This window comes from Sander lucioperca, chromosome 4, assembly GCF_008315115.2.
Source record: "Sander lucioperca isolate FBNREF2018 chromosome 4, SLUC_FBN_1.2, whole genome shotgun sequence".
NCBI lineage: Eukaryota > Metazoa > Chordata > Actinopteri > Perciformes > Percidae > Sander > Sander lucioperca.
In genome coordinates, this window is record NC_050176.1 from 36,661,957 (window position 1) to 36,907,086 (window position 245,130).

The 245,130-nt window shown below is 40.3% G+C and overlaps 4 protein-coding genes and 2 long non-coding RNA genes across 7 annotated transcripts; 3 read left to right on the forward strand and 3 right to left on the reverse strand.

The window, feature by feature from the left end:
• Positions 1-19,383: 19,383 nt before the first annotated feature.
• Positions 19,384-203,572, reverse strand: wdr17 (WD repeat domain 17). Of its 2 annotated transcripts, none has more exons than XM_031313083.2 (32): positions 203,399-203,572; positions 180,340-180,468; positions 174,976-175,159; positions 174,641-174,871; positions 159,326-159,436; positions 158,937-159,077; positions 158,486-158,608; positions 157,910-158,097; positions 157,597-157,765; positions 156,810-156,901; positions 156,106-156,188; positions 155,904-155,990; positions 140,345-140,509; positions 129,415-129,530; positions 102,943-103,029; positions 102,462-102,611; positions 102,246-102,376; positions 100,603-100,728; positions 79,294-79,449; positions 75,841-75,905; positions 67,611-67,743; positions 67,292-67,380; positions 65,427-65,526; positions 65,068-65,207; positions 50,573-50,684; positions 50,307-50,448; positions 44,131-44,233; positions 43,882-43,974; positions 41,656-41,754; positions 40,661-40,730; positions 27,847-27,942; positions 19,384-19,535 (listed from the first exon to the last, which is right to left on the reverse strand). In XM_031313083.2, exons 2-32 carry the CDS (start codon positions 180,460-180,462, stop codon positions 19,416-19,418), a joined length of 3,825 nt encoding a protein of 1,274 aa, XP_031168943.1. In that variant the 5' UTR covers positions 180,463-180,468; positions 203,399-203,572; the 3' UTR covers positions 19,384-19,415. The 2 variants fall into 2 exon arrangements, with proteins under 2 accessions (XP_031168943.1, XP_031168942.1); XM_031313082.2 differs by having other exon boundaries at positions 27,847-27,944; positions 40,663-40,730; positions 43,882-43,983.
• On the reverse strand, positions 93,584-95,127 carry LOC118494831 (zinc finger BED domain-containing protein 1-like). Its single transcript, XM_036000160.1, has 4 exons — positions 94,899-95,127; positions 94,473-94,576; positions 94,241-94,359; positions 93,584-94,148 (listed from the first exon to the last, which is right to left on the reverse strand). The coding sequence occupies exons 1-3, from the start codon at positions 95,119-95,121 to the stop codon at positions 94,252-94,254; spliced, it is 435 nt and encodes a 144-aa protein (XP_035856053.1). The 5' UTR covers positions 95,122-95,127; the 3' UTR covers positions 93,584-94,148; positions 94,241-94,251.
• LOC116059823 lies at positions 178,849-192,328 on the forward strand. Its single transcript, XR_004107385.2, has 3 exons — positions 178,849-178,860; positions 188,937-188,938; positions 192,017-192,328. It is a non-coding gene; the product is annotated as an uncharacterized LOC116059823 (long non-coding RNA).
• A 1,341-nt stretch (positions 203,573-204,913) lies between the features above and the next one.
• Positions 204,914-208,034, reverse strand: hmgb2a (high mobility group box 2a). The gene is made up of 5 exons (XM_031313084.2): positions 207,763-208,034; positions 206,721-206,880; positions 206,033-206,178; positions 205,728-205,902; positions 204,914-205,589 (listed from the first exon to the last, which is right to left on the reverse strand). The coding sequence occupies exons 2-5, from the start codon at positions 206,865-206,867 to the stop codon at positions 205,413-205,415; spliced, it is 645 nt and encodes a 214-aa protein (XP_031168944.1). The 5' UTR covers positions 206,868-206,880; positions 207,763-208,034; the 3' UTR covers positions 204,914-205,412.
• An 11,167-nt stretch (positions 208,035-219,201) lies between these two features.
• On the forward strand, positions 219,202-243,232 carry pmm2 (phosphomannomutase 2). The gene is made up of 8 exons (XM_031313080.2): positions 219,202-219,498; positions 230,415-230,526; positions 230,627-230,703; positions 231,267-231,358; positions 231,547-231,646; positions 236,192-236,267; positions 238,625-238,740; positions 242,299-243,232. Exons 1-8 carry the CDS (start codon positions 219,424-219,426, stop codon positions 242,401-242,403), a joined length of 753 nt encoding a protein of 250 aa, XP_031168940.1. The 5' UTR covers positions 219,202-219,423; the 3' UTR covers positions 242,404-243,232.
• Positions 222,625-229,899, forward strand: LOC116059820. The gene is made up of 3 exons (XR_004107384.2): positions 222,625-222,638; positions 226,981-226,986; positions 229,798-229,899. It is a non-coding gene; the product is annotated as an uncharacterized LOC116059820 (long non-coding RNA).
• Positions 243,233-245,130: the final 1,898 nt, after the last annotated feature.

Below are 245,130 nucleotides of genomic sequence, written 5' to 3' on the forward strand. Positions count from 1 at the left end.
AAACATGATTCTAAAATAGAAACATCTAGATAAGAGATTCTGGTAGGAAACAACGGCAAAGCTGTTTTAGTGATGGAAACAGGTTTAAACGCCACAAGAAGCTGTTTGGAGCTCAAAACACATGATTCTAAAATAGAAACATCTTGATAAGAGATTCTGGTAGGAAATGACTGTAAAGCTGTTTTAGTGATGGCAACAAGGTTTACACTTCAAGAAGCTGTTTGGAGCACAATAGACATGATTCTGAAATAGACACATCTTTATGAAAGATTTTGGTAGGAAATAACAGTATAGCTAATTAAATGATGGAAATAAGGTTTATACGAAGCAAGAAGCTGTTTGGAGCCTTATTACACATGATTCTTACATAGACACATCTTTATTAAAGATTTTGTTAATAAATGACTGTAAAGCTAATTAAATGACGGAAACAAGGATTACATGCTGCAAGAAGCTGTTTTGAGCTCAAAACATGATTCTAAAATAGAAACATCTTGATAAGAGATTCTGGTAGGAAACAACGGCAAAGCTGTTTTAGTGATGGAAACAGGTTTAAACGCCATAATAAGCTGTTTGGAGCTCAAAACACATGATTCTAAAATAGAAACATCTTGATAAGCGATTCCGGTAGGAAATGACTATAAAGCTGTTTTAGTGATGAAAACAAGGTTTATACGCCACAAGACGATCTTTGGAGCCTTTTTTCCATGATTCTTACATAGACACATCTTTATGAAAGATTTCGTTAGGAAATGACTGTAAAGCTAATTAAATGACGGAAACAAAGTTTACATGCTGCAAGAAACTGTTTTGAGCTCAAAACATGATTCTAAAATAGAAACATCTTGATAAGAGATTCTGGTAGGAAACAATGGCAAAGCTGTTTTAGTGATGGAAACAGGTTTAAACGCCACAAGAAGCTGTTTATAGCACAATAGACATGAATATGCAATAGAAACATCTTGATAAGAGATTCTGGTAGGAAATGAATGTAAAGCTGTTTTAGTGATGGAAACAAGGTTTAAACTCTGCAAGAAGCTGTTTATAGCATATGTCTATTGAGACATGATTCTGAAGTAGAAACATCTTGATAAGAGATTTTGGTAGGAAACAACGGCAAAGCTGTTTTAGTGCTGGAAACAGGTTTAAATGCCACAAGAAGTTGTTTTGAGCTCAAAACACATGATTCTAAAATAGAAACATCTTGATAAGAGATTCTGGTAGGAAACAACGGCAAAGCTGTTTTAGTGATGGAAACAGGTTTAAACGCCACAAGAAGCTGTTTTGAGCTCAAAACGCATGATCCTAAAATAGAAACATCTTGATAAGCGATTCCGGTAGGAAATGATTGTAAAGCTGTTTTAGTGATGAAACAAGGTTTACACGCCACAAGAAGCTGTTTGAAGCACAATAGACATGATTCTGAAATAGACACATCTTTATGAAAGATTTTGGTAGGAAATAACTGTATAGCTAATTAAATGATGGAAACAAGGTTTGCATGCTGCAAGAAGCTGTTTGGAGCACAATATACATGATTCTGAGATAGAAACAACTTGAGAGATTCTGGTAGGAAACAACGGCAAAGCTGTTGTAGTGATGGAAACAGGTTTAAATGGCACAAGAAGCTGTTTTCCTCTCCGGGAACCATCACCTTATCGTGGTGGAGAGGTTTGTGTGTCCCTATGAACCTGAGGGCTGTGTCGTCTGGAGCTTTGTGCTCCTGGTAGGGTTTCCCAAGGCAAAGTGGTCTCAGGTGAGGGGCCAGACAAAGAGTGGTTCAAAAATACACATGATTCTGAAATAGAAACATCATTAAAACATATGGAAAGAAATCATGGTAAGGCTGTGTTAGTATGGAAATATGGTCATCACGTGACAAAAAACAGTTTGGAGCTCAATACAAATAAATCATAGAACATCTTCATTAAAGTCTCTGGTAAGAAATCATGGTAAGTCGTGGGAAATATGGTTTTCATGCCACAAAAAGCAGTTTGGAGCTCAATACACATGATTCTGACATGGAACATCTCAAATATATTTTCTGGTAAGCAATGACTGCAAATATGTTTTGTCAGGTAATTAAGGTTTTCAAGCAACAGGAGGTTGTTGTCGCTCAATTCACATGATGCTGACATAGAAATATTTTCATTAAATGAAAACACATGATTCTAAAATAGAAACATCTTGATAAGCGATTCTGGTAAGAAATGACTGTAAAGATGTTTTAGTGATGGAAACAAGGTTTATACGCTGCAAGAAGCTGTTTGGAGCCTTATTACACATGATTCTTACATAGACACATCTTTATTAAAGATTATGTTAGTAAATGACTGTAAAGCTAATTAACTGACGGAAACAAGGATTACATGCTACAAGAAGCTGTTTTGAGCTCAAAACATGATTCTAAAATAGAAACATCTTGATAAGAGATTTTGGTAGGAAACAACGGCAAAGCTGTTTTAGTGATGGAAACAGGTTTAAACGCCACAAGAAGCTGTTTGGAGCTCAAAACACATGATTCTAAAATAGAAACATCTTGATAAGAGATTCTGGTAGGAAACAACGGCAAAGCTGTTTTAGTGATGGAAACAGGTTTAAACGCCACAAGAAGCAGTTTGGAGCTCAATACACATGATTCTAAAATAGAAACATCTTGATAAGCGATTCCGGTAGGAAATGACTATAAAGCTGTTTTAGTGATGAAAACAAGGTTTATACGCCACAAGACGTTGTTTGGAGCCTTATTACCATGATTCTTACATAGACACATCTTTATGAAAGATTTTGTTAGGAAATGACTGTAAAGCTAATTAAATGACGGAGACAAAGTTTACATACTGCAAGAAGCTGTTTTGAGCTCAAAACACATGATTCTAAAATAGAAACATCTTGATAAGAGATTCTGGTAGGAAATGACTGTAAAGCTGTTTTAGTGATGGCAACAAGGTTTACACTTCAAGAAGCTGTTTGGAGCACAATAGACATGATTCTGAAATAGACACATCTTTATGAAAGATTTTGGTAGGAAATAACAGTATAGCTAATTAAATGATGGAAATAAGGTTTATACGAAGCAAGAAGCTGTTTGGAGCCTTATTACACATGATTCTTACATAGACACATCTTTATTAAAGATTTTGTTAATAAATGACTGTAAAGCTAATTAAATGACGGAAACAAGGATTACATGCTGCAAGAAGCTGTTTTGAGCTCAAAACATGATTCTAAAATAGAAACATCTTGATAAGAGATTCTGGTAGGAAACAACGGCAAAGCTGTTTTAGTGATGGAAACAGGTTTAAACGCCATAATAAGCTGTTTGGAGCTCAAAACACATGATTCTAAAATAGAAACATCTTGATAAGCGATTCCGGTAGGAAATGACTATAAAGCTGTTTTAGTGATGAAAACAAGGTTTATACGCCACAAGACGATCTTTGGAGCCTTATTTCCATGATTCTTACATAGACACATCTTTATGAAAGATATCGTTAGGAAATGACTGTAAAGCTAATTAAATGACGGAAACAAAGTTTACATGCTGCAAGAAACTGTTTTGAGCTCAAAACATGATTCTAAAATAGAAACATCTTGATAAGAGATTCTGGTAGGAAACAACGGCAAAGCTGTTTTAGTGATGGAAACAGGTTTAAACGCCACAAGAAGCTGTTTATAGCACAATAGACATGAATATGCAATAGAAACATCTTGATAAGAGATTCTGGTAGGAAATGAATGTAAAGCTGTTTTAGTGATGGAAACAAGGTTTAAACTCTGCAAGAAGCTGTTTATAGCATATGTCTATTGAGACATGATTCTGAAGTAGAAACATCTTGATAAGAGATTTTGGTAGGAAACAACGGCAAAGCTGTTTTAGTGATAAACGGGTTTACACGCCACAAGAAGCTGTTTGAAGCACAATAGACATGATTCTGAAATAGACACATCTTTATGAAAGATTTTGGTAGGAAATAACTGTATAGCTAATTAAATGATGGAAACAAGGTTTGCATGCTGCAAGAAGCTGTTTGGAGCACAATATACATGATTCTGAGATAGAAACAACTTGAGAGATTCTGGTAGGAAACAACGGCAAAGCTGTTGTAGTGATGGAAACAGGTTTAAATGGCACAAGAAGCTGTTTTCCTCTCCGGGAACCATCACCTTATCGTGGTGGAGAGGTTTGTGTGTCCCTATGAACCTGAGGGCTGTGTTGTCTGGAGCTTTGTGCTCCTGGTAGGGTTTCCCAAGGCAAAGTGGTCTCAGGTGAGGGGCCAGACAAAGAGTGGTTCAAAAATACACATGATTCTGAAATAGAAACATCTTGATAAGAGATTCTGGTAGGAAACAACGGCAAAGCTGTTTTAGTGATGGAAACAGGTTTAAACGCCACAAGAAGCTGTTTTGAGCTCAAAACGCATGATCCTAAAATAGAAACATCTTGATAAGCGATTCCGGTAGGAAATGACTGTAAAGCTAATTAAATGACGGAAACAAGGTTTACATGCTGCAAGAAGCTGTTTTGAGCTCAAAACATGATTCTAAAATAGAAACATCTTGATAAGAGATTCTGGTAGGAAATGAATGTAAAGCTGTTTTAGTGATGGAAACAAGGTTTACACTCTGCAAGAAGCTGTTTATAGCACATGATTATTGAGACATGATTCTGAAGTAGAAACATCTTGATAAGAGATTTTGGTAGGAAACAACGGCAAAGCTGTTTTAATGATGGAAACAGGTTTAAACGCCACAAGAAGCTGTTTGGAGCTCAAAACACATGATTCTAAAATAGAAACATCTTGATAAGAGATTCTGGTAGGAAATGACTGTAAAGCTGTTTTAGTGATGGCAACAAGGTTTACACTTCAAGAAGCTGTTTGGAGCACAATATACATGATTCTGACATAGAAACAACTTGATAAGCGATTTTGGTAGGAAACAACGGCAAAGCTGTTTTAGTAATGGAAACAGGTTTAAACGCCACAAGAAGCTGTTTTGAGCTGAAAACACATGATTCTAAAATAGAAACATCTTGATAAGCAATTCCAGTAGGAAATGGCTATAAAGCTGTTTTAGTGATGAAAACAAGGTTTATACGCCAGAAGATGCTGTTTGGAGCCTTATTACCATGATTCTTACATAGACACATCTTTATGAAAGATTTTGTTAGGAAATGACTGTAAAGCTAATTAAATGACGGAAACAAAGTTTACATACTGCAAGAAGCTGTTTTGAGCTCAAAACATGATTCTAAAATAGAAACATCTTGATAAGAGATTCTGGTAGGAAATGACTGTAAAGTTGTTTTAGTGATGGAAACAAGGTTTACACGTCACAAGAAGCTGTTTGGAGCACAATAGACATGATTCTGAAATAGAAACATCTTTATGAAAGATTTTGGTAGGAAATAACTGTATAGCTAATTAAATGATGGAAACAAGGTTTGCATGCTGCAAGAAGCTGTTTGCAGCACAATATACATGATTCTGATATAGAAACAACTTGAGAGATTCTGGTAGGAAACAACGGCAAAGCTGTTTTAGTGATGGAAACAGGTTTAAATGGCACAAGAAGCTGTTTTCCTCTCCAGGAACCATCACCTTATCGTGGTGGAGAGGTTTGTGTGTCCCTATGAACCTGAGGGCTGTGTTGTCTGGAGCTTTGTGCTCCTGGTAGGGTTTCCCAAGGCAGAGTGGTCTCAGGTGAGGGGCCAGACAAAGAGTGGTTCAAAAATACACATGATTCTGAAATAGAAACATCATTAAAACTTATGGAAAGAAATCATGGTAAGGCTGTGTTAGTATGGAAATATGGTTATCACGTGACAAAAAACAGATTGGAGCGCAATACAAATAATTCATAGAACATCTTCATTAAAGCCTCTGGTAAGAAATCATGGTAAGTCGTGGGAAATATGGTTTTCATGCCACAAAAAGCAGTTTGGAGCTCAATACACATGATTCTGACATGGAACATCTCAAATATATTTTCTGGTAAGCAATGACTGCAAATATGTTTTGTCAGGTAATTAAGGTTTTCAAGCAACAGGAGGTTGTTGTCGCTCAATTCACATGATGCTGACATAGAAATATTTTCATTAAATGAAAACACATGAGTCTAAAATAGAAACATCTTGATAAGCGATTCTGGTAGGAAATGACTGTAAAGCTGTTTTAGTGCTGGAAACAGGTTTAAATGCCACAAGAAGCTGTTTTGAGCTCAAAACACATGATTCTAAAATAGAAACATCTTGATAAGCTATTCCGGTAGGAAATGACTGTAAAGCTGTTTTGGTGATGAAACAAGGTTTACATGCCACAAGAAGCTGTTTGGAGCTCAAAACACATGATTCTGAAATAGAAACATCTTTATGAAAGATTTTGGTAGGAAATAACTGTATAGCTAATTAAATGATGGAAACAAGGTTTGCATGCTGCAAGAAGCTGTTTGCAGCACAATATACATGATTCTGATATAGAAACAACTTGAGAGATTCTGGTAGGAAACAACGGCAAAGCTGTTTTAGTGATGGAAACAGGTTTAAATGGCACAAGAAGCTGTTTTCCTCTCCAGGAACCATCACCTTATCGTGGTGGAGAGGTTTGTGTGTCCCTATGAACCTGAGGGCTGTGTTGTCTGGAGCTTTGTGCTCCTGGTAGGGTTTCCCAAGGCAGAGTGGTCTCAGGTGAGGGGCCAGACAAAGAGTGGTTCAAAGATACACATGATTCTGAAATAGAAACATCATTAAAACTTATGGAAAGAAATCATGGTAAGGCTGTGTTAGTATGGAAATATGGTTATCACGTGACAAAAAACAGATTGGAGCGCAATACAAATAATTCATAGAACATCTTCATTAAAGCCTCTGGTAAGAAATCATGGTAAGTCGTGGGAAATATGGTTTTCATGCCACAAAAAGCAGTTTGGAGCTCAATACACATGATTCTGACATGGAACATCTCAAATATATTTTCTGGTAAGCAATGACTGCAAATATGTTTTGTCAGGTAATTAAGGTTTTCAAGCAACAGGAGGTTGTTGTCGCTCAATTCACATGATGCTGACATAGAAATATTTTCATTAAATGAAAACACATGAGTCTAAAATAGAAACATCTTGATAAGCGATTCTGGTAGGAAATGACTGTAAAGCTGTTTTAGTGCTGGAAACAGGTTTAAATGCCACAAGAAGCTGTTTTGAGCTCAAAACACATGATTCTAAAATAGAAACATCTTGATAAGCTATTCCGGTAGGAAATGACTGTAAAGCTGTTTTGGTGATGAAACAAGGTTTACATGCCACAAGAAGCTGTTTGGAGCTCAAAACACATGATTCTAAAATAGAAACATCTTGATAAGAGATTCTGGTAGGAAACAACGGCAAAGCTGTTTTAGTGATGGAAACAGGTTTAAACGCCACAAGAAGCTGTTTTGAGCTCAAAACGCATGATCCTAAAATAGAAACATCTTGATAAGCGATTCCGGTAGGAAATGACTGTAAAGCTGTTTTAGTGATGAAACAAGGTTTACACGCCACAAGAAGCTGTTTGAAGCACAATAGACATGATTCTGAAATAGACACATCTTTATGAAAGATTTTGGTAGGAAATAACTGTATAGCTAAATAAATGATGGAAACAAGGTTTGCATGCTGCAAGAAGCTGTTTGGAGCCTTATTACACATGATTCTTACATAGACACATCTTTATTAAAGATTTTGTTAGTAAATGACTGTAAAGCTAAATAAATGACGGAAACAAGGATTACATGCTGCAAGAAGCTGTTTTGAGCTCAAAACATGATTCTAAAATAGAAACATCTTGATAAGAGATTCTGGTAGGAAACAACGGCAAAGCTGTTTTAGTGATGGAAACAGGTTTTATCGCCACAAGAAGCTGTTTATAGCACAATAGACATGAATATGCAATAGAAACATCTTGATAAGAGATTCTGGTAGGAAATGAATGTAAAGCTGTTTTAGTGATGGAAACAAGGCTTACACTCTGCAAGAAGCTGTTTATAGCACATGTCTATTGAGACATGATTCTGAAGTAGAAACATCTTGATAAGAGATTCTGGTAGGAAATGACTGTAAAGCTGTTTTAGTGATGGCAACAAGGTTTACACGTCAAGAAGCTGTTTGGAGCACAATATACATGATTCTGACATAGAAACAACTTGATAAGCGATTTTGGTAGGAAACAACGGCAAAGCTGTTTTAGTGATGGAAACAGGTTTAAACGCCACAAGAAGATGTTTTGAGCTGAAAACACATGATTCTAAAATAGAAACATCTTGATAAGAGATTCTGGTAGGAAATGACTGTAAAGTTGTTTTAGTGATGGAAACAAGGTTTACATGTCACAAGAAGCTGTTTGGAGCACAATAGACATGATTCTGAAATAGAAACATCTTTATGAAAGATTTTGGTAGGAAATAACTGTGTAGCTAATTAAATGATGGAAACAAGGTTTGCATGCTGCAAGAAGCTGCTTATAGCACTAGAGACATGAATATGCAATAGATCTTGATAAGAGATTCTGGTAGGAAATGACTGTAAAGCTGTTTTAGTGATGGAAACAAGGTTTACATGCCACAAGGCGCTGTTTGGAGCCTTATTACACACAATTCTTACATAGACACATCTTTATGAAAGATTTTGTTAGGAAATGACTGCAAGCTAATTAAATAACGGAAACAAGGTTTACACGCTGCAAGATGCTGTTTTGAGCTCAAAACATGATTCTAAAATAGAAACATCTTGATAAGAGATTCGGTAGGAAATGACTGTAAGCTAATTAAATGACCGAAATAAGGTTTACACGCTGCAAGAAGCTGTTTGGAGCACAACAGACATGATTCTGAAATAGAAACATCTTGAAAACAACGACAAAGCTGTTTTAGTGATGGAAACAGGTTTAAACGCCACAAGAAGCTGTTTGGAGCTCAAAACACATGATTCTAAAATAGAAACATCTTGATAAGCGATTCTGGTAGGAAATGACTGTAAAGCGTATTTAGTGATGGAAACAAGGTTCACATGCTGCAAGAAGCTGTTTGGAGCACAATAGACATGATTCTGAACTAGAAACATCTTTATGAAAGATTTTGGTAGGAAATAACTGTATAGCTAATTAAATGATGGAAACAAAGTTTGCATGCTGCAAGAAGCTGCTTATAGCACAATAGACATGAATATGCAATAGAAACATCTTGATAAGAGATTCTGGTAGGAAATGAATGTAAAGCTGTTTTAGTGATGGAAACAAGGTTTACACTCTGCAAGAAGCTGTTTATAGCACATGTCTATTGAGACATGATTCTGAAATAGAAACATCTTGATAAGAGATTCTGGTAGGAAACAACGGCAAAGCTGTTTTAGTGATGGAAACAGGTTTAAATGGCACAAGAAGCTGTTTTCCTCTCCGGGAACCATCACCTTATCGTGGTGGAGAGGTTTGTGTGTCCCTATGAACCTGAGGGCTGTGTTGTCTGGAGCTTTGTGCTCCTGGTAGGGTTTCCCAAGGCAAAGTGGTCTCAGGTGAGGGGCCAGACAAAGAGTGGTTCAAAAATACACATGATTCTGAAATAGAAACATCATTAAAACTTATGGAAAGAAATCATGGTAAGGCTGTGTTAGTATGGAAATATGGTTATCACGTGACAAAAAACAGTTTGGAGCTCAATACAAATAATTCATAGAACATCTTCATTAAAGCCTCTGGTAAGAAATCATGGTAAGTCGTGGGAAATATGGTTTTCATGCCACAAAAAGCAGTTTGGAGCTCAATACACATGATTCTGACATGGAACATCTCAAATATATTTTCTGGTAAGCAATGACTGCAAATGTTTTGTCAGGTAATTAAGGTTTTCAAGCAACAGGAGGTTGTTGTCGCTCAATTCACATGATGCTGACATAGAAATATTTTCATTAAATGAAAACACATGATTCTAAAATAGAAACATCTTGATAAGCGATTCTGGTAGGAAACAACGGCAAAGCTGTTTTAGTGATGCAAACAGGTTTAAACGCCACAAGAAGCTGTTTGGAGCTCAAAACACATGATTCTAAAATAGAAACATGTTGATAAGCGATTCCGGTAGTAAATGACTATAAAGCTGTTTTAGTGATGGAAACAAGGTTTACACTCTGCAAGAAGCTGTTTATAGCACATGTCTATTGAGACATGATTCTGAAGTAGAAACATCTTGATAAGAGATTTTGGTAGGAAACAACGGCAAAGCTGTTTTAGTGATGGAAACAGGTTTAAACGCCACAAGAAGCTGTTTGGAGCTCAAAACACATGATTCTAAAATAGAAACATCTTGATAAGAGATTCTGGTAGGAAATGACTGTAAAGCTGTTTTAGTGATGGCAACAAGGTTTACACTTCAAGAAGCTGTTTGGAGCACAATAGACATGATTCTGAAATAGACACATCTTTATGAAAGATTTTGGTAGGAAATAACAGTATAGCTAATTAAATGATGGAAATAAGGTTTATACGAAGCAAGAAGCTGTTTGGAGCCTTATTACACATGATTCTTACATAGACACATCTTTATTAAAGATTTTGTTAATAAATGACTGTAAAGCTAATTAAATGACGGAAACAAGGATTACATGCTGCAAGAAGCTGTTTTGAGCTCAAAACATGATTCTAAAATAGAAACATCTTGATAAGGGATTCCGGTAGGAAATGACTGTAAAGCTGTTTTAGTGATGAAACAAGGTTTACACGCCACAAGAAGTTGTTTGGAGCACAATAGACATGATTCTGAAATAGAAACATCTTTATGAAAGATTTTGGTAGGAAATAACTGTATAGCTAATTAAATGATGGAAACAAGGTTTGCATGCTGCAAGAAGCTGCTTATAGCACTATAGACATGAATATGCAATAGATCTTGATAAGAGATTCTGGTAGGAAATGACTGTAAAGCTGTTTTAGTGATGGAAACAAGGTTTACACGCCACAAGACGCTGTTTGGAGCCTTATTACACACAATTCTTACATAGACATCTTTATGAAAGATTTTGTTAGGAAATGACTGCAAGCTAATTAAATAACGGAAACAAGGTTTACACGCTGCAAGATGCTGTTTTGAGCTCAAAACATGATTCTAAAATAGAAACATCTTGATAAGAGATTCGGTAGGAAATGACTGTAAGCTAATTAAATGACCGAAATAAGGTTTACACGCTGCAAGAAGCTGTTTGGAGCACAACAGACATGATTCTGAAATAGAAACATCTTGAAAACAACGACAAAGCTGTTTTAGTGATGGAAACAGGTTTAAACGCCACAAGAAGCTGTTTGGAGCACAATAGACATGATTCTGAAATAGAAACATCTTTATAAAAGATTTTGGCAGGAAATAACTGTATAGCTAATTAAATGATGGAAACAAGGTTTGCATGCTGCAAGACGCTGCTCAATAGCACAATAGACATGAATATGCTATAGAAACAATTTGATAAGAGATTCTCGTAGGAAACAACGGCAAAGCTGTTTTAGTGATGGAAACAAGGTTTACACGCCACAAGACGCTGTTTGGAGCCTTATTACACACAATTCTTACATAGACATCTTTATGAAAGATTTTGTTAGGAAATGACTGCAAGCTAATTAAATAACGGAAACAAGGTTTACACGCTGCAAGATGCTGTTTTGAGCTCAAAACATGATTCTAAAATAGAAATATCTTGATAAGAGATTCGGTAGGAAATGACTGTAAAGCTGTTTTAGTGATGGAAACAAGGTTTACACGCTGCAAGAAGCTGTTTGGAGCACAACAGACATGATTCTGAAATAGAAACATCTCGAAAACAACGACAAAGCTGTTTTAGTGATGGAAACAGGTTTAAACGCCACAAAGCTGTTTGGAGCTCAAAACACATGATTCTAAAATAGAAACATCTTGATAAGCGATTCTGGTAGGAAATGACTATAAAGCTGATTTAGTGATGGAAACAAGGTTCACATGCTGCAAGAAGCTGTTTGGAGCACAATAGACATGATTCTGAAATAGAAACATCTTTATGAAAGATTTTGGTAGGAAATAACTGTATAGCTAATTAAATGATGGAAACAAGGTTTGCATGCTGCAGAAGCTGCTTATAGCACAATAGACATGAATATGCAATAGAAACATCTTAAGAGATTCTGGTAGGAAATGAATGTAAAGCTGTTTTAGTGATGAAATAAGGTTTACACGCAACAATAAGCTGTTTGGAGTTTTAATACACATGATTCTGAAATAGAAACATCTTCATTAAAACTTCTGTTATGAAATCATGGTAAGGCTGTGTTAGTGACGGAAATATGGTTTTCACGCCATAAAAAGCAGTTTGTAAGCTCAATACACATGATTCTGAAATAGAAACATCTTTATTAAAACTTATGGTAAGAAATCATAGTAAGGCTGTGTTAGTGATGGAAATATGTTTTCACGCCACAACAAGCAGTTTGGAGCTCAATACAAATGATTCATAGAACATCTTCATTAAAGCTTCTGGTATGAAATCATGGTAAGGCTGTGTTAGTGATGGAAATATGGTTTTCACGCCACAAAAAGGAGTTTGGAGCTCAATACACATGATTCTGACATGGAACATCTCAATTCGAGTTTCTGGTAAGCAATCACTGCAAATTTGTTTTGTCAGGTAATCAAGGTTTTCAAGCAAGAGGAGATGTTGATGCTCAATTACATGATTCTGACATAAAAACATCTTCATTAAAGCTTCCGGTAAGAAATCATGGTAAGGCTGTAGGAAATATGGTTTTCACTCCACAAAAAGATGAAACAAGGTTTACACGCAACAATAAGCTGTTTGGAGATCAATACACAGTTCTGAAATAGAAACATCTTCATTAAAACGTATGGTATGAAATCATGGTAAGGCTGTGTTAGTGATGGAAATACGGTTTTCACATGACAAAAAGCAGTTTGGAGCTCAATACAAATGATTCAGGGAACATCTTCCTTAAAGCTTCTGGTAAGAAATCATGGTAAGTCTGTGATGGAAATATGTTTTTACGCCACAAAAAGCAGTTTGGAACTCAATACACATGATTCTGAAATAGAAACATCTTCATTAAAACTTCTGGTATGAAATCATGGTAAGGCTGTGTTAGTGATGGAAATATGGTTTTCACGCCACAAAAAGTAGTTTGGAGCTCAATACACATGATTCTGAAATAGAAACATCTTCATTAAAACTTCTGGTATGAAATTATGGTAAGGCTGTGTTAGTGATGGCAATATGGTTTTCACGCGACAAAAAGCAGTTTGGAGCTCAATACAAATGATTCATAGAACATCTTCATTAAAGCTTCTGGTAAGAATCCATCATCATCGTTCCTATCCATCATCATCTATCTATCTATCTAAGATGAATATATGAAGATATCTATCTTCCATCCATCCATACATCCATCCATCTATCTTGTATCCATCCATCCATCCATCCATTCATCTATCTATCTTCCATCCTTACATCCATCCATCTATCCATCTATCTATCTATCTTCCATCCATCAATCCATGTATCTATCTATCTATCTATCTATCTATCTATCTTCCATAAATCCATCCATCCATCCATCCATCAATCCATCCATGCATCCATCCATCCATCCATCCATTTATCTTCCATCCATCCATCCATGTATCTATCTATCTATCTATCTATCTATCTATCTATCTATCTATCTAGCTTCCATCCATACATCTATATATCTATCTTCCATCACCCATCCATCCATCCATCCATCCATCCATCATTCCATCCATCCATCTATCTAGCTATCTGTCTCCATCCATCCAGCCATCCATCCGTCCATGTATCTATCTATCTATCTATCTATCTATCTATCTATCTATCTATCTATCTATCTATCTATCTATCTAAGATAGATATCTTCCATCCATCTGTCCATCCATCTATCTATCTATCTATCTATCTATCTATCTATCTAGCTTCCATCCATACATCTATATATCTATCTTCCATCATCCATCCATCCATCCATCTATCTATCTATCTTCCATCCATCCATCCATCCATCCATCCATGTATCTATCTATCTATCTATCTATCTAAGATAGATATCTTCCATCCATCCGTCCATCCATCCATCCATCCATCTATCTATCTATCTATCTATCTATCTATCTATCTATCTATCTATCTATCTATCTATCTATCTATCTATCTATCTATCTATCTTCCATCCATCCATCCATCAATCCATCTATCTATCTATCTATCTATCTATCTATCTATCTAAGATAGATATCTTCCATCCATCTATCCATCCATCCATCTATCTATCTATCTAGCTATCTTCCATGCGGCATGTAAACATGAACGCGATTGTCTTTATAATGTATCTTTTCAATAAACTGTCTGTACACTTACAAAGTTCTCAATGCTCAAAAACATTTAAGGACCCTCATTATGCTACCGTTGAAGTTTGGTGATATTTTGAGCCTTTTTAGTGGCACAAAATAGCGATTTATTTTTACTTTCCCTGTGCCCCAAATACTAGCGTTGTAAGCTAATCAGTGGTCCGCGCTAGCGCGCTAGCGTCTTTCAAGCTACAAATACATTTGATTAGCATGAAAACATGTCCCAGAGAGCGACAGAGTGGGTACACATCTGTTAATAACCCCTAGGTTCGTTTTGCGCCGGAATTGTCCTTTAATTTAATCCCCTTTGTTGATGATGTGTGGGATTTTTTTCATACCGAGGTACTCAGAGTTATTGACAAACACTCTCCTTGGAGGTCAGTACGATATAAAGGAAGACATCTACCCTGGATTTAATGGTGAATTACTTGCACTATTCAAGCAAAGGGATAAGGATTGGGATAAACACCGTTCATCAAAGGACCCTGTAGATTGGGAAACATATAAATATCTAAGAAATATATGCACAACAAAAACACGGAATGCTAAATCCAATTACTTCAAAATTTCCCTATGTAATGACTATAACAATCCCAAGAAATTCTGGAAAAATCTTAACACTTTATTTAAATCTAATGCAGGCGCTCCAATAAAAATTAAAATTCAAAATGATATTATTTCTGATCCTCCTGCAGTAGCTAATGCCTTTAATCAGCATTTTTCTGCTATTTGTAATTCCCAGTCTCCTAACTACCATAACACCACAAATATTGCTCAACTTTTTTGTACCTCTTCTTTCTCTTTTTCTTTTTCAACTATCTGTCCCATTGATGTTCAGAGAGTTATTTCAGAACTGAAGTCTGGAAGTGGTAGAGACTTAGATGGTCTGGAAACTAAGTTTATAAAAATTGCCTCTAACATACTGGCATATCCATTATCAGACTTATTTAACTTATCATTAACCTCAGGCAAGGTCCCACTAAGATGGAAATGTGCCAGAGTAACTCCAATTCATAAAGGAGGTGATCCATCCAATCTTAACAATTACAGACCCAGTTCTATTATTAGCAATGTGGCAAAACATTTTGAAAAGCTAATATTCAATCAATTGTATGACTATATTAATCAGTCCTCTATTTTGTCTCAACATAAATCTGGTTTCAGACCAAAATTTTCTACCACAACTGCCCTATTAAAGCTTACCAATGATGTGTCATCATCCTTGGATAATAATATGTCCACCGGAGCAATTTTTATAGATTTAACTAAAGCATTTGACCTTGTTAATCACTATATTCTTTTAGATAAACTTCATGCCATTGGTCTCTAAACAAGCTCTTCTCTGGTTCAACTCTTATCTACATTTTCGACAGCAGTGTAGTGCAGCACGGATCTATGGGACCCCCCGGAGGACGATGACGATGATGCGGCGAGCGGGGAAACGCGTTCGAATGCAGCACGGGTCCCAGAGACCCGAAGGACGAGGCACCCCTCCCCACGTTCACGTGAAATGACATCACATAGTACGCAAGGGTCACCGGGGGACCCCGAAGCTCAACGCCAGGCCAATGCAAAAACGTCAAATAAACTGGACGGGTCACCCGAAGGACAACACAAGGGTTAAGTCAAAGAGTATTAATAAACTATGAATCATTGTTTAGTAATGCTTATTCGGCACCCTTATGCATTTATCAAGTGTTAGTTAAAGTGTATATGTTTTTAACTCTACAATAAGTCTCACAAAGAGCATTAATACCTGTTTAGTTAGGGTTTAGTAATGCTTATTCAGTATTTTTATACATTAATTAAGTGTTAGTTAAGGTGCATATGTTCTCAACTTTACAATAAGGATACCAAAGAGCATCAATCACTGTTTAGTTATGGTTCAAACATCTTTATCAACCACCTAATAATATTAGGAAATACCTTAATTAACATCAAATAAGGGTTTACTTTAGTTAGCTGTTATTTCAAGTTTAGGCTTTTAGCACATTACCTACTGTTGAAATATACACCATAGTTAACTGTTATTAAGGTTTGTTAACCTTAATAACTTAAAAACTTTTTTTCTTTTTTTTTTTTGTTGGTAAAATAGAAACCTTAGTTAACTGTTACTAACAGTTTGTCCAGGCTTTTTTCTATATTAACTAATAGTAATATAGACACATTAGTTAACTGTTATTAACAGTTAGTCAAGGCATATTAATGCATTAAGTAATGGTAAAATAAACACCGTAGTTAACTGTGATTAACAGTTAGGTAAGGCATTAACTAATGGTAAATAATGCATCAATTAATACCTTAGTTAACATGAACAAACATGAGCATTGTTAATAAATGTTTATTAGACACCTTAATTAATGGTTAATTAATGCTTATTAATGCATTAAGTAATGTTAATTGATGTACCCTTCTTGTAACGTGTTACCATAAGAAGGACGCTGTCGGTGCTCGGGCCCTAATAAATATATACACGTTAAGACATTTAACGATATAATTATACATTGGTATATGTATTTATTTATTTATTTAGTTATGGCCCTTAATTCCCTCCATAGCTGCCATGCGCTACATCATTAATAAAGACAGAAAAACGGCTGGGACACCAACTCCGGGCTTCCTGAATGATAACGGTCAATCATTGTAAACTAAGGAGGTCTGTGGGTGAGATTGCCTTGAAAGTGACCAATCATAGGAGGGGCAGTGCCTCCTTGGTTTCCGCCCCCAAAATGTCAAAAGTCAGTTTCATTCGAGCAAGCAGAATTCAACTTCGTTCACCTTTGTTCACCTGCGAGAGCGTTTATGCCCGCTTGCAAAGCAGACAGTCGCGGGCGCTTGGTGACTGCCCTGTGCATGGCTGCTTATACGCCCAGGTGCCATTCTTTCCATCTACCTATGTTTTATTTCACGCTTGCAGCTGCCTGTACAACTCTCGATTGTTGAATTGGTGCGTGAAGAGTAATATCTGCACGTGTGAAATTATATAATTTGCTCGTGAGTGTGTTTAATCGCGCTTGCGAGATATGACATAATCCTGACACCATAAGGGTGCTTCAAACACATGGTACTATAAACCTTCTCTATCCTCAGGAGAGATGAAAGGTGGAGAGTTTACCAAGCACCCAAGCAAAGCATGTGATTTAATCAAAGTGTAATTATTTTTTGTTTAAATTCTGTATACACAGATACTCATACTCTAAATATAAGCTATATGTACTATATGTATAGGGATATCTATATTCCTACCAGTGATGTCTATACATAGGAATGCCTCGATGTTTTGTTAGGTAACCTCATCATTGTAATGTGATGCTGTTAAATGGTTGATGTAAGAGTAATTAATATTATGTTGTTATGCTGAATAATAATGTCAGTGATATTTATATTCTATTGCAGCTAAATGTCTCTAGATTTCAATTATAGGATATTTAGATTAGTGAGACTAGAATATTTAATTTAAGTTTAGTTCATGATTAAGTTTAGGGTCAGTAAATGTAATGGGAGGGATTATCAAACTCTGGACACAAGACCTTTAAGACAGCTGAACCCCTCAAACTTCCTGCTCTTGCGCTCTTCTCTTTCTCTCTCTCTCTCTCTCTCTCTCTCTCTCTCTCTCTCTCTCTCTCTCTTTACAATGGTCTCTTAACATCTCTTAAAGATCCCCCATTATACTCATTTACAGCATCATATTTGTACTCTTGGGGTCTACTAGAATAGGTTTACATTCTTTGATGTTCAAAAACCATGTTTCTCATACTGCCCATTGCTGCGGTGCCTCCACCTGAAACACAGTTTGAGCTCTTGGCCCGCCCTTCCTGAAAAGCCAAGTCGGTTACACTCTGTTGTGATTGGTCAACCAAATTTAAACAAGCCACTTTTTCTTCTGTAACCCATTCTGCTGTAACACAAGCTGGCCGTTGTTGGCCCATGTGCGCATCTACTTAATTTAAACACCACTAAGTTCGAACGAAGTGCTGAAGTAGCTTGCAAAGACTTTGCTCATGTTCAACAAGAACCTCCACATCCAGCAGTTTAATCTTCTTTTCTGTGTGAATTTATGAGAAAACACTGTTTTTCATCACTGCAAAAATTTTAGCAGCCATTTTTTTCCAGAAACTCATGTAGGAAAGAAACATGTGAATTCATCTCCAAGGACCTTCTTTCGATGTGACAACCCTGTTTTCATCACTAAAACAACTTTAGTTGTCATTTCTTACCAGAAGCTCTCATTAACAAGTTTCTATGTAAGAAACATGTAAAACTGAAAACTTTTGAAGGACAAAACAATTTAACCTTGTTTTCTTTGTGAATTTCTACGTAATGGTGAATTCATCTCCAAAGACTTCTTTTGATGGGAAAACTTTGTATTTATCACAGTAAGCAGATGCGGAGACTGTAGGGAGACTCATAAATGCTGACCAATCAGAGCAGACTGGGCTTTTTTGGGAGGGGCGGCTTCTCAGACACGCATTTTCCGCAGGAAAAGCATGTTTTTGATTAATTTTGATGTTTCTGTAGTGTAGCATCAGTCTTTTAGTAGCTGCATTAATATAAGTGCAACACAATAAGGACGCCTTGTATAAATATGCAGCGCTTGCTTTATTTCAGTATTTCTTTCTTCTTTTTTACCACAATAGAATAAGGTAATTTAGATTTATATCCTGTACATACTCATTCTTTGATAATTTTTTAGCTGTAGTAAGGAGGGAATCCTACCAAATAAATCACGTCATTTAATACAACTTTTACAACTGAAAACATAATGATTTTGTTGTTCTCATTACATGACAGCTTACCAATATAAAAATCTACCATTACCATGACCTTGTTTGAAACTAAACATTCTCACAAAATCAGAAATGTATTGTTTGTTGACGCCATCACATTTGTTGGCTCAGTAAATTATAAAATACAGTGCTGAAGCACAAATATTTTATTTTCAGTGTGTGTGTGTGTGTGTGTGTGTGTGTGTGTGTGTGTGTGTGTGTGCGTGCGTTAGAATGGGTTGATGCGGAGTCCTGTTCCCAGAGGGGAGAAAGGGTTGACTTTTGCCCACATTAGAGCATCATTAAGAGATATCGCTGATTTACCATCCTCCAGCAAAAACATTGGACCCTGCACATAAAAAAGAAAATATGAAGATACATATATATCAATGACAGAGCTGGCAATAGCACAGGTCAAACAGACCAAACAACTATTGGGTGTAATGTTGAATGGACAATTAATGTAATCTGAGCACATTGACAGCATTATGACTAAAATGGGAAGGGGCATAAAATTGACTAGAAAGTGCTCCGCTTATTTAATATTCTCTGTATCCTTATTATCTGTCAAGTATTGCAGTCCTTGGTCTTTTGTCACCTGCAATACTGTCCAGTCATATTGCCAGCAGCAGCAAAGAAAGACATTAATAAACTACAAGTTCAAAACTGAACTGTCAGACTGGCACTGCACTGCTCAACACGAACAATGTAGGATATATGCTCATTCGCTTGTCCTGGTTCTCAGTTGAAATTAAACTTCACAATAGCCTTCTCGTGTTCTTTAGAAATGTAGTGTTTAATAAAATATTTCTTAAAAAGTACTAAACCAACAAATCTGGGTACAGCTTTTTTAAGAGCAGTTGCTCTATGGGGATTTATTCCTATCTTTATTCAAGAGGGTGGTCTTTCAATTTCAGAACATTTCTCACAGATTTTACGTTCAGATTTTGTAATGAGTGAAACAGGTGATTTAACGCCACAGCAAATTTTACATCCAGTTTAGCAACAAAACAAAATGCTTATGGAACCTGAAACCTGGCTGGGCCATGACGAATATGTTAGTTTAAACGAAGCCACTCCTCCCAGTCATAATAATACCCAAATTCCACGAGGCTCAGGCCGAGGAGGGGGAGTTGCAGCCATATTTGACTCGAGCCTGTTAATTAATCCTAAACCTAAACTAAATTATAACTCGTTTGAAAGCCTTGTTCTTAATCTTCAACACCCAACATGGAAAACAGTACAGCCAATTATATTCGTTGTTGTTTACCGAGCACCAGGTCCATATTCTGAGTTTTTATCTGAATTCTCAGAGTTTTTATCATGCGTAGTCCTTCAATCAGACAAAGTACTTATTGTAGGTGATTTTAATATCCATGTGGACATTGAGAGCAATAGCCTTAGTACTGCTTTCAATTCACTGCTAGATTCTATTGGTTTCAGTCAGAGGGTGCATAAGGCCACGCACTGTTTTAACCACACCCTCGACCTTGTGCTAGAATATGGCATCAAAATTGACGATTTAATAGTATTTCCGCAGAATCCTTTATTATCAGACCATTTTTTAATAACTTTCGAATTCCTACTACCAGACTATACGAAATTAAATAAAAGTTTCTACACTAGATGCTTATCTGACAGTGCTATAGCTAAATTTAAGGAAGCTATTCCAACAGCACTTAACTCAATGTCATGCCTTAATATAACAGAGGACTGTTATGTTAACTCTAGTCCCTCCCAACTTGATAACTTTGTAGACGCTGCTACGGCCTGCCTACGGACTACTTTAGACTCGGTTGCTCCTCTCAAAAAGAAGATGATGAAGGAAAGGAAACTAGCACCTTGGTATAACTCCCAAACTCGCAAATTAAAACAAATCTCACGAAAACTTGAAAGTAAATGGCGTTCCACCAAACTGGAAGAATCTCGTGTGGATTGGCAAGATAGTCTAAAAAATTATAGGAGGGCCCTCAGAAATGCCAGATCAGACTATTACTCAATACTAATAGAAGAAAATAAGAACAACCCAAGGTTTCTTTTCAGCACTGTAGCCAGGCTGACAGATAGTCACAGCTCTATTGAGCCATCTATTCCTATAGCTCTGAGCAGTGATGACTTCATGACCTTTTTTAATGATAAAATTATAACAATTAGAGAAAAAATTCATCACCTTCTGCCCACAGCTTCCAACGACTCACCATTGGGCGCAGGAGGGCTAGAGAGAACGATAAGACCTGATACTTATTTAGACGGCTTTTATCCTTTAGACCTCCAACAATTAATGTTAAGGGTCTCTTTAGCTAAGCCAACTACCTGTCTCTTAGACCCCATTCCAACGAAGCTACTTAAAGAAGCACTACCCGTGGTCAACACCACATTACTAGATACGATCAATATGTCCTTATTAACGGGTCACGTACCGCAGTCTTTTAAAGTAGCTGTGATAAAACCTATTCTGAAAAAACCCACCCTCGACCCTGAGGTCTTAGCCAACTATAGACCTATATCTAACCTCCCGTTTCTCTCCAAAATCCTTGAGAAGGTAGTCGCTAATCAATTGTGTGACTTTCTGCATAGAAATAGTCTATTTGAAGACTTTCAGTCAGGATTTAGAATGCATCATAGCACAGAGACGGCACTGGTGAAAATCACTAACGACCTTCTAACTGCTGCTGACAAAGGACTTGTCTCCGTACTTGTCTTATTAGATCTTAGTGCTGCATTCGACACTATTGACCATACCATCCTCTTACAGAGACTGGAACATTTAGTTGGCATTAAAGGAATCGCACTAAGCTGGTTTAAGTCCTATTTTTCTGAGCGATCCCAATTTGTTAATATTAACGATAAACCATCCAAATACGCTAAAGTTAGCCATGGCGTTCCTCAAGGCTCAGTGCTTGGACCAATTCTATTCTCTTTATATATGCTTCCTCTAGGCAATATTATTAGGAAACACTCAATTAACTTTCACTGTTACGCAGACGACACCCAATTATATCTGTCAATTAAGCCAGACGAAAGCGGTCAGTTAGCTAAACTTCAAGCGTGCATTAAAGATATAAAATCCTGGATGACCCACAATTTTCTGATGTTGAACTCAAACAAAACGGAAGTTATTGTGCTGGGACCCAAGCACCACCGAACTTCATTATCTAAATATATAGCTCCCTAGATGGTATTGCCCTGGCCTCCAGCACTACTGTCAGAAATCTAGGAGTCATTTTTGACCAGGATCTATCCTTTAACGCCCACTTAAAACAAACCTCAAGAACAGCCTTTTTCCATCTTCGTAACATTGCCAAAATCAGGAACATCCTGTCTCAAAACGATGCTGAAAAACTAGTCCATGCATTCGTAACTTCCCGGCTGGACTACTGTAATTCTTTACTATCAGGCTGCTCAAATAAGTCCCTCAAGACCCTCCAGCTGATCCAGAATGCTGCAGCACGTGTTCTGACAAGAACTAACAAAAGAGATCACATTTCTCCTGTATTAGCTTCTCTGCATTGGCTTCCTGTAAAATCCAGGATTGAATTTAAAATCCTTCTCCTGACCTACAAAGCACTAAATGGTCAAGCACCATCATACATAGAAGAGCTTTTAGTACCTTATTGTCCCACTAGAGCACTGCGCTCCCAGAACTCAGAGCTACTTGTGGTTCCTAGAGTCTCTAAAAGTAGAATGGGAGCCAGAGCCTTCAGCTACCAGGCTCCTCTCCTGTGGAACCAGCTCCCAACTTGGGTTCGGGGGGCTGACACCGTCGCCACATTTAAGAATAAACTGAAAACCATCATCTTTGATAAAGCTTATAGTTAGGGAGTGAGGAGTTGCAGCATAGTAGAGTAGAGTAGAGGGAGGCAGGAAGTACAAGCCCGTTCCGGCAGGGGAGAGTACGAGCCCGGTCCAGGGCCCCTCTCTTTAGCCTGCCTCTCTTAGTTATGCTATTATAACTCTAGACTGCTGTGGGAAGCTCCTTCCAAGGACACAATGAGCCGCTCCCTCTTCTCTCTTTTCACTTGTCTCCTTTTGTGTGCATCTTAGTCCCAGAAATGCCTGTTACTAACCTAGCTCTGGGGAGTTTTCTCCCCGGAGTCCCTTTGCTTCTTCTTCACCCAGAACATCGCCTTGGAATTGGGTGGCACCTACACCGGGGTCCTGGGTGCAGCTGACGCTATGGACTTACTACACCCTGCTACGCTCTGCGTTTCCCCGCAGTGTCCGACTGCGTCCTGCCGCGTCCAACCGCGTCCACCCAGGCTGCTGTGCCACACTACACCCCGTAACGCCCTGCTGTGCCCTACTATGACATGAACTACTATGACTACCATTGTGATCACTGCTTCACTATCTTTATTATGACTATTATTGCCACCATTCACCACTCCCCCAACTGGTGCCGTCAGACACCGCCTACCAAGAGTCTGGGTCTGTCCGAGGTTTCTTCCTAACAAAAAAAGGGAGTTTTTCCTTGCCACTGTCGCAATAGCTACTGCTAATGCTTGCTCTTGAGGCAACCACTGTAATAGTTGGGGCTTCGTAAAGTACAGAGTTTGGTCGAGACCTACTCTATCTGTAAAGTGTCTCGAGATATCTCTTGTTATGATTTGATACTATAAATAAAATTGAATTGAATTGAATTGAACATCACTACGTGATGCAGCAGTGTGCATCCCCACTAACCTGGAAAAAGTTTTAAACAGGCCATGGCTCAGTCAAAATTGAATACAGCGTGTCGCGTGAATACGTCTCCTGCAGTGACCACTGTTTGTCACTCTGCCTGAGCAAAAAACTGCTGTACTCGCCCTGTCACTGTTTCAGTTGCTCACCTCAAAGAGGAGAAAGAGCGGATGACTGTTAGCTTGAGTTCGTGGAGCAGACAGCTCTGCAGAGTCATATAATTATGACTTTATGCCATTTCATAAAATGCTGAAGCAGCGCCAGACCGCCGCTAATAAATGTATTTAGCAGAAACACTGCCCTGGTGAATCGTGTGCTCTTGTGAGGCGGTATCTGACACTGAGGGTCACTGAACATCGTCAGTATGTGATGAGTTGGGAGTGAGAACGGTTTGTCCAAACAGAAGCAACAGACATAACCATCACACAAGGAATGCCATCTCAGGTCAACCCCAAGAACAAGCCTCCTTAAATGCCCAGTTATCTATCGGTTGATAATGGCTTGGAACTCCCCACCTCCTCACATAACTTATGCATGTAACAAAAAAAAGAAATAGAAAAAGGCACACCTAATGCCACTGACCATATGACTGGAACTTTTTAGCCTTCTGGGGCTTCATTTCTAAAACCAGTTACGCAAGAAATTGTTGCGTGAAGCAGGGTGAAATTTGCCGTCGCAACATTCCTCGCAAAAGTCGGGATTTATAAAGAATTTCCATGCGTAAAAATGTACCCAGTTTTCCGCAACCTTTTGACCATGCGTGTGATCGTGCGTAATGCTCCCAAGGTTTTGTAGACTGCGTTTTAGTGAACTCCGATGGTAACACGAAATATCACATGGATAAAGTACTCTGGATGCATATCGCACAGCCTGCATGTGAGCACACTCTAAATTTTAATTTAGTTTTCGTAACAATCAATTAGGTCTATCCATGAATTATAAAAATGGATATTTATAAATCTCAAATAAATCTATTTAAAGGGGTGATAGAATGCAAAACCAAGTTTACCTTGTCATAGTTGAATTACGACAGTTCGGTGGGTAAAAAGGACATACAGAGAACCTCAAAGTCCCATTGACACCTCTTTCCTATGCAAATCTCACAATTTGAAACTGCTGCTGAAAACGGGCGAATCTCAACAAAGCTAAAAGTTGACGTCAACTCCTCAACTCCTCAACTCCTACCTTATTTGGCTCTACCTTCTATCTTTGTAATGCCCCAAAATTTACATAGGCCACTGACTGATCTGGAACCAGTTTGTCTTGTGAATCTAGGTCGCGCAGATCTCAGAAATGTTATACATTGTTCGTCTGCTATTTCATCACTAAATTCACTTTTGAGACTTTTTTATGCGAGAAATCAACTATGTAGAGGTAAAAAATGGGCCGTTTTACGAAAATTGATGGCTAATTGCAAATTTTGTCCAACTGTGTGTCAGAGTTCAGTAGCTCCGTAGGCTAACATGACTGCTGGTTGCTGCCTCGCCGCCCGGCCTGTCCTTCTTCACAGACCCCGGCCTGCTGTGAACTAGATGGAGCTCCGTCACGGCCGGCAGCCTGCGGCGCTCCCTCCCCTCTTCCTGCTAAATGGCCGGTGTGTGTGTGAGTGAGAGTGCGGTCAGCGAGCTTGTTACGCCCGCAATCTCTTGTGGAGCATTATAACTTCGAAAAACCACAGGTTCCAGTTAATCTAATATCTGGCTAACACTGGCGCATTTACAGAAATGTTGATTAATGTACATGTCCTAATCAAATAAACTTACAAACTTAAACTTAAACTTAAACGTATAATGGATATGTGTGTTGAGTTATAAATAACTCAACACACATATCCAACGATCGGGGAAATAAACACCTCTCGTCTGCAAGTCTCATTGATAGATCCCGCGGTGAGCTGGATGGAGCTCTATCAATGAGAGCTAGCAGCTAATCCTAACAAGACCCCTCAAATTCACAAAAATGCATTACATTGAAATCGGACAAAAGTGTTAGCTTTGTAACACCTTAGGGTAGCTGTAATATAAATGCCGTGATGAAATTCAAAGTGTAAATATACTATAGTTATGACGAAAGTGTAGCCGCGATCTTTTCCCATAGGATTGAATGGGAAACAGCTAGCTAGCAGCTCCTCCTAAAGAGACCCCTCAAATTCACAAAAATGCATTAAATTGAAATCGGACAAAAGTGTTAGCTTTGTAACACCTTAGGGTAGCTGTGATATAAATGCTGTGATGAAATTCGACAAAAGTGTAAATATACTATAGTTATGCTGAAAGCGTACCCGGGGTCTGTGAAAGGACAGGCTGGGCGGTGCAACAGCAACCCAGGCAGCACCGGCCGCAGTCACATTAGCCTGCGGAGCTACTGAACTCGGTTTTGCATTCTATCACCCCTTTAAATAGATTTATTTGAGATTTATAAATATCCATTTTTATAATTCATGGATAGACACACAGTTGGACAAAACTTGCAATTAGCCATCAATTTTCGTAAAATGGCCCATATTTGACCTCTACATAGTTGATTTATCGCATAAAAAAGTCCCAGAAGTGAATTTAGTAATGAAATAGCAGAAGAACAATGTATAACATTGCAGTGTCTGAAATATGAGACCTGCTGTCTCGTCTCCACTATATGTGTATGTGCTTTGCTCAACCAATCAGCGCGCAGCTCATCTAAATATTCATGAGCATACCATATTTGGAAGAAAAGCTCTCGTTTGAAATAGAGCCATTCCACATGGATGCATTAGGCAGCATAGAACAGCACACAGGCCATTTTCAGCCCTACCACTGTTATATACCCCATTAGTGTGAAATACCCTATATAATCATTCTATCACCCCTTTAAAGCTCCCATATTATGCTCATTTTCAGGTTCATAATTGTATTTTAAGGTTGTACCAGAATAGGTTTACATGGTTTAATTTTCAAAAAACACCATCTTTTTGTTGTACTTCACATTGCTGCAGCTCCTCTTTTCACACTGTGTTCAGATCTCTGTTTTAGTTACAGAGTGAGACATCTCTTCTTCTGTACTATCTTTGTTTGGATTCGCACATGCGCAGTAGCTAGGCTGTTTCTCCAACTCTGGTCAGTTACAAGGCAGGATTAGCTGGAAGACTTCTTCTAAACGAGGGTGCACATGTAAGTAGTTCTTTTGTAGATTATGGTGAACTTGTGTGTGTTGTAGCAGTGTTTTGCCATTGAGAACAAGCTAGCATGCTAGCAGTTAGCCCCCTAGGCCCCTCGTTTCAGCTAGTGATGTAGAAAGCCGTGCAGATTTTGACCAGCTCACCCGGAGACTGAAGGCAGGACACATTCAGAAACCCGTATCTCACTCAAAACAGCATGGATGTTTTTTTTTTCAAAGTTTGTATGTGTGTGGAAGCACCAGAGACACAAAATAACACCCAAAATACCAGAAATAGTGATAATATGGGCACTTTAAGGCCTCCAAGCAGGATTTTGTTTCGATGTTCTACCTCTGTTAGGAGCACCTCGTCCTCACAATCACTGAATCGTGTGTTTTCCCCATTTTTCCCTTTCATGTTTGGTCATCAAGGGCTTCTTTACAAGGCTGCAATATGCATTGATTGATTAACATGGACCTTATTAGGACAAATATGGGACGACCTTGGGAGGAGCGTGAGGCTCGTGCACGACCGCATTTATAATGAGAAGAGTGCGTACCGGTGTGCGCCGTAAGGTGTTATAAATCAGAATTTTGTTTTTGCGTACGGAAATTCTGACTTTTTGGCGCACAAAATCTTTCAGAATAGAATCTACGCACAGTTTTATAAATGAGGCCCCTGATCCTTCTTTGAAGACATTATAAATACAATGACTAAATTATAATGTATATTCTTTGTAACGATAGTATATATTTAAGTATATGAACATACTATGTATTGGACTGTATTATTATGTATGTTGATATAGTTAATAACAAAATAACCAATAAAATAAAGAAAAACACACCTGTATTATTTGTCCAGTGAAACAGGAAAGTTGAACATCTGAGTGGCTTGGCAGATTGGAGCCTGTCACATAATCAGCACCCCACAAGACAAAAGCTGCTGAGGGAGAGAGGAAACATGTTTTACTGCTTTTATTTTACGGATTCATTATTATTAGATTTTACACACAGTGCTCCTCAATCAAATATGGACCCTAGGGTATCACTGTGAGGATCACATTTTATTTTATTTCTCAAGTGCCTTCAAAACAATCCAGCTCCAGCTGCTGAGTGAGAAGCTTCACAGGATTCAAATAGATGCCTACACCATCTCCTGGATTACTGACCGACAGTCTGCTGTGTGCGTCCAACTGCATGTCTGATTAGGTAATCAGGAGCACCACAGGGGGCCGTCCTGTCGCCTCTTCTGTTCACTTTATACTCAGACTTTCAATACGACTCAAAGTCCTGTCATCAGCAGAAATTCTTGGATGACTCTGCAGTTGTTGGGTGTCTTAAAGGTGGACAGGAGTCGGAGTACAGGGACCTGGTGGCCAGCTTCTCTGAACCACCTGCTCTTGATCAGACCACAACCAAGGAGATGGTCAAAGCCACATCAGGAGAACAAGGACGTTCTGGGAGAGGAGGTGATGGTGGACAAATATCTTTGAATTCACGTTGACAACAGACTGGACTGAAAATGCAACCAGAGTCTGTTTATACAAAAGGACAGAGCAGACTCTACTTCCTGAGGAAACAAAATGCTGCAGATCTTTTACCTATTGTTGCATGCAAAATTTGGTAACACTTTACTTGACAGTACCGACATAATCGTGACATGACACTGTCATAACTATGACATGACACTGTCATGAACGTGTCATAAACCTTATAAACAAGTCATAAACGTTTATGACTTCTGTCATTAAGTGTCATTCGGTTTTTGTCATGACAAGTTGACATTGTTTTGGTTGTCTTGATTATGACAACTTGACATTAATCAAAGTGACATTACCAGAAGTTGTCTTGGTCATGACAACTTGACATTAACCAGGATGGCATTACCAGAGGATGTCTTTGTCATGACAACTTGACATAAAAGAAAATCCACCTCTTTTTGTATTCATGACATGTTGACATAATGATTATTATAATTAGATGTGCAAGGTTAGAGACCAATTGTAGCACTTGGTCAGATAGATGTGTGACAGGATATTTCACAAAACTGGCTGTCATGACACTATTATGACAATGTAATGGATATATTCTTAGACCTCAAGTAAAGTGGTACCATTTTTATTTGTCATTAAGATATCATGGATAAGACTTGCTGTCATGACACTATTATGGTAGTGTAACTTATTTATCAATCATCAAAGCTAACAAACAAATAAGTGTTTTTCACGCTTTAAAGTAAATAAGCCAATGGGTGAACTTGGGTTTGTGAGCTGACCAATCAGCTATCAACTAGGCTACGTTATATTTAGGTCTCCTCACGTCCCTTTTGGCGCCTGCGTCGGAACGTATGAGGCTGCCATTATTCACTCAGTAAGATAAAAAGAACGACAATTAGTTAAATAAATCATCCATGCTAATCAGTGCTAATAGCGCAAAGCTAACAGGTTAGCTAAGGTGCTAATAGGGTAATTAGCCACAAAAGGCTAGTGGACTACTGCATATTGCCTGTGAAAAGGCTAATGATTCTGTCTATTGATTATGGAAAGTAATGTTGCTTTTCAACACTATTGCTAGCTGTGGGTATTTTGTTGAATGAATGTTAAGTACATATTGTGAGTTTAATTGTTTAACTGGAGTTTATGGTGAAGTAGCTAACTTAAAGAGGCTAACTGTGCATTCTTTCTACTGTTCCTGGTGCAGGGAGGGATAAATAAGCACGCATGTCTTAATGCCTCTAGATTACAACACTGTAGCTTAAGTTATGGGAAAATAATAGATGAGAGATGTTTCCATGCAATTTATGCAATTATATTTAGGATAGTGTTAATGTTACTAAGTTCCATACGACTTGAATTAGAAATATATATTTTGTATAGAGGTTGCCTATTTATATAAATATGCTTTTGATACCTGAAAGGGATTTATATACTTTTGATACCTAAGCAGGGGTGTGATTCTTCCGGATAAATCCGGAAATCCGGCTTTTCCGACCTGAAAATGAAGCTCTCGTAAATCATGCAAATCCGCTTTTTTTTTTTTTTTTTTGAGGGGGGGTCGCAAGGCATGGGTCGTGTGGGGTCGAACTATTTTTTTACATACCTGCAAATTAGCTTTTTGGCGTTTTGAATGGGAAATTGTCATCCACGTGAATCGTGTAGATCCGAAGAGTTGTTTTTTTTTTTTTGGGGGGGGGGGGTCCGATCCGAGACCCTCGTGCCTTGACATCCGTTTATCTACCGGACCGTGGATTTCGGTGCTTCTTAAATGCCTGCGCTTCTCTCTGATGCTCCGCAAATGGACGTTAGAGGCAACTGAAACATCGCCGCACGGGACGCTAGTTAACACTACACTCGACAGCAGGTAACGTTAGCCTACCGTTAGCTAGCAGCTGTCACCTTTTTCAGCCCTTCTGAGTTTGCAGGTATGTTCTTAGCTAAAGCCGACAACGGGACAATATTTTTATTTTATGTTGGCAATGCAAGCTGAAGCGACGTAGCAGATGACGTTGAGAAGTTGCAGTGAGGAATATTTTAGGAGCACCATTTTCGGCAGTGCAGAAAGGTAGTGGCCCACACTAACTTAGTGTTGAGCCGGGAAACATGGCTAAAAGAGCTCTACAGCGAACAGATGTGCTGGGCGAGCCGTCAGTCGTGGAAGCTAACAGAAGCTAGCTGGCGTAAGCTGACAGCTGACCAACGCTACCAAGTGATCGGCGGAGACAGGGAGTACATGTATTTGAAAGAGTCCGGTAGTCATGGCAGACGAAGGTGTGAAGGGCTAATCCTCGCTAGATCACTAGCTAGCTAGTGGTAACCGTTAGTCGGGAGGTTGGCAGCTCGTTAGCCAGCTGAAGCTAACAGTCGCTCGGTGGTGAGTAAAGTACGTTACACAGGCTGGCAGCAGCACAGAGTCCAGAGTTGATAAGTGTGTGTGGGGGGGGGGGGGGGGGGTAGAAAGGTGTTGAGAATGACCAAATGACCAACACCTAATCTTAAAGCCCATGTTGCAGGTTAACCACCACTGTTGATTAATGGGTACATAAAGCACTCAACATATGTATATATCATTGTTAAAAATGTCTCCAAATAGTGTTAAAGGCCAGTTTTTGATGTCACGTTGGGGAGACGTGCCTCAGCCTAGTACTATAACTATGGTGACTGACTGGGATGAGGAAGCTAACTGGCTAAAGTTAACCTGTGCGTATGCTAGCGGAATTAGCTAACATTGCGTAGCCAGCCAGCAGCTTCGGCAGTAGTTTCGGCGAGCTAACCACGACAGCTAACACATCCACATGCGTCTCTATTTCAAACATCACTGCAGGTTGACTGCTTTCAGCAGCAGAGGTTGATTGTGGGCGACAATACTGTCGTGGTTAGCTCACCGAAACTACTGCCGAAGTTGCTGGCTGGTAACGCAACGTTAGCTAGCTAATTCCGCTAGCATACATACAGGCTAACTATAGCCAGTTAGCTTTGTATGTAACAAAAACCCACCCATCTCGTAGGAGCGAAGCTTAACATTTCATTCAATAAAATTATGGTACAAAAGGAGCACTAACGCCACAGGTCTTATGCTCACAACGTGGACGCAGATATAGGAAACTCAGAAGGCAGTCGTAATATTTACCTAGCTAGCAGTCTAGGCTAACGCTGTTGCGCTAACGTTAGCAAACGTCGGCGTAGCTAACTGTCCAAGCTGTGTTTCACTTTCCCTCCAATATTATTATACACATAATAAAGACACATGGACTCGGTCGAGACCAAAAGCTATATTTTGCAACACCAGTGGCACAGACCGAGACCATAAACAGTGAACAGAGACGGGGCTTTCGTCTGTCGTCTCCCCAACGTGACGTAATGCAATGCATTGTGGAGGAAAGGAGAATCATTGCAAACCGCTGTAAAATAGTACTACTTTTTTGTATTTTATTCCGTTTTGTGATATCCATTGTATTTGATGTTGCTGGGTAACAGTTTAAATGTTTATTACCAACAAGCAAATTGCGCAAATTCATTAGAAAATAAACCCTGCAACATGGGCTTTAAACTTAGGGTACTTAATATACTACGACCCGATCAGAGGTTACTTAAATTGGGACGTTCAGTCAAAATCAAGCACGTCACCTTCAAACGGGATCTCCGTTTGCAGGGTTCAAGCTGGACCCTCCCGTTGATCATCCTGTCTGGGGGACCGGCTGCACAGTGAGAAGCGCTGCTGACGGGCGCAGAGCTCTGCCGGAACTCCGACTGCTGTCTGTCCGCGCGGCCGCCTGACGGCATCAGTATTAAATTGAGACAGTTTCATTAGCGATTAAAAACGTCTCGTTATCGCGTTAAATAGTAGTCTAATTCGGTATAGTTGGTTTTAATGCCTGGTGTGAAGTGTAGGCCTATAGGAGTACACATGAAAACCCTGAACAAGCAGCGTCGCTCTGCTCCGTCTTTCTGCTGTGCCATTCACGTAGTAGTTTTACACTATGTAGGTTAAACTCTGCAATTAATCCGCGGTTCACATGTATGTATGAACTGTGGTGGTCTGTTACACTGTAGGCTATATTCAACATCACTGATTAAGTAGCCAAAGTCAAGCGTTGTAAGCTAACCAGCGGTCCGCGCTAACGTCTTTCAAGCTACAAACACATTTGATTAGCATGAAAACGTGTCCCAGAGAGCGACAGAGTGGGTACACATCTGTTAATAACCCCTAGGTTCGTTTTGCGCCGGAATTGTCCTTTAAGACATGTCTTATCCTTCATGATATCTTAATGACAAATCAGAATGGTACCACTTTACTTGAGGTCAAAGAATGTATTTGTTACACTGTCATAATGGTATCATGACAGTCAGGCTTATCCTTCATGATATCTTAATGACAAATCAAAATGGTACCACTTTACTTGAGGTCAAAATATTAATTAGTTACACTGTCATAGTAGTGTCATAATAGTAAGTCTTATCCATGATATCTTAATGACAAATCAGAATGGTACCACTTTACTTGAGGTCAAAGAATGTATTTGTTACACTGTCATAATAGTGTCATAACAGTAAGTCTTATCCATGATATCTTAATGACAAATAAAAATGGTACCACTTTACTTGAGGTCTAAGAATATATCCATTACACTGTCATAATAGTGTCATGACAGCCAGTTTTGTGAAATATCCTGTCACACATCTATCTGACCAAGTGCTACAATTGGTCTCTAACCTTGCACATCTAATTATAATAATCATTATGTCAACATGTCATGAATACAAGACATCCTCTGGTAATGCCATCCTGGTTAATGTCAAGTTGTCATTACAAAGACATCCCAAACTAATTTAATGTCAACTTGTCATGACCAAGACAACTTCTGGTAATGTCACTTTGATTAATGTCAAGTTGTCATAATCAAGACAAATTTAAACTTGTCATGACCAAGCAACTTCTGGTAATGTCACTTTGATTAATGTCAAGTTGTCATAATCAAGACAACCCAAACAATGTCAACTTGTCATGACAAAAACCGAATGACACTTAATGACAGAAGTCATAAATGTTTATGACTTGTTTATAAAGGTTTATGACATGTTCATGACAGTGTCATGTCATAGTTATGACAGTGTCATGTCACGATTATGTCGGTACTGTCAAGTAAAGTGTTACCCAAAACTTTCTTTGCTGCAATGTGCTGAAGCATTAGAACCATTGCCCCAGAAAACAGCCATGACCCTGTACAACCAGTCCCCTCTATGTTAGGACAGGGGGGTCAGGAGGTGAAGCCTCAACCTTCTCCCTAACGGACTATAGACTGATACAGACCCTCTCATTCTGGACTCATTCACCTTTCATCTTCTTTAAACTATCTGATATATAACTGCACTATTAATTGCGCTATGTCTACCTCCAATGAATATATGTACAGTATTAAAAGGTCCCTTACTTTTATTGTACAGTGTTGATAAGTAGTATGTGTGTTTCCTTTTTATTTTATTTTAAATAATCTAGGCTGCTGTAACAGAAAAATGTAGAAGAATGCAGAACTGGAGCAGAACACTCTCCAAACTGTTGTTAAAAAGTGGACAATCACTGGCCCACGTCACCATACATACCAACAACAGTTTGTCTGATGTGAATCCAGTTCTACAATGCAATCATTCAGTCTGTTCTCTGCATATCCATCACTGTGTGGTTTGGATCAGCCACCAAACAGGACAGGAACAGACTGCAGAGAAAATCATCAGAGACAACCTGCCTTCCATCCAGGATCTATACTCCTCCAGAGTCATAAAACGGGCAGGAAGCATCACTACATGGACATAACATGTTTCAGCTTCTCCTCTCTGGCTCACAGTTTCTACCTACAGGCTTTCACTATGATAAACATTTAGCACCAGTTAAACCAATCCCTGTGCAATAACCCTGGAACACCAAGCATTCACCTGTCAGAAAATATTTGAATTTGTGTTAAACGCATAATTTAAACATGTAAATATATGTCATACATAAACCACATAAACAGCATTTACTGTCACATAAGCAACCTGTTGTTTTACCCTTGTGTTGACTTCGGGTCACATTGACCCGTTTTTAATTTTTGTTTTATATCAGAAAAATTGGGACGTAGAAATAAGCGCTGAAAATATGTAGAAGAAAAATGTAAAAATTTAAAACGTTGGAAAAAGCAAAAACAAACTGTGAAAAAAAGGCGTCAAGAACGTCGAAAGAAATGTGTTTTTTTCAAGGTTGACGGGAAGACAACAGAAGGTTTAATAATTCGTTATGGTTTTCCAGCATCATTTGCATTTTTGCATTTCCCTATTGTATTACTGTTTACAATCCTCGTGGAGCTGTCTGTTTACATGTGTGTATGTATGTATGTTTATGCTTATGTACAGTACACTGTAAACCCGAATGTTCAAAGTAATTAAATAGATTAAGTGGGGTATACTCAAAATTTTAGAAAAAGTTATACTAACTTAATTTTGTCAAGTTGGTGTAACATGTTCTTCATTTTTGAGTATTGTTAACTAATAATTTTTGATTAAATGGAACTATTTTGTGTATAAGTAAGCATAACTTAAAAACATAACTTAAGTGCAACTTAATAGAATTAAGTAATTACATACTAAGAATGATAAAGTCCTGTTATTTCTATTGTTTCAAATAGGGGTGATTTAAAAAAAAAACTTAATTTATATAGCACATGTTAAAATACAATAAAATCTCAAAGTGCTTCACCAAATAAGTAAAATTGATCATAATAAATAAATTGCAATCAGCAAATGGTCTGAAATGCATTAGACATTAGTGGAAGACAACATGTATTTATTTTATTTATTTTTTGTATTTTTAAAACAGTAACAATTTGATTGAGGCAAATGGTCTGAAATGCATTAGACATTAGTGGAGGACAAAATGTATTTATTTTTTGCATTTTTATTGTCATCAATTTAATGTTGCTTATATATTTTTTATTTTTATTTAAGTGTTGAGCAGCTGCAGGGATCATTTTTTATGCCGAGTTAATCTCTGATTCAACCTGCGAAGCAGAAGGTGGTGCTAATATGCATACTACCTTCCTTACCGCTCTTTGGAAAAAAACAGAAGAAGAAAAGTTTGAACAACGCAGCAAGGCGGGAAGCAACAGACAGTAGGCTTGCAGAAATTACTACCTACGCAGCAGCAATCAGCCTCACTGGACTTACTGTAAGTTTTGAATGTTAATATTCATTCACTTTTACTTCTTTTATACATTATACATTTTTACATGCGTTTGTCTCAGAGAGTGTAGAACTTCTCCAAGCCCCCGCCCTTCACTGGCTTATCACGGAAGTCTTGTAGGGATTGGCAACTTGTCAGATATAGGTTAGCTGCTAAAGAGCTAGCTAGCTAGCTAATTAGCGCGACCACTAACGTTACACACTCCAGCAGCACAGCTAGCGACCCACCACTACCAGACTCACTGAAGAATTTTACGACGGATGAATCTAGTAATCACACGCTCATTCCCCGCTTAAAGGTGGTGTTAGAAAATGAGTTGTTAGTAGAAGCACTAACAGACACCTCATATGCGATAGTTAGTTTTTTTGTTGATGGAAACTTTCAATAGTGCACCGCTGGTCCAATATCATATTAAAAGAGTATAAACGAGCATAATGAGTCAAACTGAGTTCCTACACTGCAAGTCCGCGCTCCCTGTAGCTTCTAGGGACGCTCGTTTTAAATTCTGTGTGAGCAGACTGTCTGAGACACGGAGATTGCGGTTAACAGAACACGAGTCAACTGCCCGTGCTCGCCTACTTGTGTTGCGTCGGTTTTAAAACAAACGACCCTGCTGGAGGCAAGCTGCTTTTCATGACAAAGATGAATAAAGTAAAAACCCTTAACAGTAAAGCTTTGGTTTGTAGAAATGGCATTATTGTTGATTAAGCATGCGTAAGGTTCAAGTGCTGCTGCTTTTCTTTACAGTAATGTTAATTTTGCTTGATGGCTTTAGTAACTTCACACTTTAGGGATCAAATGAAAAGATCATTAACAGGGAACATTTATAAGTATTTATAATTCGACACTCTTTGAATGCTTTTACTTGTTCAGTTTCAGATCAGTTTATGCCTTTGCATCTCTCTGTTCCAGTTTCAAAAAGTTAAGGAAGATAACTGGAGATGTGATAAAGATACCAGGTAATCCAATGAATCTCTCTCTCACACACACACACACACACACACACACACACACACACACACACACACACACACACCTCTAAATACCAGTAACTTAAATTGTTTTTTTTTTCAGACAATGTTTTAGTGTGGTAACCCTAAATCATACACACTCCCACATACACATATCATTTGTTTATTCTACTTGCCTGTTTGATCAAAATAATGCTTTTTGCCGTATTCAAGTCAACAGTTCATGAATGTCTTCTGTTCACGAATATCATCTTCCTAATTGATATTTAACCTTTGGCACTGAACAGATCATATTTTACTTTGTATTTGCTTGCAAATATTGTTGAAGAAAGATGGTGGAGACCACATTCCCCCTATGCCGACAGACCATAGTGATATCCTGCCCACCAGTGAACGAGCTCATGGACCTCTGGCCTGGTCTCAAAATAGAGTCTGAGGTAATATGGATCAGCTCTCTCTTTTAAAGTGAAAATTGTGATTCTTACTCATTTGGCCGATATTTTTGCTTTATAAATGTGTGCTAGATTCTTCAAATTGGACTGTTTTTTTTAAGTGTTCTCCTCCTGCTGTTATTTCTATGCAGTTGTATGCAGAGTTCCAGCGGATTACAAATCAGAACCTGCCCAACACATGCTATCCTGAGCTTGACCGCCATCTTCCTCAACCGATGACCTTATTCAGACAGAAGGCATCAAAAACTGGGAAGACAGCAGATGCTCTGGCTAAAATTAAAAAAAAATCAATGATGAACAGGTAAATAGATTTTTACACATTTCATAGGTTGACCCAGTGGAACATTGAACAGGTTCAATGATTCAAATGAGCTTTGTGAATTTTGCAATTAGTCCACTTTATGTTTGCCATTCGTCTGATTGCATTAAAGATGTGAACAGGTTAGAAAGTGGTAAACTACCACCAAGGTTGCAGACCCTCAAGAATGGCTTAATGATGTAGAAACTCATCTGAAAAAAGGCTGCAGGGTAAAGCATTATAAAAGGCTAGTTCAAAGTTATCTCCTTTTGTCTAAATAATGCCTCAAAAAGTTACTGCACTACTTTGCAGGTGTTCAGCCAATAGGCCCAAACTACACAATATGCCTTTGTTCTCATTAATATAATGCAAAAGTAACGCTAATGTTTTGTATGTTTTAATGTTTTTCTTAACCATTGTGGGCTGCACAAGATGACCCACATTTCACTGTGCATTTGATACTGGTTATGTAAAACATTTACATTTTAGAGTTTTAAGTGAAAATGTTCTTAAACAGTCTATAGAATTTTTGAAATTTCACCCAAATTGCTGCCCTGTTGCCTTACTCAGGAATTAACCAGGAAGCCAAAAGCAGTGTTTTTTTTTCTTTTATAGCTGTAGCAAACAATAATTTCATTTTGGTATTATTTATTATTGTTTTTGATTACTCCGATTATTTTCCTGACTATCTGATTAGTTGTCTGGTCAATATCAGAAATTTGTGATACATATTTATTTCCTAGGGCCTTAAAGCAACACGCCTACTTATTGGGGCTTATTCCCCGTATCCCCCAGAGTTCGATAAGTCCATACATACCCTTCTCATCTCCGTGCGTGTCGTAACTCTGTCTGATGCACCCACGCCTAGCTTAGCACAGATCCTGGAGGTAACCAGCTCCATCTATGCTCCTAATAAGTGACAAAATAACGCCAACATTTTCCTATTTACATGTTGTGATTTGTATAGTCACAGCGTGTACGAATAACAAGGTCACATGAGACACAGCCATCTTCTAACCGTATACAAACTGGGAACTATATTCTCAGAAGGCAAAGCACTGCTACTTGGGTGGAGTGATTTGCTTGCAGAACTCCAGGCGAACTCTCTGCTCCTCACCACGGGGCTTCTCAGGTGCAAATCACTCTGCCCAAGTAGCAGAAGTATCAGTGCTTCACCCTTTCTGAGAATAGTTGTCAGTATGTATACGGTTAGAAGATGGCTGTTTCTCAGCAGCTAGCAGTGGGTGCGTCAGACACGCACGGAGATGAGAAGGGTATGTATGGACTTATCTAACTCTGGGGGATATGGGGAATAAGCTAAAGTCCCAATAAGTCGGTGTGTTCCTTAAGTGACCAGGAACACATTTGGAAGGCTAGAAGTTTTTCTTCTTAAAAATCTCTCAAATGTATTCATTTATTTATATACAATTTATTTAAGTATATTTTAAAATTATTTTTTTATTCTATTTATTTTAATTTATAAATGTTTATTTATTTTTGTATTTAATTTTAAATTTAACTGTTCAAAAGCGGACTTTCATGACTTTTAGATATATTAAGTTAGGTAAACTTAATGTAAGTGAGGCAATCAGTTGCCACAAAATTTTTAAGTTTTGAGTCACATGTTTTTAAGTAAACAAACTCAACATATTTGACTAATGTGTACTTAAAACAATGACAACACAAACTAATAAACATTGAGTTTGGTTAACATAAACTGGTGTGGTTGTGTACTTATTTTTTTAAAGTTCTGTGAACTTATTCCTGTGGTTTGTAAACTCAAAACTTTTAAGTCATAATAACTGAAAATAATTGAGCTGCCTTAACAGAAAACTGTAAGTCATATTAACTGCAAATATTTGAGTTGAGTTAAATGAGCACTTTTAATTTAACTGTTATCAAAAGGTACATGTAGCAATTCATCCAACCTTTTAAGTTCTGGAAAATTTTGACTTTTAAGTTAATCAACTTAAAAAAATTGTGGCAACTGATTGCCTCACATTTTTTGAGTTCTGGTAACTTATTCGGGTTTACAGTGTATATATTAGGGCTGGTACGGTTCACAAAATCCACCGCTCGGTTTGTATCACGGTTTTAGGGTCACGGTTTTCAGTTCTATACGGTTCTTGTTATTTTTTCTTTTAATCTTTAACACTCCAGAAATATACTTCAGCATATGATATATAGCTAAAATTAGCATATTGAATGCATGTTGCACAATACATGCACACAGTGGCAGTTCTATCTATTGTTTTATTTCCGCTGTCATCATAGGTAACATGACATCCAAAATGTTCCCACACACCAGACTCATACGACGCTGGTGCATCCTCCAACCCCGGGCAGCCTTCCACATCTCTCCCACTTGACATTTCTGCATGTGACGTGACCTGCAGCAGCAGCACTCCACACTCCACTTGAGGAGCGGTCGGCTCTGCACCTAGCAAAAACTGACGAAAATCTTTTAAACTGACCTTTGTCGATCAAAAAAGCAGACAGATTCAGCAACTTGTATGGCCTATTTCTCGCTTAAAATGTTTTCAGAAACACTTTTCGGTGAACTATTTTCGTAAAATACGAGATTGTATTCAGAACAAGACGCCATTAGAGTCTGTTTTGAAATTCGGGAGCAGCAAGAACCACGTGACGCGTTCGTCCAATCAGCTGCCATGTGTTGCGTTCGTCACGCTCATCCCCCTCTTCGTTTCCAGTGTTTTAACATTGGTGTCGAAAGTGGGCACTAAGTAAGTGGTTAGTGCACATTAACAGTGTACTGACGAACTGTGCGTCACACACACGCTCCGAACCGAGACAAGCGAACCGAGGGGTTCGGATGTTTTTTCATGAACCGTACCACCCCTAGTATATATACATTATATATATACAAACATATCTGTATATAGTAGTCAAATGTTTATGTTCAACTTGTTCAGCTTGTTCAGACAACAAAGCTGTTGTTGTTGCTCTTACACTGATATAGACATACTGTCTATATCAGTGTAAGAGCAACAAAAGCCGGAGTCAAATTCCTTGTACATGTCCATTTAAACTGATTCTGATTCTAACTTTGATCAGACCACAGCCATCATCAACACCCTACCCAAGACTTAGCTTAGTGCTGATCCCAGAAGGTCTACACCTTATATATAAATATATAAATTTATAAATATATAAATATATATTAAAAAAAAAAGTTTTATGAGCTAGTTTTATAAACTATGTTTTTTATACCAGAGTCTGTTGGCTGGATTCTTCTCTCGAGGCAGCTGAACTCTTCTCTTTGACACTCTGATGGAGGACTGTTAAAAACAGAAAGACAGATGCAATTCTAAAGCTGTGTACATAAGCAATGTAGAGGTATTATAGTGATAACAGTCACTGTTAGTTGACCTCTGCTAGTAAATTTAAGCATATGGTAATATGAATATAAATGTAGATCTAAAGATGTAGATATCAACACTCAACATGTGGCCACTTTTGCAGCAGCGGTGTCCACAAAACTCATGTGCTGCCATCCTCCCCTTTATATGACTGCATATATAAAGCCTACAGGCTAACTCTGGCAATTTGAAGTCTATTTCCTACACACAAACCCAATACACTCTGAGCTCCTTGGTGCACCTAACATGAGGCTTAATACAGTGTCTCCTTATAAGTCCTTGATCTTGAAAATACATTTATCTTCAGGCACCAGATCTGTCTGTCAGGCAGCAACATGACAATCTTTGTCATCACTCAAGGTCAGGACAACACATCCATCTCACCAGAGGTGATTCAGCTGCTCTTCGTGTATTTCAAATCTTAATGTATCATGGGTGGCATGGTGGGTCAGACATTTACTGAAATGTTGATTAATATGCATTGTCCTAATAAAAAAAAAAACACATGATTAAGTCAGCTTAACTCCCAACTCTCTTGCGTTGCCTTGCTAACTGGCCTCATTATGGCCTTAGCTTTTAGCTCTACTAGGCAGCTAACACTAGGTGTGATTATAGTACCAAGTCGTGACGTAATGACACCTTCTCAGTGTTCCCTTATTCACTATCTTCTTTTTTAAACCTCTTATCTGACTTGGCACATTTAGTGTTAAATTATATCTTTTTACAATATTGTACTTCATGGTGTTATTAATTAACTTTCAATTGTAATACCATTATCTTTGTGTGTGTGTGTGTGTGTGTGTGTGTGTGCGTGCGTGTATGCGTACATGTCTCTTTAACCTACTTGCTGTTACTTTGTGTGCAGGCCCGCCAGGCATCCAGCTCCACAGACAGTTGCTCAATCTTCAGAGGAACACACACTTCCCTCCGCTTTAACAACTGACTGAAAAACAGAAAGACAAATGTGGAAGTTGGACTAACTAACACTGGGATTCCACCAGGCATAGAAGCTCCGCATTCGAGCTGCGCCATGGTTTTGTTACGTCCTTCACCGGGTGTCATGCCACACCGGGAACATTTTTAGAAACAGAGCATTTTGCTTCCAGATTCAGTTGATTTGGTCATTTTTCCCATATATTTGTGCTTCTACCATACAAGTAAGTAGTCTACATAGTAAAATGTTTTCTTTTTTAGCCCAGTTGTGAACGACATGGATCAAAGATTTGTGGCTATGTTTTAGTTGTTTAAATATTGTAGTGATGTGAAATAGGATGCACACAGTGTTTGCACACAGTGTTTATTTTGAAAATTGACCAGATGCTGTAGCTGTTCCACTTCCTGCCCAGCCTATTAAACGCCTGTGGCTCCATCAAAAACCTAGGGAATGACATAGCGCAAACACGCATTAGGAATTTAAGACTTATGGATAGTTAATCCAATTTCAGCCTGATTATGGCAATTAAGTCAATAGTGAATGAGCAGCTTTATGTCATCAAATCATCACCGCAAAACACCATTATTGTTGTATACACTACAGCTATTTTTAAAACACGCATCCTGTAACTGTTTTAGCCTATTTAAATCCTAAAACCTTGCTTAAGATGTTCTTATGATTTATTTATTTACAATGCACATTAATCAACAATCAAATGGTGATGTTCATGCACAAATAACAAGCCCAGGAATCACTGTTAAAGCATTATACCAAACAGAAAAACCTACATTTTATAACAAATGGTAAAATAAAGGTTTTAAAAAAAGATCAAAAGGTTTTGCATTGCATAGTCAAATCTGACCAGGGTCCTAAAGTGTTGAGAACTTCCACAACAGCTTGAGTTTCTCGGCAAATAAAACTAATTATGTTTTTGATAAATGTTGTTGGACTAATGAGACATTATTACTATTTTGTATTAATGTTTTTTTTTATTTTTTATTTAACCTTTATTTATCCAGGTAAGTCGATTGAGAACAAATTCTCATTCACACTCACATTCACACAGTTACACATTCATACCTGGAAGCTGCCACAGTTGTGGCCCCTCTGTTCCCTGTCCCGTGTGGCCTCTCTGTTCCCTGTCCCGTGTGGCTTCTCTGTTCCCTGTCCCGAGTGGCCTCTCTGTTCCCTGTCCCGTGTGGCCCTCTGTTTCCCCGAGGCCTCTCCGGCCCTCTGTTTCCCCCAGGCCTCTCCGGCCCTCTATGCTCCCCGAGTGCCCTCTATGCTCCCCTGTGCCCCACGGCTCTCTGTTCCCTGTGCTCCAGTCCCCCTAGGGCCCACGGCCCTCAGTTCCTGAGCGCCCTCTTTCCCCAGTTCCCCAATGACTCTCTCTGCTGCTCTGATTTGTAGGCTATTAAAGGAGAATTCCGGTCGATTTCAACACGTAGCTCTGTTGTTTGGAAATTTGGAGTGCTGTCAGTAGCAAGAAAAACTAAAACAATTGGTGCTGCCTACACCGTGTTATCCCCCTGCTAGCGTTAGCACCCAACAGGCTTAAACAGGGCAAGTTTTAAATGTGTTTTTAGCCTCTAAACATGCTTGAAATGTCATTACAAGTGCCTACCCATGTGCAGTGATTCCTTCCGAGGGAACACAGCAAATTTGACTGGAATATTGAATTGTATGAAGCCACAAATCCCTCTCTTCCCTCCTCTGCATTAGCATTGTGCCTTTCTAGTTAACTAGTGCACATTTTGGCTTTAACTAGTTAACTAGTAGACATTTTGGACCGTACTAGTTAACTAGTAGGTTTTTTGGCTTTTAATAGTTATCTAGTGGAGGAACCTGACTTTTGATATCAAGGATATGGAATAAATGCTCAAAGGGCTTGCCATAACCCGCTGCCACACGGACTAAGCCTCTGTACATGGGTCGCGCCAAACCAGGTGAGGTAACCAGGTGCCCGGAAACAGACTCTTAAACCCCCCCACCCCCCAATACTGTGAAATCCTTATGACATTATGACAACTCTGCACATCTGAGACATATAATCACATTCACAACATAAAGTTCTTGACAACACCACAGACAATTCAGAAACCTTTTTGGTACATGCAAAATGTCAAAACCATCTACCTGGTGTATTCGTAGAGTGCAGGTACGATGTTAGAGTACTGTCTTCTAATGGCCAGCAGACCTCCAATATAACCACACAGGATCAACAGCTCACTGCGGGTTCTACACACACACACACACACACACACACACACACACACACACACACACACACACACACACACACACACACATGATGATCAAGTCTGACAAAATGGAAATTAAAATAACTATTAATACTTGTAACAATAAAGTAATAATTGTTCTTACTCAGTCAACTTTGCTGTGACCAGGCTGTCAGTTCTGATGTAACTCATCAGGTCCAGCATTGGCTGAACACTGTCCACTGTCCAATCAGATCCAGTCATCTGCTCTGGTGAGGAGGAAAATTAAAGAGAGTTTGTGGTTAATCAGTGGTTTAGAAAGACAGAAATGAAGGGCGCTTTCACAAGTCAAGTTGCAACATTGCTGCATTTTTCATTGATTTGGTTAGCGTTCACACTAAACTTTGACAGGCGCACCAAACATTGCAAACAAATTTCAAGCGTGGAATAGGTTGAGTGAAACTCGCTGACACTTCCGGATCTTAAAAATAATTTAGCAACAACCACAATGTGGAGGACATAACTGAGATCTGCACACTACACGGAGGGAGGGATTTGCACCGACTTGGACTTGGTCTGGGTTATAGAGTAGGCACACCCGTCGCTATGGGCGGGCCATAGGGGGCCAGGCCCGCCCCCAAAAATGCTTGAGGCCCAGATCTCTTAAAAAAATTACTTTAATTTTAATTTTATATTATCATAGTTGCTAATTTTGTGTTGCATTAAGGTTGCATTATTTATCATTAAAACATTAAAAATATAAAGAAAATGGTGTGATTCTGTTTGATTGATGGGAATCTACACTGCAACAGCCTATCACGGCCTTACTAAAAAGAAAGTTAGGCTACGTATGTGACGTAGCCTACGTCAGTGTAGCCGCTCAACAGTTACCGCGCATTTTTGAAAGCTGGATGAGTTTTCGCCGGCTTACTCGCTTCAGTTCGTCATGGATATCCGTAAGTGGTTGAAAAGCCCACCAACAGTCTCCTCTGCCAAATTGGATACGACACCGACGCCTCCTGATGTTGTAGTTGGAGAAGGAGACCCTGGATGAGCCTGATGCTAGTAGCTCCGTGGAGCCCGACCCTGGGCCTGGCAGGACCTGCAGGTCAAGTGCAACCACAACTGGGGCAGCATTTGGGCCACAACTGCCTGCTGAATCAGTGGGTGTGAGTGACCTCGGCACGGACAAATCCAAACAGGTTGTGTTGAGGAAATATCCAGTCAAAATGTTTGGTTAAAAAAAACGATCATTTTCCTCTAGCTGGTATTTGAACAGGGGCTGGCTTGAGTACTTGGTGGAAAAGGACTCCGCATTTTGTTATGCCTGCAGGAAATTCAAATCTGTATCATCGGACGCAACCTTCTCCATTGAGGGATTTAATGATTGGAAACATGCAATTGAAACAGGCAAGGGCTTAAATAAGCATGCAGCTTCAAAAGAACATTTAGCCTGTGAAGCAATGTGGAGAGATTCAGAAAAACTTAGAGAGACAGGAAAAGAGATTTCCACTCTATTAAATTCAGAGCAACTGGCTCAGCCGTAATTGATATGCTGGAGTTTTTAGTGGTGAATCATTTGCCGTTACGTGGAGATAATGCTGGTTTTGCCAGTGTGCTAAATGATAATAGCTCCATGGGGCTGTTTTTGTCTCTCTTTGAGTACACCATGTGCAAAGATTCCGAACTGACAAGGGTTACAAAAACAATCCCACAGAATGCACGCTATACCAGCCCACAGATACAAAACGAGATTATCGAAATGATGAGCAAACTCGTGACAAAGGAGATAGTGAGACAAGTCGGTGATAGCTGGTATTCAATTAAAGTGGATGGCACACGGGATCCTTTAGGCCAAGAAAATATATCTGTAGTTGTGCGTTTTGTTGACGAAAACTATGGTGTGTGTGTGAGCGCGTCTTGGTAATGGCCACATCTGAGAAAGGTGATGCAGAGGCTCTGACAGGTGTCATCATTGATGAGCTCACCAGCGCCGGACTCAGCACGGACAAAATCCTGAGTCAGGTTTATGATGGCGCATCACTCATGTCTGGCAGGCATGGTGATGTGCAGAAATTGCTCCAAAACAAGCTGGTATCGTATCGTAACATACCCTATATTCACTGCTTTAATCACCAACTTCATCTGGTTGTGATTCATGCCATGTCCAGTGAAGCAGCTGTCGAGGATTTTTTTGGAGTATGCAACATGCTGTACAACTTCATCAGGAAGCCAACCGTGGCTATTCTGTACAAAGGCGATACACTGAAACGTCTCTTGGACCAGAGATGGACTGGCCACTTGGCAACGGTCAAAGTTGTGGTGAAGAGTTTTCACGACATATCCACATTACTGACTGAGGTGGAAAACACACAAGGCCTTGGAGCGGAGGTGCGCTTCATGCCATTACGCAGCGCAGTTTTCTTTTCATTGCGCACCTTGTTATGAAACTGTTGTCACTTTTCAAGCCGCCTAACAGACTACTACAGGCCGAAGATATGGACTTGTTCACAGCGCTTCTGACTGTGTGAAGACACTGCGCACAGAAAACAAGTTTTCTGCACTGTGGGATCTCTGTGCTCCTCCAGCATCAGCCACCAAGGCTGTGCCGGTGACCGACCCTGTCCAAGCAAGAGAAGACGCACAATTAACAAGAACCTCCGCGGATTTGCAGTTGAAGAAACAGTTGGTCAGCCACAAAGTGACATAGATGAAAAGACTGAGTTCATGAGATTGTTTTACAGTGTTATCGATGCTGTGCAAGGAGAGATGAATGAACGTTTTGGAGAGCGTAGTAGCGAGCTCATTGGCGCACTGGCTGCTTTGAACCCAGAGGCCGAGGATAATTTCCTGGACCCATCAAAGGTAACCCCTCTCCTGGTATTAGCTGGAACTGATGTGGTTGAATCTGAATATACTGTGGCTTGTGAGTTCCTGGTGAAGAAAATGACTGACACCCCGTTTCCTCCCGAAGATGGAAAATGGACAATAGCCAACATCCTCAGCACATTCAACTGTGCACTCCAGGCTCCAGGCAGCACGGTGGCTCAGTGGCTAGCACTTCTGCCTCACAGCAAGAAGGTTCTGATTTCGAATCCAGGTCGTTCCGGGGCTTTCTGTGTGGAGTTTGCATGTTCTCCCCGTGTTTGCGTGGGTTTCCTCCGGGTGCTCCGGTTTCTTCCCACCATAAAGACATGCATGCTAGGTAATTAGGACTACAGTTGAAAATGTGCATTGTCCTAATCAAATAAAACTTAAAAATAAACTATGCAGACTGTTCTCACAGCCTACACCCTTGCCCTAACTTTAGGAGCTTCCACAGCAATGTGTGAAAACTAATTTTCCACGCTCAAAAGCGTCTTCTCAGAGCATCGGCGCAGTATGCTGCACAGATGCAAGGCCCAGCTGATTCAGCTTGCTTTTGAAAAGGACCTCACTCACAAGTTTAAGTCCGAGTGGAAGGATACTTTGATGAGGAGGTTCTGCTCGAAGAAACGCCGCCTCCCGCTGTACTGACAGGAGGGACTGGAGAGATGACAGTGCTGCCTCCACTCAAAGTACTGGTAGGTTCAAAGTCTCTGAGCGTTTGTATGTGCGTGCATGTGTGTGTGTGTGTGTGTGTGGCTCATGGCAATGCATATCCCTCTGCTGACTGCTTTAAAATGCAATGTTTGAAAGATGCTTCTGGTGTTACATCTTGTAACAAGTATTGTAGATATCTGAAATGGGAGTTCTTCCTAGTAATAATTCTATTGCAGATATCTGGAATGTTCATTCTGGATAGGAAGAATGGCTTGTGGATATCTGAAATTGAAAGCACCATACACATGAATGGGAAACGTGACGTCATTTGTACTAGTAAGAATGACGTGGACATCTGAAATGACAATTGTAGATAGGAAGAATGTCATTGTGGATATCTGAATTGTTCTTTTTGACGAGGAAGAGTTGAATTATGGATATCTGCAATAACTATCCAGTCTAGCTATTAAATGTTTAAACTGCCAATTAAAATTTTAAAATGATTTTTTATATCTTTTATTTAGTTTTGACCAGTACAATCAAAGTTGTAGATATCTTGAAATACAATTTCTACTAGTAAAAATGTTAGTGTGTTCTTCAATTACCATTCTAACTAGTAAGAATACAATTTTATCCAGTAGAAATGCTATTATGGATATCTAAAATGTAATTACAGATGGAAATGTGGTTTTATTCATTAATAAAAAAAAATGTTTTGTTAAAAACTCACTAACTTTTGTTTTAGCTTTGACATTCTCCCATGGGTTCCTGCACCGTTTATTTTTATGTCATAGATTTGTTGTAGCTACATGCATTCGTATGTCTGCAACTAGATATTATAATTAGAGTGTTTTTTTAGATTGTTTTATTTATCCTGTTTTTAAGAATAAACATTGTTATTCCTTTTTATCAGTTTGAGTTCGCCTCATTTTAAACACCACTGTTTTTTATTACTGCTCTCCTCCCGATTTTAATAGTCTTGCCCGACATGCTTAGGAGATGCGGACCAAGGAAGAGAGTTGTGGCTTGCTGTACATCCTGGACAAATTTATACAAAAAGTGGGCTCTCAGGTACGGTGACGGAGGTGGCAGAGATGTTTTTGGTTTCTGTTGTTGGGACTGCCCGGTGTGGGCCTGGTTTAGTCCTTACTCAAGATGAGATGAGTGGATGGATAATTGTAAGATTGAAGAAGTACACTTTTGCAAGTGAGGCGATGTTGCTTGTAAGATTGAAGCAGTACACTTTTGCATGTGAGGGACTGTTGAGTGGTGTCGGTTGTGGCGCAGAATGGAGAGCGAATTAGAGAAGGTTTGGTGGGTATTTATTTTACAGTCCAGTACAGTACTTAAGTAAATGTACTTAGTTACATTCCATCAGTGCATATATCTTTGTAGTTTTGATTGTAATTCAATGTATTTTACATCAAATCAATTAGAAAGTGCAGATTTTTAGGGTTGGGAAACTGGTCATTCATAGATTACACTTGTAACTGCACCTGCATGGGGAATGGAATGGCTAAATTTATCTGAGAATACAGTATAATATTGATTAAAAAATAAATAAAAATGTAATGTTTCCTCCTTTAACATTAAAATCTGATAACATTATTGGGAGGAAAAATGTCAATCACCAACTAATGGCATTTCAGAAACACTCAACAGCCAAGCTACCAACGTCAAATGCAAACATATTGCCAACTGTTTCACATTAAAGGTAATTTAAATATAGTTGTGTCATATTTAAAATATCCAGTTCCCTTCCAGTCGATTCACTCGGTAAAACACATATAGTATAGTATGGAATATCACGCCCCTGTGTGGCATCCCATACTATACTATGTGTTGTACCTCGTTCCTCTCCATCAGTGAACAGAAGTTATAGTCATAACTAGGGCTGTCAATCGATTAAAAAATGTAATCGAATTAATTACGTACTCTGTGATTAATTAATCTAAATTAATCGCATACATAATCTTTGCCCAGTGCCTTAACGATGCCTGAACCAATACTCTTTAAGAAAGTTAAAAAGGGTACTAAACAACAGTCGGCGACATTAAATAACGGCTTGTTTATTTCTAGGCTATATGGTCAAAATTAAATAATTTAATAATAATGTAATAACTATAACCATAACTTATTTCACTAGTAAATTGCTGTTGAATGACAAAAACAACCACCAGATGGGAAAAGGGCATTTAACAATAACTTTAAATGCACCACAAAGCTGTAGGTTACCAGTTTCATTGAACGCACCGTCTGTTTTTTTTTTTTTTCTGACAGCGGCAGCTGCAGACTGTTACATCCCGGTGTTGGAATCCTCTACAGTGAAATACAGTCAAACTTTACACCGTTTAGCGTTAGCTGTCAGCATTTTAACCGTGTTTAATCCAGCTACTAGCTAGCGGAAGGCTAACATTAGCTGCTGTTGAGTATAGTGTTAACTAGCGTCACGTGCAGCGATGTTTCTGTTGCCTGTAACGTCCGTTTTCAGACCATCAGAGAGCAGCGCAGACATGTCAGTGGCACCGAAATGAGGAGCCGAAATCCGCGTTGTTATTCGCTACCGATTTTTATAAGTAAATGTTCCAATCGATCATTCTCGTCGCCCTCCTTCATTTTACAGTCGAATGGTGGCTAGAACGGCTCCGGGTCAAAGGTCAATATGGAATGGATTAATCTGCGTTATATCTTTTAACGCGTTAAGATTAATTAATTAATCGAAATTAACGCGTTATTTTGACAGTCCTAGTCATAACATTTCTATATTATATTAAGTAGGTAACCACACAGAGGAATTCAATGATACTGCATTTCCAATACCTTTAACGTGATCCAGCCCTATCAAGAGGGCATTTTCGGGTTCAGAGCTCAGCAGGTGGAATTTAACTGCTGAAAACAAATCTCCTTCACACATGGCTGCTTCTGCCATGGCCTTACATTCCTCTGCTGAAGGGAGGCCGCACTTAAATGACAAACAACACATAATCATAGTCACTATAATCATCACAAATGTTAATGTAAATAAACATAAGATATTGAGCCTCCATTTTCCAGTCATAAATTTAACTTAATGATTGCCTACCCACCCTTTCATGAAATTGGTTGACTTCAGCGACACTTCCTGGGTAAAATGCACACAGCTTAGCCAATAAAATGTGGTTGTCAGGAATCATTTGTAGTAGGTCAGCTGATAGCTCCCTAAACGTAAACAGAGACAAAAGTTTTTCTTTGCATGGACTACAACTTGTATGTGCACTGTAACCCTAGTCCTATAAGCACAGGTGGAGCCTTCTAACTTTAGATCCCTGCTAATCTACAGTCACTGAAATTGATAAATCTAAAGGTGAATTTTGGCTGATTCATAAAGTCCAAGATAAAAGTAGGTTTGCAGTCACTGGCGGTCAATGGGCTCCCCCTGTGCTCAAAGAACAAGGGTTTCAATGCGCAACCTTTAAATTCGGGGACATGTATTATAATGCAAGTCAAACAGCCTGTAAACTGATTTTTTTACGGCTGGCACCAAACCAAATATTGTTAGCAGCTATGAGCAACATTGGGTTTACAACATAAGATCAAAAAAAAAAAAAAAGCTAATATAAATACACTACTAATATAAGTGAGAGGAAAAATTAGAACTAAGAAGCTAAAACTAAAATACATTTTATAAATATTAAAGAAATAATGCATCATGCTTTGAGAATATTATTTAGAAAACCATAAAGATTAAAGCCAAACTTTTCATTTTCCTTTTTTATTTAATTAATATTTTTGTGTATACTGTGTGTATGCACATATGGATGTATGTGTGTATATGGATGTATTTGTATATGTTCAGTTGTGTTCAAAATAATAGCAGTCCAACATCACTAACCTCATAAATTAAATTTTTTGGTAGAAGTGATATTTCTACATGGCAAATAATTTACTAGTAAGTGTTGTAGAGTCATAGAAAACCAACAGACCAACAGTCATGACATGCATGCTGCTCATTCTGTGTAACTGAATCTGTAATTGAGGAAGCAAATGTTGTGCATGCTGGTTATAGTGCATTTCACACTGGAATACTCAGCAAAATGGGTCGTTCCAGACATTGCTCTGAGGAACAGCGGACTTTGATTAAAAAGTTGATTGGAGAGGGAAAAACATATAAAGAAGTGCAGAAAATTATAGGCTGCTCAGCCAAAATGATTTCAAATGCCTTGAAATGGCATCCAAAGCCTGAACGACGTGGGAAAAAATGGTCAACTACCATTCGAATGGATCGAAGAATAGCCAAAATGGCAAAGGCTCAACCAATGATCAGCTCCAGGAAAATCAAAGAAGACTGAAAGTTACCTGTGAGTACTGTTACGATCAGAAGAAGGCTATGTGAAGAAAAAGCTATCAGCTAGAAGCATCCGCAAAGTCCCATTGCTGAAAAAAAGACATGTACTGAATGGATTGAAATTTGCCAAAGGACACATTGACTGGCCAAAGGAGAAATGGCGCAACATTCTGTGGACTGATGAGAGCAAAATTGTTCTTTTTGGTTTGTCCGACGACCCCCGTGCACTGAATTCAAGCCACAGTACACTGTGAAGACAGTAAAGCATGGTGGTGCAAAAATAATGTTATGGGGATGTTTCTCATGTTGGGCCTATTTATCGCATACAAGGGATCATGGATCAGTTTCAATACATCAAAATACTTGAAGAGGTCATGTTGCCTTATGCTGAAGAGGAAATGCCTTTGAAATGGGTCTTTTAACAAGACAATGACCCAAAACACACCAGTAAGCGAGCAAAGATTGATGTTATGGAGTGGTCAGCCCAATCCCCAGACCTCAATCCCATAGAAAACTTGTGGGGTGACATCAAAAATGCTGTTTCTGAGGCAAAACCCAGTAATGCAGAGGAATTGTGGAATGTAGTTCAATCGTCCTGGGCTGGAATACCTGTTCACAGGTGCCAGAAGTTGGTCAACCCCATGCAACACAGATGTGAAGCAGTTCTCAGAAATAATGGTTATGCAACTAAATATTAGTGCAGTGATTCAAAGTAAAGCAAACCCTTGAGACATTTTTCAGTTCATACAGTATATGTTTGAGTTTGTAAAGAAAAATGCAAATACTGCTATTTTTTTGAACAGCCTAATATTCCTTTTTCTTCACTTTCTGTAAAGGTATAACACAAACTTGATCAATTTTTGTCATGTTTTGATTTGGAATTGAATGTGCAGTGTTCCCAATGCATTGATATTATGGAATTAAAAGCTATTCTAAGGATTTTGAGCATTATTCACTTTTTTTAAACACACTGCTATTATTCTGAACACAACTGTAGGTATGACCATGTATGTATGTTGATGTGTACATAGGTGTGTATATTTGTGTGTCTAAATATCTTTTGTTTTTGTTTCCTTTCTCTTCCTGATTATGTGCATATTTTGTGCATATGTAAATTAATGTATCACGTCATAATACAGCCGTTAGTTTCATTGGGGTGAGTGGTGGCCTATCTGCGTCACAGAGCTCAAAGCTAAAGTGGAACAAAGGGACGGGCGTCAGTTTGAGGACATGTGACGGTGGAAACAGGCGTCACAAAGGGAAACCAGCGTAGGACGTACGCTGGTAACCCTTTATAAATCACAATCAACTCTAAATGTGGCGCAGCTTTGGCGGCTTAATGTCATGCCCATAGTTGCCTATAAATAGTCAGTGAAACGCCCCTGATTAATATTCATTCATGAGCAGAGAGGAAAAAATAAAAAGAAAGAAGGAATTTTACTCAGTGTGTTGTTCAATGTCGTTCTTATTGAAGAGGTGGAAAAGAGGTGGAAAAGAGGAAACATGTTTGGAGGGCACAGTGTGGGCATTACTAATGCCCAAAAACTGTAGAGTGGCAACATGTTACAGACGCAGTTAATGCTACAGCCTCAGAAGGTCGGAATGGTCTGATGTTAAAGTTGATGCCAAAAAAGCGCCTAGTGAAAGTGAGAAAGTGATTTTGCCACCGGACACCGGAGCTGACCCCCCTTGAAGTGGGACTGGTCCAAAACAGCACAGAGACTCAAAAGGACAGCTCAAGGCAGTCAGAAGCGGCTCATAAGCCACTCGTTCTCGTTTGCCAACAAGTCTTCTTGTGTGCTCCGCCAGACGGAGGCATCGAAAACAGCATCAGTGTAAACATTATTTGTCCTGTGTCCCTTATTATTTATGAGACAGAATTCCATTAAATGCCAGTATAATTACAGAACATGTTTGGGTTTCTTTTTAGGGGTGGTGCCATTTTCAGGAATGGTCGAGAACACTGCAAGGACCTCGGACACAAAAAATGACACTTCTGCATTTAGGTGGCGCTATAGCAAAGAAAACACGTTTTGGCCTATTACTCCATACCGTACTTTGCAAATTTAAAAACCTTATACGTATCCACGCGTTCCCTGAATTTAGCTGAATCTCCTGATATAGGCCCATTTCTGCCTAGACTTTGATCGTAGTAAAATCACAATTTATTGTAAACCTGCTAAAACTAATGAACTCCACCTAGGCTGTGCGACCGATTTGCACGAAAAATGGCACATAGCATCTCCAGACCGACCTGACAAAAAGTTATAATTTTTTTTTAAATTTTTTTAATTTGTGTAGTTAGCTATGAAAACACAAACTTTTAATTATCTTGGCGAAATGAAATGCTACGTTAGATTCTTGTTTGGCTTGACACTCTGAGGCTTGCAAACAAAGTTGGTGAAGATTGGCCCATAGGGGGCGCAATAAACATAGACACGTTCCTTAAATCAAGCTGAATCACATGACGTAAACAAAGCCCTATTCTACAAAGAATATTTTTCGTACAATCGCGAAATGTTCAAAACCTATTTTTTTAAACTCCTCCTATGGGTTTTGCCTGATCTGATTTGGCAGATAGCATCCTCAGATGGCAAAGAATTTAGTTTGGTTAAAAAATGTGCAAACTACAAACGAACAAATATTTGTAGCTAGTGCCAAACACAAACTTTAGAATATCGCGGCCAAAGTAAATGAATGCTATCAACACAAAATGTAGGATTATTGTGTGACATGCAACTCTAAGGCTCTGTACCAAATATGGCGAAGATCAGCCAATTAATCAAGGTAGGCACGTTTTGGCCTATGCCTCAATAACTGTAAATGGGAAATTTGCAATTGCAATTTACTACAGACCTTGCAGCTGACGTTTGCCTCGCTGCCATTATGCTTTGGGTTCCGCTTCCGCAGACTCCATGGGTCATTGGGTGCGGCTCGCACCGGGGAGGCTTGGACCCCATCATAACTGCTTGTAGTTCAAGTCTTTTTTATTATTATTCTGTTGCTAAAAGTGTCGCTGCAGCCTATTGCCTACCATAAACTACAACAGCCTTTCTCAAACTTTTCTGTGCAAAGGCCCAGTAATGTTTGGCCCTCATCCTCTGGGGCCCACCTACGTAATTTTGCGGCGAAAGACAGAAATAAAAATGTAATTAATTATTTACAGTTACATTTTAGATGCACAGAGGTTAAAGAAGAAACCCAAAGGCATGTTGTTTCCAGATTTTGGGAGGAGACATATGATGTGGGGGGGTCTGGGGGTTCTCCGCCAGAAAATTTTGAGCATTAAACACTTCATTTACTGCATTCTGGTGAATGTACACAGGTGACAATTGAAAAAATATAAAAAAAATAATTGTATATAATGCAGTAAGGTTCTCAAGCATTGAGAATCAGAAAAATATTCTGTATTGCTTTCAACTATTCTGCTATAAATCAACTTGTCTGATTCAACGTTATCTCTGCTGAGTCAACACACATGTAGGCCCTCCTCTTTTGCATATTTTGTTAGGGAAGTTACTTCTTTAAATTTGCATGTGACACTTATTCATGTGAATGATATATGATGATTCATTTGAATTCATTTATAAACTTCTGGACCTATATTCATTTATATATATTTTATATTATTTTATTTTTTAAATCCACCTGCCCTATAGGTTAGTCTGCTGTGCATTACATTATTGCTCTGCTAATATATCTCATTCAGAACTGTCTGACAGACACAGAGCCCCATTGGGTCTCTGGTCTCTAAATGAGACAAAGTTTAGGGAAGCGGCTGTACAATGCTCTTCATCAGAGGTGGAAAACCGAAAGTACAACAGAAATACATGGAGCACAAGTGCAACACTATGGAATGCCTAATTGGTTTCATTACGCCACATTCTTAGCCCATTTTGAACGGTCAGGACGCCGTTTTTTACGTCGTCTAAATGGCAAAACGCCATAAAAAGTGCCGTGGAATGCTCATTTAACGCCGCTTTTTACGTGGCTCAGTACGCGTAAGTACAATAATATATGATAATGAGCTCCACCCTGTCTTTTCCAAAGCCAATGCATTTGGACTGTTATCACCCAATCAGTAAAGAACAAGAACAGACCACATTGATCCAACACAGCACAAGTATGAGCAAAGCTCGGTGGATTTGGGAGAGGTTTTTCTCTTTTTGTCTATTTTTCTATTAGTATGGCAATCGGTAAACTGAAATTGTAGGCAGATAAACTGTATTGTGTTTTCATTGAACAGGTTATCATTTGTGGAAGGTTTGCTGCAGATATAATTAACTAAAGGCCACTGATATTGTCCTAACTCGCTCTTGGTAAAATAAGTGCACCAACCTCCAAAAATTAAAACCACAGACTTTCATCTCGCAAAATGAATGAGCTAGTTTTGATTGAGATCGCTGTATTGTAGCTACATATTACGTAAATAATGTCTGTGTTTCCCCGATGTTGTGGTTATGGACATTTCGGTTGCCTGTTTGTATATTTCTGTTGTTGTTTGCTGTCTTGTATATTTATTCTGTATATTTCTGTTTCTGTTCTGTGTGAATTCATCCTGTTTTGTGTATTCTGTTCTCTGTGTATATTTCTGTTTCCTGTTTTATTTTGATAGTCTAGTTTTCTTTCTTTTAGTTTGTCTTGTCTTGTCCAGTTTTACTTCCTGTGTTTTCCCGCCTTTGTTGATTACCCTGTCTCTCCTAATGTGTTTCACCTGCTGTGTCACCTGCCCCTCGTTACCTCATTACCCAGTGTATTTAGCCCTTGTGTTTCCCTTGTCTCTTGTCAGATTGTTTTGTGTCCGTTTTGTGTCTGTTCCTGTCCTGTTCCTGTCATTTGTGTGGTTTTTAGCGTGTTTTAGCCTGGTGCCTTTTCTTTGGATCCCTTTGTTCTTTGGATTCCTTTTTGTCTTGGTTTTTGTATAGTTTTTTGCCTGTTGAAGCCTCAGGACTCCCTTGGTTTATTTTTGTGTTTTTGTTCAATAAATCCTCGTGTCCAACCTTCTGCCTGCCTGCCTGCCCTCTCCCTGTGTTTGGGTCCTTTAATCCCTGGGAACCACAACAGAACAATCTGACCAACATGGACCCAGCAGGATTCAAGCCTCTCCTGCATCCACTGGAGCCTGATGGTGAGCGGATGAGTTCTTTTTTCCGTTCCCTTTACAAGATGGATCCCAATTCCGCCTGGCACCTCATGATGGTTCGCTGGGAGGAGGTGGAGCAGGACCGCTGCCTTCCTAGGCCTAGAGAGTCACCCAGCATCCTGCCTCCTCCCCAGTCGGCAAACACCCTGGCCATCGGTGCATGGTTTGTCGGTCCACCTGCTCCTTTGAACTCGCGTTAAACCGCTCTGATGCCACCTGGTCAGCGTGTGTCCCCGAGCTCCCTAGTGTCCCCAGGCTCTCCGGTGTCCCCGAGCTCCCTAGTGTCCCCGAACTCCCTATTGTCCCCAGGCTCTCCAGTGTCCCTGAGCTTTCTAGTGTCCCCAAGCTGCCCAGTGTCCCCCAGCTTTCTAGTGTCCCCAAGCTTTCTAGTGTCCCCAGGCTCTCCCGTGTCCCAGAGCTTCCCAGTGTCCTGTCGGCACCCCTGTCGACCTCTGTTCTTGTTGCCGGCCCAGCTGCCCCTTCGCCTGCGCAGCCTCCCAAGGGACTCCGCCTTGGCCGACCTGCTCGGCCCCCGGAGGGGCGCTGCCCTCATCATCCTGTTTGGCCGCCAGAAGGGATTCGCCTGCGGCGACGGCCACCCAAGAGCCCTCGACGTCCAGTTCGGCAACCTGAGGGGTTTTGCCCTCGCCGTTGGCTGCCTGAAGGATTCTGCCCTCACCACCGGCCGCCTGAAGGATTCTGCCCTAACCCTAACCCTCTGTCCCCAGTTCCTGAGTGCCCTTTCTCTCCATTGACTCTCTGGCTTCCCCAGACTTTTTCCGCCCTCCTTGGGTTGTTTTTGGTTTCCTGGACGCTTTTTGTTTTTTGAACTTCTTTGATTATTCTCCCTTCGGTCCCTCTCCGCCCTCCAGGATTGACTTTTTTTGGGACGTCTGGAATCAGCCCCTTGAGGAGGGGGTTCTGTTGTGGTTATGGACATTTCGGTTGCCTGTTTGTATTGTTGTGTCTTGGCTGCCGTGCTGTGTTGCCGATGTGTGGAAGAGAGATTCGCTGGATACTGGTCTTGATTATAAAAGGTTTATTACATCAAAGATTACAGCATCCATTTACAGGTCCTGCAGAACCTGGAGAATACACCGCCAATATGCATCCTAATTCTAGCTTTACATTTCACAGCTTATATGGGATAGCTTAGGTAACATGTTAGATAACATATGGAACATTCAAGTTGACATAGCATAGGTTAGTGTCCTCTTCAGTGGCTTCCTATAGTTCATTAACCCCTCAGCATCCAATCCCAGACCGTCTTTTGAACATCCCATCGAAATCACGCCACTAAGAGGTTAATTATTACTCCCTGTACTGCCACAATACCCATGATGACCGTTCTTATTATGACTTAGCACATTTGAGCTTTATACAGACATTAAACCTATAAGTCCATCAGATACTACAGTATATTTCTGTTGCTGTTTGCTGTCTTGTATATTTATTCTGTATATTTCTGTTCCGTTGTGTGAATTTATCCTGTTCTGTGTATTCTGTTCTGTGTATATTTGTTTCCTGTTTTATTTTGATAGTCTAGTTTTCTGTCTTGTCTTGTCCAGTTTTACTTCCTGTGTTTTCCCGCCTTTGTTGATTACCCTGTCTCTCCTAATGTGTTTCACCTGCTGTGTCACCTGCCCCTCGTTACCTCATTACCCAGTGTATTTAGCCCTTGTGTTTCCCTTGTCTCTTGTCAGATTGTTTTGTGTCTGTTTTGTGTCTGTTCGTGTCCTGTTCCTGTCAGTTGTGTGTTTTTCAGCGTGTTTTAGCCTGGTGCCTTTTCTTTGGATCCCTTTGTTCTTTGGATTCCTTTTTGTCTTGGTTTTTGTATAGTTTCTTGCCTGTTGAAGCCTCAGGACTCCCTTGGTTTATTTTTGTGTTTTTGTTCAATAAATCCTCGTATCCAACCTTCTGCTGCCTGCCTGCCTGCCCTCTCCCTGCGGTTGGGTCCTTTAATCCCTGGGAACCACAACACCCCTACTTTTATTAACATAATAGAACAAATCCAGTTGATTTGAAGAGCACAATTCAAATATAATGCAAGATCTCCACTAGGGGGCACTCACACTAGAAATGAGTTTTTATAGGCTTTAAAGACTTGTATACATTCGTACCAACAATGTATTTATGTAACAAGTCCACCAACATGCTTAGGCCTACATCTTACATTAGTAGGTAAAAGGAGATGTAAGAGTACAAGTAAGTGGCCTAATGATAATAAAGCAAACTTTACAACTGGGAGTAGCCTATATTGAACTCTACTACACAACTAACAAATATAAACGTTGGAGGCCATTATTCGGTGCGCAAAGTCCTTGAAATCCATTCTGCAGTTAGCATCATATAGCCATGGCAAAAAGAAAACAAGGCAGTTTAATTAATTTTGGTTTTACTAAGAAATTGTGTAGCGATGATGTTAATAGCACAACCACAACACACAACGAGTTGTAACAGCTCGTCAGAGGCCGGTCACAATGCTAACCCCTCTTGCTCCTCTCTCCCGTTCAATTGGAACAGTCAGCAGTGGAGAGACTAGAAGAGCCAATATACATGGCTATTTGTTAAGGATGGAAGCTTGGGGTGCATCGCTTAGGCCTAATTGAACGGAGGAATGATGGTATTCTTCGGTAGCCTGAGTAACTTTATCCGTTGTTCATGTGAAATCTCAAAGACAACTTGATGCTTTGTTTATCGACTATTTGTGGGTGGCTGTTTGCTGTTTGACCTATCAATTCGATAAAGTATAATAGGGTAAATCCTGTATGTGCATACACTTGTAGCTGTTATGTAACTTTGTAAAAAAAAGTGGGATCCCCTAAACGCCACAGTATAGTTTGAACATTGGTTACAGCCACGACACTGTATGCCTCCCTGTCAACTGCTCCGTTGGTGCAGACTCTAACAGTGCAGATCCATCTGGCTGTGCGACGGTTCTGTCGCGCCACGCTCCACTTTACTCCTATGGGTGATGTCAAGCAACTTTAACACGCCCGCAAAAGCATCCCGGGAAGGCATATGAAAAATGCTGCGCGTCAAGAAGCTGGCCAATGGCCATCTTTATGCAAATGAATCCGTTGAACGTGACGCGACTATCCAGTAGAAGTAGACGAAAATCTTTCAAACTAACCTTTGTCAATCTGAAATGAAGACAGATTCAGCAACTGTATGGCCTATTTCTCGCTTAAAATGTTTTCAGAAACACGTTTTGGTAAACTATTTTCATAAAATATGAGATCGCTTCTCCGGGAACCATCACCTTATCGTGGTGGAGAGGTTTGTGTGTCCCTATGAACCTGAAGGCTGTGTTGTCTGGAGCTTTGTGCTCCTGGTAGGGTCTCCCAAGGCAAAGTGGTCTCAGGTGAGGGGCCAGACAAAGAATGGTTCAAAAACCCCATGAAAAAACGAGGTAGAGATGATGTGACCCTGCCCGGAGGAAGCCCGGGGCCCCCGTCTGGAGCCAGGCCCAGATGGAGGGCCCGTCAGCGAGCGCCTGGTGGCCGGGTTTGCCACGGAGCCCGGCCGGGCACAGCCCGAAAAAGCTACGTGGCACCTCTCTCTCCAACCCATGGGCCCACCACCTGTGGGAGGAACCGCTGGGGTCGGGTGCGCTGCCACATGGGTGGCAGTGAAGGTCAGGGGCCTCGACGGACCAGACCCGGGCAGCAGACGCTGGCTCTGGGGACGTGGAACGTCACCTCTCTGTGGGGGAAGGAACCGGAACTTGTGCGGGAGGTTGGATCGGAACTGGGTACCAGTTGGATCTGGTGGGGCTTACCTCTACGCACAGTCTCGGTTCTGGAACCATACTCCTGGATAGGGGTTGGACTCTTTTCTTCTCCGGAGTTGCCCAGGGTGTGAGGCGCCGGGCGGGTGTGGGGATACTCACAAGTCCCCGGCTGAGCGCCGCTACGTTGGAGTTTACCCCGGTGGACGAGAGGGTCGCCTCCCTACGCCTGCGGGTTGTGGGGGGGAAAACTCTGACTGTTGTTTGTGCGTATGCACCAAACAAGAGCTCGGAGTATTCGGCCTTCTTGGAGACCCTGAATGGAGTCCTGTATGGGGCTCCAGTAGGGGACTCCATAGTTCTGCTGGGGGACTTCAACGCGCACGTGGGCAATGATGGAGACACATGGAGAGGCGTGATTGGGAGGAACGGCCTCCCTGATCTAAACCAGAGTGGTTGTTTGTTGTTGGACTTCTGTGCTAGTCATGGATTGTCTATAACGAACACCATGTTCGAACATAGGGATGCTCATAAGTGTCCTTGGTACCAGAGCACCCTAGGCCAAAGGTCAATGATCGATTTTATAATCGTTTCATCTGATCTGAGGCCGTATGTTTTGGACACTCGGGTGAAGAGAGGGGCAGAGCTGTCAACTGATCACCATCTGGTGGTGAGTTGGGTCAGAGGGTGGGGGAAGACTCTGGACAGACCTGGTAAACCCAAACGGGTAGTGCGGGTGAACTGGGAACGTCTGGAGGAGGCCCCTCTCCGACAGACTTTCAACTCACACCTCCGGCGGAGCTTTTCGTGCATCCCTGTGGAGGCTGGGGGCATTGAACCCGAGTGGACAATGTTCAAAGTTTCCATTGCTGAAGCTGCGGCGGGGAGCTGTGGTCTTAGGGTCTTAGGTGCCTCAAGGGGCGGCAACCCACGAACACCGTGGTGGACACCGGTGGTCAGGGAAGCCGTCCGACTGAAGAAGGAGTCTTTCTGGGATATGTTATCCCAGGGGACTCCGGAGGCAGTTGCAAGGTACCGAAGGGCCCGAAGGGCTGCAGCCTCTGCCGTGAAAGAGGCAAAGCAGCGGGTGTGGGAAAAGTTCGGAGAAGACATGGAGAAGGACTTTCGGTCGGCACCAAGGTGCTTCTGGAAAACCGTTCGCCACCTCAGGAGGGGGAAGCGGGGAACCATCCAAGCTGTGTACAGTAAGGATGGGACGCTGCTGACCTCAACTGAGGAGGTAATAGGGCGGTGGAAGGAGCACTTTGAGGAACTCCTAAATCCGACTAATACGCCCTCTATGGTAGAGGCAGAGCTGGAGTATGATGGGGGATTGTCGTCAATTTCCCTGGTGGAAGTTGCTGAGGTAGTTAAACAACTCCACAGTGGCAAAGCCCCAGGGATTGATGAGATCCGTCCAGAAATGCTTAAAGCTCTGGGTGTGGAGGGGTTGTCTTGGTTGACACGCCTCTTCAACATTGCGTGGAAGTCAGGGACGGTGCCTAAGGAGTGGCAGACCGGGGTGGTGGTTCCCCTTTTCAAAAAGGGGGACCAGAGGGTGTGTGCCAATTACAGGGGTATCACACTTCTCAGCCTCCCCGGTAAAGTCTACTCCAAGGTGCTGGAAAGGAGGGTTCGGTCGATAGTCGAACCTCAGGTTGAAGAGGAACAATGCGGATTCCGTCCTGGTCGTGGAACAATGGACCAGATCTTTACTCTCGCAAGGATCCTGGAGGGAGCCTGGGAGTGTGCCCAACCGGTCTACATGTGCTTTGTGGATCTGGAGAAGGCGTATGACCGGGTCCCCCGGGAGACACTGTGGGAGGTGCTGCGGGAGTACGGGGTGAGGGGGTCCCTTCTCAGGGCCATCCAATCTCTGTACGACCAAAGCGAGAGCTGTGTCCGGGTTCTCGGCAGTAAGTCGGACTCGTTTCAGGTGAGAGTTGGCCTCCGCCAGGGCTGCGCTTTGTCACCAATCCTGTTTGTAGTATTTATGGACAGGATATCGAGGCGTAGTCGGGGTGGAGAGGGGTTGCAGTTTGGTGAGCTGGGGATCTCATCGCTGCTTTTTGCAGATGATGTGGTCCTGATGGCATCGTCGGCCTGTGACCTTCAGCACTCACTGGATCGGTTCGCAGCCGAGTGTGAAGCGGCTGGGATGAGGATCAGCACCTCTAAATCTGAGGCCATGGTTCTCAGCAGGAAACCGATGGAGTGCCTTCTCCAGGTAGGGAATGAGTCTTTACCCCAAGTGAAGGAGTTCAAGTACCTTGGAGTCTTGTTCGCGAGTGAGGGAACAATGGAGCGGGAGATTGGTCGGAGAATCGGCGCAGCGGGTGCGGTATTACACTCAATTTATCGCACCGTTGTGACGAAAAGAGAGCTGAGCCAGAAGGCAAAGCTCTCAATCTACCGGTCAGTTTTCGTTCCTACCCTCACCTATGGTCATGAAGGCTGGGTCATGACCGAAAGAACGAGATCCAGGGTACAAGCGGCCGAAATGGGTTTCCTCAGGAGGGTGGCTGGCGTCTCCCTTAGAGATAGGGTGAGAAGCTCAGTCATCCGTGAGGAGCTCGGAGTAGAGCCGCTGCTCCTTCGCATCGAAAGGAGCCAGTTGAGGTGGTTCGGGCATCTGGTAAGGATGCCCCCTGGGCGCCTCCCTAGGGAGGTTTTCCAGGCACGTCCAGCTGGGAGGAGGCCTCGGGGAAGACCCAGGACTAGGTGGAGGGATTATATCTCCAACCTGGCCTGGGAACGCCTCGGGATCCCCCAGTCGGAGCTGGTTAATGTGGCTCGGGAAAGGGAAGTTTGGGGTCCCCTGCTGGAGCTGCTACCCCCGCGACCCGTTACCAGATAAGCGGAAGAAGATGGATGGATGGATGAGATCGCATTCCGTCCGAGCCGCCATGACAGTGGCTTGATTTCTCAAGCAGCCAGACCCACGTGACACGTTCGTCCAATCAGCTGCCGGTCAGGGGTGTGGAGCATCAACCATGGATGTATGACGTCGCGACACCACGCTTCAGTCGTGTCGCAAAAATGATGAAAATCAACATTGTTTAAGTTTTTCTCCTGGAATTTAAGTTAGACTTAAAGGTGCTCTAAGCGATGTTGGGTGACGGCACTTCTTGTTGACATTCGAAGTATTTTCAAACAAAATGAGGCTAGCTCGCCCCTCCCCCTCCCTTCTGTGCACTAACCCCCCAACCCCCATCCCCAAATCCTTCTTGTCGGTTATTGGCTGGAACGCTGGAAGTCTTCAATAACCTGCACCACCAAACAACAAACAGTCGTTTGTTGTTTGGTGGTGCAGGTTGGCACAGTTTGTTTTTGTTGCCGTTTGTGGAGTCTGGGCTGTCTACAGAGACCGCGTTTTTTTACAGTGTGTTCAGGGGACAGGCAGGTTGCGGATAGTGTGGAGATGTTTGCTGTATGTGAAAAAAATGTTGTAGCCTAAAAAATATGTGACATCGCTTAGAGCACCTTTAATGTATTGTATAATGTAATGTATCTAAAAACTTGTAGAGAGATGTTATGTATTAGTCTACTGTCAAGTTTTTGTTTATGAGGGGAAGGAATGTCACGTCTATACAGCCTTTAGTTTGATAGGCCGCCCGGCTGGGGTGGGCAGTGGCCTGTCTGCGTCACAGAACTCTGAGCGGAAGTGAAACAGAGGGACTGGGGTCAGTCACATGCACGAGGGGATAAGCGTTTCCTGAGCTAATTGGCGTTTCTCCCTATCAAGTTATGTTATTGTTATCTCCACATTTATAATTGTTTAACAAACAAACAGTCAATCGAGTGACAATGTAGTAGGAGGCTGCATCTTTTGACAAAGGAAGAGGAGCAGGCTGGTTAGCGAGGAAGCTGGGATGGCCGAGCCGAAGACCCGCCGAAGTAGCAGCAGAACATGGCACCCGGAGTCGGAACGACAGGTAGGCATCAAACCTTTTACCTTTCAGTCCGGGCTGCCTAGCAGTTCGCTCCTAGTATCAAATGTGCAAGCACAACGAACTACCTGTTGTAAAACCTAGACAAACGAGAGTGGGCTGCCGTGACATGCATGTGATATGTATGTATGAATGAATATCTATATGCACACTATGATATTAAAATCTATGCTGGTAACTACTTTATTGTTTATGTATGCACTGTGTTTTATGTTTGGGTAAAGATAACAAAATGTAAAGGGTTTAAAAACTGTTATTTAAAAAAAAATATGTTCAAAATATGAACTCGGCTGATGATATGTTTTGACACATTAAAGTATAATAAAAAAAAAAAAAAAAACTAAAACTGGACCGGTGTTAGTTGGAATTTCTTTCGAAGTTTACGAAGAATAATAGAGGTTACACTAACAGGACATGCATGGATAGAGATGTACCATGTAGGTGTTGTCATGTACTTCCTGGCCAAGAGTTCAAGACAGTATGCAGTGCTCTGATTGGCTGCCTCTCCTAGGACGATACCCACACATGCAGCCAACTCCAGCTCATTACCTCGGATATGACTTGACATTGCTAACTAAAAACAAAACACACACATACGCACACATTTTTAGCCACATTTTTTAAATCAGATTTCTGATCATTATTAATGATCAGTAATGATAAAGGAGTCATATGGAACAGAATTGAATGTGCAGTTTCATATGGCTCTGATATTCTTGCACGATTTGTATACAAACAAATGCAAATACACTGTATGTAACTAATGGTGATATGCACAGATTTTGGTGTGTACCTTGATGTTGTCCACAGCTAGGTGGCAGCATGCTGCCAGGACAGAGCATCCGTCCTGGAAGTACCACTCAGCTAGTTCCTTACATACCTTATGGAGGAGACTGGTCAGAAAAAGAGCAAATGTAACTAGGAATTTTGATCAGAACACCTAATCTCACAAATATTTTGAGATTCATTTCAGAGAGCAATTTGATCAACCCAAATTCTTCTAGCAAGGATACCACGGTTATTTTGTATTCTGCAAAACTTTTTTTAGATCCTATAATTAGTCAGTCCATTTGTCCAAATGACTTGGTATACTCAAATTGCATACAATTAAAAAAACTCAATATACACACAAATATGGGGTTGTAAAAATTAAGCATGATCCATTTACAATACAGTAAGGATTTGGAGGGAAACAGTGTATTTAGCCATATTTCTGCAAGAATATGAGTGTTCAGAGTCTATGGATGGCCAAAGGATAGATTATGCTGATTATGGCCATTTTGATTTTTCCACTGGGAAACCTGATCACTGTTGGAATCTATTAAAGGTGTTGTAGGTAGGATTGTGAAGATCCAGGACTTAGCCAAAAAATTTGAACATCAACAACTTCTCAGTCCCTCCCCCCTTTCCGCTAAAGCCTAAACTGTCTCATAAGCCCACACAAGGGAGAGCTGTGCACGGTAGAGCGCGTGTGAAGAGGGGGAAGGGGAGGAAACCTATCTGCAGCTCGTGCGCAGGGAAGGGGAAGAGGAGGACGCTATGAAATGCGTGTGCCTGATAATTGATTGATTAGTCACCCTCCTGGCCCTGATTGGAGCATCTGAACAGGGAGCAGTGGATTTTTGCAAATCGCACTACAGGCTGTAGGTGGTGCCAGAGGAGCCAGATTTTTTTTTTTTTAATTACCTGCTTCATGTAGTTCTACTCGAACATAGGGTCAGTTTCAGCAAATATGACAGAAAGTTAGTTTTATAAGGCCTACTTACCTACTGCATCTTTAAAAGTGACATGGATCCAAGCTGACTGCAGCCTCTAGTCTCAGTGATTGAGCAAACTAAAAACATGGTTTTGGATTTGGGTTGGATAATATTGAATTGTAGTACTGCTTTCAACTGAATTTTAGTTTCTCATTTTAGTTGATGCTGCAATGTTTTTCCATGCTGAAAAGAATAAGTTGTCAATGATATTGTTTATAAAAAGGGTCATATTTAAAGGTGCAGTAGGTAAGCCTTATACGACCAACTTTCTGTCATATTTGTTAAAACTGACCCTATGTTCGAGTAGAACTACATGAAGCAGGTAATTTAAAAAAAAAATCCGGCTCCTCTGGCACCACCTACAGCCTGTAGTGCGATTTGCAAAAATCCATCGCATCCTGTTCAGATGCACCAATCAGGGCCAGGGGGGGTGTCTAACTGCATGTCAATCACTGCTCATGCACACACATTCATTCTCCCTTGTGGGGGGAGGGGCTTAGGAGACCGTTTTGGGTTTTAGCAGAAAGGGGGGAAGTTGTCAATGTTCCAATTTTTTGGCTAAGTCCTGGATCTTCGCAATCCTACCTACGGCACCTTTAAAAATAGTCATAGTGACATCTGCATTATCACTATCCCTGTATGTGTTCAGAATTTTCCACATTAAATTACCTGTTGGATACTCAGATGTTTGCCTTAATATGTCTGTCTTCTGCTGTAAACTGCAGTAAATTGTTTTCCACGTAGCCGTAGTGCCAAGTGACAGCAGCTTAAGTCCAAATGTATCTGGAACTGCCAGATGTGTGCTGCCCATTTTGGTTAATGTTAGATTCAAGTTCAGTTAAAATTACATACCAAAGGTAAACAATAACAGAATGTTATTATTGGTGTGTGTCTACTTTACCTCTGGTATTGTTGTCTGTTATCCACATCATTGGTTGTGTGGTTAACTGGGGAGCTTTGAGGTGCACGAATGTTCCCTTCACACGCTCCCTAAAAATATAGAATATCTGTTATCTTTAGAATTTCTTAATATTTTTACAACCATAGAAAATACTGTTCAAGTATTTTCTCATCTCTCTGTCTTTGTCTACCATTACTTATTTATCCATCTCTTTTCTCTCCATGCACCCATCTGTAACCATTGGTTCAAGTTCTTCCGTTTAAGAAAAATACTGTTACCTGTCATCTCATCAGTGTGTTATCCCCTCCCCTCTCTTTACCTGTGCTATTATTAAGGCTTCTTGCAGTTGTCCTCTGCCACTGAAGAAAGTTACAAGTTTTTTTATGTCTCCTGTGGCGATGCAGAATGGGATAGCATCATCATTATCCTCAGCCATCAGCTGGTCAGCTCTCCTGTGACATGAGCATATTAAAATTATATATTACAAATAACATAAACAACATACATCACAAATGGTTTTCATTTGTTTTTGTTTGTATTATATTTGTGTTTATTAATGAATAACTTCAGTTAAAACCAAGCTGCAAGATAGTAATAATATCAACAATGTCAAGTTGACATTGTTTGCCAAACAAACATTCCTGAAACAATGTTCATGTGGACTATATGTGTCACTGACTCTGCTGTACACACATTGTGTGTTGTCTTTGTTTTTATATTTAATTGTGTATTATTATTTCTTATCTAAAATTATTAAGGGGCCTATTCAGCTGCAGTTGCTCTTTTTTCTCTCCCTTTTTTTTCTCTCCCTTTTCGACATGTAGACTGCAGGGCCAGGGATCAAACCACGACCTTCAGAATGGTAGACACCCACTCTACCACCTGAGCCACAGCTTCCTAGAGTAAACAGTGTCCTGGGGAACACTTTTATTCCACACTCTATACAATAGACCACTTCTATCTGTAAAGTGTCCTGAGTTAAACCATGGTCTGGGTGAATACTCGATTCTGATTGGCTGCAGGGTGTCCATAAAAAAAGTGTACTAATGGAGTTCTGGTGAAACTGACTGTTAACCGTTTTAAATTAATGCGCTACATAAAAAGAAAATGTGAATCTGTTATTTCCAACACTGTGTCGCGTTAGTGCTTCAGTGCCTATTTATCTGAACACCACAGGATGGTGCTAACACACAAGCTGCAAGAAGTAAGTTACACTGAACTTACTTTGTTTCACAGCGAATAACATTATCTCACATCCTGTTCACTGTTCAGGTCGCTACTTCAGACTGTGGCTGACAGTACACATAGCGGATAATTTGTTTGTGAAAATCTTTATATTGTTTGGGGGACAATGACATGGCAGATAGCTAGCTTGTCTTGGTGTTAAACATACTGTCATGTTATATTTACTGACTGCCAAATGTACACAATGTTATTGACTTTGAATCTTACTAGCATTGCTACAGAAAGTCGCCAGATTTGTCGCTAGTTGCTTCTGTGAAAAAAAGGCGCTAAGGGGATCTGAAACTGAAACACTGCAAAGGGTTCAATGAGCTGAGTGGACTATAAATATCTCCCATTGCTAAGCGTGGCAAGTCATATCTAAGGTCTGTCTTATTTACTGGAACAGTGAACATTGCATAAGAACCGTATGGGATAGGAATGATTGTTCCAGGTATTAGTCAAACCCTCAGGTGGTAATTGAATTTAATGCACAAAAACAACAAATGTAGGTAAAATTTGGTTCTTGTGCCATTGTGTACTGTGCTCCAGGTCCGTATTCTGAATATTTATCTGAATTCTGGGTTTTTATCAAGTTTAACCCTAAATCAGACAAAGTAATTATTTATTTTTTTAGATAAATTTTTTTATTAGCACCATTTATCATTCAGACATACAGAACAAATTCCACAATATGTGCCTGGTAATATTAGATGGTGCACAGAACAGAGAAACACAAATTGAACAAGAACAAAAACCCTCTCCCACCCCCCACCCTCTGCGGTCTCGAGGAAAACAAACAAACAGAAATCACACCTTGCCTAGTCACTCTCCTCTAGTTCTTGTGGCGCTGAGGTCATTAGGTCTGATATTTGTGCTGCTGTGCTTTTCCATAGGTTGATGGTTGATGATTTGGCTTTGTTAATCCTTGCTGTAGAGAGCTCAAGCATAACTATGTCTAGAAATACGCTAACCACTGTTTTATACAAACCGAGTGGGGGGAGCCAGCGTTGAGCTATCATTTTCTTGGTTGCAGTTGAGTCGGCTAGCCAAATCTTCCTCTGTCTCTCGAGCAGGTGTAATTTAGAGTCATCATTAAGTAACAAAACAATCGGGTCAGTAGGAATTAGATATCCTATCACATCAGATAGTATTGATGTTGTTTTATGCCAGAATTCATGCACCTGTTCAAACTCCCCAGACCATATGCAGGAAAGTTCCAGTTTGTTCAGGTTGACAGAACGTACAATAGGGAGTGGGAATGGATTTCGAGAGGTATCTCTTCTGAGGAGTCCAATATATCCTATGGCATATGTTGAAGTGGATATACTGGTGATTTGGGTTCTTGGAACAATGGAAAATGTTGTCCCAAACTGTCTCCCAATTAATTATGTTCCCCTCAGGGCTCAGCTCTTGTTTCCATTTCTTTACTATTGGGAGTTCTCCTATGGATATTTGCAACAGCTTAGCATAAATCTTGGACACTAATCCTCTCACAGGGAAATCAAAGAACCATTTAATGACTGGGTGCACCTCATGACTGCCTCCCCATGGCACTCCATAACATTTTAGGACTGATCTTAAGCAAAGATGAAAGTCTTCTCATTGAATAACTGGTCTAGAGTATAAATACACCTGTCCTTCCACTGCTTACAAGCAAAAGGTTTGTTACCAGCAATTTGCTTGGTTTGCAATTGAAGTAATAATTTTCTCACTCTGTGCATTATGAATTCAGCTCTCGTTGTTAGCAAATCATTTAGCTCTGCTCGAGTTGTGACTAAAAGAGTATGTGTAGATTTAGAAAAATACGTCTTTAGAGACTGCTCCAGAGATTTACAACATTCTTCCAACTACACAATCCTTGCTTCTCTTTTTCTCTTCAAATTGACTGCAAAGTAACATGTGAAATCTCTAATAAATCCTTTAGTTGCTTGCCAAATGAATGCCAGGTCCGAGACTGAGTTAGTATTGATTGCTATAAACTCAGCCAGTTTGGCTTTAAACTCTGCATCAAAAGCTGTATTCTGGAGAAGGGAGTTATTAAATTGCCACCTTCTAGATCTTTCTCCTAACATATCGCAATGGAATGTGGTTATCAGCGCATTGTGATCAGACAGAATTGCTGGTTCTATTGCTATTGTGTGGAACATTGCCTTAAGCTCACTAGAACACAAAATATAATCAATGCGGGAGTGGGTGAGGTGACGTGCGGAAAAGGTGTAATCCTTGCTAGTAGGATTGTGCATCCTCTGTACATCTGTAGGATGGTGGGATTCCACAACTGCTCTAAACATGTATGATGTGTTTCTGGGTCTTTGTGTGGTTGCCCCCTGATCTATCCTGATTTAAATCTAGCACTGCATTCATGTCCCCCCTATAATTAGTGAATATTCATTGAGAGAGAGTAATTCATTGGTTAGACGCGGGAAAAAGCTTACGTCATATGTAGACGGTGCATATATCGAAACAAAGGCTATTTTCCTACTCCTTATTGTGGTGCATATATAAGATATCCTGCCTGATAGATCTTTACTACTTTTATCTACAGTGAGTGTGCATTTCCACGACAGTAACACAATGGAGCCCTTGGTTTTGGTGTCATTACTAGATGAAGCAGCAATCTTGTAGTATTTATTTTGTAGGCGGTTTACATCTCTTTTACATAAATGTGACTCTTGTATAAGCGCTACATCTATATTCTTTCTTTTTAAGTAGTCCAGGAATTTAGCTCATTTGATCAGTCCGTTTAGCCCTCTGATTTTAACTGAAAGGATTGAAAGTTCAGCCATCTTCAAAATATACACGCATTTGTCTTGTGTACCCTACCGGAATTCGCTGATAAATTTGTAGCAAAGGGTGAACTGTTAGATCTCAGCAAGGTGTGGTAAAAACATAAAAAATAAAATAAATCCCCTAACCCTCTGAGACCGCAGACCCCCTCCCTTATCTGTAAGATATGTGGCCACATCAAACGCAGCACACCTAAACTCCAGCCCACAATTACCCCTCCTGTTAAAGTCACAGGTACGTTGAAACAGGTCTGAAAACTTCTTCTGCTAAATATGAACTAGGGGTGCACGATATTGAAAAAAATGTGATATTGCGATATCGATAATGAGTATTGCGATATCGATATTAATTTTGATATTTTTAAACATATGTAAAATTACCAAAGTTATGGGAAAACGCATCAAAATAGATTTATAACAAATAAAACAAGTTTTCTTACAACACAAGGTTTATTTCAACTGACAGTCATATTGGACTGGTCCAACATGTGTCTACAGGACATGTTTTACTGGTTGGACAGTATAAAATAAATAAATAAAGAGCATGTCTATAGAACAGGACATGTTGTACTGGTTGTATATACACTACAGTATAAAAAACAATGCAATGCACATCTGTTGGCTTAAAGCCAAAGTATTTCCAAGCTACCGAGGAGGAGGCATTACCCTACAGTCACATTAGCTACAAGAGACAGCTACCATTCATTTTCAATGGGAGTGGCCGTTTGGCCACGAGCGACTGCCAATCAGAGTGAAGGCAGCGTGAGGCAGCGTGACGTATGTCAGTGGCTCAAGTCGAAGAAAATAATTCAAGATGGCAGAAAACATCGTATTTATGTATATATCTGATATGTTTGGCATTTAATCTCATATATTGTGTTACTTTTATCGAGAAATAAATACTTTTAAATCCCAAAAAATACCTCTGAAGTAACTTTTAAGACGTGGTTTAAGGTAGCACCGGAGAATTTCTGTTTACTGTTGCCAAGCAACCGGGGGTAGACTAGGCAGGTTTCCTTTCAATCTCTGTTATTTCGTCGTCTCCCAGAGCAACACTCATTTTCTTACTTTTGTGTTCTTTTTGCTCCACTCTTCGCTCTCTCTTTAGGTCCTTTCTTTTCTTTCACTTCGTTTTATGGTTCTGCGGAGGCTCCACGCAGCTGATGTTTATACGTGCTCTGGTGTGTGGTAGAGCGAGGTAGAAGTGAGAGAGTGACGGCGATTTTCTTCGGAGCGAGTAGTGACTCTAGAGTCTTAGTGAGAGAAACAAAGTGTCTCCCCTGTTCTTTCTGACCACGGTGGGAAATCTGGAGCAGGAAAAGTTAACCCTCTCCTTGATTTCATATTGTTTATGGAGAAGGAGAACCAGGAAATGAGTCGGGGGAAATACAACGCTACCAAGTGATGTGTATTTTTCGAGAGGTGCATCAAAGAGTATAGACGTAACGAGGAGAAACTCAATGGAACTGCAGCTCTGCCATCTTGGACTGAATGTAACACAACGTTCTATTGAGTTTCGCCTCTTGTTGCTTCTATACTCTTTGGGTACATGTCGGGCGGGATGCAACGCAAACAAAATATAGCGTAATTATCGCGAGACTTTCGGTATAATATCGCGCAACGTGATATTGCGATAACGATATTGAGTCGATATATTGTGCACCCCTAATATGAACAGTGTTACAAAAACCCTAGAACTAGGTCTCAACCAGCTATCAAATTCTGAAATAAGCTATGTGAAAAACACCAATCTAGTTGGAGTAACAAACAGAGTATAAGATGAACAGACAGCATCCATCATGTTCTTTCAGTCTGGCTAAATGTTAACAAACATAGACTGTAAACTGACCAGCCAGTATTTATCATGTACTTTCAGTCTGGTTAAGTGTCCCTTTAAAGCTTGGCTCCAATACTTACATACAGTGTCCTCAGCATTTATCATGCTCTTTTCAGCCCGGTTAAATGTCAACAAAACACAGACTATAAACTGAGTAGCCAGCATTCATTATGTTCTTACAGTCTGGTTAAATGTTTCTTCAAAGCTTGGCTCCAAAACTTACATACAGCGTCCTCAAGTCAAACCTGGTACTACTGTACCAGGTTTGACTTGAGGATGCTACTGCCCAGCTACCGCTAGTCCATAGCCGCAAGGTCCGCCAGCCTCTGCCCCACCGCCGGCTCCAGCACCAGCCGCAAAGTCCCCCCCGCCGTCTTCTGGTTGTTCATCAGTTGCTATGTTAGCCACCACTCTGTTAGCCGCCGCCATGTTAGCAAATTTCTCTGTCCGAGTAGATAGTTTAGACGACAACGAGACCTGCTTTTTCGCACTTGCAGGCGTTTCACTGAGTCACTGTGATAACAGATAAAACGATTTGGCATAGACCTGTTTTTTCAATGAAATGCAGAGGTGGGTCGGGAGCTCTAGTTTTCTGCGTCCATCGCGGTTGCTGGTCACGTGACCTCCACAAAGTAATAATTGTAGGTAATTTAAATATGTATGTGGATGTTGATGACAGCCTTAGTATTGCATTTATCGCACTACTAGATTTGATGGTTTCAGTCAGAGTGTACAGTACAGTAAGTGAATACTTATTTAATAGTACATAAACCCACTCACTGTTTTAACCACACCCTCAACCTTGTTCTGGCATATGGCATCGAAATCGAAGACTTATTAGTATTTCCTCAGAATCCTTTATTATCAGACCATTTTTAATAACATTTGAATTCTTATTGCCTGACTACACGCCATTAGATAAAAGTTTTTACACTACTTGTCTATCTGACAGTGCTGTAGCTACATTTAAGGAAGTGATTCCAACTGCATTTAATTTAATGCCATGCCTCAATATAACTCCTATGTTAACTTTGGTCCCTCCCAAATCGATCATTTTGTGGACGGTGCTGCAGGCTCGCTTCAGACGACACTTGACTCTGTTGCATCTCATAAAAAAAGATGATTAAACAAAGGACATTAGCTCCATGAAATAACTCCCAAACCTGTGATATAAAACAAACCTTGCGAAAACTTAAGTAAGTAAGAAAAGAAAGAAAGTAAATGGCATACCACCAATCTGGAAGACTATTGTAATTCCTTATTATCAGGTTGCTCAAAAAAGTCCATTAAGACTCTCCAATTCTTCCAGAATGCAGCAGCACATGTACTGTCAAAAACTAGGAAAAGAGATCATATTTCTCCTGTATTAGCTTCTCTCAGTAAATCCTTCTCCTAACCTACAAAGCTCTTAATGGTCAGGAACCATTATATCTTAAAGACCCTATTGTTGCTATAGGTTTAGGAAGGGGATTTCCTATGATACACTGAGCTCCTCTTTTCTCCTCTCTCTCGGAGTCCTTGTGCTTTCTGGCCTCGCAGATTTCCTTGGATTGTGGTGGTAGCTGAATCGTGTTTGCAGTTGCTACTACATGGACCTGCTCAACACCCTGCACTGCTACTGTATTACTATTATTATTTTTTTCTTAAAGATTTTTTTGGTGGCATTTTAGGCCATTATTTGATAGGACAGCTTAGACATGAAAGGGGAGATATAGAGAGGGGGAATGACATGCAGCAAAGGGCCGCAGGTCGGAATAGAACATTTTCTTTATTGTTACTATAATTAGCACTGTTCATCATACCAACTGCTATAATTATTATGAATTATATTTCTGTATATCTGTATTTGTATCTCTGTGTCCCAACTGGCAGTGGCAGATGGCTGCCCACCAAGAGCCTGGGTCTGCCTGAGGTTTCTGCCTGTTAACAGGAAGTTTATCCTCGCTACAGTCGCACCAACTTCTTGGGGGGAATTGTTTGGTCTCTGTAAATTATAGAATGTGGTCTAGACCTACTCTACCTGTAAAGTGTCCTGATATAACTTTTGTTATGATTTGACACTATGAATAAAATTGAATTCACTGGCTCTGCCTACTGGGACACGTGGAACAGAGCCATCATTAATGTTTTTAGTAATACCTGTGCTTTTAGCACTATGAAAAGTCAAAATGTCTGCTGTAAAAACAGTCTATAAAAGCTACAACTTACTGTACATCTTAAAATATAAATATAATATTAATCAATTCAGAACAGGTATGTCATAAATACTACTCTTTACTATGCATGTTTTTTTGTTGACACTGTCAGGGAGGTTTTGATTCAACCCTATGGTTATTCTTGAAGACAGAGTTTGTGATTTTATTATGTTTTACATTATTAGTGTTTAACATATGAAGTAGGTCTATACCACACAGAGACCTAACAATTATCCTCCCAAGAGCAAGCATTTGGTGCAACAGTGGCGAGGAAAAACTTTCTTTTAACAGGAAGAAACTTCGGACAGAACCTGACTCTTGGTGGGCGGCATCTGACGCTGCTGACAGACACTGAGACACCATCATTTATTAAGCAAACATTTTTATCATCCTCGCAGTTCACACTTGAACTTGAAAAACACATGGAACAAAACATGACATTTTTGTTGTGTTACTTTTATTGTTACTTAGTTGAAAAGCTGAAAACACAATTTAAACATGGTTTACCTCTGCATGAGTTTCTTCCAGTACTTCATGGAGACTCCTGGTGCCAGAGATAATGCTTTCTCCCACTGAAAGAGAGATAATAATGCTCACCTTGCATTAGTTACCTGGCAATATAATAATTTTCTTTCTTTTCATTTCTATCTGTTTTCTGAAAATAGAAATAAAATCATTATAGTGGCTGTGACCAAATATACTTCAAGCTAAGAACTGACTGGTTTGTCTGAACCTCTTTGATCAGGCCCAAATGCCACTCCCAATAACCTCTTTAAACTGTACACCTGGCTTTTGTCTACCCCTGCTGTAACTCTTCACTCTGTCAGAAGTCCTTCATGCGACTATATGCCATCTCTTTACAACCTCTTTCATCTCTAGTTTCCACTTGCAGGCTCTTGGGCTTCCATTGTGACAAGCAGGGCCTTAACTGGACCAAAACAGGTGCCAGTACCCCAATTCAGCAGTTGCCATGACATTAACATTGCATGTGTCTTGCATATTGCATATCTTGGTAATATTACATTTTACATTTATTTTGTATGCATTTTATTACATACAATTAGGGCTTGACATTAACTTTTTTCTCACCAGCCACTGTGGCTAGTGGTTTCCCACTCTGGATCAGCGAAAATACATTTCCAGGAGAATTCCGGATAACTATCTGACATCCGTGACATGGCTCACGCACCGGATCTCGCTTTGCTTCCGTTCTGTGTGTTGCTGTTCTCCAAATCCCTTTGCTTCGGGAAATAACAACAAACTTCAAGCCATATGCTAAAAATTTCGAATAAAATTGGATCGTGCAATAACGCAGGCCTGCTTGGTTCTTTTGGGGAGTGATTGTAAAGATTTACAAAAAATATGTTTATGGCATTTACTATCAAACTGGGACATTTTGGGACAGATTAGTGGAGATTACAGTGAACAAAGTACACACGGCGATACACTGGTAGGAGCAAATGGCGTTTAACCATGTATCCAGCTAATTTAAATAGCTTACGTTACTGTATTGTTTGTTAACTCCATTAAATATTGTACATGTAGTTTTTGTGGGGTGCAAAAGTTCCAACAAAACAAGTTCCATCCTGAGACCATTTTGCAGAGCCACCATTGCTGTGTCCAGAACTTGGCGCCATCCAAGGAGATTGTGATTGTTTTTAAGAAATGCAAACAACCCAGAGCGTATGTAAATCCTAGAATGGATGTGTGGTGTAGCCAGTCCTTACTCCACAGCGCTGTGAAGATAGGTCTGGCAATGCGGGACTAGTGGTTTTCCAGTTAGCTACACAGCTTTTTCACTAGCCACTATTTTATGGGAAATTTTGTTATATATATATAATAAAATGTTTTCTTTGACAACAGCTAGACAACAGGGACTTTGTTTTTAGCGCAGCAAACTTTAATTTGACATGGTCAAATACCGATACCGGTGTTAAAATGATACTTTTAATGCATTGCCGGTGCCTAAACGGTGTCTGAACTGATATTTAAAAAAGGAAAGAGCACAAAATGTCCGTCGGGGACATCAAAGAACGGCTTGTTTATTGCTAAGGCCGTATGATCAAATTTTAATAATTTATTTTAAATATAATAACAATAACTTATAACTTATTTCACCAGTTAATTACTGTTAAACAACAAAAATAACAACCACTAGATGGCAGAAGGGTACTTTGCAACAATAGCTTGAGTTTATTAAGATGCACCTGAATGCACCATGAGTTAAGGAGGTGCACTTGAATGCACCATGAAGTCACATATGTGTTTTTACTCGGACATCTCCGACTACGGTGGCCATGTTGTCTCAAAATGTGCAGCTAGTGTCTTAAGATGCAGACTATTGTAAATCCCGGTGTTGGAATCCTTTCCAGTGAAATACAGCCACACAGACTGTTTAGCTTAAAGCATTTTAACCATGTTTAAGCCAGCTACTAGCTAACGGTAGTATAATGTTACCTGCTGCCAAGTGTAATGTTAACAAGCACCATGTGCAGTGATGCCTCTCTATCTGTGTCTGTATTGCTTGCCTATACCGTTCATTTCGGAGCATCAGAGGGCAGCACAGTCATTTAAGTGGCACCGAAATGAGGCACCAAAATCTGCATTGTCATTCAGTCCGGAAGATACCGGTCGTTTAGGAATTGGTGCCATATTGGCACCAGGTTTTGGTACCCAACCCTAGTCAGCACTGGAGTATAGTCTGGATACACCGCTTATTTTTATTTGAATATTTATTTTTATAGGGACAAGTATGTAGTAGGGATGTCACGAGAAATACTACCAAATCACAAAAATTCTGAAAACGTGACGGTACTCATTTTTCTACAGTACCGGAGGTACCTGGGGATGCTATTCTTCCGGACATCAAGTGTTCTAAGAAATAGATTGTATAGCCTATTTACCTCATATGCTGCAAAAACATTTTTTAATAACTTTTTAATTTTTGTTTTAATAATATTGTTTTAACTGTTAATGAGAATTTTTGACCGATTAATATATAATAATAGTATTAATCGGTCAAAATTCTCATTGTCAGTTAAACGGTTAATCAATAACATCCCCAGCAGGACTTGCAACCTAAAGTTTTGTTACACAGGCCTAAGTTACAAAAAAAGGCGATTTAATATTTTGGCCAGTAAAAAATATGCTTTTATATAATTATATGATTTCTTCATCTACCCGCCAACTTGGCCGGTGAGTAAAAAAGTTAATTTCAGACACTGTCATCCCCGTCCCTAGATGGGCCTTTAAAATACATAAAACTCAACAACAAATATAAAAAAGACACACAAACCCCACAATAGATACATACATTAAAACACAACAATACACACACAAGACACAGACTAATACAAGAAAGCACCATAAAACTGAAAGGGCTACATCATTCATGACTACATGACTGCTCCCTCTTCAAAAACAGTTTCAGTTGAAGTTTATAATTCTTGTTGGATGCTCCACGTGTTACAAAGCCTGAGCACGTGGGGGAGCCTGATTATGTAGGCATTTATAGATGTCTAAGAGTTTAAGATTTGCAAATTTAATAAAATGATAAAAACTAATTCATTTAATTTTTTTTTTCAACCTGGACCCCATTTCCCCATGCATTTCTGTCTAATAGACTGATGTGACCAAACATGTATGAAATTGGTGTAAATTACCATTTAACATATTTAACTTATTAAGAACATGGTAATGATGTGATCTTATTAGCTTTCTGTCCAAAATTTGATCTATTCTGGGATAGGGGAGAAGCGCTCTTGCTTTTTTTTGTATTTCTTTAAACCAATCACAACCGTCTTGGGCGGCGCTAAGCCCCAGATGCAGGGGCAGAGCCATTGCAAAATAGAGAGTGGAGAGATCATGTCAGACTTACTTATCTAAGCACTGTACATCCAATAAAACAGACTAGTACCAACACAACTCTCACACACACACACACACACACACCCACAATACCTGTCCCAGCTCCACCATTAATTCACAGTGTCTTTGAATCTGTCCCAGTCTCAGATAGATGTCTGCTGCTTCTTTTAGCCTCTCTTCTTTACTTGGAGCTCCGATGCCTCCTCCAAATTTAGACATCTTGACTATAGTGAGCTCCTGGGCTTCAGACTGAAAGAAATAGAACAAATGGAAGTACACAAATCAAAAATACACTATTGGAACCCAAATACCTCCTGTTTTAAACACCTTGAATAGGCTTTGGTGGTTAATTCTTTTTTTTAAATATTAGAAAAGGAGTTAGGACTATTGGGATAATTAGTTTGTGGATAAGGGTTAGTTAAAAAAAGCCAACTTTTATCTGCAGTACAAAAACAAGCAGGTTTGAAGTGTATAAAGATAAACTGTGAGAGACTAGAGAGACCTCTACACCAACAATACCAAAAATATGTGGCTACAAAAGCAGGAGAGGGGACATTCTAAAACGCTTAACGTAAAAAAGCTTAACGTGGTTTAATATACCTAAACAACGATCAATGATCACCAAATTTATCATGGCCATATCTTGTCATGAACACTTAAGCCTGTCAAAAAAACTAAACCGAAATCCAACGATTATAGAAGTTATCTCACGTTAACGTTTTCTTCTTCATTGGCACCTATGGCGAGGAAAAAGCTTAACGTGGTTTAATGTACCTAAACAACGATCAATCATCACCAAAGCTACTAGCTTACGTAATAAGTTAGCTAAGGTTTAGCTGAGGCATCATGGACCTACTGGCTAATTTACTGTACTTAATGGAGACACTACAGGTGAACAGCTACAGTAAAATCTGAGTCTAATAACGTCATCACAATCGTCACACTGAAATGCAAATTATGCGTTAACTATTTAAAATGCACTAATTTGTATACCTCTGACAAGGTACTGCAGGTGAACAGAATAAACAAAACAACTAAACACAGAACTTCCCCAGTTAATGAGTTAAGAGTCTTTTTAAAATAACATTTTCTAAATATGTATTTTGGAAGTTTTATTTCCATTAGAATAAAAGAAGACATGGAAGCAAAATAGGCCAAAATCTCTAAATTGACCAAAACATGAAAAAAGTGTCCTGCATTAAACAGAAACTTCATCATTTTGATCATAGGGTTTTTTTTTTATTATTGGTGCAGTGTTTTTTTCCTGTAAATTAACAAAATTGCAGCAAGAGCCTTTTTCAGTTTAGTGAGTAGATTTTTGTTGAGATTTTTTATAAAAAGCTTTTTTGAAGTGTTATTTATTCCAATAACACCAAAAGAATTAAAATGATTTATTTCCATTTACAAAATAAACAAATTCTTAGTGAAACTATGTCCCTCTCCTTGGTGCTGTCACCTATTCTAAATATATACTTGAAACTAGTAGCATCGAAAACATGCACACTGTGGCAGAGTTTCCTGTGGCAGCTGTTTGTGATTAACCTGGTGAATACTAAAAAGTATCTGTGTGAACTGATTATTTTGTTGAGTATTTATTAAATCTATTAAACAATTGTGTAAGGAAAATTGGTAAGGTAGTCAAAGTTTTGTTAATATATTTAGTGTTTTGTTTAAATTTCATATAAATAATTATTTATTAACTATTAGGCCTTTTTTTTTCCTTGAGCCCCTGCCGCCCAAAATGTCTCTGCACGTCCCTGTCGGTAGATGCTAGATCGCACACAATAGATGTGTCAACGTCAACACGGGTTTACTGCGCAGGTGTCAACACTTCAACAGGTTATTTAAATTGATTTGAACCCTGCTATAGTGTTACCGTCCATCATTGCAGCCGGAGACGAACTGTAATAGAGTATATTGGCACTTTCTATTATAAAATATCACCAATAAAGGATTCTAAACCAAGAACTACACAACCGGATATGTTCCAGCAGGAATGTGATCTGAAATTGGGGAGAAATTAACAACATGTAGCATGTAGCTACATGTAGCACTGGAATTACTGTAAAGTAGCAAAATCTCCAATAATGCATCTTAACCAAAAAACTACGCAATCGAACATGTTCCAACATAAATTTTATCCGAATTGGGGGAAAATAATTAACAACATCGAGATTACAGGTTTCCCTGAAGTTATAGCATGTAGCCACATCTAGCAGTGTATTGTGTGTAAAACAAACACTGCAGTAACATCTATTGCATGGATACAGCTCTCACACATCTTGAAAATAACAACACCTACATCAGAAAGATGTTTGTTGATTTCAGCTCAGCATTGAATACAATCTCCCACATGAAACTGATTGGCACTGAGTACCACCTTCAGCAACTAGATATTGGACTTCTCGCAAACAGACCCCAGTCAGTCAGTCACACCTCCCCCACTGTAGTGTTGAACATGAGCCCTCACCAGGGCTGTGTGCTCAGCCCCCTTCTGATCATGCTTTACACATAGTGAGAACTCTGCTGTGAAGTTTGTTGGCGACACCACCATCATCAGCCAGATTACAAACAACGATAAGACTTCATATCGGAAGGAAATCAACAGTATTGCAGAGTGGTGCTCAGAGAACAACCTACTGCTCAACATCAGCAACACCAAGAAGCTGATCATTGATTTTGGAAAAAAAGGAGGCAAAAACAGACACCCCTGTCTACATCAATGAAGCTGAGGTGGAGCAAGTGAACAGTTTTAGGTTCCTAGGAATCAAAATCACAGAGAACCTGACATGGTCATCTCAAATCTCCCCCCTGGAGAAAAAAGCTCAGAAAAGGCTGTATTGCTTAAAGTGGCAATAGACAACTTTTTTGCTTTAGCTTATTATTATTAGGAAGATGTTAACTGCTCAATGTAATGGTTATAGAATAATGACACAATTGGCATTTAGATTGGTTCCCTATAAGCCTCACTTTCACTATTCAATTCTGACTCCCACTTGGTATGATCCGGGGAATTACTGAGGCTTGATTTATGGCACAAAATAAGAAGGTAGCGCTTGAGTTGCGCCTCTACTCTATGAAGGTTATAAAATATTAACACGGAGATTCTTAGCCTGAACCAAGTAGATACAATCTTTATTGCCTCCAACAACAGCAACACATTACTGCTTCACAACTTTTGTTCATACAAAGACTTTTACATACACTGCATCACTGCTTACCAGAGAGCATTTGGCTAAGAGAGCAACTCAACAAATTATTTTACAACTCAACAAAATAGCTTACAGTAGCTATCCCCAGGTAGCATATATAGCGGACGGTGGAACAGCTGAGTAACTGTGGGAATTCTACCTGGCAAAAGAAAAAGAGACCATGATGGAGGAGGCGAAGAGGGGGAGTGATAAAAACTGTTCTTTTTACTAAGCTAGATCAGTAAAGGTACATGTCCACAGACAACGTATATTCCATGCTTCCCATATATTGTTTAAAGAAGCAGCCGGGCATTCTGGTAGCGTACTGGCGACTTTCAAGAGGTGTTGAGTTGCCAGTTTATCATTTTGCATAAAGGTGAGGTCCAGGCTACTTTATGGCAATCTAAAATGAAGACAGATTCAGCAATTACAAAGCTTATTTCATGCATAAAATTGTTTTCAGAAAAAAATAAGCGAGAATGGCCAAACTAGCCGTCATGTTGGTCTGTTTTGAAACAACACAAAGCCCATGAGTGAAAGCGTTTATCCAATCAGGTGCAGCCATCGCAGTGTGTAGTGCTGTCGACGGGGCAAGTGATACTTAAGTATGTGCTGTCATACCACCAACTACAGAGCAGCTTCTATTATCAGGCTGAGACTTTTCAACTCATCCTCTGTACTCCATCATAAAAAATGTAGCGCTCTTATGTAGCTTAAAGGTACAATATGTAACATTTCTGCGACTCAAGCGGCTACGGTCGTATGCGTCCCTGGGGCCAGAGCAGGCGATGAGCAAGCGATGTAGAATCCCATCTAAAGCTGCTGGATAAAAATAACTGTAAATACAGTAAGATCATACTCCATGTAGGTGGTAATGATACCCGATTACGTAAATCGGAGATCACTAAAATTAATGTTTGTGCATGAAATAATGGAATTGGAATTAAAACAACCACTGCAATAATAGAACAGAATAAGAAAATTAGATGTGGACTATTAAATATTAATCTCTGTCTTCTAAAACAATATTGGTAAACAATTGATATCAGATAATCAAATTGATATATTCTGTCTTACCAAAACCTGGCTGGGCCATGAAGAATATGTAAGTCTAAATGAAGCCACTCCTCCCAGTCATAATAATACTCAAATTCCTAGAGGCTCAGATCGAGGAGGGGGAGTGGCAGCCATATTTGACTCTAAACTAAATTATAACTCTTTTGAAAGCCTTGTTCTTAATCTTCAACATCCAACATGGAAATCATTACGGCCAATTATATTCGTTGTTATTTACTGAGCTCCAGGTCCATATTCTGAATTTTTATCTGAATTCTCAGAGTTTTTATCATGTGTACAGAGGACCTTTGTGTTAACTTTAATCCCCCCCAAATTGATAAATTTATAGACAGTGTTACGGCCTTTAGACTCTGTTGCTCCCCTCAAAAAGAAGATGATGAAGCAAAGGAAATTAGCACCTTGGTATAACTCCCAAACTTGCAAATTAAAACAAATCTCGCGAAAACTTGAAAGTAAATGGCGTTTCACCAAACTGGAAGAATCTTGTTTAGATTGGCAAGACAGTCTAAAAACCTATAGGAAGGCCCTCAGAAATTCCAGATCAGACTATTACTCAACACTAATAGAAGAAAATAAGAACAACCCAAGGTTTCTTTTCAGCACTGTAGCCAGACTGACAGAGAGTCACAGCTTTATTGAGCCATCTATTCCTATAGCTCTGAGTAGCGACGACTTCATGAGTTTCTTTAATGATAAAATTAAAACAATTAGAAATAAAATTCATCACCTTTTGCCCTCAACTTCCAACGGTTCACCTTTAACAGGACTACTAGAAAGAACAACAAGACCTGACATATACTTAGGACGTTTTCACACATACCTCATTTGGTCCGGACTTTCGGACTTTTCAGTTTGATCCGAACCAAAATTAGAGGTGTGAAACCTCCCCCGCACCACGGTCCGGACCAAACATCCAAAGTTTGGTCCGACCAAAAGAGGTGGTCTTGGTCCGGACCAAACTGAACCATGGTCCGGTTCGTTTATAGTGTGGAAGCATTTTTTGGATGGTTCGGACTTTCGGACCAAATACAAGACGCTCTGGCAGGCTCTCCTTGTGTTACAAGACCGGGGAAGCTCCTTTAAGGAATAGCTCGGTGCTTATGTATACGTGGTAGTAAATGTACAGTGTAGGTTTCCGTTTGTCTCTGAATAAATGCTCCAGGAAGAAAGTTCCTGTGTCTTTGCTTCTCAACATCACAACAAAACCAAAAGAGCCACGGCAGTAGGGGAGAGCAGCAGTCAGTTGAATAAACTCCGACACAGAGAGAGGATACGAGAGGACGGGGAAGCTCGTCTACAAACCAATCAATTATAAGTATCTGGAGACGCAGCTCACGTATGTGATGACGGCAGGACGTAGTTTTGTCACGTATAGATCTTTAGTGCGCTTGCATAACTGCAGTGTGAAACCAAAACTTACCGGATCAAATGTATACAATGTAACAAAAACATTAACCTTGGGCCGGACTTTGGTTCGGACTTTCATGTGTGAAAACGCCCTTAGACTGCTTTTTTCCTATAGACCTTCAACAATTAATGGTAAAAGTCTCTTCAGCTAAGCCATCTACCTGTCTCTTAGACCCCATCCCAACGAGGCTACTTAAAGAAGCGTTACCCATGGTTAACACTTCATTACTAGATATGATCAATATGTCTTTATTAACAGGTTATGTACCGCAGTCATTTAAAGTAGCTGTGATAAAACCTCTTCTAAAAAAAAACACCCTCGATCCTGAGGTCTATAGACCTATATCTAACCTTCCCTTTCTCTCCAAAATCCTTGAGAAGGTAGTCGCTAATCAGTTATGTGATTTTTTACATAGGAATAGTCTATTTGAGGACTTTCAGTCAGGATTTAGAAAGCATCATAGCACAGAGACGGCACTGGTGAATTTTATAACAGAGAAACAACAACAAAGAAAGAAAAAAAAACACAACAACAGTGAGGTTCAATTACATTGTAGACATGTAGGTGCAGAAATTGTCCCATTGTTCCTTCATGGATTCATTCATACAATGTAGTCTTCCCAGCATCTTTTTGCACGCAGCATTCTCAGTCATTCTTTCTTTCCACATTCTAAATGTTGGGGCATGAGAGTCCTTCCAAAATTTCAAAATGAGTCGGGAACATGTTACCAACGCAGTTATAACACTCTAAAAGTATGTTTATTTAACATTGGCACTTCTCTTTTGTCTCTGAGTAAACACAGTCTAGGTGATTTGGGCAAGTTACAGGATAACCAACCCTGCATGTAACTTAAAACACTGCTCCAAAAAACAGAGATCACCGGACATTCCCAAAGGGCATGCATCAAAGTACCTTTAGCTATTTGACATTTCCAACAAAGATCGTTTCTGCCAATACCCATTTTATAAAGCCTAGAAGGGGTATAATAATATCTATTAAGAATTTTGTATTGAATGAACTTACCCCTAGCTTCTCTAATGTGCAACCCACTGTTTGACAGAATTGAATCCCATGTATCATCATCCATTGTACATCCTAAATCTCTTTCCCATATTACTTTCAGACTTTTACTTGTATTGTTTTTAACCCAAGGGCAAATATTATACAATTTTGAGGCTTTGCACAGTGGTGGAGGTAGTAGCAGAAAGGTCTCTATAGGATTTTTCCCATTTAACAACTTAACCGTTCCCTTCAGACAATCTCTAATTTGTAAATACTTCCAAAAGTGGTCACGACCCTCCAAGTTAAATTTCATTTTGATATCATCATATGACATAAATATGTCTCCCTCCAATAGATCACCTATAGTTCTAATACCTTTCCTTAGCCATTGTACCCAGTAAATAGTCTGTTTATTAATTTTAATTTTTGGATTATGCCACAAGGGGGCGTATTTTTGCACATATGTAACAAGTTTGTATTTTTTATGTACCTCCAACCATATCATTTTAGAAAATGTCAAGATAGGGTTTTGCATTTTATTCCCTTTATTTGACTTTTGTGATAAAATATCTACTGGTGTAAACGGAGAGGCAAGCTCTCGTTCTATTAAAATCCAATCCAAGTTGATTTCCCCCACTCAATGCTTGACTAGACATTTCAAAAGAAATACTGTAATGTTCTACATTGGGCAGGGCCAACCCCCCCTCTTTCCTTGGCTGGCAGAGCCGATTAATGTTAATACGAGGTTTACCACCATTCCAAAGAAAGTGTTTTATCATGTTATTGTAACTTATTAGTGTTGGCCGTGGTATGCACATAGGTAACATTCTAGTATAATAATTGATAAGAGGGGCTATGACCATTTTCACTGTGTTTACTTTCCCCCATAATGTTAAATTTAACTTACTCCATTTATCCAAGTTAGTCTTAATTTTGTTGAGCATTTTTCCCATATTGTCAGCCATAATATCATCAATATTTGGGTTCAATTCAATTCCAAGATATTTCATTTTTATCCAACCACCTAAAATTGAAACCAGTTAATAAACTATGAGTGCAAGCTTGTGAAACTGGCATCGCCTCAGACTTATGCCAATTAATTTTGTAGCCAGAGAACAACGAATAATTATCAATGACTTCAAGTAAAGTTGTGATAAGTTAGTGTGACGTAATACCAAAATGTCATCTGCATACAAAAACAATGTGTTCCCTGCCCCCAGCAAATACACCCTTAATTCTTGAGTTTTCTCTAATTTGAATAGCCAATGGCTCTAAAAAGATAGTGAATAACAGTGGACTTAAACTGCACCCTTGGCGGGTTGATCTGGAAATATTAAAATAAGGAGAGAGTACCCCATTTGTAAACACAGCTGCCTTTGGTCCCGAATACAAGATTCCGATCCATCTGTTAAATTTTTCACCTAGACCAAATTTCGCCAGGGCGGTAAACAAAAAACTCCACTCTACCCTGTCGAAAGCTTTCTGGGCATCCAGAGATATAGCTAACACAGGATTTACATTGTTTCTATTCATCCATAAGAGATGCAATAATCTTCTCATGTTATCGGACGCAGATCTGTTCTTGATAAAACCTACCTGGTCTTTATGTATAATTTGTGGCAGTACAAACTCTAACCTTGTTGCTAGCACTTTGGATAATATTTTACAATCGACATTTATTAAACTTATTGGTCTATAATTGGCTGGATCAGTTAAATCTTTGTCGCCTTTTGGAATTAGAGATATTACTGCCATTGAAACTTTCAGGAAGCGATCCATATTCAAACGCTTCATGAAATACTTCAGTCAAAAATGGGCAGAGTATGTCTATACATTTTTGGTAAAATTCGGCTGGAAAGCCATCTATCCCAGGTGACTTTCCAGATTTCATTGCACCAATGGCCTTATTTACTTCAACCTCTGTTAAAGGAGTTTCCAATTGTCCTTATCGTTAGATCTTTGGTATTGTCAGTCTCTCAAAAAATGCATCCATCTGATCCTTACTAACCATGCTCTCAGAAGTATACAAGTCTTGATAAAACATTTTGAAAGCCATGTTAATATCTGAGGAAGATGTAACCAATGTATCATCCTTTTTAATTGCAGTAATTACATTCTGGTTATCTATTTTTTTAAGTTGTCTTGCCAATAATCTTCCCGTTTTTTCCCCATTCTCATAGAAATTCGTTTTAAGCCGGAAAAGAGCATACTCTGCCTTCTTGTTATAGATTTCATGGAGACTAAACTTAAGCTGATAGATCTCTTTAAATTTACTATCATCAAATTTCACTGCTATTTGTCTTTCCAAAGTACCTATACGTTCCTCCAAAGTTTGGATCCTTGCCTTATTTTCTTTAACTTTTTTAGAACTAAAAGCTAAGCATTTACCTCGAACAAACGCTTTCAGAGCATCCCACACTGTAGCCAACCTGTTAGTAGACCTAACATTTATCTCTAGAAAATATTTGATATCCTCCTTCAATATTGACACAAATTGTTCATCCTGCAGTATGCTTGAATTCAATCTCCATCTTCCTTTACAGTTTTTCTCAACCTTTAAATTTATATGTAGTTCCACAGGTGCATGGTCCATTAAAGCAATAACACCTATTTTACAGTTCGATATTAAGTCAACACATGAATTAGAGATCAAAAAATAATCTATTCGGGAATAGGTTTTGTGGCAATGAGAATAAAAGGTGTACTCCCTTTCCAGAGGATGTACAAGTCTCCAAATGTCCACTAAGCCAACATCTTCTTTTAAAGAACTTAATGCCAAACCTGTTTTAGTGATTGAAGTTACATTATTAGCACTCCTATCAATATATTCATCCGAAACATTACTAAAATCTCCACCTAATAAAACATGTCCCTGCATGCTTCCCAACATCTTATTAACCTTATGTATAAAATTAGGTTCATCCCTGTTTGGAGCATAAATGTTGCATAAAACGACCTGAACACCATTAATAAGTGCCTGGATACATATTTAACGTCCATTTTCGTCCTTAAATTGTTGTGATAAAACAAAATTAAGTCTTTTATTAATAAGTATCACAACACCGTGGCTTTTACTTGATACTGAATTATGAAATACTTTTCCAACCCAATCCCTTTTTAACTTCAAGGCTTCATTTTCATTTTCGAAGTGTGTTTCTTGAATATATGCAACATCAGTGTTATGAGACTTAAGATAACTGAGTATTTTTTTCCTTTTGATTGGCGTGCTGCACCCATTAATTTTCCATGATACAATATTAATATCTATATTGCCCACTGTTACTTTCTCGTCTTTTTTAACAGGGAATAAGGAACAAACGGAGGCGTTTATACGTCTCCGTGTAGAAAACAGGCAGCTGTTTACCGGGCGGAGAGACACTGCGGCGAACGGATATCGGTGAGAAGCAAATGTACAATTGTTTAATGTTCAGAAGTAATAGCTGTATAATCTGCTTTTTATTCCCCCCCTTATTCACATAGGCTTATTTTGGAGAAGATGGGGATCGGAGGGAGGGTCACCCATGCCCAGGCCAAAAAAAGTGGGACAATTTAAAAACTAAGTACAAGGTGGGAGACATTGTGTGGGAATAATTGTTTATGCACATTTTAATGTAACTTGTGATTTTTGAAGTAAGCCTTGAATGTAAACCTGACAGACTTGGGCCTGCTGACAGTAAGTTTAGATGCAGTGTTGTGTACAATAGTAGTAATACATCATCACAATAACTTTTTGATCTTTACTGTTTAGGAATGCAAGTGTCCTGCCTCAGGTCAGGGGACAGAGGATGCCAAGGCGACGGCAGCAACTTGGCCCTGGTTTGCCCTCATGGACCAGGCATAAGGGCAGTCTGCGGCAGTCTCGCCCCCCTGCCTTATTGCCTCGATCCAAGAGGACAAACCAGGGCCAAGCACTGCACAAGAAGTAGATGAAGGGAGAGACGAGGAGGAGGAGGAGAGAGTGAGAGACAGCAAGAAAGAGAGAGCAGGGCACAATCGAGAAAAGAGGAGAAGGGAGAGAGCGGATCCATTCCTACAGCTCCTCAAGGAGGACATTAAATATCAGAGGGAGGCAGATGAGAGGAGGGAAGCAGAGGCCAGAGAGAGGTCAAATTGTTTTTTTTTCGCTGTTGGAGAGGTTGGCAGAAAAATAAAGGAAATTAAAGCTGCAAGCAGCGTTGGACGGGCCCTTGCGCCTCTCTGCACGTCGGGGTTACTGGCGGATGCCGCTCTTTGCGACCGTGCATTTGCGCGGCACTCAGACACTGCAAATCGTCACCAATGAAAAGGGAACTCCCTGCTGAGTTCAATGATACCTCATACAAGACTCTACATCATACAGTTCATTAGCTGTGAAAGGGGGCGTGGCTTAAGCATAGGGGGCGGGCCAAACCATCACCAATGAATAAGGAACTCTCTGCTGAGTTCAATGATACCTCACACAAGGGTCTACATCAAACGGTTCATAAGTTATGAAAGGGGGCGTGGTTTAAGCATAGGAGGGGGCCAAACCATCAACAATGAAGAAGGAACTCTCTGCTGAGTTCAATGACACCTCACACAAGACTCTACCTTAAATGGTTCAAATGTTATGAAGGGGGCGTGGCCTGAGTAAGTGGTTAAAGTATAGGGGGCGGCTCAGTATCACATGTATAAGTTTCATGTAAATCTGAAACTTATAAATGTCCTCAGGCCTGGACCCTTGTCAATCGTGAGAAATTTCGGCCAAATTGGACAATGTACACTAAAGTTACAACAACTTCTTCGTTCATCGATAAATGCTCAAAATGGCCGCCACGCCACGCCCACACCGTTGGACGAAAAGTTTTGCTTTTAATAACTTTTCATCGTTAAGATCTTTAGATGACACAGATCGAATTTGAAGTCGATCTGATGAAATCTGTAGGAGGAGTATAGCACCTTGCCTTTTAGGCCTACTTCCTGTTGCCATTAGGGGGTGCTATGACTTTGAGTAATTATCGGCGTTTATATGTCCTCAGGGTTGGACACTTATGATTCACCAGAATTGATGCGACCGCCAATTTTGGTGAGTTTTTGAGTATGTTAAGCCCCTCAAAAAGGCAATTCATTTGCTGGACGAAGGAAAAAGAATAATAATTCCTTCAGTTTCAATAGGGCCTTTGCCGCTGTCGGCGCTCGGGCCCTAATAATTCCTTCAGTTCCAATAGGGCCTTCGCCGCTGTCGAAAAATATTTATTTAAACATTTCTATATTAACAACTATATACATGAAGCAGCACATTCATTCAAACATAACATTCTTATATCTACAACTATATACAACAACTTAAACATTTACAACTATATACAAGAAGTGGAACATTTTCAACTAAATTATATACAACAAGAAGCGGCCATCAGCCATAGCTGCCGGTGCTGGTGTTGCTTCAACACTGCAGACAGAAGAAGAAAGTTTAGGTTAGTCCAGTGGTAATCCAATCTATCCTGTAAGATGATAATTGTATCTAATACAGTTGCAGTATATTTAACCCTCTACAGCATAGCGTTGCCCTCAGGCAACGGAAAGTTTGCTTAGGCCCCATTTCCAGTACTTGTTTTTTTTAAATGATTTCAACCAATTAGAATTTTCCAAAAAGTATCAAAGAACAGTCCAATAAGATGTGGGAGCAACTATCAAGCACCATTTGAAGGCGGGACTTCCTTTTCTGACACTTGGTCACAGGAGCACATGGGGTGAGAAGAAGGTAAGATTATTTGCTTTAGTAATCTTATTTAAAATGACATTAACTGTAAAAAAAAAAATATGTTGGTGTAAAAGAAGGTGTAGAGATGCCTTTTATTAGGTTTTTGGAGGGTTTTTTTATTGTGCATGTTCAGAAATTCTGTTTTTCTTTTCGTTGCCTCAGGGCAACGTTGTGCGACAAGGGGGTTCTTTTCAAGGTGTCTTTGCAGACAATGTGTTTGCATGTATTAGTGCACAATATAAGCTCTCACTAAAGTTGTGTTCTATTTTCTTTATTTAATTCTACTTCTTTTACACATTTTTACAGAAAAATGGACACAAGATTGTTCTATGGTAGTAAAAAGCAGGATCCACTCGTTAGGCAAATCCCATCTGACAGTGAGGACAGTGAGATAGACAGCAGTGACAGTGAGGAGGAGTGGAATGGAGAAAAAGGTTTGAGCAGAAGTGAAAAATAACTTCTGAAGTTCTGACAGTAGCTAGGTTGTTCAAATTATAGGTTTATACAATAGACAGCATAAAAAATAGGAGTCAAATAACAAGTTGTAGTTATTCTTGTAGTGTTTTCATTGGCATTGGAAACTTACTTTTCATATATTTTTATAGACTAGAGAAGAGACCACATGCGCCTTTACGCCTTCAAGTCCCAAATTGCACACAGCCTGTGCAAATCCATAAAAGATGCCAGGAAGAGAGGGCGAACCAGTGGTGGGATCTCCCAACAGTATGAGGAGAAGAGGAGGAAGCAGGGACCAACGGCTCCCATCCCTAACCAGGATGTCCGCTTGGACAATGTCTCACACTGGCAAATAATGTGTGACAGGAAGGGAAATGCAGGGTTCCTGGGTGTACAGGTACACCCAAAGTGATGTGCAAAAAGTGCAACGTACACCTCTGTTTCACAGCAGAGAAGAACTGCTTTTTGAAGTTTCACACGGAGTGAACTCTCATTACTAGAAGTACATGACATGACACAACTCACTACATGATATAAACCTATGTCTGTATGAAATCCAAAATGTAAATGTGTTTCAGGTGATTTTCCCTTTCTGCTTAAATGATTTGTTGACATTTAAAAAAGAATTGTGATTTTGTATTGCTCTCTGAGCATTGTTTTATTAACTGTGAATTCATAATTTGCTCTATGATTCTGTACCGTTGTTGCACAACGTTGCTCTTGGGCAACAAAAAAATATTTTGTATCAATAAAATGTCCCCAAATGAACCAAGAAATGATGTGGAATATTTTTTATCATGTACCATCAAAATGTGTGCAGTAGAGGGTTAATATTATATCATGAAGGTAAATAAAATGTACTTAATGTACTAGTGATGTACTTTATTATGGTCTTAACTGACACCATTGTGTATGGGTGTTTACCAATGGTGTTGTTAAATTACTTTTCATATGTTGGTTACATATTGGTTTTTTAGCTGATACATATATATATATATATATATATATTAGGGGTGTAACGATTCATTTTAACAACGATTCGTATCACGATTCATGGTTTTCGATACGATTCAAGGCCGATATTGGTTCATGTAGAACGATACAATCCGAAACGATTCAGTGACTTGAAATCGATTCAGTAACTTTTTAGCCAAAAATTCAACCAGTGTGACTGAAATAAATACCTGGATACTGGACAGTGCAGGTGAAGTTTCCTAGATTCCTGTTGTTTCTTGTAAGGGAATCAGGTATCAATTAATTATGGATATAAACAAACAAGTAAACAACAATTAATGGCAAATGCATTCACATTTTATTTGAATAAAGTGCAACCAACACTTTAGGTTGAATTAACAGGAAGTTAAAATGTTCTGCTCTCATTTTCAATATTCAATACATTTTCAATAAAAGTACAGTAAGAGCAACCAACATTTCAACAGTAGGTTTACCTGTTACTTCTGCTTTTGTTTTTCAACATAAAAATAATACAAATACAGTATTAATATCAAAAATAAAGTGCAACCAACATCTCTTCAGGTTGAATTAACAGTAGGTTTACCTGCTACTTTTGCTGTTGTTTTTCAACATAAATATAATACAAATACAGTATTAATATCAAAAATGAAGTGCAACCAACATTTCTTCAGGTTGAATGAGCCGTGGCTGAACCTGCTACTACTCATTTTAATAAACAAACAATATTCAACAAAAGATCAAGTGTAACCAACTACTCTTCAATGACTCTACAGATTTTTTTTCAAAAATATCAACTGATCAACATGATCTGGCCGCAGAACACTTCTCTGTGCGTTCACTATGTCACCAGCAGTACTAAAAACTCGCTCTGCTGGCACACTGGTGCCTGGAATGCACAGGTACCGTTTAGCAAGGGTTGAAAGTACAGGTAGCTCTTTCTCCTGAGATCTCCACCACTTCATGGCATTTTCAGTCAAAGGCAACGCATCTTTTGCTCGGTACCTTAACACCTCTGCTCTGGCTGTCTCGCTTGTGGATTTTCTTTCTCTTTGGGTGAAGGAATCGCCAAACAGTGCATCTAAGGCTTTCTTCTTACAAGGAGGTGACTCATTTGGAGCTACAATATAAGAAATGTATTTCAAAATATAGTCATGTTTGTCATTAATACAAAACAACAACAATCTTTTGTTGGTATGACATGAAACACACCTGTGGTCTCTTCATTGAATCGTGACAGCTTTGTGCTTGAGCTTCCCTCGTCTTCCTCCTGATTTCCCATTGCTTGCATCTATTGATGTAAGAATGTGTGAACTGTTCAAATTTCTGCTCTTTAAGACTGCACACAGAAATTTAGAGGAAGATAAAGAACAGATGAGATTTTAGAGAGGATAAATGAAAGGGGAGAAGAGAAAGGGCAGAGGAAAGAGGAGAGAAGAGTTACCTGGTGGGACACTTCTGCCTCAAAAAACAGTTTTGTGTAAACCTGTTCTCTGTCCTCTTTTTCCAGGTAGGGCAGTTCTTTAAATCGAGGGTCCAACGCTGATGCTGTTTAAAGAACAAGAATATTGCATTCATTGCATTATGAAATTAAGTTGACCTGACATTGCAAGTGATGACCACCTCCTCATACACAAAATAATCAGAAGATTAAACTTTAGTACGTTTAAAAGAAATGTGGCACATTGATGATGTAAAGCCACCATGAACTAAGAATTGTATTGCAGATATCTTGTTTACTTTTCTATATGAAAAAACTCAACTCAAATTCAAACTTGAACACAAAGATGTGGCAGTTTACAAATTAATACAGTCTAATAACTTAAAATATTAACCAAGTTGATTTTAATTAAGACTCCAAATGAATTACCTATGTTGAGAGCATCTTGGGTGCCTCTGTAGCGTGTGGAGAGGTCATCGGCCATCACCCTCTTCATCTCTGCAACCAGGGTTGAGTCGTCTTCGCATGGCTGTAGGTGTTTCAGCAGTTTTGCTTGAAGAGGAGCAATTACAGAGAGAGTTGGCTGGTCTTCTTCACACATCACAGTGGTTGCCATTTTGACAGGACCCATCAACTGAACAATGTCATCCATGTTGGCAATATCACTCACTCAGCGTGCCTACATCTGTGACCCCCTTTCGTAGGTCCTTGGACATCAGAGTTGCCATTATAGCTGGCTGTTGTTCCAAAAAACGTACGGCATAACGACCAGCCACGCTGAGGCGGTACTAAAATCTGCAATGGAAAACGGACGCACAGTGTGTCGAGTTGAGTCGAGGCGAGTAGAGTCGAGGCGAGTCGAGCAGGTACCATGTAATGGAAAAACGCCATAAGGGGCTTTCCGACCGGAGGGATTTTTGCAGTTCTTAGAACTAAACGTTCCTAGAACACTTTTTTCGTCGTGTTCCGACAGGAAAAATTTGGGGATTTTTAAGTTCCTCTGGCCTCAGTAGCGTACTTTTTTAGCTCCTACTTCAGAGCAGGGTCTTTTCCCTTTTCCTAGGTGTACTTGATTGGTCGAACTTATAAGTTACGCCCACTGCCAACTCGGAACTTGCAGACAGAGCAACAACCAACAACGGGACATTTTTAACAATTTTCACCATCTTATTCATCATTAAATTCACTTCTGACAACGTTTTAGGCGAGAAATTAACTGTTTAGATTTCGAATATAGGCAGTCTTGCGCAAATTGATGCCGAATTGACAATTTGCTTCAAAGTTTTCGGAGTTCAGAAGCTCCATCAAGTGAGGCGACAGCCAGCAAGCGCCTGCCCCGGCTTCTAGCTCGTCGCTCGGCCAGTCATGCTCAGACACCTCGCGGTGAGCTGGAGGTCTCTCAGACCGCTCTCGTAAATAAGAGGCTTTTATTTTGCCGTTGACGGTTCGTTTGCTTAAATATCACAACACATGTCCATCATAAGATTAACGGGAACCTGTGGTTAACTGTCTTTTCGGAGTTAAACTCCACAAGCGTGTCCTGCGGCTCGCCGGCCGTCACACACACACACACACACACACGTCCACAGCGCAGCAGGCAGAGGCGGGGTCTGTTCCGAGTATAATAAAGCCCCGTCTGTGTTGAGCAAAACATTACGTGAATTACTACGAGAATGGACATGCATTTAATATAGGAAAAGTGCACAAGTATTAGCATAATTTGTTGTTGTTGTATGTGGCGCTAAGGTCTAGTGACGATGCTATAAAGACCGTTGCCGTGCTTGCGTCACTCCCTTACCCCTCCTACCAGTCCGTATGGCCACTTGGCCAGTGGGAATGCAAACGGAAAAAAAGATTTTGGGGGAGAGTAGTTCTTAAACTGCTTAGAAGTGTACTTTTCCTCTAAAAAGTACAAGTACTATCCGGTCGGAAAGCACCTAATGTCTCCTAGACCTAGAGAACCGGCCATGCCTGTCTTTCACCTAAGTCCTTTGCTTTCACCACAGCGTCTTAGTGTGGGGTGGGAGCGGGGGAGGGGGTGGGGGCGGTGCAGCGCGATTTGAAGCCACTGCAGTGGCCGTGGTTTCCTTGGGGATTTGAATATTTTCTAAATATTTAGCTTTACACTTGGCGACACATTTAGATATAACATTTAGATTTAACATTTAGATATATATTTAAGATTTAGATTTAGATATATTTAGATATATATTTAAGATTTAGATTTAGATATAATATTTAGATTTAACATTTAGATATAAATTTAACATTTAGATTTAGATATAACATTTAGATATACATTTAACATTTAGATATAAATTTAACATTTAGATTTAGATATAACATTTAGATTTAACATTTAACATTTAGATATATATTTAACATTTAGATTTAAAATTTAGATATAACATTTCGATATAAATTTAACATTTAGATTTAGATATAACATTTAGATATAAATTTAACATTTAGATTTAGATATAACATTTAGATTTAACATTTAGATATATATTTAACATTTAACATTTAGATATATATAATTTCTGTCTCAAATGTGAGGAAAATGCGCTAAATGTGAGGAAAGTGAGCTAAATGTTGAAAATTTATCAGCTAAAAAATTGTAACCGAACTTTTACATTCGGCACCCCATAGCTGGTAACTTTGAGGTATGTTATTTGTGTTAATAGTCATAGAAACAACAAACTTTCTTTTATGTACTTGGCTCAGCAGGTTATCTTCCACACTTTTAATTATTCACTTGGGAAAAATAGTCGTGGTCAAGAGGTGCTTCATGCAGTGCAGACACCTCGTTCATCAGCGCGGCCCGCCAAGCACCTGCGCTCCGGCTCTCCCCACCATCACGCTCCACAGGTGGCTGGTTGTCCTCCTCCACAGCCTCTTCCAGCTCATCCCCAACACCAACACAAATGTTGTGTATAATCACACAGCCCAGTCTCATGGCAGTTTGTGAAATGGTCACGTTATTGAATCTATTGATTCGAAAAAAAACGACATTCGTGATGTCGTCTTTTTCGTGTAGTGATTACAAATTTTAATTTAATGTATTTAAATGGGAAGCATATTTTGTGATCACAGCACGACAACGGTAGGGAGTAGTATGAAAAGCAGAAAAATCCGCGTAGGGAGGTTGGTCAGGGTGGTGGATGGGTCAAACAACACAGGACTTTCACCCCGGAGACCGGGGTTTGCATCCTGCGTTTTGCAGTTCCTTTCCGCGTTATTCTCTTCCTAACCACAACTGTCCTGTTGTTGTCGGCGTGTCCGGCGCGTGACGGTTCCTTTCCCAGTTCTTTTTTACGGTTCCTTTCCCAGTTCCTTTTTTTTCCTAACCTCAACCGTCCCGTTGTTGTGGCATTTCATGTCCCCGTTGTTGAGTGCCACAGAGACCGCGGATCGTGTCCCTGCGTCTGGGGACCGCATCCCCGTGTGGCGGTCCGTCCCGTTGTTGTCGCTGGCGTGTGGCGTTTAATTTCCCCGTTGTGGCTGCGTGTGGCGGTCCGTCGGTCCGTCCTGTTGTTGTCACCGGCGTGTGGTGTTTAATTTCCCCATGGCAGTTCGTGAAATGGTAACGGTCGAAATTCGTGGCCTGTACACGAAATAAACGAGAAAATCGTGACCTGTACACGTATCAATAAATAAAAATAACGTGACTATTTACGAACTGGCGTGAGAACGGGTTGAATCACACACGCTGTCACCACCTGTGCACAAGGCAGAGCAAAAGAAAACAAGACTTTTGTTGAGATATGAAAAAACATTAACACAGAAGATTTTTTCACTACAGAAATATTGCAATGATTTATTACCTTAGAGATGTTCTAAAAATATGCACCTGAAGTGGGTTTTCATCATTCCAAAGGCACGCTCAATAATTAGGCAACTTCTGGAGTGATGATAATTAAACCGTTGTTCTGCCATGCCTCTTATATGGTGTGATAAGGGCCAGGGGTTCCTGTAGAAATGGGTAACCACCATCAGTTAGGAGAAAATAGTCAGGTGGAGGGTAAGTCCCCCTAGTGTAGATGGGGCTGTTCTTTAGGATGCATGCATCATGCACACTTCCTGGGTAACCCACAAAGCTGTCAATAAAGCGATCCTGATGGTCACGACTGCCTGGAGCACCACGGACGGGAAGAGCTTCCTGTTGTTGTAGTTGTGACCATCAGGGCCACCAGGACATTTTATGCGGATGTGGCAGCCATCTACTGCCCCTGCTGCCTTGGCAAATGCTCGGTGATGAGCCAACCGGGCAAAACCATCCCTGACCATCTGGAGCTCCTCCTGTGTGAGCACAGCCACCACCTCATCCACCATCCTGTGGACAACTCTGTGGACCGTAGGAAGAGGCATTCCAAAGACCCTGGAGACAACTCTGTAGGCTGAACCGGTGGCCAGCCAGAACAGGAACACGAGTGTCTCCAGGGTCGGGCCCCATCCATGCTGCCTCTCGGTCTTCAGGGCCACCATGAGCTGCTACATGGCCTCTCTGTCCAGCCTGAAGTCTGGGCGGGTGTCCTCCCCTTCACAGTACCGCTGCAATACTGGCACTGTGGCATTGATGGCACAGTAATGCCGAGCCTGTGCAACATGAAGAATAGAGGAAGGTTTAAGTATGATTTCAGTTTTGCCATTTGTTTAATATGTTTGTGTGTTAAACTATTACACATATCGGCTCAAAACTGATTTGCGGGGGGGGGGGGATTTAACCCTGTTCCCTTTTACTGGTTCATTAACAGCATCAGTTCACCTTGTCATTTTTACTTCATATAGCCTTTTTTTTTTGTTGATCACATATTTTACCACTGCATTTGTTTTAAAAGCTAGAACGTTACTGGTCAATAAACTTAACGTTACGTAACTACCGTAAAACAGCAAAGCTAATAGTAAGGTAAAGGTACTTTATTGTCACATACACATACTGTACATGTAGTGAAATTCATTCTCTGCATTTAACCCATCCCTCAAGGGAGCAGTGGTAGTATAATAGTAACGTTAAGTAAAAGTAGTAAGTAATAGTAGTTAAGTATAAGCACACCCTACTCTATGGCATTTAAGATTTTTCTTCATACCGGTGACGACAAATAACGTTAACTCCCACGAGTTTAAAATGTATTGACATAACATAATAGCGGTTGTAAAAAATAAAATTGCCGAATCATGCAGTAGGAGCTAACGTTAGCCTATTAGTGTAACGTTACTTATTCACCCTTTATTCGTGTTTTAACGTTACTTACCATCCCACGTCTTTGTCGGCAGAGGTGGCAACACATCAACCTCCTCCTCCTGCGGGCAGCCTGACGCAGATGCTCCCTCACCAACTCCAGCTCCATCTCAGTAAAGATGCTATCCACTGTTGAATTGCAGTGCCGAAGGCGGATCTTTTCACTGATGTAATTACGCAATGACGCACCCTCGCTAGCCTGTTCCATTTACGTGTTCTCCTACTGCTAAGGAGGAGCCTTGCCTAACCTCTGAAGGACCTGACTTGGAAGGACCAGTCCTACCAAGGAAGGATCCTTGACTTTGAGAAACGGCTAGAAATACAGCAGAGACCCAATTATTTTGATACATTTCAATATCGATCCAGCTTAACGTTACTACAATGTGCTGAGATTCCCCCAGCAATCCCCACCCACACCCATCTCTCAGCCTCCTTGAGTAACGTTACAACAAACCCTGTCTGCCCCGGTGTTGAAAACATCCAAAAGGTGACATTCACATGTGAAATATATTGTGATAGTGTGGTTTTAGCTGCTTGCTAATGTTAGCTTGCTGGCTCACTAGCTAACTGGTCAGCTACCAACACAAATCGAATCAAGAACAAATAATTATGTTGGGGAAACTGCAGCTATTTTATTAGAATGACATGAATAAACGTTACTAAACGCAACGTTAATACACTTGAATGGGTAAACCGTGAACACATGTATTCTAATCGGGGATGGTGTTTAACAATAAAAACTACAACTCCCATAATTCCACGCAACTTCCCAACGTCATCAAAAGTCTGTGTTTACCATCCATTTTTTTGATTTAGAGACCCCTAGCGGCAGAAAGTTAGATATTGTACGTTTAAAGGGACGACAACTTGCAGCGAACCATAGCTACTCACCGTTTTAAACTTGAGCAGGTGTTTCATGTGCATCACTCCCTTGCTGTAGCTGGCTGGTAGCAGTGAGTCATCCTGGCCGTTAATGACTGACACCAAGTCCCACAGGTTACTGCTGCCTCTTGGAGGCTGGCACAGGATAAAGTACACACAAATGTGTTCAGAAACACACACGCAGCATGCACACTTACACAAAAAACAAGTAATATATATAATAACAATACATTTATTTATTTAAATGTGTGTATCACTCTGTTGTGTAAATATCAATACTACAAATTATACTTTTATTTTGCCTTCTCTGTTGTGGATGCAGTGTTCCACCACATACAGGGAGCAACAAAACCATGAAGCTTTACATGGCAAAATAAGAAAAAAAGGATTAGAGAAAGTGGTTGGAAATACAGTTATTGTTTTAAAATTAAAATAGTAAATTCTTAATATCTGCTTGTGTTTAAGTGTAATGCATTTGTATTGACTTTTAATCTCAACCAAAATAAAAGGTGGACCTCTTGTGATGTTCTTTTAGTAAAGGAGCTATATTAAGGCCTTCACTTTTGCCATTAATTTACATTTTCTTTAAGTAGACAGCTAATAAAGGGAGTGCAAGAGAGAGCCTTTTGTTGACATACCTCAATTGTATTCCAAAGTCAAACAGTTCAAATGAGCCTCATGCATGTTTGTTCGTAGCAATGAAAACTCCTTACGTGTAAACATTAGGAAAGATCCTACTCATTACCAAATAAATCAAATACATGTAACCTTTAATAAGCTGTTGCAGACATGTTTGTATATAAAATCTGCTATTGTTCAAACATTACATCACTTGTATCTGCTAAGTGATTTTTGAGGAAAAGCCTGGAATTGCACATTAAGGCCAGAAGAGGGAGGCACTACGGAAGCTGGATGGACTAGACTTGAGTGTGAAATATCCTCCCTCATTTCCTCTCTATCATGCAACCTCCACCCAATTAATCAACCAAATGGTCTAAACTGATCTAAATATATACTGTGCCAGCAACATAGATAACCTTAACAAATTAGGTTTGCAAAAACATTCAGTTTTATAAGATGCATTTGTAAACTGATTAGATTTCCAGTTCTATCTAATGTAATATTTAATATCAGCTTGGCACAGAATATAGTAGTTTTTAATTAATTATGAAAACAAAGTCCTATGTAGTTAACTCCATAGGTAAAGTGTAAACACGTTTAGCAGCAGAAACATATTACATGTTTGTACACTCAATCTGAGGCAAAATCATATCCTACTGTGTGTTGCGTACTGTAAGATGAACTGCTGAAAATGCAGACTGCATCAGAACGTGGAAAACAGTCAATCCCAGGTAACAAATGATGGTATCACACTGGTTTAGATGCCATATCATTACATCAAGTCATCAGCATTCACATGTAAGCATATCATATTTTAAATAATGCACATCAGCAAAGTAAACGGACATGTCAGGCTTTCCTCAGCGTAAAGACGTGTGGGTATGATCCCTATTAATCAGCAGGCGACTTCATTTGCTAGTTGTATTATTTTTGAGCCAGCCCCCATTAGATTCCAAAGACTATTGTGTTTTCTTTAAGTATATCATCACATAACATCACCGATGATAAATAAGCATTCAGAATGTAGGTACCGAAAAGCATTCAGAGAACCAGCGGAGCTTCTTGGCCCTGATGTCAAAGCTCAGTTTATCCAACTCCTGCTTGATGTCTCGAGACACTTTACCACATAACAGTGGTGGTGAGCCTGGAACCATAGCTGTGTCTGCAGACACACACAACCAGCATAGTTAAATGAGGTTTTAGAACAGAACACTATAAAATAGAACAGAGCAGGAGTCTTTTCTTACCTGTGTTTCCTATTATCTTTTCCCAAGGCTGGTTGGTAAGGATATTCAGCGGCAGTGGAGAGATGAGGGGTGTAAGAGACCACAGCCTCACTGTACTGTCTCTGCTACAGCTGGCCATGGTGAATGGACGACTCTGATGACATGTTAAACCTAAAGACACACACAGTTAGGTTAATGCATGTCATTATAGAAATAGTGAGGTAGTATGTTGGTAGAGGGCTCAGGTTCAAAACTCAATGTTGTTCAATCATGTATAACAATTCAGCAAACTAACAGACTGCAATATACCATGCCTTTTTAAAACCAAAATGATGTATGCAATCTGAGACTACACCCGTTCATATTTAATTTGAATGAATTTACTTCCATGTAACTAAAAGTTTTTATTTCATTTTCAGTGAAGAACCTCATTCATCACATACTGTACTACTGTACTGTATTAATAGTCTAGCAGGTTGTTCTTCCTATAGTTCTGTCTTACCATAGACATCAGCTCCGTGGTCGTAGACTATATCTAGACATGTGCCATCTCTTGTGTCCCACACTCTGATTGTATAATCCCAAGAACCTACAAAATAATACATTTTACAAAAAAAATGTTAATTTTAAATTGTGCTGAGATTTTTAGCAGGCAGAGATATAAATAAATATAAACTATTTATTGTTATTGTTGATGTGACTTAGCAAATGTCATCAACGCCAAGACATGTACCAACATTTTACAAACATTAAGACATTCTCTTATTGTGCTGTCAATTTAAACAGGAGGTAAGTAAGTAAGTAAGTAAGTAAAGTGTATTTATATAGCACATTTCACAGATAAAAAATCACAAAGTGCTTCACAATAAAATGTAATACAGTACAACAAATTAAAATACAAGAAAATTAAATGCAAATAGAAAACATAACAAACAACCATAAGAAACCCTCGACTAACTAAAAGCCTGCTTGAAGAGCAGAGTCTTCAGTTGCTTTTTAAAAGATTCAACAGAATTCACACAACGCAGAAAGGGAGGCAAAGCATTCCACAGCCTAGGCGCCACTGCCTGGAAAGATCGGTCCCCTCTAGTTTTAAAATGAGTTGTAGCACAAACTCTGAATGTGAGGCCAGTAACTTTAGCTTTAACTACTAGTTTGAGTACTGTCCTACATAATCCAGCATGTTAGGTTATATTGGCCAACAGGCTGGGATGGGTGTGCCTACCTAGTTCACAGGGCTGAAAAGCAGCTGTAAAAGAGACAATGTGGAGTTCGGGGAGAGACTAATTGAGAAAGCCAGCAGGAAAGGATTGTGTTCCTGATTAAAAGGCTGGGATTGAAGTGAGGACTGGTCGGAAGTGGAAGGCTGAGGGGGCTGTTCGACAAGCAGAGGCAAGATTACATCACAACAGGCTGGTGGGAGTGGTAACAAGAGGCAGGGCTGGACTGGGTTCCTTTTCAACTCCCCACATTGACACCACCAAAGGGAAGGAAAGGTGCTGCCTAGTCCAGGAGAAGGTAAGAGCAGTGGTCAAGGAGGAGAGAACCTGCAGGACAGTGGGAATGAGGCAACAGGGTGCCTGGATACAATGGGAGAACGCGATCGAGAGGAAGGTGACATGGGCGGAGCTGTGGAAGGCAGAGCCACAGCGGATCAAGTTTCTCATCCAGGCAGTATATGATGTGCTTCTCAGCCCATCAAACCTTCACATTGTAGAGGCTAAACCCAAGCTTTAAGCCTCTGAGGTGCTCTTCTACGGGTAGAGTAATTGATGCACTTTTTACCTTTTTGATCAATGAAAGTCCAAGTCATATTTGCAGTTAACACCATTGGTTCAATTTATTTCCATGAGATATTCGTTGGGTTTGCAGACAAATTACTGCTTGTGTGGTGTTGGTGTGCGTGTGTCTGTGTGTCCGTGTGGTCAAAAACTGTATGTTCAGTTCAGTTCAGTTCAGTTCAATTTTATTTATATAGCACGTTTAAAAACAACCATAGTTGACCAAAGTGCTTAACAAAGTTCAAAATCAAAGAGATAATATACACAAACAATACACAGTATACAATGTTGGGTACACGTAGGGGTACAGATCAGATTATTGGCATATTATCAAAGATGTTTAACAATAATAATAAAGTTATGAATATGGTTATTAATAACTTTATCAAATCAACAAACAATCAAAACGGGGCACCACCCTGAAACTTCAGGGGCCAATATTGAACTGTGGAATAGTCTCATTTGTCAGTGGAAGGGTGAAATCCGAGCACTGACCTGTGTTTAACCAGCAATTAATACAATAATACACAAATAATCACAAACAACTGCTAATTAACGTTTAGTAGAATTTATTAACTTCAAAATTATCAATGGCCAATCAATAATCCTTTGATCAATTAAAACCAATATACGTTTCTTTTAAGTACAACAAAACAAAGCAAAACAAAACAGCATGTGGGAGACCCTGTGTGTGTGTGTGTGTGTGTGTGGGTGTGAGAGAGTGAGTGTGAAAGAGTAGGGGGTGACGAGGTGTAGTCTAGCCAAAGACTACAAAAATGGCTACTCTTGTGAGCTGCACAAAACTGTTTCACCCCAAGAGGGCGGTATTGATAGGCTAGGCCTAAGATTAGCCGTTAGCTCATTCAGGCTAAGCTATGTGCTAACAACAATAGGCTAGCTGCTAAGCTAACGTGTCTGCACACGTGTGGCTGACCAGAGGGAGACACACAGGAGCGCAGAACTGTGGAGCGGTGCGCGCTCTGCAGTTTATGTGACTCGCTGTTGGCCAGCTGTTCACCTTAGCGCGTGTGTGTAACTAGCTATGTGTTCATATATGTGTGTGTGAGAGAAAGGTTAGAGAAGTAGGAAAGAAAGATATATATATATATACTTGGATCTAACAGTACCTAAAACTCCTCAGCAGTGGGAGAAGCAGAAAGTAGCATTTACAGCCTGAACAAGCTAGCTACATATTCAACACAACCTATCAACAATGCACCGTGATCAGAGTACATTCACGGAACAGATTTGACTCAGCGGTCACAATCGTAGATTAATACATTACATGCGCAGCAGTAGCGCTGTATTAATCAGATCACATTAATGGTAACACAAAGTAGCAGCAATAGCAAATTACTCATTAATAAAACACACTATTTATCTCTGCCCAGAGGTAAGCCTTCTTACTGTGTGTTCAGTCCGTTTGTCCGTAGGTTTCCACGAAAGAAACGGGGGTCCGTGTCTGCTCGTCAGCAGATCAGAGGAAGCTCTCCTTCCAAAAAGAGCAGAAGGAAGAGAGCTAGAGTCGACTTGAGAAGAGAAACGTTGTTTCCTTCTCCTGCAGATATGAAAACACTGGCGAGTGGTTTCAGAGGATCCACGGTGCTCCCAGCACCAAAATTAAGTCCACTTTGTTTCAAAAATGGAAGTCGTCAACTGGAGTTGAGGTGGAAAGCATTTGTTTCTGTGTGTCATGCTGTAGTGACCAAAGTCACAGGGCAAAAGACGAGAAGTGGGGGGTGACATGGAGTTTTATAGCTCAGGCCACCAGACCTGGCTCCATGCTGGTTTTATGGTACCTCTGAACCAATGGGAGAGTCAAAGTGAAGTGAACGTGTCGAACCTTATCTGCAGGCCCCTCCCTGACGCCATTTTGCATCTTTCTTAGCTCCTTTCCTTCATTTAGGAGTTTGGAGCAAGGGATGTGGACTTTACCGTAGGCCAAGATCCTTTGTCTGAAAGACCACATGGTCTCTGGGTCTTTTGTCTTTGAGTCACATGTTGACTGAAAACCCTTTGCTTGAAAAAGATAATGTTTAACCTCCTCGACGGTCCCAACAACAATACAAAATAACCAACAGCACAACAACAAGGTCAAGATATCAAAGCTCAACTTGATTTGAAAGCCAAAGCATAGTAATGGGTCTTAAGCAAGGACTTGAAAGTTTCAATGGTCTGAGCTGTTCTTACATTAATAGGTAGACCATTCCAGAGGTTTGGAGCAGCCACTGCAAGGGCTTGGTCACCTTTATTTTTTAACCTGGATCTGGGCACATCGAGGAGCATCTGATTGGAAGACCTCAGTGCTCTGACAGGTGTGTGGACATGTAAAAGCTCTGATAAATAAGAAGGCGACAACCCATTTAAGATTTTGAAAACAATTAATACAATTTTAAATTTGATCCTGAAACAAACAGGAAGCCAGTGGAGCGTGGCCAAAACCGGTGTGATATGGTCGCACTTTTTAGTCCCAGTTAAAAGTCGAGCTGCTGCGTTCTGGACTAACTGTAACCGACGAAGGGATGACTGATCCAATCCAACATACAAAGAGTTAAAGTAATCTAAACGGGACGTAATAAATGCATGTATGACTCTTTCAAAGTCTTTGCGTAGCAGGTAAGGCTTAACCTTAGCCAATAGTCTCAGCTGAAAGAAACTGGTTTTAACAACAGAGCTTATCTGTTTATCAAATTTAAAAGCACTGTCAAAAATCACACCCAGATTCTTGGTAAAAGGTCGAATATGGGAACCTAAAGTACCAAGAGCATCAACACAGGCACTAAAATGTTCAGCGCGACCAAACACAACAATTTCAGTCTTATTATCATTGAGACAGAGAAAAAAATGATCCAACCAAATTTTGATATCACTCAAGCAGTTCAACAAAGGCTGGACAGTGTCCTTGTCATTGTTTTTTACAGGCAAATAAATTTGTACATTGTCTGCAAAACAGTGGAAAGAAATGTTATGTTTTTTTAAAATGGACCCTAAGGGCAGCATGTACAGAGAAAAGAGCATGGGTCCCAAAATGGAACCTTGGGGGACCCCACAAGAAAGAGGGGCAGCAGACGAAGAGCAATTCCCAAGGTGGACAGCAAAACTCCTATCTGCCAAGTAAGATTCAAACCATTTTAGGGCTATGCCCATAATGCCAACACTTTGTTTGAGTCGGGATAAGAGGATAGAGTGGTTGACAGTGTCAAAGGCAGCAGTCAAATCTAAGAGCACTAAAACAGCGGAGTTTCCTGAGTCAACCGCTAAGAGAAGGTCGTTATAGACTCTTAGAAGGGCAGTTTCAGTACTGTGGCGGGGCTTAAAACCAGACTGGAACTTTTCATAAATACTAAAATCATCTAAAAATGATTGTAGTTGATTAAAAACAACCTTCTCCAAGATTTTAGATAAGAAGGGAGGTTTAGAAATAGGTCTAAAATTAGACAAAACTGAAGGATCCAGATTTTTCTTTTTTAAAAGTGGTTGCACGACAACATGTTTAAAAGCAGCTGGAACACACCCTGAGCTGAGAGATGTGTTAACCAAGGATAAAATACTGGACCCAACAGTGTTAAAGACATCTTTGAGTAAGCGGGCAGGGATACTGTCCAGCAGGCAGTTTGCAAGACGAAGCTGCTTAACTACGTCCGAGAGAACGTGTAATGTAACTGGCTCAAACTGCTGGAAGACAGCTGGGCATAAAGAAGGAACAGAGGGGTCACTGGTAAAAGTAGGGGATAAAAAGCTCAGGCTAACAATTTTATCTATGAAGTGTTTCAGGAAGTTTTCACACAACAATGTGGATGGCACAGCACGGTCAGTTTCACAAGGGTTAACAAGAGAGTTGAACACTTTAAAGAGAACCTGAGGCCTCTGGGTGTTACTAGCAACCAGGTGAGATAAAAAATGAGTTTTAGCAGATTTTACTGCTCCCTGGTATTTATGTAAGGTGTCCTTTAAAATGTGAAACGACACTTGAAGTTTGTCCTTCTTTCACTTTCTCTCAGCAGTTCTGCAGATACGTCTGAGAGAGCGGGTATAGTCATTTAGCCAAGGTTCTGTAAGCGCTTTAGTGCGTTTCTCCCTCTGTGGAGCAACAGAGTCGAGTATCTTAGTACAAGTAGAGTCAAAAAGGTTGGTGAGTTCCTCCACATTAAGATTACAATCTTCAATACTGTACAGCACTGAGTCTTTAAAGGCAGCAGAAAACTGTGAGGCAGTTAGAGGGTTAATTGCACGCATACTGCGTGCGGGAGCAACAGTTGAAGTGTCCGAGCAGGGGACAACTATAGTAAATGCAACGGGCAGATGATCCGACATACAAGTGTCACATATTTCATCAATGGCAACATCTAAGCCATGTGACAGTATGAGATCCAAAGTATGTCCTTTTTCATGTGTCGGGCCAGAGACAGACTGCGTAAGATTAAAAGAGTCAATAAGATTAAGAAAATCCTTAGACATAGGTCTAGATTCGCAGCACACATGTATATTAACTAATTAATTAAAATTAATTAATTATACCAACGATTAAAAAGCGATCATATTTTAACGCAATCCCAGCCACAAAGTCAGCAAAGTCCTGAATAAAATCCTTGTTAAACTTTGGAGGTCGATACACCACCGCACATAATACAGTCACTGGAAGATTCGCCTCAAACAGCTGCAGCTCAAAGCTAGAGCAGCTGTCAAACGGAATCTCCCGACACTGAAAGGCACACTTAAACATAGCGGCTAGTCCTCCACCTCTACCTGTGGTCCGAGGGGAACTGAGGAAGCCACATCGAGGAGGAAGAAGTTCAGAGAAAGGCGCGAACTCGCCATCATGAAGCCAGGTTTCTGTTAAGAACATAAAATCCAACTCACGAGAAGTGAAGAAGTCATTGAGGAGAAAAGTCTTGTTGGCTAGCGATCTAGCATTGAACAAAGCCAGGCGAAGAGTTTGATCCTCACTGCCTGGAGGCGCCGGCGGGCGCAAGTTCGAAAAATCCACACCACCTCGGTGGATCCGAGCCCGCATGGGAGAAGATGGTGCCGTCAGCAGGTGGGCCTCGGAAATAACCCGTGAGCCAGGGACAACGGGACAGAGCCAGCGGCCTCTCATCCCCAGCAAGCGCCCGGCAGCAGGAACGTAGCGTCCATCAGGACACGTCGCACAGGTGGACGCCAGGTAAGCCCTGAATCTGACCAGTACACCTCCGCGTTTTCCCCGTCACCTGTAGCGCTTCTTACGGGGAAGAACAACAGGTGAACGGCGCAGGTACTCAGGTATATCCGACAGCAAAGGAGGAAGCCTCGAGGTCCAGTGGTCTCCCAAAACATGTCTTTCAGACAATATATCAGCAGATATTCGAATGTTGAAAAGTGTGTGGCGATCATAAACGAGCAAAGCAGAGACATCTTGACAGTATGTACAGATAAATAGGGCGATAGCAAACAGCAAACTAAGCAGACGAGACAGACGGCTTGCCATGCACATTGGCGCCATCTTCAATGCCTATGTGCTTCCCGGTTGCACCTGAGGAACCAAAGATTGGTTCCTATTTATACCAAGAGCACTAATTGGCTCTTACACACCGGCCCCTAATTGTAAATGGCAGACAGACATTACAATTCAAAACAAACAATAGAAGAGCCACATGTGAAAAACATCAAAACCCATACATATGTAAATCACCATTAATCAATCTACCCTTCTTTGATTAAGCACAGTTTAGTTATAGGTCTCTCAATAATGTTGTTTTTTGTCTGTAGCTTGACAGAATGTACCAGACCTCTTTTGTCAGGATGAACTTCAAGCACTTTGCCAAGAAGCCAAGATCCACGTGGAGCTGTGGAGTCCATGATGACTACGACATCTCCAGCAACTAGGCTCCTCTTCCTTTGGTTCCACTTCTGTCTTTCCTGGAGTAATGGCAGATACTCCCTGATCCATCTCCTCCAAAACAAATCTGCGAGATATTGAACCTGTTTCCATCGCCGTTTCATGTACATGTCGGAAGGTTCAAAAAGACCAGGTGCCAATGCTGGTTTTCCCTTTAGTAACAGGAGATGATTTGGTGTCAGAGGTTCCAGATCGTTTGGATCGTCAGATAGCCTTGTAATAGGACGATCGTTAAGAATAGCTTCCACTTCACACAGAATAGTGTGGAGTCCATCATCATCCAAGGTCTGCTGGTGCAAGATTGATGGAATTGTTTTTGGATATGACTGTTTTCATTTATATATTACTTTATTGCTTCATGTGTTTTGAGTATAGTAAGTTGGGTTTATTTAAAAAAAAAATGTTCCATTCGTACCATTCGTATCATGCGCTCCCAAACACCACCATGATGAGATCCCGCCGGTGGATTGAAACTCCATTCAACTCCAGCTGGAATGAGAGCTCTTTGAATTTGCTCCTGATTTAATGCAGCCAGAGCCTCTCTCAACTCTCTCTCCGCTCCAACAAAGTTGGTCCCATTGTCAGACTTGATATGGACAACTTGACCTCTCCTGCTGATGAACCGTCATAATGCATTTATGCAGGCATCAGTCTCAAGTGAGTTTGCCACCTCTAAATGAACTGCTCTACAAGCCATGCATGTAAATATTACTCCATATCGTTTGCAAGTTGTTCTTCCTTTCTTTATTTCAACAGGACCAAAATAGTCCACTCCCACATTGGTAAACGGAGGTAGATCTGGGACTATTCTCTCCTTCGGAAGGTCTGCCATCTTTTGCTCCATAGCTCTCCCATTGTAGCGTCTGCAAACGCTGCATTCAGCAATGACTTTCCTCACTGCCGAGTTTGCTTTAGTTATCCAATATTTCCTTCTCAATGCAGACAGTGAATGATTTCGACCACTGTGACCCAATAGTTGGTGAATATCCTTAAGAATAAGCACGGAAATATGCTGCTCCTTGGCAAGAATTAGTGGATGTTTTATTCCCAACGACATTGCTCCCTTACTTAATCTCCCTCCAACCCTTAGGAGTCCATCCTCCAAGATCGGATCCAGTTTATAGATGGAACTTTGTCTGCTTACCGTTCTATTTCCCTGATAACAGTGAGGTGATTTCGTCCTGAAACCTTTGCTGCTGACAATAGCAAATAATAGCCAACTCCGCTTCCTCCAGAGCCTTTGGTGTCAGGATGTCAGGACTCCTTGAAATGTTTGCGGGCTTTACCTTTTCCATTTGAGTAGCCTTTACATTTCCAGCAGCCTCCAAAGCTTTTCTCTCATGACTAAACTTCAACAGAACTGCTTTCAGCTTGAGAAACCAAGCCACTGCAACTTTGAGCCTCCTCCAGTCTGAAAAATAGCTCACAAGACGATCTGTAGCTTTAAGGGAATCATCCACCACAAAGGTCACCAAGGTCTCTCTTTTGACATCTGGATCATCAGAGTCCACTCTGATATCACCATCATACATTGCTGGCCAATCTGTCTCCAACTTCCAAAGAAACCTTGGACCCTCCAGCCAACTGCTGTTCTTTAGGAAGTCAGGCACCTTCATTCCTCTGGATGCAGCATCAGCAGGGTTTTCTTTAGAGCTGATGTGCCTCCATTGGGAGGGATTTGAAACCTCTCTTATGGCAGAAATTCTGTTTGCCACAAAGGTTTGTCCTCGTTATTAATATACTTTAGTACTGAAGTACTGTCTGTCCAAAACACAGTCATCCAACTGAAGTTGAAGCTCTGTTTTTAGCATCATATCCACTCTAGCAGCCAAGACAGCAGCTGTCAATTCCAATCGTGGAATAGTTATGGACTTTATCGGCGTTACTCTGGCCTTACCCAACAGGAAAGCAACATGGACCTTGTTTCTAGAGGTCTGCAGCCTGACGTAAGATACAGTCCCGTAGCCACCTTTACTGGCATCAGCAAAGTGATGTAACTGCCTTTGTATGGGTACTCCAAAGTCCTTCGGCTTTATACATCTGTCCACTTTAAATGAAATCAACGACTCAATATCCACCAACCACTGTTTCCACTGAGCCAAGATATCTGGTGGTACAGTATCGTCCCATCCACACCTTCTCCTGCAAAGCTCCTGTTGCATCATCTTTGCAGACAAAGTGACTGGTGCCAAAATACCCAAAGGATCATACACAGAGCTTGTGATGGACAGCATGCCCCGTCTGGTTAGCGATTGCTGTTTCACTTCCAACTTTAATTTAAAGGAGTCTGATTCGACACACCAAAGCAAACCTAAAGCTCTTTCTATTGGAAGATCATCTCAGTCAAGATTCAGCTCCTTTAGCTCCTTGGCCTGCTGGTCTTCTGGAATAGTCTGTAAAACTGCCCGGCTATTGCTGATCCATTTTTCCAGTATGAATCCACCTCTTTTACAGAGAGCATTGAGCTCTTTAACCATCTGAATGGCCTCCATTTCTGAGCTCAAGCTCATTAAACAGTCGTCCACATAAAAGTTTTGGTGAACAGCTTTTACAGTCTCATCAGAAAAGTCGGTTCTGTTGTCATTAGCAGTTTTCTTAAGTGCATAGCTAGCACAACTAGGTGACGAAACTGCTCCAAACAAATGTACCGTCATCCTGTAGTCCTGGAGTTCCTTACTCAAGTCCCCTTCTGGCCACCAGAGAAAATGAAGATTTCTGTCTTATTCCACCACCTTCACTTGATGAAACATAGCCTGTATGTCTCCCATAACTGCTACAGGCTCCTGCCTGAATCGAGTGAGAACTCCTAAGAGTGAGCTGGTGAGATTCGGTCCTTGCAATAATTGGCTGTCTAATGATGTTCCTTTGTAGGTAGCTCCACAATCAAACACAACTCGCAGAGAGCCCTTTCTGGGATGGTAGACACTGTGGTGTGGGATGTACCACACTTTACCACCTCCACACCGCAACTGCTCCGAAGGTACTTGCTCTGCATAACCTTTGTCAACCTTTGTTTATTGAGATAGCTGGAATATTCTTTGTGCAAAGTTGGACTATTCACAAACTTTCTCTGTAGCCCAAGTATTCTTTGTTTAGCCACTGCAAAGTTATTTGGTAGAAGGATCTCTGGTTTCTTATGATGTAACTTCAACCAGTACCTCTCTTCCTGTAATGTTGCAGAAGAGTCCATGATTTCCATGAATCTGCAGTCTTCCCTAGACATCTCTTTGTTTTCTGAAGTCTTTTCATTAAAATCATGATTGTACTGATTGTTCAGCATGAGCTCCAAGTTGGATACCGAAATCCTATTTACCACTACAGAAGGAAGCTCCATGTTGACACTGTTGCCATTTCCATTTAAAGGACCATTGATGACCCATCCCAACACTGTTCTTATACCGTATGGGCCACCTCCACAGCTGTTGACAATTTCCCATGGTTCCAATAACTTGGGAGCGTTGGTTCCTATCAACATTTGCAACTTTAAGCTGGGAATATAAACCTTTGACAAATGAGGCCACCTTTTAACATCTGCAGCAGTAGCAATGTTGTCTGTAGTGACTGGCATTTTCTTCTGTGTAAGGACTTCTGGGAGAAGATAAAAGTTGTTTTCCTCCAAACCAGACACCTCCAATCCATGTACGGAGTATGCTGGAACAACCTTTTCCTGTCCCATCGTTTTCAAGAGAAAATGAGTAATTTTTCCTGTAATGCTCAACCTTTCCATAAGCTCCTCTGAACAAAACGTAGCTGAGCTTCCAGGATCCAAAAACACATATGTCTGTATGACGTTGTTTCCTTTAGTGGACTTGACCTTTACCGGAACAATAGAAAGAATACAGCTATCCTTTCCGGCCCCTGTATGTCCACATTTCTGAGATGTAGTTGATTGTTTAACTCTAAGTGGCCCAGAAGATTGTTCTGACTCCACATTAGTTCTCCAGATATGGAGCACAGTAGGATGTTGTTTATCACAAACTTCACAGGTCAGGCGATTACCACAATCCTTACTTATGTGTCCCATACATTATTATATATGTGTCCCATTTCCTTCAGAAACTGGATCTTGTCTCTTTGCTTCTTACCTTTAAATTGTTGGCATTTCTCTAAAGCAGGGGTTCTCAACCTTTTGCAAGCTGGGCCCCCCCAAAGCTGGTTCATTGCAGTTGGGCCCCCCCTTCCCGGCGCCACCCCCACTACACCACCTTGCATAGATAGATAGATAGATAGATAGATAGATAGCCCTAGGCTAGGCTATTATTTTTAGGCCCACACTATTTTAGTTATATTATTATTATTATTGTTATTATTGTCATCAGTAGCTGTAGGTAGGCCTATTATCATTACTAGGCTATTGTTATAATTGGCAGTAGCACCAGACTTCTAATGTGAGCTTGCAGGCATTATTATTATTATGAGTAGTAGTAGGCCTATTATCATTACTAGGCTATTGCTATAATTGGGAATTGGCACCAGACCTCTGATATGAATTCATGCTTTATTACTGTTATTATTACTAGGCCTAACAGTAGGCATATCATCTGCATTTTTGACAGAAGCTTGCAGGTAGGCAATGTTAATGTGAGACCTGAGCCAGGTATGCTTCAATGTACCTTCAAAGCTTTTTTGCAGCTGGTGGTGCGTCGGTTGCCTTATTGGTCCTCACTAGAAATCTCTCTATTTTTGTTTGGTTTTGAAATAATTTGGATGTGGATTAGTTGTGTTTTCAATAAGTTGAGGCTATGATGTAACGATGTGTGCGTGTTTGCAGCCTGGACGCAGAGTGGTGTGTGTCTCCTCTCTGCAGACTGGGACTGCTGCGCGAGGCTACTGAGAGACTGACTGCCTGTGAGCAGTGTTGCCAACTCTTTTCCAATGAAAGTCGCTAGCACCAGCTCCTAAAGTCGCTAAAAGTCGTTTGATGACGTCATACACTCATTTGCATATTTTTGACGTCATTACGCAATCATTTGTATAAAGCTTAGTGGTTTTGTCAGCAAGGTAGATAAAAAGAAATAGAACTCTTTAGCCAAATAATCACAAACTCAATACATGAATTTATTTTACCTTATAATTATTACTTAGGTAGCCTATCTTTGAAGTAAAAAAATGTTATTCTACAAAGGGAGGGAAAAAGATCGATAAAGAATTCTCAAAGAAGGCTGGCTTGCCCAGGGCCAGGCCAGCTCAGCGGAGTCTTTCTCCCGTCACGTCCCGCTGTCTCTCCTACCTACACCAGCACCCGCACACCCTGTCCCCCCCTCCCCTTCTAACTACCTGCACACTGTGCGCAGTGCTGCTACATATGAGGAGAGAGGCTGCTCCGCTGCTCCTCTGTCACAGAACAGAAGGCGGCTACAGGAGAGAAATACCTTGCGTGCTCGCTGGACAATACTGGCGACTTTTCTACAGAAAGTCGCCAGATTTGTCGCTAGTCGCTTTTGAAAAAAAGTTGCTAAGGGGGGTCTGAAAAGTCGCTAAGTTGGTAACACTGCCTGTGAGGGCTTTTGGACGGGGGAGGGGCTCACGGCAGCACCCGCTGCTCGTTGAGCACATAACTGCAGAGTGATTCTGGCATCAGTTTGCTTTTTCCTTATCCTGGTGATCCTTTTCCGCCAACTTTGATAAAACCTGCACTTCCTTTTGCGTTGGTTTACAATCATTTTCAAGCTGTTTGTTTTGTGACGATAGGCACTCCTTTTGCTGTGTTTTCCATGTTTTATACTCATATTCCTTTGCCATAGGGTTAAGAGTGTTGAATTGTTCCAGTTTCCCTTTTTCCCTTTCAAAATAAGAGTTCATTCCATTTGATGATGCATGAGAGGAACGTTGACCATCCGTTGCCTGCAAAACTGCCAACTTAGTAGTAGATGCGGCTAACTCAGTTTCCAGCTCCAATTGCATTTTTATCCTCTTTATTTGAAACTCCTTTTCTTCCAACACCTGTAGCTCCTTCAAAGCTGCCATACGAGCCATTACTGCAGCCCTTTCAGCTGCGACTTTAATTTGTGCAGAGGAAGTGGTACTTGATTTGCTACTGATGTTGCTTTTGGATTTACCCACATTGGAAACACTGTCATTTGGTTTTATGTCATCCTGATCACCGTTATCACTATTAGCATTTTCACAAACATGTTTTTCAACCCACTTTTGCATGTTGGCAATAAACTCATCATTGAACATCATTTTGGCTTTGGTTTCATGTTTCTCTTTCTCCTCCTGTGGCAATAAACCCAAAATATAGTCATGCATACATCTTATTTCCTCACACAGTTCAATATAACCATCACAAGCATTTTGCACAGCTGAATGTTTACCAATTTCCATTAAACCTTTTATCGTCTTTCTTAACCCATGAGCCTTATTTAGCTTTGATTTTCTGCCAGCTTGTAACCTCTCCAACCTATCAGCAAGTGCTTTAACAGATAGTTTGACTGCACGCGTGCTTCTTTGTCTTTCACTGCTGCTGGCCATTATGTCCGCTTTGTCAGATAGCACACTCGCAGCTAGCGTTTTGTCCGTGTCCGCAATGCACTCCGACATATTTAATAGTCTGACAGTCAACAGGTTGCAACAAACCGACCGACGCAAAGTTTGTTTATCCACTTCAGTAACCAATGCATTGGAATTACGCGCCGCAGCTTATGTGTGCACACACCTAACTAGCCTATTAGATGGCCATCTAAACCGGTGGTAGCGCTACCTTATCTCATCTCAGATGAACAGCTGATGTGATTCAATCGGCTACAGCCCCACAACGTCCCTCGTAGCGTTGCTCATCTCTGGCGCCCAGTGCAGCAGATGAGCGGTGTCTGTAGCCCAGCGGTCCCCTCTCCGTCGTATTGATCAGCTGATTAACAGATGAGCCGCAGCAGTGGCGAAGCACTCCACACTCACTCCGCCGTCTGCTCCTGTCTCGTCGCCGGTACCAAACGTGTGGAAACATGTCTCCAAACTCCACCAAGCAAAAAGTTTTTGACTTGATTGTAGAGGCTAAACCCAAGCTTTAAGCCCCTGAGGTGCTCTTCTACAGGTAGAGTAATTGACGCACTTTTTACCTTTTTGATCAATGAAAGTCCAAGTCATATTTGCAGTTAACACCACTGGTTCAATTTATTTCCATGAGATATTCGTTGGGTTTGCAGACAAATTACTGCTTGTGTGGTGTTGGTGTGCGTGTGTCTATGTGTCCGTGTGGTCAAAAACTGTATGTGCTTCCTGGTTGCACCTGAGGAACCAAAGATTGGTTCCTATTTATACCAAGAGCACTAATTGGCTCTTACATTCACATATGGGGCAAAGTGGAGTCACCAGCATGTCCACTGTGCTCCAAGTGTGAAACCCTAGAGCACATTCTGAGCTGCTGCTCAAAGGCACTGGGAGAGGGATGGTACAGGTGGAGACATGACCAGGTGCTGAAGGCCATCGCTGAAGCCATTGCTGCAGGAGTCGAGTGGGCCAAACGCTCCCGCCCCTCCAAGCAAGCAATCACCTTCATCAGAGCTGGAGAGCAGCCAAGACCAGCTGCAAAAACATCTGCGAGAGACTGGCAGCTGTTGGTGGACCTGGAGCAGCAACTCAAGTTCCCCAACAACATTGTGACCACCACCTTAAGACCAGATGTTGTTCTCTTGTCTGAATCCACCAAACAAGTGGTTCTGTTGGAGCTAACAGTCCCTTGGGAAGACTGCCTCGAAGAGACCTTTGAAAAGAAGCTCGCCAAGTACAAGGGACTGTACAGCCAAGCAGGGGGCTTTGCAGCCCGATCCCTGTTCAGAGCCTTCAGTGTGTTAGGCATCGATGGAGTGAGGAGGAGAAGAGCCATCCACGATACCACCAAAGCGGCAGAGAAAGCCTCAAGATGGCTATGGCTAAAGAGAGGAGATCCATGGCGGCAAAGTAGCTAGATTCGCCAACTGGACACAACTGGGTCTGATCAGCCTCAGCTGGGTCGCCTGGAGGAGGTTGTACGATGTTGAAAGACCCGAAACACCCAATGATTCCAGGAACATCGCTGAAGATGTGTCCAGTAGCATTAGTAGATGTATTTGCACAGCCGAGGAACGGCAGGTAGGCCTCAAACCCTTACCTTCAGTCGGGCTGCTAAGCAGTTAGTTTTTCCAGTTTTCAAATGCACGAGTAACCAAACTCTGGCATAATCCTAGACATAACGAGAGTAATCAAGTTTCCCCAGGGTTGGTTTAGCCAGGACAGTACCATGTAAGTTTGTACTCTACTTATTTTGTAGATGTTGTTGTAGTTTCCTACAACTGCCACTAGAAGTGACTAAAGAGCTATATTTTACTGTCAGCACCTTTTAACATTACTGATGGTGTAGGAGTCATAATAGTGAAACGTTTAAATCATTTTAATCAACTACTTGTTTCCCTTGCAAATTGTACACATCATGTTATAGAGAACAAGAAAATCTAGATAATTGGTATGTCAGCCTTTGTAAATAGATTAAAGAAGACATAAAATTTCAGAGAGGAGAGGAGACAACTATAATTTTACGAGATTTAATAGGAAACCTTATTGGAACAAAAAGTTAAAAAAATTGTGGCAATTTATGCATAAAGCAGAAAATCTGTTTCTGAACTGCGCAAATAATTATACAGAAAGGAAGAAACTATTAGAAACCCTCAAGAATAGTCAAAATAGGTTTGATAAAAGATACAGATTCTATAAAAGACGTTATCAAAGAGGACAGGTATTAAACCTGAAGAGAATTCAAACGTCTGACCCTAAGAGATTTTGGTCAGAAATTAGTAAACTACGGCCAAGGCGTAGTTGGAAAATACCCATGGAAGTTCTGGGGTATGATGGTAATTTAGTGACAGGGCTGTCTGATAATAATCATTAGGTGGGAGAAAGACTTCAAAGGTCTTTTCTCTAGTGAGACTTTTGACTTTGATGGGGGGTACTACGAGGACGTTAGTCAGAGGAAAGATGTAATAGAGGGCCACATTTTAAAAGAGGAATATTGGATAAATGAAGATCTTAAAAAGAGTGTTACAAAAGAATAAGCCAAGTTGGGAAAAGCGACGGGGGTTGAAAATATCCCAAATTATTGGATATTGAGGGTGCCTTTGAATTATAGAGGGATCAGTTTAATGAGCACAGTTTAGCTATATTCTACAATACTTAATGAGAGGCTCATGTTGTACCTAGAGAAAGAAGAGCTCCTCGTGGAAGAACAAAATGGGTTCCGTAAGTCAAGATCATGTCTTGATCACATTTTTGTATTGTGTACAATTATAACTAAAAGAATAAGTGAAAATAAGTTTATCGTTTATTTAGAAAAAAATGAATGAACTGAAATAATTCACTTTAGAAAACCTTTAACTACTCGCAGCATCTATGAGTTTAAAATTGGGTCACACAAGCTGAACTTTGCAGACTCATATAAATATCTAGGTTTCTATATTGATGAACATATGAATTTTAGAAAAGGTGTAAGGTTCTTGCTGATTCAGCACCTACGTATGCGACGTGTTACTGCAGATTTCCGTTTGTCTACTTTGGCTCACACACTTCTGGGCATAGTGATACCTCCTCATTTAATATTTCACATAATATATTTTGGATTCCTTCCCAAAATAGTCTTATTTATGTGCAGTACCATAACATATGTAATAGAATTCCTCTTTCTCCACAGCCATGCCCGCACAAGTCTGACATATTTGGGTTAATTTTATTCAGCTTCTGTGAAGTAATATATGTACGAGACAAAAAGCTTACTGAGAAGTTTCTTGACAGCAGAGCCACTCGCTTCTTGCTTACCTGCGGTAGCCTGTTGGTACTCCAAAAATAATTAAATTCAATTTATTTAAGAAGGGTGTAATGGCTAACTGTACGTACACACCGCCGTAGTAGCATTCTATGTTCGATCATGGAAAAAGCACAAGCAGCCACTGCACGGCCAATACATTGACACTAGAAACCTTTTATAAATTACATATATAATGACAGAATTTGTATTGGTTGTTGGTCGCAGCGGTGTCTGTTAGCAGTTAGCTCGCTCGTTAACCGCTGAACCGCAGCAGCATGCAGGCAGAGCGAGCAGCCGCCAGCTGTTGATCCGTGCAGGACTTCACCGTGAGCGGACTGTTTAGAGACGATGTGACCGGCAGGTAACGTTAACTGGTCCCTATACGCAAATATCATAAATGATAGGGAACCCAGCAACGGCCATGATGAGCTTTTCCTCCTTTTTCTGTTTTGGTAGGAACGAAAGTTTAAATCGTATGTTTCTCTGGAATCAGCCAGCGCGAAGGACGTATATATTCCGATTGGTTGCTGCTGCTTGCCGCTGAACCGCGTCATAGCTCATTACCATAAAGTTGACCTACTTTCAACTTTCTGATTGATGCTCTGGTCGCTCAAAACGCCTAAAACGCGACGCCGACAGATTTGACACTCCTTGCAGCTGAGAGAAGCCAGCTTCCATTGAAAATGAATGACTTCCGGTATCTTTAGAAGCTCAAGTCGGCAGCGGTGTGTACGTACAGTTAGCCTAAAACTTAAAGCCACTGAGGGGCTGCTAGACAGGCTAATATCAAATGGCTAATGACTAAGCTGACGCGCTCGCTGTATAAACAGCTCCATAGAGTTGAAATAACAGACTCCAATAGCGCTCGTTGTGTTTTATGGACATTTATTGCTCATCACAATGGTCTTCAAATAAAACCGCGGCACAATCGGCACACAGCACAGATGCGCCTGGTGGAAAATTCGGTAACAGCCTGTTACCTGTTAAAAGGTTCCTACCTAAATAGACTCAAAGCACAATAGTGACACATAGATCATGTGTCCTGCAAACAAAATACATTACATACCGGCCCGTGATTGTAATGACTTAAAGGCATTACAATTCCAACATTCATAAAGTAAAGAGCAAAAATAAACAATTATGTAGCAGGCAAATTTTAGTCACAGGCCTTGCAATGACCCCAGACTTTGTCTGCAGAAGCACTGAGCGAGCAAGTCCATTTTTTTATTGGAAAGCCTCCAACTCTTCTAAGCAGCCAGGAGCCGTGGGGCAGAGGGATTTCCTGGTTTTAGATTTGTCCTTTTTTTGATTGCCTTTCCTGCAGCAAAGGTAGATATTCTTGTACCCATCATTTCCATATCAGAGAGGTACTGAACTTGCTTCCATCTTTGTTTTACAGGTCATAAGGTTTAAACAATTCAGGTGGCAATGATGGTTTTCCTTTCATGAGAAGAATATGGTTGGGAGTTAGTGGCTCAAGATCATTTGGATCATCTGACAGCTTGGTGATAGGCCTATCGTTTAAAATGGCTTCAGCTTCACACATGACTGTATGAAGCCCATCATCCTCCAATATCTGCTGTTGAAGAACAGAACTGAGAATCCTTCTTACCATGCGGATTACACGCTCCCAGACACCACCATTATGTGAGCCTGCTGGAGGATTTAAACACAACTTGACTCCATGTTGCTGCAACACCTCTTGAATCTGTGATTTAGAGTTGCCAGGGGCTCCCTTAGCTCTTTCTCCACTCCTTTGAAGTCTGTTGCATTGTCAGATTGGATGTGAGCAACTTGACCTCTCCTAGCAATAAAATTACGCGAAGCATTAACGCATGCATCTGTATCCAGAGAATTTGTCACTTCCAGATGTTCTGCTTGCCAGACAGGTGAATATCACTCCATAGCACTTGATTGTGCCTCAACCTTTCCTCATCTCAATTGGTCCAAAATAGTCAATTCCAACCTTAGTAAATTGGTTGAAGATCAGGAAAAATCCTCTCTTCTGGCAAATCTGCCATCTTTTGCTCCACCATTCTGCTGTTGTATCTTCTACAAAAGGAACATTCTGTTATGATTTTCCTCACAGCTCAGTTGGCACTTGTAACCCAGTACTTCCTCCTCAGCGTGAACAGTGTACGGCCACTATGGGCAAGCTGTTGATGAATGTGCCTGATGATGAGAGTGGATATGTGTTGATCCTTTTAAGAGGATGAGTGGATGTTTAATTTCCTCTGGCAAGGAGCCTTTTATCAACCGTCCTTCAACTCTCAGGAGCCCACATATGGTCCAACCTGTTTAGCACTCTGCCTGCTCACTGTGGGTTTCCTAGCTGACAACATAGAAATCTCCTCTGCAAATCTTTGTGGCTGACAGTATTGAATAGTGGCAGGCTCGGCCTCCAAAAGATCCTCTGTCAACAAAGGCTGCCCTTTTGGCCCTTGTTTCTTTTGGTGCCTTTGAGCTACTGGCACACGCCTCCTGTGACTCATCTTCAAAAGAGCCTTTCTGACCTTAAGGAAACAGGCCACTGCTACTTTCAGCTTCCTCCTATCTGAAAAGTAGGCTATTAGCCAATTGATAGCATCAGGTGAGTCGTACACATTAACAACATTCACTGTGGCTTCCTTCTTGATCTCCAGGTCATCTGCTCCTATTGCAGTCTCCCCAACATTTTCCAGCCAGTCCTTTTCTGGTCCATGCAAAAACTCTGGACCACCTATGGCCCTGCATGAAATCTCTGGATGCGTAATCTGCCGGTTTTTCCTTGGAGCCAACATGTCGCCATTGGGATGTTTTGGTGGCTTCTCTTGATAGACCTTTCTCTTCTCTATCTCTCTTATTGAAATCATGATTATACTGCTTACTCAACATTTCTCCCTATCTTGACACAGAAATCCTGTTGACAGCTGTTTGTTGCTGGTATGTTGCTGACGCCACCTTTAGAATGCCCATTAATAACCCAGCCCAATGCTGTCCTTTTAGCATATGGACCGTCCCCACGGCTGTTAATGATTGCTTCCAATCAACAGGTCCACATTAGCCTTTATGCTGGAGATTTTAACAATGGACAAATATGGGGGGTCACGTGATGGCGCCGAGCAAGATGGCTGCTTAGGCTGGAGTCTGCGGCACCACTAGTTTATATTTCGTGTGAATATATAGGCATTCGCAATCTATCACATTGCTTTTTCCTCATAAGTTGCACATTATAAGCCTCTCCCACTACCGAGATGCCAAATCCCCGGAAAAACGAAAATGCGTCTCAAAAACAGCAAAGCGTCAGGGCTACCGCTAGCTCAAAAGCTGCCCAGGCCTCTCCTGTATCGCCGACACGTGAAGACGTGGATGAGTCCATAACCATTACTAAAATACACGAGCTTCTGCAGAAACTATCAGACGGACAAGCCAAACACTTTGCACTACTGCCGTTTGAGATTTGGTCCTATGATTTCACATTTGCTACTGATATGGAGGAGGGTGGAGAAATTGGCTGGTTGCTCTTCTGTTTGGGACCCACACTCTCCAATATTTAACAATGAGAGATTGTTAATCGGCGGTCGCCCTATTCGATTTCCTGATTGGGAAAAAAAAAACATTTGCAATCTCTATTTATGGGGAGGCAGGGTTACTTACTTTTCAGAACATATGTATTAAACATGGTATACCACGTACCTCCTTTTTCTTTTATTTGCAGCTGAGATCGACTTTGAAAAGCAATGGTGCCCCTTTACAGGCCCCGCTTACACCACACCCATTTCGAAAATTGTTCCACTCTGCTGGGAGTACAAGGGGTTTTGTGTCGAGACTCTACTGGTTCTTGCTGCGGTATGCTTACAGACCTCTGGCGTTGGACACGGTGTGGAGGAGAGATGTTCCAGATTTGGAACCTACATTTGATTGGGATAAAGTGTGGATCAGTGTGGGCTTAGCATCCAGAAACCCTGATCATCAGCAAATACATTACAATTATATACACAGGGTATATTTAACTCCTAGGAAGCTCCATTTGATGAAGGTTATTGACGATCCTACGTGCACTTTCTGTTCCTCCAAAGTGATAGGCAGTTATTTTCACATGTTTTGGGAGTGTGCCCCAGTGGCCGACTTTTGGAAGATGGTTGCCTTTAACCTCTCTAGGTTGTTTAAGATTAGATTGCCCTGCTCGCCTGCTACACTTATTTTGAAGGCAGGATTTGACACTGAATAAAAGAAAAGCATTGCTGGCTGGACTTATTGCTGCAAAAAAACTAGTTGCCACACGTTGGAAACCTCCACATTCGCTCTCTTTTTGAGCTTGGGTTTTAACATATTTGGATATTGTTTACTTGGAGTTGTCGACAGCTAGAGTCCACGGAGCAAAAGAGTCAGCAATAGAGGCTTGGCATTCTCTTTTAACTACCCTCCGCGGGCTTCAGATTTAATATGTAACCGAGATTTGAAGTTCTGGATCCAGGGGGTAGGTGGGTTATGGCTGGGGTTTTATTTAGTTAATTATTTTATTTTATTCTTTTATTTTTTATTTTTTTCCTCCTTATTGTAGTTGCTAATTACACGTTTCTGCGTATATGTATAGGCAGATATGTGAATATATGTTTTGTGCTTTATTTTTGAGGCGTATACATACCAGTACGTACTGTCTCTTTAAAATAAAATAAAAATTTGATCACAAAAAAACAATGGACAAATATGGCCATTATGCCAAATCTCCTTTGGTCACGATGTTGTCTGCACTGACAGGCATTTTCTCTTTGGTGACGACTTCTTGTAGATTATAGAAGAGGTTGCTCTCCAACCCAGATGCTTCCAAGTCAGAACACTCATATGCCAGCACAACCTTTTCCTGTGCCATGATTTGCAGCAAAAAGTGCATTCTTCTACCAGCCAGATGAGTCTTTTCATGAGATGTTCTGAACAGAAGGTGGCAGTACTGCCAGAATCCAGAAATGCATAGGTGTTGATAATCCGGTCTCCTTTGATGGACTTGATTTGTACTGGAAAGATGAAAAGAAGACAGTGATCCCTACTGGCCCCTGTATGACCACAGGTTTTATGAGGTGCTGTGATGTTGCATATGACTGTTTCTTTGGAATGTTCTTTGTCTGTGTTGGCTTTATTTCTCCTGTCAATATGAAGCACACTTGGATGGTTCTGACCACAACTGCTGCAGGTCAAACGCTCATTGCAGTCACGACTCCTCTGCCCTGCACATAAGCAACCGAAGCAGAGCTCTTTCTCCTTGAGAAAGTGTATTTTATCTCTGTGCTTCTTATTTTAGATCCTTTGACATTCTTCCAAACAGTGACTTTGAGAACAACACACACAAGTAGACTCAATTGTAGAGCCATGACCATATGAGAATCGCCTTTAAGTCTCTGAAACTCTCATCTGATTGCACAGGTGCAATGGTGGTGGAGAAGCTGTTTCCTTTCATTCTGTTTCCTGTTTGTGCATTCAACCTGTTGACAACCTTTGGTACCAAATTTCCAGATGGTGTGTCCTGAATGTCACCAAAGAGTCTGAGAGGCCTTTGATATGCTTTTCAACGAATTAAACCAAATCCTTAAACAGAGCTCTGCGGTTGGATTTTTCCAGAATGTTATGTGCAACAGTTCCATCACTCTCTTAACTAAATGGCAACTTAGACAGCATGTTGCTCGGCATGTCCAACTCCTGCATGTACTGCAACTTCTCCGTGACATTACAACATGAACGCAGGAACAGAGCAGGCTTGTAATGCATTCACATCTTCCGAGTTTATTGAGTGCCAAGCCAAAGCCTTTTCCATGTATGCAGCAGCATTATATTCATTTCCAAAATATTCATGCAGCAGATTTTTATAACCTTGATCATTTTCAATGTGTTGGTAACTACGTACCAGCTCCCTTGGCTGCCCTCTAGTAAACTGCTCTAGGTAATACAAGCAATCACTACTGCTGACATTTTCCTCCAAACCTTGTTCAAATGCTCTTTTAAATTAGATATATTGAAGAGGAACCCCATCATTTAGAGGAATATATCTTGCTTGCAATACCATTAAACATTGTTGTTGAACAAGGGCATTTGTGATTTCATTTTGCCTTTGCATAATGGTGCAAATATTTCCAAGATGCCTGTCATCCACTGGTTGAGCATTGAACAGATAGAGCTGACTTTCGTCCTCTAGCTGCATGTTGCACCGGGGAGAGTGCCTTTTCTCCACTGGCTGAGCATGAAGCAAAGAGGGTTATAAAGGTTTTTTGTGCATCCATGTAACTGTACAGTTGTGAGTTGTGAGGATAAACCCGTTTTTGTGGTTGAGCTATTTGTTGCCAACTAGCCTCCTGTGGCTGCTTAACATTTGGTGCTGGGTTAGTTGCTGGCAATGACCAAGCCTTATTTGGTTGCGGTTTGTTCTGCTGTACTGGCTAGTACTCCTTTGCCATGGGATTCTGCTCATTTGCAGTTCATTTTTGTGTGTGTGCCTTTTTAGGTAGAAATTAATTGCGTTTGATGCTGCTTTTGAAACACTTTTCATGTCTGTAGAACTGCTAATTTAGCAGTGGATGCTTTTAGCAAAAGCTTCCAGCTCCAGCTGTTCTTTTTGCCTTTTTAGCTTTTGCTGTTGCTCTTCCAAAGACTGTATTTTCTTTAACTGGCAATTTCCACTGGATGCGGAACGTCTGCGAAACGTCTCCGGAACGTCGACGGAGTCATTAGGTTTCCATTAAAGTCAATGTGTGTATTTCCACTGACTGCAGAACGTCTGCGTCCCTACTCCGTCCCAGTTCCGTCAGTCTGCAGCCCTCCGGAGCAGATATGCAGAGCTTCTATTTTTGACGGACGACGGAGAGCTTCGCAGCAATTCAGCACAATTCAGATTGTGCGGGACAGGAAGTCGAGCACAGAATCAAAATAAAACACCCGGTTACTTTTCAAAATAAAATACACCGTGCTCACGGCAGGTCATATTTCCCTGCACTACACCTTGAAAACACAGCACAGAGTTGTTTCCCCTCTACTCCTCTGGATTGAAACAAACTGTTGTTGGTTTTGTGGTTCTGTTTATAGAAACTACATCCTGTTATATCGCGCGAACATACATGAATTCGCGAGATGTTGTGGTCGGCTGGCCACAGCCGTTACGCAACAAATCCGGACCTGGTGGGTATTGACGGACGGCGGAGCACGCAGCCGTTCCGCAGCGGAGCCGGTCCGCAGACGTTCCGCATCCTGTGGAAATCCACGGTAAAGCAGTGCAGCTCTGTCTGCCTCTTCCTTGACTCTGGCAGAGGAAGCAGTGCTTTTTTTTCAATGGCACGCACTCTTTTTGCTTGTGTGTTTGCTTGCATCATTTGAAACACTGTCCTCTCGATTTGCAACATCATCATCATCATCATCATCATCATCATCATCATCGTTAACCTTAAATGTATGTTGTTCAGAACTTGTTACCCACCTTTTCTCATCAGAAATAAGTTTATTATTACTAATCATTTTTGCTTTGAACCATGTCATGCTTTTGCTTTTCATCAGGTAGCAAATCCATTAAAGAACCATAAACACCCTTTCTTTAATCACACAAATTGACAAGATCATCAAGAGCACATTTTACCTCTGATTTATTATGACCTTTTTGTAAGAGCTCTTGTATTGTTTTTCTTAAATGACTAGCCTTATTTAGCTTAGATTTTCTGTCACTCTCTAACCTTTCCAGCCTTTCAATATGTGCTTTAGAAGTTAATTTCACAACACGTTTTTCCCGTTTGTCTCTTTGTGTATCACAGTTATTCGCGCTGATGTTCGCTTCAGCTAATTGCGCAATAGCCTCAGGCCTATCCACACATTCACACGTATCCATTGTTTAGTTCAATCCAGTTAAGAGTTCACAAAGTCAATTGTCATTTATCTTCGTCCACCAATGCATTGGATTTATGCCCTGACTAGTGTGCACTAGCATACAAACAAAAAAAATGGCCAAAAATAAAAGATAAATAAGAACATGTACATTTCAGTACAAGCAAGAAAACCAACAAAACAAAATACTTACAAAATGCAAACATATCTTTCAAAATTATTGTAAATGATTCAAATAAGGATTTCCATGTTCAAAAAGGAGTAGGAAGAAGTTACTTTTCTACTTTAGTTATATACAAACAATTAAATTATTCACTTATTTATACATGTATATTTACACATACATGCCTACTTATAGGCACATCTACACATGCATACCCAATTACACATTATTTTTTTCTTTTTCTTTTTCCACTATCACCTACCGGTGTCCATGTGACTCAAAGTACAATAGTGACACCTAGTGGACAATTTGTGTCCTACACAAAATACATGAAAATGGCTCTTAAAAAGGGGACAGTGCAAATTAATAAAACTAGGGCTGTCAAACGATTAATTTTATTAATTAATAATTAATAAAAATTAAAATTCTATTATTTTGCATTTCAGAAATGTTTTTAAGTACATATTAACAATGGAAAGCAATTCTTACCAGTGTATCTTGATTGGGAATCAAATGAATGCAAGGAAAGTGACTTTATGAACTTTACTTTAAGATTTGTATTTGTTTATTATTTATTTATTTACTGTAAACAAAAGAAAAATGTGTGAATCTAGTCACACATTTGAATCTAGAGTCACTATAGTGTGCAGTAACTTCTAAATAATTTTGATTACTCACTGACTCCACTTGCATCACTTTGCAGCAGTTCCAGTTGGGCTGTATGCGTGAAACTGCTGTCCCCCTCGACGGCAATGTATAAGACGGTTCAGAACATGCCAACCGTAGTACTTCTTTAAGACCCGAGTCTTCTACGATGCTGACAGGTCTGCAGTTAGTTGCCACCCATTTTGCAAGAGTGGTAGTAATTTTTTTGGCTTTGGTTTCATCAACAGGTCGGCAAGTAGCACTCTCCAAAATAGTGCTTTGCATGAGCCTGCTAGCATCAACCTGAGTTACGTTAACTGTACTATGCTTAGCTCGTAGGTAGTAGCTCAAGCTTGACGTGCTTTGGTGATATTTTAATTCGGCTTTACACAATTTGCATATGGCTTTCGACCCGTCCGAGAGTTTTGGAAAATAAAAAGCGCCATTCAGAATTTCGTTGCTGCTGTCCTTCTCCATCATGCCTGCAGCCTGCAGCAGCAGGATGTGTTACGAGGAAGTATGGCAGCTTGATGATAAGTAAAGGTGCGGCAAAGGGTCAAAATAGTAGCCTGTTAGGCACGACGCAAAGCCGAGTGAAAATAAATTAATAAATGGCATCATGCGATTAATGCGATTAAAAAAAATGTACGCGTTATGCTCGGCCCTTAATCGCATCGCGATTAACGCGTTAATGCTGACAGCCCTAAATAAAACACATGAATATAAATATTTTTTTAAATATCTGTTGGCCTGTTCAGTCTGCATTGGATAGACTCATACACTTGACAATCAAGAACACAAGTAGCCCAACAGTATGGACAATGACGACATATTGATCACAAAACAGCTTGTATAAAAAAAGAGAATTGAAAAATGAAAAAATACTTTAAGTGACATACCTGAAATGAGAAGGTAAGGAATCTCCGTGTTCCACATCAAGCCTCTGACAGGAGCTGTATGACCACTTAGCACATTGATACACGCATCCTGTGTGTAGTCCCATATACGAACAGTCCTGCAATGCACAGACAGACACACAGGGTTTCTCTTTTAATTCATTTTAAATGATTACTTAAAGGAGAACTCCGGGCAATTTTTACGTTAATCTTGATCGCTATAAGTATGTGAGTACTGTCGATAGCAAAACAAAACGAGCCGAATCAGTGCTAGCTAACTGGAGCTGCTGCAGCTAATGCCGAGAGCTCCCACTTAGCTAGAACGGCAGTTTTGGGGGCATATCATAAAGAGTGCCTTTGTGCGACACAAAATGCAATTAAAATGTCTGTGCAACATGAACAGGGCCCTTACATGACAACAAGATGCGTTTTCAACTCAGACATTGTTTAAATTCACCTACCCTGTTAGCTGCTAGCTGCCGTCTGGGATGAGTGAGTGTGTTCAGCCAGGCTTCGGTAATAATCATCAAGCAGCAGTTCCCTGTGTATTTGTAGCATATATATCCATTTTGTGTGCGATCCATCTGGCGTTGGTGAATAGTAGTCTCTGCAGTGGCGAACTGTGTGTTAGTTGCCTTAGCCAGGCTAGCAGGGCCGACCGGCATCCTTCTAATTCCTCCCTGCCTTCCTCACCTGCCGCGGCCGACAACAATCCACGGGCGCCCGCTGGTCTGGTGGATGTCCTCCAGAGGACAGTTCATGCTTTCGCGGTGAAATTTTTGCGGCGAAAAAAGTTTATTTCCCCCTCAAAAATAGGTAATTGAGCACTGTAGTGGTTATGATCATATCAGTGACTATGTAACTACATGGAAACGGGCCACATGATGCCTGTTTCTTGTACAATAATAGCGTTACTGAAGGCTGGCTCTAGCTCCATAGTTACGTTACTCCAAGCTTCTTCCCTTGTGAACACCTCCGCTCTTCACTCTTCTCACACCACGCTCCAATCTGCACACTGCTGTTTACCTTTTCCTGCTACAACTGAAATCCCACGGGACTTCAACACAAGACTACCGCCAGCCTTCTGTAACGCTGTTACTTTACAAGAACCAGGCATCATTTGTCCCGTTTCCATGTAGTTACATAGTCACTGATATAATCATAACCACTACTGTGCTCAATGACCTATTTTTGAGGGGGAAATAAACTGTCCTCTGGACACCAGACCAGCAGGCTCCCGTAGATTGTTGTCGGCCGCGGCAGGCGGGGAAGGCGGGGAGGAATTAGAAGGATGCCGGTCGGCCCTGCTAGCCTGGCTAAGGCAACTAACACACAGTTCGCCACTGCAGAGACTACTATTCACCAACGCCAGATGGATCGCACACAAAATGGATATATATGCTACAAATACACAGGGAACTGCTTGATGATTATTACCGAAGCCTGGCTGAACACACTCACTCATCCCAGACGGCAGCTAGCAGCTAACAGGGTAGGTGAATTTAAACAATGTCTGAGTTGAAAACGCATCTTGTTGTCATGTAAGGGCCCTGTTCATGTTGCACAGACATTTTAATTGCATTTTGTGTCTGTTAAGAGGCACAAAGGCACTCTTTATGATATGCCCCCAAAACTGCCGTTCTAGCTAAGTGGGAGCTCTCGGCATTAGCTGCAGCAGCTCCAGTTAGCTAGCACTGATTTGGCTCGTTTTTTTTGCTATCGACAGTACTCACATACTTAGAGCGATTAAGATTAATGTAAAAATTGCCCGGAGTTCTCCTTTAAAAGCCTACTTCAGGCCTGTTTTCTTTACTATATGCAATGCAGGTATATATACAAATGTGACTTAAGAGTTTGATAAACTCTCCTATCAAAACACAACAAAGTGTTTAACCATCTTACACATTTAAACACTAAAATAGCCTTTTTACAAGAGACCCACCTTATGCCATCAGATCACCTTAAGCTCCGAAGGGAGGTGGGTGGGCCAACTCTACCACTCCTCATTCTCAAGTAAGGCCCGGGGGGTTGCAATTCTTATTCACAAATCAGTGCTGTTCTCCGTGAACAAAGTGGCGTCTGACACAAACGGGCGCTATGTCATCGTCACAGGTAAAATAGGAGGAAATAGCCTGATTTTGGCAAATGTGTATGGCCCAAACTGGGACAACGATAACTTTTTCAAGAACTTTTTTTTCTCTCTCTCTGACTTGAACTCTCACCAACTCATCCTTGGTGGTGATTTCAATTGCTGTCTTGACCCTTCGCTTGATCAATCGTCCAATAAGCCCTCTATTCTATCCAAATCATCAAAAATAATTCAATTGTTTATGGAGCAATATGCAGTCACAGATGCCTGGCGCTTTCTCAACCTGGTACGAGACTACTCCTACTACTGATATTGTGATATCAGACCATGCAACAGTGGTTGTTGACACCTCTCTTCCTGGTAGATCTGTGTCACATTTCCCCTGGTGCTTCAATTCTTTATTGCTTTCTGACCCAAACTTTGTTATGACTCTTAGTGATCGCATTGATCTTTTAATTTCTACTAATTTAAACCCAGATACATTAGCAGCGGCCATCTGGGAGGCATGCAAAGCCTACCTGCGAGGAGAGGTAATATCTTACTCTGCTTATCAGAAATAGATCACCTCTGAGAAAAGTACTAGCCTCGCTAGAGATATATCAGAACTTCAGTCAAAATGTGTGGTTTCACCCAGTGCAGATCTCTCAAAAGAATTACTTGTGAAAATCCGATGTCCTGGCTTCCAATTAAGCTGCAGAATCACTGTTGAAATCACGTCATAATAATGAGTTTGGAGATAAACCGAGTAAACTGCTTGCACACCAAATCCGACAAGCATCTTCATCACAACATATTACTCAGATTAGTACTACTAATGGGACAACTATTAATCCACAGGTAATCAACAATCTTTTCAGATACTTCTATGCCACGTTATACACCTCTGAATGTGTAGCTGATGAGACACAGTATGAACAATTTTTCAACTCCTTAGAGATTCCCTCTATTGACAGTGCAGCGTCGTCTAGACTTGATGAACCCTTTACGCAGGGTTTCCCGCAGCACTTTGCAGTTAAGGCTGCCGCCTAAGCAACGCGCCCCTGCCGCCTTAACTACGTTGTCAAAAAAAATAAAAAAAATAAGTGAATGATCTAAATCTAATGAAGCAGAAACGCTTAATGTCAGATAACGTCCATAATAATTGGACTTTGTGTTAGATTTTTTGACAGTTTTCAGTGGTTAAGAGGAGCAATATGAGAGAGAAATTCGGTGATCACTGATCGTTGTTTAGGTACATTAAACCACGTTAAGCTTTTTCACGTTAGGACTTATAAAGCCCATGAGAACCGTGGAGAGTCAACCCACAGCTGCTCCGCTGCCCTGCTGAAAATGTGAAGCAGAAACGCTTAATGTCAGATAGCGTCCATAATAATTGGACTTTGGGTTTGATTTTTTGACAGTTTTCAGTGGTTATGAGGAGCAATATGTCGTTTATTCACATTTAAAGGGATAAATCGCCATTTCACGCGAGTGTGTCGTTGTTTGTGTGAGTTTGTCAACAAATGTGCGGGCAGCTGGAGCATGCCCGGGCAGAGACTGGGTGAGTGAATTTACCGGAGCGTTGGCATATGGCGGGCAGAGAGCATTTATATATGTATCTCTGTCCTGTTCTTCACATCAGTGAGGCTTTCTTCTCTTGTTTCAACGAAGTGAATACATGACGAAGTGACTGGAACTATCCATCACCTCTCACGCATGGATTCTCAACGTCTCGGCTGTTGCTGTCTTTGAGACACAGCTGTTGTCTGTTTTTTCATCATTACACGCTATTACGGTTAGTTAGCGTAGTTAAACACTACACACAGTGAAATTACATGTCCTGTTTTTATTTCACGCATACTATCTGCTTTGAGTGAGTGAAGCTATGGGCTGAGCTCTGTTATCAGAGCAGAGAGGAAGAGAGCGGTCACGGAGGATAATGGGAGCCATGTTTTATATAATAGTTTACACCCTCCTGTGCTTCCCCCGACTATATCACCGTCTGTGTACTCAGATAGTATTGGTGTTAAAAACTGTCTTAAAATCTGGGCACAATTCAAACAACACTTTGCTCTGCATTCTATACCTGGTCTGGCTCCTGTATACTCCAATCCCCTGTTCATTCCTTCCATTATTGACAATGCCTTCTCAATCTGGAGACACAAAGGGATCATATCCTGTAACCATCTTTACATTGATGGTATATTTGCTTCCTTTGGTCAGTTAACCCAGGCATTTCACTTGCAGTCAACCCACTTTTTCAGGTATTGCAAATTAGAGACATTGTACATAATCGCTTTCCCAGTTTCCCCACCATCCCTTCTCCCACGCTTATAGACACCATCCTTACAATTAACCCTTACCTAAAAAGTAACATATCAAGAATTTACAATACTCTTCTTACCCACCAATCCTCAGCCTCTGATGCCCCACGCACTGCATGGTCGGTTGATCTTAACATAGAGCTAGGCCCTGCGGTCTGGGAGCATGCTCTGAAATGGGTCCACTAATCTTCTGTGTGCGCCCGTCATGGAGTCTTACAATGCAAAGTAGTGCACAGAGTCCACTGGTCCAAAAGTAAGCTAGCTCGTATTTACCCAAGCTGTGACAGGTGCCACCTAGGACAAGCCAGTCTTGGCCACATGTTCTGGGATTGTCCCACCCTAGCGTCGTTCTGGAAGGATGTTTTTTCTCTCTCAGCCATCACATCTGCCAACATCTGTCCCTCACCATTAGTTGCCCTTTTTGGTGTCCTACCTGTCAACTTCTCGCTACCATTCTACTTTTGTGAACTTGGGGCCTTTCTCACACTCTTAGCGGGACGTATCATATTGCTACAATAGAAAAACTCCCACCCCCCCTCCCATTCTCAATGGATTAGCGATTCCCTTTATTGTATGACACTGGAAAAAATGACTAAAAAGTACTCTTTGCGTGGTTCCTCTGCCAAGTTTTATAAGGTCTGGGAATAATAAAACATTTTTTTACAAAAAGGTTGTTAGCAATGGGACTGGCTCCTCCACATTGGGAGATTTTCAACCCATTTTCAGCCCTCAACTTATAGCCAACCAATACATACATGTTGATAAGACACAATGTCCACATTTTGTAATTCACACGTTTATATACATTATATAATATTATGTTTAATTGCCTTATTTGATTCCTTCTTTTTGTTTTCGTTTGTTTTTGTCCTCCCCCCAAAAAAGACCCTATAGATCTTTGTACAAGCACCTTATTACGAAACACATTTAAGTTATAGCGGCAGCAACCTCTAGTGGCCGCAGTAGGAGCAAAGGACGAAGTCAGTGGATGTAGTATAAAAAGTGACAAAGTCTGAGTAGAGAGGAAGTCGGGGTCGATGGATAGGTCAAACAGACACAGGACTTTAACCTAGGAGGCCGCTGTTCGTGTCTTGTGTGACATGTAAGTTAACTTGTAAGTTAAGTTACGTATGTGACTTATTGCTATACTATGTAGCATTTTCCTAAAAACCAATGTAAAGAACAAAAAATGAATCCCTCTCAATTATTACTTGTGACCCACTAGAAGAAGGCTTGGGCCGGTGTTAAAAATGTTAAACCAATTTGATATCAAGCCAATCCCCAGATCGGACTAGTATACCCAATTTTACCACTAGGTGTGACACTTGTCTTAGCCGCTCCTGAGTGAAATTAATGAGAGAGCCAATAATGAGAGTGTGGACCACATGGTGGACCACATGGTGGACCACATGGTGGGCGATATTGCACCTCTGCCATGACTTTTTTCCTGCAGTGAGGTTAAGGTTTGCCTCTTTTCAGCAGCTTGAAATCCGAAATGTTTTTATATCGACGGGACAGTTTCAGTTTACTTTGAGACTGACTCTGCCATATATAATCTTGTCACCCCAAAAACATATGAACCTTCTAGTAAACAAACACAATGTTCTCTGTCTCAGACACTGGCGGCTCTGTTAGTTTGTTCGTTTAGTTTATTATATGTATGTGAGAGAGTAGAGTAGTGTGTGTGTGTGTGTGTGTGTGTGAGAGTACAGCATTGTATGTGAGAGAGTATGGTAGTGTATGTGAAAGAGTATAGTAGTATATGTGAGAGAGTATAGTAGTGTATGTGAGAGAGTATAGTAGTGTGTGAGACAGTATATAGTTGAATATGTGAGAATGTATAGTTGTTTATGCGAGAGAATATAATAGTGTATGTGTGAGAGAATACTAGTGTGTGTGTGAGAGTTTGATTGAAAGGGAAGGGAGTTTGATTACTCAGCTCCAGATTGGTTGACAAAGTCAAAATCCTGCACTGTCATCATAATAGTTTGGCTGAAGTGGCGCTGTAATGGACAGAGAGAGGCTAACTGAAGTTGTGGGTCTTCTAAATAATATTTTAGGAAATGGTGAGCTATTGTCAACGATGTCTCGACAATTAAATCAAGTCCAACAGAGCTCTGATTCGGAGATGCAGAGATTACTTAGGGGTGGAACTGCAAATCCAGTCAGACCTGGCTCCAGTGCTAGCGCTACTACTTCTAGCTAGCTCAATGGAACACGGAGAACCCTGTTACCAGACAAGACAGCATTTCGGTGGATCGTCGTCGAAATCCAGGAATAAGTAAGTTGATTAAAAAAATAGCGAAGGACCCTTTTTTATTAACGTCATCCTATCTGCAAATCCCCAAATTCATGTTAGCATGGTCGTGACGTTAGCGCCGCTAGCTAGCTAGTTGCTACCCACATACAACACAGGCTAGCCATTTTCCATTGAAAACTGCAATATTTTCACTTGTGCTAGTTAATATGATCAAGCAAGTTTGAGCAAGCTGTGTGAAATAATTTTAGAAATCAGGTTTCAGAATTAAATCTGCTGTTACATGAGAGAGAAGACACAGTATCTGTCAAGCCCTTTGATCAACCACAGTATATGATATTTTACTGTACAAATACATTTGACTTTGACTAGGAGAAAAACCTAGCAGCAGCAGCAGTTATGTAAGCATATTGGTAGTTATAGTACCCATTGCTGTGCTCCTGTTATTCCATTTCAAACACATTGTAATTTACTATTCAATGCGCAGCTTATTACAGTGTAGTTTTTTTGCATTTCTTGGATTTCGCCTATCTTTGGGTAAGGAGACATCAGAGTAGGCTGTTTACAGTAAAGATAGCATTAAATGAGAAAGCTCTAGCATCGGCTGGCTAGCTAGCTGAGTTGCAATCATTTGACTGGGTGGCGATGTTTAGCCTATCTGTGTGTGTCTTTGAGTACCATGAAAAGCGCTATATAAATTAAATGTATTATTATTATTATTATTAATATTAAAAAGTGCAATCCACATGTTTACATATGTTTATTACAGTGAATAATAATTAGGGCTGTCAGCATTAACGCGTTAATCGCAATGCGATTAAGGGCCGAGCATAACGCGTCAATTTTTTTTAATTGCATTAATCGCATGCCGCCATTTATTAATTTATTTTCACTTCACTCGGCTTTGCGTCGTGCCTAACAGGCTACTATTTTGACCCTTTGCCGCACCGTTACTTATTATCAAGCTGCCATACTTCCTCGTAACACATCCTGCTGCTGCAGGCATGATGGAGAAAGACAGCAGCAACAAAATTCTGAATGGCGCTTTTTATTTTCCAAAACTCCCGACGGGTCGAAAGCCATATGCACATTGTGTAAAGCCGAATTAAAATATCACCAAAGCACGTCAAGCTTGAGCTACCACCTACGAGCTAAGCATAGTATAGTTAACGTGACTCAGGTTGATGCTAGCAGGCTCAGGCAAAGCACTATTTTGGAGAGTGCTACTTGCCGACCTGTTAATGAAACCAAAGCCAAAAAAATTACTACCACTCTTGCAAAATGGGTGGCAACTAACTGCAGACCTGTCAGCATCGTAGAAGACTCGGGTCTTAAAGAAGTACTACGGTTGGCATGTTCTGAACCGTCTTATACATTGCCGTCGAGGGGGACAGCAGTTTCACGCATACACAGCCTGTACGACACGGAGAAAGCAGCCCAACTGGAACTGCTGCAAAGTGATGCAAGGTGATCACTGGACGTCAGTGAGTAATCAAAATTATTTAGGAGTTACTGAACACTATATTGACTCTAGATTCAAATGTGTGACTATATTCACACATTTTTCTTTTGTTTACAGTAAATAAATAAATACTAAACAAATACAAATCTTAAAGTCAAGTTCATAAAGTCACTTTCCTTGCATTCATTTGATTCCCAATCAAGATACACTGGTAAGAATTGCTTTCCATTGTTAATATGTACTTAAAAACAGTTCTGAAATGCAAAATAATAGAATTCTAATCATGTGATAAAACATGCGATTAATCGCGATTAAAAAAAATTATCTTTTGACAGCCCTAATAATAATATAAATACTACTAAGTGTGGTAAAGCCACATATTTGTTTTTATATTTCTGTAATCTGCACTTTAGTTTGTGTGATTTGTTTCTGACTTTCATATGAATGTTTACGCCAGGCTTGGTTAGTGCTCAATATACTACTGTGACTGAAGTAGTTAAATAAAAGATGCCATTCATATAAATTCATGCATCACCTAATTTCATCATCACATACAGGCCTGGCCTCCAGGAAAGAACAGTTTGTTTAATATATCTAACCTTGTGTTGTTCATACTATACAATGATTTATTACAGATTATCTGGGCAATGCTGGGTGTCTAAGGACTTTGAAACACATAGAAGACAAAGATCACTTGGTGGAGGATATCATCATGTTTCAGGTGGTTCATCGAGTCAGTGGAGCACTTCAAAGGTTTGTGTAACTCCATTTTTTAGCAAACATAATTAACCCTTCTAAGGTGTTCATATTTTTGTTACACAGCCAATATTCCCGGGTCTGGTGGACCCACCACATTATTAGGCTTTTAAATCAATACAGCCATAACAATTTATGTACAAATACTTAACAGAGGTTTACTTTAGCTCAATTACCAATGCTATATATATCATTTATGGTTCATATTTGCCATTTACTCCTGTGAGATCATATGATCATATTCGTTTTTTGTGAGTAAACAAGGAAATTCAATTATAAAAAAAGGTAAAAAAATAGAAACAAGATTTTTGATCATTATTGGTGCTTATTTCTTAGAACTTAATCAGAACAGGTAAAAGTACTTGAAATGTAACAATTTTGTAACTTTGTGTGGGAATAGCAGGTACAGAAAGACAATATAGTTTCATAGCACCTACACTCAGACACGCACACATACAGACGAACAGACACACAAAGAGACGCACAGACACACACACACACACACACACACACACACACACACACACACAGCAGGCCCAATTAGGAGGAGGACACAGTTAAGTTTCACAGCACCTACAATTATTACACTGTAATAATTACACTCGGGTCCAGTAGACCCAAACACCTCATATGTAATAGTTATGTGTAGGGGGTTGTACCATGTGCAGTCATTGAAAATAAGTTATTTTTTATGTTTTTCACAGAAAATGAGCCAAGGCCAATGAGTTTGAGTTAGAAGAAATAATAAATAGCATAATTTTTCTTTTAGCAAACATTGAAAATGGGTCCCACAGACCCGAACACCTTACAAGGGTTAAGAATAATTAAAGATTTCAACATATATTTTTAAAAGCCAGTGTACAACCTTACAAACACTCCGAAAAAAGGCGTGCATGTATCATATAAAATAACTTAAAGAACATCACGTTTTAGATAGTTGTCAATGACAAGGCCTTTTTGCATAATCAAAAACACTTGTAAGTCATCCCTTTCATGTGCTGTGTGATAATTTATCCAATTTGAAAACAGATATTTGTATCTTCTCATGATATATTTTTACAGATTCAGGGAGGGGATGAAGACCCTTGGTGTTCTTGATGCAATAAGAATGCACCCAGATGCTTTCAGACCGCTGTTTTTTCACGAGCCATCCCCACTCACAGCAGATGTACTAGAACAGCTCTTTGAAATTCGACTGTCAGCAGAGGGCAGCAACAAAAGAAGGGCAGAGGAATGTGTGGTTACATTTTGGAGGGACTACCTGCTGGATGTTGAAGCTAAGTATTATTGCTAGTTATGGAATAAAAATCTTTTCATATGCCCTTCTGTTGGTCTTTATCTTTCCCTCCTTTTTAAAAGTTTTACCTGCTAGGTTTAATTTCTTTTTTGGTGTTCTTTGGTGTATTTCTTTTTCAGAGCAAGAGGGACCCTTGCAACTCCTGGTCTTTGCGACGGGAGCAAACGCAATTCCACCCCTGGGCTTCTCCCCACAACCTTCAGTGGATTTTCTCCATGAGCTGCCCCTCAGACAAGGCCGTCATTTACCCACCGCAAACACATGCATTAACTGCCTGCGGTTGCCAGTCCTGAAAAAATTCGAGGATTTCAAGGAAACTATGGAATTTGCATTAAAAAACACTCAGGGATTTGGTCAGGACTGACTTCCGAGAACTCCTGAACATACATTATTAAAATCTGTTGCCTGTTGAACTTGACTAAATTGATGAGGCATCGTTGTCAATAGCTCACCATTTCCTAATACATTATTAATGTCTTGTTTAAACAATTGAAAATGGAATAATCATTTGACTAAAAAGGAAACCATTTTGTTATTTTATTTTATTGTTCAACATTGTGAAGCAGAAATTGTCACTGGCCTTTTATTAACCTTTATTAACTGCCTTGACACTAATGAACTTGCTCACTGATAGAGTTCACCAGGCCCAAAAATAATTGAATGCCATGGTTACCGTCATTGGCTAGTGCCGCTGCAGTGAAGATATTACTCATTAAAGGAAAATTAGTAAGACATTATGAAAAGTTTAACTTTCTGTGACTGTACTCACCCATCATCTGATCCAGAACACAGTATTCCCTCTCTTAGTGGAGACCAGCGAACATGGAATACTTTAGCTAAGTGCCCAGTGAAGACCTTCAGAGGCTGATCAGAGCTGGTGGCCAGGTAGTACACACGAACATTTTTATCCTCACAGCCTGTTGCTATCATATCCCTACAAAGAGAAAGAAAGATATGTGAAAAAACTACCAGATGACACAAGACATTTATTTTTGACAGTATCACTGTAATGTGCTAGAACATCACTATAGACATGAGAGAGTATAAGTGGTGAGCTTCTTTCACTCAAATATGCGAGTTTGATTGATGACAGCCAGGTCAAGAGGTCACGACCTGTCAAAATTTTGATTGATGTTCGACAGGTGTTTCTGACGCAATCCTTCCGGAACCTTCTAGAAAGAGGGCGTGCCTCAGACCGGATGTTTCCTGGGAGGAGTCCGGAAACTGCATATTAATGCATCGAGACAGGAAATTGCGTGTTTTTAAATGAGCCAATGGGCGTGATACGGGAAATTGCATTTTTTAAAAATGAGCCAGTGAGAGAAGAGGGTGACAGGAAATACGTAGATGATGGTTTTGAATGAGTTAAATATCTTTATCAGTATTTGTTATACTATTAGTTTATGTTTAAGATTGTTAAATCCGATTGTTAATGCATTCAATGTCTTTTAATAATATAGGAATGAACGCAAACAAAAAATATTAAAGCTGTTAAACTATTTAAGCTGACATCCCACAAAAATATTGTCCAACGGTTACATTGTCATACTTGGTCCAACAAAGCGTGTTATCATTATATGAAATGGAACAGCTTAATAACTAATAACATGGGTCAAATTAGGTTTTACATTTTGTAGAAAATGTTGACGGTTCTGTGCATGCATCGCTCTGGTTCGTATTTTTGGTTCCCAGTGTCCTCTGCTGCTCCAAGTACATTACAATATTACAATATTGCAAAGGAGAAATTATTAAGGACTTGTTTCTGCAGCTCTTTCTGTATAAACTGAGTGCTCACCAAAAGCAGCTGTCTCCCGCGAGCCGGAGGAAGGCGTCTTATTTCAGGGGCAACTGTTTCTCTGTCTACTGGGTCAGGGGTCAACCTCTGCTCTGATGAGCATACAGTAACACACACACACACACACACACACACACACACACACACACACACACACACACACACACACACACTGTCCTCTGCCCTCCTGCGTCCTCCGCTGCTCCGTACTCATCTGGCTGTGCCTGCATCGTTCTGGCCCGGGGATCTGTGTTCACTCCCCTTTTCCCTCCACACCTATTTGTCCCATGCCCAAACACTCTACCGGAAATTGCGTTTTCAGTTCAAATGAGCTAACCAGTGAGAAGTCAAAAAAAAACATTTCACATCAACATTCCCTGTACCATAAATGTGGTATTTTTCATCAGATCACACAAAATCACACATGGCATTTGAACACATAACATACTTAACATTCATTGTGACTACTTTCTTTGAATTTTGAGTGATTTATTCAACTTAGTCACACTTTTTTTTTTTTTTTTTTGTTTACGGTCAAAATGTAGGAAATTAATGGGAAAGATACACACACTCCTATAACTTTCTTGTGCTTGTGTACCATTATACAGACACACACACACACACACACACACACACACACACACCCTCGCCCCTCACTTCCTCTCTCTCTGTTCACCCCTCCCTCTCTCTCTCTCTCACACACACACACACACACACACACACACACACACACACACACACAGACACAGTACATGTTGTCATGTTGCCGCTTGTGCATGTGAACCACTAATGTTCGCCCGCACATGCATATGAATTTTAACTTGTGAATACAAAACTTATTTTGTATCATTTTAATGTAACTAGCAAAACAGATTTGTAGTGATTGACAATTCACAATGACAAACATTGACATTGCCTTAAAAGATTGGTTGTGTTTGATGTGGTGAAAGATGTCAATTTAAAAAAGATAACGTAGTAGCAAATAGTTAAGCATGTATTAAATATACAAACGTTAAAAAATATGTGCTTGTGACATTTTTGTATTAATACAGCTGTTAAAATTATATTTTATTCTCCTTGATGTACACAATGCTTATAATAGCTGTACAAATGTAAGATAAGATTCAACTTTGCACCCTGAACCCAATTTATTTCTTTGTAAAACGCCAACGTTAAAAGTAAGTAGTACCTTGAAGTTATATGACTTCATCAGATGCATTTATGTTTTAGCGACATTGCGTCGTAATTTCCCAATTCAGAATTAACACGTTGCCAAAATGTAAGTCTCACAGACAAGATATGGTATGTTCAACATGAATTTTAACTTGTGAATACAAAACTTATTTTGTATCATTTTAATGTAACTAGCATAACCACATACGTTTAAAAGATTGTTTGTGTTTAATGTGGCGAAAGATGCCGATTTAAAAAAGATAACATAGCAGCAAGTAGTTTAGCTAATTATATTAAAAACATTACAAACATTTTTAAACCTTATGTGATCAGTGTTAAAAAAGAAAAGAAAAGTAAGATGAGATTCAACTTTGCACCCCGACCCAAATTTGTTTCTTTGTAAAACACCAACGTTAAAAGTAAGTAGTACTACCTTGCATTTTACTCTGGTCTCATGTTATCTGCATTTCAACCTGAGCTCAATTATTTATAATAATTAATTATACAACACAATATGCAACTGACAACTATGTATGTATGCATTTGAATGACCGACAAATGATATATCACTTAAGAGCAGAAACTAAGAATTTAAGACCACAGTTTTTTATCCTGTAAAAGTATCACTGAAAAGACCCTGAAGGGTGTTGGAACGGCAACTATGATTACATCAAAACTCTGACTCAAACAAGGTTCCTGTTATTTACTAGAAAAGAGAGGATTTAAGAAAACTATAAGAGATAGTTAAAAAAGAAAAAGATATAGGAAGCTTGGCCCTCTAAGCAAACTGCTATTTTATTTACGAATTCGTATATCCAAATGTGATATTGTTCGACTTTGTATTTCTAATATTGTTATACAATGTTCTGTCTTTTTCATATCTACAACATCTATCAATGTTGGAAGATCTCTCTTGGAGTAGACTAGTCTCTCCCTTTGACAGAGCAAGGGCCTCTAGCATGCAGTTGTCAGCTAAGGTCAAAGGTCGACCTCAGCTCTGCAGCGCTTACACACACACACACACACACACACACACACACACACACAGTTTTATTTTCTGTTTTTCTGTTTCCTTGGCCCATTTTTTAGTCTTAAGTACTTAATACAAGAAACAAATTAACAACATCAGTTAGTTGCAAGGAGGTATAATACAAATTACTGCAATGATTATCTCTCCCTTATATTGAGTAGTCAGGTCAGTCTTTACCTAAACACCTTTATGCTTTGTACAACTTGACATTAATGTAACTTTAAATAAAAGCCCCATACTACTACTTTATGCGAAATGTTCAAATAGTTAGGAGACAAACTGCTGATTCTAGTTTTAGTGCTATATAATTCAGACCTGGGTAGCTTAAGTTGACTGACATTCGATAAAATTACCAACCAGTTGTTGATGGAATGCCCAATGCAACAGGCAACTTTCCCTTCTGTCACATGCTGCCAGAGTGATATAGAGCCAGCGGACGGGTTGTCTAGCTTTCACTGTTTATTTTACACAAGTGTAGACGGTGGTTTGCATTCTTAACAGGCCCAGATTCATAAGCATCAGTTCTGCTGTATGAAACGAGCAGCTGTCATGCGAGCCAGAGGATGACGCCTATAGGTAACAGTTGCTGCAACTAAGTTCAAAGGTCAACCTCTGCTCTACATACATGTATGGTGTTTTATTTTCTGTTTTTCTGTTTCCTAGTCTCATTTTTTAGTCTTAAGTACTTAATACAAGAAACAAATTAACAGTTAATTATGCAACATTAGTCAGTTGCAAGGATGTATAATACAAATTACTGCAATGATTATCTCTCTCCTATATTGAGTAGTCAGCTCAGTCTTTACCTAAACACCTTTATGCTATGTACAACTTGACATTAATGCGTAACAACTACGTTTTAACCAGCTTTATCTTATTATCTTTTAGAAATAGTATCATATCATATATGCTGCATGAAAACGCGAGCCATAGCAAGGGGCCTCTAGGCTAACCTCTGCTCTGTTGAACATACACACACACACACACACACACACACACACACAGACACACACACACACACACACACACACACAAAGACATCAGTGGCATGTCAACAGCTATACATTTATGTCCACATACGTTCTCGCTTAGTAGTTATCATTTGTCATTAGATTAAATGTCCGTAGGAAAATAATTTCCAAACACAACCAGAACCACTCAAGCTAAAAAGCATTGAGGGGTAAAAGCCACATGTCCCACTGTAGCCTTTCATCTCACTATATACACACTTTGGTTTTATTTGTTAGCCCTGTGTTAACCTTGTTAAGCTGTAAATGTAGCAATTCTTCTCTCACTTTCATAAGGAAAATTGTAGGGTATATCTATCCAATTACAAATGCAAAGTACCGCTTATTAAACAAGAACAAGAAAATATATGAATGGATTTAAACACCAGTGCAGCCAAACACTATGAACAATCTTCATTTAGACAACACACACCGGCACTCAGAACATACTGAAAGTAAAAACACTAGCACCAAACACCAATACAGAAACTAGAAACTTTTAATATTTACAGTTGGGATAATTTGACTGATTTCACACAAATCAATTTTTTCTTTAAAGAAAAAATATTTCACCTTAATTCATTTTATTTTATAACATACTCGTTTTTTAGGTAAACAAGAAGGAATGAAAATCATCTGTTTGCGTCAATAGATAGATTTTAGTAATGTATGTACATACTGGAAAAACAAGAATTGATTATTTTGGAGGTGGTGCTTCCGATTCCGGTGATATGGCAACAGCTTGATTGAGCTCGCTTATTCCTACCCCCAAAAGTAATTTTGTACTTTGTTTATCCTACATCTAAAGAGGAAAATATGCCAGGCAACAAAAACTAGTTATGAACGAGTTATAACGCATAAGGAGACTAATAAGTATTAGCCAAAGAAGAAAATGGCAAACAAACAAATTGCCGGGGGCGCAAGCAGCATGGCTGACTTAAGTGAAATATACAAATTGTTTGCTGAGTTAAAAAATTCCTTAAGCAATGAGTACAAAGAACTAAAAGATTTTCGTCAAATCGCCTAGACAAAAATCTAAGACACGTGTCTTTCTTACCGACAAACAACAGCGAGGATGACATTGCACTGATTCAGTGGACTCACAATGAACGTACCGTCGTACCTCCCGGGCGAACCAATAACGTTTTCATTGCGGCATTTACTACAGCTTATGGGCGTCTAAAACTGTACAGTTATTTAGAAAAGTTGCAGCAGAACGTTCTGTATACAGATACAGACAGTCTGATATATGTGACAAAAGAGGGTGAGGCACCTCTGGAGCTGGGTAATCTTCTCGGGGATCTTACCGATGAGTTGGACGGGGACACAATTCAGGAATTTGTAGCAGCGGGACCAAAGAGCTATGCCTACCAGACCAAAAATCAGAAAAAAGTGGTTATGAAGGTGAAAGGCATAACGCAAACTCGCGAGTGCTGCGAACAGATCAACTTTGATAGCGTGTCAGAGCTGGTGGAGGGTTACCTCAGGGGTTCTAAAGAAATGTCCCTTGAGACACCTCAACAGAATATTAAACGAGATAAAAAAGGGTTTCTGTTGAAAAACGCGTCATTCCGGAAAAAATTTAGAGTCATTTATGACAAGAGGAGGTTATGTCCTGACGGTACAACTCTACCTTTTGGTTACTAACGACGCATGATGGAAGAGGTTGATTTTGATCCGAGGTTAAAGGGTCCATTTTCGTGTCTGATAGTTGGCCCCAGTGGATGTGGCAAGACGTATTTTCTGAAATCTGTACTGGAAAAATGTGAACGTGTGATGGATATTGTACCTCAAAATATTGTTTGGATTTATACAAGTTATCAACCCATGTATGACGAAATGAAGAAAATGAATAAAAAAATCAAGTTTGTCCAAGGTCTACCTGATTCTTTTGAAGATGCAAGTATGTTTCCTCCTGAACAATCACATCTGGTCATACTAGACGACGTCATATTTCAGGCATCTGATCATCCTGAGGTGGTGAAAATCTTCACACAATACAGACATCATCGAAATATGAGTGTTTTTATGTTAACCCAAAATGTATTCCATAAAGGCAGATACAGTCGTACCATAAGTTTAAACAGTAATTATCTGGTGCTATTTAAAAATCCCAGAGATCAGCTTCAGATTAGGATACTAGCGCATCAGATGTTTCCCTCACAAAAACATTTTTTCCTGGAAAGTTTTGAAGATGCTACGAGAGAACCATACGGTTATATAATCCTCGACCTCACACCTTCATGCCCAGAACGTTACAGGGTGCGTACAGGGTTACTTCCCCACCAGCAAACGACGATTTACATATCAAAAACAAAGTAGGACGTCGTTATGTCAGAGCGTATAAAAAGGAATGCTCTGTTGCTGAAAGCACTGTACCACGCCACGCCTTCAAAACGTAAAGACATTTTGAAACACTGTTCACCCGATTTTCTCCAAGCCTTGTGTGAGGTGGCTCTAAATCTGTTAAAAGGGAATCTGCCTGTATCGCCTTCTCAATACAAACAACTGAAACGTCAAAAGAAGATTATCAGACTGCTGGCCGATAAAAAAACCAGTTTAAAGCGTAAACATCAGGCTCTGAAAAAACAGACGGGGGGCTTTATCCTACCATTACTGTCGGCCGCCATTCCAATATTGGGAAATTTGTTAGGAGGTCTGCTTCCAAAAAAATAAAAGATGTCTCTGAGGGCTGCCAAGAAAATGTATTTGATTTCACCTCAACAGCTGAGCAAAATAACTAGACCAGAGCCGTCCATCAGACAGACGGCTGAAGATGTTTTGAATGAGAAAATGAGCGCGGTACTAAATGATCCAGGATTAAATTCATATGAAAAAGCTAAAAGGTACGAAGCTTTACTGCTACGATATCTCACTTTGCTTAAACAAAGTAAGAATGATGTTCACAACGTTACACTCAGCCTGCAACAGGGTGCATCAGAAACTGAACACTCAGCATCAGCACCATCAGCAGCTGCAGATGCAGTAGATGCAGTAGCAGCTGCTAGTCCCCATACCACATTGGATGACGCTGCAGACGAGGTGATAAAAAACCTACCCCCACGTGATCGTAAAAATGCCCTCTACATTTTGCAGAAATTAGCCGCAAGTGACGAGGGTTGGACATCGAGAGGTGAATTTATATATAAGGGAGATGTAGTTAAAGGATCTCATATGCTTGACTTAATAAAAAACCTCTCACTGACCAATAAAAGAAGAACCCAATCAATCCCAAAAGGTTGGGTTAGTTTCTTAAATACGTTGGATGGGTTAAATATCCCTGTGGCCATGTTTAAAAATCCCCAAGCACGCGCTCAGTACAGTCAGCTCAAAATGGCCGGTGATGCTTTTGAAGAAAAATCACCGCGGGAAAAAAGAAAAAAAACGTACATATTATCACCGCGATGGACAACTTCTGAAGAAAAATCACCGCGGGAAAAAAGAAGAAAAACATTCCTATTATCCCCGCGATGGTCAACTTTGGATTAACGAGACCATACACTCATGTCATTTTCAATAAAATGTTTTATTAATCACAAGTTTATGGTTACAGAGTCTTTCTTACAAGCGGTAACAATCTCTAAACATGTCTAAAGAGCACACACTATGGTGAAAAGATTCTGAACGGTTACGACTGACGCACCTTTGATATTTATTCACAAAATTAGATACCATACGGTCATTTTTATTGACATCATCGTAATACAGAGTCAACATTTCTTTATACGATAAGCCGCAGGCCCGATGGCAGAGATAAAAAACACAATGCTGGCCACATACGGTAGACAGCGGGTGCTGAAGTTGACGGTCGTGGTACTGTATATTCTTTGAACGGTTTTCCAGAAACTGTAGAATGCTCGAGGGGTAATGAGCAAAATCAGGCGGGAATCCGTACGAGTCGAAAAAGGTCGCTCCGCCGTCCTCTTCCAACGTCAATCCAAGCCAATGTTCCCCGGGCATGTGGGATGGGTGAGTGTTGACGATAAAGTAAGCAGGTAGACGGTAGGTATGACTCAGCGAGGGTAGTTGATCAGAAGCCCACACTCCGTGAAATAAATGACCCATAAGATGATGCAACAGTCGTTCTAGTTGATGATTATCCATCTTTTTAATAATAATCCACCAGCACCTGTCTTTTAGCGTTGATCTCCAGAATGGAATCGTAGCATGCGTATACTATAAGTGTTGTAGTGTAAGGCAGCGGTACCCTAAATCTCATTTCCAAACGCAAATTTCCGTTGGAAATGGGAGATAAGGCGTCGCTGTCTTCGGTCGCCCCAAGATTGAAGACAAACAGAGAATAACCTTGGTTAAAATCGCTGCGGTTGATGCTAAGAGGTAAATCCTTAAGATGTCGTCCTGTGGCAGTAAACATATTGTAAAATTCTCTGACTGAATTTCCGGTATTGAAACGGGGCTGAAAGGCTTTAGCAGGTACCTGTCTGCCGTCCTGACACAAAGCCAAATATTCCACATCATTATGTTTGAAATTAAACGGTGACAGGTCCCGTCTTCCTACAAAAGCATCGTGGTGTACCATGGCTAAAGCTAAATAGCGTGGCATAGCACCCAGAAAGAGATTTTCCTGGTTACATATCCTGGAATTTTCAGGGATGGAGTACGTTTTCACACTGACACGCGAGAGCGGGATAGAGTGCATTTCCTTTCATCAGGGCGGCTGCGTGACCCAGGCGTACAGCAGGGGAAACGGTGACCTTTTTAATAAACAGGGAGGCTGATAATATCTTCAGGGTGAACTCTGAGTCACGAGCCCCCATAAGGCAAAACGCATCATTGCAACGAATAAGTTTGATTCTCAAATCGACAGAGTTTAACAGCTGACGCTCGCAGAAAAAAATGTCGCTGTGGAGAGGTCCTAGTAAGTCAACTTCCCCAGATTCTGCGCTGAATTGCGCTCTCTGGACTAATCCTTTGTTCGGTCCGTTAGCCAATGTGATAGAATCCATTGACCCCGGAGTGTCTTTGTAAAACAGGCCGGCGCTAAATTGACTCTTTAATGTGTCCTCTGAAAAGTTGAGTAAGGTTTCTATCATGGCTCTGTAAGGATGAGTGGCGCTGGATTGTGAAATCAATCTATCGCCCAGAATAACGTCGCATTGGCTAAAAATTGTATTGAGAGGATAATTGATGAGCCCCACCGCTGTATCTGCTGGGATGTCCGTCCCATCCTTCTCTGTGATTTTAACTCGGAGGTGCAGCAACGTATCGTTCAAGTCCAAATACTTTTCACCATCTCCGGGTATAAAGAATTCAATCGGAGAGTTGTCGCTCAGTGCAGAGAGAGGTTGGTATTCTTGATATTTTTTATCTTCTACAGATAGTTGAGTCATGGGAGCTGAAAAGAGATCCAGTTCCGCCAGGGTGCACTCGGCTGATTTCTGATGTAAAAGAGCCATTGTGTACAGCGCTAAAATATGTCAGAGCTCTGAGCAGACTTCCTCCTCTTGGGTGCGCGTCTCTTGACTGATTTGCTCTTCTTAGCCGCCGCACGTTTTTTAAATGCTGAGGAAACAACACGCTCACCTGGCGGGCGTTTCCTTGTTCTACGGGACAAGACCAAAATACCTCCCGAACCTTCTTGATTCTTATGCTCGGTCAGTTTTCCCATCACTCCTTTGACAGCGTCCGCAGCAATGTTTGTAGCGGCTGTTTTAAGATGCGGTTTTGCCACAGCGAAACCTTTTTTCAGCAGAGGGGATACGAACCTGAACAATTTAGAAAAGATAGAGCCTATGCCTCTCCCGTACATTACCGGGGCTCCGTAAAAACCGGGTAAAGCTCCACCTACTTGACCTTCATAGTACGCTACAAAGCGCCGAGGGTCTTCTTTGATATGTATCATCTTACCGGGAACTTACAAAGAGCGTTGGACGGGTTTAAAGTGTAATTTCACAATTGTCTTTCCAAAAACAAAGTCTATGTTCCTGTTGCGATCGGTTTTAATTTCTATGCGTATGTTTTTGATGTAATTTTTAGACAAAGGTATATAATGTATCGTATTGTATCTGATGCTAGTCACGTCTCCAAAGTCACCTTTCACATTCACCACACAGAGCAGCGGTGAGTAGCTGTCGCCGACCGCTTGATACTGAATAATGTCGGTGTATACAAAAAGGTTATATACTCCCGCGTTTAAATCACAAGGATAGGTAGACGGTCTCTTGGAGAGCGTCCACCATTCGGCGGGTTTTAATCCTAACATGTAAGCCAGCGGGGGATAGGTTCGTATTTTGTAAAGACCATCGCCTTTGAAGTCGACGCATTTGGTTGCGCTGTTGAAAGAAGCATCAAAAGAGGGATCGTGCTTTTTGAGCGCCGGGGTCAAGTATTCCAGGAGATCTTTTGGTCGATTATAGTAAGCGCCGCGATTGAATTTCACAATCACCAGCGGTTGAGGTTCGTCCGTCACACGGTTCAGTTCAAAATAGCTCGAGTCTGCGGGTAAATTGTACCACGTACGAGGATATATGATTTCGCATAGACCCACCACCCATTCACCGCTCAGTTCAATCGGTTTAGCCAAATCGATTGTATAACAACTGCTGGTATTACTTTTAAATACTTCCTTACTGGCGTTGGAAGGCAGGGTCACGTAAAAACCCTCGGCGGTTGTGTGTTCCATGATTCTCTTTTGAAATCGAGTGATGGATTGGCCTTTGTGCACAGACTTTTTATATACTGACCACATCAGACAATTTAACCCAACTGTTAAACTTCTCTGGCCAGTTTTTCCATTGCACGAAAACTTGTTTTTCACCCTTGACGTTACGTCGTTTTAAGATTTTCTCCACTTGAAACATTTTGTTTGCGGCCATTTTTACTTTTTGCAGCTCCGCTTCATAAAATGAACCCTCGATAGGTTCGCCGTCGTAGTCTTCTAATTTGTATACGGGGGGTGTACGAGGGATACGATCCGTCACTGTAAAGACTTCGTCCGTAAAACTCTGTTCATATTTTTTATCAAACACGCCTCTCACCTTGGATAAACGTACCAGATCCCCCTTCTTAAACGTCATCTTTATTTTATTCCTGTGACGCGAGGAGAAGGTACCGTACAGGTTGCGAAACACCTGATCGGCGTTCTCGGGTGTTACAGCCATTGGTGTCATTTTTATAGAGCTGTGATAACTGTTATTATAACTATCTACCAGGTCTGGTAAGACGTCCAAGTAACGTTTGGTGTTGCGAGCCGTAAAATATTTAAACATGCGAGATTTCAGGGTACGGTTATATCTCTCAATGACCGATGCCTTTAAGTCACTGGCAGTTCTAAAGTGATTGATACCATATTTCTTCATGAGAGTCTCAAATTTCTTGTTGAAAAATTCTTTGCCTGCGTCAGTTTGTAGCTTGGCGGGTATTAAACTCTCTCGAAACACTGATTCAAACGCTTTTACAACCTCACCAGCCGTCTTCCTCTTCAAGGGACGCACATACGCTTTTTTCGAAAATACGTCTATGACGGTCAGTAAATAATTAAACCCGTCATTATGCGCTGCCAAGGCCTGCATGTCACAGAGGTCGGCTTGAAATTGGTTTAAAGGTTTAGTAACAAACACTCTATTTCTCTTGAAATGTACTCGGGCTGGTTTATGTAATGTATAAGCATCTTGTTCGGATAAAAAATCTTTAACTTTCTGAACACTGAGTTTTTCACCAGTTTCGTCCTGTACACCCTGACGGAGTCGTTGTACTCCTCCAAAGCTAGCAGGATGTAAAGGGTCGTAATACACTTTTTCCATCACCCGTTTCTCCGCCATCCTTTCCTCTGAGCTCTCTAATGTTTTCTAACACAACGCATGAGCAAGAATGACTCTTTATTCATTTTATTTTTTTTTCTATTCTTTATTTTCAAAGGACGGAAAAATACAATTCTTAAAACAGGTTATATTAAAAAGCAGAAATCACTCGTTTAAAAAACATTGTTTTTCTGTTCAAAAGGAAATACAATTCAAACAGGTTATATTAAAAAGTAGAAATCACTCGTTTAAAAAACATTGTTTTTTTCTGTTCAAAAGAAAATACAATTCTTAAAACAGGTTATATTAAAAAGCAGAAATCACTCGTTTAAAAAACATGTTTTTCTGTTCAAAAGAAAATACAATTCTTAAAACAGGTTACATAACACTTACATTACTTTTTGCTTTTCTGTTTTGTTTTCTTCATAAAGCAGGGAACATATAGCCCTTACGAGTCCTTGAAACGCTCTGTGACCAACCGCAGTTGAAAGATTTTCACAGAATCTTGCCCAATCAAATTATCGTACATGTCCGTGATGGGGTCAAAGATTTTCTTTGCTAATTTCAGTTCATGGAGTAGCGTCTCTGCGACTACACGGACTCTGAAATCCTCTGTTTTGATGTTGCGGGCAAGTAACAGACTCTGAATAGCAGGAATAAAGCGAGGTGTGATGAGTCTTTTCATCAGGTGGTAAAAGCGGCGCTCGTAAAAGTCGTCCTCAAGTACTTCCAGACATGCGTGCTCCCGTTGGCTAGGATGGTCGACCTTACAGCCATAGCACTCAGAGCGTCTGTCGTCGTGAATAATTAGATTGAGAAGATGAAAAACCGCCGATTTGATGGTGTCGATGATGAGAGAAGAAACCCAGCCGTCTACCTCATCCTCCTGGCAAGGAGGAGGAGGGCTCTCCTCCTGAGCGTTTGGAGGACTTTCAGGACTCTCCTCCTGACCGCCTTCCTCGTCCTGCTCATCCGGGATTTCTGACTCCATTTCATCTTCTGAAGAACCAGGGTTTTCATCTGACGAATCAACGCTTTCCTCCTCCTCCTCCGATGAATCGGGGATTCCCTCATCCGGAGTTGTAGCGACTGTCCCGGCCTCATTAGTGTAGTCCTGAGTGGCCTCATCCTCATTAGAGTCACACACACCCGTGTAGTCCTGAGTCGCTGTCTCGGGAGAGGGAGGCGGACAGACCATGTTTTGACCGACCGCCTCTGAGGAGGCGAAGAGTACCCGCGGGGTAAGGGTCCTCATCCATAGGGTAGGGGATCTCTTTGCTGTTGTTGTTGTTGTTGAGCTGGACATCGTTGCGATTTTCTTCTGCTCGCCGTTGAACATCTTGTACATTGTAAAGCAGTCTGCTTCAGTCTTTATAGTATCGTAAGGGGGTGTGGTTAGGAAAATTCTGGAAAGGAAGTGGGGTCGGGAAAGTTCTGGAAAGGAAGTGGGGTCGGGAAAGTTCCGGAAAGGAGGCGTGGTAAAGTTCAAAAGTTTAGAGTTTTTTTCACAACCAGGGTATTTTTCCATCCGCGGCTGCTAAGGAAGAGACTGGTAACCCTATCCCCCATCTCCATCATCCGCTCCACCCATTCCAGCGCTGGTAAGACTAGCACGGTTCGGAATAAACCGCAGTCTGGATTAAATCTTTGCAAAACAAACAAGTCGCAGGCTCTCTTTTCTTCCGAATCCCTGGATAGCAGAAGGGCCTGGAACCACCATCGGCCTGAGGTTGTGGTAACAGACGGCCATGACGATCCCAAGACGATGTTCATCTTAGCCAAGTCGCTATCGCTGGGGTAATTGGACGATCTAGGAGACTCCGTCTCGTTATTCTCTTCATCATTGCTACAAATGTTTACAGCCGTCTCCTCCTCCTTACATTCTACCATAACCGTTTGAGTCTCTTTATCTCGGGTCGCTCCAGCCACACCCTCATTTTCCTTATTGGCGTTACTCTGAGAAGTACCAAATTGTAGCAACGTCTTCATCACACCCCAGTCATCAAAGGTCATTTTCACCATGACGGTTGAAGGAGATAATTTCTCCCCTTCCTTCAGCTGATAAAAGCAGAGTTCACCTTCTTCGTACTTGAAGACATAGCCCCAGTCTCCACACATACCACTCGACTGTAGAGACCATTCCTCGTGCAGAGATTCAGTCGGGGGTAACTGGCTACGACACAGATACAACGTGCATTTCTTTGGAGCTCCGGGTGCTGTAAGAGCGTCTTGGAACACCGTTATCGGAGTCTCACAGATCAGCGAAGAGGACCACCTGCCGGAGACATCTCCTTGATACGGACTCAGTGGAGAGTCAACTTCTTCGTCAGACATCTCTGAAGCAGCGCTATTGAAGTTTACATTCATGGTGAGTAGAATGAAAGGTCGTCTTTCTATGTTTTAGACCAGAAAAGACACCCTTTTTATCCTTGAACCATACTACTTGTTGATCCACCCCTCTTCTCTCACTGGCTCATTTTTAAAAAATGCAATTTCCCGTATCACGCCCATTGGCTCATTTAAAAACACGCAATTTCCTGTCTCGATGCATTAATATGCAGTTTCCGGACTCCTCCCAGGAAACATCCGGTCTGAGGCACGCCCTCTTTCTAGAAGGTTCCGGAAGGATTGCGTCAGAAACACCTGTCGAACATCAATCAAAATTTTGACAGGTCGTGACCTCTTGACCTGGCTGTCATCAATCAAACTCGCATATTTGAGTGAAAGAAGCTCACCACTTATACTCTCTGACATGTCCTTTAACTCCCACATAAAACAAACTTCAAGGACTGCCTTTTTCACCTGCGTAAGATCATCTATCAAAAAGATGCAGAAAACTAGTACATGCATTTGTTACTTTTTTTTAAGAGTATTTTTTAGGCCTTTAATTAGACAGGATAGGTTAAGACGTGAAATGGGAGAGAGAGAGGGAATGACAAAGGGCTGCAGGTCAGAACCGAACCTGCGGCTGCTGTGGTAAGGATGAGCCTTTGTACATGGGGTGCACGCTCAACCAGATGAGCTATCCAGGCGCCCCGTATTTGTTACTTCTAGTCTGTTCTCTTCTAGTCTTAATTCAATTCAGTTTATTTAAGGAGACAGATTAATTAATTAATAAAATGCATAGGCATACATGGGTTAAAAAAGCCAGAAATGCATGATATTGTTTGTCAAATGCGCCTAATTCTACAGACAGACAGACAGACAGACAGACTGACAGCTAAAATTGACTTGACATGGTTGGAACTGGTCTGATAGTAATTTTGTACTTGTGCACTCACACCAACTGTTCAGTTTAATTGTTTGTTTGGATACTCATTTTCTGTCTTTTCCTCTCTGCTCTCCTCTCCCACCATCTTTTTTTCATTACTTTTTATAATGCTGCTTTCTTTATCTAGTAATATCTTGTAATTGTGTTTATAATAGTTATCAAGTCTTTCAGGTCCAGTTTATAAACTGTTCAAATAAGTGAAAGATAATATGTCTGCCCAATGCCAATTGCAGTATGAAGTGACTCTAATGCATATTGACTGAGAAAAAGGGCAGATGGATTGAATTCTTACTTGTTGTTCTGGCTCCAGTCACAACCAAACACAGCAGCAGGATGTTTGTACTTATGGAGGATTTTGCCATCAATGGTCCGGATGATACTGTTGTCACAACAATATAAAACATGTAATACTTTTTATGAAGGACAAATATTGTGCTTTTTGTAATAAAAAAAATATTATCAGAATATGGGTATCAGGGAAGATGAGGACTTACCAGAATCCGTCTCCACTACAGGTAGCAATCCTCTTAGAATCCTTATGGCTCCATGATATACAGAATATACCGTTCTTACCATGCTGGAGGAAGAAAAAGAGGTTTTCACTGCAGACACCATCATACCATCCATTATTTATAATAAACTGTAGTCAGATGTTTCACTAAGGGGTAGTTGGCAAGGATAGATTAATAATTTATAAGAGCAGCTTATAAACATTCACTGTATATCATATATTTATTCTTATTCTATTATATATCCATATATTTTTTTTACCATTTCTGAGATTTCTGAGTTTTCAAAGTACTGTAATGGTAAAAATCTAGAATAAATACATGGAAATAAAACTAGTACTGGTAATACTACTAATCCCATGGTAACAAATGGACATATGTTGGTATACTAACACATTATAACAGTACATGATTTGTAATTTAGATTTTGTCTGTCTAGAAGTATCTGATGTGCAATTGTTTGGCAGAGGCCTGTATTAAAAAACCCACCCTGTGGTCTATTAAAAAACAAACATTTATTGTTGTAATTATTGCAAGGGAAGAAAGAATGCAAAGAAAATGTATTTCCATTTTCATTTTCTTAGTGAGGACAATAAAGGACCAAGCTAAGTGATACTACATTGATTTCTCAGCAATAATGATACACAGGTTCAGTTTTAAAGTAATTTTGCACATAAAGTCAAAGTAACCTCATTAAAGCGAGTGATGATCTTTCCTTTTCTGACGTCCCAGATGAACGCTCCATTACGAGACGTTGCGCCTGCAATGCAGTTCAGGTCTCCTTCAAAACACACCAAAAGACACAAAGAAGGTCATTAACTTTCACACAGGCAACAGATGATACGCTTTATTGACATATTGCTATTAGGATGGGACTAGAAGTCTTTTGTACCATTTACCTGACCTGTTTGTGTATGTACCTGTCTTTATATCCAATTCAATTACATTTTATTTATAGTGTCAAATCATAACAGGAGTTATCTCAGGACACTTTACAGATAGAGTAGGTCTAGACCACACTCTATAATTTACAAAGACTCAACAATTTCCCACGAGCAAGCATTTGGTGCGACAGTGGCGAGGAAAAACTTCCTTTTTACAGGCAGAAACCTCGTTACAGACCCAGGCTCTAGGTGGGCAGACATCTGCCGCTGCCGGTTGAGACACAGAGACATTGATACAGATATACAATAATATGATTCATAATTATTATAGCAGTTGGCATGATGTGCCATGGCAGTAACAATAAAGATAATAGAACTATGACTAGAAATAATAGTTGTAGCAGTGCAGGGCGTCAAGCAGGACCACAGCCGAAGCTGCCAGTGCATTGTGGGCTGCAATGTTTAGGTTATGTGTATGTACATTTGGATCACCTACAGTGGATTGCAAGTGATTTTACAAGTCATTCCTCAGTTCTTCCCCGTTGCAGAGGTTTCACACATGTTTGTGTGTGTGGAGGTGGAGTTAATCTACCTGGAGCCCAGGACAAGGAGTAGACCACTCCTTCGTTGCCGGGGGAGGTGTAAACAGCTGTTAGTGTGTTTGTGTCCCAGATTTTGATGGTTCCATCAAAACTAGCTGTAGCCAGCAGGTTGTGATCATCTGGCTTAAACTTACAGTCAAAGATAGTCTCTACATGACCCTGGAAACAATATAAAACAGAGAGAAAGAGCAAATAATTCACAAGTCAAAAACAGTACAAGGCATCTTCTTTTGTTGCTTTGTTCATTCAGTCATGTCTAAGCAAGTGTAGGCTGTTGACTTTACAAAGGATGTTATAGAATACCAAGTCTCGTAGGAAGTCCCACTTCTTGGCTCCCATGTCATAGAGTCCCACCCCTCCATCCATGAAACAGCAGACAGCATGGCCAGGAGGCAGAGAGAAAGACCGGTTTTGTGACAGGGTTGGGGGAGGTATAGCCTCACTGGTGGAACTGGTGTGCTGGCTTTTACTGGGAGAACAGGAACTCTGAGCTGTAGAGAAGGGGAGGAAGTCAATGGAAAGAGAAGATATCTGTTGTATTATTCTAGAAATCTTAAATAAGATAATCCTTAAATCTCTTAACAGTTTGTTTCAACCTTAGTTAGGGACAGAGTGCTGTTAAACTAATCAAATGAAGCCTTACAAGAGGAAAAGTACTACTGCTCAGTGTTTGAATGGCTGCTTGATACCCAGACAGCGTATTTATTTCAGTCTCATCTATGGTGCTTTGGTAGCTGAAGATTTGGATTTTGTATAAACTTGTACTTGCAAGATTTGATATAACCTAATAATAGAACCCCTGTAACTTGTAACAGCTTACATGGGTGTTTAAGTTTATACCACATGTGTACGGTCAAAAGTTTTTATCCTAAATTTTACCTTTCTTTGCAAGAGGGGAGTTGAGGACATGCAACGCATGAAATCCGGTCTTTTTTAGTTTAAAGCTGTCCAAGGGAGTGGAGCGAGACACATTCCATACCCTCAACACTCCAACCTGGGAGTCTGAAAGACAAACAAAGACAAATTAGTTTAAAGAATTTATAGGTCTCTTGCATAATGCAAATGTCATGAATATGGTTCTTGGTCTGTAAACCTGTCCTTTCATAATGCATTGGTGGTATTAATATGAACTCCAACTATCTTAAAGTTGTATAATATTATGTATTATTGTGGTTTTAAGAAGCCAAATGTACTCATTTATATGCAAGTATACATCTATACATAGACAGTTTGCACTGTGGCAACAACAGCTGGCTGGTATGTTGGAGGTTAAAAGTCAAGTCTAACCTGTAGCGGTATACACATCAAGGCAGAAATACACAATCTTTACCTCCGGTGATGAACATGCCTGGTGCAGAGGGGACCCAGGCCAGACACTGAACTGATGCGGCAGCTGAGGGGAAGCAGAAGGACGTGATACAAGCCAAGGCCTCGCTGTCCACCAGCCTGATACCATTATGGAGGTTAGACACTGTGATAGAGACAATGTGTTCATCATTTAGCATTGTTGAAGAAGAAGTTGCAATTATAGTCACAGAGATTGTAATAACCAATAACTGAATAGAGTGTTTTGATTATAAAACACTCCAACAATAACTGTATTATAAAACAAAAATCTACTTTATTGTTCTATTCTGTGGGGTTTTTTCTCCTTTTAAATTCAAATCACTTCAGCTAACATAGCTAAATCCTGGTGATATTGTTAATATTTTGTCCAACCTAGTAAATAGTCAGTTGATAAAGGGTCCCATTCCAGAGCACTGACTGGGTCCTCTTCATCTGTCCCTTCTAATGACTCTGGACGCAGCACATGTTTTTGGCCTTTACTCCCTAAACAAGAAAGGACAGACAGATGTGGAAGGTGTGGGTGTTTACGGAAACATGTCTCTGCTCATGGAACCTAAACAGAAGAGTAGGGTTAGACATTTTAGAAGAAAAAATGGTCCAATATGTTGATGGTTATAATGAGCTTAATTTCACTGCGCAACAGAGAGAATTAACAGCAGTCATAAAATCTCTTCTAATAAGATCAACATTCAGAGCAAGGTTTTATACCATCACAAGGGTAGACTATAATTATAGTGATCTGTATGGAACTGGAAATAGCCATCTGTCTAAAGACCACAATGATGTAAACAAGAGAATGTAAAGGTTACTTCCACCTCCCCTAGAGAAACTTCACAGAGAGAATTTCTTAGGGAAGCTGAATACCAGGATGGGAAGTTCACACTAGGGTTGGGTAGCGTTCACTTTTATTTCGGTACCAGTACCCATACCGGTACCTCCAATTCGGTTCCGGTACCCAACGGTACCTTTTTTCAGTACTTTCCCTCTGCAATAACAAAAATTAATTTCAGTTGTAAAAATAATTCCAAACCTATTTATCCTATTTACTTAGACCATTTTGTTATTTATTTAGAACATTTTACACACCACACAAAATACAACACCTCCTTCTCCCCTCCCAAACCCATCCCTACAACCTATCAAATCAAATAATGTCACGGTTTTCGGTTCCGGCGACATGCACTCCCGGAGAATTTTTTGGGCCATAAAAGCCCAAATTTGGTGGCCTCTGGCACATTTTAATGCCACTATACATGTATATGGTTGAAATGACAATAAAACACACTTGAGTTGAATGCTGCCTCACTGTCTGTCTGTAAACGGTAGGCGTGGCTTGGGAGTAGACGCTAAAGCAGCGAAGCAAGTGCATTCTGGGATTTGGTGTCTTCCATCCACATGAGCCAAAAACACATTTTCTGGCCACCAATTTCTAAAAGAATTTCACATGTCTACTAGATAAGTGACCCACTTTAAAGATATATTCATCTTTCCAACGGTGAAATATCCCTTTAAACAAACTACCGAGACAATGTCATTTTATTCCATCCGCACCTCTGCGTGTGTGTATCAGAGCGGAGCCCCGCTCTCTGTCAACTAAACCTGTTTGAGTCGTGACTCACTTAGATCTTTCACCCGTGTATTTAAATTAACTCATGAGTCGCAAGTCTTTAGTATCATTAACTCGGATCAGTTGAGTCCTACTACGCACACAAACCTCTTGCAACATTAGCTACTACTAGACCTAGCCACCTTAGCTGCCAAAAGCTTTATAACTTATAATTTTGTGGGCAACCACAACTCCACAAGTCAACTCAAGCGACTGAGTGAGCAGAGAAAGTCCGAGAAAGGTTACAGGAACTTCCCGACCCGCAGACTCAGAGCCGGAAACATTGCAAGCTCGCAGACCATGGGACTCACTCAAGGACTCAAGGACTCACTCAAGGACTCATGAGTCCTCGAGTGAGTCAGTCAGTCACGCAAATCAGACGGCTACGTTGTCATTCTTATTCTTTATTTATAAAGGACAACACACATTAATCAACATTTCTGTAAATGTGCCAGTGTTAGCCAGCCGGCTAATTTTCAACTGTAGTCCTTTGGCCAGATGATTTTAGACCAGAGCAGCAGGAAGCAGCAAGATATTAGTACAGGTTAAACTATACAGATAGAAGTCAACAAGACACCATAGAGACCGCTAAAACAACAGATAAGCTTTCTCAGTTTGCCATGCAGAACTACAGGAAGCAGCAAGACATTAGCATAGTTACACATCAAACAGTATCCACATTCAGTATCATGTCATGAGTGGATCTGTAGAGCAAGTGAAGTCTCTCCTCGAGGGTGAAAAGCAAATCCATAACAAAAGCCATTCTTTCACTTCTGAAATAACATACAATGTTCTGCATGTAGTCTAGGCCTACTGTAGGTTTGGTGTATAAATGTAGTATATTGAAATGCAATTAGGTCAAGTAGACAAAAATTGCAAGCTCGCCTCGGCTCGCAGTCATGGGACTCATGTATCATCATGACTCATGAGTCCTCGAGTGAGTCAGTCGCGCGAATCAGCCGGCTACGTTGTCATCAGTGGCTCTGTAGCAGACGAGCAAGTAAAGTCTCTCCTCAAATCAGGGTGAAAAGCAAATCCACAACAAAAGCCATTCTTTCACTTCTGATATAACCTTATAGGTTATAGGTTTGGTGTATAGATGTAGCATATCAAAATTAGGTTGATTGATTAAAAAAAAAATATATTTTATTCACTGCGGGCATTTCTCCGTTCCTGTTTCTGTGTCTACACTGAAAGCTTATATATCAGATCTAAAATAGTGAGTCTGCACAGAGTGAATCCACAGAACTTCCTACTACGTTAGTGGTTAGAGACAATGGGCTAGGACTGAGTTTCCTTGGCGATTTAGCAATACTGACTCAAGTGACTCAAGTGACTCACACAACCCGGATCAGTTTAGTGAGTGACTCAGAATAACCCGAATACTTAAAAGGAATCGAGTTTGCCAGGCCTACTGTCAACATGCAAAAAGAACAGATAAGCTCGCGCTTACAGGTACCAACATTTTCCACTGTTTTATTTAACGTGAATGGGTCAAGCCCCCAGGAACAGCACCATGTCTTAAAGCAACCATGGACTTAGCGGCCAACAGTGAAACTGCACCCCTCTGGCCCAGAAAGACTTTTCCCATAGACTTTGTATGGCAAAAGAAACTTCTATATTTCAGCTGATTTTTTTTTTTTTTGGGTACATCAACTTAACAGCCCGAACACTTAAAGGACAATTCCGGCGCAAAACGAACCTAGGGGTTATTAACTGATGTGTACCTACTCTGTCGCTCTCTGGGACATGTTTTCATGCTAATCGAATGAGTTTGGAGCTTTAACGAGGCTACCGCGGACCGCTGGACCTAAAGGGTCCTTGTTTAAAGCGTCATGTTTTAAACATTTTTAACATTCACTAGTAGCCGAATCCAGAGATATTAAACTAGGCATTATGAACGCGCATAATGAACGCGAGCAGTCCCGCGGGACTGCACCCACACATGTTGCCCTACACTGCACAGGCTCAAATGACGGGTCTCCCAAGGTCCTGTAGCTGTAATAACGGATATAGCTAATGGCTGTAATTCACCATGTGTTCTATTAGCTAATACATCAATGGTATTATCTTATGATACATCCGAGGGATGTATGGATGTATGTATGCTGTAAAACCTGTAACGTGGATGTAGCGTTTCCCCAACTGCCAGGGCTATCATTAGCTAGTAGCTAACATCAGTGGTAGCAAAGAATTTCTAATATGGGAAGAAGTTCCACTCTCTCGTTACTTCCGGCTTCTGAACTGGTTGCAGTTCCACCAGAGTTCCATATAGGGGGCGCTCACAGGCCAGTGCAGAATGAATGGGACTCTATGGAACTATACCCCTCAAAATCCACTTTTCTCAGGATTTAATTTTTTGTCTAGTAATTTGAATGTTGCATTTGAAAGGGGAGGCTAAGAAAATACACACTGCTGCGTGTTAGATTTTTTTAAAGTGGCTTTTTTGTTCTAAAAAGCCTTTTAAAATGTCAATGACGTCATACACATATACGGCCAGAGATTCTGCTTTACGGCAAGCTCTGAGTCGCTTCCTTTTTTCTCTCGAGGCATCGACAACACAGCTGACAGATTAGACTCTCCCTGTCAATACACGTGCTAGAAAGAGGTTTGCTAATGTTTTAAAGACCACGCCGAAATATTCAATCTGGCATTCTGGTTCTGCTTCGGATGCCGTCAAACGGGATCTCCGATCGTAATCAGTCCTTCACTGACCAATCAGCATTCATTAGCAGAATGCTAGCGTGTTATGGGCAACAACAACTCAACCTGTAATAAATCGAAAGGGCATAAGTACTCGTTCATTCAACTTTTGACCTATAATCCATGTTGAACTTGCAAAAACTACAATCAAATCTGAGATTTCTCAACGACAATCAGGCGAAAGAGACAAATTTAGCCGTCTAGCTCCATAGGGTCCCATTCATTTTGCACTGGACCGTGATCACCCCCAGTGGAACTCTGGTGGAACTGCAACCAAAGTAGGTACAATGGGGCTTAATAGGGAGTGGAACGGCTTTCCGTAGACGGGCTTTGGTGGTAGCTAGCATGGATGTATTAAGAGAACAGTAACACTATAGCTAGCTACATATATGTCTACATAACGTTACTACAGACATAGCTAGATACTAGCTACTAAGGTTAGCCTGCAGGTTCGTGAACAGAGCTTCTCTTTATACATCCATGGCTTCATCCCTCATCCACGTTACAGGCTTTACAGCATACAGACCTCAGATGTGTCATAAGATAAGTGTTAAACCCTTAACCTAAACCCACATCGGCTCTTAGGGACATATAAGATATTACGTTAACGTTAGCTAGCTACCTAACTAGCTCCATTATTAAGCCTGCATTCTACTTTTTTAGCTTTTAAAATCAACCACTAAAACGTTACAAAAAACATTTTCCTTATTTTAAAATTAATTATCTTAATTTAAGATTAAAAAATAAGGAAAATGTTTTTGTAACTTTAATACAGTGTTACTATCACTCGACCTGGATGAGGGATGCTTCATCATGCTACTATTAATGTATTAAGAGAAGCTCTGTTCACGAAACTGCAGGCTAACCTTAGTAGCTAGCGCTACCTAGTATCTAGCTAGTAGCACGACATAATGATTACATCTCCTTGGTTCTCTAAATACATCCATTGTTTATTTAGATAAGCATGTAAACGATCAGGAACAATGAAAACACAATGTTTAACATTAGTGAATATTTTAGACAATGAAACGGCGAGTTCATGAGTTCGCCACGTATAACATGGATGTATTAAGAGAACGACGTATATACTTGAAAGAGACACGAGAGACAAGCTCAAGAACGTGCAGTGTTGCTACGACAACACAAACAAACTGTTGCTAGTTCGCATGTCTATCGTGATGTCATGGGCCAGTCAATGCGGAAGATCGAGCTCCATGACTGCGGAACATCCAGGTATTTTCGAGCTCCATGACTGCTTTATGCGCTTTTGAGCAACTCTTACTGGCATGAACGGGGCTTTGCGCCAAATGCTGTATCCAGTTCTCTTACAGTTTTTTTCGATTGCTAAACGACAGTGGGCACAACTGGAGTCACGTGTGCAAAACTCTAACTACAGTCTGCACAGCAGCAGTTCATGTGGACCAAACTCTAGTTCATTTTTCATTGCTTGAACACAGTTTTCAAAACTCTACACACTTTTCCCATGACTTTAACCACAACGTGCACAACACTGTGGATCTACAGCACTTTGTTCAAATGCTAACACACTGCTGTCAAAACTGTTAACCACGCATTCAAAACAGAATAGATTTCAGTCTGGTGCCTATCAAACACTGCTGATTGCAATTTTAGCTGAAAGCCTAAGCAGATGTCTTGTTTTAGACTAGTTAGTGAACATATATGGTATTTATACAGAGAAAGCTCAGAAAGCCTTTTTTTGTGTACAAACACCAAATAAGAAGGAAACTATTATACACTGTACCGTTTGAGAATAACAGGTAAAAGAGCAAAGATAGCAACATGTCCAGGTAAGATGTCTGAGGTTATATACACAGCTTTAAAAAAAAAATGAAAAACACTATATCTTTACAATAGTAAAACTGCATTCATTCTGTTTTTCAGAAAGTAATGGAGGTGAAAGCAATGGAAACACCACATTCATTTGTATTTAGAGATGATGCAGACATCCAACGTGATGAAGAAAAGTTGCCACATGATGCTGGAGAGAGGCAGGATTAGTCACACTATTCTTTGTTACTGTTACGTATGTACCTTTAGTTTTTTTCCCAGTAATTCCATAAATTACTAGAGACAAAATACTATATCAAAGAAAACTGCTGATTTTCATTCCTTCTTGTTTACCTTACGTAAAAATTGGTATATTATACAATCTATATCTTTTCCTTAAATAAACTAGTTGAGTATTGTCAAGTCACTGAAATTGTTCAAACTGTAAAGATGAGAAAGTTTGTAATTTCTGTATTGGTGCCTCTCCTGGAACCATCACCTTATCGTGGTGGAGAGGTTTGTGTGTCCCTATGAACCTGAGGGCTGTGTTGTCTGGAGCTTTGTGCTCCTGGTAGGGTCTCCCAAGGCAAAGTGGTCTCAGGGGAGGGGCCAGACAAAGAATGGTTAAAAAACCCTATGAAAAAACGAGGTAGAGATGGAGTGACCCTGCCCGGAGGAAGCCCGGGGCCCCCGTCTGGAGCCAGGCCCAGATGGAGGGCCCGTCAGCGAGCGCCTGGTGGCCGGGTTTGCCACGGAGCCCGGCCGGGCACAGCCCGAAAAAGCTACGTGGCACCTCTCTCTCCAACTCATGGGCCCACCACCTGTGGGAGGAACCGCTGGGGTCGGGTGCGCTGCCACATGGGTGGCAGTGAAGGTCAGGGGCCTCGACGGACCAGACCCGGGCAGCAGACGCTGGCTCTGGGGACGTGGAACGTCACCTCTCTGTGGGGGAAGGAGCCGGAACTTGTGCGGGAGGTGGAGCGCTACCAGTTGGATCTGGTGGGGCTTACCTCTACGCACAGTCTCGGTTCTGGAACCATACTCCTGGATAGGGGTTGGACTCTTTTCTTCTCCGGAGTTGCCCAGGGTGTGAGGCGCCGGGCGGGTGTGGGGATACTCACAAGCCCCCGGCTGAGCGCCGCTACGTTGGAGTTTACCCCGGTGGACGAGAGGGTCGCCTCCCTACGCCTGCGGGTTGTGGGGGGGGAAACTCTGACTGTTGTTTGTGCGTATGCACCAAACAAGAGCTCGGAGTATTCGGCCTTCTTGGAGACCTTGAATGGAGTCCTGTATGGGGCTCCAGTGGGGGACTCCATAGTTCTGCTGGGGGACTTCAACGCGCACGTGGGAAATGATGGAGACACATGGAGAGGCGTGATTGGGAGGAACGGCCTCCCTGATCTAAACCAGAGTGGTTGTTTGTTGTTGGACTTCTGTGCTAGTCATGGATTGTCTATAACGAACACCATGTTCGAACATAGGGATGCTCATAAGTGTACTTGGTACCAGAGCACCCTAGGCCAAAGGTCAATGATCGATTTTATAATCGTTTCATCTGATCTGAGGCCGTATGTTTTGGACATTCGGGTGAAGAGAGGGGCAGAGCTGTCAACTGATCACCATCTGGTGGTGAGTTGGGTCAGAGGGTGTGGGAAGACTCTGGACAGACCTGGTAAGCCCAAACGGGTAGTGCGGGTAAATTGGGAACGTCTGGAGGAGGCCCCTGTCCAACAGACTTTCAACTCACACCTCCGGCGGAGCTTTTCGTGCATCCCTGTGGAGGCTGGGGGCATTGAACCCGAGTGGACAATGTTCAAAGTTTCCATTGCTGAAGCTGCGGCGGGGAGCTGTGGTCTTAGGGTCTTAGGTGCCTCAAGGGGCGGTAACCCACGAACACTGTGGTGGACACCGGTGGTCAGGGAAGCCGTCCGACTGAAGAAGGAGTCTTTCCGGGATATGTTATCCCAGAGGACTCCGGAGGCAGTTGCAAGGTACCGAAGGGCCCGAAGGGCTGCAGCCTCTGCCGTGAAAGAGGCAAAGCAGCGGGTGTGGAGGGGTTGTCTTGGTTGACACGCCTCTTCAACATTGCGTGGAAGTCGGGGACGGTGCCTAAGGAGTGGCAGACCAGGGTGGTGGTTCCCCTTTTCAAAAAGGGGGACCAGAGGGTGTGTGCCAATTACAGGGGTATCACACTTCTCAGCCTCCCCGGTAAAGTCTACTCCAAGGTGCTGGAAAGGAGGGTTCGGTCGATAGTCGAACCTCAGGTTGAAGAGGAACAATGCGGATTCCGTCCTGGTCGTGGAACAACGGACCAGATCTTTACTCTCGCAAGGATCCTGGAGGGAGCCTGGGAGTATACATGTGCTTTGTGGATCTGGAGAAGGCGTATGACCGGGTCCCCCGGGAGATACTGTGGGAGGTGCTGCGGGAGTATGGGGTGAGGGGTCCCTGCTCAGGGCCATCCAATCTCTGTACGACCAAAGCGAGAGCTGTGTCTGGGTTCTCGGCAGTAAGTCGGACTCGTTTCAGGTGAGAGTTGGCCTCCGCCAGGGCTGCGCTTTGTCACCAATCATGTTTGTAGTATTTATGGACAGGATATCGAGGCGTAGTCGGGGTGGAGAGGGGTTGCAGTTTGGTGAGCTGGGGATCTCATCGCTGCTTTTTGCGGATGATGTGGTCCTGATGGCATCATCGGCCTGTGACCTTCAGCACTCACTGGATCGGTTCGCAGCCGAGTGTGAAGCGGCTGGGATGAGGATCAGCACCTCTAAATCTGAGGCCATGGTTCTCAGCAGGAAACCGATGGAGTGCCTTCTCCAAGTAGGGAATGAGTCTTTACCCCAAGTGAAGGAGTTAAAGTACCTTGGGGTATTGTTCGCGAGTGAGGGGACAATGGAGCGGGAGATTGGTCGGAGAATCGGCGCAGCGGGTGCGGTATTACACTCAATTTATCGCACCGTTGTGACGAAAAGAGAGCTGAGCCAGAAGGCAAAGCTCTCAATCTACCGGTCAGTTTTCGTTCCTACCCTCACCTATGGTCATGAAGGCTGGGTCATGACTGAAAGAACGAGATCCAGGGTACAAGCGGCCGAAATGGGTTTCCTCAGGAGGGTGGCTGGCGTCTCCCTTAGAGATAAGGTGAGAAGCTCAGTCATCCGTGAGGAGCTCGGAGTAGAGCCGCTGCTCCTTCGCGTCGAAAGGAGCCAGTTGAGGTGGTTCGGGCATCTGGTAAGGATGCCCCCTGGGCGCCTCCCTAGGGAGGTGTTCCAGGCACGTCCAGCTGGGAGGAGGCCTCGGGGAAGACCCAGGACTAGGTGGAGGGATTACATCTCCAACCTGGCCTGGGAACGCCTCGGGATCCCCCAGTCGGAGCTGGTTAATGTGGCTCGGGAAAGGGAAGTTTGGGGTCCCCTGCTGGAGCTGCTACCCCCGCGACCCGTTACCGGATAAGCGGAAGAAGATGGATGGATGGATGGAGATGGATGGTATTGGTGTTTGCTGCTAGTGTTTTTACTCTGAGTGTGTTCTGAGTGACAGTGTGTGTTATCTCACTGAGGGTTGTGCATAGTGTTTGGCTGCACTGAGCCTGTTTTGAGACGTGTGTTAAGAGTTGTGTTGCTTTGAATGAGTTTTGCAGGTGATGTGAACTGTTTAGCTCAGGTAACTGTTGGTAATGCAGACTGTGGTTTGAGTTTTGCACATGTGGCTTCAGTTGTGCCCACTGTCGTTTAGCAATCGAAAAAAACTGTAATACATCCATGGAATGGGTCCTCGGTAGTACCGACGTAATTCGGTCAGTAACCAAAAAAGTACCGGATTCGGTACTGTTAGAATATATTTTGTGAAAGTGTTAAGAAAAGGTTTTAGAGTTCATGGTGCTGACCTCAGTGCCTCTGTTTCCCTGGGTTATGAGAGGCCATCTAGTTTTACAGTGATTAGACATTATAAAGGAAGGGTGAGAAAGATGCTCTCTGATCGGGGGAGGGAACGAGGCAAACAATGGTCAGCACTATGCAAGCGCGGGATTTGTGACACTGTATGGAAATGACCTGGCTCTCATGAAAACTCCTTAAAGTTTGCTGGAGATTAAAGCACAGGTGTTCAAAATCCAACAATAGCGGCTTGCTTCTTCTGAGCTGAGAATTGGAAGTCAAGGTCATGTTTTTATACAGTGTTACAAATTAGTCAGGAGCCGGCTGGAGCCAGAAGATCTGGACCGGATCCAAACTGATGAGGGCACCACCAGGGATGGGACAGAAATGGATAAATAGACAGTATCTTAACTTAGCAGCGCCTGATGCCAGGGGAAACGCTGTCGGTCCGTTAGGAGATAGACTTTGCCTTGTATCAGATCCATGTACATGTAATTGTATTCTGCAATATCATTCACTAAAGTTGTTATTAACTTTAACTGGACGAATCCTGGTCTTGATTAGTTTTATTTCTCTGATCTACCAGTAAACGAACACAAAATAGTGACCAAAGAATTGGAGTCAGATTAAGTCTGGCCTTTGTAGGGCCAGACCGGTCAAATCGGTCACATTTTAGATTAAAATCCTTCAGTACCAAACCCTACTCCACACATATGGTGATCCTTATGTAAGGGTTAATGCCCAATAAGGTGTCCATTGTCAGGAATTAATAGACAACGAAGGAGACGTGAACCGTCTTCCACGGAGTCCATTCATTCCTGACTGTGGACACCTCGAAGGGCATTAACCCGCTTATACCATGGTTACTTGCCAAATATTGTTTTTATAAATGACCATTCATTTATATTTTAATACGTTTTACAATCAAAATCTAAAGTTTTTTCAAACAATACCTCAGTTTTCCACGTTACATCAGAGGGTTTGACTAATACCTGGAACATTTCCCATCCCATAAAGTTCCTATAACGTTTACTGCTCCAATAAATAGGACAGACCTTAGATACGACTTCCCACGCTTAGCAACGGGGGTATTTATAGTTCACCCAGCTCAGAGAACCCTTTGGCTCAGACAGCTACGAGACAGACAGCTAACGTTATGCTAGCAAGATAAAAAGTCAGTAACATTGTGTATGGTTGACAATCAGTAAATATAATCTGACAGTATGTTTTCCAACAAGACAAGCTATCCAGCCATGTCATTGTTCCCAAATCAATATCAAGACTTTCACAAACAGATATGCCATGTGTACTGTCGGCCGCAGCCTGAAGTAGCGAGTGGAACAGCGACTGGGATGAGAGAGGATAAAAGTCAGTTTAGCAGGGCAGTGTAACTTACTTCCTGCAGTTTGTGTGTTAGCGCCATTCTGTGGTTGTGTTCAGAGGACGTGGCACTATTTTGATCGCACTGACTGCGTGACTAGACTCAGTGTGTATATATCTTTTTCTTTTAATGCATTTCACTGAAACTCTTTGAGTAGGTGTCCTATATTACTTTTTAATGGACACCCTGCAGCCAATCAGAATTGAGTATTCACCCATACCATGATATAATGAATTGTAAATTACTGCCTGGCAGAGAAACCGCAACTGATTGGCAACTAGTTAAGTATTAAATTAAGACAATAGTCATACTTCCACAACATGTATAGTATACGTCAGCGGTTTTCAATAGGTGAGGCGCGCCTCTCCTGGGGGGCGCTAAAGAGCCACAGGTGAGGCGCGACACGCAAAGAAAAAATAACTGTATTCAGCTCTATTGATATCGGTAATTGTATGTGCGTGTATTAGCTTTAAAATGCATCGTTTCCTTGTCCCAAGTCAACAGAAGTCAGCATTAAGGGAGGAGACAGGACCCAGCAAAAAACGTAGGAAATATGATCCTGAGTTAAAGTTAGGTTCACCAAGGGGGTAAGCCTACCTCCTATGGCGCCATTTTAATGCTACCAAGCCATCACCTCCCGTTAGCATTCCATTGACTGCCATTTGGGCGCCACTTTGACAGCGAATAACTTTACATCTGAAGCGTTTAAAGACTATTTGTCCATTGTTTATTTCTAAAGAAACACGACAATGTATAAAAGGCTCCATTACCATGTACCTCACGTTATGGCTCCGTAGCAGACGTTTTTGTAAAAAATAGGCTAACGATTGTGTCATAACCACGCGACTTACTGTCGCACAGTAGAGAAATTACCGTACAGTACAGGAGAAGCGCACAGGCAGTTTCGTCTCACATTAGCTGTTTAAGTGTAATTACTAATGTTAACTAGCATTTTAGTTAGCAAAAATTAGCCTGTGCCTATGTTATCTCCTTACATATACCTACGCTCTCCGTCTCTGCAAGATTGGGAATGACTGAGATTTCTCTTGGCACAACTACCAGAAGACTTACAACTTTCAGACAGGTTGCTCACGTCACATTTACGTCTTCGAGCTCAGTTGGAGGCTGCGCAGTAACGCTAGCCGTCCTCTTTCTCTTTGTAATGGCCTATAAGCTTCCCCTGGCAATCTTGTTTTATATTTTGTTTATTTTCTTATTGTTGTATGTTATGTATGTTTTGACTATTCACATATGATTTGTACTCTCTATTTGCAATAAAAAAAATAAAATAAAAAAAAAGTAACGCTAGCCATCACCGGAAAAGTGCTTCTAATGGCCTTCACTGGTCTCCGTCCAGAGCAACGGGATCTGATGGTCCATTTTATATATGTCAATGGGTTTCACCTGGTCGGGGTCCGAGGTTGCACCTGAGAAATGCCGATCACGTGTTTATGGTTGTCTGTGGAGAGCGAGTTCCCCCAGATCTCCACTAAGGCTATGAAAGTTCTAATCCCCTTCACCTCCACCTACTTGTGTGAGTGTGGGTTTTCCGCACTGACCCTGATTAAAAAATACAGATCAAGGCTGCAGGTGGAGGACGACTTGCGTTTATTTCTCTCTGCAGTGCAGCCCCGCATCGAACACCTCTGCGCATCAAAAGCGCGGCATCATTGTTCCCACTGACTGATGCGGCGTCAGCTGATATTGCTGGGGCTATTGCTGCGGCAGATGTGTCGCGTTTGTGCTCTGTGTATTTCTGCCGTAGTTTCGGTTTTCCACCTCCGATGTAGAGCAGCGTACAGCCACTTCCCTAAACTTTGTCTCATTCAGAGACCAGAGACCCAAACGGGGCTCTGTGCCTGTAAGAAGGTCAGAGATCTACCGTATCAGCAGAGCAATTGTCATATGCACATTTACGGAGGTTACTTCCCCAACAAAAGATGCAAAAGAGGAGGAAAGAGTAAATTATACCTAGGCTACATGTGTGCTGACTCAGATATAATTAGAAAAGTCGATCCAAAGGAGAATAAATAGTTGAAAGCAATACAGAATGCGTGAGAGCCTTACTCTTTATACTTTATATTTGGATTGTAATCTGTTTCCCTTTACATAAAGATATTTCCAGCATATTGATTCAGAAAAAGGTAGAAATAGATGCATATAAATTCACCAGAGTGCATGAAATGAAGTGTTTACCCCCGCATCATAAGTCGCCACACAAATCTGGAAACAAAACCTTGGCCTTTGGGTTGTCAGCCCAGTTATGACTAGGCCAAATATTGGTGCCATCTAACCAACATTTACACATGTTGTAATGTAAGCATGTTTTGTTGACTTGTGGATAGGCCCACTGATGTTCAGTGATTTTAAAAGTAGCCTCAATTAGGCCTGCATGAAGTTGGAAATTATTTGCTGTTGCAAAGAATCGTTTATGAATGCACTTTTAAAAAAGTTGTGGAAATAAAATGTCTTCAAATACAATATTAAATTAAAGCTGCAAGCAGCATTGGACAGGCCCTCGCGGCTCTGCGCGCGTCGGGGTTACTGGCGGAAGCCACTCCTTGCGTCCGTGCATTTGCGCGGCACTCAGACACTGCAAATCGTCACCAATGAAAAGGGAAATCCCTGCTGAGTTCAATGATACCTCACACAAGACTCTACGTCATACAGTTCATTAGCTGTGAAAGGGGGCGTGGCCAAAGCATAGGGGTCGGGGCAAACCTTTACCAATAAAAAAGGAAGTCTCTGCTGAGTTCATTGATACCTCACATAAGACTCTACCTTAAACGGGTCACCAGTTATGAAAGGGGGTGTGGCTTAAGCATAGGGGGGCGAGCCAAACCATCACCAATTAATAAGGAACTCTCTGCTGAGTTCAATGATACCTCACACAAGACTCTACCTTAAACGGTTCAAATGTTATGAAAGGGGGCGTGTCCTGAGTAAGTGGGCGTGGTTAAAGTATAGGGGGCGGCTCAGTATCACATGTAGACCACACATTATAAGTTTCATGTAAATTGGATGATGTTTGTCATTTAAGGCGGATTTCCTGTTGCCAGCGGGGGGCGCTATGACCAAAAGTCAATTTTGGCCTGAAACTTTCTTCAGGCCTGGACTCTTGTCAATTTTGAGAAATTTTGGCCAAATTGGACAATGTATACTAAAGTTATAACAACTTCTTCATTCATCGATAAATGCTCAAAATGGCCGCCATGCCCACACCGTTTGACAAAAAGTTTTCTTTTAATAACTTTTCATCTTTAAGGTGTTGAGATGGTACAGCAAATTTTTAAAGATTATTTTTTGGGCGTTTTTCCTATTGTTATATAGTGACTGGATAGACATGAATGGGGGAGAGAGCTGGGGGATGACACGCAGCAAAGGCAGCAGGTCGGATTCGAACCCACACCGCTGCAGGACTCAGCCAACATGGGGCGAACGCTCTTACTGGGTGAGCTAGAGGCCGCCCCGGTACAGACCAAATTTGAAGTCCATCAGATGAAATCTCTAGGAGGAGTTCGTTAAAGTATAGCATCATGACTTTTAGGTCTACTTCCTGTTGCCACTAGGGGGCGCTATGACTTTGAGCCAATATCGACCTTTAGATGTTCTAAGGGTTGGACTCTTATGAATCCTGAAAAGTTTCGAGCCAATTGGACAATGTACACTCAAGTTACACCCACTTCCTATTTCGATGGCGAAACGCACAAAATGGCCACCCCGCATGGCCATGCCCTATGATGAAAAGTTTTTCTTTTAATAACTTTTCATCTTTAACGTCTTAAGATGGCACAGACCAAATTTGAAGTTGATCGGATGGAATCGCTAGGAGGAGTTCATTAAAGTACAACGTGGAAATGGCGGACTTCCTGTTGGGTTTAGGGTATTGCTCCAATGATCGTTTTTGTACGTCTTGACATCTACATATCTACGTCTACATATGTGTACCACGTTTCGTTAGTCTACATTAAACCTACTGCAGGGGCTCAATTTTTTAAGTTTTGTAGGGGGCACTAGCGAGCCATTTTTGTGTGCCAATTCCCGAAACCCTTAAAATACATACATTTTCACCCGGCTTGATGCGACCGCCAATTTTGGTGGGTTTTGGAGTATGTTAAGCCCCTCAAAAAGGCGATTAATTTGCCGGAAGAATAATAATTCCTTCAGTTTCAATAGGGCCTTCGCCGCTGTCGGTGCTCGGGCCCTAAAAATATTTACATTTTATCAGTTGTTATTGAAACTCATCATTGCCTGGAACACACAAAAAATGGCATTTACTGCATGCGTAAGAATGTGTTTTAATCTAAATTGTAATAAGTTGAGGAAAACATCGGTACCTGGCTGAAAAACAGACAAACTACCGTCGGTGTGTCCAAACACCAGTTTGCCCTTCTTGGTGGGATGCCATCTGAAGAGACAGATATCAGAAAGGAAGGAGTGGGCTTCTTTATGTATTGTGACCCCGGGGTCAAGACCTCCATATACCCAGATATATAGTGGACCACGTTGGGAGACAAACGCCACTCCGTCAGTGAAGTTCCAGCACCAACTTACTGATGCAGGGACACCTGTAAAAGAAAAGGAGACACTGTAATACTTTATGGAGGGGAGGGCATTGCAGTACTCTTACACTCCAGTGTGCCAAAAAATCTGGTGTAGATTATCCATCAACCTTTAGTACTGTCCAGTCTTGCTACAGCCTTTTGTTCTGACACGTTCCATACGATGAGCAGGTTATCAGCAGAGGCTGATGCAAACAGATCAGGGTTGTCAGGACACCAACTGATGGCTGTTATGGTCTTCTTGTGCTCTGACATGATGGACCTCAACTTAAATTCATTGTACTGCTGGTCCAACTACAACAAGGAGACAGAGTTAATGACAAGGAATTAAAGAGGGGGAAAGCAGATTTTATCCTTATTTTGAAGGTTCAGTTTAGTGATTCAGTTCTGTCCTTAACTGTAGGCACTTCAAACAAAAAGAGAAAAATCACATGGTTAAATGGGTTGCAGTATATTTGGTTTGAATGCTTTAAATAATTCTGTCTGAAGATTTGAATACACCACTCTATGTGTAATTATGTTTCATGGGTTTTGCAGCACCCAGAATGTATGTATGTATTTTGGTTTATTGCCTATGGATACTGTGTATCTGTTCTAGGGGTGGGAATCACAGGGTACCTCACGATACGATAAACGATACATGGCTCACGATACCGTTATCACAATACAGCAGTTCTTCAAAGATCAATATCAATAGAATATAACAAATTGCTAGACAATCCCTTAATGATACATCACAATATCAGTCTAACTATGAATTCACTAGCAAGGACCACACCCTCAACCAGATACATTTGAACAATTTAATAATGAAACATGATTGGGATGCGAGGCATGAAGTCGCTGGTATGCGAGACGTGAAGTCGCTTGTAGTCCTCAGTTAACTTGACGTTGACTGCGTTATGGGGTGGCTTCGGTAGGGAACCCTTTCAAGCTGATCGGCAAGAGGATTAAGGGTGATAGGCTGTTAGTAGCTCAGGGAGTCAAATATCAGGGTGTTAAGGCAAGATTTACAAGTTGAACATCAGTGCAAAATATGGAGGAACTGGTGTTGGGTGAGTGACTGTAGGAAGGGACGAGCTTCTGAACTTGTGAGGTCAAGGGGTCATTCTGCTGCAAACCATCTTCCATGTAGAAGCTCCCAAAACCAGCAGAATGAGCTGCATTTGTGTGCAGATGGATGTTGTGTGGTGAGCAAGTTTGTTCATCATGTAAAAGGTTGTTGCGTTCCAGATGCAGCAAAGGCTGAGACTTGATGAGATTTGCGAAGTGAGGGTTGTAAGAGCGTGCCAAGCAGACATGAAGGAAGCGGCACTGGGTTTCAACCTGCATGGTTGAAGTAATTAGTAATTAGACGGGGCAGAGGCAGCGTCCTGGCAGACAGACAGAGCAAGTACGTGACGTGAGGGGCGCTGGCATCCTAGTGCCGGGAGCCCTGGCTAGAGGGAATTGTTGAGGTTGCAGGAGCACCGGCTCAAGTAAGCTGCTTCGGTTGCTGGAAGTGTATGGCCTGGGGGCACTGGCATCCCAGTGCCAGGGGCCCGTGCTAGAGCGAACTGCTTCGGTTTCTGGAAGTGTGTGGCCTGTGGGCACTGGCATCCCAGTGCCAGGAGCCCTGGCTAGGCAGAAGTGGTGTCAGTACTAAAAATAAGTGCGAGGGGACGCTGGCATCCCATTGCCAAGAGCCCCGGCTAGATCGAACTGCTGTGGTAAGTAAATGTAAAAGTAAGTGCCTGTGGGCACTGGCATCCTGGTGCCATGGGCCCTGGCAAGAGTGAACAGCGGTTGTTATTGAAAGTAAGCACAGTGGGGCATTGGCATCCCGGTGCCAGGAACCCTGCTATGGTAACTAGACCTGGGTAACGAATTCAATACTTTTTAGGCACAGACAGAATTGCCTAATTAGTATTAAATCGCCTCGTCATTTAATACCAAATTTCAATAACTAAGGAGTAAATCTCAAATCATCAGTGAGCCAATAGGCATGGAGCATGTTTCTACAAAGATTTAACAATGCTGCTAATTGGCTGTCGTAGAGACACACAATGCACAATGCCCAGCCCTAGTGGTAACTGGAAGTAAGTGCATGGGACTGGCATCCCAGTGCCAGCAACACTTGATGGAGTGAGCTGCTGTTGTTACTGGAGGTAGGTGGCAGGCGCTGGTATCTAAGCGCCTAGAGCCCCGGCCAGAGAGAGCGGCAGCAGTTACTGGAAGTAGGTGGCAAGAGTGCTGGCATACCAGGAGCACCTACTAGAGTGAGCTGCTGTTTTTGCTGAAGTTAGGCAGCAGGCGCTGGCATCAGGTGCCAGGAGTCCTGGCTAAAGAGAGCTGCTGCGGTTGCTAGATGAGGGCATATACGACAAGGGCACTAGCATCACAGTGCTGGAAGCCAAGGGACGTCTGCTGCAGTTGCTGGTGGGAGACGCTGGCATAGCGGTGCTAGATTTCCCTGCTAAACTGGTCTTTGCGATTTATGTTTCATACCTATGTATACCTATGTATAAGACATAAAGTATTTTAACAATAAAGTTGAACAAATATAAACTCTATAAACATAAGAGCAAGTTGTGATCGAAAGATCTGGATAATTTCTTGTCATCTGGGGCCTGTTTTTGGAAGGACGTTTAACAAACTCTGAGTCTAACTCTGAACTCAATCAACTCAGAGTAGGTTCACTCAGAGTTAAGCACGTGCACCACCACTATAAAAAGGCAGCATGAATGGAGCAATGATACTATGATTCACCATGGTAACAACCACAAACAAACTGGTCGGCGGAAATACTCATTTGCACATACAGCGAGTTTGAACAAATATTTCGTTAAAAAAGCAACACAGTGGGTGCTGCAAAAGAGAGAGAATTTGCGTGGGAGAAAATTGCTGCAAGAGTAAATGCGTAAGTTCCAATATAGTGTACTGGTGAAATGGTATTGAACCTATAATGTATTTCATTTAGGTGCAATACTGTGGGCGAAAAAGTCCTAGGCCTACTAATCCCATTCTGAGGCTGCAGCACCACCATTAACATAATTATAATTCATAATGTTTTATTTCAAAGGGTTTACATCATTCACCTGCAATCCTGTGGAACTCCTTTTTACTGGTTTGTGTCCAGGGAACACTACAAAAACGTTTAAAAAACGTTGCAGAGCAAGTCACATTCTTCTGACGGGGCTTTGCTATACAGTGGCTTTAATAATATGCTCCGCATCACCAATGTTGTAAAGAAAACTGGAGTTTGCAAAAAAAACATAATGTGACACAAAGAATCTGCTGGGATGTAAGAGCATGTCCACGATGGGTGACGTTCGTGATATGAGGATGGATAAGGTTATGTAGGCTACATAACTGATAGACTGGGAAGAAAATCGATACCGCTCAAATAGGTAGGCTAGTATCTGGAAATGAAAATGTATCTATAGTCAGGGCCTCAATATCATCTCCCGATGTATGTTTAAATCCCTGCAAAGTAATACAGCTTCTTCATCAACGGGATCGTCGACAAAAGGAAATGCCATGTGTTGTGAAAAAAAAACGTTTTATAGTCTGCCTAACACAGTTAATAAACCAACCCTGTTTTTTTATTCATGCAGATAACAAACTGTGCTAAAATGCACCTGATACAGACTGAATGAATGAATGAGGAAATGAAAGAGCGCTGTGTCAGAGGGAGGAGACTGAGAGAAACTCAAGGTTTATTGAAGAAAACCTGCTCCCGACCAGGGAGCAGTCTCAGTTACCATAGTAACTGACTCTGAGGTTGTTACCTCTCTTTATGAAACGGGTTGGAGTTACCCCTCTCTCTCAGGTTTGATTAACCTCCCTTTCTGAAACAGAAAACGCAGAGTTTCCCTCATCTAAGGGTTAAAAAACTCAGAGTTTTCACTAAACCTGCTTTCTGAAACGGACCCCAGCTATGACATGCTTGGTAGAAACTAGAATTTCTGACTTTTCCGAAGACATTGAATGCAGCTCAATAGGAAAACACATCAGTAAAACTTCTCGTTTTACTGTAACATTGTCAAAATAGTCACCAACGCTTTGGTATTTATTTATTTATTTGAAACTGTATATATAATTGTATCTGCGGTGAGTGTTACCCTCCGTATAAATCAGCAGAGGGCAGTATCTGTGGTTTGGATCAAATAGGGTTCAGTTATAATCACAGTGGGAGCTCTTATTCTTTGTTGCCATTTGCTGGCATACCGGGGCTGCGTGCCCCTGTTGGGGCTGTAGTTGTTAGAAGTGGGCAGCAGCATCCCGGTGTCCCTGATTAGGCTGGCTGGTGTTGGATGCCAGGATGTGGTCGAATGGTCTTGGTGGTGTAGGCTGCTGGAACTGATGTATTGCTGAAGCTTTGGTGATTTTTGTTCTTGTTGATGATCCTTTTTGTTGTTCTGATGCTTTTCTTTTTGCTTTCTTAGAGCTGGAGAATGTAAATGAACTGTCTCTATAACGGGCCTCTGCTGTTGCGGGTAGGGTTGGGTACCGAAACCAGGTGCTAATATGGCACCGGTGCCTAAACGACGATTTCGGTGCCTCATTTCGGTGCCAATAAAATGCCTGCGCTTCTCTCTGATGCTCCGAAACGGACGTACAGGCAACAGAAGCATCGCTGCACATGACGCTACACTACACAGGTAACGTTAGCCTACCATTAGCTAGTAGCTGGATTAAACATGGTTAAAATGCTGACAGCTAACATTAAATGGTGTAAAGTGTGACTGTATTTCACTGTAGAGGATTCGAACACCGGGACGTAACAGTCTGCAGCTGCCATTTTGTGCTTTTAAAAAAAAAAATGGCTAGTTAACTTATGTGTAAGTTTCCCTCATTCATGTGTTGAGCGCCAACTCAAGGAGCCATGAAGGAGCGATGTTAGGAGCAGCGAAATCTAGCGCCTTATTTTATTAATTAAAATATCGATATTTTGCACCAGTGTATCGATTCTCGTATCGCACAAAGAAGGACAACGATATATTTTTGTATCAATATTTTGTCCCACCCCTAATCTGTACCCTATTAGGTCAACAATTCATAGACAGTGACTTTTTTCTTTTAGTATAGTCTAAAATACAAATGTGTGTGATTTTATATTGCATTGACTGGCTATTTATTTGCACCTGTTAACCTTAAAAAAAAATTTTTTTTTTTCTCTTTTGTCTTTTGTATTTTAATTCAACTTGTCTCATGTGAGGCAGTTTTGTGTATGGAAGTTTCAAATAAAAGAAGAAAATAATCAAATAGTACAGTATCGTTATTTTAAACCACTTCTAAATTGAATTTACAGAAAAATGACTGTATTGTCGCTACCGTGGTATAACATTTTATATACCGTGATAGAAGATTTTGGCCCCTACAGTAAAATAACAAAGTATGTGAGAGCTGCTAGAGCAGGTGAGCAGCACATAATGCCATCTTAGATTTCAAACATTCACCACCCTCATGAACATAAATACACAGTAGTTCACCTGGTAGATATATATAGCCAAAGTAGCACAGTAGGCAAAGCGGTCTCCACTAGCAGCACACACATCTTTATTCCAGGGCTGACAGCCTGCTGCCAGCAAGCCCACCTGCTTCACCTTGGCCATTATCACCTAGAGACACACAAACACATGCAGACGCTAATTATGTTATATTTAGGAAATTTTACAAATCCAAAGATTAATCTTTTGCACAGCTTTATATGTTCTGTGTATTAATATATTCTGTTTAATGTTCATTAGGTGGCTACAACTTTGTAGACAAACAAGCATTGATCTCAGATGTAAATGTATAAATGAATGGCAGTAGTAAGCAATTGTTTTGCAAATAACTTATTACTAATAACTGAACTTCCTTTCTTATGGATCGATGGAACTACAGTATACAGTTCTATTAATACCAGAGTAACACAACATGCTTACATACTAGGTAGATCCACAGGTTGAAGAAGATAAGATGATTAAAGAGACAGAGACATGTAGAGAGGATTAAATTAATCTGTGCTGTGATTGGCTAAAACTACTGCGTATTCACTGAGTGAATACTGTTCCTGTGAGGAACTGACTAGTGACTCAACATACAGTATGTCTGAATGGTGGGACTGTACGCATTGTAGCAACTACATCCTCAAACCAAGAAAAGACTCTTTTTCTTATGTATTAGTAATCCACAAAAGGATCTTTGTTTAACCAATTCCTTTGTATCTGCAGGGTGTTTCTGAAACGCATCTTCACTAAAGATGCTCTTAGAAATGATAATAGATTAGTATCTCCTACCCACCCACAGAAATGTAAGAGCAGCATAAGTCTATGAACCTGCAGCAAGAACTGTGACCTGTCTGGCGTACTTGGTATATTTGTTAAATCCATTTAATTTTTTTGACTTTTATAAAAAAAAAAAAATGTTTTGTTATGCTACAAAAACATTTTTTTGTTATGCTACAAGTGGACCCTTCTGGACATCCCATAATTAAAATGTACCTATGTTTGTCAACAAGCTAATGTCTTTGAAACCTCTACCTGGTTTATGTTATGTTAATTTCCGAATGTGCAAAAGCCACTGTTATTTTTCCTTTTTTGTAGGGTAGGATTTAGTTCCTCTTCTCTGCTAGATAATTTAGTTATGGTGTCCAAGAGACGTTGTGTTAACTTGATAATGCTGTGTCAACACCTGTATTATATTAATATCGTTTCTATATAGGAAGTTTTTAGGAATTGTCATCACTTGATTTGAGGCTGAAGAGAGTATATTAAGCTATATCTTTGCAATAAATTGTGTGATGATTCTAAGAATATCAATAAATATTTCTACTACTAATTTTTTCATTATGTTGTGTTCCTATTGTACTGAAGGTTAAATTAGACAAGTTTCTTTAAATACAATTTGTCCATTCACCATGGACAGCAGCATTTAACCTGAGTATGAAATTGCTCTGACTGCTGTTTTAAAGGGGTGATAGAATGATTATATAGGGTATTTCACATTGTTCCAATAGGGTATGTAACATTGGTTGGGCTGAAAATTGCTCGAATGCTAATTTATTGGTCCTTAACATAGACAGTATATAAAATGGACCAACAGATCCCGTTGCTCTGGACGGAGACCAGTGAAGGCCATTAGAAGCACTTTTCCAGTGATGGCTGATGCGCAGCCTCCAACTGAGAGAGACGATGTAAATGTGCCATGAGCAACGTGTCTGAAAGTTGTAAGTCTTCTGGTAGCTGTGCCAAGAGAAATCTCAATCATTCCGAATATTGCAGAGACGGAGAGCGTAGGTATATGTAAGGAGATAACATAGGCACAGGCTAATTATTGCTAACTAAAAATGCTAGTTAACATTAGTAATTACACTTAAACAGCTAATGTGAGACAAAACTGCCTGCGCGCTTCTCCTTTTATACATTGTCGTGTTTCTTTAGAAATAAACAATGGACAAATAGAGTCTTTAAACGCTTCAGATGTAAAGTTATTCGCTGTCAAAGTGGCGCCAAAATGAATGGCAGTCAATGGAATGCTAACGGGAGGTGATGGCTTATTAGCATCAAAATGGCGCCATAGGAGGTTCGCGGTCCGAGGAGAAGCTTACCCCCTTGGTCCTTAACTACCCTGTGAATATGGCCCTATTTGTAACAAGAGCTTTTCTTCCAAATATGGTATGCTCATGAATATTTAGATGAGCTGCGCGCTGATTGGTTTGAGCGAACCACATACACATCCATTGGAGACTAGACAGCAGGTCTCATATTTCAGACACTGCAAAGTTATACATTGTTTGTCTGCTATTTCGTTATTAAATTCACTTCTGAGACTTTTTTATGCGAGAAATCAACTATATAAAGCTCAAATATGGGCCGTTTTACGAAAATTGATGGCTAATTGCAAACTTGGTAAGACGTGTCGGACTTTAGGAGCTCCACACAGTCTAACGAAAAAACGGCAACCTCCATACCCAGTGAAAGTCACCGTTTCTCGGTTACTGGACTACCGGGGCTCGGGGTTCTGCGGAGCTCCACGGAGCTCCGCGGAGCTGGCTGGCTGCCAGCTGCCGGCATAACTAGAGTATATTTATAAAATTTGCAATTAGCCATCAATTTTCGTAAAACGGCCCATATTTGACCTCTACATAGGCTAGTTGATTTCTCGCATAAAAAAGTGTCAGAAGAGAATTTAGTAATTAAATAGCGGACTTCAGAAGACTAAGCTGACCTCAGGTCTGTGGTGTAGCCTATGCAAATGTTGGGGCGTGACAAAGACTAGGAGTTGAGATGCTTACATCAACTTTTAGCTTTGTTCAGATTCGCCCGTTTGCAGCGGCAGTTTCAAAATGTGAGATTTGCATAGTAAAGGGGTATCAATGTGATTTTGAGCTTCTATGTATGTCCTATTTAAAAAATGTGAAAATGAACTGCTACCTCCTCTGTCAGCTCTAGCCACTGAAAAGAAATAAGCAGAGAAATCAGGCCAATTACAAAAGCTGGTCAGTCTGACGTGGTGTTGCCTGAGCTCATTACTATTCATGAGCTCGCCCAGTTGCGCTGGGTAAAGGATGCTGATAGCCAGGCTCTCATTGGCTAGCTGTTAGCCAATCAGAGTCAAGCAGCTTAGCTCGTTGAGAACTGGCACAAATCGAGCTGAGTCTTCCTGCAGGCTTTCTATACCACACTAGAGTGGCTTGAAACAAGGTAACCAAGGCATTCTTTCCACAAAATTCTTTACAGAGTCCATCGTAGAACTTCAGACATTACCACAAAGTAATGAAATACGTGTGGCAGGGCACCTTTAAAGATGATGATGGTCAAAATATCGTGGTTGAGTTGGTCATGACATATTTTAGTAGTTGCAGATACAGTTGGGCATTAGAGGTAGTACCAAGTGTGTGTGTGTGTGTGTGTGTGTGTGTGTGTGTGTGTGTGTGTGTGTGTGTGTGTGTGTGTGTGTGTGTTAGAACAGTGGCAGATTTAGTAATTTGGGGGCCCAAGGCGAACACAGGCATGGGGCCCTGCCCATCTGTTGTTCTCCACCTTTTTCAATCCTTATTTATCTAAGAAAGTCCTACTTGTAACTTCTTCTTTTGACACAGCAATGATGTCTAGAACTGCATCTGTAAACCACAGCAAACATATTAACAGTTTAACAAATGCACTCACTATAAAATCTTTTCATAAGCAATATGATCTCTGTACAAAAAGAATGTACTTCATTGCCCATTAACATGACAGATCTTCCATGTCATTGGTTGTCATTAATTACCTTGGTTTTCCAGCAGAATCTCTGATAGAGGTTGATGATGGGCCTCTGTCTTCTATCTTGTTATACTAAAGTGAGAAGATACCACACAAGACTATAGAAGGTCAATTATGGAGTTGCAAAAATAACAAAATACACTGTTAAAATTATTACAATTTCTCTTTTTCCCCCATCTTTCTTTTCCTTTCCTCCTCTTCATCCCTGTTTTCTTTCTCTCCTTTGAAAGTTTTTATTTTCATGTCTTCCTTTTCCTCTCCTCTTCATCCCTGTTTTCTCTTTCTCTCCCTTGAATGTTTTTATTTTCATGTTTATCTCTTCTCCTTTGTCTCTGTTTTCTTTTCATTGTGTATGGCTGGGAGGCATAGTTTTTCTTTAGATCATAGTCATACTAAAGTCTATCTTATCTGTATCAGCATAGCTTGAGCAACCAGCAACAGGTAGCTCAAGCATGCTTGCGCTTTTTGCTGCTCTTTAACAACATTATTGTTGTTGTCAGTACCAGCTGGCATCGTGAAAAAGGTTGTTACCTTCAGCAGTTGTCACAGTAATGACCACTTGGCACTTTGATCAAGGAACGTGTTATGCTACAAGTGGACCTTTCTGGACATCCCATAATTTTTCCTACTTTCCTCCCGTTTCTTCCTTTTTTCAGAACATCTTGGTTAGCTTTGCTTCATTTCTGCAGGCACCTCTCTTACTGAACAGTCTCTGTTTATACCTGAATCACATCCGTAAATGTGCTCATAGAATGTCCATTGTAGTGGGGACTTTGCATTTAGGCATATGGATTTTTAGAAGGATATGATTAATTATTGAAGAGAAAAAATAAGTTTGCTAGCTAAACAACAACAATTAGATGGATAGCAATAAAATGTTGTGCGGACATTCCCTGATAATAAATCCTAATGACTTTGGTAATACCAGTGGCGGATCTAGAAAATTTTACATGGGGTGGCAAAGGGGTAGTGAGAGATCTTGGCAGGGTGGTAGGGGAAGACGGTACATGGGAACCCCCATATGTGAACACACTGCTATGCCCTACTATGCCCTGCAACAACCTGCTAGGCCCTGAACTGCTACAACTATTATTTCTAGTCATAGTTCCATTATCTTTGGTGTTACTATAATTGCCACTGTTCATCATACCAACTGCTATAATTATTATGAATCATAATTCTCTATATCTGTATATCTGTATCCATCTCTGTGTCCCAACCAGGGACGGACTGGGACCAAAAATCGGCACTGGCATTTTGGCCCAGACCGGCCCACCACATAAGATCACAAATACCACCCATCCTTGCGCTCCTGAATATGCATAACAACTCCTACTCCTTAAAACTACTAATGCCATGTAATGAATAAGCAAGAATCAGTGAGAGTTGACAAATTAAATACTTCAAAAAAGTGCCATTTATTAATACAATAAAACGGTATACTACTCATCAGTGTTGGGCAAGTTACTTTCAAAAAACAATTATTATTTTTTTAAGATTAATTTTTGGGCATTTTTAGGCCTTTATTGACAGGACAGCTGAAGAAATGAAAGGGGAGAGAGGGGGAAATGACATGCAAAGGGCCGCTGGTCGGAGTCAAACCTGGGCCCTCTGCGTTGAGGAGTAAAGGTCTCCATATGGGTGCCCACTCTACCAACTGAGCTATCCGGACACCCCCAAAATACATTATTGATTACTAGTTACTGTCATTTGAGAGTGATATATTATAATATTACTGTCTCTGAATTGTAATGCTTTACACTACTTTTGCGTTACTTTTGTGTTACTTTCACCAAAATAAAAGCGGAAGTATGACTTGGCAGGTAGCTTGTGAATTTCACTACGGGATCAATAAAGTCTCATGCGCTCCTGAATATGCATAACAACGCTGCTCCTGAATATGCATAACAACTCCTACTCCTTAAAACTACTAATGCCATGTAATGAATAAGCAAGAATCAGTGAGAGTTGACAAATTAAATACTTCAAAAAAGTGCCATTTATTAATACAATAAAACGGTATACTACTCATCAGTGTTGGGCAAGTTACTTTCAAAAAACAATTATTATTTTTTTAAGATTAATTTTTGGGCATTTTTAGGCCTTTATTGACAGGACAGCTGAAGAAATGAAAGGGGAGAGAGGGGGAAATGACATGCAAAGGGCCGCTGGTCGGAGTCAAACCTGGGCCCTCTGCGTTGAGGAGTAAAGGTCTCCATATGGGTGCCCACTCTACCAACTGAGCTATCCGGACACCCCCAAAATACATTATTGATTACTAGTTACTGTCATTTGAGAGTGATATATTATAATATTACTGTCTCTGAATTGTAATGCTTTACACTACTTTTGCGTTACTTTTGTGTTACTTTCACCAAAATAAAAGCGGAAGTATGACTTGGCAGGTAGCTTGTGAATTTCACTACGGGATCAATAAAGTCTCATCTTTATCCACTATATACATCACAATTTATTAATATTATTTTGTATTATTAATCTGAATCTGCAAAGTAACTAAAGCTATAAAATAAATAGTTAAGTAAATCGTACAATAGTCTACTTGACTCTGAATTGTGGTGGACTAGAAGTAGGAGAAAATGAAAATACTCCACCTTACAATTGAATCAAAGTAGCTTACGGTATAGTTACTTTCCACCGCTGATAAAATGTAATGATATTATGACATGTTGTTATCTGTCAGTTGCTCGGGCCCATTGCTGTCGGCACTGACAGGACACAGATGTCCCTAGCCTACAGTCTCTGGTTCTGGCTCTGAACACGGGAACAGTGACGGGACAGCTTGCTTCAACGCAGCATAAACAACTCCGGAAAATAATGTCCATGTCGCAAATGTATCTGTAGTGGCTATTTGTCCTCAGATTGAACAAAACAAACTTAAAAACTCAAAGTCAAACAGCCACTGAGGCACCGAAGGAGTGAATCTTACGCAGAGGTAAAAAATGTTCATTGTCCAAGCAGAGATGGCAATTTTGTGAGGTTTATTTCTCCAATTTCTCAGCAAACAAACATTACACACAAAGGAGCAATGGAGTCTCTAGGCTCTGGTAAAAAACCATCAGCCCTCCCCGGTGTCTACCTCCCACATACCTGACCACCCATATATGTAGACTTCACCTATGGCTAAGGCTGCTTGATACTTTCAAAACAAAAGCTCTAACAGATACTTAAGCTAACCAAAATAAAATACTAATGATATCAACAAGCTTATGTAGCTGTATGATTAAGGCAAAACACAGAAATTAAATAAATAAATATTTAACTATTAAATATAACAAAACAATGAATAACTCCAATAATAACAAAACAATGAATAGCTCCAACAGTATCCATCTCTGCAGTCATTTCAACCACTGAATCCAGCAACAGGAAATAACACTCGCGGACTCTTTTTTTCTGTGCTGAAATGTTTTGCGGTGTTGGTGAATTCTTAAAAGAAAAAAAAACGCCACTAAATGTTGGGTTAAAATGCTTTGTAACTTGCGTTACTGAGATTGTAACGGGTATAATATTACCAACATTTTATTAGTAATTAATTATTAGTAATTTTTGCGTTGGAGCAAAAAGGAATACATTACTGTAATTGCGTTACTTTTGTAACGCGTTACTCCCATCACTGGTTGTCAGTCCCTCCAGGATTTCGCGGCCTTTTTTTGAGATTGTTGCGACCCAAAATGCCTGATTTTGCGGGAGCTTTTGTAAAAAAAATGCGATAAAAGTTGCAGTGTCTTTTGTATGTTTGTTGCAATGAAGTTGCGGGAGACAGTGAAAGCTAAAAATAATAATTTATTGAATGAATCAAATTTGAACATATGTGTCAGTGGCTTGTTGATGACACACATATGGAATGCTGTTTTATTCAATATTAAATAAATGACTAATACATAAATAAATGAATAAATACATAAATACATGAATAAATAAATAAATATGCCTTTGAAATACATCATGAAATAAGTAAATGAGGCAATAAATACATAAATAATTAAATAAATGTAAATAGTCATATATATAAATAAATTAATTAGCTAAATAAATATATTAAAAAAGTCCACTTTATTTATTTCAAGAGCCTTTTATTTTTTAAATCCACATTTATTTATTTCCGTGGACTTTTATTTCCTAATGCCACATTTATTGATTTCCCGCTCTATTTATTTCCAGTTCTTATATGCAAATCAGGGGGCGTGGCTATCTCTCACATTCACAACAGAGCCGTGGGCAAAAAAAGGCTGGTGAAGTGAGAGTGCACCATGACCGGCAGCTCGCGGTGCTCTGTACCCGGGGCACAGTCACCTGTTCTGGGGTAACTGAACCACCAACTAGCGCTGACCTGACGGAGCAACACGACCGGCAGTTCGTGATGCTCTGTACCTAGCCCACAGTCACCTATTCTGGGGTAACTAGACCACCAGCTACCACTCAACTGACGGAGCACCACGACCGGAGGGGGGGGATGTTCGGACACACAGCACAGCAACACGATCCACACTAGCCCAACACAAGTAGCGCATTGAAACTGACTGCCAAGCTAACTTTTTGCTACAGCCAGCCAAACTGAGAAAAGGAAAGTCACTGACCTACCTTACAGGTTCCAGACAAGGCGAGCGGATGGTCCGAGTTTTAAACTGATTAGGTGTAATGTTTTCATAACCCAATGTGTACTTCCAGCTTTGGTTGCTCAGGACAGTAGGCTACACACAGCTACAGATTCAACCAAAACAAACAACTCCTCCCTTCCACAATACGTCTTTTTATTTTGGAATTTTTAATAGAGTACCGAAACGGCAGTTTTACAGGATCTAAACAATCTTTCGAAGTGGTAGACATGTGGCATCATTTTTAGCTACCTAATACATTGTGTTTTAATAATGTGTTTTACGAAGAACTGGAAATAAATACAGAGGGAAATCAATAAATGTGGCATTAGGAAATAAAAGTCTACGGAAATAAATAAAAGTGGATTTATGAAATAAAAGTCTCTTGAAATAAATAAACATGGACTTATGAAATAAAAGTACCATGAAATAATTAAAAGTAAAACCTTTAAACCTTTTTAACTAATCGATTCATTTATATATGGATATTTACATTTATTTAATTATTTATGTATTTGTTGCCTCATTTCTTTATTTCATGTATTTCAAAGGCATATTTATTTATTTATTCATGTTTTTATGTATTTATTCATTTATTTATGTATTTATTCATTTATTTAATATTGAATAAAATGGCATTCCATACACACATTCATACGGTTTGATAAAGTACTTATTGGACTTTAACTTATCATTGCACTTAAATAACGAGCATAGCTGTCCTCAATTTAGGTCATCGTGTACATCTCATCTCCGGTTTTTCCTGCATCCACCGTGTGTTTGTGTGTGTGTCTGTGTGTGTGTGTGTGTGTGTGTGTGTGTGTGTGTGTGTGTGTTTGTGTGTGCGTGCGTCAGTGCAGCCCCGCCCGCTGCAGAGAGCCGACAGGATTGAAACGGCAGCAGCTTTCAGTGACTTTAGAGTGAAAAATCGTTACAGCATACATTGATGTTAAAATGTATACAGGTTGGCAGGATGGTCTGAAATGTTTTGCACGGTCTTTCGCTGTACGTTTTGCTGGTAAATGTGAGATGTTCGAGTCACACACACGTCTCGTCTTCATATCAGAAACAAGTAAATGATCAACCCGTTCTCACTCCTGCTTGAATGCACGTGGGACTGCTAGGATTGGTTGAAGTCACAGGAAACTTCAGGTTATTTGTCAAATTTGCGGAAAAGTTGCAGTGATTGGTCAAAATTGTGAGTCGCACCAAATTCACAGTGATTGGTTGAATTTGCATGAATTGGCGCAATCGCGACATCGCGAAATCCTGGAGGGACTGTGTCGTGTTATCATCAACAGTTTGTCCACCACTTGTTTTTGGCTCAGTTTTATCAAGGGGCAAAGTGTTTTAAGGGGAGTTCTGCTTACTGCAGGTTCTACACTCACTCCCTCATCTCTGTCCCTCTCCTCCTGAGTCTCCTCCTCACTGTGCATGCCACTGCCGCCAACACCACCACCACTATCATCAGCCACGGGAGCTGATGAAGGTCCTGCTACTGCCGAAAACATGTCTGTCAATTTGACACATTTGGCAGCATCTGCCTGAAAGGCCTGTTTCTTTTTCCCACGCAGCTTCTCTGCAGCTCCTTTGCGTTTCTTCTCCATGATCTCTATCACTATTCTAGCCTGGCAGATGCACACTGAAACTAGCCTGACATCATCATACTCAGATTCTAGTCAGAATGTGAGTCTGAAACCGCTCCATTGGGCTGTGATTATGGGGCGTGTTTCACTCGAACAGGGAAAGAAAATTCCTCTGCACTCAGACTGTAGGTCTGTGGATAGACCTACAACCAATCAGAGCAACGGAATTCAACTCAACTGTCAACAGACGGGACTATGTTTCGTCTCCATAGCAACCACTCTTTGCACAATGCACTTCCGTCCTAACTCCCGACTTTTAGACATTTTTGAAGCGGGATATATAATTTGTTTCGTGTGTGTGGATAACGTTAGTGATAGTGACATGCTTGCTACAGTTGCATTTCTAGTGATGAATCTGCGAAAACACGTTTTATTTCTCTGATTCACGGCTTTGTTCTAACGCCACTGGGCGCTCTCTCTCTTCAGTCTCTCTCTATCTCTCTCCACCATATAACGCTACCATGCTTTCGGGCAGTTGATGAGGCTCCGCTCCGTCTAAAACTCTGCCATTTCGTAAAACTGTTTGTAACGTAGAAATAAAATGGATTATTGATAATTTTATTTCTATAGTTTTTAGCTGACTTTACCAGCTGACTTCTCTATTGGCCGTTGAAACAGGTAAAGTCTCTTACGTTCTAAAACCAGCCTCTGTGACTTGAACAGCTGAGTCGCAGCGACACTATAAGCTGTGTGTGTGTGTGTGTGTGTGTGAGAGAGACGTTACTGTTCGTTACTGTATCTGTCCATCATCGTATAAAGCCCGCCCTCACAATTTGATTGGTCCGAACAGCTCTTGTTCGAGCATAATTGCTCCACAACGGATCAAGTCCAGACCAAACTTCCCGACCTCGAATGTTGTGGGCGGGGCTAAGTTCTGCTGGCATCCAGGCTACACTGAAACTGCATGCAGGCAGAAATCCCAAAGAGGGTGCTGTTTAAAGATATGATTGGGCCAATCCAGTGTCAATTAAGAAAACAACCAATGGGCCGCTGAGCTACGTGTTTCATGGGCTGTGTCTATCAGGAAAAAAAAACCTAGCCTATGTGATATTTTAGAAGTGTTTTGGGCCAGCAGCACAGTGTCAATTGAAAAAACAATGGGCCACCGATCTAGGCCTACCACTTTATGGGCCAGTACATGGGCCGGACAAAAACAAAAAGTGTCGGCGGTCGGCCCAAAAAGCATGTTGGCCCACCGGCAGCGGCATATGGCTTCCACCAAGAGCCTTGGGTCTGTCTGAGGTTTCTGCCCAAAAGGAAGTTTTTCCTCGCCACTGTCAGACCAAATGCTTGCTCTTGGGGGAATTGTTGGGTCTTTGTAAATTATAGAGTGTGGTCTAGACCTACTCTATCTGTAAAGTGTCTTGAGAAGAGTGAACTCTTGTTACGATTTGATACTATAAATAAAATTGAATTTAGCTGAAATTGAATTAAATAGCTTGATCATATTTACTGATACAGACAAATAGAATAGAAAATAGAACAGAATGTGTCTTATTTTATCAGTAATTATGATCAAACAAATGCTATGATAGAGAAACTGTAAAACATAATTAGATAATATATGTATATATGTAAATCTTTACATATCTAACCCTATAACATATACAACAGAATGGAAATAGCCAAAAACTGAAAACATGTCAATTTACTGAGTTATATGACATGTTATGCTACTGTACTGCAATTTATATGGAAGGAGAATAAAAACACACCATATGGTCCAGGGGTAACTGCAGGCCTCTTCCTCCCTGTCATCTTCATCTACCTCCTCCTGATCACTCTCTGCCTCTGTCCCCCTATCTGAATCTGCAGCCTCCTCTTCATCCCTCACAGTCAATTCTCCCTTTCCCTTTTCTCTTTCACTTATTTCTGCATCTCCTTCTTTGGTCTTCTCCTGCTCTAACCCGCCTGGTCTCTCCAGTTTACTGCCTTCTCCTTCTTCATTTCCCTCCTTCTTTTCCTCCTGTGCACCAAGGTTATTATAGTTTTGCTTTTTTCATTAGTTTTTATTTTTATTTTGTTTTGACTTTTTGTTTTCAAATTCAGTTTAGTTTTAATTAGTTTTTAAAGCGGGTTTGCTAGTTTAGTTTAGTTTTATTTTTTTGAAAATACTTTTTTGAAAATACTTTTTTTTTATTAGTTTTAATGTTAGTTTTAGTCTTTTTGTAATATGGGTTATTTGTCAGAGGCAAGATTCAAAAAGGTCAGAAAAAGTATTGTGTAATAATAACTCAACAAAAACATCATATAATTTTAGAAATATGTATTCACAATGTATTCAACAATAACACCAGTACATACAATGTACATATGATGAGCACAAATATGTAAACAGTCTACACAAGACGCTGCAGTAAGTGCAAAATGTGTAAGTGACGTGTTCCAGGAAAAAAACTAAATAGCCAATAGACTAAAGAAAACATACTGTACATGAACAGGTGTTTTGAACTTTGGTTCGAGTAAAGTGGCGAACTTTTTGAAGTCAATCGGCTCACACAGTTGTGTAGACATCCCAGTATCAATACACATATTAACCCACGTTTCCTCCTGCTTTTGGTGTTCCTGCGTATTTACTAACCAGAAGCTATGGGGCCGCCGGTGAAAGTCTTCCTGTAGTGTTGTCTCCGTCATGCTGCCTGGCCCTGTACCCATACATCCACGCCCTGTACCGGGGTTAGCTTCTGTTTTGGGGGAAGGGGGCTTTGCGTTCTCCTTTACCTTGTTAAGGTAAGCTAGGTTACCCTCCTTGTGCACGCTTCTCAAATGTACTTTAAAATTCGTGGGATTTTTCCCTTTAATAAATTGTCCACATATTTTACCACCTTCCACTGCAAGGCACTTGCTTTTATCTGACACAGTCATAACCAAATAGGTCTCTGCCGCTTTCTTCCGACTTCCGGTACCGCTATGATGCCAGGCAACGAGGCGAGGGGCACAGACTATGTTGTGTTCAATTTGACATGGAATGTCAGAATTTCGTTATTTGCTCTATGAAAGACATTGACAAAGACGAAAACTAAGGACATTTACTCAATTATTTTATTTTATTTTAGTTAGTTTTGCAAACAGACATTACAGTTTTAGTTAGTTATCGTTTTTTTGTAATGCCTCGTTTTTATTTTTATTTCAGTTTATGACAATGTTTTTTCCCACCTAGTTTTTAACGATTATAACCTTGCTGTGCACTACTCAGAATTTTCTTGGCTGGCAATATCCCCACTTTTAGGCTTCAGCTAATATCTCCAGCTACTCTGGCCTGCAAAAGTCAAGATGTGAAAAGCTCTGGTTATCCTTGTATTACATTATACTGTAGCTAATAATAAGTAGTAGTAAGTAATAAGTAGCCTAACAAACATAAAATCAGAAGAGATTTATTACATGCACACAACAGTTATGTTTAGACTAGCCTTCTTAATCCCGTTGTATTTGTTGTTTTCCCAGTTTGACAGTAAAGGATGTCACCTGGTTTAATTTGTGCAGCCTTGTTGCCATGATATGTGAGAGGAAGTGGATTTTATAGTACTCCTTAACTAATCACATACAAATGGTTGGTCTCAGCAAGCACTGTGTAGTGTGTTGTAACGTAACGCCACCGAAATGGCGACCCTCTGTAAACGTTATGAATTCAAACATGCCAGTTTGTAATATTTTGTGTTATGCTGTTCTTGTCTTTACTAAAATCAAAACTAATCAAAGGGCAGAATGCTCTTACAAATCACGAGGGAGCGATTTCACTTTTGGCTAACGTAATAGATGAACTGTTGTTGATGGTGACTCGATTTTAGCATACATTACATTTATTACAAATTTAACTTTAAATTAAACGTGTGTTTAAACTTCACCTGGGGAAACTGACTTCACCTTCAGAGGCTCGGGGGCAGCTCAGTCGCTCCAGTCTTTGCCGGGATGCAGGGCCACCACACCGCAGCAGACGTGTGCAAGCCAGACTGTGCGAACTCTGCACGTTTGATGCAGGGACGTAGCTAAATATTTGAAGGGGCAGGGGGCTAAGATTACATCTACAATTATTATTTATTATTAATTAATATAAATTAATTGTTTGTTTCAATGTTTTAAGAAGCTTGTGGACATAGTGGCAGTTTGTTTTTACAAGTACAGTTTTTTGAACACCAGAGTTAGAGGGGCAGCTGGGGCAAGGCCCTACAGTGGGGGGGTCAGCTGCCCCCCCATGCCCCCCTGTAGATCCGCCCCTGCTTATTTAATAAGTTAGCTAAGGTTTAGCTGAGGCATCATGGACCTAAAATCTGTGTCTAATAACGTCATCACAATTGCCACATTGATATGCAAATTAGGCATTAACTATTTAAAATGTGCTAATTTGCATACATTTGAGAAGGTACTGCAGGTGAACAGGATAAACAAAACAACTAAACATATCAGCACAGAACTTCCCCAGTTAATGAGTTAAGAGTTTCCCCCCCTTAAATGTAAGTATGTAAGTAAATATGTAGATTCATTTAGAAGAAATCTACAGATTCAGCCTAAAACAAATACTGTCTAAATGTGTATTTTGGAAGTTTTATTTCCATTAGAGTAAAAGAAGACATGGAAGCAAAATAGACCAAAATCTCTAAATTGACCACAACATGAAAAAAGTGTCCTGCATTAAACTGTAACTTCATTATTTTGATCGTAGGCTCCTCTTCTAATAATAACAGTGGTTTTCTTGTAAAATTAACAAAATTGCATCAACAGTCTTTTTCAGTTTAGTGTGTAGATTTTTGTTTAGATTTTTTATAAAGCTTTTTTGAAGAGTTATTTATTCCAATAACACCAAAATAATTAAAATGATTTATTGCCATTTGCAAAATAAACAAATTCTTAGTGAAGCTATGTCCCTCTCTTTGGTGCTGTCACCTATTCTAAATATATACTTAAAATTAGTAGCATCGAAAACATATAGCCTATGACGGAAGTTTTATGACTCTGTCCGTCAAGGGAAAAAGTCTAATGCAAATATGATAGGGTTAGTATATTACCTTTGCCTAAATAGCTACCTTTTCTTAAATACTGCAGGTGTTGGGATGTTGGCTATTCTAATCTGATGCCTGCAGTGCGCAATAGAAGCATCAAATGAGGCGCGTCAATTATCGCTTTCAGTGCGTTTGTGCCTTCATCAGCGTGAAAAATACAAGGTGTGGCAGGTCAGTGTGTGAACTGGTTGAAATGCGTGTGTCTCACAGTGAATGCGTGAGACTTGAGAGCCCTGGCTGTATTCTCAGTAACGTGACAATCTGCAAGAAACAGGTTGCTTATAAATCACTAAAATACTAGTGAGAGCACTGTTTGGCTTAGTTATTAATGCCGTTAGCATCGTGGCTAACACTATTAGTCTCAGAGATGCTCACAAGTCTCTGAGCTAGAGTCCAAGTCAAGTCTCAAGTCTCTCGTGGTAATAATGAGGCTGCTCAGAACACTATAGCTATATATAAGGAATTTAAAGCATGCAATATGTTATTCTGACTCATTTATCTATTATCATACAGTATCAGCTTTGATTAGTTCGGTATATAATCACTAATCAGTGTAAACAGGCTACTGCAATATGAAAAAAACACCAGGAATGCTTTACTTTCAAGTTAATAACTAATATTATAATATATATAATATTTTGCCTTGTAACATGAACATACAGTACAGTACAGACCAAATCTTGAGGGTATCAGGAACATATTGCTAAAATTAATAACTAACCTATTTTCACTTACAGAGCACAACCATGTAATGTGCACTGCATCTACAACTAATGACTATACACTACTGTGATCAACACATCCCCCAGACTCTCAAACCAAGTGTAACGTTAACTTAATAAAACTGTAGCGTTATATGATCAACAATAAATAATAATAATCAAGTACTGTTGAGTATGAAGTCTTTTGAGAACGTCTCAAGTCAAGTCTGAGGTCACTATGTGTGCGACTTAAGTGCGACTCGAGTCCGAATCCCAAACTCGAGTCCCCATCTCTGCAGTTTATGACAAATTGTTTAAGCTGTGCTGTGAAATTGTAATTTTCCCACTGGGCAAAAAAAAGTATTAAATTAAATTAAATTTCTAACATGATGTCGTTGTGCTAACCAAGCACCGTTAGCCTTTCCAACAGAGCTGCTTCAATACACTTGTTAGATAATGTTTCATTACAGAGTTCTCTGTTGATTTGGGTTTGTCACTGTGGGTTTGTGGTGGAAAATGAATGTAAACAAAGCGGCGTGCAAGAAATGCAATGTGCCATGACATAGGTCCCCTTCAAGGCCAATATAGAGGATCTTTGGCCAGGCTAATGTTGGGAGTCACTCTAGTGGAAAGAACATGTAACAACAACCACATGTTAATAGTGGCATTGACAATGCACAATTTATGAGGACTATGGTTAACTGCTCCTCAGATCTCTGCAGGGTAATGTTTTTTAATTTCTGTCTGCCATGAAAAAGGTCATAAAAACTAAATATGCTCATAGGAGACAAATCAAGACTCATCTTTAAAAGGGAGTATAGCCTTTACTCTATACAGTAGATTAGCTCATACTCACCCAGCAAAACAGAATGAAACCGTATAAAGATGGTCATAATTTTTTATTTATTTAAATAATTTAGTTGTCTCTTACTATAAGCTAGGCCTTATAGTCATCATTAGCTTGGCCTGCTCGGGTAATAATAATTTTGTCTTCAGGTAAACACGGTCTAGGTAATTTTCAGGTGAAAATGTCTAACACACTAACCAAACTAGGTTGAAAGTTACACGTTTACGTTACATAGGCTATATGCCAAACTAAATGTTGTTTCAACTGCATATAGTTGATTCAACATAATTTGACGCAGACGTATTTTTTTACATGCAAATCACCAAAACCGTGCTCAATTGGTGCAGGCACCAGGGAAGAGACTAGGATTGAAAGACAGGGGAGCCTTAGCCCCAAGGCTATGCAAAACTTTCCCTTGCAAAATCTTACTTCCAAACGTTACTCTAATGTTAGCTTTTAGATACATCAAAGCTGCATGGGTGGAACTTACTTATATTAGGCCAGACTGTGCTCCTGCTGAGTATTTCTGTAGGCTATGACTTAAATGCTATCCATCTGCTTGTGTAAATGGGCACAAATCAGTAAAACAGACAGAGGTCAGTGTGCCATGACAAATAACAGTACTATAGAAAGAATAAAATAATAAATGACCTATGTTGCATACCACGTACCACATATCACGTAAGCTGTTGATAAGGATCCTATTTAAAGTAGCTACTTTCTGAATTTAATAACCTGATGGCGGAGGAATAAAAGTTTCGATCACTATATGTATGTCTATATGTATGTATGTATGGTCATGTATAGCCTAGCCTACAACATCTACATAGCCTACTTGTTGTGTGAATGCTGATTCAGCAGCATTCACAGTATTGTTATCCGATTCTTTATTCTTCAACTTTCCTTGGTCGCCTCTAACTTCTGCATACAAAAAAACAAAAAACATTCAAATATCAAAATGTTCAGCTCTTTAAGCACATGATGGGACCTCTTCAACATTTGTTGTGCTATATATACTTTCTTAAATATTACGCTTCTTACATTTTTTTTTTTTTTACATTTAAATTCAATTAGAGCAGGCTTCAAATCCTCTTCTACTTCAAAATGCTAGTCCTACTTCATACTTTCACTTACAGACACCAATCAAACTTTAAACCATTCACAAAAACTTCAGCTATTAGGCTCTATCTCAGCAGTTTGATATCTTCAACAGCTTTTATGAAGTTTAAGTTTAGTGTTCGTTTGAGGAAGTTTATAATGGGTGTGTATTGTTTATAATGGGTGATGTCATCACTATAGAGCACGGAGCCTTAAAAAAATCATCTTAGTCCCTTCTCAATAACTTGCTCTCACGCCCACAATTTTTCCTTGTCATACAACATATATACATCAAAACGTAGGTATGCTTGTCTTCTTTAAGCCAATGTGCTCATGTAAGCAATAGGACTTATACATTTTGCTTGGTTTCCAAATGACAACAGTTCCAAATCTTCCTCCATTCGCTGCCCATATTAAACATCCTTGACATTTCCATGCAAAGGCACAGCGAACCACTTTTTTGAATCGCTGATATGCCCACATTTTTTATTTTTCCACATACATTTTATATCAATACGTTCCCAAAGGACTTGCGGCGCTGAAGATGAGGTAATTTCAATTATGCCACCTATAGTTTAGGCTGTCTGAGCCTTTCTTTCACAGGTCGCTCTCAGTGTCCATTAATGGCAGCAGTCTGACACAGATGATAGGTCATTGGCTGATTACAAACATCAGAGATCAAAGCGATCTCCTTTGTGTTTACAAACATGGCGACTGATAGTAAGCATGACACAGCATTTTCGCCAGACAGTCGAATTGCAACTACAGACAGTAATATGTTGTTCGCTTGCCACTGCTGTGCCACTGTTATAAGCACCCACAACTTTCATACAATATGGCTATTATTCAACTTTTAAAGATATATTAATTAAAACAATTATCACTTTTCCACATTTCTTACAACTTCACCTTCTTCTTACACATTTTAACCAGCAATCTAGTTTAGCTTTAGCATTAGCTTTTCAAAAAAACTTTAATTATTCCACATCTTTTTTACATTCAACTTGTCAATGAAATTCATATTAATTAAAACAATTCCCACTTTTCCAACTTTTCTCACTGCTTCAACTTCTTCTTACAGATTTAAGCTATTAATCCAGTTTAGCTTTAGCAATTTAGCTATTCAGCATTCACACACTGTAAAAACGAGAACTTGAAATTGCTCATCTTTCTTTGATTTTCAATTAAACAGAACAAAAAATACATAATGGCATTGTAAACGTTGTTACTTCAACTCACTGTATTAAGTTTATTGTGATAAGTTGGTCTCAATTCAAAATGTATGGTGGCGCCACTTTGAAACTGTAGTTAGACTCAAATGGCCAGGTCAATTACTCTGCGCATGCTCCACGCTAAAACAGGGTTTCCTGGGCAGTTCTGCAGGGGTTTTCAGTTGCCTACCTTTTCGGCCTGCTCTATGCCTTGAACATGGAGTTTCCAAAAGAACTCAAGTACACTTTTGAAGCTATTCAGCACATCTTCATGGAACTTTCTGCCAGTTGCTCACAGCGTGTCAGGAGCTTGAAAACCAGGCTCTTACTCTAAGTTGTTAGCTGGTCTTTTTGATTTTACATTATGGCTGGCCTAATCAGCCTTAGAGACATTTCAAAATCTTGGTTTTAGAATTGCCCACGTTTGCACTGTTATTGTCAGCGTTTTTTGAGATGTAGGCCTGTTTTGTGATCCCTCAAAGAGAAGTACAGTTGTGTTGGAAGAGACCATTATCTTGCCAATGTTTCTTGTGAATTGTGTTTTAAAAGTGGAGTAACATGTTGCAGTTGAGGCACAGTAAGTAAGCCAGTTGAAGCACTTAAGATGAAGCTGAAGCACTTAAATTCAGGTTGAGAATCTTACAAGTAACGTTTTTATAACTGTTTGTATGTTTAAAATAAACATGTTAATTGAAGTGTCTTTGTTTATCTTTACAAAATAATTAGTTGGCACAAATTTCTTTTTTTGAATTCTTAGTGTATGCACTGTAAAACATTACAGACCCATTTAGTTATGTCCACTTATTTCTTATTTTTAACTGAACGAGCTTATACAAGTTGTGGATTTTTAACTCAACTTTATGAGTTTTTGAAAGTTAAACTTGCATTTATTCATTGGATCGACTATTTTAATTTTTTGTCAGATATGTATGTGTTGATTGAACTTGGGTATGTAAGTTAAGTTATCAGTTGAAAAAAAAGCGGGTGTGTGTGTTGCAACAAAAAAGAGTTGCCTTTCGAGTTTAAAATAACCTGTCTTCTTTCACGGCAAAGTTAAAGCATGGACACAATAAATTAATTATACACCGCAGATAAGTGATGTAGCCTATTCCAATTTCAACTAAAATATAACACGTATCGTGGCAAACAAGAAAGCACCAGTGCCACCGGCAGATGGAGTACCTGTCAACGGCTTGTGAATTGTGAATTTGGCATTTCACTCTACTCAAATTGAAATGGAAAGTACTTTTCAAAAGTCAAATGTTTAGCTCCGCCCACATTTAGCCCAACCCCGATCTGCGTACTGCAGTCAGGTGCAATTGGTTCATTGGCTGGTCAATTCCCATGATGCAAGGCGGTAAATAGAGTTGTGTTAAAATCTGCTGAAATGTTTGCAGTTTGTTCGAAATACAAATGTAACTTTATGAATTCCGTTTATTAAACATGTCTGCTTAGAATGTAGTGTTTTGTTGTCTGGTAATTGTCATTGTTGTGCTGGTTTACATTTGTAACCATGAGTTAAGTGACTGTTACGTTTGATAAGAAGAGCTGGAGTATTGCAGTGTCAGACTTTGAGCAGTAATAGGCTTCCTTCAGCCATTAATCTGCGGCATGTTACTTCACTAGCGGCTCTTTTATGTGAAGTGATGCAAGATCAATGGCTTTAGAAGGGCTCCTATTTCGCACGGGGGCTTATTTAGAACTCAAAACTTAGTTTTTACACACAAAAGTTAATTATCTGAACAAAAGATAATTAGTTGGCATGACTTTTTGTTTTGGATTATTCATATGTAAAACTTAAGATTTTAAGTTTTTATATGTATGAAAGATAAATTATTTAAACAAAACATTATTAGTTGGCACAACATATGAAAGTTAATTATTTGAACAAAACATTATTAGTTGGCAGAACTATTTTCAAAACGTAGGAGTTTGAGTTGGCCTCAAAACTCAAAAATCTAGTGCAGTAAGTTGCCTTGAAATTTTGAGTTTTCACAACATTTTCGGTTTTACAGTGCACGCATTTTCTGCAGGAAATGCATTTTCTAGTTTAATTTATTACAGCAAATGAATGCAGAAAGTTAAGTTGGTCAGAATATGGGATATATAATAAATATCATGAAATAATTTAGTTTAGGCTATGCCTTAGTGCCTAGACCGGCCAACAAATGCCTGTCCCCAAACTGACAGAAACTAGACCACGGACCCCCATTTGATTAGATTTTGTCCAAGGGTCCCCATCTGATAGGATTTTTGCTTTTAGATATTTTATTACAGAAAGTCTATCACTGAGTCTATGAATGAATCTATGAAACATTGTGTTAATTATGGATGGAATTATAGTGAAAATAAGTTATTTCACTTTTTGCTGGGGACCCTCTGGAACCCCCTCAAGGACCCCTGGGGATCCCTGGACCCCACTTTGAGAACCATTGCTGAAGACCACTAACATTACTGACCTCAATCCATCGCTTCCCTCAGAATGAGCTGCCCTGCTAAACTCCTGCTTCCCTCTCTCTCGCTCTCGCTCGTTCTCCCTCTCTCTCTCCCTCTCTCTCAAAATATCTTCCAGTATCCATCTGCTCAATTAATTGAAGAATATAACGGTACAATATCATTAACAGTGACACTATGAAATTTAGTTTTCAGTGACAACATTCTGTGGGGACTGATATTTTAATACTATAGAGATAGCATGCTATATTAACGGCAAAGAATAGAGAACTTCGGATCGCTAACTAAGTTAGTTATTTCTTTCATTTCACTCATTCTCTCTAGCTAGACTATTGTTTACTATAGCCAACTAAAATATCCATTTATCTTTACCTCAAGTAAACGTAGCTAAAGTTAAGCAAGTAAAAGTCATTAACAATTTACAATTTCACTCTGTATCACTCACTGTGTGTGCACTGCAGTAGTAAGTTCAGACCAAAGATTTGCGATTATAAACGAGATGAATCCTGTAGCTACTTGCAACGCACCGTTCTGAAAGCTGCCAGGTTGTTCTCTTAATACATCCATGGGTTACACCTACACCAATGAGACGAGACGAGACAGTGTATCATCTACATAGCCATCGACTCTTTGTACTTCTGTCTAACTTTCGCCTTTCCGGCTTTTTTGTAGCTGGATATATTATTTGTTGTTTCTAAATATGGATTTGGATAACGTTAGTGATAGTGAGATGCTTGCTACAGTTGCATTTCGAGTGAGAAATAGGCGAAAACAACGTTTTATTTCTCTGATTTCCTGCTTTGTTTTAATGTCGCAAGGCACTTCTCTCTTCAGTCACTCTCTACCTCGCTCGTCCACATACCGTTACGTGCACGCGGGCGCTCGTTGAGCCTCCGTCTCTGCCTTTTCCACCAGCTGACAGTTCGTGAAATATAAATAAAACAGACAGACTGCAGTGCACGACGACACAACAGATGAATGGTGAAGGAAGATTGATTCAAAGTAGTGAGTGATACAGAGTGTATATATATATATATATATATATATATATATATATATATATATATATATATATATATATATATATATATATATATATATATGTATAATGTTTCTTCTTCTTATTATTATTATTATTATTGGGGGCGTCTACGGCGTCCCTGGCAGGCATGAAACTCTTATTAACACAGATACCTCGTTTCACATATGATAATTAATGCAATAGCCAGAAATAAATGCTCCTCCGAACCACCGTTAAATAGGCTACCCTGTTTGTAGCTACTGACTAGATGTTTTCATCCCAAATTGCGGCCACCACTCGCCAACCAGACGTGGTTTGGCGTTTCCTATATTTCAATAACATAGATGGCATCAACAGGTTTCGGCAGCACAAAGTAATCCGTGTGGACACTTTCTGTTGTTGAGGCGCTTGAGTGTCGCAGATGTGGAGGAATATCACAGATATAACAAACGCGAAATCAGCAGGACTTTACATCTACGTTTTGTGTGCCTTTGCTAAACGTAGATGTAAAGTCCTGCTGATTTCGCGTTTGTTATATCTGTGATATTCCTCCACATCTGCGACACTCAAGCGCCTCAACAACAGAAAGAAATATATATATATATATATATATATATATATATATATATATATATATATATATATATATATTGCAAAATGCTAGCGGCAGCTGACCTTGTACTACTAGGGTATCTGTTTTTCTTCTTACCGTCAGTCGTCAGCTGGCTCGTGCTCAACGGACAGCTCTCAGGTGCTGAAATGCTCCCTGCTTTACTGTCCTCGGCGTGAGGTGGGTCTAACGGCGGCAGTGATTGGTCTGTGGAGTCATCATTTTGACCAGCTATTGGCTGTCTGCATTGTCAGTAAAACCTTTTTTATGCGTAATCCAGAAGTGTGATTCGGCTTCTCTTACGGTAGATGCTAGATCGGATCCGCTAGACGTGTCGACGTTACAGGACGTGTCTTGTGGCCCGCTTTCTGCCTCTGATTGGCTTAGGCTACCCTAACCCTAACCAATCCCTAAACCTAACTACGTCGACCATTCTGGCAGATCCGATTTGGGATCAACCTTCTCTCTTTTACGTTTAACAGGACCTTGGCGCTACTGTCATTTCACTTGTGCCTGGATCAAAATGATCCAGATTGCAATGGTAATTCAACTTCATTTAGGAGATTTAGGGCCAATTCCAAGCAGGATTTACAGTAGCCTAATGTATTACTGTAATACAAAAATGTGCATTCAGTGTCACCCATTCATTCTCCCTAGTTTGCCACTGCCAATCTACTGCCAGTGTCAGTAATCTCACTGGCTGTTTTATTGTAATTGTCAAAATGATCCTTAAATATAAATATATCAATTGACCCCGTTTACTTTATTCACACAGACACAAATTAAAGGATTATGTCAGTCAGAACGGAGCTTTGGAAAGGGAAGGGAACGGCAGTGAGGAGAAGTAATGAGAGGAAGAGCACTCAGCCCAGGATAGGATTAGCATTGTGGACCTGTTTAATGTGAACAAACTGACCTCATATATACGAGTGTTAATTTGTAATTGCAGTGAAACACAGGCTCAATTTAACAAACACCTAGCATAATTATAGTGTAAAAATATAGCTGCACAGTATTATTGTATACTATTGTTTTTTATAAAACATTTTGCTCACATTTGCTTTGAGACATTTCAAATCCAAAATAATGCAAATACAAAGATGAAATAAGTGTACAAGTTCCCTAAATTATTTTTAATACGCTTTCAACTGTGAGGTCAGTCAGAGAAAGGGACAGGCTGTGAATACAGAGGGTGAGCGAGATGATTAGATTTAAGTTGTCCATAGGGTAGATTTCCCTGGAATTTAAGTCTTAGCCTAAGCATTAATTTTCAGAGGCTTTGTAATTATTTTAGCCTCCATTTTCAGAAGACATCATGGACCATTGATGTAACCAGTCTCATATGAAGTTATGCTACTGCCCACTGACATGATTTTGAAGCTATTATCCAATTTTCTGTATAGATACCTTTAGCTTAAACTATAGGGAGCATAACAACCTGCTAAATGTGATTTAAAATAAATAAAAATCATAGTAAAACAGTTGTCAAGTCACTATGAAAGCAGTCTTGCTAGATCCATTACTTTGTCAAAGAATTTGTGCCGAGTTACCTGTATAGTTGGAAGTTAGAATCGCTAATGCTTAATACCCCAAAAATCCAATTAAACACATTTATAATATACAAAATTTTATTACAAAAAGTGTTCGTTCTACATGAAAGTTTTCAAAACTCCACTTTAAAAATGGCTTCAGACATTTTTAATCAAACTACAGATAACTCTGGTAGTAAAATGACAGTGAAGAAACAGCACCACTAAACCAAAAACATAAGCAGTGCTTCCAGAAACAATACATTTTTTAAAACCGATTTGCTGCTGTCCACTGCTTGTACAGGAGTTAGTCCATTGTATTTTCACAGGAATTCATTCTAGCTGCCTGTTTAGATAGCAATGAGAATCCAAGACGTAACAAACTTGAGTTCAGCAGAAAAACTGTTTAAAATAAAAAATGTGGGGCCTAAGTGACAAAATAAAATCTAAATCCCTGAATTTGAAAAGGAATCCAGGTCTGGTATCCTACAGAGGCAGACCAACAGGGACAGCAGGCTATACTGATGGAATTATCCACACAAAAAAGTTAAGCTGAACAATGTATTGCAGAACATATAAATTGCTTAGTCATCATCATCGTCATCGTCGTCATCCTCCTCATCGTCATCCTCTTCCTCGTCATCATCATCATCATCGTCGTCAACTGGTTGTGCTTTCTTGGCAGCGGGCCTGCCTGGGCCACTCTTCTTACCAGCATCACTCTTCGCTGAGCCCGATTTGGCTTTGTAGGCAGCAACATCCTAAAAAAAAAAGTTTATATAACCCCTTATTCAAATGTCAGTGGTTTGGTCAGTAGGGTCTTTTCATGGGATACAATACAGATCTAAACAGTAACTTAAACCTGCTGGTACTTTAAACGATTGGGCAAAGATAGATACCTTCTCATATTTTTCCTTCAGCTTGGCAGCCCTGGCCTCATAGGGTGCCTTGTCTTTGGCAGTCTGTGTAGACCAAAACTCTCCAAGCTTCTTGGCGATGTCACCTATTGAAATACCAGGATTCTCCTCCTTGATTCTGGGGCGGTGATCAGAGCAGAAGACGAAGAAAGCGGAACTGGACAGAAAGGCAAATAAATTTATGTCAGAAAGCATGTACAAACGTAGCTAGAAGTATTTTGTAAACTTGTGTTGTCTCAACTCTCCATAAAACCTAGATGGGGATGTGGTAAAGGTTTAAAACTTACGGTGGCCTTTTGGGTGCATTAGGGTCCTTCTTCTTCTTGCCCGGAGCACCTCTAGGAGGGACGTACGTTTTCATCTCTCGGTCATAGCGGACCTTGTCGGTCTTGGCCATGTCCTCGAACCTCACCTTCTCCTTGGCAGACATGTTCTACAAAACAGAAGCCACAGATCTTAGCAAACTCAACCTTCTGAATCTAAATAGTAATAGAATAATGTAAGATATAAGATTATACTTTGCCTGTTATGTTAATGCACCATATAGCATTCAGTTTTAATGCATTTCATACATACAGTATTCCCATTAAGCCCACTTGACTATTTCACTGGGGATTCTCCTTTAAACCGTTTTATCCCAAAAATACTGTTATTGTTCTAATTGTAAATTTGAACAGTTGATCATTGCACTGCTTGTTGCATCTGCCATTTTAATTAATCATTTATGACCAGTTTTAAATGCTGTCAGCACACTGTAGGATAGAGGTACAGGCAAACCCTTAAGCCCATGCCAGATGTTGAAATATTCAATCCATACATTGAAATAAATACTCATTTGAACCCCAATGTTCTTTGGGGCAGTAATACATAGTTAAAAAATGTCTTGGCAGATTAAGTGGTATTCTGTTTCACATTTGTTTTAATTTTTTTTAATTTAACATTGTTCAATGTTTTATTTTTTCTAACTTGACTCACCCGCCATCTCTCGGAGCATTTCTTGGAAAACTCTGAAAAGCCTACACTGGTCCCTGGGTGCTTCTTTTTGTGCTCTTCACGGCAAGTGGCAACAAAGAAAGCATAGGAGGAGGTCTTGCCTCTTGGCTTATTTGGGTCCTTTGTCATGGCTGCGATTGATCTAGAAACAAAGGGCAAAAACATCACATGACACAGCGAACCCAGCATCTGGGCATGCAATAACGTTAAAGTTACAACGTTGGGCCTAAATTACTCTAGCTTGTAACGTTTTCTGCATAATTACCAAACGTCACATGTAACTTTCAGATTAGCTAGTAAAGTTAAACAATTTGTTATCAAGTCGTTCATTAAGTATTGAATGTAACGTTATTGTAGCAAAAACAGGGCAAGCAAACGACCAAGGCTGTTTAAAGGCTCTAATCGGATTTCATTTTCTCCGGGACAAAAAGACGACACCATTTTGCATCTTCCCGCCTAAACGTGACTACGCGAAAAGCTTACTAAACCATGTTACCTAAAGCGATTACTTTCAATTTAAGGACTGCTATTCAGCCTTTAACTGTAGGGGAACTAACCAGAGAGTTAGTTTAAACCAAATGACAAATTCAAACTTGGGGAACTGCACTCGTGTTACGCTAGCAGCTAAGCTACCAAACGAAATGGCGTTTGAACGGCATGTTGCGCACACAGCAATGTTAAACCTGTGGCCTGTGGCACAATATCGAACGAGGCCCAAAACTCCGTCGTTTAATAATTTGGATTAACCAGAACACAACGGCTTTCGTCGGAGACCTCAAGATAACAAGTTATGATCTAGCTAACGTTATGTAGCTAGCTAACAAACATTACGCTTAATATACAAACGACATAGCTAATTCACCAATATATATTTTAGTTGGTATAACGTTAACGTTACATGTACAACTAGTAAATTAGCTAGGTCGTCTGAGACACTAACGTTAAACCAAACTAACACAGATTTAAAAACAACTTTCAATAACAAAATTATCAAGAAATAATTCCAAAAACGGCGGGGCTTTACCTTCTCTCAGCAAGACAAGTTGTGAACGACTGAATGAAGACAAAAGCTCGACTGTTTTGTCACTGCCTGCGACGCCGAACTAACTTAACTACACGTACTTCCACAACTCCTCCCCAACAGCAGCGGATTGGCCAGATTTAAGCATTTACATTTGAATGTAGGGCAAAAGAAAGACACGCCGCTGTGATTGGTTGTATGGTTTCTATCAAGTTTGTATGCGTTGTTTGTATGCTCATTGGTTGAACGGGGCTTTTAAACATACGGCGCGAAAAGTTCTTTGTTTGCTTCGAGTCAAAATATGTTCATTACATCTGTTGATGTGTGGTCGGGGTTGGGTTTGTGACGCGTTGTAACCGTTTGTTTTCTAGATGAGACTGACAGCAGCAGAAACAACTATAGGTCTGTTTCTATTTTGTTTCGTTCAAGGAGATTCAAACAGCCTGTTAGGTCAAATCAAAAACAAACTGCTTTAATTTAAAACTTAATTTGTTTTCGTATCTGGCACAGATGACAGCTAGCTAATCTAGAAAATAAAAATAAAACTCGCGTATTTTGATTTTCCATTCAAAATGCAACATATCAATCGCTGTTTATACAGGAATATATGGAATATAATAGGAATATAAGATTGTGTGATTGTACAAAATAAAACAACTAGTCAGATGTTTTCATTTTAGGACACACTGTATCAAATGATAGTATATTTTGGATGAGCACTGAGAAAGTTCAGGAGCAATGACAGTAACACAAACAATGTGTTGTTTTTAATTCATTGATGAATGAATTGAAATATGGAATGTGTCAATTTTTGTCAATAAACTGAATAATGTAATTTGTAATTTATTAATGTAAATGTTCAAGGGCATTTTGTACTAGTTGGCAATATTGACAGCTAACGTTAGGCCTTCTTCCATTTAGAATTTTCTTTTCTGTGTACTGCCTACTGTATTATTAATAATTTCAGAGTTCAAAGATCTTTAGGTTTTTTGTTTCCTTCACATTTTTGCCATTTCAACCAGGAGAGACTTCATTTAATAGTTAAATAAGTTTATTGAACATGGTGCATGATAGGATATGTTAGAGTCTTTGGCGATTAGACTCCATCGCAATGTTAAATTATAAAGGGTAGAGGCCATGGATATATCCCCCTGATATAGTCTAGACACTCATGGTTGTAATGAAGGGATAAAGGAAGCCTGCAGATCTGGATGGATGTGATGTGGAGTGTGATTCTGATGGAGGAACCCTGGGTGTTGGGAATGATGAGAACTGGATGTAAATGGCAACTGACAGCAGCATAGAGTAGAACAGATTTAAAGTTTGAATGCAACAACGCGATAGCTTACAAAGATTGTGGCAAAATCCGGTTGGTTTAACTGAAAGAGTTAACACCTACATTCAGCTGATGACCATGGTTAGTAGAGAGAGAGAATATTATTACTATTATTTTTGATATTTGTGTCAAATCCACACTGGACGTTACTCATAAACTCTATATATATATGTATATATATATATGTATATGTGGAGAACGTGATCAAATCAAATCATGTTTGCAGATATTGAAATGTAATTGAGATTGCAGCAATTTAATACGATCATTAGATATCCTCTATTTAACACAAATCATTAAAGTTGAATTCCTGAAATTGACACTTTTGGCACTATTGTCTTAAAAGGAAATGTGTAGACGTGTCTGAATGTTTTTGCAAAATGGTATGCAAACAATTTGAAGAATGCAATAAATATACAAATTGGGCGGGGGGGGGGAGAGAAGAGAGAGAAATCTGAAGCATAGAAGTCTTCCTGATTTTACACTAAGCTTCATTTAGATTATTGAAACAATCCTGTTTAATGGAGGATTTTTCTCATACTAATCCTGGTGGTAATTGTGATTGGTGTAATATAAACTGAGGGTTGCATGGTGGATTTGTAATGCCTTAAAATATGGATTGCAATGATAGATTCAGATTCAGACACTATAAATCTCAATCCAGTTCATACAGTCAGTCAACTAGCACTCACTAAACTATAGTTAAAAATGATAAAGTTGCAGAGGGAACAACAACAAATGGCATATGGGGACAGGTTACAATAACCAAAAGCATTAAATAAAAGCAATACATAAGTGACAATAAATAAAGACAATAATGAAGCAATTTGAAAAACAAGTCCTATTGTCTCTGTGGTAGCGATCATTTGAGATGAGCATTGTTTGTGTTAAGAAGCCTAATAGCAGAAGGAATAAAAGACATGGAAAAGCGCATCTCTGGCCCGAAAGCAATAGAGAGAACTGTAAAGAGGATGTAGTCTGGTTGGCTGATCATTTTCTTTGCTTTCTCAGCCACCTGTTTCTTCCAAAGGAAGTCTCTTCCAAAAGTCACTCTGCTGAACTCCAATAATCTTGCAGCAAACCTTAACTATGCTGTTTAAGCATTCACACACTAAACCAGAAGAAAGTAAGAAGGCTGTCAACAAAAGATGCATGGAGGTTTGTGAGAGAACACGCCTGTGCTGATCTATTTCTAAGCATTACGAAAAAGGGTTGGTTTTGATAACATGGCAGTACATATTCTCTATAATCATCAGTAAATGAATAACTGCAGGGGTGCATGCAGGTATTAAAAAAGAGTTAAAGCCTGCTACAAAGGACTAAAAGGACCTCTGCTTCCAGGTTTTCAATGACAGGTTGTAGCAACACACACAGCAGACAGCCAACACATTAAATATGAATGCAAACATTTAAATTTAACTACAGAAAGGCCCTGTATAAGTAAAAATGAGTCAGAAAGGAGTTTCAAAAGAAAATGTGGAATTGATTAGACAGGAGCCGGGATAAGTTTTGATGAATGCAAGAAGACAATGGCAATATTTTCAAGAACCCAGACAACCAGCTCCAAATCCCTGTACCAAGAAAGTATGTAACTTGGTGGAGAAGTTAGTGCACATATATTAATGCTACAATATGAACATGATTAAATAATTGTAATTGAAACAAAATACTGTGTCATAATTCCAAAACAAATAGAAACTTAATATAATGTATGGAGTAGACTGAATGATGAATTATAATTCCTACTATAAATGATCAATTACAGTATAATAAACCACAAATAAATAAATAAGTTACTCTTTGTCCATTCCTGCTCAACAGATTACTTCTCAGGGAAGCTGGGGTTAAACAGATTTGCCTAATTAAAACGGAATTAATTGAATATAGCTTTGCTCCAATACTGTTTTTTGCAGTATGCACAGGCCACATTGTATTTCATCACTAGGTTATCCAACCTCTTTTAACCTTTTTGGTAGACTGGTGTCTCATGGTTGATCATGTCTGGGATGTTGGTCTCATTCAGTGTAATTAAATGCCCTATACTATCAGTTTACTGCAGTAGGCTAATCACTCGTCTTTTTTTTCTTTTCTTTTTTTACATGTGATGTAAATGAGAAACCCAGTTGGAGTGGATTGAAGGTAATCTATGTGAGCCTGTGGTCAGACCTCAGAACCATTGTCTTTACAGATGCATATAGTAGATGGGCTATCTATCTGGATGGGCTGGGGGTGGGTGGAAAATACATGTCAAAGAAAAACATCAGTAACATGTTTTTCCTTTTATTGGGGCAAATGGTTCATTGCAAATCTATTCCCCACTTAGTTAAGTACTCCAAGTGAACACAGCAACCTTAACAACATGACAGTCTATACAGCATTACAAACTATGGCCTAAAAATGGAGCTCCCATGGAGTTGAACCTTTCTAAAACATCATTAGTAAAATGAAACAATAAGCCACAGAAAGGTAGTTATGAAAACTTTTGCAGGACACATTTTTCATGCTATTTTAATCCTACATGCTATCCAATAGCAGTAAACATTTGCATGTATTTTATAATTGTAATTATAACCCTTAATTGTCAGAGATGTAGGCTAGAGCATTGGTTCCCACCTGTAGCACTTTCTTTCTGAGAGTTAAGTGAGAAGATCAATACCATGTCTGTGTCATAACCTATAATGAGTTGTAACAAATAGACATGGATTTAGTTAGCTCAATGAAAAAAGGGAAATCTCCGGGTAATGATGGGCTTTCAGTCAAATTTTATTTGCATTTTTGGGAAACTATTGAAAATCCTCTATTCGATTTATTCAAAGAATGCACTTTAAAAAAGGAAATGTCCACAAGTATGAAGCAAGGTTTAATATGTCTTCTCCCTAAACCTGATTAAGATCACTTATTGATAGAAAATTGGAGACCTATTACGCTCTTAAATATTGACTACAAAATTGTATCATTCATTTTTGCTAAACGATTAAAAATTGTTCTTCATAAGATAATAAGTGAAACACAAACTGGTTTTATGTATAACCGTCACATTAGCTCTAATATAAGACTTGTTCTCGACCTGCTGGACTATTCTGATAACATCAATACTGACGCACTGATAGTATTTCTTGATTTTTATAAAGCATTTGATACGGTACACTATTTTTTACTCAAAGCACTTCAAATTTCTGATTTCAGACAAAATTTTATATCTACATTTGAAATGTTTTATAAAAATATTGATAGTTCTGTGATATAACACCACAAAAAGATTTCCTGTACTGAGATCAGTTTGCCAGGGCTGCCCTATTTCACCGTTCTTGTTCTTGCTGGTGGTTGAATTACTGTCATTACATATTCAACATAATCCTATTATTAAAGGTTTGTCTATTTTTGGTAAGGAAATTGGAGTTACTCAACTAGCGGATGATATGGCTCTCTTTTTGAGTGACAAACATCAGATTGAATATGCTATATCACTAATTGACCAATTTTCAGCTGCTTCGGGTTTAACACTTAACAAATCTAAATGTGAAATTTTATGTTTGTATCAGACTGAAGAGGAAAAAATGTTTAATATACCTGTTAAGAAATGTGTAAAATATTTAGGTATTCATATCTGCAAGGACCACAAGGAACGTCAACAACTTAATTTTTCGTCTAAATTGAAGCTCTAAAACAATATAATTTATGGCTTCAAAGAGACATTTCTATTCTAGGTAGGATTCTTTTGACGAAAGCAGAAGGGATTTCAAGATTTGTCTACCCTGCCCTCTCTCTCAATGTCCATGATTCAACATGTAAAGACATAAATTCCATATTTACGAATTTTGTATGGAAAAACAGACACCATCATTTAAAAAAAGCGGTGCTCTCTGGTTGTAAGGATGAAGGTGGATTTGAACTTCTGGACTTTTTGGACTTGAATTATACCTTTAAGGTGAAATGGTTGAAGGAATGTTTGAGAGCACCAGTCTTTATGGTACTTTATCCCTAATAACGTTTTTAATAGTGTAGGAGGTCTTAAATTTGTATTGAAATGTAACTACAATATTACAAGATTGCCGTTAAAACTATCCCAATTTTATCAACAAGCTCTTTTGGCCTGGAAGCTGTGTCATTCTCACAACTTTTCACCACACAAGTCTATCTTATGGAACAATGAATGCATCACTAGGGGGAACAAGTCACTCTATTTGCAAAAATGGATCAATAGAGATATTATCTTCGTTAAAGATCTTTTTGATTGTAATGGTAAATTACTTAATTATGAATCTTTTCTCAGAGAGAAAGCATTCCCAATAACGTTCAAAGAATATAATTCAGTTTTCAAATCTATACCTAATGGCATATTAGAATTAATGAAAAGTTATAAAAAACAAAATGAAGTTACTGGTTTTAATTTTACTCTTTATATAAACGGTATGGATATTATGAGCAGCACTTGTACTAATAAGCACATTAGAAAATGCTTTCTAAATTTAAAGAAAATAACATCTCGTGGGAAATGTTTCTGGAATTCTCATTTTACCGATGTTAACTGGCATAGGGCATGGCTTGTTCCCTTTAGATATTGTATCACAAACAAAGTTAGAGAATTACATTTGAAAATATTACATAATAATACTCCTCAAACCTATTTGTCTCGAAATTCATGCCTGTTGATAATTATTGTAGTTTTTGTAAAACAGAACAAGAGTCGTTAACCCATCTTTTTTATGGTTGTTCATTTTGTACTGCATTTTGGAAACGCTTTGAAGATTATATGGTATCTAAAACAAAACATACAATCACACTTGAAGGGTAAGATATTATTACTTATTTTGAATGTAAAGATAGAAAGTTATGTAATATTGTAAATCTCTTTATTTTATTAGGTAAGTTCCATATTCATAAGGCAAAATTTTCCAGATCAACACCGTGCTTCAAACTATTCCAGGTTGAATTTGACATGTACTTTGAGTCTCTTAAGTTGGTATCCAATAAGGAAGCTATATTAATATCTGATGTCTACTCTAATTTCTTTGTTTAAATGCTCCTGCTGTCTACATTATTAATGATTTTTGAAAGTCTGTCCCCTTTGTATTTTTATTTCCTTCTATTTAGACTATTATTTTCATTTTTACTTTTATATTATATTATTTGTATATATTTTTGCATTTTATTTGTTTACGTATTGCAATGTCTGAACTTCTGTAAACTACTTTTTTGAAATAAAGTTAATAAAAAAAAAAAAAAAAAAAGACATGGATTTGTTTTAAGCAGTCACAAGCCAAAAAAGCTGTGAACCAATGGGTTACAGCATGATCTGATGCAATGTAATAAGCACTGATTCTCAGCTGTATGTACTGTAAAAGCCAAACATGGTGTACCTACCGTTGGTAGGTCCAGAGAAAATTGTCTCAGGCAGAAAGTGTTTTTAACACTTTTTAGCTTGCAAGTTAATCTGTCTCATTTGTGGAGATCCTGTATCTGCCCACAACAAGGTTTACTTATCCTCTGGAAATGTCATGACAATTCTGACGAGAGAGATGTGAAGGAGTTTCCTATCCCACAGTGTCTGTATGAACTCAACGTGAGAGAAAGCGTCTCTCTCCACCCAAGTGTGTAAAGTGTCCTTGGAAATCCACCTTGAAAATGTCCATGTTCCTTGGGGAAGTAACCTGCTGAGGTGTTCTTTCTTTGTAGATTTAAGTGGGTGTCATTAAGATGTGATGTCTCCCATCTTCCGAAAATGTAGCAAACTGTGGTCCTTTGTTATGCTATTTAGTTTCTAACCACTTTAAGGCGTGCCAACACTTTGACATCACTCAGCAATATTATGTTTCTATGCTGGTTGTTTGCATTTGCATCAGTGTCTGTCAGAAAATCTTAGCTGGCTAAGTTGATGGTATGTGATCCCCTGAGAAAGCACAGGCCACTTGAGATGACTAGATGGCCGCATTCTTTTTATGAATTCTGTTTTATAATCCCTTTGTTTCCGTCTTGCAGTTTTTCAGCATCATGCACCCCTTCACTGTTTCTCCATTAGTATACAGCTTTATATGCTGTCCCAAAATTCCCTGTATTCCTATTTAAGTTTGCACTCTGTTGCTGAGCTTGGTGAGAGAGAGGCCTTTAGTTTCATGTTGACTGTACACCGCCCGGGGTGCATGGTGGCATGCACTTTTGCGAACAAAGAAGAAGAAGCTATCTTATTTTGTTAGTAGACTCAGTTATGAGGCTTGAGACTGAAATAGGCCAGTAAAGAGTCAGAAATTGCAGTGTTTTTGACATAGGAAAAGCCTTACCCATGATGTGGAAGGAAAGCTTATTAAGATGGGTTTTGGTGGGAGAGTTTATGGAATAAAGGGTTTTTTTGTTTGAACGGAAATTTAAAGTACAGATTGTGTTAGACTTGTCAAATCAGTACATGATTGGAAATGGCACACCTCAAGGCAGTGCACATTAGGGATCAACTGATACAGATTATTAGTTGTTAACGAAACCGATAACTGATATTTGGAACCAATATGCATTTACAGTGAAAATGAAAATCTTCAAGTTAAAATGAAGATTTTGGAATGTTACAAACTCCAACACAAAACTGTATTTAAATGCTTTAAGCAATTATTTAATAAATTAGAAACTTTGAACATAATACACAGTAAAAGATAGTCAGATAGTGTTGTGCGCGAGACATTAAGTCAGACTCAGTGGGGAGTGAAACCGAAGCAGAGGGACAGACACAGAGCTATAGCGGAGCCAAAGTAGTTTTTAATTAATTAACTTTATTGATTGTCAGGTAAATAAAAACGCTGATACAGATAATCTGCAAACTGCCAAAAAACGGCCCGATAATCCAGGGCGTATGCACATACGCCCGCTACTTTTCATTATCATTGGCATCTTCTCAAATGTTGACAAGGTGGTGGAGTGGGGTAAGGATTAGGGGTGTAGGTTCTCAATAGAAAAAAAACTCAAACTGACTTTTTCACCAGAAAAAGAATACAGGAAGGGGTGAAACCAAGGATGTATGAGAAAGAATAAGAAAGGGATCAGCCTGTTCTCATGAACCATACGTTCATATGGCTACGAAAAGTTAATCACTGTAATTCTTAAGCATTCCACGTATTTTTTACTGTACGCACCCCAGTGACTTCTGTTGTATAAGAACGTGCTTGGCCATCTAAGGAGAAGGTCATAAAACATATAGTCTTGCATTGCCAGATCTTCCTCCACAGAGGGTCTGGCTAGTCCACACAGCATTCCGGGATGGGAGAGAAACATGCATGCCTTTAAACAAATCACAATTGTCTTGGGCGGCACCAAGCGCCGGACGAAGCCCTGATGCGGCTGAAAAATAGCCTCGGGAAGGAACTTGTTTTTGGTGGAACATGTGTACATTCAAAGGTTGTTTAAGTCGTGCGACAGAAAACTCAGATTGGACAGATAGTCTAGCTAGCTGTCTGGATTTACCCTGCAGAGATCTGAGGAGCAATTAACCATATAGTCCTCATAAATCCACCTGAGTTTAAAATTCCAACACAAAGAAAGAAGGACAGACGGCGGAATTTCCAGCGGCAATGGAGCAATCCCGGAAGTGGAAGGTCGTGGATATAGACTATAAAACACAGGACTTTCAAGCCATGGAGCGTAGTTCGCTTCGCTGGAACATTCAAATTTCGGGGAGTTCTTTTTGATTCAAGGTTAACTCGGGCAGACCGTATCAAGAAAAAAGAAGATAAATGCATGTCATAAATGTGATGAGGTTTTAGACTGGTAGGGAATGGGATGCAAGTTGATCATCATTGAAAAGATTTTACGTGTTGGATTGATGCAGTATTGCAGTATTGCGTTGGGGTCAGCAGCCAGGTCTCTTTTAGGAAAATTGGTTGTGATTCAGGCACACGCATTGAGAGTGTGCAGTGGGGCTTTTTGAACATCGCCAGTACCTGCCCTACAGGTGAAAATGGGAGAAATTCCATTGGAAATGAGAAGGATGCAAATAATGGTAAATTACTGGGTTTACACTGTGGAGTTGTTGACAGTGTTGGTTGTGCTATAATGGGTGAAAAAAATTAGGCAAGATACGGATTTGATATGTTCAGACTCATCCTCAGCCCTAGCAAATTTAAAGTGGACATGAAACAGCCTGATTTTGACGAGTCAAGTCTTTCCCTTCAAACAGCCATCAAAATATACTATATAAAGTCCTTCAGTCAGTTACAAGATTAACAAATCAGGGATGTCAGGTCAAATTTCTGTGGGTTCCAGTCTATATAATGTGAGGGGGAATGAGAGGGTGGATGAGTTGACAAAGGGGGCTTTAAAGAAAGGAAATATAGCAATGCAAACCAGTATCAGTAAAGCAGTAGTCAAATGTTTAATCTGGAGGGGGGGGGACAACCAAATGTGGCAAGAAAGGTCGGACAGAGAGGGGACAGGGAGGCATCTATACCAAATTAAAAAGAGTGTAAACATTTTTTATTACGCACAGGAGAGAATAAATTGTGTTGACAAGGCTGAGGTCAGGAAGAGGAGTTTGTAGAGCATGTAGTTTTCAGTTCTACCGGGTATGGGACGCATATAAAGGTGATGAGAATTAATCTCAGGGAACTAGGGATGCAGAAATTCACATTAAAATGATTACAGAGAATCGGTGAGAAAGCACAGGCCAAGGCACTGTTAGTGTTCTTAATTCCCACACCGGAGCAGAAGGTGGCAGTAATGCACCAATGAGCTGGATGCCAACGGCTGTAAAACACAAACTACGTTTTTACTCGGTTAAGGTTAGGGAACACAGGGTTAAAAAGTACATTGTTCTTATTGAAAAAGGCAGAATCAGAAAATTGTGAAGTATGTGGAAGTAGGGAGACAGTAGAACATGTGTTAACTTGGTGTACAAAGTCTGATGTAGAAAGGGAAAGATTAAAAGACAAATTGATAGAAATAGGTAGGGAATGGAGTGTCAAGGGAATATTTGAAATAGGAGAAAATCAAACTGAGATGAAAAGGTAAATATTAATTTTTTTACATTAAACAAGATAAATAAATAGAATATGAGTAGGGGTTTTTTTTTTATGTAATTTTTATTAATTACTTTCTCCATTAGAACGTGAACTTAACAGGGTCATGTTGCATACTCCGATACAGTAGATGGCGGCATACACCTAGAAGTTGGTTTGTAGCCCGCCATTAAATGAAGAAGAAAAAGAAGAAGTTGTTCCATTTGGTGCTGAATTCCAGTGTCATATAATAGAAAGATATCAGGAACACATATTAATGTTTAAGGGAACCTCAAATTTCCTAAGTGTGTTCACAGTGGAATTATATGCAATCCTGATGGCAGTACAATGGACTGAGCAGATTCAGAACCAGAAAGTGTTGATATGTAGTGACTCTGTGTCAGCTATCAATAGTATTGGGAAATGGTCATCAAAGAGTCGACAAGACCTTGAGTATGATATTCTTCTGGCAATTAGAGATGTGAAAAGGAGAGGGGTAGAAATATCATTCATTTGGGTCCCAGCTCATGTAGGTATTGCAACAAATGAAAAGGTTGATAAGTTGGCCAAGGAAGCTGCTCAAAAGGAAATCATAGATGTCAACATTAATCTATCTAAGGCGGAGGGTAAAAGTATTGTGTGGCAGGGAACAATTTTAAAATGGCAACAGCTCTGGGAGCAAGAAAACAAAGGGAGGCATCTATTCTCAATATCTAGGAAAGTAACTGACTCAGTTAATGTTTGTAAAAGAGGGGAGGGTAGACGTAAGGAAGAGGTTATTATTTCTAGAATGAGGATTGGTCACACGTTGCTGAACAGCACTTTATTTATTTTAGGAAAACACCAGAGTGGCTTGTGTTCATGTCAGGAACCTGAGAAAGTGCATCATGTTTTGATTTCTTGTAGAAATTATGATCGACAAAGACAAGATCTACTCAGAGAATTGCGAGAAATTGGTTTGGAAGAAGTATTTTAGAAGTAGGGTCAAGCGGGAGGGGAAAACGTTGTTTGTTCAAATTTTTAATAGTCACTGGGCTGTATAACAGGATATAGTGCACTACGGTGCTAGTTCCATAGATGGCAGCAATGCAACTTTTTGGATGCCGGCTGCCGTAAAATCCCAAAGAAGGAGAAGAAGAAGAAGAAGAAGAAGTTGTTCCAGTTCTGCAGCTCTCCTCCAAGCCGTCTCTGATTATACTCAAAGATCCTTTATACTGTTATACTGTCGAGAACGACATAAATAGAAGAATACTGGGAGCAGTGCGATAAAGTATGTGGACACACACTGAATGATCACTTTAAATCGAGGAAACACAGAGGGACTGTGTCCACAGTGAGGGACAGCGAGACAGCATGAGTGAAGCCTCTGGGGACTCGGGCACGCTCTGCCTCTTTGATGTAGACGGCACGCTCACGGCCGCGAGACAGGTATTGTGTGTGTGTGTGTGTGTGTGTATAATGTAGCTATGTTACACTTGACACGTTCATACAATCAAAGCTGGAAGTATGCTACGTTGTGTTAGTGCAACATCCGGCTCCACGTTGTTGTTGTAGTTCTTCCGCCGAGCCATAATTCTTCTTTTTGTTTGATAGCGGATGACAACTAGCGTTTAAGGTGCATTACCGCCACCTACCCTACTGGAGTGTGGACCAGAAATTCCCATTATTTCCCAATTCTTTCACATCATAGTCACCCAAGTAAATAGTGGGCCAACGTTTTCACAAAACGCATATCTCCCGAACATTCTGACAGTAAAATTGCATTTTCAGACGGACAAATCTGGAGTAAATTAAACTTTGTTCGAGGCAACACGGATATGCCAGAGCCGTGAGTGGGCCGTCAGACTGTGCGGCAAAACCGCAGGTCTTTCCATTTATTTCGAATTGGGGTAGGGCGTTTAGGCTGCGGGAAGATAGGCTACTTTGGCTGGGGGTTGCTGCCCATGGATGTATTAAGAAAGTGCAATGTGCGCCCAATGCACACGCTTACACATCTCCTGGCTTTCATCGATTGCAATAACGTCACTCCCTTTTAAAGCCATTTCAGATACAAATACATGCACCCTAAATGACCCGCAAATATAGTAAGCTACCCAGCACCGAGCCAGTGTTACAACGTAATGAATTTATGTTTACATTACGCAGCTTCTCTTCTCTCGCCCCCGTGTGAACGGGCAGACAGTAGGCTCGAGCTGCCTGTGGTGGACTGGAGCAGGCGGCAGCAGCCGGGGGGGGGGTTTTGTAGGGTGGTAGGGGAAGACTCATCCCTGATTGGCTCGCCGTAGTAAGAGTTGCGACACCCTTTGATCGCGCTAGCGGGGTGGTCACGTTGTTCATGTAAGCCTGTATAGTTCCAAACACGCAGCGCTGTCATGTTCTACTATGGGACTGACAGCAGCGATTGCGATATTGAATGGTAAATATAAATAAAAACACATACCCATGTACTTGTTTGATTGTTATTGCATATTTGTAAATGTCAGTTTTACATTTGGAGTGGTAGGGTGACAACTGAAAGCTATGTATACGTTTTTAAGTTTTGGAGGGAAAGCTTCACGTCCATGTTAGCATGGGTAGCACTAGTTGTTTAGTTTATTTACATTTTGTATTAGCATGTCCAAACGCGTTTGTTCTGACATGTCTGGACCCCCCCCCCCCTTGCCAGTTCACGTTAAATGACATCACATAGTATACGAGGGTCACCGGGGGACGTGAAGCTACGCCAGACCAATGCAAAAATGTCAAAAATAAACTAAGTCCCGGGGACCCGAAGGACAACACAATGGTTAACCTTAACCTTACTACATCTTTTTTTAAATCAAAGATAATTCATGATGTTCTTTTTTGCACATCTGGACTATTGTATTTTCCTTGATTTTGCTTGTAATTCCGATTCATTTACCCGTGGTCAGAGAGCGATTGAGGTAGCAGAGTAGCAACAGTCCATTCAGCATTTAGTGTCTAGCCCACTTCTTCTGATGAGGCAGGAGTTGACCACACAACCATGATCATTTTAAGACATACACAAAGTATCACATATATTAAAGAATAACAAGTCATTACACTTGGATGAATAAATGAAATGCATTTTTTTATTAAACAATGAGTGACAACAAGAACAAGTACAGAAAAAGAAAGGAATACAGTGGGAAAAGGAGACGATTAAAAAAAAAGCAATACAAATAAGATTTACCGCTGGCACCGCTGGTTATAAAACCCTTCAGCAAATGCACATTCTACTGCCTAACATCCGCACGCTGCAAAGGAGGATGCAGCATGTAAAGCTGGAGCCAGGAGTTTTGGGGGTTAGTGTTTGAGATGCTGAGTGTTTAATAAAACAAATCCTCCACATATCAGGCTGAGGTTTGTGGAACAAAAAACAAGTGGGAACAAGTACGAATAAGAGCAACAAAGTAGAGCCAGGGGTATCAATAAATAAAACAATGTTAGTCATGAGTGGAAAAAGAACAACAAATGTGTGAACAGGTGTGCTGTGTATCTTACTTGAAAAACAAGAACAAAGTGAAGGAACAGGGGGGAATAGTATAAGTGATTAATTAACAAAAAATATCCTCCACATATATCAGGCTGAGGTTAAGGATTCAATCAAAGTGCATCAGGGCTGAGAGGAAGGTAAACGACCGTGATAAGGGGTAGAGGTCGACCGATATGGGTTTTCTCTGGCCGATGCCGATCTTTAGAAATCAGGGTCAGCCGATTGCCGATTAATGCTGCCGATTTATTTTGGCCGATATGTGCTTGTTTTTAAACCTCTATTTGAAAGATAAAATGTAACACTAATATACACAGAATTTCTCAACAAAAACATTTATTGAACACTTCACCAATCTACACTTGTAGCCTATATTGTATAAATAAGGTATGAAAAATATATAAAATAAACGAAACAGGTAAGAAGAAAATAAACATTGTCAAATAAACCTTTCAATGAAAAAATAAAGTTTAGTGCACTTATCAGCATTTATTAAACTTCTGAGAATACAAATCTGCTTCACAGAAAGTGACGTTATTATTAATCTCAACACTATTTCCTCCTAACTCCTGTTGAATCACATAAGACTAGGGCTCTCTAAAGTCAATTCTTGTTCACCTTGTTTGTTAGATCATTGTTCATTTCTAAGTGTTTTATCTGTGTTTTGGGGACCCTACTGTTAGCCTACATGTCCTGTTGCACTCATTAGGATCTTATCTGATTACATTTCTGTCATTCAAACAACTCTTAGTTGTAATTTAAAACTCATCCAGCCAATTTAATAAAATTAAGGGTTTTATTCGTGCTCGAGTCCATAGATGCAGTTAATGGATAGCCTACAGGAACGGAGAACTGAAGGCTCTGTTAGCAACGATTAGCTTCGTTAGCGGTTAGCTCCAGTTAACTCCGTTATAGGAGTGGATGAGACTGCCACGGACAGGGGTAACAACCATACTCTGATAAATGATATTCGGGGAGCTTCCACAGCGGTGTGGCCGCGGTGTTTTGTACGGTTTTATTAGTACAGTTAATCCCAAGGTAAGAACACCAGCAACATGCTACTGCTAACGGTAGCGTCTGAACCTGAAGTGGCTGCGCGAGACACACTGCGCAAGAATTCACGAGGGGAGGGGCTGGAGGCAGCTGGTCTGGGCGCGCTGTAAAAAATGTCACCCATTCATGTTTTTAACACTAGGCTGCCCGCAGATGCGCCTGCTTATCAGTGTTGCCAACTCTTTTCCAATGAAAGTCGCTAGCACCAGTATCGGTACCCGCTCCGTACCGCCTGTAAGATCCGTTCTGCGCATGCGCATAATTACGTAGTAGAAAACAGTGTCCAAAGCCCGTCTACGGAAAGCCGTTCCACTCACTATTAAGCCCCATTGTACCTACTTTGATTGCAGTTCCACCAGAGTTCCACTGGGGGTGATCACGGTCCAGTGCAAAATGAATGGGACCCTATGGAGCTAGACGGCTAAATTTGTCTCTTTCGCCTGATTGTCGATGAGAAATCTCAGATTTGATTGTAGTTTTTGCAAGTTCAACATGGATTATAGGTCGAAAGTTGAATGAACGAGTACTTATGCCCTTTCGATTTGTTACAGGTTGAGTCGTTGTTGCCCATAACACGCTAGCATTCTGCTAATGAATGCTGATTGGTCAGTGAAGGACAGATTACGATCGGAGATCCCGCTTGACGGCATCCGAAGCAGAACCAGAATGCCAAGAGTGAATATTTCGGCGTGGTCTTTAAAACATTAGCAAACCTCTTTCTAGCACGTGTATTGACAGGGAGAGCCTAACCTGTCAGCTGTGTTGTCGATGCCTCGAGAGAAAAAAGGAAGCGACTCAAAGCTTGCCGTAAAGCAGAATCTCTGGCCATATATGTGTATGACGTCATTGACATTTTAAAAGGCTTTTTAGAACAAAAAAGCCACTTTAAAAAAATCTAACACCCAGCAGTGTGTATTTTCTTAGCCTCCCCTTTCAAATGCAACATTCAAATTACTAGACAAAAAATTATATCCTGAGAAAAGTGGATTTTGAGGGGTATAGCTCCATATAGTCCCATTCATTCTGCACTGGCCTGTGAGCGCCCCCTATTTGGAACTCTGGTGGAACTGCAACCAATTCAGAAGCCGGAAGTAACGAGAGAGTGGAACTTCTTCCCTTATTAGAAATTCTTTGCAGTGTCCCTGTGCGATTTGTACCACGCATGCGTTGAAACACTTTACGACCAAACATCACAACTTTTGTATTAAATCTTTATTATACAATAGTCATACAAACAATCAAGACTTGTTGTCAGTGATCCAAAACCGTGTAGCGACGTCGTTGTTGTGTTGTTTATGTTAATGTTTTAACTTTTAATACTTCGTCTTGACTAATAACCATACACTGTATATTATTAATGCGATGAAGTGTAAACGTACATAGCTAAGTGTCCTTTCGAAGACGGGATGACAGCTCTTCCAGCCACCACTGCTGTATACCACTATAGTAGCTACATGCTAACGGCAATAAACATGTCATCTTAGCTGGCAATGTTGTTAAATTCTCCCCAATTCCGGGTCACATTGCTGCTGAAACATGTCCGATTGTGTAGTGTTTGGTTCAGAAGCCTTTATCTGCGATTTTTGACGTTAGAAAGTGCTGCTTCGTTCCACTACAAGCTAACGTTAGCATACTCATAGCTAACTATTGTAGCTGCGTGCTAACGCGACATAGCAGAGCATATATAGCTGGCTATATATGTACGTATGTAGCAGGACTTTGTACCGTAAAAAATCACCAATAAAGGCTTCTAAACCAAATACTAAACAAATACAAATAAAGTAAAGTGATCGGAATTTGGGGTGAAATGTCCAGCATTGAGCTACATAATAGTTTGCTAGGAGTATGCTGGTCTCTCACAGAGATCTCATTTGTAGCCCTGTTTTTACCTGATACTTTCATAAAAGTACAAACACATGAAGTGAGAGGTATACACATGCTTAAACTTAAAACACCAAAGGAAGGCTTCTAGCTCAGGCTAGCTAGCGTTAGCAAATTACCTTCAAAGTTGCAAAGAAATGATGAAACGTAAAATTTGAAGTCTTTATTTAATTTGCTACATGGTGTTGTACTGGATGGCCAGACGACGCTCCGTATATCATTAACAGATACTTTAGGAAACTCCAGCAAACACCTTGTAAACTTCATCTCTGCCATCATAACGGTCTACTGTCACTGTCTAATGTTTTCTTCTGGTAACCATAGAGCTGTGCACAAGCGTAGAACTGATCAGGCAGTGTCGTAAAACACGTCGAGTTTCTGCGCATGCACTGAATTATGCGCATGCGCAGAACGGATCTTACAGGCGGTACGGAACTGATCAGGCAGTGTCGTAAAACACACATATATATATATATATATATATATATATATATATATATATATATATATATATATATATATATACATACATACATACACACACACACACACACACACACACACACACACACACACACATATATATAATAGCCAATTTGACACAGTGGCCAAACAGTCTGACCTGTTTTGCCATGGTGCCAAAAAGATTTTTTCCCATAGGCCTACATGGAGCAAAGGACGTCTGTAAATCAGTGGATACATTTTTTTCGAGTGTCACAACCCCCGCAAAATGACTCAAAATGTTTCACTGTCAGAATTGGATCCATTTGGTCGAGTAAAATTTGGAAAGCCAAGAAGTGCTGCTCGATCAATTCATTAATTCCCATTAAACGAGTATATAGCGTGATCTCATACCATGAAAAATCACCATAAAGGCTTCTAAACCAAGAACTGCACAACCAAGCGAGTTACAGCAGGAATGTGAAATTGGGGATAAATTAAAGCATAACTCTCGCCAAAATGCAACCTAGGGTCTTTTTGTGAATGTACCTGAGTCAAACTTTCATTTAAAAGCATATTTAGGACGGAATCGCCACTTTTAAGATTTACCGTATTTTTGTTTTTCGGTCAAATGGCCTTTTGAATGGGAGTGCTAGGGGCACTTTTATGCTAGCCTCAAAATAGCTATTTTTAAAAGAAGAAGGCTCAACACAACATGAAACTTTGCTTGAAGTATCGCCAGGGGCTCTACACCTTAACGAAAGCATTGACAACATTGTTTGTGTACCCAGAGTTTACTAAAAAAGGTTTTGAGCAACTCACGTTAGCAGTTGTTGTTTACACTATCCGCCATTTTCCCAGTCAAAAATAGGTGATCTCCGAATGCGAATGAACGGACTCCATAGGAGGAAATGTCATTCCTATATGAGGCTCCTTTTTCAACTACAAGGTCAATATTGTGTTTCACTAACGACAAAACAACGAATTATCCGGAACTAAGCTTTTGGAGCTTTCCATCTTTACTCCCTCGACTATTTTTGACTGGCTCGATAGACGACGATCGAAAGAACAACAGCTACAGTGAGTTGCTCAAAACCTTTCTTTTTAGTAAACTCTGTTTACACAAACAACGTTGTCAATGCTTTCGTTAAGGTGTAGAGACCCTGGTCATACTTCAAGCAAAGTTTCATGTTGTGTCGAGCCTTCTTAGTGTTTTAAAAATAGCTATTTTGAGGCTAGCATAAAAGTGCCCCTAGCACTCCCATTCAAAAGGCCATTTGACCGAAAAACGAAAATACGGTAAATCTTAAAAGTGGTGATTCCGTCCTAAATATGCTTTTAAACGAAAGTTTGACTCGGGTACATTCACAAAAAGACCCTAGGTTGCATTTTGGCGAGAGTTACGCTTTAACATCTACAACCAAGATAGAGTTTAGATTCTCGGCCCGACCCGAGGCCCGGTCGGGCTCGGGCCGTTATTTTCCGCCACATCACAGGATTTTTTTTTTTTTTTTTTAATCCATTACCTTATTATCCTATTTGGGTGGGGAGATGGCTATGCCATAATCAGAAATATTATTTATATATATATATATATATATATATATATATATATATATATATATATATATATATATGTATATGTATATATATATATGTGTGTACAAAAGTTAGGCTGCAGTTACAAAATGCAGCACGTGTCATGCGCGGAGTCTCCTCCTCTCGCACGCATCACACCAGGAGCTTGAAGATGTAAAGAAAAACAGGAGAATTAACTTTGAGCAAGTGTGGAGGAAAGTCGGAGGTATGGAAGCAGTTTAAACAAGTCGTGGGCAGTGACAACAATATGTTGTTCATCATTGTTTCTTTTTTTTTTTTTTACGTTTCTTCATTCGGATCCACTTGCGATCTGTTCCATTCTAAACAAACAGCGCAGTTTACAGGCTTCGTCCTTGTTGTATTATTCTAAACCGATTTCTGCAGTTCAAACAACTGAATTGTAGTTGAGAACGTCAGTTATTACGGCCCACGTATTAAAAAAGTGTCGGGTTTAAATCGGGCTCGGGCTCATAATTACAGTTAATGTGTCGGGCCGGGCTCGGACACAACGTGCTCGGGCTCGGGCAGGTTCGGGCTTGATTTTTTGGGCCGATCTAAGCTCTAAACCAAGATTACAGGTTTTCCTGACGTAAGCATGCAGCTACATGTACTGCAGCAGCATATGTAATGTAAACACTGCAGTAGCTGCCTAGAGCAGATGGCCATGAATAGAAAACTGGCTTTGGTATCATTTTGGGGCCGAGAGTAAATAAAACTGTTGAAACCAGAGTGTTCAGAACAGTAGGAAATCTGTGGTGTTGGCTCACAGCGGCGAAGGCCCTATTGAAACTAAAGGAATTCTTCCTCCGGCAAATGAATCGCCTTTTTGAGGGGCTTATCATACCCAAAAACTCACCAAAATTGGCGGTCACATCAATTCTGGTGGAAATTTACGTATTTTAAGGGTTTCGGGAATAGACGCACAAAAATGGCTCGCTAGCGCCCCCTACAAAGTAAAACAAAATTCAGCCCCTGCAGTACGTTTAATGCAGCGGAGCCGGTCCGCAGATGCTCCGCATCCAGTGGAAATCCGGAGTAACGAAACTTGGTACACATATGTATCATGTCAAGACGTACAAATAAGTTCATTGGAGCCATACCCTAAACCCAACAGGAAGTCCGTCATTTTGAATTGAATGTTCGAAATTAGTGCAATTTTGGCCATTTCCACATGTCGTACTTTAACGAACTCCTCCCAGAGATTTCATCCGATCAACTTCAAATTTGGTCTGTGCCATCTTAAGACCTTTAGAGATGAAAAGTTATTAAAAGAAAAACTTTTTGTCATAGGGCATGGCCGTGGCGGGGCTGCCATTTTGTGCGTTTCGCCATCGAAACAGGAAGTGGGTGTAACTTGAGTATACATTGTCCATTTGGCTCGAAACTTTTCAGGATTCATAAGTGTCCAACCCTGAGAACATATAAAGGCCGATATTTACTCAAAGTCATAGCGCCCCCTAGTGGCAACAGGAAGTAGGCCTAAATGTCAAGGTGCTATACTTTAACGAACTCCTCCTAGAGATTTCATCAGATCGACTTCAAATTCAGTCTGTGTCATCTAAAGACGTTAACGATGAAAAGTTATTAAAAGCAAAACTTTTCGTCCAACGGTGTGGGCATGGCGTGGCGGCCATTTTGAACATTTATTGATGAACGAAGAAGTTGTTGTAACTTTAGTGTACATTGTCCAATTTGGCCGAAATTTCTCACGATTGACAAGGGTCCAGGCCTGAGGACATTTATAGGCCAAAATTGACTTTTGATCATAGCACCCCCTGCTGGCAACAGGAAATCAGCCTTATATGACAAACATCATCCGATTTACATGAAATGTATAATGTGTGGTCTACATGTGATACTGAGCCGCCCCCTATACGTTAACCACGCCCACTTACTCAGGTTACGCCCCCTTTCATAACATTTGAACCGTTTAAGGTAGAGTCTTGTGTGAGGTATCATTGAACTCAGCACAGAGTTCCTTTTTGATTGGTGATGTTTTACCCACCCCCTATGCGGTAGCCACGCCCCTTTTCATAACTAACGACCCGTTTGATGTAGAGTCTTGTGTGAGGTATCATTGAACTCAGCAGAGAGTTCGTTTGTCAATGGTCATGATTTGGCCCGCCCCCTATATTTAAGCCACTCCCCTTTTCATAACTGGTGACCCATTTAAGGTAGTCTTGTGTGAGGTATCATTGAACTCAGCATAGAGTTCCCTTTTCATTGGTGATGATTTGCCTCGCCCCATATGCTTAAGTCACGCCCCTTAAATAACTCATGACCCGTTTCTTGTACACTATTGTGTGAGGTATCATTGAACTCAGCATAGAGTTCCGTTTTCATTGGTCATGGTTTGGCCTGCCCCCTATGCTTAAGCCACGCCGCTTTCACAGCTAATGAACTGTATGACGTAGAGTCTTGTGTGAAGTTTCACTGAACTCGGCAGGGAGTTCCCTTTTCATTGGTGACGATTTGCAGTGTCTGAGTGCTGCGCAAATGCACGGTCGCAAGGAGCGGCGTCCGCCAGTAACCCTGACACACGCAGAGGAGCGAGGGCCCATCCAATGCTGCTTGCAGCTTTAATTCAAATTGTTTTTTTTACCATTTAGTTATTTTGATGTGGGATTTGTTTTAAAAATCTAGTTTTTGTTGTTATTTTTTGTTATTTAAGATGAAATACAATTTTAATTGCACTTTTGATAGGAGGACACATGTTGTTTTGCACAGTTTATACAAATAAAAGTCATTTGTCTGTAGCTCATTCTGTTAAAAGAATTGTGAGAAAATCGTATCGTGAATAGGGCTGAGCGATTTGGGGAAAAAAATCGAATATGATTTTTCTGCCAGATACTGCGATTACAATTAGATTTGCGATTTAAAAAAAAAAAAAAGTTTAGCTAAAGCTCAATATTGTCTGTGTAACAGATAAAACATGGAACAATATAACATGATACACCATCAAAACTGCTCTATATCTTTATTTGAGGAACATATATATGAATTTCCAGCAATAAGTGATATGTAACATTATTCCAGGATGTATCTTATTAAAAACAGTAAATGTAATAATGAAAAGAGGAATAAATAATGTTACACCAAACATTCAACTAAATATTGCACATTCACTTAAAGGACAATTCCGGTGCAAAATGAACCTAGGGGTTAATAACATATGTGTACCGAGTCAAACGTTCTCTGGGATATGTTTTCATGCTAATCGAATGCGTCTCTAGCTTTAAACAAGCTGAGACGCAAATCAGAGCAGAGGGTAAATCACTTTTTTATACCACTAACAAGGCTCAAAATAGCACCACACTTCAACGGTAGCATAATGAGGGTCCCTACATGTAAACCAAAGCATTGAGAACTTTGTAAGTGTACAGACAGTTTATTAAAAAGATAGATTATAAAGACAGTAGCGTTCATGTTAACATGCGGGCGCCATCTTGGAAAACAGTCATGAGCAGTCGAACGACGAACGCCGTGCAACAACCAGTTCGATTTGCGGTAGCTTGTTTAAAGCTAGAGATGCATTCGATTAGCATGAAAACATGTCCCAGAGAACGTTTGACTCGGTACACATATGTTATTAACCCCTAGGTTCATTTTGCGCCGGAATTGTCCTTTAATCGCGGCCTTCACGATTAGCTAATCGCATTGTTTCAAATCTTGAATTTAATTTGAAAACTATTAATCGTTCAGTCCTAATCATGAACTTAAAATCGTATCGTGAGTTGAGTGTATCGTTACATCCCTAGTTGACATAAATCCTGTCAACTGAAATACATGCAGATTGATAACTGCTATAAGTATTGTTGCTATAATTGATGTGTTTTATCCCATCATGTCAGTAACTTGTGTGTCTGTGTGTTTTCAGCGTGTGACTCCATCCATGGCGGAGTTCCTTCAGAAGCTCAGGACTAAGGTTCGAGTCGGAGTGGTAGGAGGGTCGGACCTTAGTAAGATCAAAGAGCAGCTGGGAGATGATGGTAAGACACACATCTGTACCTCTATAGTAGACCAATTGCATATCTATCTCTCAAGTATGTAATTACTTTTGACTCTCTGTTTTTCTGTATGTTTATGCAGTGATCCAGAAAATGGACTACGTTTTTGCTGAGAATGGTCTTGTGGCCTATAAAAATGGACAGTTACTCTCTGTCCAGGTAAGATTTACGTTAGGTCACCAAAGCACACCTTCAAAATTGCTATTTTGCAAGCTCTTTTCCAATGACGCCCTAATTACAGCACAAATAAAAAAGAAATAAAAACAATCTCAATTACAGTAAATAATATGATCATGAAAATAATCATAAAACAATTCCAAAATTACAATATGTAAAAATGTATAAAGGAACAATCACAAAATTACAGTACACATAAACAATAAAAACAAATGAGAATCACTGATGTAGGTGAATAAGAGGGCAATAAAAACAATGTAGCACATTTTCAAGTATTATCTTGAAGGTCCCAATGGAAACAAGTTGTTCTAATTTGAGAGAATCCTGAAGCCAGTTCCATCTGTCAGGAGCGTTAAAGTTAAAAGTGAATTTTTATGTGAATGCTTTTAAGCCTGTATTGTCAAAGTCTTTGTTTGATAGATTAAGATTATTTGCCATTTTAATCTTGGTTTTGTGAACCAAAAAGTACGACGATACCCTGAGTATGATGCGTTACCTCATGTAACAGGCCCAGAAGGTTAACTTTGTGTGCTTGCTGTTGCCAGTCCATCCAGGCCCACATGGGTGAAGAGCTACTTCAAGATTTCATTAACTTCTGTCTCAACTACATGGCCAAGATCAAACTGCCCAAGAAAAGGTACAAACATTGAGTCCTGATCTCATTATCAATATTTATTATTTTCTTTTGGAATAACAGTTAGTTCTGTAGTTCTGATGTTCTGGGCATGGGAGGGTGCTGGTAAGCTAAGAATGTCAATAATAATGGATAGTGATCATCTGGTTTAGCGTTATGAAGACTAAATTGTAATGTGTAATGTTTTACAGGGGGACATTCATTGAATTCCGTAACGGCATGTTGAACATCTCCCCTATTGGACGCAGCTGTACACAAGAAGAAAGGAAGGAGTTCTATGAGCTAGATCAGGTAGCACACACATTTACACTTAAGCCATTTCTTTGGCTTCAGTGAGAAAATGCATTATTTAAAGCTGCATTAATCAATGCAATGTGAAAGGTGCAGCGGGCAGCTGTTTTCAGCTGAAACACAGCTACAGAGCCAGATCTTTTTCTCAGGAGTTGATCAGCGTTCCCCTCGCCTTCCCATAACACAGCCTATAGGCTATTATTGCAGCCATTAAAATAGTTCAGTTTTGTTTTTAATGGCAAGGTGGTTATATTTATTTTCGTTTCTTCATTAGTTTTGTTAAATTGATGTTACAGTAACAAACAGCAAACAACAGACTTAATACAAAACAGAAAAATTACATTAAACACTGAGAAAATCAGAATTCTGTAATAGGACATGTGCATTCAGTGGTCAGGTAGTCCTTTATTCTATTTTTAAAATCTTCCATGCTAATAAAATTATAATGATTAAGGTGACTTTGTAGCTCACACCAAGATGACGGAGCAAAAACTTTAAAAGCACTTTCACCAAACACAGTAAGGGTTCGAGGAATGACGTACATCATTTGTTTGTGTGACCGAAGGGTGCAGCTACCGATAGCTTTAGGCGTCGGTAGAGAACACAAATGAGAAGGCAGCTTGTTCAACACGGCCTTATAAAGAAAAATATACCAGTGCTACATTCTAAGGTTGTATAAAGAAGACAAACCCACTTTCTCATACAACTTGCAATGATGTGTGCGGAAACCCAAGTCAGAGACAAAACGTAACGCAGCATGGTACACAATGCCGAATTTGCATACATATATAAAATATCACCGTAATCAAGTGCTTCATATTACAATGTTAGTTTAATTTTTTTTTTATCATGACCAGAGTAAAGGAATTTGCTGAGGCAGGCTGCTGCTCGCAACGGTGCATGGAAAAACAAATGGGCTATACAATCTGAACAAATCCACGCTACAGCCAGAAGTCGTGTCCCTTACAGAGCAGCATGAAGAGAAAGCACAGCATCCACAGTGGAGGGTTTTAGTCCAGTCATCCTTTCTTCTGTAACTCTTCCTGCTGCGCTGAAGACACACTCGCTGCTGCTGGCGGGGACACTAACAAGTATCTATCTATCTCTTTCTCTAAACATCGTGCCACTGCGAGCCAGTCTTGACAGTCATAGTCTTGTGTTGTTTCCACCAGCGCAATAGTTTCTTTTTAATTTATTGGATGTAGAGCTGCAACTAACGATTATTTTCATAGTCGATTAATCTGTCGATTATTTTCTCGATTAATCGATTAGTTGTTTGATCTATAAAAGTGTCAAAACATGGTGAAAAATGTGGATCAGTGTTTCCCAAAGCCTAAGATGACGTCCTCAAATGGCTTGTTTTGTCCAAAACTCAAAGATATTCAGTTTACTGTCACAAAGGAGAGAAGAAACTAGAAGATATTCACATTTAACAAGCTGGAATCAGAGAAATCTTATTTTTTTTTAATAAAAAAATGACTGAAACGATTAATCGATTATCAAAATAGTTGGCGATTAATTTAATAGTTGACAACTAATCGATTAATCGATTCATCGTTGCACCTCTAATTGGATGTCTAATACCGCTTTCAAACCGAGGGCTCAACCAGGGTTGACTGTGTGTTTTGAAAGGGTTCTTTCCTCATCGATCTACTTGGCCCTGGTCGAGAGTTGGGTTGGACCAGGGTCGGACAAGGGTCGATTTCAAAGAGACAAGTCTCCAGCCTGCAGTTCAGTGCGGCTGCTGGGTAGCGCATATCTCTCTTTTTTTTCTCTCTCTTTTTTAAAATGAGTCGTGAAGCCAACAGCCAAGCCCAGTTTTACTTTTAAGGATATCAAACAAAGAGAAATGTTCTCCCCTCGTCTTAAAATATTATAAATCAATACTAGAGTAACCTGCTTTCTTGATTACTGCTGCAATGAATGAAATGCAGAGGAGAACTCAGTCTCCACAAAATCATCGGTTGACTGTTTGATGGTTATTTATTTGTGCTTTAGAGCATAATAAATCTGATATCTCTCTCCCAACTGTTCAATGACAAATTCAAGTAGCTACAAAACATAAGTTCTGCTGGTATACAGATGGACTGGAGTATGTGATGTTAGCTGTTCACTAGTCTATATCCACGACGGTCCACTTTCGGGATTGCTCCGGTGCCGCAGGAAATTATTTTTGCCGATGTCCGTTTCCTTCCTCTTTCTTTGTGTTGGAATTTTAAACTCTGGTCGATTTGTGAGTTTATGAGATACTATGGTTAACTGCTCCTCAGATCTCTGCATAGTAAATTGAGACAGCTAGCTAGACTATCTTTCTAATCTGAGTTTTCTCTCGTATGACTAAAACAACTTTTGAACATACACGTTCCACGAAAACGAGTCCCTTCCCGAGGCTATTTTGCAGCGGCTCCGTGCGGAGCTTAGCGCCGCCCATGACGATTGTGATTGGTTTAAAGAAATGCCAATAAACCAGAGCATGTTTTTCTCCCATCCTGGAATACTGTGTGGACTAGCCAGACCCTCCTCCGCAGCGCTGTGGCGGTAGGTCTGGCAATGCGAGACTAGCTGTTCACTGAATATGATGTGTAAAGCCCTGCCCATTTCTAGCACTTAAGGTAATTGTTAAGCATTGCTCCTGGGTTGTGACCCAGGTCGTACCTGTGGCCTGGCTTGGTTTGAATTTTCAAAAAAAGGGTTGAACATTGGTCAGATAACCAAGGCCCAACCCTGGTCATTGGTTTAAAAGAGAGAGAAAATGAAAAGGAGAAGTCTATACAGGCCCGATACCCAGCATGTGTGCTCTGATGTGAAAATTTGCCTGAAGCTTGGCCACAGGGGCGTAAATAAGTTGGGCCCCGTCATGCTCGGCCTAAAATGTAGGGCTCTATTTTGTGTGCCCGTGGCCACAAAATGAATGAATCCAGGTTAAACTTTGTCTATCTTTGCAGAGTGTATCCGACACTTACATGATAGCAAGATTGTGATAGAATCTACGTATTATGTACGGTGCTGTACAGATTGTCAAACATGCAAATTTGTGATATTGGGCTATATAAATAAAATTGACTTTTTTGTTTTCGTGTTCTTCATTAAAAGCTAAATACAAATTTCCAAAATTGGCTGAAGTTCCTCTTTAACTGAAGCAGCAAAACAGAAACTGTTGGTATAAAAAGTAGAGGTCGACCGATAGTGGATTTTACCGATACCGATAGCTAGGTTGGGCCGTATTTGCCGATAACCGATTAATCGACCGATAGTATTTATAACTTATACAGTTGACAAAATACATACATTGTTTCAAAAAAAGTCCAGACGCTTTTGCCGATAATCAAAATAATAATGTCATATTTATTGATATTACACCCACAGCAATGCTACACAAGCATGTGTGTTGTCTAAAACAGTTCTCCTACATATTTGGAGTCATCCAGTGCAAAAATAAACATAATGAGCATTATAATTCATATAAAGGACAACGGTAACAGACGATCTCTGACCTGGAGGGATCTATCTTTCCCACTATACTCTTTGTTCTCGCTTGGATGCCCATATAAGGCGTAATGTGTGACGGACCTGCCTTCCCATTGGTTGAGAACATAAACAAAGGCATCATGGGAGATTCCCTTGTCGGTAGCACCTACTGTCTATGGGTAGCACGGAGTTAGCGGCAGAAATGACCGAAAACGTGATGAATTATGGACATCAAGTGGATAAATCTTGGATGTAACAGTTTGGATTTAATGCTCAACAACCCCGAAAAAAGGTACAAGTTCCAGGCTGGATAGAAAATCACCTGTAAAGGCTAGAAAGACACCAAAGACACCCCCGTGACGGTTAACTCGTTAGCTTTTAGCTGCAGCAATCAGTAAGTCTCTACGTTTAACTGTTATTAAATTATCTAAATATGAATCAGAGGTGCCGTTTGGGATCGTGGACGATCCTTTAGGGTTCTGATTCTGACATTTGGGTCGGACTTGGGTTTATTTTTGTCAATGTTTTAACCGCTTGAGGTAAGTTAGCCTACTACTAATGTTTAGCGTCATCTCTGCCTCGAAAGCAAACAAACATACTGTTGTGCTGTTCTTTCTCTACTAATGCAGCATCTATTCAACAAATTATTAACTTTATAATGAAATGACAAAATGTACTGTATACATACCTTTTTGCTGTCGATGCTTTAAACGCGCATCTGATGTCAGCCTTCTCCGCACAGCATGTGCTCTCCGTGCAGCGCGCAGTAACACGTGTCGAAAATAAACAACACGAGGCATCAGTGATAGTTTTTATTTCGCCTCTAGAGGCCGCTATTGTAATGCATGATGCCAGCAGACCCTTCTCAGCTATCGCGTACTGTGTAATGAATGACAGCGCACGCTTCTCAGCCACTCCAGCAATGGACGCAACCAGGAAAAACTATCGGTATGGATTTTTGCCGATAACGATAGTTCCACCAATCAACTATCGGTGCCGATTAATCGGCAAAACCGATGAATCAGTCGACCTCTAATAAAAAGATGAAAGGCTGTTTTTCTTTTTTGCTCCTTTCAGAAAGAGAAAATCAGAGAGAAGTTTGTGTCCATATTAAAGGAAGAGTTCAAAGGAAAGGGACTGTCATTTTCAATCGGTGAGTCCACTGCATTCATGACAATTATGCCGTGTTTGTGTTTAGGGTGAATCTGTGTTCATTTAAGTCCATTTAAATTAGTGCTGGGCGGTATGACCAAAAATTTGTATCACAGTATTTTTTAAGATTCTGGCGGTTTCACAGTATATCACGGTATTTTCTTTCTTTTGCTTGACTGGGCCTTTATATAGGTTTATAATGGCTTATTCTACTGTCAGTACAAAGAATATAAAACACATTTCAATGTCATCATTTTTACTACAAGTTTTGATTACTAAAGGGTTTGCATGGCTACACAATATTATACAATACCATCATATGAAGGAGAATGCATGAAACAAATACACATACCAACAACTTTAACATTGCTTCCTTTTCAAAACAAAATAGTTGTAACCTAAGATTGCTGTATAAACACTACCTGACCACAGGTAACGGTTTGTTGTTGTAGAAAAGTGGGCGACTGAACGTAGCTCCACTGTCAGCCTCCTTCAGTGTTGTTTGAATAACGTTAGTAGTTTGGCGGAAGCTTTTCGGTGAGGCAAGACATCTTAAATCCAGTGTTTAAATCATTGCTCTGAACCCGTCTTTCTTGACAGTCTGTAGCAGGACCATAGGTGGATTGTTATTGCGTTCATAATGTTGCTCCGCTGCATGCTTGAGGTGACCAAGTAACGTTAGCGCAACCGAGTAACGTTAATGTGACCTAGTAACGTTAGCGTGACTGAGTAACGTTGGCGCCACCATGTAACATTAGCGCGACCAAGTAACGTTACTGCGACCGAGTAACATTAGTGCGACGGAGCCATAACGTGAGATACAAGGTAATGGAGCCTTTTATACATTGTCGTGTTTCTTTAGAAATAAACAATGGACAAATAGTCTTTAAACGCTTCAGATGTGAAGTTATTCGCTGTCAAAGTGACGTCAAAATGAAAGGCAGTCAATGGAATGCTAACGGTGGGTGAGTGCTAGGCAAGGGGGTAAGCTTCTCCTCAGAACGCGTACCTCCTATGGCGCCATTTTGATGCTAACAAGCCATCACCTCCGTTAGCATTCCATTGACTGCCATTCATTTTGGCGCCACTTTGACAGCGAATAACTTTACATCTGAAACGTTTAAAGACTCTATTTGTCTATTGTTTATTTCTAAAGAAACACGACAATGTATAAAAGGCTCCATTACCTTGTATCTCACGTTATGGCTCTGTAGCAGGCGTTTTTGTAAAAATAGGCTTAAGATTGTGTCATAACCACACGACTTACTGTCGCACAGTAGATAAATTACCGTACAGTACAGGAGAAGCTCGCAGGCAGTTTCGACTCACATTAGCTGTTTAAGTTTAATTACTAATGTTAACTAGCATTTTAGTTAGCAATAATTAGCCTGTGCCTATGTTATCTCCTTACATATACCTACGCTCTCCGTCTCTGCAAGATTCGGAATGATTGAGATTTCTCTTGGCACAGCTACCAGAAGCTACTTCCAACTTTCAGACTCACGTCACATTTATGTCGTCTCTCTCAGTTGGAGGCTGCGCAGTAACGCTCAGCCATCACCGGAAAAGTGCTTCTAATATCCTTCACTGGTCTCCGTCCAGAGCAACGGGATCTGTTGGTCCAGTTTATATATGTAAATGGTGCTAGGTAGCATCAAAATGGCGCCATAGGAGGTACGCTTTGTAGAGGCTGGCTTACCCTCTTGGTTATACTACCTGGCTAGCTAGCAGCTATAATGTTACCCAGCATGCCATTCGGTGGTTTAAATTTGTAAATGTACAATTATTAGTGTGACAGATCGTTTATGTCACAAATAGTTGTGTGCTATGGTGTTTAATCCTGTCAAAGAGAGTTAGTTGTGGGTTATTAATTGTTGTCTTATAAAGTTACAACAATGAGTGAGAAAGGTACCCAGTTAACAGGGGCCCCGTTCTCAATTCAATTGTAGTTCCCCTTTGCCCTAGCCCTCTCCGCGGCAATACCGTATTACAGTATATGAAAAATGTATATCATTTGGGAAATTAATACCGGTAAGAACCAGTATACCGCCCAGCACTAATTGAAATATGTAGTGAACACAGCATCACTAGCAGCTGCAGTCTGCTTTGATTAAGTTATTGATTGATTTTTATTTTGGGAAAACTGTAGACATAAAAACACACTTGCATTCTTTGTCAAACCCAGAGGTTAGCACATGAAAGCGTAATGCAACACTTAACTTAACCAGCAGGCTACAAAACAAAACCATATACTACTACAACTTGAGACATGAGTTTAGTTGTGGCTGTTTCTTTGTCAGTGTGATGTTAATTTCCCAGATCGACTCTTCCTGCCTCTTGGTCTTTGTTTCTCTGCAGGAGGGCAAATCAGTATTGATGTGTTTCCTGATGGTTGGGATAAGAGATTCTGTCTGGGGTTTGCTGAGAAGGACAACTACTCAACCATTCACTTCTTTGGAGACAAGACCAAACCTGTGAGTATGCTAACTACTGCTGAACGCCACAATAATGGCTGATATTTGTAGATCGCACATGATTCTTTCAAAGGTAGAATATCAACAGAACGGCAAGCTAAGACCAGACAGACAACCCATCAAGACCACACACTTGGAATATTAAGCCAAGGAATGTTTTTTTTCTTTTTTACATTTAATGCAAGTAAAGGTGCTGACACACTAGGCAGACAGCAAAGAACTAGTGGCGACGAATCCTGACTCTGGCGTTGCCTGTGTCTTGTCCAAAAAGTTTCACTTGAACACACTGCAAAGACTCCAGCCGACTAACACGTACGTTCTGCGCCTGCGTGAGAGGAAAAAACTGTAATACCAGCGGGCAGCGGTAATCTATTCATCATTCCAAAAAGGGAAACCGGATATACAAACTGTTGCTATGATACATGCAAAACAGCCGCTGCGGTCGAATAATAAATTTAGCTTAGAAAGGTTCCTAACTGAGTGAAATGACCCGGAAGTAGTTAAGTGGCAGCCATGATAAGAGCTGTTCGGATTGTCTAAGTGATAAGGAAAGGTGCTTCAATGCTTCCTTCATCATCTCCTTTAGCATAGGATACACTGGACCATCCTATCTGAAAGGTAAGCTAAGCTAATTCTGTGGGACATTAAAACCGCAAAACTAAAAACTGTAGTTCTAAACTTGACAGAAAAAACATAACTCAACGTTTAGCTTCTAAAATAATCAATGAAGTTACACTGCAGATTGCTGTCCTCGTGCTTAAATGCACACAGCAGCAGCGGACAGCTCTGCTCCGTTTACAGTTTAGAGAATATTTGCCTCATTAATGATGTATTTTTTTCACCCAATCGCAACCATCTATCCCTTATCCCAAATCTACTGTACATATTATGTCATATAATATGTACAGTAGATGCATAGCCCTAACAAATTTTGCTTATCTTGCATACATTTAACAATTATTTTCATAAAATCATCCTAATGGTGATGTGTGTAATGTGGATGAATATGAGTGGACAGGAGGGTGAGCAACCAATAATGATAATAAACTTTATTTGCAGAACACCTATACAAGAAACAGCCTTCAACCCAGTGCTTAATAATAACGAAATTATGTGCAGTGAGGGCTTCATATGAACAGACATGACATATGCAGAATAAGTAGGGAAATAAAATGGTGATGAAGTCATATTTCCACCGGGTTATCCACATTTATAGACTCTGCATGAAACAACCCAGTGAGAACCCATGGGGCGAAGTATCCAGATTTGCTTTCTGTAGTCCACCTTCAGAACAGTGTAGTTTCACCGACAGACCCGAAACATCCGCCGTCACATGATTACATAGCTGAGTGTAATGCTGTGTTCCAGACACAATTTTTAGCCCTAAGTTACGGCTTCAAGTCACGACTCACTACTTGGTAGCGTTCCAGCATGTCATCATCCAGAAAAACTGTGATTAAGTGAAAGTCGGTTTAGTTACGTTTTATGTGCAGCAGATTTGTGTGTCTGATGATAAAAATAATGACACCGTCAAAGCTGGCTAGCTAAACATTGTGCCATTGGCAGGATTCAGGTTAGGCTACCTAACGTTGACGTTAGCTAGCAGCTACCTAACGTTGACGTTAGCTAGCGCTAGCTGATACTAGCGATTTCTAGTCTGCGACATATTTTGGGCTTCATTTAATAAACATAACCTGTAGTAGTACACAATCGTATTTGTATTGTTTTGATTACAATGTGCGGAATTACTTTACGTTGCTTATGTCTATTTATTTCTACTTCTCACTGTTAATCACCGGCGTCTGTACAGCATCAACAGGGGTCACCATTGTTTTTTAGGTGTGTGTAACGTCAAAAACTGTAACTGGGAGTACAATAATCTGGTACAAGTTCACGGGTAGTAAGTTACGGGTTTGACTGCCGTTCCAGGGCACTTTCATGGGTAGAAGGTTGTGAAAACACGGGTTACGGGTTGCCTGGAACACTCCATAAGGGCAGATCGGAGTCTTTTCCTAATTCCTTTTGAATTCTCCTGCAAATCTTTCCTTGACCTCATGACGTTTACCATCGGGGTTAAGGAAAAGTGGTTAGTAAATGACTTTGCAGGTAATTTTTTAAAACTTTTCGACCGCAGCCGGCGTTTGCCCTACATCAGGCGCATCTGGAGATGGCTAGCCAGATTGTCCATTCCCAGGGCTGTCATCCGTTCTCTCTGCAAGGAGTTTCCCTGCGGTGGGGAAGCTGAGGGACCAAGTGGCCCGCTGCAGCCGGCTAGCTAGCTAGCTTGCTAATTCCACCCACCGTGCTTTCAGGCTAACAGTTATAGTGGTTACAGAAAATGAGCCAAACTAAATTGTCCCTTGTGCTTTCCTACACTGTGACAGCGTGTGAATGAAACATTAAGTTGTTAATGTAGTGGCCGGCCGGCTAGTTAGCTAGGTTGCTTGCTAGGGGGCTCAGTTGTCAGTCTAGCACCAGCCACGGTGCAGAGAGAGAGAGGGGTCTACAGTCTACTCTGTAGATTAAGTTTTATGTAGTCTCACATTGCCAGACCTTCCTTCAAAGCGCTGTGGAGGAGGGTATGGTTAGTCCACACAGCACCGGGATGGGAGAAAACGTGCTCTTATTAAAAAGCGGAAGGTAAAGAAAGCGAAAGGTAACGGACATCCGGTCAAAAAGACTGACATCCGGCGGAATTTTCGGCAGAACGAGAGCAATCCCGGAACTGGAACGTTGTGGATATAGACTAGGTTTTATGGTATAGGACATTATTTCATTAGTTTATTTTGTAATGTGTAGGTATTTAGATCTTTCAAAGGCCATGTTTATGTTGAAATAAATATACCTGCACAAGTAGTTATATATCTTGTCGTATGTTTCCCCTTTTATACATAATTTTTAGACATAATGTGTAAAAACAGTTATTCAATTGTTTAAATCTCTGTGTTTTGTTAGAGGGAATATCCAGACGTAATTTTTAGCCAACTGTGGCAGCTCTAACGTTATGTGTATTGGAATGATCAGATGACATGATGAAAAATGTGAAGAGCCTTCTGTGTGTGCTCTCTTGACTTCAGTCGTTCGCTTTCCTCACTTCTATTTTTCTTCTCATGCACCGATTCGCTCTAGCTAAACTGCCAATCAGAGAGATTCCTCTCACCGACGGCTCTGATGCCATAGCAGTTCTGATGTAGACACTCCAGATAAATGAGGGTCTGCATGCTGTGCTGTTGTAAAGGTGGTCACGCCCAGGGATGAGTTGTAAAGACCGGACAAGACAACCCACTGAGCTCTAGCTGACTACCGTCCCCATTCAAAACCATTTTTCCATTGATCAGGTTGACCCAGAGCAGTTTGCTGGGTATACAGCAATTTGATGTTTCTGCCAGTAATATTAGCAGTTGTTCATAACTCACTTCATGTATAATTTCACTGAAAAGCAACATCATCCTCTGTCCTAGATGACTAAAAGTCACTATGAGGTATTTGTAGACTGAGAGCAGCAACTAGTGATTTGAATGGAACCTCTCTTAAGCTAACCTCTGTGTTTCTGTGTAGGGAGGAAACGACTATGAGATCTACTGTGACCCACGGACCACAGGCCATGAAGTCTCCTGTCCAGAGGAAACGCAACAACTTTGTCAGCAGCTTTTCTTCTCATGAGAGAGGAACAGCAACTGTTACTGTATGCTGACATTGTTTTTACAAAACAGACAAGAGGAACTTATATTAGGGGTCTTATTTATCGGTTTAAAACATATCTAGAGATTGAACTACAAAAATAATTAATTTATGCGGAAAGAGCCAGCGTCATAGTGTTGTTGACATTACCAAAGGGTAATGTCAAGGGCGGAGAGGGAGCACTTCCTGACTAATAGAAGAGGGATTTCTGGGTATTTTGGTTGCGTTTTGAATGAGAGATGTAATGGCTTTGAATGTGATTTAATGGTTTTGAATTTGTTGTTGTTGTTTTTTAAAGGAGATTCTGGCTGTATTATCAACATTACCTCATGGTAAACCTTAAACTAAAACAATTGGCAATTAAATGTGTCCATTTGCAGTTTGTCAGTCAAATGTTATGGCAGTAGCAATGACGTCTTCCTTTTTGCATTTTATGTATCATTTTTTTATTGGGTTCTTTGCTCAGCCATGTTTAGTATCATTCTATCTAAACAAACTGTAACCATAACCACATCCCTTGCTGTGTGCTATAAAATCTTTCTCCTAGATGGTATAAAACAAGAAGTCATGGTCATCAGTAGACATTAGCAAACTGTACATTCATGTGGAAATATTATCAGTGAGTGTATCAATATTTTTTGTGGCCCCTATGGTACCTCACAACATTTTTTGAGAATGTATCTGAAAAGTATAGCTTTGTACAATTGTGTGACGTTCCCAATACATGACACTTGAACTTGAATGTAGTATCAATTTGTATCCAAATTCTGCTGTAAAAGATGTGATATTTGGGAAATAATGAAGAAAAAATCCATGCTTAAAAGTATAATATGAGGATTTAGAAGTTTTATTTTACATTTTTTGTACATTACAACATAAATTTGTGAGTAGAAAGAAAGAAGAAGAAAAAAGGAAACCGGGCCTGTGAGGAAAGGTGTGGATAGCCACAAAAATAAAAATAAAATGTATACATTTCAAGTAGCTGCTTTATCAACTAATGAGTCCAAGCTGTAAGCCAATGTCCTTATGGTTTGTTTAAGTAGAATGTCCACTTCTGCCTTCTTTTGGCATTCAAATCTCTCCTCAAACCTAGCACAGAAGTCCACCTTTCCATTGTCCTTATTTCTTGCATGACCTCAAACCATTGTTGCCGTTTAGGAGAATCAGGCTCATACCAGCTTCTGGTTATGGCTTTCCTTGCTGCTGTAAGAAGTATATTTACCAGGTATCTGTCCCTCTGTAATATTACAAGTGAAATATGACCCAAGTACAAGACAGTGCATGAGAAAGAAATCTTATAGCCAAACATTACTCAAAACTAAATGTACATCCTCCCAAAATGATGACTTTTTCACAACTCCAAAAAACGTGTGTGATGTGCTTCTTAGCAGCCACATTGTCCCCAACAGACTGGTTTGTTGAAGATGTTTTAATGCTGAACTTGGGTGTAATAAAAAAACGCACCAAATTTTTCCAGTTAAACACTTTCAATTGTTGTGAACTTGTGGAAGTATGTTGAGTTTCACACATTCATACATCTGATGGAATTTCCACTTTTAATTCCTTTTCCCACCTTAATTTCAGATATAATGTTGAGTTGCCCCTACATTCCATAATACTTTCATAAAACATAGAAATTACTTAATAATAATGTATTTAATATTTGGCCTATACGCATTCATCATATCTTTTATAACTATAGAATTTTTGTGAGTTCTCCATTTTCAATTCTTTGTTGTAGTAATCTCTAAATTGTATGTAAATCCTGATAGTCTGTAATTCCTTGTTGTCTATTGTCGTACATGCTGCCTTATGGTCCTTTTACTGCCCATTGCTTGAATATGGCATCATTATCATTATCATCATTATTATCATTATCTCCTGGCTTTAACTGTGTGGCAAAGGCTATCCATCTAAGTACTTTCTGGTATTTCCTTAGTTTGAGCTGCCTGACAAAGTTAAACCAGAACTCTAGTGCACCAGAAAGAGTCTACTTTACATCTCTCTAATCGGGGAATCTCTGTATGTATGTGTATGTGTGTATGTGCGTCTGTCTTTGAACTATCTCATTACAGTTCATCCAATCTAATTCACACTTGGTTTCCTGGGTACCCAATGAACATGGGGTTTGGAATTTGGAGCAGTTTGGACAGTGTAGGATATTAATAAACTGTGAATTAAACTAAATGACCGAACAATAAAGGTTGGGGAAAAAATGCGCTGCCATAACGCTGGCTCTTCCGTGTCTACTCTTCACAATAAAAGCCCAGCTTAAATTCACTCAGCATTTCGCTAAGAGGAAACTCAATAAAAATGCATTTTCTAATAATGACGAGACGAGACAGCACCGCTGTCATTAAACACTGACTGTCTACATGTGATATCATTGACTAACTAACTCACTGACTCACTAAAATGTAGTTAAACAAAAACTCCATATTAGCATTCTCCTAAAGGGCCGGATGGGTGGTGCATTGCAGTGAGACAATGTCTGTGATTAGCCTACTCCACATTTTAATTGTGATATTTTGATAGTAAATCTGAATCTGCAATGGTCTTTGTCAGGTAAATATAGTATAATGTTTTTCTCTGAAGCAGAAGTACACAGTAAGTCAGTAGTAGGCTATACAGTGTGGTTGCATATTAAGTGCTTTGGGGTCCTGTAAGTAATTTTGGGGTACAATGGTTCTGGAGTAAGCTACAAGCAGG

Bases quoted from the DNA above. Each gene is read 5' to 3' on its own strand.
- hmgb2a (XM_031313084.2), bottom strand. From the start codon at position 206,867: ATGACAAAGGACCCAAATAAGCCAAGAGGCAAGACCTCCTCCTATGCT. The intron at 206,179-206,720 runs GTGAGTCAAGTT...TCTGTTTTGTAG, and splicing joins AATGCTCCGAGAGATGGCGG to AACATGTCTGCCAAGGAGAA. The intron at 205,903-206,032 runs GTAAGTTTTAAA...CTTTCTGTCCAG, and splicing joins AATGCACCCAAAAGGCCACC to TTCCGCTTTCTTCGTCTTCT.
- pmm2 (XM_031313080.2), top strand. From the start codon at position 219,424: ATGAGTGAAGCCTCTGGGGACTCGGGCACGCTCTGCCTCTTTGATGTA. The intron at 230,527-230,626 runs GTAAGACACACA...ATGTTTATGCAG, and splicing joins AGAGCAGCTGGGAGATGATG to TGATCCAGAAAATGGACTAC. The intron at 231,359-231,546 runs GTACAAACATTG...AATGTTTTACAG, and splicing joins ATCAAACTGCCCAAGAAAAG to GGGGACATTCATTGAATTCC.
- LOC118494831 (XM_036000160.1), bottom strand. From the start codon at position 95,121: ATGGATGACATTGTTCAGTTGATGGGTCCTGTCAAAATGGCAACCACT. The intron at 94,577-94,898 runs GTAATTCATTTG...TTCTTTAAACAG, and splicing joins CCAAGATGCTCTCAACATAG to CATCAGCGTTGGACCCTCGA. The intron at 94,360-94,472 runs GTAACTCTTCTC...GCAGTCTTAAAG, and splicing joins AGGCAGAAGTGTCCCACCAG to AGCAGAAATTTGAACAGTTC.
- wdr17 (XM_031313082.2), bottom strand. From the start codon at position 180,462: ATGGCCAAGGTGAAGCAGGTGGGCTTGCTGGCAGCAGGCTGTCAGCCC. The intron at 156,902-157,596 runs GTAGATTAACTC...TGTGTTTTGAAG, and splicing joins CTCCTTGTCCTGGGCTCCAG to GAGACCTGAACTGCATTGCA. The intron at 50,449-50,572 runs GTGGGTAGGCAA...TTGTCATTTAAG, and splicing joins TCAACCAATTTCATGAAAGG to TGCGGCCTCCCTTCAGCAGA.